Source organism: Phocoena sinus, chromosome 4 (genome assembly GCF_008692025.1).
Source record: "Phocoena sinus isolate mPhoSin1 chromosome 4, mPhoSin1.pri, whole genome shotgun sequence".
Taxonomy (NCBI): Eukaryota; Metazoa; Chordata; class Mammalia; order Artiodactyla; family Phocoenidae; genus Phocoena; species Phocoena sinus.
Window position 1 is genome coordinate 59,709,268 of NC_045766.1, and position 258,537 is coordinate 59,967,804.

Below are 258,537 nucleotides of genomic sequence, written 5' to 3' on the forward strand. Positions count from 1 at the left end.
AACAGATAGCTAGTGGGAAACAGCCTCATGGCACAGGGAGATCAGCTCGGTTCTTTGTGACCACCTAGAGGGGAGGGAGACGCAAGAGGTAGGAGATATGGGGATATATGTATAGCTGATTCACTTTGTTATAAAGCAGAAACTAACATGCCATTGTAAAGCAATTATACTCCAATAAAAATGTTAAAAAAAAAAAGAAAAAATGATATCAAAATGTGAGGGAAAGAGAAAAAAATGTCCTGGGTGGGAAATACAAGAGGAAGGGCACACAGATTAGAAAGAGCACATGATTCCAAGAGCCAAAGGAAACTATTTGCAGATAAGGCCAGAATTCAAAAACAACCATGTAACTCTCTTTACCCTACTCTTTTTCTTTATGGAAGATTTAGTAGAAACAATATGATATAATATAATATAATATATTGACACATCATAGGATGCCATATATGGATAACTTTCAAGAAAGAAATGTGCTGTTCAAAAGAGCATCCATGGATGAAACCATAGATTAATGTCAAATCTCAACAAGTCAATAAGTTTTTGTGAAACTATAGAACCTTTTTTAAAAGAGTTAACAAATCTCTGTCATCTTCCAGAATTAGAACTTGTATTTTGATTATTTATCTCAATTACTAATTAAGTTGAAAAAAATTTAATATGCAATACAAATGTTCACGGTGTGAAGCATATTTGTTGTAAGGTCAACGCAAAGGATGTTTTGATAAAATATATTTGGGAGTCATGTCACCAATAACTAGGGGGACACTTTTAAATTGGCGATCTGTAGAAGGTACCCATTGTGGTTTATTTCAGGTGGCCCACTGACCCTAATGATTATAATCAAGAAAGCAGGTGTTTGAAAAAGTACCTGTGATTTCCAGTGTTTCCAAAATGCAAATACTTTTTAATACTAAAACGTAACCCCCCAAATGGTACTCATTCTTTTACTATTCACTATGCAGACAATACTTGATGCTTGTTCACATTCCAGGGCACCCATGATTCTGAGGTGGAGATGGGGAACACCACTTTTTTGATACTGGTCTCACCCCTCCCACCTTTATGGTTATCACATCAGCACAGTGACATATTCAGCTTAAACTCTTCTGTATTTATTCCACTCACTCGTAACACTTGAGGAACTCAAAGTAATTTGACTTATACATTTGACATTTTCCCCCCCCAATTATACAAGCATCTGTTGAATAAAATAAAGGAGAATTTATTCTTGCCCCAGGTTTTGGCCTTTTTAAATAACGTTAAACAGGAACTCAGATCGATTTACTCATTCCAAAAATATATATGAAGGACATTCGTGTTTCCTGTACATATGTATTTCCAACTGGTTTTACAAGGTTATCTCAGTTGTTTCTACAGATTTTTATCAAATTTTCAAAAAGGCTTCAATGCCATCCAACCAGACTCTCATTTGGTATTTCCAGTTACTTCCTAGAAGGCTGAGCAACCCATGGAATGTCTATTAATGATTCAAAGAGCATGAGTGTTTAATTCCGTAGCTCTGCCTCTCTCTCTAATGTGTTCCATTGTGCTCATTCACTTCACTGTGAAAGGGAGCACCTAAAGCAGGAGTTCCCTGTGCTATACAGTATGTTCTCATTAGTTATCTATTTTATACACAGTATCAGTGGGATCTATGTATATGTATGGCTGATTCATTTTGCTGCACAGCAGAAACTAACACAATATTGTAAAGCAGCTATACCCCAGTAAAAATTAATATAAGGAAATAGAAAACTCTAAGATTTGAAAATAAATAAATAAATAAAGCAGGAGAAGGCAAGACTGTGGTCTGACTCCCAGGGCTAACTCCACTATTTATGCGTACAATGTTCTCTTTCCCTCTCTCTCATCAACTTTTCAAATGGTACCACAGTGAATTGAATTTGAAGCTCTCTCCATCCCTGCTGCACACAGCCTCAGCATACATCTCCACTTGGGTGGTGGGATGGAGGATGATTATTTCTACCTCTGGCCACATCATTGCTGGCTCTGTGCCTGAGAGGCAGAAGAAAATTCATCAATGTGGGAAGAGGGATTTATCTGCCTAACCCTCCCTCCACAATTTGAAAATAGAAAATCTAATAGAAAAAATTAAAAGAAATAACACTACAAGTGATAACCCACCTTTCTAGCGTTTAATTCTCAAAGCAAAGTAAGCTACATTGCACTGAACCCCCACATTATTTTCACGGCTTTAGCTTTGCAATTGTTGCAGGTAAGCAGCTCTCTTCACACCACTGAGCATTCCCCAGCCTCAGCTTTTGGGATCACGTAGTAGGTACCAGAGGACACGTGAACAGGCAGGCAGGGTTATTTCCAGTGGAAACCGTTGCTGCATCCCCATAATTTCATTGCAGTAATCTCACCACCCCAGCTCATTACAAAACTGTGTCAGCTGACAGAAGTGTCACTCACTGAAGAGAGAAGGGGGATCAGGCAGTACCCCAAGCCAAGTAAAGAGGTTGTTCAAAACTTCTTCAAAAAATACACGTGAAGGAGCATAATGGAGCACCATCTCCTTAAGAGGGGAGAAGAACCACAGTCCTGTGTCACAGATTTGGTTCAGCTGAGTGTTTGGAAGCCACTGCATTCGTGCGAATGTTTAAGACAAGGCCCAGCCAAGTGCTCACTTTTATGTTAAGTTCCACTGTGAAAAATTTTTAGTAATATTGTTTGTCCAAATCCCTTTTATGTTGGTGAAGAAAACTCACCATGACCAGGTTAGGATCTGTAGTGCTGTTCAGGTATCCTTTTAGAAAGATCTGGACCCCTCCTTCCCACATATTTAACTAAACCTGAATGTTGAGTAAAGCCCATCCCTGACCTTCCTCCTGCCCCAGGACATCCTTGAAAGAAGTGGCTACACCTCAGAAGAGGCTTCCTGACAAAGTAGTAGCCCAGGGACCAACATTTCACTTTTCTTTCTTTCTTCTCAAGTTCCTCAAGAATAGGGAGGGCCATTCTTTGGGCCGCTGGAATTTTTACACCACCACTGATTGTCGAGGGACCTCAGCCTCCTTCTCCTTCTCTCACAAAACAGAACATCAGGTCACAGGCAGCTACTGTGACTGCCACAGGATTTGTCCCACTAAATAGAGTGAGGAAGGAGTTGCCACGGCCTCACACAGTTTCTGTACAATCTATGAGAGAGCCCACAGCCCTTGGGGTCAGAGAATGGAGGCAGGAGAAGAGATAAATCGTCTTGCCCACTTTAGAGCCCCAACCAGGATGCCCAAGACTGTGCACCCTATTCCTAGCCCAGATGATCACGCCGGGGAGTTTCTTTAGTTTTGCATTAACCAAGACTTCCTACTTCTAAGAAAATATGGATGAAAAATATCAAAAGCACAACAGACTCTTACAAAACAACTGTCTTATGGCTAAGTGGAAATTAAATAAGAGAACATGTGGGGACTTCCCTGGTGGTGCAGTGGTTAAGAATCCGCCTTCCGATGCAGCGGACACGTGTTCAAGCCCTAGTCCGGGAAGATTCCACATGGCAGAGCAACTAAACCCGTGCACCACAACTACTGAGCCTGCGCTCTAGGGCCCGTGAGCCACAACTACTGAGCCCGTGAGCCACAACTACTGAAGCCCGCGTGCCTAGAGCCCGTGCTCCACAAGAGAAGCCACCACAATGAGAAGCCCGTGCACTGCAATGAGGAGTAGCCCCCGCTCGCCACAACTAGAGAAAGCCCAAGCAAAGCAACGAAGACCCAATGCAGCCAAAAATAAATTAAAAAAAAAAAAACAGAACATGTGGGTTGAATTTTCCCTAAAATACAGAGGGATTTTACAATTAAGTGGGAAATTCTCCTAGAAAACGCATTTCAAATTTGGGGGTTTCTTTTGGTCATGGTTCAAATATTTGAAATAGAGCAAAAGGCTCAAAACAAAGTTTAAAACTGGACTTGGTTCTGGCATCCTGGTATTAATAATTCTGCTACCACTCTTTACACCTTAGCTCTGAAGTGACATTGAAAAAAGTCTTGCTATAATACACTATGTAATTGACTTCATCCATTCATTTAACAAACTTTTACTGATCACCTACTATGGGCCTGGTACTGTGCTAAGCTTTTTCTTTCCAGATCTATTAGATGACATTGCCTTCTAATAGTAGTTTGGTATTGGAATTAGCTCCGAAAAGGAAGAGTCCAAAAGATGTGCATTAAATACTGAACTAGATTCCATAGGGATGGAGGTTCTGTTGTTTTGAGAAACTTTTAGCATATCTGGTAAATAAAAATCTACCAGTTCTGTAAAGAAAACAGTAGATCAGAGGTAAGAAAATAGCTAACGTGCATTTTTTTTCTTCTTAACTGTAATTACTCATGTGAGATATAAGTGAGCAGATAACTTTCTGTGGTAAACACAAAGATGCACCAATTAGAACCCCCTTCAAGAAAGTGGTTGCTACCCAGCTGCAAGCAGAGTAGAGAACTGACAGCTTCCAGATATAGGTTTCTTCGGGACCAGCCTCAGTGTTGGAGCCAAGGTCACACTTCATTCTGGGGTCCCTTGGGCAACAAATGAACAAGGCAGTGACACAAGGGCTTGGTCCAGTGGGACAAAGATCAACACAGGACTCCGATGGGCAATCTTTGCTCCAGAGCTCCCCGTTGGGTTCGCAGGGACTTTGTTAGGCTTATGGTACAGTCTGATGGGTCCCCTTGCCCACTCCAGCTTCTACCCTTTCTTTTCCCATGTGTTACTTAGGATTGGCCTACAGGGGAACCCAACCTACAGCACTTCCTGACAACAAAGATATTGACAGTTAAGGTTGAAATTCTAATGAAACTGTTTTCAAGAAAATGTCATTCCCTACATTATAAGTACAATTTTTCCATGTTGGAAAATGAAGAGTAGATACCTAGATATCGGCTACCTGTTTGGTGGGTTTCTTTCTTTTTTATTTCTCTGATGTGGAAATTTCAGGACAGGCATTCCAAAAATTAAACACTAAAATAAGCTGACAACAATGACCAGAGGACATCTTGGTAGAGCATGAGAATCAGACAAACCTCTATATTATTTTCCACATATTATGGTTTACAGGAGAAATAGGGAAAGAGAAAGGAGGGTGTGAGGAGGGATAGAGAGACAGAGAGAGAGGGAGAGAATGAGAGAGAGGACAGTGGTGGCCAGGGATACAAGTAACTTGTATTTTTCTTCTTAATTCAAGAGCCAACTATGGCACTCAGGCCAATTATTTTCCTTTTATTACCATAATTTCTTAAAAGTGAAAAAAATCTGCACCCTAATTATAAAATGTAACAAGAGAGTTAAACCTTTTGGCCTCCCTGAAACAGGTGTTCTATACGTGTAAGATTTTTTTTTTAATATTAAACATGAGGTTAGGCCTTTTAAAATTGCACTTTAATACCATCTTGAAGTCATGAAACATATACTGATCACATCTGTACAATTTTGTACTCTGAATTCTTCAAGTATAGTAGGAGTTTGTGAAAGACTATTTAGTTGGCAGCATTGTGCACAATGCTTCCTTATCCATGTGCAAATGATAAAAACAATATGACTACATCTCTTTGTTATGTACTTCTCACTTTCCCTTATGTCACTGATTCTTCTCAACCTCTGCACATTAGAATCACCTTCAGGGGGGAAGAGGAATCTTAAAAGAATATAGGTGCCTGACAAAACACCTGAATAGACATTTCTGCAGAAAAGATATTCCAGAAGTGCACGAAAATATGCTCATTAATCATTAGGGAAATGCAGATCAAAACCACCATGAAATACCATCATCATACAACTACATACCCACTAGGATCTCAACAATCAAAAATAAATACATAAATGAAAGTAAATAACAAGTGTTGGTAAGGATGTGGAGAAACTGAAACACTTGTACATTGCTGGTGGGAGTGCACAATGGCTCCACACTGTGGAAAACAGTTTGCACGTTCCTCAAAAAGTTATGCATAGAATTATCATATGATCCAGCAATTCCACTCCTAGGTATGCGTGCAAAAGCATTAAAAATGGGGACTCAAACAAACACATGCACATGCATCTTCACTGACGTACTCTTCATAACACCCAAAAGGTAGAAACAGTCCATTATCAGACGAATGGATCAACAAATGATGGTGTATCCATACAATGGAATATTATTTAGCTATAAAAAGGAATTAATTACTACTACATGACACAACGTAGATGAACCTTAAAAACATTATGCTAAGCAAAAGAAGCCAGACACAAAAGGCCACATATTGCATGATTCCACTTATACAAAATATCCAGAATAGGTACTTCCATAGTAACAGCATATATATCGCTGGTTGCCAGGGGCCATGAAGAGGTTTCTTTTGGGATGGTAAAAACGCTGTGGATCTAGATAGCGGTGGTGGTTGCACGACATTGTGAATATACTAAATACCACTGAATTGTTTGCTTTAAAATATCTCATTTTACTTTATGTGAATTTCATCTTTAAAAAATATATAAATATGTAAATATATATCTATTTAAATATGTACCTCGTCCTTTCCCTGGATCAAGTGAATCAAAATCTCCTGGCACCCAGAATTTAGTAGTTTTAAAAGTTCCCCCAGTGATTTGGTTGTGTATCAAGGGTTGAACCTGGGCCTGTAGTTGTATCTTTATTAAGATGAGTAGCTAGATATTCAAAATTTTAATAATTTACACTTTGAAAGTTACTTTTTTTGGTTATTCAAAAATTAACAGGGCATCTACTGTGCATTGTACTATCGGTACTTTGGCTAGAAAGAAAGAAAGGAGAGGAAGCTCATTTTTATTGAGAGCCCTTGTCAAGCACAAGAGCTTTATCAAACATTATCTCAATGATTCCCACAGTAGCTTTGGAAGGTAGAAGTTGGACTCTCTGTACGCATCAGGAAAAGGAGGCTCAAAGAAGTTACATGATTTGATTAGGGTCAACTATCTGTTGAGGGACGAAGCAGAGATCATGTTCAGTTTGCAAATGTGTTAACTGGCATCCTGAGGTTCCTGACCCAGAGGAGGTGATACATGATGACATGAACTGTGGATTAGAGCAGCAGCTTTGGAGCAAGACAGACCTGGATTCAAACCTCAGTTCTGTCACTCCTTCATCAGCTATATGACAGAAGCTAGGCTAACTAACACAGGTTTCCTCATCTGTGCAACGAGATACTAATTCCTACCTCCTATAATTATTGTGAGGATTCCATGAGATACTGTCTACAAAGCAGTCTGGCATAGTACACACCCCATATAAGCACTCAGTAAATGGTGCTCGTTATTAATTTTGTTTTTATTTTATTTCTTACTAATACTGCTACTAATACTATCCAGCGAAGGATGAACTCTGACCCACTAGCCATCTATTTTCATATTGGGCAGTAAAGGTCATCAGTCCTGGACTCCCAACCATCCTTTTTATCCTCCTCTGGGCAGCCTGATACTATTGTTCTCTCCTATTGTTCTATCAAAATGCTAATTTTTGAAACACTTAAAAAAATTTAAATAGCAGAATATACTGGCACAAGTTAATCATAAATTCAATAGACAGAGGAACTCAAGAAATGTATCTATTTTAGGGATAAACAGGCTAATTCTAATCTAATTTTGCTCATTCTTATAAGCATACTTTTTTGGTGATGTGAACAGATGAAGGACTCAGATTTTTTTTCCTATTAAAGTTTTTTTTGAGATGTGTTAAAGGACAGATTCCAAGAAGCAAGAGTGTAATTATAGATTGAGCATCTCCTGTATGGCCTGACAGAAGTCTACCATTACTTAAGAAGCCATTACAGCATATATTTAATGTCAGCTTGATAGAAAAAAACACTTTCATAGGTTCTCTTTGATTGACACATTTGAAATGACATCAGTTTCCAGCTTTAAAACCCACTGTTATTAGGTCTCTGTTGCTATTTATGTTAGAAATATGTGCACGTGTGTCAAAACAATATATCAACTTTGCTGATTGGCTGCATCTAGATTCTGTTGCCAAGGGTAACAGAACAATTGCTTTTAATCTTTCCTAAATTGCTTCTTGTTTTTTTTCCCCTAAACACTTAGGGTATTCAGAGATTTTTTTTCACCCCAGAGCAAAAATAAAGAAATTTTATATAAGGAGAAAACAAATACTTATTGTCTGTGTGTTAGAAGGAAAATTAAAGTCAAAAGGTATAGTTGGTATATATGTTAATTTGTATCAGCATCTATCACAGATACTGTGGTAGCCCTGATTATTAAGCCTGAGTTGATTAGGAAAAGAACATATCCACTTCCGAATGATGCAGCACCCAACCATTTGCTCTTCAGGATCACAGTCTTCTCTCTTTTGTCAGGAAGCCAACTGTACAGATTCTTTACTGTAGGACAAAACTGTATATGAAAGAAAATAATGTGTCTTCAAAACTTTGCAGTCTTTCCTGCCTTATTTACTGAGCAGAGGTCATGAGCAAATCCTTATTGATTATGATGAATTCCAACTCCAGTCTCTGGATTTTGGAAAGATTGAGAAAACAGATCTACATGCTCACATACATATACAGTATGCCTGTAAATTAACCAGACAGATTCTTTTGTATAATCTGTCTTATTCTGTTGTATTAACAGCTCTCAAACTTCATTGGGATACTTGTTAGAAAGGTCCTAGACAGCACCTTCAGAGACGTTGGTTCCTTAGGCCTGGAGTGGGCCCAGGAATTTGCAATTTAAAAGATGATTCTGAAGGAGGTAGTCCAAAGTCTACATGTTAAGAAATACTGCTTTGTACTTTCCAATGTACATTTCCAAATGTACTTTCTTTTTTTTTTTTTTTTTGCGGTACGTGGGCCTCTCACTGTTGTGGCCTCTCCCGTTGCGGAGCACAGGCTCCGGATGCGCAGGCTCAGCGGCCATGGCTCACGGGCCCAGCCACTCCGCGGAATGTGGGATCTTCCCGGACCGGGGCACGAACCTGTGTCCCCTGCATCGGCAGGCGGACTCCCAACCACTGCGCCACCAGGGAAGCCCTGCAAATGTACTTTCTAAACACTGTGTTCTTCCCCTAAAACAGTTGAGGGAAGGCTCCTCTTATGGACAGTCCCATGCTTGGGTGAAATAGGCAAGTGGCCACCTAATAAGATTCTCCTGGAAGGTACCACATCCCCTATCCCTTACTTGACCCCTTCCTTGCAAAATTAAGTAATTAATCATTCAACTAATTAATAAAAATTAAATAACCCAAAATATACCCTGCCTGATGTCCTCTCCCACCAGTTTTATTAAAATTTAAGACTTATAGAGAATGTAAGTATTCTTGGGAGGTGTAACACCTCAAGCTATGATTCATCACCTCCTGAATGTATTGGAGGTTTTTGTGTGATGAGGAAGGAAGAGAAAAAAAAGTAAGAAAACTGGATATCTGATGTTATGGGATGAATCGTGTACCCCCCACCTCCCAAATTCATATGGTGAAGTCCTGGTCCCAGTACCTCAGAATGTCACCCTATTTGGAAATAGGGTCATTGCAGATGCAATTAGTTAAGGTGGTGTCATTAGGGTGGACCCTAATCTAATCTAACTGGTGTTCTTATAAAAAGGAGAAATTTGGACAGAGACAGACACATACAGAGTGAGGACAAAGTGAAGACACAGGGAGAACACCATCTACAAGCCAAGGAGAGAGGCTTGGAACAGATCACTCCCTCATGACCCTCAGAAGGAAACAACCCTTCCAACACCTTGATTTTGGACTTCTAGCCTCCAGAATTGTGACATGATAAATTTCTGTTGTTTAAGCCACAGAAGTTTGTGGCTTTAAGTTTGTGGCAAGTTGTTACAGCAGCCCTAGGAAACTAATATACCTGAGATAAAGAGTCAGCAGGGGAAGAATATGGCCAAAGATTAGTGTCTCCAAAACAAACTCTTCCTATTTATGCTTTTGCCTCTGTTTGTAGCTGTCTTGCTTAATAGAGTAAAACAAAATCAATAGTCCTAGTTAAATATGATCTTATAATCATAGAAATGAGGAGGGGCCTTATTATCTAGATGTAATTCAAAAATCATAATTTGTATAAGTCATACACGTCCTAGAAGCTGATAGCTGTCCAGCAATACCACCCAAAGCATCGATCTGAGATACTGGTAGCCAGAGTTTCACATAAAAGACAAAATAAGATAAGTTGTTTAAAATTTGGCGAAGGGATATACTTTGGAAAAGAGAAACGATTGCATACACTAGCTGTGGGAACCAGCTTCTCATGGCAAACATTTCATTTCGGCAAGCAGTGAAAGAAATCATTTGGAACTAGCTTTCCAGGGTAGCTCCACAGGAATCAAATTTCTCTGAAATTGTTGTTTGCGTTGCCAAGTCTGTCTTTAATGTTGTCTCACCACTGCTTCTACTTTCTACCCAAAGATGTCTGTTATGGTACAACACTCGGCCAAGAGTGATATGATCTCAATCACCAAGCTCAGACTGCAATCTATCTGCATAAACCTGTAGACAGAGAGTTTCAGGAAAAGTTTACTAAGAGGGAAGAAAAAAAAACCCAAAAAACAAGAAAGCAAGGGATTGAGTTGTAGACTTAAAAACAAAAGGTGTAAGGTATGCTATCACAAATTTCACCAGTAAAATAATCAGTGTGAAAAGCCAGAGGGAAAGCTCTTTATCTACGATAAAACCAGGCAAAAGAACTACTGTGGTAGACTTTAAGCAATTTGGTAAAAAGAAGAAAACAATATAATCAGATCAACATGCAAAGAGCAACAATTAAAATGTAATAACACCATGTTCTTCATTTATAATGTGAAGAGCTGAGTGGAATACAGGACCAGTTATATATTCAATAGTGTGGCTAAAAAAAATGGCAAACTTGGAAGGAAGAGAGAATTTAAGTCTTATAAGAAGAAGGAAGTGATGAGAGGTGAGAAATACACCAAAACATCTGTCTAATTTCATAACCTTAAAGCAGTTTGCAGCCTTTTTATTATACCTCCAGATGTAACTTGGTGTTTGGGGTTCAGGAAAGCAAGTTAGTCTCAATGTTCACTATATTTATACCATTGACTCCATAGGCCAGAGAGTCCATTTCAGCAGGAGAGAATGAAGCCCAGTATTTAGTTTTTATATCCACTACCACTGAAATGCAAACAAGTAAGAAGAATTCACCTAACCCTTTCCCACTATAGAATTAATCCTAATCAACTGAAGAGAAGTCTTTTCCAGCCTTTTAGCAATTACATTAAAACAAAAACAAAAGAACACCCGGAGACTCTTCCTGTTACGATCAATTTGATTTTGTTGCTCATTACAGCTTATTGTAGAACAAAATATAAATTACTTTTTGTTGAAACAAGAAGCCAGCTCTGTTTTTCCAATTTTTTGACTTTATTCCCTTTCTCTGTCAATCTCACTCTCTCTTCTTCTCTCCCTCTCTCTTATCTGTTCCCCCAATTCACTTTCACATTTTACATTTACCAAAGTTCCCAGCATCATGGAGGACATTTTATTCAATTTCTAGACAGCACAACGTAGGATTAAAACAGATAACCAAGTAAATCACCCAGAAATAGACCCCCACAACTGTCATTTGATTTTTGACAAAGGCACCAAAGCAACACAATAGAGAAAGGAGATTCTTTTCATAAACGGTGCTGGAAAAACTGGATATTCACATTAAAAAATTAACTTAAACCACTACCTCATACCATAACAAAAATTAATTCATGACAGATCATAACTCAAAATGTAGAAGTTAAAATCACAAAGCTTTTAGAAGAAAATATAGCAGAATATCTTCATGATGTGGGGATTAGCAAAGGCCTCTCAGTCGCGTAAAAGAAATCAATAATCATAAAAGGAAAAAAAAGGTAAGTTAAGCTTCATCAAAATTTAAAACTTCTCATCAAAAGATACTATTAAGTGGGCTTCCCTGGTGGCGCAGTGCTTGAGAGTCCGCCTGCCGATGCAGGGGACACGGGTTTGTGCCCCGGTCCGGGAAGATCCCACATGCCGCGGAGCGGCTGGGCCGGTGAGCCATGGCCGCTGAGCCTGCGCGTCCACAGCCTGTGCTCCGCAACAGGAGAGGCCACAACAGTGAGAGGCCCGCATACCGCAAAAAAAAAAAGATACTATTAAGAAAATGAAAAGACAAGCTACAGACTGGAAGAAAATAGTCACAGAACATATATCGGGCAGAGGATATATAAAGAAGTCCTACAATTCAATAATAAAATGACAACCCCATTTTAAAAAGTAGACAAAAGACTTGAACAGACATTTCAAAAGAGGGATATACGAAAGGCCAATAAGCACACAAATAGGTGTTCATCATCATTAGTCATGAGGGAAATGCAAATTCAAATCAAAATGCAATACCATTACACACCCACCAGGCTGATAAAAGACCAACAACAATAAATGTTAGTGAAGTTGTGGAGCAGCGCTGTTTCTTACACATTCTTGGCGAAAGTGTAAAATGGCACAACTTGTTTGGAAAAAGAACCCAGCAATTCCACTTTTAGGCATTTACTCAAAAGAAACTAAACCATATGCCCACAAATCACCTGTGTAAGAATATTCACAGCAGCATTATTCAAAACAACCAGGTAAAGCCTGTAGCACAATGCCCTACAGTAGTCAGCTCTCAAGAATTATCACTATGTTTTCAAGTTCTGCTCCTCCGATTTCTTTCCTCCAGTTCTCGAGTTTTATTTATTCAGATCCATGTTTTATTATGACTACCTAAAGCTAGTCTAGAAGGAGAGGGTTTCGAGTTACTCATACGCCCAGGGAGGACTGGGTTGAGTAATCAGAAATCTCAAATATTTAGAAAGAAACAGCTAGTCAGGGCCAATTCAACTGTGTGCTTAGGTTGGATTGTCCGTGTAAATGGAAATAATCTTCTTTCAAAAACGAACAGTGCAAAAACAGTATTTCTACTTAATTATCCTAATTAATTTAATATATGAAAATAGAAATTATCTGTACGGCATATATGTATGAGAGTTTGTCTAAAGTCTGAAGTAAGTACATATCAACAAATAGTATTCTCTGGGCTGGAATATAGACACTTTTATGTTCTTTTTAAATTTCTTACATTTTCCTAAGATTCTATAATATATATGAATAATAAAAAAGTTATAAGAAATGAAAAGAGGGCTTCCCTGGTGGCGCAGTGGTTGAGAGTCCGCCTGCCGATGCAGGGGACGCGGGTTCGTGCCCTGGTCCGGGAAGATCCCACGTGCCGCAGAGCGGCTGGGCCCGTGAGCCATGGCCGCTGGGCCTGAGCGTCCGGAGCCTGTGCTCCGCAACGGGAAAGGCCACAACGGTGAGAGGCCCGCATACCGCAAAAAAAAAAAAAAGAAAGAAAGAAAAGAAAAGAATTTTTTGTATATAGTCTATGTTCCTTAGAACAAAAAAATGATGGGAATCTCAGCCTCATAAGCTCCAGAGGATGTACCTCAATAACACAGAGCCAGCAAAGGTAAGGACTTGAGAGAGCAGGAGGAAACCCTACAAAAAAACATCTATCTACCTGGCATTAGGGCATTTCCTGAAATTGATGATACACACACACACACACACACACACACACACACACACACACACATGTATATAAATTATTATAGGAATTGGCTCATGCAATTATAGAGGCTGAGAAGTTCCATGATCTGCCATTTACAAGCTGGAGAACCAGAAAAGCCAGTAGCATAATTCAGTCTGAGTACAAAGGCCTGAGCACCAGGAGCATCAAAGATCAAGGGCCAGAGAGAGGATAGATGCTCCAGCTCAAGCAGAGAGGAAATTCTCCCACTCTCTGCCTTTTTGCTCTATTCAGGCACTCAATGGATTGGAAGATGCCCACCTGCATTGGTGGGGACGATCCTCTTTACTAAGTCTCCCAATTCAAATGCTAATCTCTTTGGTAAACATCCTCCCAGACACACCCAGATATAATGTTTGGTCAGCTATCTGGGCATCCCTTACTTAGTCCAGCCAAATTGACCCATAAAATTAACCAACACAGACCTGTATCCATTTGACAAATAAGCAGTCCTTCGTGTGGTGCCCAGAATAATGGAAAGTAGAAAAATTCTGATGTGAAACAGACTAACAGAGCCAAAAATAAACCAAAAAAAAAAAAAAGTGGGGGAAGGGGGTAACCCAGGCTTCTTATGATCACCTGCCCTAGGCATAGGGGTCTGTGCTCATCTTCACTACCTATTGGAAATCTGCTTCTATGGTGGCAAAGGCTCAGGCATTTTCTAGTCTGGGGTTCTTCAACTCTGCACTAAGGATTGACATTACTTCCACAGGATGAAGCAGAGCCTCTGCTGGAGGTAGATAAGGACAGTGTCCCGAGTCCAGCGCCCTGCCGCCCCAAGCCCTAGACCACAGTCACTTTCTCCTCACTAAATGCTCACAGTGGCTGCTCATGCCTAACTCATAGTGGCTGCTCAATAAATGCTGTTTGAACGCGTGAATGAATGAATATTTGTGAGGTCCATTACAATAATTCCTTCTCTGTCTTATTCCTCTCCCTTCTTTTGACAAAAATCTAACACGACCTCCAAAACCTTCTAAGTTTCAGCTCAAGGAAAGATGAGTTCTTTCCAAGCTTTCCTTCTGAGTCCCTGAGAGGAAAATGGTATGGGCAAATAAAAAGTGAGCAGACACTTTGGTGCTGGTCAAATCTGGTTTCAAATTCTAGTTCCTCTTTTTGGAATTTCTCTGAGCTTTGTGCTTCCTCACTGACAAAATGGGAATAAACACTTACAAGAGACAACTTTAAGAACTAGATGAGATATGTTTAAATTCTTAGAACTGTGCCCGAAATATAGTAAGTGCTCAGTAAATATAATTCTCATCCCTTAAGCTCTGGTATTTAATCCTTTCACTACCTGTCCAATATTTAAGATTCCCCCATTTTTACATCTTAGAAAACGCAAGAAAAAAAGAGATTAAGTATATTACTCAAACAGACACATTTCATTACAGAGTCTTTGGGAAGTAAAATGATGAGGCTAATAAAATATATTAGCCTGTTGAAGATCATTTCATATTTTAGAAACAAACAGACTTACTCAATCAGGGAGGAATAGGCTTGCACCAAAAAACACAACCAACATTACAAGGACAGTAAAACAAACAAAAGAACAACCAAACAGGTTAGTTTAAAATGAATCTAGACACTGACCTCACACCTTTCACAAAAATTAACTCAAAATGAATCATAGACCTAAATATAAAATACAAAAGAATAAAATTTCTAGAAGATAGCATAAGAGAAAATCTAGGTGACTTTGGGTATGGCAATGAATTTTCTGGTACAATACAAAAAGCACAATTGATGAAAGAAAGAGAAAAATTGGTAAGTTGGACTTCATTAAAATTAAAAACTTCTACTCTGCAAAAGACACTGTTAAAAGAATGAAAAGACAAGGCACAGGCTGGGAGAAAATATTTACAAAACACATAGCTTGTGTTTTGATAAAGGACTTGTATCCGAAATATACAAAGAACTCTTAAAACTCATCAATAAGAAAATAAACAATCCAATAAAACATGGGCAAAAGATCTGAACAAACACCTTACCAAGGATGATACATGGAAGGCAAGTAAGCACGGGAAAAGATGCTCCACATCATACGCCATTAGGGAATTGCAAATTAAAACACAACAAAATACTTCCACATACCTATCAGAATGGAGAAAATCCAAAACAGTGACATCATTGAATACTGGCAAGGATGTAGAGCAACAGGTACAGCCACTTCGGAAGACAGTTTGGCATTTCTTACAAAGCTAAACCTAGTCTTAACATATGATCCAGCAATCACACGACTAGATATTCACCCAAATGAGTAGAAAACTTACATTCACACCAAAAGCTGCACATGGATGTTTATAGCAGTTTTATTCATAATTGCCAAAACCTGGAAGCAACATACATCTCCTTTCGTAGGTGACTGAATAAACAACCCATGGTATTTCCATATATTAGAATATTATTCAACAATATAAAGAAATGAACTGTCAAGCAATGAAAAGACATGGGGGAATCTTAAACGCACATTGCCAAGTACAGGAAGCCAGTGTGAGAAGGCTACATACTGCATGATCCCAACCATAGGACATTCTGGAAAAAGCAAAACTATAGGAACAGTTTGAAAAAAATCAATGGTTTCCAGGGTTTAGGGGAAAGGGGAAGGGATGAGTAGGTGGAGCACAGGGGATTTTTAGGACAGTGAAACTATTCTCTATGATACTGTACTGGTGGATACGTGACGTTATGTTTCTGACAAAACCCATAAAACTGCACAGCACAAAGACTGCATCCCGATGTAAACTATGGACTTCAGTTAATAATAAGGTATCAATATTGGTTCATAAGTTATAACAAATGTACCACAGCAACACATTACTAACGGGAAACTGCGGGAGACAGAGAGGGAGTATATGGGAACTCTCAGTACTTTCTGCTTAATTTTTCTGTAAACTTAAAACTGCCCCCAAAATAAAGTCTAAAAATGTTTATTTTAAAGAAAGAGATAAAGATAAACCAACTAGAGGCTATAAGGTCTAATTCTTTATCTGTTTTTGCATCATTTTGATTGTTTTGTATATTTCCTCTGTCCTAAACCCTCTGTTTCTCTCTACACAACCCCCAACCTACACACATGAGGCCCACATCTCTCTGCACCTCTCCACTGGTTTTTTTAATTTATTTAACACTCATTTATTGAGTAATAACTTTGTGCCAAGCACTACGATAATTGTTGGCGATATGGAAAGAGGGATAAGATCAGACTTGAGGATCTCACAGTCTAGTGACAGAGACGTGTTAATTACAGTGGAACGGGATATTAAGTGCCCTAAGTAAAGGTAAGAAAGATCTCTTGGAACCACAATAACTCAGTACTTGGAACTCTACAAGGCATTATTAAACTATGTTAAAGTCCCATTGTCTGTTTTCAGTACTGCCCTATCTTGCTTTTGCCAGTGTCTCACATTTAACATGTCTTTTAAACGTCTCCCTCCCGTTCTTACTCTTCAGCCTTTTGCTTCTTCCTCAAGATTGCTAACTCTTGCTGATTTTCCAGTTCAGTCAAACTACCAGGCCAGTGAATGTATGTTCATCCAACATAATCACAGTGATTTTTCACCAGCAAAAAAAAAGGAGAAGTGAACTTTACTCAAGGTTCAGTGTCATTAAGCAGGGAGATTACCAACATGCAATCTCAAGACTGTATTCCAAAAGGAGGGTGGTGCCGTCAGAAGTGAAATGTTGATGTGGAGTTTAGACAAAGGAGCCAGCCATTCCCCTCCCACTGCACAGCCCTGCATCAGGGACCAAGCTCCGAGGTGGAACGAGGATGGGGAGGACAGCTTTGAACAGTGAGCATCTGGTCTCAAGTTCCACATGCTGTGTCTTCCCTCTGGCAGCAGACAAGAGGGAGAAGCAGGTGCTGACAGCTTCGTGTTTTCCATATTGCTAAGGGCAGGCCATATTAAACACTCTTGTCTTGACCTTGGAGACAACCTATCATCAAGTACCTCCCACTAAACTCCTGCCTACCTCTCTACGTTCATCTTCTGCCATCATCCAGATTCCCACTTTATATTCCAGTGATACCACGTGTGGGGACTACTCTCCTCACATCCACACTGTGGTGTCCTGACTTTCTGCCTCCAATCATGTTCTTCCTCCCTCCTAGAAATCACCTGCTGGGCTTCTACTCAGCCCTCAGCTCGCCAGGTTTCTATCTCCGGAGATCTTTCCTCAAGCAGTCTCCACCCCCACATAGCCTTCCTCTATATTCTCTTTGTATTAAATTAACCTGTTTCCAATTCTGATCTTCCACTAGTCCGAGCAACTTAAAGTCCGGGACTATAGCAACAGTATGTCTGTACTACTGTCTCCTTCCTTTATTGTGTAATACATGCAATACAGCATACAGTTAAAAGTGAAAAATTTTGAGCTACCCTGCCTAGGTTTGAAACCTGACTGCCATTTACTCTGAATTTGGGGCTATACTTAAAGTAACTGTAACCTCACTTTTCTCAGATGTGAAATGGGAATAATACTTACCTTACAGTTTTACTGAGAGATTTAAGTGGCTAGATAGATGATAGATAGATAGATGGATATTTTGAATGACACTTGACACGTAGCAAGTGCTGGTTAAGTGTTAACTATCATCATCATCAGATTTGTAGTCTTGACAAGAGGTGCTTGGTTCCCTACAATGCCAAGGATTACCGTAATACTTGTTTGGATTTATCTGACTTCCAGGTTATTCAGATTCAATGGTTAATACTGATGCTTTGTGTTCTGGTCTACTGACACAAACTCTAGTCCAGAGTCGGTTGTCTCAAAGCATTTGTTATTTAAAAAGAACTAGCTATTTATAAGGGGTTGGGGGAGGGGAACCACCAAGAAATAAAGACAAAAAAGGGGGAAAAAAAAAGAAAATTGTGGTATTATTGGTAATGACCTTGGAAACATAAGAAATGTTTCTTAAAAGAATTTGTGAGGCTGTTAATTTTAGGAGATTATGTTCAAAATGCTGAATTTCTTTAGAATGACACATTTGTTGAGAAGAAAAGTACGAAGAAAAAAACTCAGCAAAAAAAAAAAAAAAGCTAGCCAGGGAACTGCAAGAAACTCAAGCCAATATGTAGCTTGCATCTGCTGGCAATACCCTCATCAAAGAAGGAAATAAGATACAAAACTGAAATTGCTATTCAAAGAAACTTGATAAACAAAATAATCCATTCAATTTAACAGATGGCTGTACAATAGTGTGTGCCATGACTAAAATATCTGACCCACCCACCTACCCGCTGGTAGTGTACCAAAAACATCAATTTAAACTGGCAACCTGAAATGTACCAAATAAAACTGGCTATAACTACAACGTCAGCAAAATTATATTCATGCTGAAAAGACTGGACATATTCCAAGTGCATCGTCTAAAAAGTGTACTTCCAAATGCTCTTTCTCTCTGCTTGGCCCAGGTATATACTTTGTCCTTACAACATTTTTACCCCTAGTTCAGTTCACTGGTTCTCTAATTCTAACAACATAATCAAAGCTATGCTCAATCTAGTTCATCTCAAGAGATCTTCATGTTACCTCTACTGTGTTCCAAACCTGTGGTAGTTGCTAGAAATATACAGTAAATGATACATTGCCCCAGATCTTGATGTTTACACTCCAGGGCTGTTTATCTGTTTAGCAATAAACCGAAGCAACACGTTGGATATATTTGAGTCTCTGTAAATCTGGAATCACTAAATGAATGATTCATGTTGAATTGTCTAGCACTTTCTGGACTACCATACTTTTAAGGTCGCCATTATTTACTGGTCTAAAAGATTTGTTATAAGGCAAAAGAAACTTTATCACTTTGCAACCCAAATCTGATCAATAAGAGAGTTACTTCTTATCTTTAATACTTCCATATATACAACTGGATGTTTGAACAATGGCTTTTTATACTCATAGTGCCTTTCATGGGTACTGTGAATACTCCAGCGTGAAGCAATGTCATACTTCAGGAAAAACAAAACTTGAAGCACAAATGAAAAGGGTCAAAAAATTAATCACTACATTTCCCTGTTGCCTAATTTCTCGATTAACTTCTGATGGGCCTTGAGGCAATGAATAAAAATGCTCAAACATAAAGGATTTTCAAAGGAGGTGAACTTTTTTTGCACAGTATTTCTGACAGCTTGTTCCTAAGCAAAGCAACTGTTGTCCCTGGGGACTCATTCAACATTCATTCGAATAGTGGAAAAAGAGACCCAGTTTGGAAGATGTTTTTCTGGAGTACAGAGGGGGACTTTGATCCTAGCTCAGATAACAGCTGCCCTCCATGAGAGGGTTTTCTGGTTGCTCTATCCCTCAGGCCAGGTGAGTCTCAGGGGAGGTGTCTAGTTGACCTCAAAGCGCAGCCAAGCAACTGATACCTGAGGGAGGGTCTTTGAGTGGGCAAGGGAGCCTGGCATCGAGTGTTATCATTCTGTCAGTCTCTCTCTTGGCTAGACACAGAGCACACAGGAAAGGGACTCCTAAAGGGAATCAAGTCTCACCTTGATTTTCCCCCCATTGTAAAATTAAAGGAAGGCAGGAAGCCAAAATACCATGATAGATTTTAGTCTCTACCATTGCATTTTCTCACTATTCTGGAATTGTAATAAAGTGTTTCCTTTCAAGTTCCTGACCCTTGGCTTTTAAATACAAAAGGAAAGGCGAATATGTATGATTAATATCTTAGAAGAAAATAAAATGTGTCATATAGTTAATAAAGTAGGCGTGGAAGAATACAAGACTACATCACTTTGTAGAAGCCATTTTTCCTTTAGAACGAGGGGAATTTGCAAAAGACTTGGAGCAACCCCTTTAAAATGTAAGAGACTAACCTAAATATTGACACTGTGAGGTAAAATTATATCTTTGTCATTATTTGTTGTATTTCTAATATGGAACATCAAGGGAATCACTGAAGTTAACAAAGACATAAAAAATCATTTTAACGATAAAAATTTGATTGAGAAGATACATATCAAATAGACCTCCAGCCACCACAAAATTATCCTGCCATTCATAATTAGATATGCTTTTATCCTTCACTCATGCATTCATTTAATAAATATTTATTGAGCTTTTATTATGTGCAAGGCATTGTTTTAGACACTTTAGGGCCTAAAGATCTCAATGACAGTTCCTATACATAACAGAATGGATTAAAACTGTACATGGTAGGAAATGATAAATGTCAAAGATATGACATAAACTAGAGGACTTAACAGACCTCCCAATGACCACAAGACCCATGAGCAGTTTTGGTTCCAACTACTAATTCAATTAAAAGCTAATTTCAGGATGGTAGGATACTTAGCCACTATGCTCCTCTGTCACAAAGGGGAAAATGGGCTGCTATTGGCCCACAGAGAGACAATAGCACCCCTCACACCAGTAAGAACGGTCATCATCAAAAAGTCTACAAACAACAAATGCTGGAGAGGGTGTGGAGAAAAGGGAACCCTCCTACACTACTGATGAGAATGTAAATTGGTATAGCCAAGATGGAGAACAGTATGGAGGTTCCTTAAAAAACTAAAAGTAAGGCTACCATATGACCCAGCAATCCCACTCCTGGGCATAAATCTGGAGAAAACCATAATTTGCCCCCCAATGTTCATTGTAGCACTATTTACAATAGCCAAGACATGGAGCAACCTGAATGTCCATCAACAGAGGAATAGATAAAGAAGATGTGGTACACATATGCAATGGAATATTACTCAGCCATAAAAAATAATGTCATTTGTAGCAACTTGGGTGGACCTAGAGATTATCATACTAAGTTAAGTTAGTCAGACACAGAAAGACAAATATCATATGATATCACTTATATGTGGAATCTAAAAAACCAAATGATACAAATGAACTTATTTATAAAACAGAAACAGACTCACAGACTTTGAAAACAAACTTATGGTTACCAAAGGTGGGGGAGGGATAAATTAGGAGTTTGGGATTAACATATACACTAATATAACATTAACATAACACTGCTATATATAAAATGGATAATCAACAAGGACCTACTGTACAGCATGGGGAACTCCACTCAATATTCCGTAATCACTTGATATTCCGTGATAACCTATATGGGAAAAGAATCTGAAAAAGAATGGATATATGTATATGTATAACTGAATCACTTTGCTGTACACCTGAAACTAACACAGCATTGAAAATCAACTATACTCCAATATAAAATAAAAATTAAATGTAAAAAAAGCTAATTTAATGATGGTAGAATATCTAGCCAATCTCTTTCTCTGTCACAAAGAGGAAAATGGTCTGTTATCTACCCACAGAGAGATGATAGCACCTCTCCACAGATCCATGAAGGTGAGTGAAGGCAATTTGCCTGCATCTCTGTCTCCTCTCTTCTTCCAATCCTTATCCTCTGGTGTGAAGCACGACACTGGCTGCAGTAAGACAGCTCAGACAAGAAGAGAAAGAAAATCGCTTCTCCAGTTTTCTTTCAGCCACCTTGCATTCTTGGCTAGACCTCCCTGGCTCATCTGGAAATATATGTTCAAAGACCCATCACCTAAAGGGAAGTCTGGTGTTACATCTTGAGCTGACGATCCTCAGTGACAGCAAGAGCCAGAGGATTGATGAGGGGAAGAGTGGAGATATTTGTCTTTCCCCACAAGGAAGCCACCTTCCTTTGAGTCCTCCAAAGCTAAAAAGGTTGTTATTAATGAGAACTATAGACAAGCATTCAGGAGCAGTGTGTGTAAAACACACACATGTGTCAAAGGCACAAATTCCACATGACGGTTTTGTGTCATAGATCAATAAGCCAGTGAAACATGCTGCCATGTGTGCTAGACACCTGCTCAATGATTCTGTTTTTCTTTAGAGGAGATTTTTAATACTTAAAATAACAAGACTAGTGGAAGAAACCCAAGTTTTCACCCTAGCATTATGTATCAATTATACCCAGATGTGTCCATTCCTTCTCCTTTTTCCTTACTCTTTTTATTGCCCATGGAAAGATTCAATTAGGAAATCTGCTTCCTGCCTTGACTTGTTGAAGTCATCCCTGTGACTTCACTTGGACTCAATCTTTTTTTCTTTTTTTTACAGTATGCAGGCCTCTCACCGTTGTGGCCTCTCCCACTGCGGAGCACGGGCTCCGGACGCACAGGCTCAGCGGCCATGGCTCACGGGCCCAGCCGCTCCGCGGCATGTGGGATCTTCCCGGACCGGGGCACGAACCCGTGTTCCCTGCATCAGCAGGCGGACTCTCAACCACTGCGCCACCAGGGAAGCCCCGACTCTTAATCTTTTTAATTTTTATCCTTTTATGAGGGTTTTACTTTTTATTCCCTTTCTGATATTACCCTTCTGGAGACTTTCACTGTGAATATCTTTTAAAATCATCCCTACATCATAGTGCGTTTTTCACGTATGTCCACCTACCCATTTCTGTATATCTATATATGCATGCATATCTATATAAATATGGATATACATATAGATATATGTCTATCATGCTGCGGCTGCAGTATCAGCATTACCGCATATTCTGCATGGACTCTTCTTTTAAACAGCCAACCAGAACATCTTGCCTTTTCATTATTTTCCTGTGGCAGCCTCAAGAAGTTCAGAACCACATCTGGGTAGCAAAAAATACCTCAAGTGCCATCTTCTGCCCTAAAGACTTGGGAGTTGAACTATTTGAACAAGAAATCCCCTGGAATTCTTCTGTATGATATCTCCACTCATTCTTCCCTTGCCTATTTCACTGTATGATTAGCTTCTAATACTGACTAGATGAATCTTGCTATTGGTTAGCTATATATTTTAACACTGATCTTTCATAATGTAATACACATCTGTTTATCCAACTGGTATACTAGCTGCATACTGCATTAGGCACCCAATTAGACCACAAGTGTCTCAAATTCTGTATCTCCCAAACTGAATGTATTGTAAAGTTTGCTCTCCTCTAGTGGATGGACATAGAGTCTGTCATACAGAGTGAAGTAAGTCAGAAAGAGAAAAACAAATACCGTATGCTAACACATATATATGGAATCTAAAAAAAAAAAGTGGTTCTGATGAACCTAGGGGCAGGACAGGAATAAAGAGGTAGATGTAGAGAATGGACTTGAGGACACGGGGAGGGGAAGGGTAAGCTGGAACGAAGTGAGAGAGTGGCATAGACATATATACACTACCAAATGTAAAATAGCTAGTGGGAAGCAGCCACATAGCACAGGGAGATCAGCTTGGTGCTTTGTGGCCACCCAGAGGGGTGGGATAGAGAGGGTGGGAGGGAGACGCAAGAGGGAGGGGGTGTGGGGATGGATATATGTATATGTATAGCTGACTCACTTTGTTATACAGCAGAAACTAACACACCATTGTAAATCAAGTATACTCCAATAAAGATGTTAAAAAAAAAAAAAAAGTTTGTTCTCCTCTATTTTCCATCACAGTCAAAGGTACCACAGGCCCCCAGTCACTCCAGCCATGAACCTGGGAGTTGTCCTTAACTCTTTACATCTCTGAGGTTCCCTCACAAGTTCCATCCCCATTTACCCTCCGAAATCTAATCAGTCCTTAAGTCCTGTTGATTCCTACCTCCTAAATACCTCTCAAATCCACCCATCCTTCTATTCTCACTTCCTGAGTTCAAGATGCATGATTCCTTTCTTGGACTATTGCCGTAGCTCCATTATCTGTCATTCTGCTTCTATTTTTGCTTCATTCCATTCACACACTACATCAGAAGCATCTTTGGAAAGTGAAAATCTGATCATATTAGTTGCTTGATTAAAGCCTTTCATGACTCCCACTGCTTCAGAATAAAATGAAAACGTCTAGGCACAGCATTGGTCCTTCATGATAGATCCACCTTTATGGTCTCATCTGTCTACTACTCCATTCCCAACACACACACCCTACCTTCCAGCCATAGCCATTATTTGTTGTTACTTTTGCTATATGAACTACGGTTTAAGCTACCACTTCAACCTCTAAATTTACCACATCAGTCTGTACATACAATTTATAGACTGATGGACTTAAGAACAGTAAATTATTATTTAAGGCACATCTCACGTCCTCTAGAAGCCTATTTCTACATCTGTGCTCCTCCTTCCTCGGGCCCCACAATGGAGAATGAACCATTCTTGCCTTTGTGCCCTCAATTATGTTATGCACATACTTGTATCTAGCTCATACTACACTTTGTTTGTTTATCTCTCTGCCCTCCCTCCCTCCTCCCAATCCTGCCATCACCAGGCTGACCTTTTTAAAGATACAAAACATCTTTTATTCCTTTGGTATTTTCATCACATCACACATTGCCTGCCTCATAGTAGGAATTCCACAATGACTATGAACATTTTTCAAAAAATATGAATACTATAAATTCAGATACAATAAAAAAAAACTGTATCAAGCATAACTTAAACTTTCTTCTTGACTTGTGATTTTGTTAGCCTTATTCTAATTATCTGAATTATAAAAGTGTTTAAAATTTGGTTAAATGAGAATTTGCTATGTCTCTTTCCTAGCTGATATAATAACCATACCTTTATATAATAAACAACTTAGTGCCTCTGTGGAATAGTAAATTTGCAAGCCAATACATTCTGAGCATTCAGAAATAAACTATGTAGCACAAACTGACAACCACTGGGCAATGAATAACAAAATGTCTCAAAATTCTTCTAAAACATATTCATAAGAAAACCCATCCCTTAGAACTTTGTGTTCCAAACCCGTAATAGATTATAAGCAGAAAATTAAAATGAAAGAGAGGAACTGCTACAGGCAAACCTATAAGCTACAGCAAGAAAAGACAGCTGTTAGCCAGGGAGAAGACATAAAATTTAAAAAAGTAAACCTAAAATCTCAAAAGGGAAAATTATCCAGGGCCAGTAACAGTAGGAAAAACAGTAATCTGTATCTTAACTAGCCTGTGAATATTGCTGAATTATTCTATACAGGTAGTAAATAGCATATAGAGTACAGTTATTGTTTACATTGATAACCATACTTTTTCAATCAAACTTAGGTTCAGTATATTCTGAATAAAAATTAAAGGAATGGTGTAAAGCACTTTAGAATTTTGTCAAAATTATTAATTTTTAAAAACTATTTAAATCTTATTTACTTAAGATATTCAGAATAACCCATTCTTAAATGTCTATTCAATTTGAATAATAAATAGAGGTATCATTTATTCAATACCTAAATGCTATACGTGCTGCACTTTAACAAAAGCCTATAGGATAAGTATTATTATCCCTGTTTTACAGATGAAGAAACCAAGGCCCAGAAAGTTTGGGTAAATCACCTAAGGTCACTCAGCTAGCAAGCAGCTAAGAAGAGATTTGATATAAGATACTTTCATTCTTGTTGTCAATTGAAATTAGAATGACTGAGAGTTCATAAGATTATTTATTAATAAATTGATCTGTAGAAGTTCAACTTGAGTGCCTGCCTTCAGTTCACAAATTTGTGCCAGAATTGAGTTTCCTTCCACCGTGAAAAAACGCTTAAAATAACTGCTTCACCAAGATAACCTCAGCAAAAGCAGAAATCATCCAGGATGAAATGTTTCTTATGTAATGCCACGCGTATCTGCTAATAGAGAACTAAGCATTTACTGAAGTAAGCTGTAAAAAGCACATGAATTTATTGCTATTTCTCACAGGCAGCCAAAAGTTGAGCAGCTTTTTAGTTAGGATATAATAAAGTCATAATCATCTACAAACAACGATTCTCGTAAATGAAGACATACAAAACACACCAGCAAGAAACATAAAAGCCAGAACGACTGCTAGCATTGATATCTTAACAAAAACAAAAATTTGAGGTAATTTTTAATCTAAAAAATAGATTAATATGAACCTTTTAAACCGTTAGTGTAATCATTAAAACACTAGGAATGTACCTAAGAGTTATTTATTTAAGGGCTTTGTTCTTGAAAGTCATTACATTATCCAATAAAGACTAAAGAGGTTATATTCTCTAAATTATTTAGGTGTAAGAGTTAGCCTTCAGCCAGGTGTTCTGTTTATGCAGATGGCAAAATAAATTATTCAGAAATAGAAACAGGTAAAACAGATGGAAAAGCAGAGTAAACCAAGAAAGCCGTGAGCAGCTGCTTAACAGGCCCCCAGTAAAACACCCAGTTCTACATCATGGTCCAAGTTACCCAGTGAGGAAGAGTTCTAGTTAAATACACTGTTGTCCACTTCTCAAAAACACTTCTGGGACCTTGAATTCACTCAGTGATACTGTATTTAAAATATGTCAACTGAAATTCTTTATGGAAATAAATGTTGTAACTTAAACCATGAAATATTCCTGAGAGCAGTTTTCCCACCAGATCGGAGAGTGAATTGCATTTCCAAATCACTTGACTCTTTTAAGAAAGTAATAATTCTTATACTTATGCAACAAGAACTGTATTAGGTTTCCTCCTAGCACCTTACAGAAATTGATGGAGTTGCCCATTAAGACCCTCCCCCTTTTTAAAATATCTTTATTGGAGTATAATTGCTTTACAATGGTGTGTTAGTTTCTGCTTTATAGCAAAGTGAATCTGCTATACATATACATATATCCCCGTATCTCTTCCCTCTTTTTTTTTTTGCGGTATGCAGGCATCTCACTGTTGTGGCCTCTCCCCTCTCCCGTTGCGGAGCACAGGCTCCGGACGCGCAGGCCCAGCGGCCATGGCTCACGGGCCCAGACGCTCCGCGGCATGTGGGATCTTCCCAGACTGGGGCACGAACCCGTGTCCCCTGCATCGGCAGTCGGACCCTCAACCACTGCGCCACCAGGGAAGGCCCCTCTCTTCCCTCTTGCGTCTCCCTCCCTCCCACCCTCCTTATCCCACCCCTCTAGGTGGTCACAAAGCACTGAGCTGATCTCCCTGTGCTATGCGGCTGCTTCTCACTAGCTATTTTATATTTGGTAGTGTATATATGTCCATGCCACTCTCTCACTCTGTCCCAGCTTACCCTTCCCCCTCCCAGTATCCTCAAGTCCATTCTCTAGTAGGTAAGACCCCCTTTTGACAGCAAATTTCTGCCTCTTACTTCACTGATTCACTGCCTATGGTAAAGTTGCCAGAAAGACCTACTTTTTGGTAAATTCTGCAACTAGAAGAGTTTTATAGCCGCATACCATCATCATAGCACGGTGATATGCTGAAGAAATTCTGGAAAGTAACCTGTTTACAGAAATGGACCATTAAGGGAAAAAATGTTCAGAGCTCTATATATACCTGTCTTCATTCAGCTCATTTAATAAGGCAAACGGAGACTACCCACTTAAGGGAGGAGGTCAGTTCAAGCACAGGCATGTTAACTTCTCTCACATCAGTGTTTTCGCTGACCAAATGAGAATGTCAGACTATCGGCAAGATCCCTTGAGCTCTTGTACCCTGCAAGTCTATATGAATTTGGGGGAGGGAAAAAAACAGCAGTGAAAGCAAATGAAATCCACAAGCAAAAGCACTTTGAAAAACATCTTGTCTGCATCTTGTGTTTTCACTTTTAATCTACTTTGTAGAATTTAGAACTACTATTTCATAGAACAATTTTTAGTTAAAAAGGACCAACCATATATGCTTAGCACAAATAGAGATTAAAAGAGGACAACTATGGTATAAGCTAAAGATTCAATCTTCTAAATGGTTTCTATGATTTGGGTGTTTGGTATATAGTGTGAAAGCTAACCATTCAAATATCTGAATTGTTCACTTTCCACTGAAACCATTTGGTATTTTGTATATACTGCCTAAAAAACTTGTTTTGAACCAGTTTCGAAAAAGCATGTCTAAATAGCCCACTGAAATACTTCAAAGGTTGGATACTGAAGACACTGTCTTTATTGACATTGCCATTTTGTCTAAATATTACCATTAACCCAGGCTCTTGTCCTGGCATTATCCAAATTGAATTCGCTTGATTTCATTCACTCAAAGAATAGTTTACTTTTCCCACATGGCCACATTGTGAAAGGGAACTCATGGTCTAGTAGGGAAGACAAATATGTAAGCAAATAATTACAATTCAGTGGAAGGGGCTATGATTACTATGCTGGCTTCTCAATATTGGCCTTGGCCCCATTTCACCTATTTTGCCCTTTATTTAATATTCTTTCTTTAAGTGAAGTTGCTATCATAACCTAAGATGTTTATGTAAAAAGTACATTTTATAACATCTCTATAAATGGAAAATCGGCAAACTTTGTCAATAACAGATAGCAACTCATAAAAAATAAATACATAAACACTAAAGTAGATATATTTGTTAGTGAACTACCTAAAAACCCCCTTGTATACCATAGGTGGAATACATAGTATAGAAGTAGTAGTTTTATTGGTCATGCTAAGAATCCTGGGCTTTCTCTTAAAGGATTCTTTTTTACATTTAACAAGTGTGTACTGAGCACCTGTTACGTGCCAGGAACTATTCTCTGATGGTGATCACAATCTATGTAGAGACTTTAAATAGTACAATGACAGAAACTGTTTTGTACTCTAGAAAGTTTAATTTAGTTTGGAAGACTAACTGAAAGGGCACTGAGACTATGAGAGTAGGGGTTAAGACCCAAATGATGACTATAATAATTGACATAGAGATGATGAGAGTCACGTCAATGCATGTGCAGGAGGACAAGCCCACAGGACTTGGGGATTACTGGGTTGTGGGGAGTACGGGAGAGGAATGTGTCAAGGATGATAGCCAGGTTTCTGTCCTGGGTAACTGAGTACAGTTAGGTATCACGTTCCTGGATTCATCTGGTACCTGGCATGTTTAGTGGATCATTAAAGGCCCTTATCGCCACCTTAGAGATTTACTGATGAGACATTATGGTATCAGTTTCATTATGTACTTTTATAAGGGTAAGTTTACAAAAATAACTGTATAGATATTGACATGTTGAGGCAGGGAGATAAATTGAGCCAAGTGACTTAAGACATGAAATAGACCCCAAACTGCATTTTGCCTTTCTGAAAAGTTGAATTCACTCACAGACTTTGTACAAGGGCAGTCTAAGACGGCCTCAGAAAATAAAAATCCAAGGCTCTGAAAAAATAATGTGGTCCTTGAGTCGCTCATTCCCCTTTAAAAACAAGCAAACAAACAGATGAGAACTGTTGTAAATGATGAGGAACAGATGGCAAAATTGTTGATAGCCCGATAATGTCCCTGGAAACATGTCCCCATCCTTCAGGTGTGGCCTCCACTTCTTCTGCCTCAGTCAATAATGAATGTTTCTGATGAAGCAAGCAAAGGTATAAAGATACCTAATTATTACTCAGAACAGAGATGTCAGTCAGCACAGCAAGAACAGCCACATTGACCTTCTGTCAACAGGAAGAGGATCCTGTTACAGTTGCTCTTTGCTGCATGATCCAACAGGTTATTACAGCCATTCTTTAGAGTAAAAGCAAACAAGTCAAATACATAGTCGCTTTCAGTAAACTGACATATATTGTGGGACACCCTATGCATACTCTTAAGGTAATTACTTTCATCATTACAAAACTATCATTTAATCTTCTAGTTAGGGCATATTGAAAGTTGGAAATTTATGGATATGATTGATAAAGTTGCTTTGGGGAGTCTGAAACCCAAAAACACTTAGATGTATAACTATTTAGGATCTTGGAATTTTTTAAACACTTTTTCTGTAGAGATGAAATCCAGAAAGAATAAATGACAGGCATAACTAGAAAGTGGCAAGAGTTGGATGGAAAACCCAGACGTGCTGATTTCTAATCCATCCCATACTCACAAGAAGCAGTTTTCCTGAATATCTCCCAGGCATGCATCCAACTTTTAGCAATTAAATTCAAACATACATCTACTCTTTAGGAAAACCAGCACCTACATCCCAGCCCCAGGCAGCCATCTTTCACAGGTGGCTTCAATAGCATTGTTGAGAAAACAGCTCAAAGTGCCAGACATTGATGCAAGATCCAAAGCATCATTTTTACATAGGAAGCACAATGCATTCGGGTTTTTTTAAATGTATCTATTAATTTCTATAGTGAGTTCTTAGAATTTCACTGTAACAAAATAGACACTTCACCATTAATAAAAGAACGATTTTCAAGCAAATCTTTGATCCAGGAAAATCATTCTCGTTCTATGAAAGAGCTACTGTGCATACGTTTACAAAAATGAGGCTAACATTTAAACTTCTTCAGAGAATCTCACTTGAGAAAGGGTGGCTCATAATGGCTCATCAAAGAAATGTTGCCTCTCAGAATTGCTTTTTAAAGAAAGCTAAACACAGATCCCACCAACTTTTCAATGCTGACATAATTCAGAAACTTTTCTTTTGCAGAAGACTCAGAAGCTCTAGCTTTACAGTGCCTGAGGCTAAGGAGCAGGGGTTGGGAAATGAAATGTATTTAGATATTTCTATGAGCAAGAAGAGAAACACCCCGAACTACTCAACAGATTTTTTTTTAATACTTGAAAATATGTATGGTATATATAGCATTACCATCTCAAATTTAATATCACAGTCCTGTGACACTCCCTGACTACGTCAGACAACAGAAAAAGCTATGCTGGTTGTGTCTGTTTGTTCTGCTTAATGGAAGTATGAGAGCCCACTATGTGCTACCCAGTACTGAGAGAATGAGTGGAGGATGGAAGGAAATGATACAGAAATAAATACAACAGGGTCACCCATTCCCAAAGACTCTAAAATGTAATAGAAAAGACATAAAAGCAAATAATAGAAAGAGATGCTGAACATGAAAGTATTTGCATTCTGTTCTGGAAGTGTGTTAGTGAATCCTGTCTCAGTCTGAAGTAAAGAAGGAAGTAATTTTGAAATCCTCTTTATGTGCAATAACTCATCTGTTCAATCATTTTATCATTCATTCAGCAAATGTTTACTGAGGATCCACTGCAAGAACAAAGCAAAATCCATGGCCCCACAAAGCTTCATTCTAGGGAGAGAAGACAGACAATAAGCAAAAACAAATAAAGATATGTTTTGGTAACAGTACTATGAAAAATGTTAATAGGTTATGTAGAACAGAGTTTGCAACGGGGCAGAGGTTATAAGAAGAATTAAGTGTGCTACTACATAAAGGGTGTAAGAGCAGACCTTACTGATGAGATCTGAGCTGAAAGGAGAAAGTATTGAGGGAGCGAGCCATGTGAGTATCTAGGGAAAGCGTGTTCAACACCACAAGCACAAAGGCCCAGAGACACACCAGGGAGGCCTATGCGGCTGCAGCAGACTGAGCAAAGAGCAGAGCGTGTAGAGGATGAGGTCAAAGAAGTAACTGAAAAAATAGATGCAGGTTTTGGATATCATCTCCAGCAAGAGTCACTAACTAATATTAAGCCATATATATTTATATGTACCTCCATTATGTCTAATAGGAAAACAGCAGGTGATAAAATCACAGAGGATAATTTCTTATAATTAATATCATTGCAAGACTAAAATATATGGAAGGTTGAAAAACACCTTCTATATGCATCTCCATTCACTCCGATGCAGCAGGATTGCCCTGGGGAGAAGGGAATGAAGGAAAAAACTAAATAATAACAAAAAAAACAACCCTTGTATATGTCCATTCACAACTATTACATTACTAGCTCCTTCCTTGAAGAGCTGAAATTTTCCCTGCAGTTAAAAGATGTTCCTGTCTTCTTTATCAATCTTTGTAATCAGATAAGTAAGGAAGATTACAAGTGTCACGTCCCAACCCTGGGGCAGTATCAGACTGAGTAGAAAGTTGCTTTCTTTGCTGTAGCTTGCCATATGCATTTTCACATCATGAGGTTCTTTACTGCTTGAAAAATTAACGCTGGTGAATCCCCTTAATTGGCCCTGACTGGCTGAACTCGGGAAAGGTGCCAATTATACAGTCTTCCTGATTTCCAGGGTTTATAGGGTACACATGGTCTGAGAGATAGTGACATTATTTTCTGATTTACTTTAAACATTTATACTACCAAGCAATAAAACTTCTCAAGAGTATTTTAATTAACAGATCTTTGATTCATTAGGCTGTTATGGTTCAGAATAAAAAACAAATTGAAGGACACATTAAGCAGGAATGGGAAATGTAGAAGAAATGCTGTTACTGTCTGGGAAAAAGAAAACACAAATTCTGGTTATCTCACTGCAAAATTGGGCGTGATGGTGATGATGCTGAACAATTATTTACAAGGATTCCTCCAGATCCAAGATTCCAAAAGATGTGCTAGCCACTGGTGAACTTTTTGCTCAAATGTCCAGGTCTGTCATTCATCTACAGCTTTCTCATTAAGCAATGTTGAACTGTTTTGCTGAGTTCCTGTTCTAGCATTTCTGAAGAATATTCCAGTTATGTGGTAGTGCCATTTATCAGGGAAAAGATATCATAGTAAGTTGCCGTTATCTACCTAGAGACTTTTCTTTCATTCAAATTATTTCCTAAAATGGGTGTGTGCTTCTCCCTATCTTTGGGGAGGGGGACATATAAGAGTAAGGCTAAGATTTTAATTTTTTATTCCTCCAAATGTAAATAAAGACATATTTGTATCTCTGTAACCATTCTCTAAACCATTTTCATTATTTCGACAATTTAATTTCAACATGTGTTCGGCTGCAACTGCTCCTAGTTCTCAGTGCCCTACTCTCTGACATTACCCACAACTTAGCCTTACTGGAGTAAATGTGTACGGCCACAGGTAGGTTTAAGTTTGCTAATACTCCCTGAAACCACAGCTGTCTCCAGAAACCTTCCACTCCCTTGGCTTCACAGTGTACCAGTCCAGTGAAGTCAACCCTGCAATCCCAGTGAAATGGCAGATTTTTTTGCTATTTTTTAAATTGACTTTGAAGAATAGTTTGTATGTTCTAAGTGGATAGTTGTGCTTTTTTTTTTTCCTATTCTTAATAGTTTCTCACTTTATTGCTTTGTGCTCAGGGAATACGGTCTGATTTCAGCTTTCTGCAATTAGCTGAGATCTTCTTTACAGAATAATAATACATGGTTAATTTTCTGTGCTATATGTGTTAGACAAGACAGTATATTCACTGTTTTTTGGATGTAAAGTTAAATATTAAACATGTTAATAATGTTATTTACAACTCTAGCTCCTTTCTTGTTTTCGTCTAATTGTTCTGTTATTTTCCAGGGAGTTGTCTCCCACTGTGATTGCAGCTCGATCATTTTCCTTTGTACTTTTAACTACTTTTGATTTATATACTTCAAAGCTATGTTGTTAGATACATAATGTTCATGACTGTTGTATATTGTTGATTTTTCCTTTCCTCAATGTGAAATACACTTCTTTATCCCTTTTGATGCTTTTTTTCTTGGACTCTATTTTGTCTTATGTTAATTTAATAATACTTAAACTTTATTTTAGTTAGCATTAACCTGGTATGTATTTCTTGCCCTTGATTTTAAATTTACCTAAGTAATTTGTTTTGGATATCTCTTATAAATAAAATATAGTTGGGGTTTTTTTAACCCAAGCTGAGAGTCTTTTAGCAGTAGAAATACATTTATTGTGATTACTTATAAACTAGAATTTCTTCTTGCCATCATAACTTATATTTTCTGTTTGTCACTGATTGTATTTTTCATCATATTCTCCTTTTGTTCTGTTGATTAAGGGTAGAATAGAATTATTGTACTAATTTGGGAATAGAAAGAATCGTTCTATTGATTTTCTATATGGCTTGAAGGTTATGCATTCAATTTTTCCAGTTGTTACCCTTAGATTTCCAACACATATATTGAAGGTATATTTTCTACCAGTGGGAAGATTCAATTAGAAATGAGATCCCTTAACATACTTTCCTAATGCTATTCATCTCATCTATTGAGTTTTTGACTGTAATATCAATTTTAAAAAAGTATTTTATTTTTTTAATTGGTGATACACACACATAGGGAAAAAAAAAAATCAGAAAGTACAAAAAGGGTTACCATCAATTATAAATCTCTCTTACATCCCTGTCCGCTAGCCTTCCAGTTCGCTTCCCCAGAGACAACAGCTGGTCCTAATTTCTTGTGTATCCTCCCAGAGACAGTTTGTGTGTATGCAGCCTTGGAGTCAGGCTTTTTTTTAAACACAATAGTATCATACTCCATACGCCATTCTGCTTTTGTGTTATGTTTATTTAGTTTGCTTTTGTTTTACTTAGCAATATATTTTTTATATCTTTTAATATAAATACATATGGAGCCATTTCATTTTTCCACTAATTTTTCTTGATTTTCTTTTTAAAAAAATTAAAGAGATAATATATTCATTGAGGCAGCGACATATTAATATTACTCCTTTTTTAAAACTAAGATATACAGTGTAAACTCTCTAGCTCTTATTCCCCTTTTGCTCAGTTTCCAGCACCAAACCAGTAACCCCTATTTCTATTTTCTTGCAATGTTCCAGAGTTTTTCTGTATAAGTACAATACAAATGCATATATTTTCCTCCTCCTTATTCACAAAAGATTGCATAACATATACTTGCCTTTTCACTTAATTTATCTGAAGAGAACTTTCAGTATCTTACCCAAAGAGTTTCTACATTAATTTTTACAATGGAATGGTACTTCATCATTTGCATGTACCATACTTAATCAGTCTATTAATGGACATTTGGCTTAATTCTAACTCTTGGCAATCACAAGAAATGTTTCAATAAATAGCCTCTTTCATATATTATTTCATTCACTTTGCAAATCTTATCTGTGCAAGTACATCACTTATATGCAAGAATATTTGTAGGATAAATTCCCAAATGTAGAATCATACTCTCTTTTAAATACATGGTTTTTCCTTGTATGGATTGCTATAATTCATTTAACCAATTTCCTACTGGTAGATATTTTGATTTTTTCCAATATTGTGCTAATCAAAAAAAATCTGCAATTGATCTCTTTACATACACACGAGTAAAATTTCATTTTATACATGCATATCTGTAAGCCAACTTCCTGGAGTCAAGGGCATTTTATAACTTGACATGTATTGCCTAACTGTCCTAATTTTTCTTCATACACACTGGACTGATATTACTCTCACCAGCAATGTAGGGGGATTTATCTTCTCACACTTTCACCAAATCAGTGTGTTAGCAAAGCATTCAAACTTTACTATTTTACAGGCAAAAATGTTATCTAATTGTACTTTTAGTTTCCATTTTTCTTACCATGAGTGGGGTGGAGTATATTGTCAAATATTTAAGAACCATTTATATCCTCTTATTCTTGCCCATTTTCCTATTGTATTGTTGGGTTTTTATTGATTTATATTAACTCTTCATATATTGAGGATTTTATAGTCTTTTGTGACAAATATTTAATCTCCAAAATCTCTAGCTGTTTATTTTTTATGGATGCAATAATCTCTTGGAATTCTCTGATATTAATTTTACTTATTCTAAATTCTTCTGTTCATTCTATCACTCCAAGAATGGGGGCTGATCTTTTTGAAAATCCCTGTACACCTGCTTGCTGTGTTTACTCTAACCCAGCCTCAGTGATTATGGGGGAAAGATAGGGCCTACTGGTATCCTGTTTTCTGGGTGTGGAGACTCCCCAGCCTTCCTGGGGAAAGAGGAGCAACTGCTTGGGGCAATACCCTGCCCCTTCTGGCTCCAGAGCCCTCTCCCTTTAGCCTGTGGCCAGGCTCAGCTCCTGCCCACAATCTGTACAGGTGGGAGAGAGAAGGGGGAGGGACTGCTGTGCAGCAGCAGCAGGGGCTGCCAATTACACACCCTGAGGTGTGCCTGGGGACCTTCCCTTCTCCTTAACAACTGACTCTGAGCTTGGCTTTCCCCTACCTGGGATAAGTACTGTTTTGTTCATGTTTTGGGCCATATTTTCTGCCAAATATCTCCTTCCTATGATCTGATCTTATGTAATTGGTTTGGTTTTTTGTTTGTGGGTTTATTTGTTTTAATAGTTAGGAATTCCTCAAGATTTCTGGTTTGCTATTAGCACTCTTTTTACAGCACAGTTACTGACTTTTCACTCTCAAATATTGTTTCTGTCATTTTTCGGTATTTTTGGCCACAAGAAAGGTGTACGCTTAGGATACTATCTTGATCTAATCTTCCCAAATTACTTTGAAAACCCAAAAGGTAGGAACAGTACCTACCTTTTCACTTGCACAGCTTTGCTCACTGTGGGCCTCTTGAAGTCAGGCATGAAAAACTATGTAACTTGGTAGTTCTCTAGCATGTTGTCTGGCTCATAAGACAATTCAATGAGTGTTTACTGTATGAGGAAAGGAAGGAAAGAAGGAAGGAAGAAAAGAAGGGGAAAAAGGAATTGTAAGAATTATCTCTATTAAGGCCAGTTCAACATGTTTTTATACTACATGCCAGGCACTGCTAGGCGTGAGCATTACAGAAATGAATAAAACATTCTCCTTGCCCCCCTAAAGTGCGTATGTGTGGGCAAGAGCGATAGAAAAGGATAGAAGTATGCTTCCTAAAGTCCAAAAGTTAATATCCTAACAGAAAACCTAATACATTGTAGCCTAATACCGGCTTTAGAGGGGAGCAGAGAATTACTTGTTAATGGACTATTTCAAGGTGACTAAAACGAGAGGTGGGGGAGAAGAGAGAGGTCTAAACCAATGTTTTACTATCCACCCAGAAAAGTTTTTGCAGATGTATCTCCACCCCTTCCATATACTCACGGTCATAAAAACAAGCAATAACTGCATATTTTAAAAAGATGGTGTAAACGTAAGTTTCTTGGAAATACAAATGAGAGATAAAATTATTGCTTGCAAAACTCATTTCAAACATTAAAATAAATTATCTTTTGAACTTTGTTAAAAGTAAATTTTGCTTCCAGAATACATTAGGCTTGATGCATTGCAGTTGCTAGGAATGTGGCTCAATATTAGCAGGAGAGAGGTTTGTGTCTCTCAGGAGTGCTCAACTCTGATAATCTCAATAGCTCACTTCTGCCCTCCAGCATGAATACTCCAGGGCAAACAGCTCTCATGGGCTTAGCCTGATACAAAGAGCAGGGCCAGGATCCCCACAACCAGGATCCTAGGGAGAAAGCAGAGAGGCCAAGGGGAGAGAGACTGCTGTGCTTCCATCTGAGGTTGACCCTACGATCTGAAGGTGACATAATACACAAAACCCTAAAAGAATGTTTTCCAACATCCTCTGAATCTTGCCTTTTCATACGCCAGGGCATGTAAGATTGGGTTCTTTAGATAAATAAGCACACCTACATGCCCATACAGATATGGTAGAGCCCAGTGGTGAGGTAGCATTACTGTTATCCAGCACGTGGGCCATCTTTTTGTAGGATGGTATGAGATGAGAACGTAGAGGCACCATCTGTAGGTAGTGGTCAAGAGGGCCAGCCCTAGAGACAAATGCCTTGGAGAGTATAATCAAGTTGCTTGACCTCTTTTTGCCTCAGCTTCTTAGCCTACGACATGGAGGTATCGATGGCAATTTAGCTCTTATATTTAGTTGTAGTAAGGATTAAACAAAATCATATACTAAAACTCTCAGCATAGTTCTTGACATACAACATGTACTCAAAATTATTACCTTTTTATTATAATTAATCTCTCACACCACCTAGTTGCAATACGTTAAATCAGCCATTCTTAAAGTATGGTCTGGGGGATACCAGAAGGTTCTGAAACCCTCTTAGAGGGTTCACAAGGTGAAAATGATTTTTACACAAATATTATTTTCATAATGGTAATAAATACATGATTTGCCTTTTTACTCTCATTCTTTCACGCGTGTACAGTGGAGTTTTCCAGAGGTTGTGCGGCATGTGATACCACGATAGATTAAATGCAAAAGTAGATGTGAATATCCAGCTATCTTCTGTGAAAACAGACATTAAAGATTTTTGCAAAAATGTAGAACAATGCAGCTCTTCTCACTGTATGTTTTGGTTTCGGAAAAAATACACTAATTTTTCATAAAAATACGTTAGCATTCAATGAGTTTATTATTGTTATTTTAAATAAATTAATACATAGATATTTTATAAATTTCTTAGTTTAAATTTCTAATTTAGTAAATATAAATATATAAAATCCACATAAATAAAAGTTCTTTAGATGTCTCAATAATTTTTAAGAGTGTAAAAAGGGGTCCTGGGACCAAAACATTTCAAAATTTCTGTCTTAAATCACATGCATAATCAGTAGGATAATTTCTTTTTTATCTATTTATAATAATTTTTAATATAGATATTTTTATTTACAAAGGGGTAGGGAAAATTTAGAGTATAAAAAAAACCTAAAGAGGGACTTCCCTGGTGGTCCAGTGGTTAAGACTCCATGTTCCCAATGCAGGGGACCTGGGTTTGATCCCTGGTCAAGGAACTAGATCCCACATGCCACAACCAAGAGCCCACATGCCACAACTAAGAGCCCACATGCTGCAACTAAAAACATCCTGTGTGTCACAACTATGACCCGGTGCAGCCAAATTAATTAATTAATTTAAAAAAATAACTAAAGAGAAGGATTAAATGTACTATGTAGCCATTATTAATATTTTGGCGTATATCCCTCTGGTGTTCAGTCCATTCATATATCATACATATAGAATTAAACTGGTATGATATGATACATAATGTTTCGAAACTTTTTTTCCTTAAAATATATCATAACACCTATACATATCATTAACTATGCTACAGTAGCCTTTATAAGGACTACATTATCATTTATTTCATTAAGCTCTTATTTTTAGACATTTATGTTGCTTACATTTCTTCATGTTATAAACACGATTATAGTGAACGCCCTTTTTATAATACTTGATTACTTCTTTTTTTTTTTTTTTTTTTTTTTTTTTTTTTTGGTGGTACGCGGGCCTCTCACTGCTGTGGCCTCTCCCGTTGCGGAGCACAGGCTCCGGACGCGCAGGCTCAGCGGCCATGGCTCACGGGCCCAGCTGCTCCGCGGCATGTGGGATCTTCCCGGACCGGGGCACGAACCCGCGTCCCCTGCATCGGCAGGCAGACTCTCAACCACTGCGCCACCAGGGAAGCCCCTTGATTACTTCTTAGAATAAATTCCTGGAAGGACATTGTTGCATCAAGGGTATGCATATTTTAAGGCAATGTACTCCCAAACTGCTCTTCAGAAATATCATGCCAGCATATGTTAGCAGCTTACATTTGACTCTCTTGTTATTAGGCATTATTTCATATCTTTGCTAATCTGATAGCTTGAAAGCGGTATTTTATTGTTATAATTTACATTTACTTGACTACTAGTATGTTTGACTATTTTCTCATATGTATTTTGGCTTTTTATATTGGCTTATATATTCAGTTCCACAAGATAAGGTAAGATAGCATAGGATAGGTGGGGTAGAGTAGAATAGGAAGAGTCGGGTAGGATAGGATAGACTAGGATAGAGCCATCTGAGACCCTCACAAAAAATAGTATCCACAGAGTGCTCGATGAGTGTGGGCTGAAGCAACAGACCCATCAGGCAGCGGGCTTGTCTAAAGTCGGGCTGGGATGCATCATAATTCCAGGATGCATGCCCTCTTCTTCCTTCTCTCCTAGACCCCTTCCATCCACTATCTGGGGCTTAAGTAAGTGAGGTGAGACCCTTGGGGAAGATGCTGGAAAGCACTGAGCAGAGCAACAGTCCCCAGCTAGGGACTCAGGCCAGTGAAGGACTCCAACAGGAAGAGAAACCCATGCTTATTGCATAGCTCAGTCCATGCAATGGGGGCAAAAGAATCCTGTGGGGCCAGCCTCACGTCTCATACCAAGTCAGCAAGACTAAGCTCCTAAATCCTCCCTGTCCTCTATAAGAAGGGCTAAGGAAGTAAGTTAGACCAAGGCTGTAGCTGAGAGGAGCTGAAGAAGGGATAGGCCAACTGAATACCAGCTGCTTCTAATGGCTCTTAGGGCCACTAACCTCATTCTGCCCCTGAAACTCCAGGCAGAATCCTGCACACAATGGGGCCTGCAAATATTAGCTGAACGAAAAAAATAAGTAAATAAATAAATAGATGAAATTTGCAAAACCCATGAAACCAAGTAACAAATGATCAGTATTCTTAAGAATTTTTGTTAACTCTTCAAAATAAAGATTTTTTAAACTAAAAATAATAGGAAAAATAAAATCTTTACCTCCATTTATGTCAATGATCATTGCATCTATTTAACGTTTCCTACCAGGAGTCCTAACAAATATTTAAGCTGTTCTGATCTACCTTGCCAGTTGGTACTTAGGGGGAATTAAGCAGTGGATTAAAAGAATGGTTACTTCGGAAGCTTTGAAGTCTACTGTTTTAGGTTGCATGATCACAGGAATGTCTCATCCACTTCCCTTTCTCCTTTCGTTTCTAATCTTTTGTTAAAGAAAAGTAGCTATAAACACACCAACCTATGCTGCTATGATTTTCTTAGTTAACACTGTAGTTAAGGTTACATACAGACTTTTATTGTAATCCCTCATCTTCACTAGTTCCCAAGGTTTTGAACACATCCCTTCAGCCTAAAGCTCTCCAAGCTTTGTTCCTTATTCAGATAAACTTTAAACTCAGTCTGTTCAGCTGCTTCTGAGGAGAGAGAAAACAAGAGGTGTAATGTTTTGCCCATGAGTGTTATAAAGGCTAACTTACAAAAGTTGACATATTCATCATGGCTACTTGTTACTTGGGAAAGACATCATCATCCAGGAAATTGTCAAGAAATCAAAAGACCAGGAGAGAATAATCAGGTGATGTCTAAAAGCCAATTTGGCTCTTTTAACTGAACCTATGCAGATATCTTCACAACTTCAATATGTCTGAAAAACAGCCTATTAATAGGTGGGTCTCTCATCTACTAGAATTTTCTACCCAAAGGATGAATTGTTAAATTCATTAAATTGTTAAATTGTTAAATATGAGCTTTTTATGCACTTGAGGGTTTAACTTTTGTGGACAGATAATACTATTTTGTAGTTTACTTTGGTTTAAAAATTAATATTCAATTCCCTATGTCTACAAAAACAAAACTTCCTTGAGCTTTTATGTTTACTACACAAAACTTATAAGCCTAACACATTTCAGCAAACATTTAAAAAATCCTTAGATTAGTATTTGGTCCCATTTACAGACTTAATTAAATACCTTATAATATCCTTAACTGTAAATCTGATATATCAAATTTCACTTTTAAGTATAATTTTTGACTCAATAACCCTTCCAAAGTACTTAAGTCATGTAAATGTCATAAATTAAATTTTTAACTTAAAAATCTTATCTAAACCAATTATTCGATTCTATATTTAAAATTTGAATCATAAGCCTGGCATTTATTCTAATAAACCAAATTCTCTTAAACAAATTACAAATGCTTAAAATACCAAACATGCAAAAGTTTGATCACAAGCAGCTCACACTCATATGGAAAGAATAGCAGTACACACTTACGGTCTTGTCATAGGGTTACATGTTAACCTTCCTCTTCTCTGTTACAATATAGTCCAGAATAACTCTGATCATCTTGATATTCCACACAACACACTAGTTCACTTTCTTAATGAGGTCATACTAATTGGACTGGTGAGCTGGTAGTGTCAAGTACTCTGGATGTCCTAATTAGAAACATGCATACCACAGGGTAGGAGATAAATCCTTTTATAAAGATTCAGGGGACTGACGCATCAATAAATTTTTTATGATAAGTAAAAAATGTTTTTCCAAAGTTTCATTAGGAAAATTTTCAAACATATAGAAAACCTGAAATAATTTTACAGCAAACTTCTGACTATCCAACATCTAGATTCTATTATAAAATTAACATCCTACTATACTTGCTTTATCATATTTAATAAAGTATTTAGGAGTTCAATAATCCAGGGCATGTCAGGATATTTCAAAAAAAAAAGGACAATTGTTGCATCTTGCATCCCCTACCACGAAAGAAAAAACCAGTGTTTAGTGACCCATCTTGAATTTTGGTGGCAGCATATACTGCTCATAGGACTACCACTCTGATTTAGTTGTTGGACAATTTGAAAGGCTGACATTTCTGATGGAGCCCAAAGTAGAAAGAAGGCTCAGCAGCAGATCCAGTCTGTGCTGCAAGCTGCTCTACCCTCCAGACTATATAGCCCAACAGATTCAATGGCACATGGGGTATCCATGATGAATACATGGATCCACAGTGAATACAGGCGTGGGATCCCTGGAAAATGACAATTCAAAAGCTACAGTAGAGAGACTTCAGATTTTGGAGCAAGACTCCTGTCTTCTATGGCAGAAACTACATGCTCTTTGCAAAGCAGTCCCTGGCTGCCACTAAGCCCTAGTAGAAACTAAATGCCTGACCAAATGGCTGTGTGAATGTTGCAACCCATCTTGAATTGGTATTTTCAGATCTACCAAATTATAAGGTCAGACATGTGCGGCAGCCATCCATCTTACTACAGAAATGGTACAAAATCAGGACCAAGCAAAGTCAGAGGATACAAAAAGCTACACGAACAGGACTTCTGACTCTCACACCACTTACTTCTGCTGTACCAATGCCTAACCCTCAATTCACACCTAACATCTTGCTGAAGGGATGGGAAGTATTCCTAAAGCCAGCTGACGCAGGAGGAAAAAGCTTGGGCCTAAGTTCACATCTGGGTCTTCACAATACATTAGTACAAACTTAAAATAGTAGCTTGAGAAGAACATGTATGGACTCCTGATTATTGGCAACTAGCCTGGCTGGTTGGTCAGGGCCTTGAAGGAATAAGTTTGAAAGATCAAAGAGAAATCAAGAGTTGGAAGAAGAATATAATGGACCCACTGGAGCAGGTACAAAGTAGGCACAGATATTCTACTGCCCACCAGAGAGCATCCAAGTCAGGGGAGACACTCAACAACAAGGATGATTCATCCTGTGGGTGTCATCCAGATTCGCTCCTCTGCCACACCTATGACTGCACAGTGGGGCCAAGAATGGAGTCACCATGGTGGCAGGACTAGAGGCTATGCATCAGCTCAATGGTATGGACTTCCAGTCACCAAGGCAGATCTAGCTGCTGCTACTGAACACCCAACCTGCCAAAGTGTTAACAACCTGATACAAAGCCCATGATAAAGAAGAAAAGCTTGAGATCAGCCAAACATTTGGTGGCAGAATGATTACATCAGACCCCTTCCACCCTGGAGCAGGCAGTGATTCAACATCACTGTAGTTGATACTTACTCACGAATGGCTTTGATTTCCCTATCCGCCATGTCTCTGCCAGCACCACCATTCATGGGCATATAGAAGGCTCAATGTACTGTCATGGGATTCCTGCATAATATCACTTAAAACCAAGGGACGTATTTTACAGGAAAGGGTATGCAAAAATCAATGCGTGACCAAGGGATCTATTACTTCTACCACATAGTCCATCACCTGGAAGCAGCCAGCCTACTAGAACAATGGAATTATTTACTAAAGGCTCAACTAAAGTGATAACTCAAGACAAAGACCTCAGTGGATTTGGGACACTGCCCAACAAAACGAAGTGGACAAACAGCTGTGACGTGCCCCCCAATAACTAGAATAAACAGGTCTAGACACCAAGGGATAAAAGTAGGATGTGTCCCTCTCACCATCATTAACAGTGGTTTACTTACAGGATGTGTGTTTCCTGTCCGCATGTCTTTAGGCTTTACAGGATTAGAGGCCCTGGTACCTAGGGGAGTACTGCTTCCACTAAGGGAAACAGTAAGAATTCCATTAAACTGGAAGCTATGAAACTTTGGGTTCCTCGTGCCAGTGACCCAGCAGACAAAGAAAGGAGTTACTGTACTGGTAGGGGAAGGAGGGTAATTGAATATGATTATCTTGAGCAGTACGGTTTCTTGCTACACAATGGGGGCAAAGAGAATATGTCTGGAATACAAGGGAGTCACTGGGTGTCTGTGGGTACTTCCATGCAAGGTGATATTGGTAAATAGCCAGTTGTAGTAATCACAGCCCAACGAGGACAAGGAAATAAAGGGCTCATATCCCTCAAGAATGGAGATACTGGCACACCACCCAGAAAGCAATCTGGAGGAACTGAAGTGCTGGGCAATGGTGAGGGAAATCCAGAATAGGCATTGAAGTAGTTAGATGATGAATACCAATTATGACCTCAGGCCCAGTTGCAGCAGAAGGGATTGTAACTTGTTACACTAACCCAATGTATTAAGTTCCTTTGGGGGAGTGATTGCAGCTGTGAGCATCTTGAAGATTCAGTGACAAATTGTTCTTAATATGTGGGGTAAGCAAGGGGTAGACTGTATTCTTGTGCCCTGCCTCACTTTCTCTTGGTCTTACTTCTGATTCCATTTGCAACTGTAGCAAAAGGGTGAAGAGCTCCAATACTGACCACATGTTGCCTCAGGCATGTCTGTGGCTTGCTATGGTGTTTGTCTGATTCTAAAGGAGTGGGATACCCACAGGCATTTACTGGACATGGATGCTTGCACAGGCCTAATACAGAGGAGTTAACAAGGTAACCCTCAACCAATAGGAAACGGGAGCCAAGGGACAAGTGCTTCCACTTTCTAATCCTGGCATCACTTCCCAAATAAACTACCTGAATGCAAGTTCTTTTCTCAAGTTCTGCTCTCCAGGGTCACCCAGGCTAAGAAAGAAACCAATGAGCGTCAACAGTAGCTCTTGCAAATACGATGTAAAATGCTGCAGAACAACAATGAAAGCTTTCATTCTGCAAACACATCAGCTTTAAGAACAACAGAAAACATCAGTTTTGACTCATTCCAGCCAATCCTTCCTTTTATTGAGTCAAACATTAGGGCAAATGTACTCCTTTACAAATTCTTCCCCAGCAGAACTTAATAATAAAGAGAAATTACTATAGAAAAGAAAGTATATTTGTTTTCTATTGCTCCTGAAAATTACCACAAACTTAGTGGCTTAAAACAATAAAAATGTAGTATCTTACAGTTCTGTAGGTTAAAAGTTCAATGCAGTTCTCAATGGGCTAAAATCAAGGTGTGAGCTGGGCTAAATTCCCTTCTGTAGGCTCTAGGGAATAATCAGTTTCCTTGCCTTTTCCAGCTTCTAAAGACTTCCCACATTCTGTGACTCACAGTCCTCTTCCTCCATCTTCAAAGCCAGCAATGGCGTGTTGAGTCTTTTTTACATCACATTACTCTGACCTCCTCTTCCGTCTCCCTTTTTTACTTTTAAAGACCCTTGTGATTATACTGGGTCCACCCGGATAATGCCGGATAATCTCCTTAACATAAAATCATAAGATTAACAAACTTAATTCTACCTACAACCTTAATTCCCCTTTTCTGTATAATGTAACATACTCATAGGTTCCAGGGATTAGGATTTAGACATCATTGGGGGATGGGTGGAGAGCAGTATTCTGCCTACCACAATATTAGAGTAGAGACTTCCCTTGTGGCACAGTGTTTAAGAATCCACCTGCCAAAACAGGGAACAAGGGTTTGAGCCCTGGTCCGGGAAGATCCCACATGCCATGGAGCAACAAAGCCTGTGTGCCACAACTACTGAGCCTGCGCTCTAGAGCCCATGAGCCACAACTATTGAGCCTGCATGCCACAACTACTGAAGCCCATGTGCCTAGAGCCCGTGCTCTGCAACAAAGAGAAGCCACCACAATGAGAAGCCTGAGCACTGCAATGAAGAGTAGCCCCCGCTCGCTGCAACTAGAGAAAGCCCGCACACGACAACGAAGACCCAACGCAGACAATAAATAAATAAATAAATTTATTAAAAAAATATATTAGAGTAAAGGAGAGTTTATAAATTTTCTTTAATGTCTACCCTCATATTTACTTTAGACCCAAATTCTCATTCAATTTAATTCAATGCCAATTTCTTGGTTGTAATTATATTGATTTATACCAGGCTGGTGAGTCCATTTTTATTTTATAGGTGAACAGAATGAGATATGAAAAGTAAAAAAAGACTAAAAAAAAGTAAGAGGGAGAGAGGGAAGGAAGGAAGGGAGGGAGGGAGGGAGGGAGGGAGGGAGGAAGGACGGAAGGGAGGAAGAGGGAGACAACTTCAATTTTCTATTCACATATGGAAAGTATGCTTAGCTACTGGACCCTGAGGTTATTGGGTTAGTACGATGGTTAATTTTATGTGTCAACTTGACTGGGCTAAGAGATGGTTAGACAGCTGGTAAAATATTATTTCTGGGTGTGTCTGTGAGTGTGTTTCTGGAAGAGATTAGCATTCGATTCACTAGACTGACTAAATGTGGGAGATATCATCCAATCCGTTGGGGAGCCAGATGGAACAAAAAAAAAAGACCAAGGACAGGCAAATTCTCTCCTTCTTCCTGAGCTGGGACACAGGAGCCCCTGGTTCTCAGGCCTTTGGACTCCAACTGGAATTATACTCTCAGCTTTCCTGGGTCTCCAATTTGCAGATGGCAGACTGTGGGACTTCTTGGCCTCCATAATAGTACAAGCGAATTCTTATAAGAAATCTCATCTTAAATACATCTCTATATACCCTAATGATTCTGTTTCTCTGAAGGAACCTGACTAATATCATTGGAGAAGCTTGTCTGAGCAGGAAGCATCCATCTGCTGGAAGTTGATAATCTTATTCAAACTCAAAGTTCTGAGGAAAGATTCTGGTCATCGCAGCTAGTAAAAAAATCTAGTCAAGTACAAATTTTCCCTAGCATTCTTTGTTAAAAATTATAATTTAAATTATTTGCATATTGTAAGTTTTTCTAGCGAAAATCTTCTTGAAACAAATCATATTCTTCTTGATTCTTATAATATAGACAATACAGAAGAGTCAGTGGCAGACCAGACATGTTTTGGAAAAACAAATGGGCATTAACTGATGAAATTTATCATACAGCCATCTTCACTAATTACCATTCATTGCTCTCATGTGAATTGTTCATATTTTACAACCTCCAAATCTGATCTGTAAGATTAAGTGTGATGAAATGTTTCAATTGATAACATGTTATATTTTATTTTACTATTGATCTCAATCCATGTGATTAAGGTTAATTCTGCAAGACATATTTCTTTTGAACCAGTAAATCCAACAAAGGTGATAAAGAAATGGCAAGGAGGCAACATCCTGAACGTGCATTTGGTACTTCAAAACAAATGGATTGTTAAAAAGTTATTTGAGATTAGTTGAGCATGAGTAGGTATTTATTGCTTTCTTCTTGGCCAGGAAATTGTTAGAGAAGTAAGACTAATGGTAGAAATTTTTCCTCTTGTAAAGCATAATCATTTTTTTTAGAAGATTGGCTTTAAAATATCCTAATTCTTTTAGATATTGTGTCTTTCTGGTAATGCCAAATATCAGTTTTCTTTGGGAAGCCAGTGTGTGAACTGTGATGTATTTAGTACAGGGAATTAAAGAGAAAACTGGAACCAGAAAAATGTTTCAGGAAGAAAAGGTAGCACTGTGTCTGTTTAACTATGCCATTCCCCATAATAATAAGATATATTATTATTATATTATATTATTATATTATATTATAATAATAAGATACTTTGAATCCCTTTTGAGACTAAATTTCCACTCCTGAAAGGATCTATTCCTAAAGAAACCTTCCCTTTTCCCGACTCTCAAATTATTTCCTTTTTTGACTGTCCTGGTCTCTATTGGCAAAAATATCTATTGATATGCAAACAATATTAAAGGAAAGAGTTATGAGTCAGATTTACAATTAATCATAGTTGTAAATGGAAATTGAGGGAGACTTACTGTAAGAAAAGTATTTAAATTGAGTAGTTTGGGTTCTTCTATGATTTGGGGGTGGGGAAGGCCACCATTGGAATTATATGCATGGATTGTATTAGTGGTTTGGGAGCCTATATTTACTATCCCATTCTTAAAGAACATTCCATCCTCAAGGACATTATTAAGTACAGTAAGTCCCCTACAAACGAACGAGTTCCTTTCTGAGAGAGCATTCGTTAAGTCCAACTTGTTCGTAAGTCCAACAAAGTTAGCCTAGGTACCCAACTAACATAATTGGCTATATAGTACTGTACTGTACTAGGTTTATAATACTTTTCACACAAATAATATATAAAAAACAAACAAAAAAATAAAGAAAACATTTTTAATCTTATAGTACGGTACCTTGAAAAGTACATTAGTACAGCACAACAGCTGGCATACAGGGCTGGCATCCAGTGAACAGGCAAGAAAAGTTACTGACTGGAGGAGGGAGAGGAGGTGGGGGATGGTAGAGCTGAAGGATCGTCAGCAATAGGAGACGGAGGGCAAGCTGCAAGTTCACTCACGCCGGATGTTGATGGAACGCACGTTTGCATCTTTGAAAGTTCACAACTTGAAGGGGACTTCAAGTATGTAGGGGACTTAACTGTAAACTTAAAAATCAAGTAGATCTACTCCTTATTTACTCAAGGGTTAACTTCTTGAAAAATGGAAGGTAATTAAATTACAATTAATTTTCTCAGAAGAAATGAAGGTAAAACAGGAAATGTACTCCAATATGTTAAAAATAATACAAGTTGTTCTTTTTCTAATGTTTCCTTGATGTAAGCAGTAACTAAAAGGTTTTGGAGAAAAGAAAGTGAACACATGAAAAAACTAACCATAAATTACATTTTAAAAGTCACTGACAATGTCTAGTCAATCTGCAGACATTAGTCTCTTTAGCTATTTTATTTTTCATCATATTCATTAATGAAATTCTGGCATATAAAAGCTTTGACATAGATTTTGTTCACCAAATTCTAGTGAGTAACCCTTGAAGGAAAAATATCTAGGGCACAACAATTAGAACGCTGTAATGAGGAAATTTATTTTACCCAGAAGGATGACAACCTAAGCAAATTTCCTCCATCTGTATAGTGCTCTGTCCACAGAACACTTTGATAGCCACAATATCATTTGACTTTCACACACTCCCTATGAACTTGGTATTGCTGGATAGGCACTTCCACCCATATTTACAGAAAAAGAAAGCAAACTCAAGATGTCTTAGTTACTCAGCAAGTAAGTGCTCATTTGAGTGTGAAACTTTTATCCACTCACTAGGTAACTGCTCGGAGAATTCATTACCTAAAGATATAATAGGAATTGAAAACACAGGTACACCTTAAAAAGGCTTAGATAAAATTGATATATAACAAACTTCTAATGGGTCATAATGTGTTGTTTTACATGCAACTATTTAGTTCCTTTTTTAAGATAAAAATAACTTCCTTTATAAAATACTTTTCATATTGCATGGCTTGTCTGAGACATACGTATTCACCATATTATATCCAGAATAAGTTTTAGCAGGAGAGTTCTTTAAATATAAGTGACATACACACATTCTTCTGACGATGAATAAGGAAATTATACTACTGTATATTCTTGTTTTACTTTCTTGAGTTAATCATAGCTTATTACTAATGCGAACATGAAGCATATCTTAATACCAATACTGACGCCTATCATAACATCTGCATTGTATACAGGGGTTTGTCTGTATGTAAAGATTTAATGTAATCATCTTCACGTATTCCCAGTTCTATTAGAATTATCAGATTAGGAGGCTGGCTGATTTCCATTTCCAAACATTTCCATGTTAAAAATATTTGTACATTATGATTGGTGCCCTTTTGTGGTTTTGAGAGTTTTCAATTTAGACTAATAACACCAAATCCCAGCTAGTCAAAACACTAAAAAACGAGCACTGCTCTCTGGGACTAATATTAATAATTCCATCTAATGAGTGTCTGTCATGTACCAGGTGCATACACTAGCCAATTTATTTCATTTAACCCTTATCTCCCCCCAAAATCTCAATAAATAGGTATCATCACCCCATTTTACAGATGAGAAATATGAGACTTAGAGAGCACATGTAACTTGTCCAAGAATATACAGCTAATAAATGGTGGAGCTGGTATTTGACTAGGGTCAGGTAACTCAAAATTCTTGGACTACTAGTTTAAATGATGAAAAGATATTATCATTTCAACAATTATCACAGAAGCTTTAACAAGGAAGAGCTTTGTTTACCATGATATTAAAATGCCATTATTACCAGGAACCCAGTCACACTGAATTTCTCTGCAAGTGTCTCTTACACACATTGAAATTACCCTCTCTTCTTAGAAGATAGCCTGTTCTGTCAATATTTTCTTAAATGGCAAAACACAATAAACTTTCAAACAATGTATTCAAAACTATAGAACAAGAGGCAAGAAATATTTTGGCATACAGATATTATACAATATTGGCAGATGACATTCCACTGCATCTGGTAGTGAATCACATAGATATTAAATGGGATTATCAGTTGAAAAGAGACACAACTCTTCTTTCAAATCATGGTAGACCAATCAAATGGCTGCATGAAATTCCACAGCTATGTACTCTAAGCAAGGTAAAACATGACTAATGCACAGAACCATTAAATTTTGAAATTAAAATAATCTCAGGACACATTTGTAGAAGACATGGACATAATATTTAGCTTAACAGAAGGAACAGCCAGAAGTCTTCCCATCCAAAGACTCTTTTTTTGGATTTAGAAAAAAGGAAATTACGGATGGGCTCTTGAGTCACAGTGAATTGTGGGCCTGATATTGTGGCTGGCAGGTGCCCCCAAGACAGGAACATGTAGGTGCAACAGCTGCACCTTGAGACAGTCACATTGCACCTGCACCTTCCTCCTGGTAGGTACAAGTGGCTTCTCTCCTGCCCAGCTCCAAAGGCAAGCTGTTAACTGGCCTTGCCTTGAGTTCTCCCCAGTTGGGAGGGCACTGAAGCCCCCCCACAGACTGAACTCTTGACTGGTATTATTTGGAGATCCTGGAGTCAATGCCAAACCCCAGACTACCTGAAAAGGATGAGGGGAAATATTGATGGGAAAGATAACCTAGGTTCAAATCCTATTTCTGCCCTTTACTTTGGCATCTTTAGAGAAATTACCCAACCCCTGGGAGTATCTGTTTGCTAATTTGCAAAACTGACATTGAATAACAAAAATATAAACAGCATTATGATGATTGGTTGATATAATGCCAAAAAGCTGGTACAGGGCCTTGACAAAGTGGGTTCTCCCTTCCTTCCTTCCTTCCTTTTTGCCTTCCTTCCTACATATCTACAAATTTATCCAGGGCTCCTCCTATCTCCTGGGCGATAGGACTGGAAAACTTTAGAGAAAGCACTTGTCTGTCATTTAAGGCTTGCACTCTTCAACCTCCTCATTTGGCTCCATGTCCATTTTTGAAGTTTCCCTTACGAAGGGTTCTGAATGGGGAAGTGAGAACCAGTAACCCTCCTGCTCAGTCTTTTTGCAGAGCCCTGGGGTCATTGCGAGCAGGCCTGGGGAGGTTTTTTTCACTAATGTCGAACTAAATGATGCATTAAATTGGGTGAGGGCTGCCTTCAGGTGAAGATGAAAAGGACCCTGGCTGCCCTAGGAGAGAACATTTCTTCCAGGATGTTTTCAACTGCACTTTTCCATTCCACTTTAAATAGCGCAGGTGACAAGGACTTTATGTGCATAACCCCCTGAACCAGCCCAGCAGCCCCGTGTCACTTTCTGCCACAGAGAAAGAGAGAAGGGAAGGTTGTGTGAAAAGAGATGCTTTAGCTTTCCTTTCAATTTTTTTTTCTTCCTCATTCCCCCTTTGGAAGGAAAGAAAATACAAGCACAAAGAAGGTACCACTTATTTTACCAAAACTTCAAAAGACACCAAATTCAGGTCTCCAGGTAAGTTTCTGGAGCATTCCACTAACCTTTGATTATACTGCCAATTAGGATAAGTTTTGCTAAAGTGAGTTAGGTATTTCTCTGTGTCTGCCATGGGCGTAGAATAGAGACAATCAGTCATTTACTGTACATGTCAGTGGAGGGTCGAAGGAAAACTTTTAGAAGATGTGGGTCCCAGGCTCTCCAAAAGGTCAAAGGGCAGATAATTTCACAATAAAGGGCAGTGAGATTTGGACCTCAAGGTTATGGGAGAAACCCTGCTATCTGATCAGAGCACAAATTGCTCTAAGGTTTGGCTGTCAATCACAGCAGAATAAGTAGACCATTATATTTTATTGTCCACTGCTTGCATAGACTAAATGAGAGCAGTTTGTATATTTTTGATCGCTTTCTTTGTACTTTGTGCTGTTAAAAAATGAATATGGCATATATCTAGTTTGGCCATCAGAGCTTCGAATATAAGAAAAATTGACAGAATACTTTTTGAAATATTTTTTTTAATTTCCCTGGCTATATAAGAGATAAAGCAGTTTTTTGAACCATACAAATATGGATAGTGCCTACCTCTAAGCTTACATATTTCTACAAGTAAATGGTAAAGCAGGGTTTAAATATAGGTCCTGTCCAAACTCCTACCTCATATAGCTGCTGTGAAAATTAAATGTAACAAACTCTAAAAACTAAGAGCGATGCCTGGCATGTAATAAGCACTCAATAAAGGACTCTCCCCCAACACACACACACACACACACACACACACACACACACACACTTTTACATTTATCCACAGTGCCCTACTCACTCCATACTCCACAGCCAGCTGAGACACAGGAGCCCAACAACTGGTTAACCATTGCAAAGCAGAAATGACAAGAGTGGACAAAGCTGAGGCTACAGAGAAAGGAAGAAGTAGTTTTTAAGATATGCTACTGGAGGAACAACAAGGCTCTGTGATAGCCTAAATTTAGAATTTTAAAAAGCGCATAGAGAAAGACACCAGGTAAGGGAAGTAGCAGTACTGGCTCAGCGGCACGTAGGGAAATTACAGGATGCAGCATGCGACTGAGCTCTGCTATACTCTAGACCTGGATAGGAGCCTATCTCTGAGTTCCCTTTCCTGCAAATGGAGGTCGCAGGTGAAAAAATGGTAAGTCAAAACCCTGAGTGGGTATCTGACAGGAATAGAAACAAGGTCTCCTCTTTGTTTGCCCTGGGATGTAGCCATATTTCCTTATGACCATGAGCCCTGTCTGGCTTGCAGACTATATAATTTTCCTATTTTTTCCTCAGAAATGACTCACTATATTATTTTACCCTATGCAAATTGCTTTCCATAAACCCAGAGGCGAAAAAAGTGCTTGGAGCCATCATTATAAACATGACACATCTGTTTTTAATAACTGAAGAAGTATAATAAAACCTTTACTTTGGGGGAATATCCAGAATTTTATCCTGAAAAAAACTGTATCCATCTGGTTCCAAGAGAGCTGGTTTTTGCATTAAGTGATATTTGTTGGTTGGGTGATTGGAGAGTGGGAGTGAGGAAAAGGGGAAGTTGTTAGATCCAGCACTTATCGTTAAGTGGAGTTAGTTTCTAAAAATGCAGCATCCAGAAACTGGTGAGTAATCCTTCTTCGTCGTGCAATATTATGTCACCAGATCTGCTGATCCAATGCACAATAAAATTAATCCTCCATTCTGCAAATGCTGGTGATATGGCAATCACAGATGTGCTGAAACAGAAGTGTTCGTGCCAGGCAGAGTTCATGAGCCACAGAATGGGCCAGTTTTTGAGTTTCTGGTCCACACTCGGCTCCAAGCCTACAGTATCTGAAGAGTGAAGGAGCAGGCTGAGGATTCTTTCACTAGACCGCCTTCCAATCCTTTCTATTTCCTCTCTTTTCCCAGAGTTGCTATTGCACGTTATTTTAAATTTCCCGCCAATCTGGCAACATAGTAATGATGAAGACAGGGTGGAACAGCAGGGTAGGTATAGAGTAGAAGCAGGTGAGGGAAAGGAACTGACATTTTGGGGCATATACACATTAGGCCCTCTAGATTTAAACCTCACAGTGACTCCTGGAGTCGGTGTTACACAACTATCCTTCAACAAATCTTTATTTGGGACCCAAATCTGTGCAATTCCCAAGCTCTTTCCATTAAACCATGCTGATCCAATCATCCCATGGACTATGCTTAAATTCTTCTCGCTGATCCCTACTGAATTCCATAAAGGGGGAACGAGGTGAAGGGAATTTAGGGTCAACATAATTTAATAACTTGGTTCTACCATCGGCAAACTAAAGCAAGAGTTACCCTTAACTCACGAGTCAGTCCATTATAGCTGTTCATTATTCCATGATATCAGTGGTGGTCTTTTTACAGAATCTGGCCACATGCCCATGGTATCAACACCCAGCCCCTCAAATCTCCAGAAAAGAGATTCTGACTGGTCAAACTTGGGTCACATGCCCACTTTATGGCTAGAGAAAGGTGGGATTCCTTGACAGATTGTCTGCCAAGACCCTATGTTGTGGAAAATCGGGTTGCTGTTACCAAAAAGCCAAAATAAAAGATATCCACTGGAATATACTACAGAAACCTGCAATTACTTTGCTCATTATTTAAAAATTTTAAATCTGTCCCTCCCCAACTAGAATGTAAATCCTACGTGTGGAAGGGAGTAGTCTGTTTTATTCTTTTCTGTAAATCAAACAGGCCCAGGCCCAGTAGAGGCTCAATAAATGCCTGTTACATGAATGGACCAGGCAAGATCCATATGTTGCCTGAAGTCTCGTTACGAGACCTAAGTGAATAGGGCTAGGTGCTTACTTAAAGCCCAGTGATTCAGACAGCCCCCATGAAAACTTATGCTTCTATCAGTTGAATCTCAAAATTGAACATGAATCCTAGCAGGTCCAACAACAGCAAAGAGAAAACAGCCAGGTGTGACTTTAGCCCCTTCACAGAAACAACACTCATCGATTCTTTGTGCTTGGACAGCCAATCACCAGAGTCAGGTGAGCTAAGCCATTCCCATCAAACCTCCCTTTAATTTTAATTAAACATCTTTTATTTTTAAATAGCTCAAAAATCTTAACTACCAAATACAATGCTGTATCTCCATTGCATGTATTTATGACTGATTTAGCTTGTATCTCAATGCCACCGAAGAAAATCTATTTTAATTAGGAGGTTGACACATTTTTCAAATGGAAATCGGGGATTTCTTCCACCTTATTTTTACTAAGCCCCTACCCCTTGAAAATGTCATTTTTGTGTGTTTCTTCTCGTTGCCCTTCTCTGAAGCTTATTTCCCACTGTATCTCTAACACTGAGTGCAGTCAGTACCCGACACACAGTTGGCACTAAATAAATAGCTGTTGCACTTAATGAATAAATACATCATTATCCTTTAAATCAATTTCAATTATATGTAACTAATTATTGAATACCAACTCTATGCCAGGCAGGACACTGTTGGGAACCCAGAGGAAAGGTGATCTTAATGTTGTTAACCCAGATAGTTATTTTTTGCCCTCAAAGACTCACTCTCAGTAAGATTTACAGTGAGAAAACAACGGTAAGGAAGAACAGGTTGTCTAATGAAATAATTCAACGTGTTTAGCATCCCCCCACCCAGTGCCACTGGTATGTGGCCTCTTTGGGGCAGGACCACATGAAAATTTTCATGAGCATTTTGCCCTCCTGGCTCCCTTGCTCCATGAGAATAATTAAAACTTATACTTTATGAATGTGCTGCTGTAAAGATGAATATAAACCAAGTTGGATTCATCATTACATATTCATCATCGTATTCAGTTTTTTCGTCTTGTTTTAAACAGAATTCAGGTGGAAACATTTATGTGAGCCACTAAAAGTACCATGGACCTACGGATGCTATGCCTAGTAAGCGGGCCCTGCTCTGGGGGCCACCTGTAGGGGACCCCACCAGAGCAAGACCTCCTCCCTTCTTTCCTGATGGGATGCAGTTTCAAAGCAAGGAGCTGATCCAGACTTTCTAGTTGGAATCCGAACTCAGGAGGCCTCTCTTTTTCTTGTCTGACTTAAGAAGAATAAGCTGAGACCTAAGGGTGGAAAGCCCTACGTACATAACCTTCCACCAGGTCTTAATCATGCTGACTCTTACCCTTCCGGTTGCTAAGCTGTGGGAAAATTATACCCACGACCTCTATAGAGCCCTCCTCTTGTTATGTAAAGACCCCCATTAAGCTAGAAATAGAATTTAGCACTGCAAACATTGTTTAAAAAGTGTTAAGACATCCAGTCCAGTGCTCCTTTCATTATTCTCTGCCGAAACCTAATATTAGTAACAGCATGTACCGAGGACCTGGACCATGAATTAATAATGAAGCACTTGTACTGGAAAATATGTGAGCACCTAGTTACTTTATTTGGCAGGCACCCGTGGGGATGGGAGTTTGCTCTGTCTTACACAGTACTTTCAGAGATAGTTTTCCAGGATAAAAGTAGTTATCAGTTATTTTTGAGGGATTACCTGCAGGGAAGAAGATAACCAAGTATTCATCTACCACCCACACTCTTCCTGGCTTTGCCTGCCGTAGATACAAGGCTCCTCAACACTGTTCTAACCTGAACCATTTCTTCCATGAAACTTTCACTCTCCTCAAGCACTTAGTCCTGTTAATGTTTTAACACAAGTAATTTCAATTATTTCCTCATCTGGTTTATTCCACCTCAATATTATCAATAAAAGTGCCATAAGGACAAAGAATTTTACGGGGAGGCAAGGTGGGATGGTGGTGAAGGACAGAGGTCTCAGATTAAATCACAGGTAGGCTGGAATCTTACCTCTATGTACCACCACAAAACAGCTGCACGATTTGAGCAAATCATTGAACTTTTCTGATCCTCAGCTTCTCCTCTGTAAAGGGGTAGGAGGGATGGTAATAATAATTACCTTTCTGGATTAATGTAAGGATTAGGATGAATGTGGTGGAGCACCTAGTACAATGTGTATATAGCGGGCATTTCATAAATACTAGCTGTTATCATCATTATCATCATTATTTTCCCCATCGCCTTCTTTGTATCCCTACAATCTAGCATAATAGTTGGTGCATACTGTTTGTTGTATAAATCATGAAATATACTTTATATGTAATCCTTTGATCCAAGAAGAATGGCTTGAGAGAGCAATTTGTTTTGTTTGGCTTGGTTTTTGACAAAGCCAACTTTCACCTGAGTTTCCTCCTTCTTTAGCACATCCCTGCCTCCTGGAGATATCTCTGAATACCTGATAACAATGTATCAAAGACAGTTTCCAGTGGATTTTCCATTTCTGATTTTACTTCAAGAAGGTTCAGAACAAATCCTCAGCCAGAAGTGATCAAAGCACCTATTGTAGCAATCAAGAGAAAGGTAAACCTGAACCTAAAAACACATTTGTGTATAGATGTGTCAAGCTTTTGGCTCTGTATGTGTTACTACAACTTTAAGGATTATTTGGTTTATTTCTTGCAAGGCAACTCACTCACCTGTCCCCTAAGACCAGGTTTTCTGTTGCTTCCTGCACATGTAAAAAAATGCCTTTCTACATCTGCAGAAAACAAGTAATTGTTGTCATCACTATACTTGCCCTGTGAAACCTTAGCAAGGTGATAGAGTTACACATTCCGTTCCTTTAAGAGGAGCACAGCATTTCAGCTCCATCGTCAGGAGTTGCATCCAGTGGACCTGATAAACTTGGCTTTTGAGTTTTGTGGATTTAGACATTGAATTATTTTTAAAGACAAAATAAAACCCAAAACACTTTTCAAAAACAAACCAAAAGAAGATAAAAGGAAAAGGAAGGCATTAGAAGTCTCTCTGCTGATGAAAACCAATTCATAGGGAAACGTCCCATGGCTGTTTTTCTTTTAAGCTATTACATAACCAAGTGTAGTATGTTGTACAGGAAATAATTTTGCCCACACACCTGCACAGAAAACCCCACATCAACAAGTTTGCTTCGGCCATCAATCTGTGGGACCAAGAGCTAAGCCTGAAAGCAAAGGTGAAATAAAATACGAAAATTGCACAGCAGCCACAGAGGAGTCAGCTACCCAGAGGCCCCTGCTGAAACCCCATCTTTAGGGTAGAGTTTCAGATGCATTTTGATGTTTTGGTCACCTGACCCAAACTCTGGAGCCCAATTGGGCTCTGAGTTTACAGGCTAAGTAATGATGTAACCAGAGTGTGTGGGAACCAGAAGGATGAGACAGATACAATTTTTCCCAGTCGTTTATTAGACTTGGCTACTAATTCTGCTTGTTCTTCGATTTGACTGCTGGTTATCAGGAAACTGGAACTACTTAAAGGACATAATGAGTTTATCTATACCTGGGGTAGAATTTAGTCACATTCGTGTAAGATTAAACCACAATTACAGAGAATAGTAATTTGCGAAATTCAATTATTTATGTTTGAATTTGGTAGCAGGTCTATTTTAATGTATCTAAATTTTGTTTTTCCTGTACTTCTTTTTTATCTAAACATCATTTACGTCACTTACAATATCATTCTTATGTTGCCTGAAAAATAAAATCCATCAAAACAAATGTGTTGGTTTATCCATGATTTTTCTATTCCTTTTCTTAATCTTACAGAGTTTTTGTCTAAAAAGAATAAATGTTTATACTTCTATAATTTGTCATTACGGTAACTTTTGGCCTTTAAAATGCTGTCACTATATCAGAGTCAACCAAGAGAAGAAATTATCCCTGTTTGACAAGAATAAGCAGAACCAGTTTGGCAAACTTAAGGCAAACCAAACATAGCAGGGCAAGGATGCCTAAGGATAAAAAGCATTTGTTGTTCTACTCATATGACTTCACGTCAAGGAAAACTAGAGCATATTCAGGTTTCATGGCAAAAAGGGAGATCTGATGCTCATAGCAAAACTTAAAGGGAATTTTTTTTCCACTAAATTTCCTATACCTGTCGCCCTATGCCTCCTCCACCAAAGAAATCATTTAAGTAATTTCTAACACTCACACTATATTATCTCTGTGATGTGTTCGCATGAATTTGTAAAAAGTTTTCCAGCTCATATTTCTGAATCTTTTGAGGACAGTCTTGCAGTTGTACCTCACAAGATCTTATCAACAGTTTCACAACAGACAGAAAATATCATAGGTCTCAGAACTGATGGTATAATAAACTCCCTGCATGATTTTATAAATTAATTGATGTTGTATTTTGGTGGCATTTATACTCATAGAAAGTATTTCACATTTTCAAAATACTTAGTCTAGTTAGCAAAAATGTCTTCAGGAAAGAAATCCTTAAAAACATTTCTTTATCATTCTCGTTGTGTATATCATGCCCAACACATACGCAATAGATATGGTGTCTGACATCTACTTAAACCTGTTGAGAACTATATCAAACATTAATGGGGATTGGTGTTAGAACCAGTGTAAACATAGCAAACAATCTGCTGAAAGTACATACTCATATTTCCATATGTTATACAGTAAGCAGAGTCATTTAAGAAGCGAGATACTCAGGGAGATGGTGTTCAGGTAGCCAGTGTGTGACTGGTGAGAAGTAAACACATCCTGGATATATTTACTTCATAACTCCAGCATATACATACCTACCCAACTCTGGCCCTTAAGCTTCTCCTCAAGAGACAGGTCAAGTTCAAGATATGCAATTTTATTATGAAAAGCTTCTAAAACACGGATAAAAATGATTTAGTACTTCCAGGTGCACTGTAATTCTTGGCAGAAGAAGTTAATTCCAGGTGTGTAATCTCCTAAAGAAATCTGTTGTCAAAGGTGGATAAAACCATCACATTAGAAAAATACAAGTTCACCCATGAACAAAGTATAAGGTATGGCTAGGAAAACTCTCTGCTCCATGCAGAAATTACAGCATAAAAGTGAAACTCCCTTTTACTTATGTAAACATTGCTTGGTTTTGGGCATCATTTCAAAAGAGGTAGAACTGAACATGCACAAGCATATAGAAATATGGCATACTCTTGGTGGGAGGTTTGGGGTGGGGCCCTAGTGCCAAGCCAGACTCTGATACACAGACAAAGGAAGAAAGAAGATGCATTTTATAGCTTACAGATTTTTCTCCATTTTTTTTAAAGCAACCAAACCAACCAAATAACTCAATCAACAACAATAAAACAGAGATGTGCCAAACAGTGGAAAATGTTATAACAGCTTGAATAACCAGAGGGCCCTGGCAGGGGTGGGAATGTGGGTAGAGGGGGTGGGGAGAGATCCCGTATTATGGAATATTTAAACATTGTAATTCAATGCACATTTATTAATTGGTTTCTTTTTAAGAGGCACTTATTTATGACAGGTTTATGAACAATATAGCATGTACAGAGCACTGAAGTTCTCCCATGACTTTTTATTTCCATACGTTCAGATGAAATGAACTTCACATTTAATAGTAGTACTAGCTGCTCTTGAAGTGTTTGCCAGTGCTGCATCCTTTGGGAGTTGTTACCACCAGATTGATATCCTGTAGGTCACTTAATTTAAAAAACCACATTATAGAGGCATTATATGATTAGATGTACTGCTTTTACAAACCAGTTGCGGTCTGTACAATGCATCTGGCTCAAAAAGGCTGGTGAGGCTAATTTATGAAGACCTCCAACCTGGAGTCTCTGAGAGGCCAATGACTGTACAGACAAATGGATCAGCAGAGAAAAACGTGTCCTCCATCTACCATCAGAGACCGCCTTGAAAACAGGATCTAAAAGGAACAACTTGCTTAGTCAGAAACAGGCCTGAACCGCTGGTCAGAACTGGCTGCTTCAGAGACCGAAGAAGGTGCTATCACTGCTGCTGCAGCCACCAAGAAGCCTGTGTGCAAGCACAGGTCACTACCCAAACCTCCCCTCCAGAGAGCCTGTGCAGCCCGCCACTGCCAGGGTATTGTGATCCAAGGACAACTTCCCGGGGAGAACACACGGTGCACCTCGGGCTCTTGCAACATCACGCCTGCCTCTGCTGCCACAGGCTCATCCCACATTCCGTACCCCTCCTTCCCCCCGCCCCCCGCTGGCCTGAGTGACCCAGAGCCCTCTAATCAGCTGCTACTTTAACTCCATCCTGTCTGAGCGAAGAACAGACGCCCTCAGGTAACCTACACACCAAGGCGGGGCCAAATCCAAAGCTGAGCCCCAGGAGCTGTGCAAACAAAGAAGAGAAAGGGAAATCTCTCCCAGCAGCCTCAGGAGCAGTGGATTAAATCTGCACAATCAACTTGATGTACCCGGCATCTGTGGAATACCTGAATAGACAATGAATCTTCCCAAAATTGAGGTGGGGGACTTTGGGAGCAACTGTAGACTTTGGGTTTGCTTTCTGCATCTAATTTGTTTCTGGTTTTATGTTTATCTTAGTTTAGTATTTAAAGCTTATTATCATTGGTAGATTTGTTTATTGATTTGGTTGCTCTCTTCCTTTTTTTTCTAATATATATTTTTTCCTTTTTCTCTTTTTGTGAGTGTGTATGTGTATGCTTCTTTGTGTGATTTTGTCTGTATACCTTTGCTTTTACCATTTGTCCTAGGGTTCTGTCTGTCCATTTTTTGTCTTTTTTGTTTTTTTTATTAGTATAGTTTTTAGTGCTTGTTAACATTGGTGGAATTGTTTTTTGGTTTGGTTGCTCTCTTCTTTCTTTTTTTTATTACTTTTTAATAATTAAAAAAATTTTTTTTAATTTTTTATTTTTTAATTTAAAAAATTTTTTATTTTAATAAATATATTTTTTAATTTTATTGTTTTCTTTCTTTTTTTCTCCCTTTTCTTCTGACCCGTGTGGATGACAAGCCCTTGGTGCTCCAACCAGCTGTCAGGCCTGTGTTCTGAAGTGGGAGAGCCGAGTTCAGGACATTGGTCCACCAGAGACCTCCTGGATCCATGTAATATCAAACAGCGAAAGCACTCCCTGATCTCCATCTCAACGCTAAGACCCAACTGCACTCAACAACCAGCAAGCTACAGTGCTGGACACCCTATGCGAAACAACTAGCATGACAGGAACACAAACCCACCCATTAGCAGAGAGGCTGCCTAAAATCATAATAAGGTCACAGACACCCCAAAACACACCACAGGATATGGTCCTGCCCACCAAAAGACAAGATCCAGGCTCATCCACCAGAACACAGGCACTAGTCCCCTCCACCAGGAAGCCTATACAACCCACTGAACCAACCTTAGTCACTGGGGGCAGACACCAAAAACAATGGGAACTACGAACTTGCAGCCTGTGAAAAGGAAACCCCAAACACAATAAGTTAAGCAAAATGAGAAGACAGAGAAACACACAGCAGATGAAGGAGCAAGGTAAAAAACCACCAGACCAAAAAAAATGAAGAGGAAATAGGCAGTGTACCTGAAAAAGAATTCACAGTAATTAGAGTAAAGGTGATCCAAAATCTTGGAAATAGAATGAAGAAAATACAAGAAATGTTTAACAAGGACCTAGAAGAACTAGAGAGCAAACAAACAATGATAAACAACACAATAAATGAAATTTTAAATTCTCTAGAAGGAATCAATGGCAGAATAACTGAGGCAAAAGAACAGATAAGTGACCTGGAAGATAAAATAGTGGAAATAACTACCACAGAGAAGAACAGGGAAAAAGAATGAAAAGAATTGAGGACAGCCTTAGAGACTTCTGGGACAACATTAAATGCACCAACATTCGAATTATAGGGGTCCCAGAAGAAGAGGAGAAAAAGAAAGGGGCTGAGAAAATATTTGAAGAGATTATAGTTGAAAACTTCCCTAATATGGTAAAGAAAATAGTCACTCAAGTCCAGGAAGCGCAGAGTCCCATACAGGATAAATCCAAGGAGAAACACAAGACACATATTAATCAAACTATCAAAAATTACATACAAAGAAAAAATATTAAAAGCAGCAAGAGAAAAATAACATACAAGGGAATCCCCATAAGGTTAACAGCTGATCTTTCAGCAGAAACTCTGCAAGCCGGAAGGGAGTGGCAGGACATATTTTAAGAGATGAAAGGGAAAAACCTACAACCAAGATTACTCTACCCAGCAAGGATCTCATTCAGATTTGATGGAGAAATTAAAACCTTTACAGACAAGGAAAAGCTGAAAGAGTTCAGCACCACCAAACCAGCTTTACAACAAATGCTAAAGGAACTTCTCTAGGCAAGAAACACAAGAGAAGGAAAAGACCTACAATAACCAACCCAAAACAATTAAGAAAATGGAAATAGGAACACACATATCGATAATTACCTTAAATGTAAATGGATTAAATGCTCCCACCAGAAGACAAAGACTGGCTGAATGGATACAAAAACAAGACCCATATACATGCTGTCTACAAGAGACCCACTTCAGACCTAGGGACACATACAGACTGAAAGTGAGGGAATGGAAAAAGATAATCCATGCAAATGAAAATCAAAAGAAAGCTGGAGTAGCAATTCTCATTTCAGACAAAATAGACTTTAAAATAAAGACTATAACAAGAGACAAAGAAGGACATTACATAATGATCAAGGGATCATCCAAAGAGAAGATATAACAATTGTAAATATTTATGCACCCAACATAGGAGCACCTCAATACATAAGGCAAATGCTAACAGCCATAAAAGGGGAAATCAACAGAAACACAATCATAGTAGGGGATTTTAACACCCCACTTTCACCAATGGACAGATCATTGAAAGTGAAAATAAATAAGAAACACAAGCTTTAAATGATACATTAAACAAGATAGACTTAATTGATATTTATAGGACATCCCATCTAAAAACAACAGAGTACACTTTCTTCTCAACTGCTCATGGAACATTCTTCAGGATACATCATATCTTGGGTCACAAATTAAGCCTTGGTAAATTTAAGAAAATTGAAATCATATCAAGTATCTTTTCTTACCACAATGCTATGAGACTAAATATCAATTACAGGAAAAATATGTAAAAATACAAACACATGGAGGCTAAACAATAAACTACTTAATAACCAAGAGCTCACTGAAGAAATCAAAGAGGAAATCAAAAAACACCTAGAGGGCTTCCCTGGTGGCGCAGTGGTTGAGAATCTGCCTGCTAATGCAGGGGACACGGGTTCGAGCCCTGGTTTGGGAAGATCCCACATGCCGCGGAGCAACTAGGCCCGTGAGCCACAACTACTGAGCCTGCGCGTCTGGAGCCTGTGCTCCGCAACAAGAGAGGCCGAGATAGTGAGAGGCCCGCGCACCGCCGTGAAGAGTGGCCCCCGCTTGCCACAACTAGAGAAAGCCCTCGCACGGAAATGAAGACCCAACACAGCCAAAAATAAATAAATAAATAAGTTAATTACTTTAAAAAAAAAAAAAAAAAAAACACCTAGAAACAAATGACAATGAAAACACAACAAACCAAAACCTATGGGATGCAGCAAAAGCAGTTCTAAGAGGAAAGTTTATAGCAATACAATCCTACCTCAAGAAACAAGAAACATCTCCAATAAACAAGCTAACCTTACACCTAAAGTAATTAGAGAAAGAAGAACAAAAAATCCCCAAAGTTAGCATAAAGAAAGAAATCATAAGGATCAGAACCAAAATAAATGAAAAAGAAATGAAGAAAACAATAGCAAAGATCAATAAAACTAAAAGCTGGTTCTTTGAGAAGATAAACAAAATTGATGAACCTAGCCAGACTCATCAAGAAAAAAGGGAGAAGACTCAAATCAATAGAATTAGAAAGGGAAAAGTAACAATGGACATGGCAGAAATACAAAGGATCATGAGAGATTACTACAAGCAACTATATGCCAATAAAATGGACAATCTGGAAAAAATGGACAAATTCTTAGAAAAGCACAACCTTCTGAGACTGAACCAGGAAGAAATAGAAAATATAAACAGACCAATCACAAGCACTGAAATAGAGACTGTGATTAAAAATCGTCCAACAAACAAAAGCCCAGGACCAGATGGCTTCACAGGCGAATTCTATCAAACATTTAGACAAGAGCTAATACCTATCCTCAAACTCTTCCAAAATATAGCAGAGGGAGTAACACTTGCAAACTCATTCTATGAGGCCACATCACCCTGATACCAAAACCAGACAAAGATGTCAGAAAGAAAGAAAACTACAGGCCAATATCACTGATGAACATAGATGCAAAAATTCTCAGCAAAATACTAGCAAACAGAATCCAACAGCACATTAAAAGGATCATACACCATGATCAAGTGGGGTTTATCCCAGGAATGCAAGGATTATTCAATATACGCAAATCAATCAATGTGATACACCATATTAACAAACTGAAGGAGAAAAACCATATGATCATCTCAATAGATGCAGAAAAAGCTTTTGACAAAGTTTAACACCCATTTATGATAAAAACCCTCCAAAAGGTAGGCATAGAGGGAACTTACCTCAACATAGTAAAGGCCATATATGACAAACCCACAGCCAACATCGCTCTCAATGGTGAAAAACTGAAACCACTTCCACTAAGATCAGGATCAGGACAAGGTTGCCCACTCTCACTGCTATTATTCAACATACTTTTGGAAGTTTTAGTCACAGCATTCAGAGAAGAAAAAGAACTAAAAGGAATCCAACTCAGAAGAGAAGAAGTAAAGCTGTCACTGTCTGCAGATGACATGATACTATACACAGAGAACCCTAAAGATGCTACCAGAAAACTACTAGAGCTAATCAATGAATTTGGTAAAGTAGCAGGATACAAAGTTAATGCACAGAAATCTCTTGCATTCCTATACACCAATGATGAACAATCTGAAAGAGAAATTAAGGAAACACTCACTTTTACCATTGCAACAAAAAGAATAAAATACCTAGGAATAAACCTACCTAAGGAGACAAAAGACTAGTATGCAGAAAACTGTAAGACACTGATAAAAGAAATTAAAGATGATACAAATAGATGGAGAGACATACCATGTTTTTGGATTGGAAGAATCAACATTGTGAAAATGACTATACTACCCAAAGCAATCTACAGATTCAATGCAATCCCTATCAAACTACCACTGGCATTTTTCACAGAACTAGAACAAAATTTTTCATAATTTGTATGGAAACACAAAAGACCCCGAATAGCCAAAGCAATCTTGAGAAAGAAAAATGGAGCTGGAGAAATCAGTCTCCTGGACTTCAGGCTATACTACAAAGCTACAGTAATCAAGACAGTATGACACTGGCACAAAAACAGAAATATAGATCAACGGAACAGGATAGAAAGCCCAGAGGTAAACCCACGCACATGTGGTCACCTTATTTTTGATAATGAAGGCAAGAATATACAATGGAGAAAAGACAGCTTCTTCAATAACTGGTGCTGGGAAAACTGGACAGCTACATGTAAAAGAATGAAATTAGCACACTACCTAATACCATACACAAAAATAAACTCAAAATGGATTAAAGACCTAAATGTAAGGCCAGACACTATAAAACTCTTAGAGGAAAACATAAACAGAACACTCTATGACATAAATCACAGCAAGATCCTTTTTGACCCACCTCCTAGAGAAATGGAAATAAAAACAAAAATAAACAAATGGGACCTAACGAAACTTCAAAGCTTTTGCACAGCAAAGGAAACCATAAACAAGAGCAAAGGACAACCCTCAGAATGGGAGAAAATATTTGCAAATGAAGCAACTGACAAAGGATTAATCTCCAAAATATACAAGTAGCTCATGCAGCTCAATATCAAAAAAGCAAACAACCCAATCCAAAAATGGGCAGAAGACCTAAATAGACATTTCTCCAAAGAAGATATACAGATTGCCAACAAACACACGAAAGAATGGTCAACATCACTAATCATTAGAGAAATGCAAATCAAAACTATAATGAGGTATCACCTCACACCAGTCAGAATGGCCATCATAAAAAAATCCGCAAACAATAAATGCTGGAGAGGGTGTAGAGAAAAGGGAACCCTCCTGCACTGTTGGTGGGAATGTAAACTGATACAGCCACTATGGAGAACAGTATGGAGGTTCCTTAAAAAACTAAAAATAGAACTACCATACGACCCAGAAATCCCACTACTGGGCATATACCCTGAGAAAACCCTAATTCAAAGAGTCATGTACCACAATGTTCACTGCAGTTCTATTTACAACAGCCAGGACATGGAAGCAACCTAAGTGTCCTTTGACAGATAAATGGATAAAGAAGATGTGGCACATATATATAATGGAATATTACTAAGTCATAAAAAGAAACAAAATTGAGTTATTGGTAGTGAGGTGGACAGACCTAGAGTCTGTCATACAGAGTGAAATAAGTCAGAAAGAGAAAAACAAATACCGTATGCTAACACATATATATGGAATCTAAAAAAAAAAAAAAGAAAAGGTTGTGAAGAACCTACGGGCAGGACAGAAATAAAGACGCAGATGTAGAGAATGGACTTGAGGATACAGGGACAGGGGAGGTTAAACAGGGATGAAGTGAGAGAGTTGCATGGACTTATATATACTACCCAATGTAAAACATAGGTAGTGGGAAGCAGCCACATAGCACAAGGAGATTCAGCTTGCTGCTTTTTGACCACCTAGAGGAGTGGGATAGGGTGGGTGGGAGGCAGACACAAGAGGGAGGAGATATGGGGATATATGTATATGTAAAGCCGATTCACTTTTTTATAAAGCAGAAACTAAAACATCATGGTAAAGCAATTATACTCCAATAAAGATGTTAAAAAAGAAAAAATTATCCCCCATCTGGCCTGCCTGCCACCAAATGCTCACAGTAAATAGAGAATCATGCTATTTCCACATTATGTTACCAACACCAAGTTCTATCAACTATAAAGTATTTTACTTATGAATTTTTAAATGTTCTTTATTCTCCCTTTAAACATTTTCAAATCTGGGCGTTGGACAGACCACCCAAAACATCAGGAAGTGTGCCATTTGAGCGAGCAAGAGGAATCTGTCATTGGCTTTAAGGACACCCTGGAATAGGATGCCCAGTGTTTCCTGTAGCAGTTTCAAATGGCATCAGGTGCAGAGGCTCCAGGCAACACAGAAACATCAATCATCATTTGTGGTCCACTACAGATTTTCTGTTAAGGAAATAATACATTTAGGCTTCCTCAGGCCAGGCCCAAAGAGGCCTCAGGCTACCATCAAGAAGGAAAGAAACCCTAAAAGGCATCCAGGTGGGTCACTGTGAGCTGGAGAACCTATGTATGAGGTACATTGTGGGTATACTGGTTACTTTCCCTCATTAGCACAAATCTTCAGTATTTACTCTTCTTTTGAACTGCCCTGTACCTTTACGAATACTAGAGACTGAAAAGCAGTCACTTTGTTCAGCCTTTCAAACTGTGGATGGGTGTGTTCTCAGAAAATTTTTCATCAAATATAAATTGAAGGCTTCCCTGGTGGCGCAGTGGTTGAGAGTCCGCCTGCCGATGCAGAGGACACGGGTTCATGCCCCGGTCCGGGAGGATCCCACATGCCGCGGAGCGGCTGGGCCCGTGAGCTATGGCCGCTGAGCCTGCGCGTCCGGATCCTGTGCTCCGCAACGGGAGAGGCCACAACAGTGAGAAGCCTGCGTACCGCAAAAAAAAATAATAATAATAAATTGAACTGATCAACAGTGAAGTTCACGTCACTATGTAGAGGAAAAGGTATTTATTAGGAGAATGGGATGTAGGAGATGAACTGGACAACACAAATGGTGTGTCTATGGATTTGCCAAAGCAGAAAATTCCTGAGAGCCGCCCTGTAAGTACAACTGAGTTCTTACTTTTTGGAGGAAGATGAGGTCTTAGAGAAAAGAGGCATTGCCAGTGGTTGCTTTGAAGCCAGCCCTGCTTATAGGTTTAAGCAGTGAGGATCACAAGTCTTTGAGCCCAACTGCAACCATCCAGATTTGCCCATTACTTTATTTTTTAACCTGACTCAACAAGAAAAATGTGGTCATGAGAATGGGGAGGGGTGAAAAGATGAATCATACTCTTTGTATTCTGTTCTGCCATTTGCCGCATTTCTAAAATACCAATATTCCCAGTCTCAAGAGGATGCATGAATCTTTTGCTCTATTCATCTTTCGACAAAAAAACTGATCATTTCCAATGGCTGAATAATTGCTGAAAAGGACTTCTAGTTTCTTGCACTTGTATCTTTATAAACTAACAACAGATGGAGTTCACTGACCCAGAAACTTGGGTACTATTCCAAACCGTGCCACCCTGAGTGGCACAGAACATCTCTGTGTCTGTTTCCTTATCTGTAGAATCATGATATTATCTCACCTGCCAAATCCACAAGGTTGTTCAGAAGAATTAAGTGAGTTCATGACTATGAAAATGCCTTCAAAACTATGAAGCAAAAAATTAATTTAAAAAAATTTTTTTAATTAAAAAAAAATATGAAGCACCATAACAAATTCAAGGAAGAGTGGCAATTGTGAAGGTGATAATGATGACAAGAGAGAATGCAGGTGGAAATTGTGTACATTTATGAAATTATGGCTTAATATTTGTCTTGTGGGTATTTTAATATTTGGGGGCATCCAAGATGCAGATGCCAATAAGTTTATAAGCACAATGGTGATACTTGAATGAAACATTCTAAATATACAATGTATACTTGTCAAAAGAAAATTAATGATATGCATATTTCTATACTTACTAGCACTACCAAAGGTAACAAAGATGCTAATGCAAAGTGCTTAACATTTTGCAGCTTCTGGAAGTTATCTTTCCTTGCTTTGCCTACATGATCACACCTCCTCTTGAATAATGCTTGGGAAGACCTGGTGAGGATAATTTTTAGACAGTTGGTCTGACTGAAATACTGTCCTGTCCTATTCAAGTCCTGGGGTTTCTGTCAGAGGGTGAAATAAGCATGCATCTCAGTATTATCACCCAAGAGATTCTACTTTTGACCCTCTGGTTCTGCCTCAGATGGCTACTAAGTGATGGAAGGATGAAAAAGAGGAAGACTGTATAAGAGTGAAAGCTAAAAATATGCCCTAACAGAAACTATAGTTTTCCTAGGATGAGGATAAAGATTTAACCTTGCAATATCAATTGCTAACCTATTAAACACGCAACTGCACTATAAAAACTTTGTCTTTCTGGATATCTGCACAAATCTCTGTCCACAGTACCCTCCCATCATTATCTAAGGTAAAGGAAAAGGACATAGATTTTGCTGCAAACTTCCATACTTTTAAGTTGACTAGCTGGAAATCTGCTATTTAAATAATAGGAAGCTATGTCCAGTTTAAGTAGCTGAAGTTGCCAGCAGAGCTTTAATGGATAAGACATTCAAGGACCAAAAGCACTGCCATTTGCCACATTTCTGAAATATTACGATTCCTAGTCTGGAGAGGATGCACGAATCTTTTCCATGTCCCAAATCTTGTTGTGCTGCTCTGAGATGAATGACAATGAATAACAATTATTTATACTCCACCTTCCTACTCAAGACACTCGAAATAAGGCTGGAGCAAGAAGAGCAATGTTATTCACTGAGAAATGAGAATTATAGCATTCTGGATGGAGAGGTATTTATTATCCCTATTTTCAGATAATTAAACAGAGGACAAGAGTACTCGGCTTACTCTGCAAATGGAGGGCGGGAGAATGCCTGTACCCTAGTTTTCTTGTCCACCTTCAACATCCTGTCCTAGGATTTCAAGTGTTCTTGCTTTCCTCCTTTTGCCCATTATATTCCTTGTCTACAGGGGGCATTTTCAGCTCTGCCAGTAGTGCCTGTGAATCTGTGCTCTGGATGTCAGGACCCTGTCGAAGAGGTTTGCTAATTATCTTAACTCCCCCTGCTGGAGGGTTTAACTACAACCAAAGTCAAAACTCTCCTGTCATTTGAACACAGTTAACTGTTAAAAAATATTTGTCAAGTTAATCCACATAATAAAAGAAGAAGCATGAACTTTACATGAGAATGTAACTCCCTATATTATAAATAAATTGGAGGTTTGATATTATTTTTAACACTAACCTTTGTGATTAGATTTGTAGAATATAAAATAGTTACATTGGTCTAATTTTTCCTTTATTCTCCTTTTGTTCCCACACTCCTCATTTTGTGGTTTGCAATATTTCCCTTTATCTCTAAGCTCTAGACTTCTACTTAATAAGTACCAATAAAGATTGGATGTTATCCTTAAACAGTGGTAGCATTCCCACCTGCTAATTGCTTTATTTGTACTTACTGTTTCCGCCCTCTCATCAACAGGGGCTTTAGCATAAAGGGCAATGAAGTAGAACGTGATGAAGTCAACAGGAGCCAGCCGAGTGAATGCTTCTATAATTACACAATAGCCTGGAGTAGCTCTTCTCAAATCAAATTATGAGCCTGGATTACCTAAAACTCTCAGGACACAGCCAAGGTTTTCATTTGTCTGCAGCCCTCTTTCCTCTTGCCTTTATTCTTCATAGACATTATCAAAGCTCCAATTCCAATGCAATACTCCAAAAGCAATGAGACATTGTGGAGAATGCCAGTTTTTTTAATGGTTTGCCTGACCCCATGTGTTTTATAACTGATTTTAAAATTTTTTAAAGAAAGAAATTTTTTTTTCATGTTTACAACCACCCCTGTCATTTGCATATCAAAGTTTATTCCAAGCTGAGCTTATTCATGATCCTTTGGCAAATATTTGCTCTTTGTCACTGTCCCAATCACCCATAAGGCAACCAGAACAAGAGTCACTGAGCCTTGGCAATGTTTGGATTCTTGTTTGAACACCTGACCATCCCCTCGGAGATGTACACTGCACTGGAAATAATATAGAATAAGAGGACCAGACTTGAGGTTGGGCCATCTAGAAGAGGAACTCAAATCTGCTGTTGACTAGCTGGGGGGCCTTGAACCAGTCTATTAACTTCTCATTTTCTCCATCTGAAACCCAAGGAAACTGAACTAGATAATCGCTAAGGTTCGTTCTAGTTCTGTGGTTTCAGATATTCATAGTACTACATGGATGATATACACAAGAGACTTAGTACATATTTGATTACAGTAGCCAAGCAAAGCAAGATAATCTATTTCTCAAATGGTTTAAATGTTTATTAAACCGAGATTTGGTGCATCCAAGATCAGGCCAAAAAGTGAACAAAACGTGGTAAGCGTTGGCTGGTTGACGGCTCCTGGAGCCATCAAGGCTTAGCTTCAAGGCTTAGCTAAGATTCAAGGCTTTGCTCTGCCCGGCTCTATGTGGTGTTGGGTCAGTCCACCAAAACTTCTAAGAGCAGTGGGGTAGATGATCTCTAAGTCTTTTCCAACACTGAAATTATGGCTCAAACAGAAAAAAATCAAATTGCCACATTCCTATATGTAATATTCAGTGTATTTTACTATATATTCTTGAAGAAAATGGATATTGGTCTGAATAATTATGAAACATTTTCTGTTCCATATTACTCTGTATTGAAGAATTTACAGCTGGTTTACAAATATGTCTTTATAGTGGACATCCTGATGGGTAGACAGGTAAGATTATAACCATCACAAAGGTAAGGGAATTTTTAGATATGGTCATCATAGCAATGTGTTCAAGACTGAAACACCCAACCAGTAAGATATCAATAGAGCCACTCAATGCATGAAATGGCAATGGCCCCAATATGGACAAGGTCCTTGTTCTGGACCACTACTGTCTTCCGTGAGGTTAACTGAGATGGGAGGTAAAAGAACACCATTTGGGAATGCATTAGATTCACAGATTATGAAATAATTTAAAGCTTTCAAGTACACAAATTATATACGAGGTAACAGGAATTTGATTTATGTACTCCAAGTCAAAGCTGAAGCCCTCATTCCAGAATTTTTCTGAAACACGTAAAGAACTTTTAAACCTACTTTGCAAACTTTGTAAACCCAGTTTACAAAAATATTAAGGTTAGCCCATTTGGGGTTTGCTCTTAACCATTGTTTCTCTCTTCTACCTGTTGTTGAAGCAGGTAAGGAAATAAATTTTACCAGGAGTTAATTGCATAGTATTTGCTATTCTCCAATTATAATAGCCTCTCCTTTCTCACTCATCTACTTGCCATGAACAACACTACATATGACTTGTTGGCTTCATAAAGGTAGAAATTTACGTGTGTGTGTATATACACATGTAATATTTATACATATTTATACACATGTAATATTTATTTCACATACATACACACACATACAGCACACAAAAGGAAGTATTGCTTGGCTCAGGCTGTTCTTTTTTTTTTAATTTTTATTGGAGTGTAGTTGATTTACAATGTTGTGTGAGTTTCTGCTGTACAATGAAGTGAATCAGCTATATGTATACATATAGCCCCTCTTTTTTGGATTTCCTTCCCACTTAGGTCACCACAGAGGATTGAGTAGAGTTTCCTGTGCTATACAGTAGGTTCTCATTAGTTATCTATTTTATACATAGTAGTGTATATATGTCAATCCCAATCTCCCAATGCATCCCACCCCTCCTCTCCCCCTTGGTATCCATACCTTTGTTCTTTACGTCTGTGTCTCTATTTCTGCTTTGCAAATAAATTCATCTGTATCATTTCTCTAGATTCCACATATAAGCAATATTATACGATATTTGTTTTTCTCTTTCTGACTTACTTCACACTCTGTATGATAGTATCTAGGTCCATCTACATCTCTGCAAATGGCACAATTTTGTTCCTTTTTATGGCTGAGTAATAGTCCATTGTCTATATGTAGCACATCTTCTTTATCCATTCCTCTGTAGATGGACATTCAGGTTGCTTCCATGACCTGGCTATTGTAAATAGTGCTGTAATGAACATTGGGGTGCATGTATCTTTTTGAATTACGGATTTCTCTGGGTATAGGCCCAGAAGTGGGATTGCTGGGTCATATGGTTAGTTCTATTTTTAGTTTTTTGAGGAACCTCCATACTGTTCTCCATAGTGGCTGTATCAGTTTACATTCCCACCAACTCAGGCTGTCTTTTTTAAAAAAACAATGTATTGCTTTTTGTGCCTTCACTTCTAATTAGCAATTTACTCTCACAACTCTCTCCTAAGTAATCCTATAAAATTTTCCTGTATGGAATAATGATTAGACACTCAGTATCTGAAGCCAGGCTATGGCTGAAATCTTGGTTCTATTTTTCCTTATCTGATAATCTTAGAAAATTGCTTAACCTCACTGTGCCTCAGTTTCGTCATCCATAAAGTGGAGATAATAATGGCATCTACTTTGTAGGATTGTTTTGAGGATTAAATGAGTTTATATATGAAACAAATTTAGAATAGTACCTACCACATAAGAAGTATTAGACAATTGATATTATTACTATTAGTTTAGTTTATACTATAGAAACATATCTACAATTAAACTACTCTCCTCATTAAAAATCGTCCAAGTATATAAGGTCTTCAAAATATAAAATCTCATATTCTATCTTCCCCTTTACCCCCACCATTCTCCATGAAAGTAGAAGTTTTATTACTGTTATTTTCCATGAATACTTATGTCAAGGAAAATCCTCAACTTAATTATTGACAGATACTGTCCAATAGAAGTTTCTTTGATGATGGAAACATTGTATATCTGCCCTGTCTAATACAGTAGTTACTAGCCCCATACAGCTAATGAGCATTTGAAGTGTGGCTAGTTTGACTAAGGAACTGAATATTTAATTATATTTAATTTGAAATTGAGTTAAAAGAGCCATATGGCTAATAGGGTTACCATGTTGGACAGTACCATTATGAACCATTTTGGAATCACACCTAGACTTGAATGCATGGTCCTGACACTTCCTACCTCTATGACATTTAATCTCCTGGAGATTCAGTTTCTCAATATATAAAATAGAAGAGTAATATCTATCACCTAAAATAAATGTAATAATATTTGTAAAGGGCCTGGTGTAATACAGTTTATAAATATTAGTTTTCCTGATTATCTGCCCTCCTTTAGATTGGTATGATTTGGAACAACCCTTAACAGGACCAGGCACAAAGCAGAGAGAACCTTTTAGCTCTTTTCAGACTTCAAAACACCATCCGCTCAATGTTCTCACTTGCTCCACTGTAACTGTTAATCTTGAGTAAAAATATGATGTTCTGTTTTGACAGAGACCCCTGAAAGTGCCTGAGCATCTCTCAAAAGGTATGAAACTAAAAGAATCCTCAGGACCCTCTCACACTCATAGAATCCCAGCAGGCTGTGGTCATGGAGAGCCCATTTATACATAATCCCCTGGATGGTGGCGACAATCCAGGTTGCCTCTTGTTGCCTCTGTCCAAAAGTAATCACTGTGGGCCAAAGTGCCAATAATCTTGTGATCTGGCATCAATATTTTCATCATCAAAAAGAAAAAACACAACTCATCTCAAATAGTTGAGGGCTCGCAGGAGAACTTCCTTATATCGAAAACTCCTTACAATTACATTTCTATAAGGTGGTAGAAGAAATTTTCATGTACCACAGAAATAAAAGCACAGTCTCTTTCAGCACCTTCAAGGACATGGTCATCAGGGTCTGGAATACACAACCTCAGGGCCTCAGCCCTTTTCTAAGGTTGTCCTCTCTGGTAAGAAAAACTTTTCCTATCAAACATTTTATTTGATGCTTTAAAGATTTTAGCCAAGCTGGCTCCTTACAAGGCCCTGAGCAATAAGACTTTCTAGACATCCATTGCTTCATGAGACTAATGTATCCTGATTGTAATCCAAAAATAGGAAAGACTACATATCTACTCAACCATTATAACTTGTACGCCAGATAAGTTGTGGTGAGGAGGAATTCACTGATGAGAAATATTGATTTCATCCAACTCTGGGCTACTATATATCTAAAGGGAAGAGAACCAAAACAAGCAAACAAACAAAAAGTCTAAATTATGTGACACAGTGTGGTGCTATGGCAAAAGCAATGGCTTGGTGTCATAAGGACCCAACTCCTCATCACTCAGTGACTGTGGGATGGGGATCCAGATACTTGATTTGTCAAGCCTTGGTGACCGTAACATGGGGATAATACGACTTTATTTTGAAGATTATAAGGATTAGTTAGACAATTTTTAGAGGGCTTAGCACAATAACTACCATAGGATGGACAGTCAAAAAAGATGTCTTCTTCCCTCCTTCGATATTTGAAAATGCTATTATAATCATTCCATGGAGTGTCCGCAGTTAGCCCAGTCTATCCGAAAGTATTTACTTAAATTTTTACCCAGATTTCAAAAATGAAATAATCATATATTAAGCCAGGATACCAATTTCAGCAAACTTTGATGAAGATTTAGGATTTAGTACTCCTAGGTCTCAAATAAATAAAGGTCAGGTAATAAGGATTTGCTCTTTCCCTGATGCATGAATTAGATGAACAAGACATCCATAATATAGGCCTTGGGCATCACTTGCCTGCCTTACCACAATTTCTTCCTCACTGAACAGCTTTTTATCATTGTCACAAAGAGTTCTCCACTATGTTTTTTGTTTGTTTGTTTGTTTGTTTTTGCGGTACGCGGGCCTCTCACTGTTGTGGCCTCTCCCGTTGCAGAGCACAGGCTCCGGACGCACAGGCTCAGCGGCCATGGCTCACGGGCCCGGCCGCTCCGCGGCCTGTGGGATCTTCCCAGACCGGGACACGAACCCGTGTCCCCTGCATCGTCAGGTGGACTCTCAACCATTGCGCCACCAGGGAAGCCCTCCACTATGGATTTTGACTACATTAACCCTTTTCTCCTCTAAGACTTATTGCAAATAAGAAACAAGACCCTTGTGAATGGCTTCTAAAACCTCTTCTGGGTCACAATTACATCCAAGAAGACCTCACTTCCCGTGTTTCCATCTGCACCCCTTGACTGGCTCATCTCAGACCAGCTTGACCATCATCTTATTCCTCTACTACACAAACGCACCTCTAAGCAGGCCTCAATGTTTTAGACAGAATTAAACATTGAATTTAAAGAACTGAAAAAAAACTATTTTTCAGGCCCATTTCAACTTTGCGATGTTTGATTTTAAAATTAATAAATTCAACTTTCTAAATCATCACATCCTCCCCCTCCCATCATAGTCATTCTATTACTTTCAGCAAGTGCTAAAAAGAGAATGCACACCCTCCATCCCCCATACACTTGCCTGCACAAAGTCTTAAACAGAATAGAAAGTAAACCTCTTCAGTTTCTCGTTACTTAAAACTGTGATTTGTAAGAAGTCTTCCTGATCCTTAGCTACTTCACTTGTAGAGCACCCAAGCCCAGTGAAGAACATGTAATTAGCACACCAGAAACACCTGTTAATTGATTGACAATGTTAATATTATTCATTCTTTTCATTTCACATACTTGTTCAGTGTTTTACCTGTTGTCTATTTATCCTCCGTTCCTACCTCCATTGTTGTTTTCTCTAAAACTACAAGCTGCAAAGTGTAGGAGCCTCGTTTCTTTGACTCATTGTGGATAATGGGCTGTAGAGAGACTCTTAAACAGGCTTTTCAATTGATTGATTAATAGAACGACTGATGGATGGATGGAGGAAAGGGTGAATGCATTACAGCATTCTCCATTTGCTATTACAACAGGCTAAATTTACCAAAGGGGTCCGTTCTTCCCCTGCTGCCTGAACAAAGCACCAGAGGTAGGTGAGTGAGAGGGGTCAAGGAACAGATATCCCTACTGCACACAACAGACAAGGGCGTCTTACAGAGGATAGGACTGCTTCTTCTGCTAATTGCTGCAAAACATCTTTTGAGGAAAGGTGGTTATTTTCTATTATTTCTTGGTTATTTTCTTAGGATAACTTGTATTTTTTTAAGTTATAAAAGGAAAGAAATCCAACTAACAAGCACTACGCTTCTTTTTTTAACCCTACACTTTTTAACTTTGAGTCTCACTAAATGCAACTGATTCTCCTGCCATCGATAACTTATTTATTCGTTTTCTAGGCCAGAATACATTCAGTCTACAAATGGACTTTGTTTCATAAACCTAAAAATGGACAAAACAGATACACAAAATATTTAAATCTTTATAATGCCAGATTTAATTTAGAATGCATGTTAATTTTAAGTCCAAATTAATGATCTTGGGGCTCAAAAGTGTAATTTTTGGGGGGGGGCAAGATTGTTTTAGCCAGATAGAGGATCAGGTAGGACTAGACACATGGAAGCAAGCAATAGATCTCAGGGTTTTCATGAATTCTGGCTAGAATAGAGCTGTCTCTGCTTATGTTTATTTCTACCAGTACCACAGGTGACATGCAAGAGGGAACAGTTCCCTCAAGAGCTATGCCCTGTGATTACTTCCAGGACACTAACTAAAAATCCATCATTCTCTCTGCCACTAAAGAAAACACATCAGAATCTAATACGTGAATAAACTAGAATATAGTCAAATTACCTTTTAACTGTTCATTCATTCATTCAAAAATATGTATTGAGTACCCATTACATGCCAGGTATGGTTCTGGGCACTACAGATATATAGGTGAGAAGATATACAAGTTCTCTACTCTCATGAAGCTTACGTTCACACAGTTTTGTCCCTTCTTTGCTAATAATTAATTGGATATAGTGCACCACTGGCACACTCATTCTGTTCTAAGGACTGTGGAGAGAACAAACAGAAGGAGAATCTGAGCTAATGGAGGGATATAACTCAATCCTCAACAAATCTTCAATGTCCTCTATGTAGGAGGGACTGGCCAGGATGGTACCTGTGGCCTTCCCTTTAGCACTGGGATCATCACAGTAATATGGCTCTATAATAACTCTAGAAATCTGCATTAACCATGAATGGTTAATGGAGACCTGTGGCTCTCAGTAGAAGCTGTCATAATATACCATTGCAGAAGAATATTCTATTTCACAATAGATTTATGTTAGATTGTTAATTTAAAAAGTAGTTTATAAAACACATGCAGTACAACACAATTTTGTTAAAACAGAAAGAGTAACTATGCAAGAAAAAGATGGCTAGAATACATAGCAACATGTTGGCCATTGATAGCTCTGGTTTGGATTGTGTGTGCTGTACATGTGTGAATGCGTGCAAATGTATGTGTGCTGGTGCTTTTCAATGTCTTCTAAATTTTCTACCGTGAAAGAGTTTACTAAATTCTCTACATAGGGAGACAATTTTTACCCCTCCTTCCAAAAAACTACATCAGATATTACTGCAACAGAAGGTGGGCTCTAATGACAGAGAAGCCGGCCTCCTGTCTAGGCAGCCTCCGTTCGTAGCTTATGAGGTAATGTTGTTTGGCCTCGTCCACACTTGGAATAAAGCTCTTAAGTTTTTCTTGTCAAATTTAATTTGGGCCTACTGGCCAGCAGCAACCTAGTGACCATGATTTTTTAAACCCTGCTTTTAGGTATTTTATCACCTATGAATAGTCAGTAATTTTCACAATAGCACTTATTCTACTGAAATAAATTTTACATTCTTCACAATGTCATCAAAAGAAACTCATTACAATGGTATCAAACATAAGACATTTGAACAAATAAAAACTTTGTTAAAGGTGGGGGGGGATTTCTAAATTAACCAAGGTGCTATCCTCACTTTAGGTAGATAGATAGATACATAGACAGACAGACAGACAGACAGATAGATAGATAGATAGATAGATAGATAGATAGATAGATAGATAGGTGATAGATAGATATAAAAAGCCTGCTATATATATATGTGGCCTGATAAAACAAAAGCAATGGCATGGCATACCTTTTTCCATTTTAGTCTGTTTCTTCCAAACTGAATCATTCCCTCCACCCTCTCCTTGGAGAAAGTACAAGGCCATTCACCAGTGAAGAGAAAATAAATGTGTAAACTCAGAGAATCGGCTTGTCACAAATTGGCAAATACAGTTAATGGTTAATTATCTGCAAAGACTTCAGTCTTGTCACTTTTCAATTTTCTGGTCAGAATTTAAAAAAAGGAACCAACTCTAATTAGTAAAATAATTTTTCAGGTCTTTATAGAGCTGATTTTCTAGAAAGCTCTTGGAAAAGCTTGCTTTTGTGTTGTTTTCTTTTAAAGTAATATAATCCCCTTACTCCTACATGAGAGCTAACAGCACTGGCGTGTTCAACCCATCTCCTAACCAGGAAAATAGTTTTTAAAAGATAACTAATTTTTTAAGCACAGATCTAGGTGCTCCGAGTTTCTGCTGCCACTCATCTGTAAACCTGAATGGTAAAAAGAGAACGTAAACCTCCCAGATAGAAAGTTGTATTTGAGAGTTAGTGTGAGATTTGCTTCCCCCATGTGAATGATCTCGGGATAATAACAGAGCCAGAGAAAATGATATGTATAGCTAACAAAGAGTCAAAATTATAGAAATATATGTGGATAGCCCAAATTAACTACTGGTTCCATTTAGAAAAGAATCGCCTCCCGAGACAAGAGAGGTTGAGTTCATCTCCCTGCCCCTCACTTCCTTACCCTTGAGCTTTTGGGGCCAGAAACGCTAACCTTAATTAATGGAAGATCCACTAGACCCCAGCCAAGGGTTTGGGTCCCAGGCCTGGGTCTCCTCCTGCGCCCCTCCCGGGAGTAACGAGCAAGCGGCCTTCATTACTGGCAGCTGAGGGGAAGGGTCACTGGGAATGGATTTGCAGGGCCCTCATTGAGCGATCACTCCATGCTGAGAGGAGCTGGCCATGCTCTCGGACACCTGGTCATTAACATTGCTAATTAGCAGCCATTAATCAGGGCGCTTGCTTTTTTTTGTTGTTGTTGCATGTCACCGGCTCAGAGGAACCAAGTGAATAAGAAGATTGTTTCATTACCTCCACAAGAGGTGGAATGAAAGCAGTTCCCATCAGCTCAAGATGAGATGGATTAAGGGAAAGGTTAGACAACAGTTTGGGGGGGGTGGGGGAGGTGGGGGGGGGACGGGGGGGGGCAGGGGGGGCGAGACCTGAGCTGTCTGCTGAGGGAAAACCAGTCACCTATAATTAATGAAATCTTCTGCAACGTAATTCTAATCACTGTGTGAGCGTTCCTCCAACAACCAAATTTTTGAACTTTAAGAGCTTTATTTTGTTCTGTTGGTGCAGGGAATTATCTTTAAGTCATTTTAATTCTGTTTGGAACTCAGTAAGTTCGATATTTCTGCCTTCTCATTTTAAAGTCATTTTTTCCTTCTAAAAGATTACGACATAATTTAAAACTTTAAGTAGTTATAACTAAAGCACTTTTAGAATATCTTCATTATTTTACCCAAATGGATACACTCCAACCAAGAGTCAAAGGGTAATCAAAAAATAATAATTCTACAGTTTTTAGAATGGAAATAATAAAAAATAAGTAGTTTATTCTTACTCCTAAGTGCCCTAAAAGGCAAGAAGGAATGAAAAGACTCTATATTGATTTGTATATAATGACACTGAGAAGAATTAGCATGTCATTGAAAAGGGCTAAAGATTGTATGCGCCTGTGCGTAAATTGTTTTCTGTTGTTAATTCAAATGCAATATGATGAACCTGTTAATGGAGCATTTTCTCTTCTGGAATGTGGGGCATCATGTGTGTATAGCACATTATCTTAATTTCTGGAAAATGGAAACCTTGGTAACAGGTTGTGTGTCCCAGTGTTGTAGTTGTCACAATAATTTTTTATCTAGGAAAAAAATACTGTGAGAATACATATTTAATTAGCAGTTAGTTAGCTACTATGAATTCATTATTTATTAAAGTGTGCTCATCCAAGAGCTGCAAAGCAGATTTCCTTGACTTATGGGGGAAGTTCTCTTTATTAAACAGTGAGTACTTCATCCAGCTTTTTGCTATGTTTCTGCTCGGAGTCTCTCTGTGGTGGGTTACAGAATGTGGTTTTCAGTGGCACTAAGTGACTAGGAAGCAGAGATTGCCTAAGTATTTATTAGCACTGTGGCCTCATTTGGACATGTCTAATAAATATACATTTGCGCATATAATATGTACCCCTGCACTTTCAAAGCAAAATTATTCGTTTAATGTTTCCTACATTTCCAAACAATAAAAGGCGAAATCTGTTTTTTTGTACTAATTTGCTCTGTTTACGAAGAACTATGAAGTTGTTGGGGGAAGGAAGCAAGTATGTAAAGCTAATCTGAAGAGCATTTCAATTGGGTTGGAAATCCATAATATGATTTCTAGGACTTCATGGGAAAGTTGAACGCTCAAGGGGAAATTACACAAAGAACAGCTGAGAAAAAGTTGCATTCTGGCACAGAATCATGCAAATGGGGCACATTCTTCAGTTTTCTCATGACGGATTGCCTCTGAAACCTCTGAGCCAAGCTGCAGCAATGCTAATGAGGGAGATGCATCAATGAACAGTGTCATCCCAGGGGCTTCCAAAGGGGACAGGGGGGATGGAGAGGGGGCCCAAGAGGGAGCTGGAGGAGGAAGAAGGAAGAAAGAAAGAAAAAAGAAAAAGGGGGTGGGCGGAGGGGGGTTAGAAAAAGAAAAAGAAGGGAGAGAAGTTGAACTTTGAAGTATCTGTGCTAAACCATTAAAAAACAAAATTTCGCAGGTAGAGATGGAAGGTACAAAATGAACAGCACTACAATTTTATCCCTTTAAGATTTGAGAGAGTTTAAGAAATAAACTAGGATGGGAGACAGAAAACTTTTTAAACTATCTGCCTGTTGGACTAAAACCAAAATTAAAGTTGGGAGCTAAAATGCTGTACTAGAGAATAGCTTGTGGTTTCTTTATTAAGGACTCTAGACTATAATGGGAAAGACTGGGGACCATCTATGCCAGAAAAAAAAAAAAGTAGCACTTTTAAGACTTAACTTCTTTGTGGTTGCAGATTTCTCATTTGAATATTGAAGAAAAACTGTAAATGCATACATTTGTAGCTCATTTACCACAAATGAAAGACAGTTTGCTTGTCATTCCAATTGTTTGGAAAGATTATTTTCTTTAAATGCATATACACAAAGATAATTTTTTAAGAATATTTCTCTTGAGATTAATAAATGATTGCTTTCGTTTCAGAGATCTATGAGCAGATTTCTCTTTCTTCAGTGGCTAAATCCATACATACCACTTGCTTCCATCTCCACCTAGTGAATGCAAAATTATTACTAATTTACTTCGCGTTTTCCTTCCATTCTGGGCTTCCAATGCACTGCATTTCTCATGGAAATCAAATCAATAGCTATTTATTGAGCACTTATTATATTTAAGGCACTTTAAGTTACTTTTATAAAGAAACCTATAAATATATATATAATACTGTTAAGTTTCAGCCCTTTTAAAGTGGTGTTAAGTTTCCAAACATGATGAATAACTCCCTTTATAATAATCCCACAATGAACACAGCCAATTTGGTATTGATGTCAATTGTGTGCTACACTTCCAAAATGTCCCACTAAAACTTACCCAGTGCTGGTTTAATCAAAGTATGGTTAAAATGTATTATATTTTTCCTTTCATTAGTTTATTTTATTAGCGTATGGTTTTAAAAATGTAAACAGCCGACAGTGCCCCTGTTTGCAAGCACCGTCATGTCAGTTCCTTTAGTTAAGTACATAAACAACTCAAATAGAAAAGAAATGGCTGCAGTTAAGTTTAAACTCTCTAATCAATAAGTATATAAGGAGCTCTGCATCAATACAGATTGATGCTAAGATCAGGTTCCCTTTATTCTTTTGCTCGATTTCAACCAATAGGAACTGCAAGATTCAAAATTAAAGCTGAAAAAAAAAATCCCTAACTCACTCTATTGTGTATTACAGTTCATATGGTATAGTTTCCAAGACCACCCACAGTTCTGAGACTGCTTAATGGAAGATTGCATCAGCTGCTGCACCTAATGACAACTAGATGAGTTAAGAATGAAGTGTTAGTATTCACAGTACTTGTGGGCATAAGACAGATTATTCACATCATTTCAAAGATAACCTTTGTAGCAAAATGCATTCATTCAAGTAACACATTCTAACTAATCAGATACATTTTCTATTGAAATTAGCTTAAAAAATCAAATTTCTCAGAGAAAAAATTTAAATCTATTCCATTATACGATCTGTTAACATGTATTTAGACAATTTTAAATTATATATTAATGGAAAAAGCGTGTTTCTGGCATCTCACAGTGTCATTTAACAGAATAATTATGAACAATGCTATTAATTGGTAGTTCACTATTGTCCGTCATACACCTAAGAGAAGCCAGAGTGTCTCAAAATATTTCCCTCTGAAAAATCTCTAAAGGCAGAGAGATCACATTTGAACCAAGACATCGGGGAGTAAAGAGTGAGACAGACCCTCTTCTTGCTCCCTGCCTTCTTTTCTAAAAAGGGGCATTTCTTTGAAGTTTCCTGTTTTATTTATTAAATCCCTATGATTTTTACTCCACAATATAGCCATGTTCATTTTAATATAAAAAGGATTTAAATTATGAACTATTTAGTTTGCTTGCTTGCTTTTAAGTCTTAGAGCAAAACTGATACTCCAGGAAGACGTACCATATTAATCCCCTGAAATACTGTTATCCAGGGTGAGATGGTACAGCAATCAATGAGCCTTCGTTGGGGCTAAAGACTCTGATCCTAAGCCCTACTGTATACTCACTGTGTGGCTTTGGGCATGTAAGTCCCTTAGTTGCTTCGGTCCTCTGATTCCTCGTGGAAAATGAGGAGGGTAGACTAGGTGTTGGTCTTTAAACTCTTTTCACTTTGGGGATGCTATAATAATTCTGGTAATGCATTTTGTTTTTTCGATGGAGAATAATGACTACTTAAAGATTAGTGTAGATTAACTCTGTGAGTCTTTTCCAATACAAGAATTTTAAGAAAGTATGGCCTCCGTATGTAAAATATAAAAAGAAAAACCTACTTACTCTTTTGGCAAATTTACTCCAAAACTTTAAACACCAAAACCGGGAAAAAATGACCTGTTTGTTTTTCACTTTGTTTTTGTTTGTTCAATAAAACCCTGTTTAATTGAGAATGAGTAATCATAACCCTTTATTAATTAAAGCTTTTATTCTGGGAGTGTAATTCCAAAAGATAGATGCCAAAAGAAACCAAAAAACCTTGTAACAAATTTTCCTTTCATTAAAAAATGTCTACACACAGTTTTGTACAAAGTTATTCACTAGACTCAGTGTGCAACATACTCTACATCCTTAACTATGGCGTTTTGGTTTTGAGCTCAGGCTCTGGAATCAACCCTGGGATGAAATCCTACCTCCACCATTTAGTTATGGCATTACTTATCCTCTCTAAGCCTTGTTGCTCTCATCTGTAAGATGAAGATGATAATAACATGTCATGTTTGAGGGGCAGGGATTAAATGAGATAATATATATCAAGTGCTCAGCCCAGTGTTTGGCCCCAAGTAAGTACCCTATTCATGTGATCATTTATTAATACTATTACCAGATGATTAGAATCAATGTTCCCCTTTACATTAAAGGCCCACTTCAAGGTAAGACAAGTACATGAAGCACACTGGAAATAAGAAAGTAATCCTAGTGGGAAGTAGCCACATGGCACAGGGAGATCAGCTTTGTGCTTTGTGACCACCTAGAGGGGTGGGATAGGGAGGGTGGGAGGGAGATGCAAGAGAGAGGAGATATGGGGATATATGTATAGCTGATTCACTTTGTTATACAGCAGAAACTAACACACCACTGTAAAGCAATTATACTCCAATAAAGATGTTAAATAAAAAAATATTAAAAAAAAATAAAATAACATCTAGGGAACGACAGAGCTACTGAAATAGATAAATAAATAAATAAAAATAAAAACCATAGCTTTCCAAAAAAAAAAAAAAGAAAGTAATTTTAACTTAGCCAAATAGTGTCCAGATTATCTTCCAAAAATATCTCCTTCAATCAAAACCAAAATGATTTCCATGAGTGCTACCCCTCTCCTCTGCATGATCCCACTCCCAAGCCACTACTGTGGCGCTCAGCCAGTATTGAACAGTCCTCTCTGCTGGCCCAGTCACTACCTGCACATTCAGAATCAGTCGCTAGAGGTCATTGCAAGGTTACCTCCCACCCTAGGTGACAAATGCAATCCACTCACCTGTACCCTCAGGCTCCGCCTGGCCTGGTTCAACCTCACCTTTGTACCATTACTTATGTGCCCACTCCACCCAGCACAGTCTCTTTCTTCCCACGTTTCACTTTGTGCTTTTCACTCCTTCAGTAGCTCCCTATTTCATTCAGCATCAAGCCTAAATTCCACATGGCCCTCCAGACCCTTCTTCACTTCTTCAGCCTCAATTTCCATCTCTGCCCTCCATTCACCATCCAACCTCCAGCTATGCTGAACTACTGAAAGTTCTCAAAACTGCCCACATTAATCTTCACCTCCAGGTCTTCAGGGGTTCTCTTTCTTCTTGTATAGTCTTTCTCTTTCTCCCAGAACCTCTCCCTTCAGACTCCCCATAGCTAATTACTATTTAGTATTAAGTTCTCAGCTTATATGGGAGCCTTTCCTGACTGGGGAAGATTTGGTTAGGGGCTGCTCATGTTTCCATGACATTCCAATCCTTACCCTTATCAGAATTTTTATCAAATATCATTGCAATAGGCTATGTCCTTGTTTGTCCTACTCCAAATAAAAAAATTCCTTGACAGCGCAGGCTGGTTTACCACTCTCAGGCCCGAGCACAGAGCCTTTCACATATTAAGTCCTCAGTCATTTTTAGTAAATCGCATCAACATTAGAAACTGCTACTAACCAGCCAACCACAGAAGGGATATGGCCCTGATGAAACACGTCAACACTCACCTTCTCACCATACTGTCCTGGAGAATAAATAAAAACATGGACATTGCAGAGAGATCCTTGAAGGCCTACGAAACTTAGATTGAAGAAATATTCGCTAGATGATTTATGCATCTTCAAGGCTGTCCTTTCCATCCTAAAGGCTGGAGAATGGGGTCGGGGGGTGGGGTGGGCGGGAGAGTTGTGGGGAGATAAAGGGCACAGAACCATTCAGAATAACTGGGAAGATTTACATCCTGAAATCATAATTGGTTGTATGGAAGAGTTTGGGACATAAACCTCTCAAAAATATTTTGTTTATAATTAAGAAAAATTGTGAGGTTTTCCAACCCCTGTACCTCTGTAGAGTGTGGGTGGGTGTGTGGAGGTGAGATGGGCGGTCCTCTTCATTGTCTTATGACTCACACTAATTATTTAAGAAGTGCTTTTCTTTATAGCCTCAACTCTGATTTTAGCCGGGGTTTTTACCCAGCTAAAGGAAAATCTCAGATACCTCAGCTCTCATCACAAACACTTTTTTCTGGAACATCCATCTCACTTCACTTTTGACCTTATGCCCATTCCACTTTGTCCAGACTTTTGATCCTATCTTGGCTTCCATTTCTGGCTCCCATTACGGATCCTGGAACTTGGTTTTTCTTAAGTTTTCCCCCTTGATGTTCTTTTAGAACTTTGATTCCTTATGCTCGATGTTTCATTAATTCCACTAGTAGACACAAATTCCCCTTAAAGAGTAGGGTTTCTTGTCACTCTTTTACTAGAAATATATATTTCATATACATCAAGAGCCAACTTAAATAATAGTCCTCCTAGAACCAAATATCCATAATGGATTTTGGACCACCTGAGCCCTCAGCCCCCAATGGGCTGGTATTTCCCAAAGTGTAGGGCATGTGCCGTGCGTGGGTACGCTGCCGGAGACGAGCAGATGCGGGTGGTACGCTGGCATGGCCTTGAATACCAGTAGTGCACACAGTGAGCGGGAAAGTTATTCTCCTGTTGGTTCTCTTTCGATCCTTCTGATTACAGTAAGAATAAAAAGGCCCACTGCTAATCCTGAACACCTTTCCTATACTATGCAACACCTCTAACACAAATGAACTTAACAGTTTCCACTTTTTTACTTTAACAGTTATGTGTGCATGGCTTATCACATTAATTTACTATTTATAGTAGTGGTATATTATAGTTTTCTTTGCTAGTAAACTACATTTAAAAGGTAAGTCCATATAAAGAAAATATTATTTAAATAATAGTACAGGTAGCGTGTAACCATAAAAAAAAATGACAGTGGTCATGAATTGCTGAATTTGGTAAACAATAAAAAATACGCCAAAGTTGTAGATCAAAATTAAATTTAGGCATTAGTAATAGTTTGTATATCTCTGAACCTCAAAGTACCAGGTTTTCTTTAAATTGGCAATAAAAACACTTTCATTAATTCTCTAAGCATTTCTTAAGGGAATTAAAAAAAATAAAATCTCTTCATACTTTCATCCCTGGCCCTCTCTTCCTCAAAACCATGAAATGATTGTTCCATAGACTACAGCACTCATGGGTCAACCAAAAAAAAAAAAACCTTTAGTCCCATAATTACCAAAGGAATAAGCAGAACCTTGAGAAAACAAGCTGGTGTTCAAGAAAATAATTTTCATTGCCAGCATCTAACCACTGGCCTCTTTCTTAAGAAGAGGATGAGGCCCACAGGATAATAAAAGGCCTATAGAACCACATAAAAGTTCCACATGTGCTACTCCCTAAGTGGCCTCTAAGGGGGTAAGGCCTGGAAGGGGGTAGGGGAACAGGGCTAAGCAAGACAAAAAAAAAAAAAAAAATCTTGCTTCTAGAGAAGCAGCTCATCTTACACAAAAACCTAATTAACATGACAGGTTCCTGTTTGCAGAAGAGCTTGTTATCAGTGAAAAACAACAACAACAACAAATAATAATCGTAATAATAATAATAAGATGAGCCCTAGCAGTCGGGGTTTCTGCAATTACAGTGTGAATTGCATGAGAGGATTATATGAAGTGCTCTTGGCTTAGAAGGGGGAAGTAAAACGCTTCAGCTTGCGAGGCGCAAGCAGCTGCTTGGGGGCCGTGCACCTGCCGTTTCCAAGGCTGTTTTCACCTCGAGAGGAAAACAGGCCCCTTCTCTTTTCCTTTCACAGCCCCCAATCCAAAAACCACCTCTAAGAAGTGGGGAGAAAAAAATGGAGAGGAGAGAAAGGCGGAAGAAAATAAAACTGAAAAAGTTCACCCATAACGGCAAGAGCGGCTCCCCCACTTAGAAAATCGCGGAGCTGGAAAGCATAGGGAAAGGTAGGGGGTGGGAGGGAGGAGGGTGACAAGTGGGAGGGAATGACTTCATTTTAATGCAGCAACAGACAGCGCGCGATCTGATATTGGCAAAGTTTCAAGGAAAATGGGGGGCGAGGGGGCGGGAGAAGAAGAAAGGACTCTTTTACTGTTTCAGGCGGCTAAGTCTTCCCGAGGAGCATAAGCTCAGCTCGACATTCTGGGAATAGCAATGAGGCACACACAACAATCAAAACACACTATAAATCTGTTTGATGATTCAAACACATCATGCATCTGCACCCACCAAATAGAACTTCAATTAAATAACCTTGCAGATTTGAACAGGAGAAGAAGGGAGAGCGTGAGGATTTTTAATTAGTAACTCCCAACACAAGCAGTTCTGTAAAAATTAGGTGTTTGCAGTACACTTTATTCTAAACTGAGTTGTAAGCGTGTTTGCTGCTAGAGAGCACCGGACAGCTCCTCCCTAACATTAGCTCGAAGCTGTGTTTTCCTTCCTTAGCAAGACTAGAGGAAGTTGCTTCAAGGAGGCCTTTACCAAAGGAGTGAAAAGAGCCTACATGAGGCTTTTTCATACGCATTCACACAGATACATGCATCTCCACAGACCTTTTCCAGTATTTCAGGAAAACTCCATATGGTTTATTAAAACAAAACAAAACACACACACACACAAAAGAGAAAAGGAATAAAAGCCCGTGTCTCACATCAGGTCGTTATACAAACTACAACTTCTGTTCCCCAGAATTTTTACTTACAGGATTTCTCTTTCTATGGTAGGGATAAATTATTCCACTACACAATTATTACTTGGTTTATGAGCACATGACCTATCATATATGTTTGTATCCACACTATAGAATAACACACAGTTAGCTGTGAATGATGTGCTTGAGTGCCCCAGAAAAGGCCTTTTTTTGTTGTTAGAGAGACCCAGATTCATTTATTTCAGACTGACTTCCAAATAAGCTTGGCCTGGTCTCTGCTTGCTTTAAAAAAATAAAAAGGAAATAATTCATACTGAAAAGTGGGAAAGCATTTGTGAGGTTCTCTCTTTGGAACCTTAGAAACACTTCTTTCATTTACTGAAAATGTATTCTACCTGTCAGCCTAAGCAGAAATTCAGAGGAATGGCAACAAGTTTTTGAAAATTCCTAGACTATACTCCCCACCCTCCATGAAAGGATCCAAATGTATCAGTTATCTGACAAAATATAAATAAAATCTATTTGAAATACAAGCATTTTTCTCAACCTGAATCTCTGAGGTTAATACAAAAACTCGTAAAACAAGAAAGCCAAATGTACAAATTAGTAAAACATGAAAATTAATTAAATCATTCTTTAGGGTCTGAAAATATAAATGAATCACAGAAAGGGAGACTAGAGTTCAAGAGTAGGAGCATGAAACTAAAAATGTCTCACCACATTTATATTTTCAAAGAGTAATTTAAGCAACTGGGGGGCTTGAACCATAGTGGCAGTTATACTGCTTAGAAAGCATCCAACTTTGGGGCAAAAACAGAGTTCTAAAGGAATGCAAGGCAGGGACACTGGGTATACCACCCATCAGTCCCAGTGAAAACAATGCCCCTTTTAAAAGCCTGCAAGCCTTAGGTAAAATACAAAATAAAGGATGGACAATTGTTTTCATCATGGAAGTGGGAATTACCTGCATGTAATCTGTAGAATCAGCAAAGTACGGGGACTCTACATACTACCCCTCTGTCAGTTTCCCCTCAGTAAATGGGGAAAGCTTTGCCTCCCACTCAGAATGAGGCGAGATTCGGGGTAAATTCTTCCCTAGTGGAAATGAGGAAGGGACTGGGAGGCAAGGGACCTGGAAGGCAAGAGTCTCAACCCCAAATCAGTGTGGCCTTGAGGACATAACTTGCTCTCTCGGGCCTCAGCATTTTCATCTATGAAAGGAGAAAGCTGAATCATTAGATAGTCTCGAAGATGTCATCTGATTCCAAACTCCTGTGATTCCATGGGTAGAACCAGACAAGACTGATAATACATCTTGCACTAAGTGGTAGACAAGGAGATTTCGATTCCTCTCCCACTGCCAAGATTAAAATTCCTAAAGCGGTGAATCCCAATAACTCACAGCTTCAATGGAAGCTCTTCAGTCAGGCTGAGTAACCTCAACAGAGTCTAAAAGAATAAAAGGAGGGCTTCCCTGCTGGCGCAGTGGTTAAGAATCTGCCTGCCAACACAGGGGACACGGGTTCGAGCCCTTGTCCGGGAAGATCCCACATGCTGCGGAGCAACTAAGCCCGTGTGCCACAATTGCTGAGCCTGTGCTCTGGAGCCCGTGAGCCACAACTACTGAGCCCAAGTGCCACAACTACTGAAGCCTGTGCACCTAGAGCCTATGCTCCACAACAAGAGAAGCCACCAGAGTGAGAAGCCCGTGCACCACAACAAAGAGTAGCCCCTGCTCGCCACAACTGGAGAAAGCCCACACACAGCAACAAAGATCCAATACAGCCAAAAATAAATAAATAAATTTATAAAAAAGAATAAAAGGAAATTGTCTGTTATGGAGTCCCTGGAAGTTCTGACCACTCACCCATGTTTAAAGCCACCGTATTTTTCAAGGCGCATCATGTGAGGCTAGGGTCAGAATCACAGTGGAAAATGGGTGAGAGCCAAGTTTTTGGACTGCTCATTACCCCTCCCCCCAAACTCAAATTCACATCCCACAGTGAGACACCGCTATTAACGGGAGTGTTTCCTATCAGGTGCTAGGAGACAAAACAGTGAAACACTACAGCGCTACCTTACCTCCCACCTAGCCAGACTTCATCCATCCCTCAAGCTTCCGTTTTCCTTCAAGAAGATTTTGCAGACCATTTCACGTTAATCTTTCTCCTTTACAAATTGGTACCATACATAGTATAGAATTCATCTGACATTAATTATGCCTCGTGACATCTCATATTTTTATTTTAACTTTTAAAGCAGCACTTCCTCAAATCTGATATTACTTGAGGGCTCCTCAGTACGATTCTGTGGTCAGAATCTGGTACATGCTAGATAAAACAAAGTTGAGCAAATTTTACAGCAAAATGTCTCAGGGCAATTAATTAATTAATTGATGTGCATCGTGACACTCCAAGTGGTACAGACAGCATGTGGTCTTCCCAAGCTTACTTTAAAATAAAATGCCTTTATTGGAACCCTCCTACACTGTTGGCACTGTTGGTGGGAATGCAAACTGGTGCAGCCACTATGGGAAACAGTATGGAGGTTTCTTAAACAGGACTTCCATATGATCCAGCAACTTCACTCCTGGGCATATATCCAGAAAAGATGACAACTCTAATTCAAAAAGGTACGTGCACCCCAATGTTCATGGCAGCACTATTTACAATAGCCAAGACATGGAAGCTAAGTGACCATCAACGGATGAATGGATAAAGAAGATGTGGTATATAAATATATATACACAATAGAATACTAGCCATAAAAAAGAACGAAATATTGCCATTTGCAGCAACATGGATGGACCTAGATTTATCATACTAAGTGAAGTAAGTCAGACAGAGAAAGATAAGTATTATGTGATATTACTTATATGTGGAATCTAAAAAAATAATACAAATGAACTTATTTACAAAACAGAACCAGACTTCTAGACAAAGAAAAAAACTTATGGTTACCAAAGGGAAAGTGGGGGTGGGGGATAAATTAGGAGTATGGGATTAACAGATACACACTACTACAGATACTGAAACAGATAATCAACAAGGATTTACTATATAGCACAGGGAACTATATTCAATATCTTGTAATAACCTATAATGGAAAAGAATGTGAAAAAGAATTTATATATATAACTGAATCACTTTGCTGTACACCTGAAACTAACACAATATTGTAAATCAACTATACTTCAATTTTTTAAAAAGTCTTTATCAGAAATATTGCCCAATCTCTATAATAAGATTTCATTTAAGAATTAAGATTCAAAAGTTCAGTTATCCATTAATGCCACAAATATTTACTGAGTACCCACCTGGTAGGAGAAAAACGGTTACAAATTTCGAAAGCTTTCTCCATGGGGTGACATCAGAAGTGAGGATGGGAGGGTGTTATCGAATTACTGTCATACATATAACAATTCACAATTTATCAAGTTTTTTCTCATATACGTTTTATACCACTGCCACATATTACATATCTCAAATTTATTTCTGCTTTAATTTGCCCTTCTGAGAAAGTACATTTCCTTTAGAGTTTTCCCATACATTTTTCCTATCTGTGAAATACTTCTATCCCAAGCTCAGATGATAGTGAAAGGCAAATGAAGTTTGGGCCTCCTATATGTGTCTTTTTTTTTTTTCATATATTCCTTAGGGCAAAACTGATTAAGCAGTATCTATGAACTTCTCAAGATAAGAACAGGTAATCTTTTTCAAATTCGTGTGATTTAAACATTGAAAGCCCTGTGATCAGTACAAATCACATGAAGGAACTTTTTGTTTGTGGCTGGTAAAGGTTTGAAGTGGGATTCCTTGGTGGAATAACAACAGAGAGACCTTGGACCCTGGAAGGAAGCCAGCTTGACAAAGACAAGGTAGTTTTGCCTGATGAAAACCCTTAAAGATGCTGCCACTGAAGCTCGCCTCATTGGCTAGTGGGTATTGCTAATCTTGCAACCTACGTGATAAGATGATTTACAGCATATTCTGAACATAGACCATCCAAATGCATTTGATAAAAACCTGTGGTTTATTGGGATTCTGTAATATTTATGCCATTATCAGTTCCCACCCATATATAAACATGATGGGTCACCTCCATGGGACACACCTCTGATTGCTCGTTTAAAATAGAAATAAAATAGCCTGCATTCTTCCTTTCTAGGATAATTTATGAGAAAGAATATAAGGTAGGTCCTTCCCGTCCCTACCAGGTACAGGAAAGTAGGATCCTTCCTCCTCTCCCGTTCCTTCCTACCTAGCTATACAGAGAAATTTTCTTTGGATTTTAAAAATCAAGCATAGGAAACCTGGTGGCGGGAGGTGGTGGGAGGATGGGACGCGGGGAAGGGAGGGGCAGTGTGGGGGAAACATAGCTGCTGTGCATGTGGCAGGCCCCCCAGTCATTCTGTAGTGAAGAGAGCGCTAAACCAGTAGTCAAACAACCTGGCCCAGCTTGACCTCTTACTAACTGTGTGACACTTTCCTTATCTTCAAATGGAATAATAATGTCCTTCCAGTGTCATCCCCAGGGTGCTTAAGAGATTCAAATGAATTGAAACAGGTGAAAGCCTAAAGCACCAAGAGCAGTATCCACAGCCTCTCCTCACTATGTATGCTATTTGGTCAAGAGCTTGGGCCCAGAGTCAGAGCCACCTGAGTTAGAATCCTGCATCTGCCTGATAGCAGCTGTATGACCCTGGGCAAGTTCCACTCTCTGAGCCTCATGTTCTTCATCTATAAAGTGGGGAGTACTAACCCTCAAAGCATTGTGAGGATTTAATGAGATCATAAATGTCGCACCCTGACGGTGTCTGGAATAGAGGTCTCTGAATGAGCACAGGCTCATATCATTAGTGAAGAGCTACTGCCATGTGGATCACCTTACTGCTACAGTGTGGGAGAATGAGACTCATCAAGTGTGCTTGGCACCCCCATCAGATATAAAATTCGTATGTCACTTCCTCCTTAGAGCCTTTCCTCACTACCCCACCCCTGTCCAAGTTCATTAGCCGCTCTCCCATAGCACCTGTTTCAAATATTCTATTATACCTTCTAAGCACCATTTTGTAATGTATTTACTTACACGTGTCCTCTATTAGATTGTAAGAAACTTGATGGCAGGACTCCGCCCTATTCAACTCAGAATCCCCTATGCCTAAGACAGCGCCTACATCATACACAGTAGGCACTTAATAAATGCTTATGGAATTGGAAATATGAATATATAATGTTCTGCTGCAAGTCAGCCCCCAAATAAGTGATGGAGACACAAACACAGAGATGACATGATACAGGGTAAGAAAGAGCAACATACTGGGGGTGTAGGACAGCCTTGACTCTTGCATTCTCTTCCATTCACTCTGTTGTATTAACTTATGCAGATCTGGTGCCTCTGCTACTCAGTTCAAGCAAATATTCATAACTCAGTTGTTTTACTGGCCTTGTAAGGCCAATGAAAATGAAGTGAAACAGTCTGGGAAGTAAATTTTTAAAATTCAGTTAATTCCACCTTTCTCCAGATTCTGCATCCTTAATACAATGTCACAAAATCCTGTACTCCAAACCGACAAGAACAAACATAAACTGTCTCAGAATCAGGAGATTAAAGCAGGGACTAGGACTAGATGAAGTTGATGGCTTCCCATCAACAAATAGTATGATTTCCAGATAGAACTGCAAGACCCTCAAAAATGTTTACCCATAAGTCTTTCCCTCCTTCCAAACTAGCTTGAAATTCTTGCCATTATAAGTTTATGCATATGTGTGTGGTGGGTGTAAGTGTGGGCTGGACACGGCATCTTCAGAAAACCCTTGCAAAAATACCTGTTATCTTTTCACTTGTCTTTTCTCATTAGCATATTAGCATCATGCATGGGAATATTCCTTGTAAATCATAAAAAATTATCATTATTAACACAATAATTTATCAGGTCAACTTTCTGGACCCACTGAAGACAACCTGGCCTCAGGGAAAGAGAAATTGGAAAGGATTTTAGTCACAGGCATCAGATTGCTGTGGGACTGGAACCAGGGGAAGCCTGGAGAAGGTAGACCAGGGAGAAGTGACTTAATTAGAGCCTGGCGCTGGGCAGCTGGGGAGGAAGAGTAATAATGGAAATCAATGTCAGCATTCAATCCTGTTGTCCCAGAGTCTACTCATTGTTCCTTTTGTTGTTGTTGTTTTTAAGTAAGGCTTAGTGAGTACTGAGAATGTGCTAGCACTAGGACAGGTATTGGTATACAGTGGTGTGAATGCAGATAAAGTACCTCCCCTTACGATGCACACAATCCTAGTGTGAGAGACAAACATTACACAAGCAGGCATACTGACTAATACTTCATTTTAAAACATGCTAAGAGCTAAAAGGGAATGGATTATGAGAGAATGATGTAGTCTACCTTTTGGATTGAATGCAAAAGTAAATTTACCCTGAAACTAATGAAGTTTAAGCTTGAAATCCTCTTATTTACATGGGCTCCATCCAAGGCTTTAGAGATGGTGGGAAGGGAAGCCTACAGTGTGTTCATATAGCTATATGTTTTTGTAAATTTTGCAAATGTGAGATATTTTAACTGCAATCAATTAAGACCTCTGTCTCTTTCCATTCTGATTTCCTCTGTCATATTTCCCCTTACATTGTATGAAGATGGGCATTTGGGGAATCTAGTTAGGGGAAAAATTGAGATGGGGGTACATCTCAATTGGGTTTGATGGGACATGTTAAAAAAGTGTAGTTAAGTTACTGCAAGCATCTCAATATAAGAAAGGTTTCCAGGAACAGTCCTCCTAGCCTTTTCACTAATTCATACAGCAGGATGACACAAGCATGCAGGCCTAGAGGGTGTTCCCTGATATGACTGTGTCCTCCACTGCCTGGCACCAGAAGTAGATAGGTAGTGAGGGAGAAACCAGATATGAAATGCAGGGAGCAAGATAGAGCTTTTGCCCTGTGTGAAAATATTACTACTAAACATTTGCATACCATTACTAATAAAAATGTTATGAAGCTGAAATAAACTTTTCTAAACTGTCAATAATAAAAAGCAAAACTTGATTACTATGGAGGAAAACTAAACTTTCTATTCTCACTATGGAAAATATTACAGTATCATTGTCATATAGAAGGACAATCAAAAGATAGGTAGCCATGTCAATTATATCTCAGTAAAAAAAAAAAAATGTAGCCAAAGAATGTAGGGAAAAAACAATTAAAGCATTATTTATGGTACTACTTCCATAGTAGTACCATAAATAATGGTACTTTTTTTTTTTTTTTTTTGCGGTAGCAGGCCTCTCACTGTTGTGGCCTCTCCTGTTGTGGAGCACAGGCTCCGGACGCGCAGGCTCAGCGGCCATGGCTCACAGGCCTAGCCGCTCCACAGCATGTGGGATATTCCCGGACCAGGGCACGAACCCGTGTCCCCTGCATCGGCAGGTGGACTCTCAACCACTGCGCCACCAGGGAAGCCCCTACTTACATTTTTTAATTCATCATTTTTTGTGATGTCTTTTCTTATCTAAATAAACATTCACTTTTGAGTATAAATTTCTATTCATGACTTTTTTTCCTTAAGGAAAATTCCCAAATTATATAAGCTTCAGGCCCCACAAAATCTGCCCCTGGTCACAGCTTCTCGGTGGAGATGACATTTCAGCTGACACCCAAGGAAAGTGAAGAAAACATACACGAGGAAGGAAAATCCAGGGCCATGGAAAGAGCATGTGGAAAGGCCTGGGGATAGGATGAGCTTACAGAGTTCACACGTAAGACCACAAATCCTATTTATTTCCAACAATACTTGTTTTATTATAAAAATAATGCATGTTCATTGTAGTAAATTAGAAAAGCTCAGAGGAGCACAAAGAAGAAGAAAAAGAACCACCAGACGCATACCAGTTTTTTACTGGAAAAACAAGATCGCTCCAGTTATACCACAAGGCTGTGAATCACAAAGGATGGCTCTAGAATGATCTGAAACCTGACAGATTTTTAGAGCATGGTGCAACTATAAAGAATCTGGTCATTCTCATCATCATCATGACCATCAACATCATTATCAATGCCCAGTCAGGAAAACACATTAAAAATACCCTCTTTTAAATTTTTTGCCAAGGTCATCTGGCTACAGAAATATACATAGCACCTTTGTGGCAGTAAAGACATAGGTGAAGGGGGGGTCCCTTGGGATTCCTAATTAAGTGAATACTTATTGTTCTGCTGCCCAGCACCCTCCCTTATTCTAGAAACAGCCCCTCTTCTTTTAGGGAATTGACCCTACTACTGCTTCAATCATATGACTCTGATAGAAAGTGACGATCACTGCTTCTCCTCCCAACTCCCAACCTCAATTAATGAGCTTGGGAATGAGCACAGATTTGGGCCAATCTGAATTCGAACCCATGATCTTCTAGCTGGAGCTCAGAGAGGACTGGCCCCCTCTGTGACGGTACAGATGGGAGATGTGGGCCTGAGAGCAGCAGAAGACCATGTTTCAAGCCAAACAGAAGTTGGTCTGAGAAAATAAGGCTGAGGATCTGGGAGAGGAGCAGAGAAGAAAAATGAAAAATGTCCTGGTGACCATACCCAGAGAGTTTCTGTTTCTAGGCATCTCTGAGACCAAGCTGCCCTTACCTGCTGATTGGCTAGGTGAAATAGTAAATCTCCCTCTCGCTCAAGTTAGTTCAAGTTGTGTACCTGCCATTTGGAACCAAATTATCCCCAATATGCTAAATGTGAATGCCTCCTGTGGATCTTTATCATGTATAAGTCACTAGGCTGGATGCAGGGTTACTAATAAAGTAGAAAGGGGCAAGAACTAACATATACTGAGTGCCCAGTGCATTTCAGGAACTATATACAAATTACTTAATTTCATCCTTACAGCAACCCTAGGAAGTATTTGCTTTTATGAAATTGAGTTTTAGTGTGGTTGGCAACTTGTTCACATACTCACAAGAAGTAACAGAGGCAAAATTTGAACTTAGACCTGACTGCATATCCCAGTTTTATTCCTCTTCTACATGTTGCCCGTTATGGGACCTTATAGCACAATTTAGAAGAGAAATAATTCATACAAATAAGATAATGAGATATGAGCAGATACAAACAAGGAGTGGCAAAAGAGAGAAGGATTGAGTATGGACTGACCCACGGTCCAAAGGACCACCCAGTTCTAGGTACCAAACTGGAATCTTGAAGCCCTATTACTGCTTTTAAATCCTGTCCTTGCCATGAACCTAAAAATGTCATTGTTACTAGATAAGTGCTCCTCACTTAAATATGTTCAGATCTATAAGCTGGAGGTAGAAAATAAAATCTTCAAAGACTTGGCAATTTTATTGGAGTAATGTTTAACTAAGTCTATAATAAAATGTGGAAGGATCAGCAAAATACAGCCATCCAAAGACACGGCAGGGAAATGGGTCTGAACCACAGCAGAAATTACTTAAGTCCTTTATATGGGGAAACTGTTAGCTGATAGTAAGGGCTGTTAAACAATGAAATGGGTTACCAGGGCAAGCTCAGGAATCTCCTCATCTACAGGCCTTTAAAATAGTAAAATTTTCTTGGTCTGAATGGCTTTACGTGTGGTCTTCCTTGAAGCAGGGTGGGATTAGGGAGCTACAGAGGGAGGGATGACCCTCTAATTCCCTTCCCAAGGTCTGAGATTCTCCCTACCTGACTGTCGTCACCTGGAGGAAGGGGCTCAGCCATTCGATAACCTGCCCCCTCTCTCCTAGTTCTTGCCTACCTTAGTAATGCACTCATTCACAACTGCTGTAGAAATGATTGAATATTTAGACATAATGGAGGAAGTTTAATAGGGTCCAGTGGGAAACCCAGGTGTTTAGATCAGCTTAAAAATAATAACCACCTCCCCTGCCGGGGGCTTTCTATTCACAATCAGCTCTGCTTTTATTCTTAACCATAAAGGCTACCTCAGACAGGAAATTATTCACGTGATTGGTCTTTACAAGTGCTGTTGGGTTTAAACTGAGGGCTGTAGAGGTCATTAGTGGGCAGCCATGTGATTAACCTTTGCTAGCCCGTTGCTTTTCACACTTTGTTAACAGCTTCCATTATTGCCCCTCTGAGTCTTGAGGAAGCTGTTTATTGACAGTATTAAAAATACATAGCTACAAATTCTTAAGAGCCTTGTGTTAAAGGAAAAAAAAAAAAATAGCCCTCCCAACATCTCAGCCAGCTGACTGGGGAAATGGGAAACCTCTAATTTGCCATCAAGGTTTATCAAGAACTGCATCAGCTCAATGGTATTCCCTGATATTGCTCCTTTCTTTCATATTTATACATGTGATGGTGACACCAGAGAATTTTAAAATTTGAGGAGGAAGCTGTAAAACCTCTGGATGTATTTGAGGTTTGGACTCTGTTATTTCTGAGGAAATTAGGTTATATGTGTTTGGGGAGGAGAAAAGGAAAGGGGTTGATAACAAAAAATGTCTCTCCTAAGGCAAAGTCAAGCCCTCACCCATGTAAAATAACCAAGAGTTTCAGAAAGGATTTTTGTGTGTGATTCAGTTCTCATGCTGATGGGAATAAATGATGGCTGTTTCAGTTCTCACCCCTTTCCTCACCCCCACCCTGGGCTGTAAAATAAATGTCTTGGGAGGCATTTCCTAGAATTGTTTATGCAAGAAAGACCATATTGATGTCTCTCAACCAGTGATATGCCTAAACCCTACTTAAAGGATGGCATTCTTCAAATGATCCTCAGTCTATGACCCCTCCCACTGCCCCCATGACCTTCCTGCAAGAATTGAATGGCCTTTCTATGACCCCTCACCTCAGCATAAGAATTCTTCCCAAGCACTTTCCTTTTATTTTCTGAATTCCAATGAAGAATTTAACTCCCTGATTCAGAAGTATCTAAGGGTTTCCTTCTCCTAGGTCAGAATTCACATTCAAGGGGGGAAAAGGCCCAGAAGATGGTTCTTCAAGAGATTTATCCCCTGGTTATATATATGCATATATAGTACATTTTATATATATATATATACACACACAATGCATAATACATATGACATATACGTGTGTGTATATGTGTGTGTATATACATAAAATAAATTAGTAGGAAAGGAAATCATTAGAATTCCATATAAAATTTCTGTGCTCAAGAGATTACGAGAAAGGGACAATGTACAAAAAGAGAGATGATTCTCCTTCAATTGCCTTGAATTTTTGTTTGTTTATTTCTATTTTGATGCTATTGTTCAAACTTATTCAGATGCTGTTTAAAATGTGCAGCTATAGACCCAAACTCTTTTTCTGAGAATAATCACAGGGCAAGTATTATTTCTCTCAAAGAAAAATATGAATTAATTAACATTCCAATTAAAAGAAAACAAGCATAGTAAGTGGGACTACTGCCTTCTCCCAGAACTGTTACATGCTATAATGATCTCTGATGTCTGTGTGAATTGTTCTAAAGCTAGACTTTAGTTCCTGCATATACACTGGTCAAAAAACAAACAAAAAGCGTTCGATTTCCTTTTTTAAATACCTTTATAACTTTTGAAACTAAAAGACCACACATTCCTATATTTCATGATGGAAGGGTAGAGAGGAAATTGTTGCTAGGATAAGACTTTATGTCAAATTGTATCTGGAAGCTCATTTTAAAAGTGGAATTATAACCCGCCCCCCCCCCCCCACCAAAAGCAGGGATTTGAGATGAAAATAACTTTAATTATAGGTTTGTTGGGGGGTGTGACATTAAAATATCAGTCAGTGGAAAACTTCACATTGTTAACGTGTCACTCAAAAGATCTGAAATTTGTGTTATACCATTACTATTTATTTGTACATTCTTGTTCTCTTATCTACCTCTTGCTAGATAAGAGCCCAAATCACTGTAACAGTGGTCCAACATTTTCAAATTTCTTTTAAAATCATAGTTAAATATAAATCACTGTAGGCTCTTAATGTAAAACCTTGGTTCCACTTATTACAGATTTTCAAAATTGGGCTGAATCACATGATTTTTTAATATAGAAAAATAACAAAATTCAATTTGACCTACAATCTATTTTTTTTTCCACAAAATTCAAAATAATATTGTGGCACTAAAGAAAACACATATAGTAGCCTCTAACATCAAGCTAGTATTTCTTAACCTAGACTTATTGTAGACAATAATTGGTTTTCTCTGCTCTCTTTCCCAAGCTGCATGAGAAAGGAAACCATGGAAACTGGGCCACCATAAAGCAATGTTTTCTAACCTCGGCCAAGCTCTCACTGATCCTCAGGAATGGTTTTACACATCCCTTGTTGACTAATGATTATAGGAAACCACAATGGCTGTTTGAAACATCCATCCTCAAGGGCCCGCCCCTTGACTCCCTTCAGCTTAATCTCACTCATGGGGGATGACCTTCAGTCCTACTTCACTGAGGAAGGTCAGGCAGCATGAGCCCCTTGCACTGGTCCTTGACCAAACTAGACCCAGGCCTTGACCTGCCTGGCTGGCCTAGCTGGGCCCAGCCTGTGCAGTTCTCTTAAGTTCTCTCCACCCCTGCCCTCCACCCTCACAAGGCAACGCCAACTTGACAGTTCATCTTTAAGGCCTAGGTGTTGCTGCCTGGTCCCAGCTAATCTTGATCTGGAGTCTATTACAACTCTTAACAGCATCTTCTATCTCTTCTGCCAATGGCCCCATCCCTATGTCTGAGAACACGGCCAGCTCTCCCTTATTCTTATAAATTTCCTTTGAGAGCTCTCCTTCTACCACCATTTCCACTTCTCCAAGGCTTTATCCTTGGCCTTCGTCCTTAGTTCTCTCTTTTACAATCTCCACTGTCTTCTTTGGTAATCTCATCAAATCCAGAACTTCTACTCTGATCTTTAAGCAATGAATTCCTCAATCCCTATACTTACTTTTTTTTGGCTGTGTTGGGTCTTCGTTGTTGCATGCAGGCTTTCTCTAGCTGCGGCGAGCGGGGGGGTCACTCTTCGTTGCAGCGCGCGGGCTTCTCATTGCTGTGGCTTCTCTTGTTGTGGAGCATGGGCTCTAGGCTCGCGGGCCTCAGTAGTCATGGCACGTGAGCTCAGTAGTCATGTCTCGCAGGCTCAGTAGTTTTGGCGCACAGGCTTAGTTGTTCCGTGGCATGTGGGATCTTCCTGGACCAGGGCTCGAACCCATGTCCCCTGCATTGGCAGAAGGATTCTTAACCACTGCGCCACCAGGGGAGTCCCCTATACTCACATTTTTAACTTTCAGAGCCATTGATTAATTCCTCAAACTAAAATTCTCCTTCTCCATCAAATTAGCCCTTCTTTTCAACTTCCTAATTTCAATAGATATGTCATTAACGTCACAGAGCCATGGGTGTGTCTTCTCTCTCCATGGCAAATGAACTGTCATGACACATACAATGAAACTATAAGTATTACATCCTTTCCATGGCCAAAAATTTTCTATGTAATCTCTGTAACATTGTACCCCTATATTCTCCCCTGGCTCACCATGATTTAGCCATTCTGGCCTTCTTTCTGCTTCTCAAACCCACCAAGTTTGTTCTCTCCTTGGAGTTTTATGCATTATCTTGTCTACTCCTGGAAATTTCTACCCCCCCAGATCATTCCAGGCTGGCTCTGTCATCAGGCCAAAATGTCACTTCATCAAAGAGATGGTCCCAGAAACGCTGTCATATCACACTGTTTATATTTTTCCCACAACAACTTTCATGACTGTTCAATCAGCTAGGATTAAAAAATGATGAGTAGCTAAACTACAGTAGTGACAATAGACGAAAGAAAAGACAGGCTTGAGAAGTGATTAAGAAGCAAAACCAAGAGAATTTGATGACATTTATAGAAGTAGCAAGGGTGAGAGTATAATGGATTATTCCCAAATTTCTGACATGGGGGACCAAGTATATGATGGAGTTATTAAGCAGAATCAAAAATACACGACAAAGAACTGATTTTGGAAGAGAGACAGTCGGTTCGATTTAGGATGTACTTAAGTTGCGGTGTCTGCATGCAGACTGAAAGATTTACATGAGGCGATTGGAAATATGGGTCCAGAGCTCATGGGAAGGCATTTAAAACTATATGAATAGAAGTCATGGGGTATGAAGAGTAACAGCAGAAGAGGAATCCAGAGACCACTGGAGAGCACCAATGCGAAAGGGAAGAGACTCATGAAATAGAAGGACAGCAAGGTAAGAAGGGAGTTGCGGAAGCCAAGCAGGAGTTTCAAGAATGAGGGGGAAATCAACAGTGTAAAACCGTAGGTATGTTGCCTAACATAAGAAGTTTAACATGCCAGTGGATTTGCACGTATGTCATTAGTGAATTTAGCAAGGGCAGTTTCAGAGGCAAGGTGGAAGCAAATGTCAGGCCACATTAGGTTGTAGAGTATAGCAGCCAACGCAAGGCGAAAAAAAGAGACTTCAGGTAAGTCTCAAGCTGTTGAAGGGGAAAAGAGAAAACACAATAGTTAATGGGGAATACAGCTGGACTCTTTCTTTTTAATGATTAGAAAGACTTAGTTGTGGTGCTATATTGAGAAGAAAAAAATGGCAACTTGAGAGAGAAAGAGATTTTCAAGGTCTCCCTGACTGACACTGGCTAGTCATTTCTAGTCTTATCTCTCACTACTCTCCACCTCACCTATAATGCCCCCAAACTGGAGCTTCGACACTGGAGGAAGACACTGGAAGTGGAGGAGGTAGACAAGAGACCTAGGATCCCTGCCACATCATGATGCTCCCAGCCAGCTCCAAATAACCTAAATTGCAACTGATGGATGATTCAGCATTTCTCCAGGTGTGGTGCCATATGTCTACCCCACCCAGACTGCATACTGCTTGGCATTCAGAGGGTGTTTAAGGAATAGTGCATGTACCTTGGAAGAGAAAACACTCCATGTGTCTTAAACTTAAAATGATGAAGTTTCGTCCTTCCCCAAAGCTCTGTGTTCTAAACACACACAGTGTATCTCTGCATCAAAATGCATTGAAGATTCTTAGTACACTGTAAATAAATTTCAAACTTTCGGCTACAAAATTATTTAATGCCCATTAATATCATTCCTAATTAGAGAAGAAAAAGGAAAGGAAAACTAGTCTTTACAAATAATTCAGTATTCATCTTGCTCTCATGACACCCATGCTTCTCAGAAAAGCATCACAATCTTTTTTATAATCCTCTTTCATCTTGAGACTTCTTGATCTGAGCCTGTTTAATTGGCTTTGAAATAATAGCTACTGACATGACACCGGAAGCATGTCACCTGGCTGTGTGACTTTGAGCAAGTCATTTTACTTCTCAGAATGTAAATATCTTACCCCATCTACTTTCAGCTCAGTTACTTCATGAGATCAACTCTCACATTATGCCCTTATCGCTCACTCTATTACAGGTGAGATATACTGCAAACCTATTGGAAAAATCTTTTAGGATATATAGGAAGATTCCCATTTCAGTTTCTAAGCCATAGCAGAGAGTTGGAACTTAGAGCTTTCAGGGAGCTTACAAGGTCTTTCATAAGGGAAAGATCAAATAATGTTACTTTAAACTGCTATTGTAATTCATTCTTCCATAAAGATTACCTCTGTTGTACTAGCAAGTTCAGCAAGACCTTGGGTTATCAGCCAAATAAATGCCACTTCAGTAAGTTATTGCGCCTGGGGCCAGCTTTAACTTGCATCATCAACTTTTTTCCTGTCTAAAATTCTACTGTAAGTTTTACATTCATAAACCCTGTTCCCCCTGGCTTTATTCCTTGCCCTCTTATGACTTTCCCCCTCTTCCTCATTGGTAAAGAGAGCCCCATTGTGTGTAGTGACACCAGAGGGCTTCACCCAGTGATGTAAAAGAGTCACATGCAAATAGTATTTTAGGTAAAACAACCGCAAAAGCCCACTGAACATTTCCTTACTTTGTGAAAATTGTTGCCTGCATCTTCGCACCACAGTTCTGGGAATTCAATTCAAAAGATGTATTCAAAAGTATATGACTTTGGCTCCCATGTATGATCATGAGACAACAGAGGAACACTAAACTTTGTGACAATTTTTCAAATTTGTGGTTCTATGAAAAGTTTCACCAATTTTCCATCACTTGAACTGAATTCAAAATGGATTCAGAAAATGTGGTACTTGTCTAAATGAAAATAAATGTTGTTTCAACAGTCTTTTTTTCTCCTTTAAATTGATAGTTAAGTGTACAACAAAAGGAGAAGACAACAAACAACATATACATACTCGTCTGAAAAAGCCAAAAGAAAATGCCACCCACATACACAGAATACCACACACAGAGGGTGACTATTGAGTACTGATGACATTTTTTCTACCCCATACAAATTACTCTTGCTAAAGTGCATCCAGCTTGTTTTTTTGCCAGTGTTTCCCTCCATTATGTTGTCAGGTGTAGATTAAAGACACATTCTAGGAGCATTCTTCATAAGACCATTTCTCTCAGTGCTACTTAAACATGGCCTCTCATGTACATCCTCTGCGTCACTGGCCTTTGATAATCAGTAAAGTATCTTTGCCTGAAGAAAAATGAGTAGAATAAGCCTCTTCTAGGAAAAATCAATGAGCGTAAGTAGGTAATGGACATTGAGGGTACAAAGCTCAGAAACCTAATACAAATTCTCCTCAAGGACATAACATTCTCCTGTAACATGAGAATGACTGGCATGACCCTTGCATCTTAAGTGATTCTAGAGCAACTTTCACTAAGTTGTTTGAACTGATGCCTTTAAAGCATTATCCCAATCCCTCATGTTAATAAAGAGAAACCTGATTAATCCCACATGGCAGATTATACTGATTTGAGGAGGGGATTCTTGTACTTACATTGAGTAGGAGTGTGCCCCATGTTTGAGAATTGGTAACTCAGCAGAGAAGTAAAATATGAAGTTCTCCTACGAACTATGAGGTTCTGAGTTCTCCACGTTGCCTCCTTTGCTTAACTCACTCTCTCCTTCTAATTCCATGCTAAGCATTTATTCATTAATTTAACAAATATTTGTTGGATACCTCACATTTGCCAGATACCGTTCTATGCAATGGAAATACAGAAATGAACAAAACAGACAAATTCCTGCTTATATTCTGCATCTCTCTCTCAGGCTTATGTATCAAGCTAAAGTAGAGCTGTCTTCTTCCTCCCAAATCTTGCTGATCTGCACTTTCACTTAGGAAGGGGGTCAGTTGTCTGAGAAGGAAAACCCTCTCATTTATTAGAGTAATCAAAAGTCATCAACAATCATATACTCATTCACTCAACAATTACTGATAAGCATCCCCTAGATGCCAGGATGTAGGCTTCAAACTGGGAACAGCAAGATGAAAACCACACAGTCCTTGGCTTGACAGGGATTATACATTTTTGCAATGTCTTTTATGTGAACAAATTAACAATTAATAGTTTTAAATTGAATTTGAATTTTTGAAGTCTGCTGATAGCTGAGAATTACTTGCTTTTCTTTTTTCCCGGGCCCAGTACTTCTCCTGATGCACTTAAGTATAGACTCTAGGGATAATGATCATATTCAAAAATATGCTACTGCCCAACTTGAAACGGGTAAGCTAGACTTGGACGTGCATCTGAGTGTTCTCACTCCATTTTCAATAATCACAACTCCTGCTATGTTTCAATTAGCTACAGTAACTGAAATTAATATTCCATTACACTTCTTTTGATCATGCTTTAATTTAACCAACAATAATGACCAGGGCATAAAACAGCCCAAGTCCTTTGTTTAGGGTTTGGTGAACAGAACCACATGCCTGACCTCAACCCTTTGGGCAATGGTCATTCAGAAAGTATTTACATGGCTCCTCAATTCTGTTATTTTCCTGTTGCTTTTTTTGGTCTGTGTGGCTTTGTTTACTCACTACCTGTGGCGGGTGAGGCTAGAGTCAGGGGTTTTGCTTTACTTCTGGAATTCTGGCATTTGAGAATGTTGCCCCATTTGTCATCCATTATGCCTCTTTTCTGTTAAGTACTTATTCTGGTCAAAGTGTACACAAAAATTAATAAATTTTTCTTTTCTTTTTTCTGGTTGTATGTATGTATATGCATGTGAATCGGCAGATAAATAGACAGCTGCTTTAAAGTGCTGATATCTAGACATCCCACCCGAAGTGGTAGGTTGACAATCATCTGTAATCCAAATGCCCCGTGGGAGGCATGCAAGTCCCTGGTGGTGGCTCTCTGTCATTTCTCACCAGGTGAACATACTGTGGCTTTGAGCCAGACGCTCCTGAGAGCAAATCCTGGCTTCACCTCTTAGCACTGTGTGACTGGTTACTTCTTAACATCTCTGAGCCTGTCTGCTCATCTACACAATGAAAGTAATACATGTTACTGACCTTGCTGGCTGCGTTATGAAAATTAGAGATAATATACGTGTTGAAAAGAGCATAGAATCTCTACAAAAGGCATTTAATAACTGGCAGGCATCACTAGCATTATCACCATTATTTCTTCCAAATTCTCCTCCATTCTTTCCCTCGTTCCCATCCGCTGACCTCTCATTTCCCTCTTTTCTTTTCTTCTTGCTTTCTCTCATTCTCCTTCTCTCTACTCTCTCCTGCCAGTGCCTCGGCTCTGTGAGTGGTGCCCAAACAGCCTCAAGCAACACTCAGAGACAAAGGTGTTGCAGATTCTTGCTCCCCATGACCAGCCAGAGAAGAAATACCAGAGAGAGTGCCATCTAGGAAATACTACCTCGTGTAGAAAGATATCCAGTGCATCTAATCAATGCAGTGTAGCTGAAGTTACCCTATTGTCTGAAAATGCTGAGTTTCTTTTATGCATGTAACATCAAGCCCCACAAATTTAACATTCCTTCATTCATTTATTTATTCCTCTAGAAAGCATATTAAAGATATGGCATGTGCTAGATCTTCTGCTAAAATTGAAGCTATGAAAGGTTTTTTTCTTATCTTTGTATCAACTCACTCTATAGATACTTGTTGAATAAATAGCAAGTGAATGATGAACAACCCAAAGTTTGCAGTTAAGAAGACACAGAAAAGAAAAAAATAAAATTTGTATTCATGAATGTGGGACATGTACACATACTGTAGCTTCTTTTTCAATTAAAATGAGTCAGCAACCTCTGTGTGTCAGGTTCTGAACTGGATGCTAAGATACAAAGATGAAAAGATAAGACATGGTCCCTGCTTATCATTCATTCATTCACTTGGTTAACATTTTCAAATACCTACTTTGTGCCAGGAATGGACTAGGGGCTGCAGACACAGCCCTGATCAAGGTAAACATGGAAACTGATCTCATGAAACTTATTTCCTAGTATGGAAAATATAAAAGAAAACAAACATAACCCCCCCCCAAAAGGAGAAAATAATTACAAATTATGAGGAGAGCCATCAATGAGACAACAATGGACTGAGATGGACAGGACATCTACTTCAGATACTTTAGTGGGAGACAGAAAAGTAATGATAGTTACAATTCACTACTTGCTTATCTGCACATCAACCTATAGGTTTGTTATTCTCTCCTTCATTCACAAAAAGTTTTGAAGAAGCAATAAAATATTCTAAGAACAGTAAAGGAGCACACAGTACAATGTGAACGCAGCCGAATGAGCAACCCAAACTCTATGGGATCCCAATATTAACACAGAAACACAGGAGGGCAAGTAATACACTTAGCAGAAAGGCCAAAAAAAAAAAAAAATGCACGAAGAGGCAAGTAATGGGGTGGAGTTGGTGGGGAGCCACCTAATTCCAGCTCAGGCCAGTAGGAGTTGTAGCAGCTCTTACTGGGTAATGTAGTCAAAGTGTCACTGTGGCACCCAGACTTTGCATCTGCATGTGTGGTTTCTCAGTACTATCTTAATGGCCCTGGAAACTTCCAGGGCCTGGTCCCTGAGTCTGCTGCTTGTCCTGCTGCTGAAAGAGCCCTGACTTGGCATCAAAGGACGCAAGATCATCATCCATTTCGGCTACTCATGAGCTGTGCGACCAGGAGCAGCTCACTTCCTAGCTCCAGTCTCAGCTTCCTCTCCTATACAATGGGTGTATTTGTCAGAGCACAGCTATAGACAGCAAAATTCACTCTAACTTGTTAAAACAAAAAGGAGTTTATTACTAAGTATGAGTAGCTTTCTAAATCACTGTAAGGGCTAGATGATCAGGCTCCAGGCTGAGTTTCCTGCTACAGCTTCCAGCTGCTAGAACCACTTAACCTCTGGCATCTTCCTTGCTAGCAATATAGATGCCTCATGCCTAATCTCTCCCCCTATACTTAACCCTGTGACAAATCCAAGTCTCACGAGAGTACAAGTGATACAACTAAAATTGCATCCAAAATCATAGCTGCAAGGGCATGTAGGAAATGTCATTCTTAATTGTACAGCCTCTGTACACCAGGAAGACACACCAGAAGGGGTCGGAACAGGTAGAGCAAGCCAGTCCCCACAATTTGCCATGAAGGACAACAGCGCATCCCTCACAGGGTTTTTACAAGGAGTGGTGGTTGTGAAGATGTTTCCACTTAATAAACACTAGCTTTCCCTGTCCAGCATTCCTTGTGCCCTAACACTGGGTCCCAAAGATACTGAGTCCAGCCCTACAACCCCAGACACCTTCCAATGCCCTGTGGCTGGAACTTGCTTCCAGCAAACCACCCCTCCTGTCTGATGGATGTTGCTGGCTTACAGCATGGCTCTACCCAGAAACAGAAAGGTCTCTGCCCCCCAGCAAATCAAAGCCCACAAGGTAGAGTGGTGACTCTGGATTTGAGCCTTGAGAGAGTTCTCTCAAATCCAGAAGGGGGAAACTAATTTTGCCTGGAAGGGTTAGCATTAACCACTGTTAACCATTTGGAGGACTTCCCTGGTGGTGCAGTGGTTAAGAATCCACCTGCCAATTCAGGGGACACGGGTTTGAGCCCTGGTCTGGGAAGATGCCACATGCCGTGGAGCAACTAAGCCCGTGCACCGCAACTACTGAGCCTGCGCTCTAGAGCCCATGAGCCCTCATGCCACAACTACTGAAGCCCGCGTGCCTAGAGCCTGTGCTCCACAACAACAGAAGCCACAGCAATGAGAAGCCCGTGCACCAGAATGAAGAGTAGCCCCCACTCGCCACAACTAAAGCCCTCGCACAGCAACGAAGACCCAACACAGCCAAAAATAAAAATATTTAAAAAACTATTTGGAACCATTTTCTTCCAAGGAAATCTTAACCAAAAGAAAGCTGGTATAGCAAAATTATCACACAAAATTGACTTTAAGGTAAAAAGCATTATTAAAAATAAAAATGGCCACTACATAATAATAAAAGCTTCAACTCACAGGAACATATAACAATTTTAAACTCTTAGGTATGTTACACCTTCACAATATGTGAATACAAAATTGAGCTATCTGTTAAGAAAAATTTATATGTTCACACACTTTAACACACTTCTCTCAGTAATTGATAGATCAAGTGAATAAAGAACAGCAAGGATATAGATCTAAACACAAATAACAAGCCTGATGCAAAGGACATATGGAAATCTGCATCCAACTACTTGTTGAACATACAAGGGCTATTTACAAAAATTAACCATGCATTAGGCTGTAGAGCAAGTCTAATAAGTTTCAAAGGCTCTCTATAGGCCACATCTTGTGGCAGCAATGCAATAAACACAACTTTTCAAAAAGAACAAAATAAAAATCTATTTCATTAGAAATTTTTAAATACATTTTAAATAATTCAAGACAAAAAAGAAATCATAATGGAACTTAGATTATTATATAATGTTTCAAAAGAATGACATGAAAAATTAGCATATCAAAAATTGAGGGATGCAGCTAAAGCATTTCTTGAAAAAAAATAGGTTTAAATGCCTACAGTAGAAAAATAAAGGCTCAAAATTAATGAGTAAAACATATAACATGAAATTAGAAATTATTTAGAATTTAAAAAAGCCGAAGTGGGGGGGTCACTGAAAAAACTAATAAAATTGAAAGTTTTCTAGTAATGTTAATAAAGAAAAAAGAGAGAAAGAATAAGTAAACAATATTAATGAAGAGGCCATAGCTACAGATGCTATATTAATTTAAAAGATATTAAATTGAGACTATGAATAATTCTATGCTAATACATTTTAAAACATAGATGAAATAGATACATTCTACAAATATGCAATTTCGCAGAAGTGAATGGAGAATTTTTTAAAATTTAAATCAGAGAAAATCTGAATAGGTGTATAAAAGTAGGGCTTCCCTGGTGGCGCAGTGGTTGGGAGTCCACCTGCCGACGCAGGGGACGCGGGTTCGTGCCCCGGTCTGGGAGGATCCCACATGCCGCGGAGCGGCTGGGCCCGTGAGCCATGGCCGCTGAGCCTGCGCGTCCGGAGCCTGTGCTCTGCAACGGGAGAGGCCACAACAGTGAGAGGCCCGCATACTGCAAAAAAAAAAAAAAAAAAAAAAAAAAAAAAAGTATAAAAGTATGTTTTGCCCTAAAATTGCAAGGTTGGTTTGACACTAGAAAATATTCATAACAGATAATGGTTTACATATCTACATTGATAAGTAAAAGAAGAGAAATAATCTCCATAGATGTAGAAAATTCATCTGAATAGATGTAGGAAAAACATTTGAAATAAATGCAAATCCACTTATGATCTGCAAATCCCTTAGCAAACCAGGCATAAAAGGACTCGTTTTAACCTAATAGAGGGTAACTACAAGTGCCTACTGCAAATGTCATACTTAATGTTGAAATGTTGGAAATATGAAAGATAATAACGTATTTCCTCTGAAATATGTTCACACCTCTATTATAGCTCTTATTATGAATTGCAATGATCTATTGACATTTTTGTCCTCCCCTCTCCCAGCTCCCCCGACCCTGCACCCAGTGCTCCGTACAGTTCCTAGCACACAGCAGGCACACCATTCATGTTTGTTGAATGAATGGATGAATGAATAAAGCAGAGCTCCTTAGTGCTAAAATGCAGGTTGCATAGAGGTCACCAGGTAAGTTCTGATTCCCTAGCTGTATCCATTTAGCACTCAAGGACTCTTTGAATGGAATCTGAGTACTGCAAATGTGTTGCCCTATGATATTTAAGACATTCCAGATGGCTCTTGAACCTTCCCAACTCTACTGTGTAAACATCATATCCCCAACTTGTTTTCATTTACTTACCCCTTCTGAGAATCAATTCTTCCCCTTGTAAATGGAAGTAACAATACTAGTATGTTTGCCTCGCAGGGTTGTTGTGAGAACCAAATGAATGTTCATGAAACAGGTAACAGTGCTGGTCGTCTAGCAAGTATACAATAAATGTTGCCTATGGTTGTAACTATTAATAACATTAGGGCTATTTCAGATTTCCATGGTATCTAGTATAGCGCTTTGTACATAAAAGCAACTTCTCAAAAAATGTTTGCTAAATAAATGAATGACCAGTCTGTGATGCTGAAATATACTGGTGGCCTTTATGCAATTTGCATTCACTCCATTCATTCATTCATTCAAATTGAATTGCAGGCCCGCTGCATGTCAGGTGCTATACTGAGCACTGGGAATACAGAGATGATTAATCATTAAGATATTAATTAAGATAAGATTCTAGCCTTTGAGGAACTCACAGCATAAATTTATTTTAATTTGAAAAATCTGCATTGGCAGCTCTGTTTTTATGCCTGCCTCTCATAAGCAAGGTACATTGACCCTAGTCAAGATGGAGTCAGCATGGAGAAAAATCAAGCTATATCAAACTCAATTGGCCCTAGTGGTTGGTCTTAAAAGGCAACCCAGAGAATCAAGGCTATTGTATTCAAAACAGAGTCATGAGCTGAAGCATGACTCAGAAAATTATTGGCAACTGAAGGTCCCAACTCAAGGGTGGGCCACAGCCATGAGGGATGGTATATAGGGTACCAAATGGAAGTCACCAGCAGAAGACATGTCCCATGCATCAAGGTCCCAACCAACACATCAACACGTGGGAGAATGAATTTGGGAGAAGAAACAATATGAGGAAGGTAATAAAGAGCAACGTCCTTCCTTAGGAAGAGAGATATCAGGAACTAGAAAGGTAATCTCTTCCTTAGGAAGAGAGATATCAGGAACTAGAAAGGTAATCTAAGCCTCAAACTCCAGAAAAAAAGTTTCACATACCACTAAGTTATCAGACAGACTGAGGAAATTGGTATAATAATGTCATACGGTTTTATATTGGTTAAAAATTTTTTAAATACCCTATAGGATACAATAGATTTTTGTCATGTTTTCCAGCTGCTCAGCACCTTCTGAGAGCCCTGCAACTTGGAAAACATTTTGCCTTATGAGTTTCAACACCTCAAGGTAGAAACTAGAAAACAAGTCTCCCCAGCAACTTAGCTGCTAAGATGTATGCCTGAGACCTAGGATCCACCTATCAAACTCAACCATGAAAGACTTGTTTTCAAAAGAATACAATGTAAAAAAGAAGGCCTGTGAAATTCACCTTCTACAGAACATGTGGCAAATGTGTCCAAGTCTTGGAGGGCAGAAAAGGTGAAGGTCCTGGTGTCTATTCCCTATGGAGTTGAGGCATAGGCTATCAGGAGTGGTACTTTTGCCAGTGAAGGGCCTTGTAGCATAACTGCGCATTGTTTCCAGTTGTGTAGCATTCGAGCCAGAGTCTCTAGTCCTCCAGGAGGTTGGGGAGATTTTCTCCTTAAACCAGCTTCACTGGATTCTTATAACCAACAATCCTGACAGATATAATTCGTTAGACCAATATCTAAGAGAGACTGACCCCTGAGAGGGAGAGAAAGTGCTGTCATCTGGGACTGATATGGATACCCAGGACCACCCGGGGTCACTAAATGCCGGAAGCCACTGATGGCAAAGGAGTAAGTGCAAGCTCCATCAGCTGCACCTGGATCACTGAACGCTGTTTCTGTAGAACATGGCTTAACTCAGGGGTTGGCAGGCCGTATACTGCTTTCTCTCTCAAGAACTCTCAGGAATGGGAGCCGGCCTGCCGTCTACTGGGTGGAAGGGAGAACCAGGAAGGGAGAAGAAGATGAGAAGCTGGTGAAATGCAGTCAAGTGTAGCTGTCTCCACCCAACTTCAGAGCCATCTCCATTTCTCTCCAGCTGAACTCATTGCCAATATTCTAAGAGTTCTCCCGGCAACCAGGTATTTCCAAGAAATGACAACACAAAGAAGGGAAAAGGGAAGGAGAATTTTTCTCATTTATGACCAGAGAACTGCCCTTACTGCTTTTAGAGAATGAGTTTTTTGCTTTCTTCTTATTCCTGTGGCTGCTATGAACTCTCCAGATACATTTGCTCTAAGAAACATCACTTCATTTCTCCCCCTTGATATCAAAGGCTCATACTGCTCATACTCCAGTGGTAGGATGGCTAAAGACTCCTCTTCTTAGAGTAATCCCTGAGCTAAGCACTGGGGTATAAAGATGAAGAAGGCCCAGCTTCTGCCCTCAGGGTGCTGGGTTGAGTGGGAGACACACAGATATACCACAATAGAATATCCAAGCATAATAGATGCATAGACAAAATGTTACCAAGTCATGCTCGCCTTCAACACAGGTGAGAGGAGGGAAGCCTTTTGAAAGCTTTACAGAAACGAGTGCCATTTTGGCCTTTCTGCATGAATAGAATTTTGATGAAAAAAATGAAGACATCCCAGGAAGAGGAAGCCACATAAACATGGGCATGGAAGTATGGAATTGCAAGTCGTGTTCAGGAAACATTGAATACTTGCTGGCATAGAGCATAATGTGTGTGTGATAGAGGAATGGGGTGCTGGGAGGACAGACTGTTCTCTGGGCTTCTTTCTCAGTTAGAAAGAGCCAGATATTATGCTTGTTGATTGAATGATTACGGCACAAAGTCACAAAAAGTTGAAACAGAGTAAGAACAAAACAAAAATCCGAAACTTCACCTCAATATTTCATCCACTGAACTCTTCAAAAGTCTCTGACAGAGCTCCTAATATTGCTTGGTAAATATGATTTTTTTCAATGGGGGTGAGGTTCTTTGATAAGATGTAAGAAAAGTACTTTAATTCAGTTAAAAATCAGCATAATGATGGTGAACAACTCACTGGAGACTGAAGTGCTACTAAATTATAAACGAGAAAGATGTTGTAAAAGGGAAAGAGTCAAACTTGGAACGCTGACTTTATGCTCTGGACCCTGAAATGGCTAAATTTTCAGGATACTCCAATTTCCTCTTGACTGGTTCACACACTTCTAGTTCCTTCTCTATCTCACCCTAAGCCCTCTTTGCCTCCCAGAAAGTGGGAAATGCCCCTCTTAAACAGATCAAATGAAACAGGGAGAGAAACTATATATTTTAGTCTGAATCCCTCATCAGCTCAGAAAGAAGGCAGCATTGACCTAACTTAGCACCATATACCTTACCTTTCAGCTGGTACCTTTGTGTACCCTCGGCTGATGCCAGCAACTCAGCCCCACGTCTCCCACTCAGCTCTCCCAGGCTTCTTAGAACTCGGATTCCCAAGACAAAGCACAATTGAGGCCCAGTTAGTGCTCAAGTTTACTGAGAATTAAGCCATAGGCAGATACCATCAAAACACATTTCACTTGTGACCTTTCACAGCCAGCGAATTGGAAGGATTTTCCTTTGCCGGGATTGAATTTAAAACGACTTCCCAGGAGCAAAAGGTCAGCCTGGGGAATCATGATATCCAGTTAAACACAGCTAAATAGAACATTTTAGCATGACAATAAATGGAGTTATATTTAGCTGATTTGGGAAACTATCTGGCCAAGGGAAAAGGAGGAGTACAGAGATTCTTCATCTACCACCCCTCCTCCTACTGATGGAAAAAGTAATGGAGTAGTGCAGACAAGCACAAAGGTGAAGAATTTTACTAAATCTGTCCAGTGAGACCGTTTTTGCTTTCCCAACATTTACCATGTTCTGAGTAGGACGTTTTGGTTGAATTGCATAAAGGCTATATTGTCCTCTTGACACACACATGAAATTCCTATTAGCATGACTGGAGCAAGATGGGCTCCAAAGGGAGAACATACCCTCAAATAACTTTCTAGGCAGCTTTGATTTCTAGATATGTATGAGGTGAAAGCACATTAGCCAAACTAGCTTTGATAACAAATGCATTCTTTTTTAACAAGGAAAGACTGAAGGGAAAAAATAGTTGGCACTCATCTGCCCTTAACTTGAAATGCCCCATGCTATTTTGAAATAGCCTTATATTTTGCTGTTGTTAACTAACAGATGGTTTTGTTAGCTGATGACTGTTTCTCTAAATAACTCCTGACAATAAAAGGCTGTGACATATGAGAGCAAAATGGGGACCATAAGTGGTAGCCTTTTACCTCTAGAATCTTACCTTGTCGTCCATCCTGAAATTTGATGTGTGTAATTGCAGCCACTGGGAAGGTGTGGAGTGCTATAGCATCACAGATCTGCCAATAGTTAGAAGAGATTATAGGTGTATGTTGTTTTCTTAGAAGGGAAGAAAATATATTTAATTGAAACCAATTTAGAAATCAGGATCCCTGTTAGTTTAGAGTGAGAACGTTTTCAATGAAATACTGTTTCATTCTGGCTATGAGAGATCCACAACTTTCCTCTCCCAGGCTCAGTGTGCTATTTGATAGGGAATCCAATGTTTGTTCTTGTCCCCCAAGACCCTATCTACTACACAATGAAATGGTACTCTAGGTGAATATAATCCATAGTGATTTAGCAAAAACCATCAGCCACAGCCTTGTGGAATTCATCTAACATTGTTTCACTTAGGGTGACCGATCTCTCTGCTTATAAGGTCTTTTTCATATGAAACTGCCTTCTTTCATTGTACCTTTTTAAAAATATCACCTGGTCTTTTTACTTATCTTTTATTCTGCCTTTGGGCAGTCCAAAACGGGCATGGCCCAACCTGCTTGGGCATAATATTGGCCACTTTCCAATCTCTAGCTGAGGAAAAGGTATGGCCAAAGGGCATTACTAAATTCACAGAACTGATACTCAGGCCTCAAGCCCTTGGTTCCTAAAGGTCTATTTGGTCCAGACACTTTGAATCTACCCTCAACCTGGGAAGACCTTTATACCATATAAATAAGAATAAAGCCTTTGTACAATTCAACAAACAGGTCCTACATAGAACATGGTAAATGTTAGGAAAGTTACCATCTTACCTCTCCAACTTCATCTTGCTCTTTTCTCCTAATTTATTGCTGACCTCTTATTGTTCTCTTAATACCTTTACCTAGCCGCTACAGTGTGGCACACTGATCTGTTATGCCCAGAATCCAAAGACAGCTCCATTTCCTGCTTATTGATTTAATCTCTCACCCTTGGTTCAAAAGGTTCCATGATGATTGTAGCCTACGACTAAAATGAATCAACTCAATCTTTATTCTTTCCCCATAGATGATCTCTCATCCAAGTCTGTGACCACACATTATCACTCTAGGACCATAACTCTATTGCCCTCTAGGACCATAACTCATTCCAAAAAGTCCATGTCTTCCAGAGGCCTGGATAAGCATAGATTACCTGAGACACCTCCTTTTAGATACAGCTAGAATATTGTTGCAGTAATCCCATCATTGACATGACAAGATAATGGTGAACTAAAGTATGGCAGTAACAGTAGGAAGGAAGAAAAATAGTCATATTCAAAATATATTTTTGACAAGACTTGATAACTGATGAACAAAAGGGAATAAAAAGAGGAAAAGATTGAGGGTGACTTTCAGATTTCTGACTTGGAAAAGGTGTTGAATGCTGGATGTGATCAAAGAACAGGGGTAAAGAGTTTGAGATCTGAAAATCATTGAAACAAGGGCGACATAAGCACATGCCTTGTGCTTATCCCATTATTATTATTATTTGGTTGCACTGGGTCATAGTTGCAGCACGCAGGATTTTTGTTGCCACGTGCAGGATCTTCGCTGCAGCATGCGGGATCTTTTTAGTTGCAGCATGGGGGATCTTTAGTTGTGGCATGCGAACTCTCAGTTGCAGCATTTGGGATCTAGTTCCCTGACCAGGGATGGAACCCCTGCATTGGGAGCACGGAGTCTTAGCCACTGGACCACCAGGGAAGTCCCTATCCCATTATTTATGAAGGCTCTTATGTGAAATATGCATATCTTTAATTTGAATAAATTGTCAAAATATAGAATAGGGGGCTTTCCTGGTGGCGCAGTGGTTGAGAGTCCGCCTGCCGATGCAGGGGACACGGATCCGTGCCCTGGTGCGGGAAGATCCCACATGCCGCAGAGCGGCTGGGCCCGTGGCCGCTGAGCCTGCACGTCCGCAGCCTGTGCTCCGCAACGGGAGAGGCCACAACAGTGAGAGGCCCGCGTACCGCAAAAAAAAAAAAAAAAAAAAAAAAAAAAAGTAGAATAGGTAAATTATATAAAATCACAGAACTTCGAATCCCAGTTCCCTTCTCTGTAAATGGTGATGACAGTATTTACCCAGGATGCTGGTAAAAATAGAACACACTTTTTACAAACCACCTGATACAGTGCATAGCACAATATACTCAGTAAATGGTAGCTGCTATTGTACCTATGATTTGGAATGGCTTACTACACATGATCTGAAGATTAAGTTGGTAACTCGCAAACTGAAAACTGAACCAACAATGAAGTGTTGAAGAATGCAGACAACACCCAACCTGGACTGCGATCCCATGGAATCAACAGCTATTATGTATTGCTTACCTAGCACTTCAGCCCAGCAAATTTCAAGGTCAGTCATTACCATTTCCTAAACACAGGAAATGAGAAAAGCCCTTCACAGATGGGGAAAACACAGCACACTTGCTGGTAGGAATCACACAGTTCAGCTCAAACAAGTTCAAATATTTGATGTCCGATAGTCATTGTCTATGAACAAATCTCTATACCAAGACATCAAAGAAAACAACCCAAAGGTACCTCTGACCTTCTTCCTTATGAAGACAGAGGCTGAGTAACTGGGTTGTATATACAGGATATGCAACCTCAGATAATCTTGGGGGCAGGGTGGTAAAGTTATGTAGGCCTTTCCCTCACAGAATGTCTTATGCGCTCGCTTTCTGAAAATGACAAATTGTGAGTAATCTTTTTCACATAAAAATAACTCTGAAAATGATTGTACATATAAACAAATAGAAGAACAAAATGTGCCTCAAAAACAAAAGAGCCTGTTTTGTGAATAAAAAGGACCCACATTTTTCCCACACCCTTTGTTACTGACTGAAATCTTCTCTAAGTAAACTGATCATGTCATCATGCAAATAATTGTCAGAAATCACCTACCATGGTTAGAGTGGAAGCTACTGGCAACCCACAAAGAAAAGTGCATCAGTTACGATTATCTGGTTGCAGGTGATAGAAACAGACTCTGGTTAACTTAAGCAAAGTAACAATAATAATTAACAAAAATAAAATAAATTATAGACCCTAATGAAAAAGTGAACAATCAGGCGTTGGGAGCAATAGGATCAAAGATGCTCCAAGAAATTAGGAAAGAGGCATTAACAGAGTATCTCTTCAAGGGATGGCCATTGGAAGGACCCATTTCAATGCTTTATGTCAATGTCCCCTCAATGAAGACTCAAACTCCTGGGAGGATAGGGTTAATCTTATCTCAGACATGTGTCCAAACAGTGCACGTGACTCTCCCACTAGCATGGAAGGAGGGAAGTGAAGTCCCCAGAAGGAAAATTGGAATGTTAGGAACAAAGAAAGGGGAAAGGCTGCTGGGTGGATCAAACCACAGGTTCCACCATAGCCTGTCTCAGAAAATATTGGTTCTGAACAGAAACAAGCCTTGGCTTAGGAAACCCATACATGCAATTAGATTCACACGGCCAGTGCAGCATAAAAACTTACATTATTCAAACTTTTTAATTTAGAAAGAAATCTGATGTAAGAGCTCATACTCTTAAAAATATATTTCCCAGCTTTGCCGCTGAAAGCATTTCACCTACAGCAATAGCAGCACCTGTGTACACAACTTGCCGTTAGGAGAACTCATAAAGCGCAGATTACGATTTCAAATCACACTCAAAGGAACCAGGACTCCTTAGAAAATACCCGGCTTCATGTCTTAGGACAGAAAAAATTAGGATGGTGATGGTACCTCCTATGGTTATAGCAGAACAAGACTTTTTCTAGGATGACAGGATGTGCTGAAACGACAATAGATCAGCTGAAAGAGCAGCTACTCACCAAGCCATGAAGATTCAAACATCCAAACCAAAATATAATAACAGTTACGGTTAATTAGAACAGTTGAGTCTGCGGAAGGCAAGATTCATTACGGCACAGAAACAGAAACTTAATTTAGAAGGCGTCCCGGGAGACGTAAGGGGCGGTGCGCAGGCGCTTCATCTGCTATTGGTGGCGCGCGCACCATCACGTCTCCGTCAGGAGAGCGATCCGCTGAGCACGTGACCTCGGCTGAGGCAGCGCAGCTGTGTGGGCCGCTCCCCGGGCAAGCGTCTTCTTGGCCTTTGGTCCTTTGCTCTGTCGTTACGAGGAATAAACCTCTCTCGAAACTGACTAGCCCACTCCCGGAAAGGGAACAGATATTTAAGATCCTTTCATCTTCCTTCCACTGGAAACGGAGCACAGAGTCGGCGGCATCCGCGGGTGGCGGTTTTGTCAGGTGTCTATCACCTTGAAAAATGGCTGATAGAGAGGACAATTGCTCTGGTGGACATGGACTGTTTTTTGTTTTTTTTTTTTCAAGTGGAGCAGCAGCAAAATCCTCATTTGAGGACTAAAACTTGTGCGGTTGTACAGTACAAATCATGGAAGTCTGGTGGAGTAATTGCAGTACGTTATGAAGCTTGTGTGCTTGGGGTCACTAGAAATATGTGGGCAGATGATGCTAAGAAGTTACGTCCAGATCGTCTGCTGTCACGAGTTCGTGCGTCCTGTGGGAAAAGCGACCTCACCGAATACCAGGAAGCCAGTGTGGAAGTGATGGAGGTAAGGTCTCATTTTGCTGCGACTGAACGTGCCAGCCTTGACAAGGCTTACGGAGACCTGACCAGTGCTGTACGAGAGAGACTACAAAAGCTCCAGGGTCAGCCTGTCTCAGCCGACTTGTTGCCGAGCACCTACACTGAAGGGTTGCCCCAAGGCCTTACAGCAGCAGAAGGGACTGTTCAGAAAGGTACTTCCATAACATCGTATTGTTTCTGCTTCCTGCCTTTGCAACCTGCTTTATTTGGTCACTCTGATCCTTCTTGGATTGATTGAAAGGAAACTTAAACTACAACCTGAATGAATAACAAGGACTCACGTGGAAGGATGTACAGATTCTCTCATCTTTCCAGGTAAGTGGATGTTGAGCTGTGAAAGAGGTCATCCATTAACTTTATGCTGTACTTTGTTGAACAAATTCTCTTAGCCCATCAGTTTTTCACCTTGTGGTTGTGCACTTTGAATATCGTTTTAGAAATCCATTTCTATCAGAATTTCCTAAAGACATTTCTCTACATGTTTCTTCTATTTGCCTTACAGCTAATTTTTAGGTATTTCAACCATATGGAGTTTAGCTTTTTATTTGATTTAAGGTAGGGAGCCACCTTAATTATTATTCTTATCTCGAGTTGGTTTTCCCAACATTTATTAAACAGTCCATTCTTTCTTAACTTCTTATATGTAAGTGGGTCTGTTTCTGTAGTATCCCATTAATCTGTCTACTTCTGCTCCAGAAATTATTTTTATTACTGTTCACAGTATTTCATAATATTTGATAAGGACTCCCCTCTGCTTTTGTTTTTCAAAATTGTCTTGGCTATTTATGCACATTTATTGTTCAGTATGTGTTTTAGAATATATTAGTTGAATTCCTTAAAAATCTTGTTGGAATTACATTGAATTTACATATTTAGAGAGGATGTTTACCTTAATGTTAAATTTTTTCATCCATAAACATATTTCAGCAATTTTTTAGGTCTTCATTTATGTCCCTTTTAGTGATTTTTAAGTTAAAATTTTTGATTTATAGTTCTGCTTCTTTTGAGATCTGGAATTCAGTATGGTTTCCTTTTTCTTTCTCATCTAAACTTTTAATTGATATAATATACATAAAGTGTACAGACTGTAAGTGTACACTTTGACTAATTTTCACAAAGTAAGCCCACTTATATAAGCAGCACCCAGATCAAAAAACACCAGAACTCTAGAAGCCACCCTTACCTACCCTCCCAGTCATCATCCTTCCCTACATTATCCCCTCTCTCTTACATTACCACTATCTTGATTTCTATTTAGCTTATTTCTGAACTTTATAAATTTGAAATCATGCAGTATATACTTGAGTATGGCTTCCTTCACTCAACATTGTCTTCGTGAGATTCATCCATTCTGTTGTATATAGTTGAGTTTGTTTACTCTCATTGCTCTGTAGTATTCCATTATATGAATATACCACAATTTACCCTTATGATGGATATTTGGGTTGTTTCCAGTTTTGGACTACTAGGAATAGTGCTGCTATAAATATTCTTGTAAATATCTTTTGGTGAACAAATGTATGCATTTCTGTTGGGTATATGACTAAAAGTGCTCATTTGTGGGGTTTGCCTATATTCAGCTTTAGTTTGCCTGTAGTCACTTTTACCAGATACTACTAAAAATTTTCCAAAATGGTAGTACTGATTTATAATTCCTAGCAGCATATGAAAGTTCTAGTTGTTCCACATCTTTGTCAACACTTACTTTTTTCTCTTCTGTATTTTAGCCATTTTGATAGGTGTATAGTTATATCATATTATGGTTTTAGTTTGCATATTCCTGGTATTAATGAAATTGAGTACCTTTTTGTCAGTTTGATGACCATTCTTCTTTCATGAAATGCCTGTTTAAGTATTTGCCCTTTTTTTTTTTGGTTGTCTCATTCAACTATAGGACTTTATATATTCTGGATACGAGTCATTATCAAATATACATATTACAATATCTTCTGATTTGTGGCTTGTTTTTCAGTCTGTTAATAGTGGCTTTTGATGTATAGAAGGTTCTTAATTTTAATTTGGTCCAGTTTATCTTTTTTTTTCTTTTATGGATAATATTTTTTAATGTCCTGTTTAAGAAATCTTTACCTACCTCAAGTTCATGAAAAAACTCTCCTATATTATTTTAGAAGCTTTATTGTCTTGCCTTTTACAGTTACATTTGCAATCCATTGTGTGTGTGACTGTGAGGTAGGGATCAAGATTCCTTTTTTTATTATATGGGTATCCAATTATAATATCTTTATTATTAAAGCTTTACTTTTTTCCATAAAGGTCTTCTGCATTCATTATGTTAGTTCCTAGATGCTTTAATTTTTTTGTTGCTATAGTGAGTTTGCTTATTTTTTCTCTTATATTTTCCACTTGGTTAGTGATATGTAGGGGAATGATAAATGATTTTTTTTGTAAGTTCATCTTTATTTACTTTATCTACCTGACAAAAACTTGAGATATAATCTGCATGAAAGTCCTTTAATAAATAAAATGTAGTTGATGGTTAAAAATATTTTCTTAGACTAGAATAAAATTAGGACAATTAAAAACTTGCTTTTGTGATGATATTAGATTATGATAGTTCTAGATACCAGATATAAGAGAATCTGGGTCTTATTTGCTTTTAATCAAATATTATGAAAGTGGAATTCAGCTGGATATCCCAGAGCAAAGAATTCTGCATTTAGATGCTTTTCAACAGGGTGTCTACACCTTCTTGTAAAAAATTTTCTAGTACTTTTGATAATGGTTAGGTTCAAAACAATGTATCTTTTCTCCTCTTCAGTTGTAATGTGTACTTTTAGAACTATTATTTTGTAACATTATTCTTATTTAGAAGAGCTCTTTCAGTAAAAAAGCTTTGAATGTTGGACATTAACCAAAAGGATACAAATCTGTAGCAAGTTAACTCTGTGGGGGAACTTGTAAGGGAAATCTGTTATTACTTGTAGAAGCAATACAGATTCATCCAGAAAAAAACTCCAAGAGAGTATAGCTTATTTCTAGTAACAGTGGTAGATTTTCCATGGGCTCCATGTTTTAAAGTAAGAATAAATAATAAAAAAATGGTGTACAAAAGTAATTGTAATGTGAAGATGGTATTTTTATTTATGTTAATAAGTAGTGAAATATTGATATGAGTAAATATTTTTTCTTACTTCTGTAAGTATATGTATATTTTTAATGTACACCTATGTACTTGTTTCTATCTATGTGTGCAGAAATGAGTGAACACAGGAAACTTGAATAAGTCAAATAGATCCAGAAAAGTTAATTACAGTACCAACAACAAGGACTGAAAAACACCAGTGGCCACAGATAATAACCAACTAGAAATACACAACAAAAATTTTTTAAAAGGGACGGACAGTGTGTTACATAATGAATAATTAGACCGAAATCCCAAAGAAAAGAATTAACTGAACAAGCTTGATCCCTTGATGTCTAGTAGAGAAAACCTCTAGGTGACCTTACTAATTAAAATTAAATACTGATTTGATATATAATTTGGTTCCAGTAATACTAAAACTAGATTAATATATAAAAATGGCAAGATAATACCCAATTTAGGGAAAAAGGAGACAATCCAAATTTGGCAATAAAAAAGATACAAATGGTATTGAGTATTTTTTTTTACATGCACAATTCCCTGCAATATGAAAGACACCAACCTCTCCAAAACCAAGTCAAACCTGTGGTCAACCACATATTTCGACAGCCCAAATTTTTCTTTCTTTTCCACTGTGCTGTGCTGATAATGTATCAGCCTTCCTTAATCCTGTCCAAGTTGAGATGTGCTTTGCCTTCACTGAGATTAAGGTACAGTCTCCAAATCTACTACCATCTACAGGTTTTCTTTCATTAGAAACATATTATTAATTATCCTGATGGAAGGAGAGTGGGAAGAAAGAAAAAAAAATTTAAGAAAGGAGATAGAGAAAGAGGGAAGGAAGGGAGGGAGGAAGGAAGAAAGGAAGGAAGGAAGGGGAAAGGGGAGAAGGAAGCGGAGGGAGGGAGGGAAGCAGAGGAAGGACATAAAGTAACCTTCTGAGACACCAAGTTGCTAAGCATTAGGAGATACTCATGAGCTATACAACCTTATGGGATAAAGGATAAGTGAGAAACAATAATCATTTAATTGGTTTCCTTATAAATATAGATTCTATTCAAAACAAAAATCTTGTTTGCCTTGTTCATTCCTATATCACTATTATCTAGAACAAAAGTGCTTGGCACATAGTAAATGCTCAAAAATATTTGTAAAATAAATTGAATAGATGAATGAATTCATGAGTGTGGGTACTCAGGTCCAATTTTGCCATGATGGTTGCTCAACATGTTAGTTAGTGTTAAGCTGTGTCAGGTACTCCTGGAAGCAGATACAGAGATGGACCTAGAAGAGCAAGAAACATATTGGGGGAAATAAATTGGTGTCAATAGTAGGAAGAAAAAGATTTTGTATCCCAATGCTGTTTTGTCACTTGTGAATGGAGAGAGGAAAGGAAGGAGGATTGGGTAGGAAGAGCCTCAGACTGCAATGTAGCTCAAGAAAGTCCCAGTCAGGCCAATGGGGAAACCAAAAGCAAAGATTAGAGAAGTCCCATATGGGGCCAAAATGACCTGGCTCTACAGTACTTGGTGCACAGAACCCCTCCTGGGCTGTTACTGGCTGTGAGCAGCCCTGGAAGAGCATGAACTTGGAGTTGAAGACTGTGGAGGATCCCAAATTTGCAATATCTGGAGGCTCTCTGCTAATTACACTCTTAAACAGATTCTTTCTTGATAGGGGATTGAATGGCATACCTCCATGGCCATAGAAACCAAAAGGCTCCCTGTTTCTAATGTTGAGTAGGTCAGATTCAATATCAACACTAAATCTTCTCTCCTCATTCCTACCATGAACTCTGTGAACTTTTTCTCCTTGAATACAGAAGATTATTCCTTTCTTCCCATTCAATGTCTGCACGGATTTGAAAACTTTCACTTATGCAAATGTCTCTTTTGCCAAGAGAGTTGACAGATGTCAACTTTTTAAATTACACATAGAAAGGGCAACTCTATTGCCAACCATCAAAGACTACAAAGTCATTCCATCATTTTACAAATATCCCTCACTTAAGTGGTAAACGTTCAGTAAATGTCTATATCTAGCTTTTAAACCAATGCTGGCATCCCTTTGCATCCATACCTAATTCTAGGACACTTCTTCCCTATATTAGTTCAAAATAAGGGATGAGACACATATACAAATAAGTATGGTATATATTTTGTAGGTATATAATTTTTAAATATGCAAAATATATGTCACATAACACTATAATGTGGATAGTGAAAAGTGCTAATGAAGTACAAACATATGCAGTAGAAGTTCAAAGAAAGGAAAGATTACTTCAAACTGGGAGGACTGGAGGAGAGTTTCATGGAGAAGATGTCATTTACTCTGGGTCTTTAAAGATGAGTAAAATTTGTACATGTAGAGATGAGGTAAATGACATTGGCAGAGAGAATCACATGCACAAGAGCATGGAACCAAGAAAGTACAACCTTGTAAAAAACAAAAACTCAGAACATAATAGTTTTCATGGCAGTAGGATCAATTAACTGACAAGTTTCAGGCAGCTCTTAGTTCCTAAGTTTGAAATCTAAGATACTGTCAGCCTGCTAATCACTAGTAGATGTACTGTTATTATTGTCTGTTCATAAGTTTGACATCAGAAAAATACACTTGAGCATAAAACTGACCATTGTCTATTGGCCATCAGGACCATCCTGCCTTGAGGACACATTTTATTAGCATGTACAACGTATGCTAAAAGACTGAACTGAAGACACCCATAAAGTGTAGCTATTGCATGACAGAGTGTTTAAAAATAAGTTTAAGGTGTCATTAGTTCAAGTGGTGGTTCTGACACCAAATAGCTGCTCTTTGACTGATCTAAGAATGAACACATTCTCTCTATACAGTGTTCCATTAGCGATTTTAATTGCATGCTAAGCTTTATAATTTGTTGCTGTCATTTAGGTTCATGTACTGTACTAATATTTATTCTGCATATTATATAACACCTTATTAAGTTTATTGCCCGCTTTCTATAAATTTTTTTTATCAGACTTCATGTGAGAAGCTAACTTACATACCTATTAAAAGTAGTCCTTGAGTTACAGGTTCTCTTAGTATTCTGAACAGAGTTTTTAAATTAAGTCTGTGGAAGGAAAAAGGAGATGGTTTGCTTCCCAAATAGGAAAAAAAACCCTGTATATATATCCTATTACACAATATCTATGCCCTGAGGACCATGAATAATATAAATGGTGATTACTTGGTTTGTCTTTTTCATGCCCTCCATGGAGTTTTCTCTGACAAATGGGACCTGAATACGTACCTTCCTTTAATTCACATTCAATAAGTGAATGGCCATTCACTTTGCTTAGCACAATGTCTCAGACATTAAAGCTTAATGAAAATTTTTAATGAAATAAATAAATATATAATAATTAAGGTCTACTTCCTAAACATCTCCTCCATTACATCACATAGTATATGCTCAATAAATCACAATGATGGTAGAGACACAAATTCAAAATATAATTGGGGAACAACAGCAAACTCCTCATGACCATCTCAGCACATATCCTTGTCTCTCCTTTCATTCTTTCTCTACCTTTCTAAACTTAACTCTGTGGACTGCTCAAGCTCAAGATGGTGGAGTAGAAGGACATGGGTTCACCCCTCCTTACAGAAACATCAAAATCACAACTAACTGCTGAACAACCATCCACAGAAAAATGTTGGAACCTACCAAAAAAGATACCATACAGCCAAAGCCAAAGAAGAAGCCACAACGAGACAGTAGGAGGGGTTCAATCATGATAAGATCAAATCTCATACCCACTGGGTGGGTGACCCACAGACTGGAGAGCAATTGTACCATGGAGGCCTTCCCACAAGGGTGAAAGTCCTGAGCCCGATACCACGCTTCCCAGCCTGGGGATCCAGCAACAGGAGGAGGAGCCCCTAGAGAATCTGGCTTTGTTAGCCAGCAGAGTTTGAGCGCAGGAAATCCATGACTGGGGCAAATAGAGCCTCCACTCTTGGTGGGTGCACATAAGGTCCCATGCACACCAGAACCCAGGGGGAAGAAAAGGTGACCTGATAAGAGACTGGGCCAGACCTACCTGTTGGTATTGGAGGGTCTCCTGTGGAGGTAGGGGGGTGGCTGCTGCTCACTGAAGGGACAAAGACACTGGCAGTGGCAATTCTGGGGAGTACTCATTGGCATGAGCCCTCTTGGAGGCCGCCATTAGCTTCACCCAACAGCCTATAGGCTCCAGTCTTGGGACACCTCAGGCCAAACAACCAACAGGGCAAGAACACAGCCCCACCCATCAGCAGATGGGCTGCTTAAAGTTTTCCTGAGCGCAGTCTTGCCCACCAGAGGGACAAGACCCGGAGTTCAGCCCATCAGGAAGCCTGCACAAGCCTCTTACACAGCCTCATCCACCAGAGAGCAGACAGTAAAAGCAAGAAGAACTACAGTCCTGCAGCCTGCAGAATGGAAACCACAATCACAGAAAGTTAGACAAAATGAGACAACAGAGGAATATGTCCCAGAGGAAGAAACAAGATAAAACCCCAGAAGAACAACTAAGTGAAATGGACATAGGCAAACTGCTGGAAAAAGAATTCACAATAATGATAGTGAAGATGATCCAAGACCTCAGAAAAAGAATGGAGGTGAGGATTGAGAAGATGCAAGAAATGTTTAACAAAGTCATGGAAAAAAAACAAACAGAAATGAACAATATAATAACTGAAATGAAAAATACACTAGAAGGAATCGATAGCAGAATAACTGAAGCAGAAGAACAGGTAAGTGACCTGGAAGACAGAATGATGGAAATCACTGCCACAGAACAGAATAAAGGAAAAAGAATGAAAATAAATGAAGACAGTCTAAGAGACCTCTGGGACAACATTAAACGTACCAACATCACATTATAGGGGTCCCAGAAGGGGAAGAGAGAAAGCACCTGAGAAAATATTTGAAGATAAAATAGCTGAAAAATTCTCTAACATGGGAAAGGAAAGAGTCACCCAAGTCCAGGAAATGCAAAGAGTCCAAGACAGGATAAACTCAAAGAGGATCACAAGACACATAGTAGTCAAATCAACAAAGACTAAAGACAAAGAAAAACTTCTAAAAGCAGCAAGGGAAAAGCAACAAATAACATAAAAGGGAATTCCCATAAGGTTATCAGCTGATTTCTCATCAGAAAGTCTGCAGGCCAGAAGGGAATAGCATGATATATTTAAAGTGATGAAAAGGAATAACCTACAACCAAGAATATTCTACCCAGCAAGGTTCTCATTCAGCTTCGATGGAGAAATTAAAAGCTTTACAGACAAGCAAAAACTAAGAGAATTCACCACCAGACCAGCTTTGCAACAAATGCTAAAGGAACTTCTCTAAGCAGAAAAAAGAAAAAGAAAGAAAGCCACAGCTAGAAACAGGAAAATTACTAATGGAAAAGCACACCAGTAAAGGCAAACATACAATAAAGGTAGGAAATCATCCACACACAAATAATATATCAAAACCAGCAATTGTGAGGAGAGCACAAATGCAGGCTGTTGGAAATGCATATGAAATTAAAAGACCAGCAACTTAAAACAATCTTGTTTATATACAGACTGCTATATCAAAACCTCATGGTAACCACAAACTGAAAATCTACAATTGATACACACACAAAAAGAAAAAAGAATCCAAACATAACACTAAAGTTAGTCATCAAATCACAAGAAAAGAGAACAAAAGAGGAAGGGAACAAAAACAAACCCCAAACAATTAACAAAATGACAAGAACATACATATCAATAATTACCTTAAACGTAAATGAATTAAATGCTCCAACCAAAAGACTTATACTGGCTGAATGGATATGAAAACAAGACCTGTATATATACTGTCTACAAGGGAGCCACTTCAGATCTAGGGACATACAGACTGAAAGTGAAGGGATGGAAAGAGGTATTCCATGAAAATGGAAATCAAAAGAAAGCTGAAGTAGCAATACTCATATCAGACAAAATGGACATTAAAATAAAGACTGTTACAAGAGACAAAGAAGGATACTATGTAATGTTCAAGTGAATAGTCCAAGAAGAAGATATAATAATTGTAAATATATATGCACCCAACATAGGAGCACCTCAATATATAAGGCAAATACCAACAGCCATAAAGGGAGAAATTGATAGTAGCACAATAATAGTGGGGGACTTTAGCACCCAACTTTCACCAGTAGACAGGTCATCCAGACAGAAAATTCATAAGGAAACACAGGCCTTAAATGACACATTAGACCAGATGGACTTAACTGCTATTTATAGAACATTCCATACAATAGCAGCACGATACACATTCTTCTCAAGTGCACATGGAACATTCTCCAGGATTGAGCACATGCTGAGCCATGAATCGATCCTTAGTAAATTTAAGAAAACTGAAATCATATCAAGCATATTTTCTGACCACAACACTATAAGTTTAGAAATCAACTATGAGAAAAAAAACTAAAAAACACAAACACATGGAGCCTAAAAACTATGCAACCAGTGGATCACTGAGGAAATCAAAGAGGAAATAAAATAATACCTAGAGACAAATGAAAATGAAAGCCTCATGATCCAAAACCTATGGGATGCAGCAAAAGCAGTTCTAAGTGGGAAGGTCATAGCAATACAATCTTAACTCAGGAAACAAGAAAAATCACAAACAACCTAACCTTACACCTAAAGCAACTAGACAAAGTAGAACAAACAAAACCTATAGTTAGCAGAAGGAAGGAAATCATAAAGATCAGAGCAGAAATAAATGGCATAGAGACCAAGAAAACAATAGAAAAGATCAATGAAACTAAAAGCTGGTTCTTTGAAAAGATAAACAAAATTGATAAGCTGTTAGCAAGACTCATCAAGAAAAAAAGGGAGAGGGTTCAAACCAATAAAATTAGAAATGAAAAGGAGAAGTTACAACAGATACCACAGAAATACAAAGCATCCTAAGAGACTACTACAAGCAACTATATGCCAATAAAATGAACAACCTGGAAGAAATGGACAAATTCTTAGAAAAGTACAATATCCCAAGACTGAACCAGGAAGAAAAAGAAAATATGAACAGACCAATCACAAGTACTGAAATTGAACCTGTGATTTAAAAACTCCCAACAAACAAAAGTGCAAGACCAGATGGCTTCACAGGTAACTTCTATCAAACATTTAGAGAAGAGTTAACACCTGTCCTCCTCAAAAAATTTCAGAAGGACTACTCCCAGACTCATTCTATGAGGCCATCATCACCCTGATACCAAAACCAGACAAAGATACCACACAGACACACAAAAATTATAGGCCAGTATCACCAACAATCATAGACGCAAAAACCTTAGTAAAATACTAGCAAACCTAATCCAACAATACATTAAATGGATCATACACCATGATCAAGTGGGATTTATCCCAGGGAGGAAAGGATTTTTCAATATCCACAAATCAATCATTGTGATATACCACATCAGCAAATTGAAGTATAAAAACCATATGATCATCTCAATAGATGCAGAAAAAGCTTTTGACAAAATTCAACACCCATTTATGGTAAAAAAAAAAAAAAAAAAAAAAACTCTCCAGAAAGTGGGTGTAGAGGGAACACACCTCAATGTAATAAAGGCCATATATGACAAACCTACAGCTAACATCATACTCAATGGTGAAAAGCTGAAAGCATTTCCTTTAAGATCAGGAACAATATACAAGGATGTCTACTCTCACCACTTTTATTCAACATAGTTTTGGAAGGCCTAGCCACAGCAATCAGAGAAGAAAAGGAAATAAAAAGAATCCAAATTGGAAAAGTAGAAGTAAAACTGTCACTGTTTGCAAATGACATGATACTATACGTAGAGAATCCTAACGATGCTACTGGGAAACGACTAGAGATCATCAATAAATTTGGTAAAGTTGCAGGATACAAAATTAATACACAGAAATCTGTTGCATTTCTATACTATGAGCTCCAGAGTCAGATATACCTGGGTTTGAACCCCAGCTCTTCTGTCTTATATGTTATTCAACCTCTCTGTGCCTCTGATTCTTGAGCTATGAAATAAGGTAATAATACATATTTTATAAGGTCATTGTTAGGGTTAAATGGAAAAATGTATATAAAGCATCTTGTACAAAGTACTCAATAAATGGTTGTTTTATTCCTAAATTATTTCATTTCTTTTTCTTATTTTCACTCAATATCCTTTAAAATTGCCCTAGAATAATCTGTTCCATACACGTACAGCAACAACATTCCTAGAAAACTCTTGTCATGTCACTTCATCATCGGTATGTATAGCAACCTTCAAATCAGTCAGAGAAGAGAGGGCCAATTAAAACAAGCATAGGTTTTCTTACAACACAACTTAGGGAAGTGACATGTCTGATATACAGTGCATGTTTCAGATGGTGAGTTTTACATGTTAAAATAAAAGAACACAGAGTCTGGGTTGTGAATAAATTACTGCTACTTTAAAATGCCTTTTTAAAGTCTTGTGTTTCTTATCACTTCTGATGAGTAAAAATAGTAGACAAGTGGAGAGGGGACAGGGAAGAAATTAAAGTGATGGTGTTAATTTATGAGCTTGTTTCATTTGTTGTTGAAAAACAAAATCAACATAGAAGGGGTGGGGCTTCCCTGGTGGCACAGTGGTTTAGAATCTGCCTGCCAATGCAGGGGACACGGGTTCGAGCCCTGGTCCGGGAAGATCCCACATGCCGCGGAACAACTAAGCCCATGTGCCACAACTACTGAGCCTGCACTCTAGAGCCCAGGAGCAACAACTGCTGAGCCCTCATGCCACACCTACTGAAGCCCGCACACCTAGAGCCCATGCTCTGCAACAAGAGAAGCCACCACAATGAGAAGCCCACGTGCCACAACTAGAGAAAGCCTGCGCACAGCAACGAAGACCCAATGCAGCCAAAAATAAATATATTTATTTTAAAAAAAAACATAGAAGGGGGCTTCCCTGGTGGCGCAGTGGTAGAGACTCCACCTGCCGATGCAGGGGACACGGGTTCATGCCCCGGTCCGGGAAGATCCCAAATGCTGCGGAGTGGCTGGGCCCGTGTGCCATGGCCGCTGAGCCTGCACGTCCGGAGCCTGTGCTCCGCAACGGGAGAGGCCACAACAGTGAGAGGCCCGCGTACCGAAAAAAAAAAAAACATAGAAGGAGTAAGGAAGTACAAGAGGGAATGCGAGATGCATTTGCCATTGCAGTATATCAAGATATCAGTATCTGTAGCTCATTTTTTAAAGTCACTGAAAATACACAGTTTTAGAAAATAAATGCAGAACTTCCCATCAAGAAGCTTATACCAAATAAATTAATATTTTGATTAACACAAATATAAAGATATATTCAGAGGAGAAGCATAGGTTAATTTCCCACCCCAGATGCCCAACACAGGTCAGAGGTGAGAGTGGGGCCCAAAGAGAAGAAAATTTCAAACCTGAATGTATTGTCAGTAATAAACCAGAAGTCTTTTGAACATGTCATATAATCCAACATAATTTCTCCAAGATATATACTCACTCCATGTCCTTTTAGATCTATATAAAGCAGCAGAGAGAAACAAATTCTTGGTTTATTCAAATCAGTGTAAGTTGGTTGATTTTCCTACCTGTCTCCTTGAAGTAAAGAAAAAGCAATTAGATGATTTCTGAAAAATTAAACCATAGTTACTAAAATCTTAAAAATGAGTCCTGCTTTATATGTTTGTTTTTGTTGTGGTTGTTTTATGATACTGTTGTTTAAAAGGAAATCTACTTTTTAAAAGATGTCCAGGATGATCTGAGAATGAGTGAGATAGATCCAATTAAGACCTCATTACAATGGAACATAATGTCTTCAAAGAAAAACTCCCAGGCACACCTAGCCAAACATTAGGGATTCTTTTTCCCAGAGGGTGGAACTGTCTGTGAAGGTAAAGAAAAAAGATCTATATTCTCAAGGTCAATGAACCAGAGGTGCAAATATAGCTAACGATGTGTTTTTACAACAAGTCCCTGTTTTTCCTTTCATCCTTACTGAGACCATGGTCATTTTGACATTTCCATATTTGATGCTAACCTAACAGCTAATGTGTGTTTTTAAATGGAATAGCTAAAGAATTTTAGAATAGAAGTTTTACCACAATGCAGCTTTTATACTTTCAACTATTGTTTGATCTTTTTGCAAGGAAAACTTCTTATGAACTCTAAAGTATTCTTTCATCTATTCCACTTTAGGTGACCTGTTCATTTTATTTTTACCTTCATCATGCATATCCATCACCAAAAAATATATGCATTATTTGTTTTATCCAGTCACAGCATTTCATTTTCAATTTGAGCTTACATGCTCCCTGAATGTACATAATGTCCAAAAGATAGATTTGCATGTCTTACCTCATTTGTAATTAGGGTTATTAGCAGCAAAATATCCAGGAAAGATTTTGTGTAAGCTAGGTTCTGGGCTCCTTGGCAACAGGTAAAAAAAAAAAGGAAATCCAGGACATCTCCTTCACAACAATCTCCTTCCATCTTATAGTCTTTTGTTGAGTCTTTTCATTTTAGATTTTCTTCCCCAGAAACTAGGTAGATACGCCTGCTGGCATCCATAGAGCCTTTTGTTAATACTGTAATGACAGAAGTAGACCATTGAAAGGTGTGCTTGAAGTATGCAATTTCCAGTTTCTTTTGAGTGATTCAATATACACTCTATGCTTTCAGTTCAGACCAAACACAATCAAAAGTATACCTATAGAAATTACAGATTTTATGCTTTCCAATTCCACATTTCCCAATTTTCATACAACTGGAAATCAGGAGGTTATCAATATTACACCAATGAAAATGTGGGAAGGAGGGTATCTCCTTTCTTTTTTAATAATCCATAAGAACTCCATTACATTCATGGTGATTTTTCTTAATCCCATTTTTACCATGATACCAAACCATCATGATACCACTTCATTGTATAAGGTACACAAAGTATTGTATGAAGCAACCAGGAAACACACTCTGGCCATACTGCCAGAGTAATTTTTACTATCCAAATATAATGATATGAATACTTAGAAGTGGAGATCAGCATATTGATTCCAAAATGGGTTTTGCTGTATGTCTCCAAGAACTTCAAAACCTAACACTTAATTCTGGAAATTAATGTGCTAATCATTTTTTCAATGATTAGAAAAAAATGCCTAATAAATGGACACATAGTTAATATTTTTAACCACTGATTTTATTTTATTTTATTTTATTTTTGGTTAACCAGCTTATTCTCACATTGAAGGGGAAATCGACACTGATTACTGGGATCCAGAGGAGTCTCTAGTCAAAGATATTCCCCTTTAAAGTGATGCTTAACATTTTGTTGTTTAAGGATCATCCCCATCTACTCAGCGGTAGCAGTTCATATTAACAATCATTTATGATGGAATGTGTTTTAGACGATTTTAGAGAAGATTTTATCAAAGAAATGGGCAAAAATGCTTGAATGCACTAGGAAATTCAGAAGACCTGGGAATTTGGTGTTGATAGCGTAGCAGCTCCTAAGTTTTTCACCTCCAATGACCTATTTTATTATGTACATTGTTCACCAAGTATAACCCAGAAATTTCTATGGTAGTATAATGGCTAATCAGATCTTCTCATTGAATGTTTGATGAAGCTTTAGGAAGCTTATCAAACCCTAGTGAATTTGGGATTAAGTGCACATGGAAGGTTGGAGATTAGAGATAATTTATTACCAATTTAATGTCTTTAAGAGTTACTGAATTACTTAATTTTCCATTTATACTTGAGTCAATTCTGGTAATTTACATTTTTCTAGAAAATCATTCACTTCATTTAAAATTTCAAAGTTATTGATTTAAAGCTATTTGTATTAGTCACAAGATTTCTTTAAATCTCTGTAATTATATCTCTTTTGACCTTAGTATTGTTTTAATTTGTACCTCTACCTTTTGATTTTCTTGATCAGTTTTTCTAGATTAGTCTTTTTTTAAAGTACTCATAAAACATTTATAAAATTTGCCATCCTGTAGGTTACATCGGATAATCAAAATAGAAAAAATGGATCTCATAAAGATGAGTACTTAGAAAATAATGTGTTCTTTATATATATATATATATATATATATATATATATATATTTTAAACATCTTTATTGGAGTATAATTGCTTTACAATGTTGTGCTAGTTTCTGCTGTATAACAAAGTGTATCAGCTATATGTATACATATATTCCCATATCCCCTCCCTCTTGCGTCTCCCTCCCACCTTCCCTATCCCACCCCTCTAGGTGGTCACAAAGCACTGAGCTGATCTCCCTATGCTATGCTATGTGGCTGATCTCCACATGCTATGCTATGAGGCTGCTTCCCACTAGCTATCTATTTTACATTTGGTAGTATATATAAGTCCATGCCACTCTCTCACTTCGTCCCAGCTTACCCTTCCCCCTCCCTGTGTCCTCAAGTCCATTCCCTACGTCTGCATCTTTATTCTTACCCTGCCCCTAGGTTCATCAGAACAATTTTTTTTTTTTTAGATTCCATATATATGTATCAGCATACGGTATTTGTTTTTCTCTTTCTGACTTACTTCACTTAGACTTAGACTTACTTCACTCTTACTTCACTTAGAGTTAGACTTACTTCACTCTGTATGACAGACTCTAGGTCCATCCACCTCACTAAAAATAACTCAATTTCGTTTCTTTTTATGGCTGAGTAATATTCCATTGTATATATGTGCCACACCTTCTTTATCCATTCATCTGTTGATGGACACTTAGGTTGCTTCCATGTCCTGGCTATTGTAAATAGAGCTGCAATGAACATTGTGGTACATGACTCTTTTTGAATTATGGTTTTCTCAGGGTATATGCCCAGTAGTGGGATTGCTGGGTCATATGGTAGTTCTATTTTTAGTTCTTTAAGGAACTCCATATTGTTCTCCATAGTGGCTGTATCAATTTACATTCCCACCAACAGTGAAGAGGGTTCCCTTTTCTCCACACCCTCTCCAGCATTTATTGTTTGTAGATTTTTTAATGATGGCTGTTCTGACTGGTGTGAGGTGATACCTCACTGTAGTTTTGATTTGCATTTCTCTAGTGGTTAGTGATGTTGAGCATCCTTTCGTGTGTTTGTCGGCAATCTGTATATCTTCTTTGGAGAAATGTCTATTTAGGCCTTCTGCCCATTTTTGGTTTGGGTTTTTTTTTTTTTGATTTTGAGTTACTTGTATATTTTGGAGATTAATCCTTTGTCAATTGCTTTTCTTGAAAATATTTTCTCCCATTCTGAGGGCTGTCTTTTCATCTTGTTTATGGTTTCCTTTGCTGTGCAAAAACTATTAAGTTTCATTAGGTCCCATTTGTTTATTTTTGTTTTTATTTCCATTTCTCTAGGAGGTGGGTCAAAAAGGACCTTGCTGTGATTTATGTCAGAGTGTTCTTCTTATGTTTTCCTCTAAGAGTTTTATTATTTTTTTTAATTGGAGTATAGTTGCTATAAAATATTATATGTTACAGGTTTGCAATATAGTGATTTACAGTTTTTTAAAGGTTATACTTCATTTATAGTTTTTTTTAGTATCTTTACTGGAGTATAATTGCTTTACATTGTTGTGTTAGTTTCTGCTGTATAACAAAGTGTACACTTCATTTATAGTTATTAAAAAATATTGGCTATATTCCCCGTGTTGTACAATATATTCTTTTCTTTCAATTTTATAGATGATGCATTTATTCTTTTTTAAACCAATTTTTTTTATTGATGTATAGTTAATTTGCAATGTTGTGTTAGTTTCAGGTGTACAACAAAGTAATTCAGACATACATATATAAGTCCTTGTTGTTTATCTATTTTATATCTAGTAGTGTATATATGTTAATCCCAAACTCCTAATTTATCTCTCCCCAACCTTTGCCCTTTAGTAACAATAAGTATATTCTCTATGTCTGTGAGTCTATTTCTGTGTTGTAAATAAGTTCATTTGTATCAGGACTTCCCTGGCAGTCCAGTGGGTAAGACTCTATGCTTCCACTGCAGGGGGTGCGTTCAATCCCTGGTTGGGAAACTAAGATCCCACATGCCCTACAGTGAGGCCAAAAAAGTTCATTTGTTTCATTTTTTAGATTCCACATGTAAGTGATATCATATGATATTTGTCTTTCTCTGTCTGATTTACTTCACTTAATATGATAATCTCTAGGTCCATCCATGTTGCTACAAATGGCATTATTTCATTTTTTTATGGCTAAGTAACATTCCATTATGTATGTATACCACATCTTTATCCATTCATCTGTGGATGGACACTTAGGTTGCTTCTATGTCTTGGCTATTGTAAATAGTGCTGCTATGAACATTGGAGTGAATACATCTTTTTGAGTTAGAGTTTTCTGCAAATGTATGCCCAGGAGTGGAATTGCAGGATCATATGGTAACTCTATTTTTAATTTTTTTAAGGAACCTCCATACTGTTTTCCATAGTGGCTGTAACCAATTTACATTCCCATGAACAGTGTAGGAGGGTTCCTTTTTCTCCACATCCTCTCCAGCATTTGTTATTTGTAGACTTTTTATAATGATGGCCATTCTGACTGGTGTGAGGTGATACCTCACTGTAGTTTTGATTTGCATTTCTCTAATATTAGTGGTGTTGACCATCTTTTCATGTGTCTGTTGGCTGTCTGTATGTCTTCTTTGGAGAAATGTCTGTTTAGGTCTTCTGCCCATTTTTTTATTGGGTTGTTGTTTTTTTTTGATATTAAGCTGTATGAGCTGTTTGTGTATTCTGGAAATTAATCCCTTGTCTATCGCATCATTTGCAAATATTTTCTCCCAGTCCATAGGTTGTCTTTTTGTTCTCTTGATAGTTTCCTTTGCTGTGCAAAAGCTTTTAAGTTTAATTTGGTCCCATTTGTTTATTTTTGTTTTTATCTCCATTACTCTAGGAGACATATCCAAAAAAATTTTGCCACGATTTATGTCAAAGAGTGTTCTGCCTGTGTTTTCCTCTAGGAGTTTTATAGTATCTGGTCTTACGTTTCAGTCTTTAATCCATTTTGAGTTTATTTTTGTATATGGTGTTAGAGAACATTCTAATTTCATTCTTTCACATGTAGCTATCCAGTTTTCCCAGCACCAATTATTGAAGAGACTGTCTTTTCTCCATTGTCTTTTGCTCTTATTATTTACACATTTTCATGTTTTAAGTTTTTGAGTGTATTTATAATAGCTTTTTAAACATCCTTGTCAGCTAATATCCTCATCCCTGTCGTTCCTGGATCTATTCTATTAACTGATTCTTTTTCTGGTTATGGGCCACATTTCCTTTTTCTTTGCATGTGTAGTCATGTTTGATGACTAGACAAATTTTTTTATTTGTCATGTTGAGTGTCTGGATTTTTTTCTCTTCCTTTAAAGAGTATTGAGTCTTGTTTTGTCAGGCAGTTATGTAACTTGCAGACAAGCCTGGTCCTTTTAAGGCTTGTTTTTAGGCTTTCTAGGGTGGGTCTAGAGTAGCCATTGTTGTAAAGCCACTTAGCCTTAGTATTAAGGTGCAACCCTTTGACATCACTATTAAATTCCCTGGCTGTTCAAGGAAATCTCTCTACTCTGCCTGCCTCCACTCAAATGTTTCCTAGCCCCTATTATAGCTTCCTTATAGTGATATTTCCCTAGTAATTTTTCTTTGTCCATCTTCATAGATTCTCATGCTACGAATATGTAGCTTGTCATTCAACCAGACTCAAAGGGACTCATACACAGATCTCTGGAGCTCTTTCTTTGCACACTTCTTGCCTCTCTCTACTCTGCTCTGTGAATTCCAGCTGCTTCAAACTCCTGAAACTTTGATCTCTGTCTCCTCAATTCAGTGAGACTGCTGTGCGCTTTTTAAGTTCCCCATTTCTGTGCCATAGAATGTAAATAAAGTGCCCCTAGGAAGAAAGCCAGTGTGATCATCAAGCAAACTTCATGTGTTTCCCTCCACTCAGGGATCGTATTCCTATGTTGCCTATTGTCTAATATCTGAGAACAATAATTTTATATACTTTGTCCAGTTTTCTAGCTGTATACAGTGAGAGGGTAAATCCAGCTACAGTTACTCAACTATGGATTAAGTGTGGGGTCATGACTTCTGCCGCAAAGCACAGGAAGCTCAGCTGGGCACTCTCTGATGACCTAGATGGGTGGGATGCGGGTGGGGGGTGGGAGGGAGGTCCAAGAGGGAGGGGATACAGGTATACATATAGCTGATTCACTTCATTGTACAGCAGAAACTAACACAACATTGTAAAGCAATTATACTCCAATTAAAAAAAAAGAGAGAGTGGGGTCATGACTATGTTTTTTAGTTCCAAGATTTCTAATAAACCTCTTTTCCTATCCACCTGTTCCATTCATTTCAAAATTTCTTGCTTTTGTAAAAATATGTTATTTTTTCACTTATCTCTTTAACTATCCTAAACATATTTATTTTAAAATCTTTGTCACACTAATTTCATCTGTATTGAATTCATGTTTCAATTATTTTCCTGCCTTGCATTGATTTATTTGTGTTTGGAATATAGTTTGTAGGTTCATTTGAGTAGGAAGATTTTAAGTGAATTTTGCATTCAGGAAAGAATGGTGAAGTGATTATCATATGTGCTCTGGGCTTAGACTTCCTGGGTTCAAATTTAAGGTCTGCCATTCATTGGCCAAGTGATCCTGGCAATTTATTTAGCCTCTCTGTGGCTTGGTTTCCTCATTTATACAATGGGATAATAAAAATAACAATAACAACAATAAGAAAAATAAAAATACTGATTACCTCATAGAGTTCTTGAGATGATGCATGAGTCATATATTCTATGTATATAAATCATTCTATGTGCCTTCTATATAACAAAAGTTTAACAAACAGCTCTTGATATTTTTATGGTTCTTTCACTCTCTCTCTCTTTTCTCTGTCTCTCTCTCTGCCCTTGTAAATACCCATCCTCATCTAGCAGTTTTGAGGTTGCCTCCACCTGCCTCCCAGGCTTCTAGTCCAGAATTGTTGTATAATTACATTTTAGAGCTCTTCTCTAATAGTGATTAACAAGCGATAAATAGATTTCCTTTGTGCTAACCTCCTCTCACTAAACCACTCCCCACCTTCCTGGAACCTGACACCCACTAAAGCCAGAGTCCCTGGTAGTGATCAAGAAGGGGACTTCCCAATCTAGTCCCTGAGTTAAAACTGTTAGTCTTACTCTGACTATTTCATGGAATCATTTCCCCACAGGACTCCTAATACCAGTGCTTATTTCTAGGTCTGGAGTGTCCAGGCTTGTGAAATCAGCCCTCCACTGGTCTACAGTGATATTTATCTTGAGTTTTCATCAGTACCTCTCTCTAAGGTTTTCTATTTTCACGTTCTATCTGCCATTGCTCCGTATTTGGAGTGAAGTGAGTAGAAACTCATTGAGCCATCCTGACTGGAAATCTTAGCCCCCTTCTCTTTACTTTTTCCTCTCTTTTACTTTTTAAAAATTACCCTTTCCTTCTCTTTTTCCTACTCCTTCATGTATTTTCTAAATAAAGGCTAAAAATGCATAATAAACATAATTTAAAAATTAAAGAAAATAGAGACTTCTGTTTTAAATTCACAGAACTTTTTTGTTTTTGCTCTTCATCTATCATCTTTTGTAATGCTCATACTAATAATGCAGAAAACATAGCCAATATTTTGTATACATACTGAGGTGGTGACCCTTGAAGGAAAACTAAATGAGAAACTCCAAGGCCAAAGTTCTGACCTTGGGGGGGATGCAGGAAGGGAGAGGCTCCTTGTGACTACCACCACAATCCCCACCCAGCTATCTCAGAATTAAAAATAACTCTCACTCTTCACAAAAGATAATGATGAGTCATTGTACTCATTCAAATTCTTTAGAAGTCAGGAGAGTGTTCTGTAGTATTCCAGGGCAGTTGTTCCCTTTGCCTGTCCTGTTTGTTCTCCTTTATTTTCCCCACTTTTAGTAGTGACCATCTCTCTTTGTATTATCTGTCTTTCTATTATATTTTAAATCTCTTTAAAGTATTTGGAAATTAAAACAGGAAAAGGTGAAAGGTCCATACCAGCTATCCCTTGTTGCATAACAGGATATCCCAAGTTTAGAGACTGAAAACAAATATCTGTTATCTCAGTTTCAATGGGTCAGGAATCTGGGAGTGGCTTATAACTGGGTAGTTCTGCTCTCAGGGTCTCTCATGAGGCTACAACCAAGGTGCAGCTGGGGCTACCAAAATCTCAGGACCTGACTGTGGGAGGATCAGCTTCCAAGCTCACTCACATGGGTATTGGCAGGCCTCAGAACTGCTTCCAAACTCACTCGTGTGAGTCCCTACACAGCGTTGCCTTATGACATGGCAGCTGCCTTTCCCCAGAGCAAATGATCTGAAAGAGAGCCTGCAAGATAGAAACCAAAATCTTTACATAACCTAATCTCAGAAGTGACATCCCATCACCTCTGCCATATTCTATTCACTAGGAGGGAGTCAATAAATCCAGACCACACTCAAGAGGAGGGGATTGCATAAGGGCATGAATACTAGAAGTCAGGGATCATTAAGGATCCTCTTAGGAGATGCCTAAGGATTTTATAGACCAGAGATTCCCAATTTTTCACTACCAAGAAACACTTCAACATTCCATGTGGTTTCTGTTTCGAATTTTTCTTCCTGGGAGATTTTATTTATTAAGTAATAGATTATTTCTTCACTTTTATTCATATAAAACTATAATATGCAATACAGTAAAGAGCATAGTTAATCAGCAATATTTTAAATTAATGAAGTTATGTAATTAATTAGATGGCCAATGCACTAATTCATTTTTAGGACCTCATCTAATATAAATATGCCATTTCATTTAGACTTTATGAAATACTGAAAATGATCCCCATGAGAAACTGGGGAGAATTCCTTTATGAAGTTTTAGAGGTTCAAATAAACCAGATTAAGTAAAATTGATCTAGTCAAACCCCACTATTTTGTAGATTAGAAAACCAGGTTCTAGAAAGGCCAGTGTTAGAGTTGGAACTATATTCTCTATCTCCTGGCCATGTGTCCACTACAGCACAGTGATGTTGTTGGTCTTATTCTTTACTCCCAAAGACCAGCAAGGGGCACTTAATAAAGCATAATGATGATCGTAATAATGATAATATTTATATGGTATGGTAGTCATTTTACAATATATACAAGTCAGATCACTGTTTTGTACATCTTAAAGTTATATAGTGCTGTATGTCAATTATACCTCAATAAGCCTGGGGAGATGAAAGATTGATAAGGTAAAGCTAGTGTTATTAAGCATTCTCATTTTAAAGGGATTAACTTGTTTTAGCCAAGGCAGCCATAGTTAATGGAGCATTTTATGACACTCAATACAGATCAAATCCTGGTCTTAGAATTTCTTTATTCTAATTGTTTAAAAAATTGACTTTGATGATGTTTAAGGGTAGTTTACTATGTGAAATAATTTGCCTATCAACCAGAAAATAAGTTGAAAGCATCACTGTAAACTTGTGACTCACCCACATAGTTCCAATGTGAGTGAAAATTAGTAAACATGGATGAGCATGGCCTAACCAGTTAATCTAGTTAAAGGTTCGTTGGTCTCATTCACCAACACTAGGACTGTGAGGTTTGCACACTGACAAGTTTTCCAAACCCCAGCTCTTGATGTTAAGCACTGGATCATTATGGCTCAATGCAGAATAGCATGACCATATTTCAAAACGCACAAGTTACAAGGTACTAAGTTTTACCTTCTCATCTCCTAAAGTAAAATAGTATAAAGAAACTGAACTTTACTTTGTAGTATCTACCCAGTGGAGCTCTTTGAGATAAAGTAATTAAGAAGTTAATCAGGTACTTCCCTGGCAGTCCAGTGGTTAAGACTCCGCACATCAACTGCAAGGGGCACGGGTTTGATCCCTGGACAGGGAACTATCAGTAAGAGCCCATGTGCCACGCTGTGTGGCCAAAAGAACTTTTTTTTAAGTAAAATAAAATGAAAGTGTGAATTTAAAAAAAAGTTAATCATAATTGAATTTTGGTCACAGACATTGCTGCCTAACACCAGAGAAAATACAGTTGCTCTCCTTTTCTAATATGCAGGCTGCTTCCTCTGCACCCCTCTGTCCCCCACCTCCACAGTAAAGGCCTACTGTGTTATGACTAGCTGGATAAACTTAATTTGGGTGAATTATTAGGAGGCCCACTGCACCCAAAGGCATGTCTTTCAGTCATATTTTGTCAGTATTAAAGTTGATGTTTTGAGGTCCCATTTGTCTATGTCCTATGTCTTTTTCTCTACTGATTCCAAACCCAGATGGGCTGATAAACAGTTGTTATTTACTGGTTCTCCCCAAACCCCAAAGTCAAGTTTTTATAAGTGGAAAGGTGTCTTATTTCAAATATACTAGAAATATTTAAAACTATGTTTTCTAAAAAAAAAAAAAAGCAATTTAAGTTAATTGTAGAGAGTATTAGAGAAGTGTGCACCAAAAAAATAAATAAATAAAAATCGATTTTAGCATTTATAAAAGGTTGTGAAAACTAGAACATAAGTAGTTTATGATTTCTCTGGTCTGAAGGAATAAGACCTGCTGATAACAGAGTCACTGAATGCTTTCAGTGGAGGGGTGTGTGTGTGTGTGTGTGTGTGTGTGTGTGTGTGTGTGTGAAGCCTGCTATTGATGAACAGATTCTAAGCAATTTCTCAACTGTGACTAGCCTCGTTCACTAGCCTGTGACTAACAGAAAATCCTTTAAAAACTTTCAACCCTTACCTGTTTAACACTATGAGAGGCTTCTATAATATTCCTATCTATTATTTTTGCAAGGAATCACCTCTATAAGATCAGAATAGAAGAAAATGATCACAGAAAAGGCAAAGATGAAATATGGTATTAGGAAGAAGCAAGGAGGAAAATGAAACATTTGTAGAGATGCTATTTGCTATTTTGAAAAAGTCTGTAAAGACAAAGCTAATTGGAGCTGCCTAAAAGGTGAAGCACCTTTCCCTATTTGGGAAGGCCAATAGAAATTGGACTCAGAATATCTGGATTCAAAGACAGGCTCTACATTGAGCATTTGTATAATCTCAGCTGAAGAACTTCACTTCGCTGGACTCCTGTTTCTTTCTAAAATGACATGGTGTCAGTGATTTGTCTGTGGAGACCTAGGAGTTTTTTGGAGGCAGTTTTTTGGAGTTCTGTAGGGAGAAGTAATGAGGTTGAAAAGATGCCTTCACCCTCCTCAACTTCAACCAAAAGAGCTCTACTTTTACCTTCTCATGCATTGTGCTTCTGAATATAATGTGTTGCCAAAAGTATTTTGAAACCATTGGTCTAGAAAAGGTTAAAAAAAAATCAGCATGAAACTGTATATCTGGGTTGGTAAGGATCCATCATGTGCGAGGATAGAAATCTACCTAGATGATCCTGAAAGGTCAGTTTCAGGCCCTTCCCCTACCTAAAGATATTGGAGATGCAGGGTGGAGACATCTTGCTGAGCTCCAGCTCAGACTCAGGAATGGCTCTAATAATCAGACAGTACAGGAGAGGCAGCTATCTAGGATGCAAGAAATGAAGGCAGCCCTGGGAAATTTAACTTTTCTTTTTAAGTGTTCTTAATTTTATAATAATGCATAAATAAATTCTTTTAAAAGAGTCTACTAATATAGAAATATAGAGACCAAGTGTAAAATTTCTTCTTTATCTGCGCATCCCACAATATCACGCTTCTCACCACAGGTGATCACTGTTTTCAGTTTGGTCTGTGCTCTCACAAACCCTTTTTCTTATGCAGATGTGTGTGCACATACACTGTTTTTTAAAAAAACAAATGGTATGTGTTGTGCAATTTGCTTTATTTACTTATTAATATGTCTGGGAGTTCTTGTGTATCAGTTCATGTACATCCATCCTTTCTAAAATAATTTTATTATATTTCATGATATAGCCATATTTATTTAATAATCCCCAAATTAGGGGCTTTAAAGTTGTTTGCAGTTTTTTATTAATAGAAACAATAAGCATCAGTGTACATACATCTTTATGTACAAATGTGTTTTTCTGTAGGATAGATTACTAGAAGTGGAATTGTTATGTTAAAGACTATGAATATTTTCTAAGCTGCACCTATTTACAACAACACCAGTGTGTTTCTCTATATATTTGCCAACAGTGAATATTAATTTTCTTAATTTTTACCAAATTGATGATAAAAATTTTGATACATCAACTTGTATTTTCCTGATTACTAGTGAGATTGATCATCATTTCATCTATTTGTTGCCTGTTTGTGTTTACATTAGTTAGAAGAAGCACTAATTATGGGAATCTAAAGACTAGATTTCAGTCCTAGGTTTGTAACTAGCTTTGCAGGCTTTGATGAACTAAATCCACCTTTCTGAACCTCATTTTCTCAATCTGACAAATGGAAATAATAGCCCCACTCCTGCCTTTCTCCACAAAGTTAATGTGAGGGTTTGGTGAAATAATAGATGAAAAAGCAAGTGGAAAACTCCAAAATGCTAGACAAATAGATGGGATTTCTTTTAGTTTTAAAAATCTGTGTAATATTATTGAATAATTCTGTAATTAGGACTTTTTCTAAACAAAAGAAAGCAAGCTATTATGTGCAGTTGCTCATTTACCTACTAACTTCAGGGTCTCTCCAGACAAGTTGTGAGGAGGGTAGAAGGCTCAGTTACTGGTTCTGCTCCAGCACTGTTCCCCATTGCACCCTGGCCAAGTGACCACAGAAGAAAGCCTACTCCTTGCAAGTTTTCTAATCCAAGCTTGTTATTTCAAGGAGTTGGGGTGGGGGGTGGGGTGGACCCTCTCCCACATCTTCTCTGGTTCATCCATCAGCAACAACAATGCCATCTGGTTACCGGGGACCAGTGAGGCATAAAATGCCTAGAAAAGCAGCTGTCTTCCCCTTTACCTGTGTCAGAATTACTAATTAAGTGAGAAACTTGCCTTTAGCTATAAATGAAATTTCGTGCTGCTGAAACTAGCGCAGCCTTTACACATTATTAACTACTCCTTTTTGTAACTACAACCCTTCCTTTAAAAGAAACATATACTTCATGAAAACAGGATAAAAATTCCCATCTGGTCTCCTGTATTTTTCAGGGTGACGTATGCAGTAATTTGTATAAACCTGTAATTTTTATCCTACCTCTTGCTTTTTACCTTGAGGTGAAACCAATTTGCCTGTTTATGCTTAGTTTCTTTTCCCCAGTGTGGGTTCCTAATATTGCACATGACAGAATTTTCATTTGCAATTTTTCCACTACCAATTCAAATTGCCAATATATCACATAAACCTGGATGTGAGAGCACTGTGGCTGAGTTGTGTTACCCTTCCCAAACTTTGTAAAACTTCATGTAAATATAAGTAGGCCAATTCATACTCCCAAAATGTCAGCACTTCATCTGTATAATCTATTGGATAAACCACGAATTGGAAAATCTGAATTGGATTAAATTTTAGAAGTTTTCTACAATCAGTAAGTCTACTGAAAGATCTACATGTTTTTGGTAACTAATATTGGAAGAAGCCAATCTAGGACCAAAATCAAAAGGATGCCCCCAAATTATGTTATTTTTCATAACTGACTTGAGGACCTGGCCTATTTGGTAATAGGATTAATTTCAACCAGACTGTACCATTTGCAATGTGACCCAAATGCCTAGGGTCACTGAGGCACACTTTCCCCTCAGTGCTTTGTGTTAGGTCATTATTGAGTTCCTATGCAATTTCCCTAGAAAGAGCGGGGTTGTAACCTTTTTAAACATACTGCATCTACTGGATGTTACCAATTCGCTGCAGCCATCATTTGTTGAGTTCCCATTATGATGAAAGCCCTGGGCTAGGGATGTGAAGGGGATAAATATGAGTACTTATATTTAAGCATATAAACATATACTGCCTCAAGAAATTTTTCATCTAGCAAGAGAATTGTCATATATAAAAATAACTACAGTGTAAGAGAAAATGTAGAATTTTCGCTAAAATGGGTACAGAGTAAACTATCTGATAGTCTGCTGGGTCATGTGGAACCATTGGTTTGTGCTGTGTGTGCCAGTTAACATATGGGCAGTCTCTACATCTTTGCTCACATCTCTTTGTTACTTGTATGGTTCAGCCTCTAATTTTACCTCAGTGTTGTTGAGAGTAGGGAGTGTTTAATGCTGTTTTAGAGGAAATACCAAAAGGAAGATCCTAGCAGGAAGCAAATTGTTGAATCGAAAAGATTTACAGTCTTCCTTAAACTTCAGCGTGCATGTGAATCACCTGGGCAACTTCTTAAAATGCATATTCTAACTCAGTAGTTCTTAGGTAGAGCCTGAGATTCTACATATATAACAAGTCCCCAGGTGCTGATGCAGACCATACTTTGCTTTGTGCAACAAGGATTTACCACATTGTTCCCATGGCCACAGAAGGGCTAATTGTGACAAGAGAGAAAACTGTCAAAGAGAGTTCAGCCTAAAGAGAGATGGACAAATCATAGCCAACATTTCACAGAGCATAATGGAGGGAAGCAAAGACTTACACAAATCAACTGGAAAGGACTCAGTACTTAACAGCTCCATTTTGTGCAAGGACATGGGCAAATGTACAGAAAAATTCTGTCATTAGCAATAATGGACAGAAAGCTGAGTTGGCACCCTGGACGACAACCAGACTATGGGACACAAGGAAGAGAATCTAAACGGGATCACAACAATTTCCCCACAAGTTACTAGTCTTGCTAGTTCCTCAGTGATCAAGAGCTGAAGCCTGATATGAAAACATACTCTATAGCCTCCATCACATATTGTACTATGTGAAACAAACTTTGTAGAATTCTCATTGGAGAGTGAGGATTCTGTCACATTCAACAAATCCTTTTTCTGTCTGCCTGAAATACTGAGCTAAAAAGCTTCCTCTGTTATCAAAAGAGATATGCATTCAGAAGGCCCTGAGTATTAAAAATCAAATCGTTGACTTGATATATTTGAGTCTCCACATATAGCTACTACAGAAAAAAATAATTGAAACAAAATGTGTTTGCATCCAATATTTTGGTTCTAAAGTACATGACAAAGCAAAAGGGTCTTGTTGTAAGATTCTTATACGTCTAAAGAAAAAGACCCACAGCATGGACCTTCAGATGGGTATTATAACCACGTTCCAGAGTAGCATATTTTCTTAATGATAACAGACATTATGCCTGGCTGCTAACTCTGAGTAGAAGTCAAAGCCAGACAAAGCAGATTTCCTGTCCTTCTGAAGGGGAATTTTTATCATTATTTTCAGGAAAGAGGCTAAGTAATCTTCTGTTGAATTCTGAACTTATTACCCAATAGACTTAAGGTTTCTTATACTACCCAAAGGTCCTCAAAATATTTTATCTAATAAAGGGATAGTTATATCAATCTCAGATTGCTTTATTTAAAACAACTACTTTAAAAGTTCAATTTAAATAGTTTCAATAAGAACTGGCTCATCATCAAATTCTGTTGAATCATTCTGACCTCCTATTCACAATGGGCATTATGGTTTACTCTTTAATGTACATTAATTTGGTTCAAACAGGATCCAGACTGCACATCTCAGCATTCTACTTGAATAAAGAAGAAAGCATTCAATTCGCCTCCATTACAAATTCAGCCTTCCACAAGTCAGTTCTGCCAGTCAGTGATGGCTGCATTGCAAAAACTGCTTTGCGAATGTTTGGCTGGGTTTTGTTGCTAGGTGATGACCAGGAAAACTTTGCAATTCCTGCTGAGAGGTTTAAAAAAATGTGCCTGTAACCAGTTTCATATCAAAGAGGAGGGGGAAAAAATAGGGTAGCCTGCACCTTAATACTTTAAGGTTTACTCCTTGCCCTATACTCCCCCTTAGCTGTCACACAGAGAAATTGTGACCATTAAGAAATTTATATACACAACACTGAAAAAAAAAAAGGAAAAGAGAAAACAATATTCAATGTATCATCAACCAAACTAGAGTAGAGTTAATAAAACAGAACTTGTCAAATGTCTTCCTTTTAGTCCGAACTAGAACTTAAAAAACTTAGGGATGGGAGAGGGTAGGACAGAGGAAGAGGGAGAATGAAAAGACACCAACTCATTCTCCCAGCATTCTTTTCTGTTCCACATATTAGCAAAGACCTTTTGCTTAAAGAAATTGGCTTGAAGCTAGAGTCAGCTTGTACCTGAGCTGTGTTTCAGAAACCCTTGGCCTGGACCTGACTTTGCAGCCAAGCAGCAGGGATTCCTGGGAAAGCCCAGAGGCCTGTCTGAGTCCTGGTCCTATGTCAGTGATTGATGAGGACAAGTGTGAGAGGTGACACACTGTGAAATCAGACTGAGGCACAAAGAGTTAATCCTTGGGCTTTTTCCAGACTGGGTCCTTTGAGGGAAAAATAATATTTATTCCTTCCTTTGTTAATTTTGCAGCTAAAAAAGCACTCTTGATATCTTATTTGCTAGACTAAATGCCAGCCTGCAACCTCAGAAAACTTCAAGAGATAAATACCACACTAGTGGCAGTAATTATTTGTCCTTGTTGCGTTATCATCATCAAATTATTTTAAACTGCTGATTTAACAAGTACTATATTATAACCAATAGAGAAAAGAGAGTGGTCGTTTCTGCGTATAAATTTCTTTTCACAAATTAAAGGACCTACCTATAAATCACAGGGGAGAAAAGTCTGAGAAATTACAACCCTACCACCTTGGGCGTCTCTATTCTCAGTAAGGTAGAAACAGCTTGGTAGTAAGAGTCCCCTTCTCTCCTTCACTAACTCATTCACTTGTGCTCATTCCCCACCGGGTCCTCTCCTGGGAGGACGGGCCAAGCCATGTGTGTCTTTGACTTGGCGACGCAGGCGAGTTTCTTGTACTTTCGCACCCTCCATAGCAGATGCACAAACTTTAACAGTGTCTTTCTAACACTTCATTAATTATTGAGCTGTGCCAAGAGTAATTATTGGGCTATGCCAGGAGTCCTTTTCTCCCACATCAGTAAACAGTAATTTAGAGAAGGGGGGTTATAACCTTAGGGTGAGCAACGTTTTCCCCCCACAGCTGTGTGGTGAGCTCAACAATAGTGCATATGCTTCAACAAACGAGGAGGTCCACAGCCCAGTCTCTGCGGCATGCAGGAAATGCTATGATCAGAGGAAAGAAACCCACCACACTTATTGTGTGACACAAAATTTGGAACATCTCATTCACTAACAGATACAAGATCATCTGTTCTGACTTCGTGCTTTTGCCCTAATTCAATAATAATAATAATAATAAATCCAATAACAGCAAGGGAGTTGACTTTCAGGATTTTCTTATATGTTGTAATGGGAACATTAATGTTGATACAATGCTTTCTCAATTATTAACATTTCTTTTCTCTTGCCATTTTTCAGTAAGATTTTAATTCCCTCCTTTTCCTTAATTAATAGATGTTGTTTTATGGTCACTTGACAACCCTAATCCTAGGACTCAACAAAATAGAAAGGTCTTTTTCCTACATTTTGAAAGTCAAATAAGACATAGAAAAAGTTGGAGCCAGTGTTCCTCTGGCTCTTTGGAGCAGTTTTGCTGTTTACATTTCAGAATAATGGGACCTTGGGGTTAGAACGTTACTTAGTATAACACTCTTCCCATTCCATACAATGTTTAAATTCTCTCCAAATAATCCCCCCCTCCCAAAGTAGTTAACCAGTCTCTGCTTCAATGGGAGAGAACTTATTTCTGTCATAAACAACTCCTTCTTTAAGATGGCCAGCATTTGAGTGTTCCATCTAATGTATAACAAAAATTTGTCTACTTTTATACAACAGAAACTAACACACCATTGTAAAGCAATTATACTCCAATAAAGATGTTAAAAAATAAAATAAAATTTAAATTAAAAAAAATTTTGTCTACTTTTAGCCACTGTTCATCATTCCCACAGTGGAGATGCAGAACAACTTTGTAAATATTCCAAATCAGATACTTTTCAAACTTTAAGGTGAAGAAGAAACTCCTAATGCTAAAAATGCAGATTCCAGGCCTCCATGTCCCTAGAGATCTAATTTCAGGAGGTCTTCAGATGGTCCACAATTACACTGCTCTAAGACTTTTCTTTCCACGACTAGATGTCTTCAGACGCTTTCAATTAATTCTTATGAGGAGCAACAAACTCTCACATGTCCAAATCCAATGATCAGTTCTCTATTATCATCTTACTCATGTTACTCCTGTTGGTCCCTCTGTCCTTCTTGCAATCCTTTATTCACCTGACCTCTGTGACAGCCCAGAGTCCTGCTTTTCCTCCTGCATTATTGTCTGCTAACATAGCACAATGGCTTCCTTGAGTTCCTACCACAACATAAGAAGCGAACTCCCAACTCAAGGTTTTGTACCTTCTTTTCCCTCTGCATGGAATTTTCTTCTTCAGTATATGATGCCCTCCCTTAGTTATTCCAGGTCTCTGATCAAATGACAGTTCTTCAGAGATACTTCCCTGACCAAATTATCTGAAATAGCCTCCGCCCTATTCTCTATCCCTTTATACTGCTTTGTTTTCTTCCAGGATTTATCACAGTCTGACAATACGGTATACATTTATTCATTTGTTTTGTTTTTGTTTTCCTCTCTGATAAGAATGTAAACTACAAGAGGGCTGTTTTATAAACTTTGATTTCCTCAGTGCTTAACACAATATCTGGTGCATAGTAAGCACTCAAAAAAAATACTTTTCAGGAAATCCATGCACTGTTGGTGGAACAGTAAAATGGTGCAACCACTATAGAAAACAGTATGGAGGTTCCTCAAAATTTAAAAATAGAACTGCCATATGATCCAACAAATCACTTCTGGGTATTTACCCAAAGAAAACAAAAACACTAATTCAAAAAGATATATGCGCCCCAATGTTCAAAATAGGTGAAGGGGATTAAGAGGTACAAACCTCCAGTTATAAAAAAAATATGTAATTACAGCATAAGGAATATGGACAATAAGATTCTAATAACTTCGTATGGGAACAGATAGTTACTAGACTTATCGTTTCATCATTATCATTTCATTATGTATGCAAATGTCAGATCACTATGTAGTACACCTGAAACTAACATAATATTGTACATCAACTATATTTCAATGAAGAAAAAAAGAACTTGTCAAAAGAATGAAAGAAAAATGATACTGAGTCCTTTCACAAGTCTGGCTAACTCTATGCCCCTTCAGAGGTGTGCTGCCTAGAGCTATTAGACTCCCTAATAAAACAGAATAATCTGTCTCCTTGTTTGGAATACTAGATTTATACAAATGTGGCATTCATTTTCATTCACTTTTAGGGCCGCTACGTCACACTATTAAATCACATTGAGCTTATGCAGCTGCTAAGCCACATTGCCCTGTGCAGCTGGATATTTGGAACCAAGCTCAGGATCTCATGTGCATCTCTGTTAAATGTTCTCTGATTAAATTTGCTCTAGCCCATTAAAATTCTTTTGGACACTAATTCTGTCATTAAGCATGTGCCCACGTCATTCTCTCTTCTGCATTCATTTTATATGCCTACTGATTCATTTTCTTGTTCTAATCATTAATTTAAAAAAAAAATTGGCGGTGAAGAGGAGTCAACAGACCAAGGTTTGTATCTCGGCACTGCCACTTAGTAGCTATGTGGCCAACCTTGGTCAGGCTAATTAAGTTTTCCGTCCTTCCGTTTCCTCATCTATGAAATGGAGATACTAATACCTATCTAATAAGGTTATTGTGAGAATCAAATAAGATTATAAAGTATTGAGTACAGTTCATGGCATGTGTAATCCAGTGTTAATTCCAACACTCAGCACCATGCCTGGTACATAGTAGACACTAAACAAACCTTTGTCAGTTATTGACAAGGAAAAGGGCCCAGTCTATGTGGTAGGACTATAGAACTGTACATCAGTTATCAATGCTGCATTAATTAGTCCTCTTTGGGGTTCAGTTATTTCCCTGACCAGTTATGAATACATACTCTGATACTGACATCCTATTTGCCATTCTCCATTTTGTTTAAAAAAAAAAAAGTTCAAGAGAGACAGCCAAATGCAATCCTGAAATAAATGCTGTGTTAAGAGCTATCTCCTAAGCTACCAAGCTAGTATCCCTGTCAAAAAAGAAAATTTAACTTACTTGACATGACTTAGTGAACCCATTGCTTTCTTTTCTATATATTCACAAATCATACTTCCATCTCGGTTTGATGCCTGGATTACCAGTTTGTCACTATAATACCAGTAAGAGAATGCTTCTTCCATTCTCCACAGGTGCCTAAGGACTAAGCTCATTTACAGTTTTTCTCAGTGCCCTGGGATAGGTAGCCCAAAACAGAAAACCAGTACTCATTTGTTGCAACTAAGAATGAGCACTTAAAATTTCCTCACATAACTGAAGTTTCATGGGTCTCTTACCAATACTATTCCTCATGGATAAGTTTATTCTTATCCATTTCCAAGAAAAGGATATGGCTACATTATTGACACTTTGAGTATACAAATCAGAGAAGCAGAGTTTGTACAGTCTAAGTTTCTCTTTCTTTCAAAAATCGGAAGGTTGAAGACCTCCATTCTGAACAAATATTCAGGACATTTCCTTGTTCCATTAATTGGGACCTAAAGCTTAATGCCAGGCTACAGTGTTGGACAACCTCTACCCAGAAGGCAGGGCAAGTTCCCATCAGCTTTGGCGATAAACCTTCTAAAGCCAGATTTTCCAGGATTGGTCACTTAGTTGGCATTCTATAAATGTTAGTTTTCATTATTAAGATTAGTCTCCAAAATATGTAGTATTGCTCTCTTCAAACTCTCACAACACTTTACCCATACGTCATTTGGGAGCTTAGTCTGATATTTGTTCCATATTATGAGAGCCTCAGGTAGAGAAACTGCAGCTTATTCATCTTCACTAAAAAAATTAATCCATTAATTAATGATTCCACAAAAGATAATGGTGATTTTATTAATATCTTTATTGTTTACAGTAACTAAATGCTTCTAAATTGTCTTCAAGTAGTTTCTTTTCTTGATAGCTTTAAACAGCTAATCTTGGCAAATCCTTTCTTTATGTAGAATACAAAAATAAATTTTATTCCAGGACTTTCTGAATTATAGTAACTGTTGAAGATTGGTGGACTGCCACTGGCTATATTTCACTTATTTATTTGGCTCTTTTCACGTGTACCCATTCAGACTCAGGGCTCACCACCAGAGAATGCAAATTCTTTAGTACTTTGAAATTAATTAAATGAAGCAGAGGATAAAAAAATATTTTCCATCACCATATGGTAGCTTTATTATTATTAATGGGATTTAAACTTTGATAGAGAATAGTATGAACCTTTCACCGTACTTCTCCAGAGCAGTTTGAAGTGAGATTATAAGAAATGCTCCTACTCTTAGCCATCAATAGCCATGTAACTGCTCAGAACACGAGGGAAGCCTATATATTTCTAGGCAAGATGAACATAACCTTTTGAATGGGTTTCCTATGAATGTTTATTGGTTTGAAACTTGGTTAATTTGATTCCATAGCCACACCTTCCTATCACGTCACACTAGCACCCTCAAATACAGCTGGGCCTCTGCCCGCCAGGAGCTTCATTCATCTAAAATAGTATCAAGAAAATCTATTAAAATGTGCCTTGTTCTTAGTGATAATTATTTAATGTAGGGAGAAAAAATAATTTAATCAATTAAACCCAAACTTCATGAAACATTTATATGATTGTGTGTTGTCATTTGAGATCTTGCAAGATAGTTATTACATTTACAGTAGTGGAAAGAACTATGTCTTTCCTGCTTCTCTTACAATTATAATTATGATTTAAGTGAATACTTGCATGCATCAACATGAACAAAAAACTTTATAAAATCTTATTGGGACAGGAATAAAGATGCAGACATAGAGAATGGACTTGAGGACACGGGGAGGGGGAAGGATAAGCTGGGATGAAGTGAGAGAGTGGCATGGACATATATACACTACCAAATGTAAAATAGATAGCTAGTGGGAAGCAGCCGCATAGCACAGGGAGATCAGCTCGGTGCTTTGTGACCACCTAGAGGGGTGGGATAGGGAGGATGGGAGGGAGACGCAAGAGGGAGGAGATATGGGGATATATGTATATGTATAGCTGATTCACTTTGTTATAAAGTAGAAACTAACACACCATTGTAAAGCAACTATACTCCAATGAAGATGTTTAAAAAACAACAACAACAACAAAATCTTATTGGAAACATCTGAGGAAAGGTGACCAAATGAATCAGTATCACAAAATGTTCCTCCCCCAATACCAAGTGGCTTGAATGAGGAAAAAAAAATGTTGAAAAGAAAGTTTAGAAAAAATAACCAACAGCTACCAAACCCAAAAAAGGATCTCATCCTAATAACCTAAACTCAGAAAAATGGTAAACAGGAAAAGAAATAAAAGATTCTGGTGTATCAGAGCCCAACTTCTAAACTTGCACCCACAATTTCTAACCTTTTAAAAAGCAGAACCGAGGGAACAAAGTGTGTCACCAAAATCTTGAGAATTTTAAAAAGTACTCTTGGAGCAAAGGAGACTCAAGTGAGTAAAGCACCCTAGGATATTCCATGGAAAAACCTCTAAAAGTAAAAGCTGCTTTTTAATGCCCCAGGACCTCTATTAAGCATGCTTAGTAGCCTGAGTTTGCCATATCCCAGGGTTCTATGCTAAGTTGGGGGAATAAGCTGAAGACTGTAGGTTTATGATATACCCTTGGCAAAATGGAGAGGATCCTGGTACCGAAGATTCAGTGGGTTCTCAAAGGAGAGAGGAGATCTCTGAGCCCACAGGAAGTGGCTATGCTGGTCACCGTGGGAACCCAGCTCACTCTACCCATACTCCTTCAGACTTTAAGAAAGTACATGAAAAGCAACACTTTGTCCCCACACTGATAAAAGGGAGAAGGATCAAGAAATGGAGGAGAGGGCTTTCCTGGTGGCGCAGTGGTTGAGAGTCTGCCTGCCGATACAGGGGACACGTGTTCGTGCCCCGGTCCAGGAAGATCCCACATGCCGCAGAGCGGCTGGGCCCGTGAGCCATGGCCACTGAGCCTGTGCATCCGGAGCCTGTGCTCTGCAGCGGGAGAGACCACAACAGTGAGAGGCCCCTGTACCGCAAAAAAAAAAAAAAAAAAAAAAAAAAAAAAAAAAAAATGGAGGAGAATGGAGTCAAGGAAAAGTCAGAGTAAATGTACGATCTAGACTGAGTTTCCCACATTAAGCTTGAGTAACTTAAATATGGCAACTTTGCAGTTACACTGTAGAAGAAAAAATTTTCAAATGTATCGAATATCCTAGGAGGCAAAAGCCTAATGAACTCAGAAAATATCATCCAAGAGCAGAAAATGCCTGAATTCTTTATCTATAAAGGAACTTAAAAGAATATGTATTCAAATATGGAATGGTACAACAACATAACTAATTGCAAAGAAGATACCATATCAACAAACAAATTGAGAAGCAAAATAACAACATTGAAGGTCTAATACATAAATTAGAAGCAGCAAATATATGGAAAAAATAGCAAAGAAGAAAGGCTTCAGATGATTACACATAAAGGAATTATATGTTTATATATATTATACATTATATGTGTAATTTTTTAAATATAAAAGGAAAAAGACAAGCTAGTAAAGCAATTACAAAGAAACTGTTAGATGTGAAAGAGATAAAATCTTTACAACAAAATGATAATTGGTATCAGAGAAACCAACTAATAGAACAGAAAAAAAAATTCAGAGGTATATAGGATGTATAGCCCTCCATATCTGTGGGTTCTGCATCTGTGAATTCAACCAGCCGCAGATTGAAAATATTCCCCCCAAAACTCCAGAAAGTTCCAAAGAGCAAAACTTGAATTTACTGACACTGACAACTATTTACATAGCATTTACATTGTATGAGGTATTATAAGTAATCTAGAGATGCTTTAAAGTATATGGGAGTATAACAGATTCACTTTGCTGTACACCTGAAATAACACAACATTGTATACACCAACAAAAATTTAAAAAGTAAAAATAAAATATCTAAAAAATAAAAAGTAAAGTATATGGGAGGACGTGCATAGGTTATATGCAAATACTACACCATTTTAGATAAGGGACTTGAGGATCCATGGATTTGAGTATCCACAGAGGGTCCTGGAACCAATCCCTTGTGGATACTGAGGGACAATGTACTAACATGAAGAAACAACTAAATCTGAAGATCAAAAGGGCATATCATATACCAGGAAAAAGTGACACAAAATCATCTGTATAACAACCAATCATGATTAAGTTATTGAACTTTAAAGATAAAGAAAGAATTCTTGTCTAGGCAGAAAAATTAAGTAACTTACAAGAAGAAAAAATATCAGCCTGGACTCTGAAATCTATGCAACATTATTCAATAACTGAATTCAACTTTTCTTCCCTTAAGAGTTGAGGGGAAAAAATATCTATGACCAAGAATATTGTATCCAATGCTGTTACCATTCAAATAGAAAGGCAACTGTCTAGATATATTTACACCTGGAAGAGCTTAGGAAATAAAATACTCATAAAGCCATATGAAACCCTAATAAAGAAACCATCATTAAATAAGATATGGTAAGAGGAGTCATGGTTAAATTTTAATGAATTTTAACATATAACAAAGTCTATATCTCTGGGGAAATTTGGCTACAGAATAAAATGAAAATATTATAACCATGACCTAGGAGAAATTAATGTCTGGTCCCTGTTTTTAGTAATAACAGAACAGTTTGTATCAGACTAACCCTCCCACATATAACAATTACAAAATCTAGACAAAATATTTTTTAATTAGTTTAATGCATTGGAGAATGACTAAAGGCAGTCATACTGGAAAGGAGTTGACTCAATAAAAGGGAACTTTGCTGGGCAACATTTGCATTTGTACAGCTTTTCACTTATAGTCACTTTCTGTTTTACACAGCACATCACAACTTTCTAATCAGGAAGCTTCATTCTTCCTGACTTAAGAAGTTAGAGAATGGAGTTCGGGGCTGCCAAAGCAGCTAAAAAGTGAGGAAGTAAGGGGACAAATCTCTGAAACTGGAGAATCAGAGAAATGTATGTAAAACAAAATCTGCATGTAAATTCTACCCAAGTCTTTGGCTAACCCTGAACTGAACATAAATGAAGGCAACTACAAGGACAAAATTAAAATGTCTCACCAGGATCCTGAGAGGTGACAGCTGGAAGGCTAAAAGAACTGAGCAGAGACTGTAGCTGGAGCATACCACAGAGGAGACAGATTGTGGAATTTGAGTTAACAGCCTGCTAGAACAAAAATCAGCACATTTCAGAGATAGGCAGTAGAATTCAGAATCTTTACAGTGTATTAGCCATGGTATCCAGCATAAAGTCGAAAAGAAAGAAACAGAAAAATGTGACCCATAGTCAATTAAAAAGTAGTCAACAGAAATTAACATCTGGGTTGATCTAGGTCCTGGAATTAGCAAGCAAGAACTTAAAGCAGCTATTAAGAATACGTTCAAGAACTTTAAAAAAAATGACTCATCAAAATAAATGAACATATGGAGAAGAATCTCAAAGATATGAAACTATAAAAAGGAACCAAGTGGAAATCCTAAAATGGTAAAGTATAATATTTTACATTAAATTCACCACATAAAATATTGAAGGAAAAAGAAGCAAGTCTCTAAAATCTTGAAGACAGATTAATAGAAATTATCCAATCAGAAAAGAAGGGGAAAAAAGAGGAAAATGTGAGCAGGTATTCAGTTACCTGTGGAGTAGATAGAATGGAGGGGGAACAAAAGGAAGAAGAAAATAGCAACAAAAATTTCCCAAATTTACTGGAAAACATAAACTTACAGACAAAAAAATTCAATAAACCTCAAGCAAGATAAATAAAAAGAAAATCACAGCTAGATACACTGTAGTCATACAATGGCAAACTAAAAATAAAAGTAAAGTCTTGAAAACAGGAGAAAACAACATATTACATGATAGAGAAACAATGATAGCAATGATGGCTGAGTTCTCATCAGAAACAATGGAGGCCAAGAGAAAACTGTGGAGGGCTGTGGTAGATAAAAGATGGTCAAAATTTCTTTGGTACTCCTGCAATCGAGAGATTCCCTTCCTTTGGATCTGAGTGAGCTATGTGATAGCATAACCGAAAGAATGTGGTAGAAGTAATATTGTATCTGTTTATGGGCCTTAAGAGAGTGGCAGCTTCTTTTCATCTCTTGAAACACTTAGTCCTGAAGTCCTGAGATGACAGATAAAAGTCCAAATACCCTGCTCAAAAGATCACATGGGATAGGCTCTGAGACTACATGAAGAGGGAGAAATGTATAGCTAAGCCCTAGTGTCCATACATTTTACCAAGGTGACATGCATTTGAATGAAATCATCCTGGACCATGCTGACCAGCCACAGCTGAGTACCACCAAGTAACTACCACCAATGACACGTGGAACAAAAGAATCACTCAGCCAACACCTGCCCAAATTTCTGAACAAAAAAAATCATTAGATATAATATAACAAATTGGTGCTGTTTTAAAACACTAGGTTTTGGGGGTGTTTGTGAGGCAGCAATAGTTAACCAGAACAATGTTGTCAAAATGATGAAAGAAAAATAAAAAACTTTCAATCCAGATTTCTATATCCAGCAAAATTATCCATTAAGTATGAAAATGAATTTAACACATTTTCAAATAAATGAAAAGTTGAAAATTTTGTTGCCAGTTGATCTACACTACAAGAAATATTAAAGAAAGCTCTTCTAGCTAAAGGGAAATAGCACCAGATGGAAACATAAATGATCATATAAAACCCCCTATTTGTTTTCTCTTAATTTTTTAAAACAACATATGACTGTTTAAAGCAAAAGTTTCAACATTCTGTTCTAGGGTGTATATATATATATATATATATATATATATATATATATATATATATATATATATATATTTGACAACCAGAACAGAAAAACAAATGGACTGAATAGAAAACAAAGCACAAAATGGTAGACAAAAATACAGCCATATCAATACTCACACTGAAATTGACTAAATATGTAATTGAAAAGCATAATTGATAGACTGTACAACAAAGTAAGACTCAGTTGTATGCTGCACATAATAAATGCCTTAGGTAAAGTCACAGATGGGTTAAAAGTAAAATGATGAAAAAATACATATACTATAAAAACAGGAAGCAACAGAAAGTTTGAGTGGCTATATTAATATCAGAAAAAAATAACTGTAAGAAATGTAAGGATTACTGTTGGAGATAGAGATAAATTTCATAATGCTAAAAGAGTCAATTCATCAGGAAGACATAACAATCATATGTGTGTATGCACCTAAGTAACAGACAATCGAAATATATAAAGCAAAAACTGACCAGTTGGAGATTTTAACATCCCTTTCTTAGTTATTGATAGAAAAACTGCTAAAAAAAATGAGTAAGAATATAAAAGAGCTGAATAACACTATTGGCCCCTTTAACATAACGCCATTTACGGAACACTCAAAAATTTCAGAATATGTATTCTTTTCAAGTATACATGGAATATTTACTAAAATAATACCTATATGCTGAGCCATAAACTCAGTCTCAATAAATTTTAAAAGATTGGAATCTTACAGGGTATATTCTCTAACCATAAAGGAATTAATTAGAAATTAATAGTAATAAGATATCAAGAAAAGCCACCAAATATTTGGAAAATAACAACACAATTCTAAATAATCCATGGGTTAAAGAAAACACAGAGAAAATATAAATTATTTTTAATAGAATGATAATTACATTATAGGAAATTTATGGGACATGGCTAATTCAGTGCTTAGATGGAAATTTATAGTGTCAAATACATATCTTAAATAAGAGAAAAAGTTTACAATCAACGTTCATGTTACAATTTTAAGGTTTAAAGAAGTAAATTTTAGATACGGGCAAAGAAGAAAAAAATAAAGAGCAGAGATCAATGAAATGTGAAACAAACACTAGACAAATTTGACAAAAGCAAAAGCTAATTCTTTGAAAAGATCAACCAAATTTATAAATCCCTAAACAGAAAATGAAAGGAAGGAAGGAAGGAGGGGAGGGAGAGAGGAAGGAAGGAAGGAGGAAAGAAGGAAGGAAGGAAGGGAGGAAGGAAATTAAAATTATTAATATCAGTTAAAAAGGAGAAGTTACAACTGCAAATAACACAGACATTAAAAGGTAATTTTGTGCCAGTTAATTTTACAACATAGATGAAATGAAACCATTTCTTGTAAAATACACAACTTAAAATGAGACAAATGATATAGAAAATCTGAATAACCTTGTACCTGTTACAGAAATTGAATTCATGATCAAAAAACATCCTACAAAGGAAACCCCAGGTCTAGATGATTACACCAAACATTTAAGGAAGGTATGACACCAATCTTATACAAATCCTTTTAAAATATTGAAAAAGAAGAGTTTTCATCTCATTTTGTGAGACCACCCAAAACCTGATACCAAACCATGACAAAAATATTACAAGAAGCAAAAATTACAGACTAATACAATCAAATGAATATACATATAAAATTGGTGACACCACTGAGTGTATAGCCAGAGAAAACCATAATTCAAAAAGACACATGCAACCAAATGTTCACTGCAGCACTGTTTACAATAGCCAGGTCACGGAAGCAACCTAAATGCCCATCAACAGACAAATGGATAAAGAAGATGTGGTAAATATATACAATGGAATATTAATCATAAAAAGAACAAAATTGAGTCATTTATAGAGACATGGATGGACCTAGAGACTGTCATACAGAGTGAAGTAAGTCAGAAAGAGAAAGACAAATATCATATATTAACGCATATATGTGGAATCTAGAAAAATGGTACAGATGAACCTGTTTACAAGGCAAAAATTGAGACACAGATGTAGAGAACAAATGTATGGACACCATGGGGGGAAAGCGGGAGTGGGGGGATGGGATGAACTGGGAGATTGGGATTGACATATATACACTAATATGTATAAAATAGATAACTAATAAGAATCTGCTGTATAAAAAATAAAATAAAATTCAAAAATAAAAATGGTGAGGGTTGTTTGGCCTGAGGCAACCCAACACTGGAGTCTACCTGGACTCTTTGGTGGGGCTAATGGCCGACTCTGGGAGGGCTCACACCAAGGAGTACTTCCCAGAACTTCTGCTGCCAGTGTCCTTGTCCCCTGGTGAGCCACAGCTGCCCCCGCCTCTGCAGGAGACCCTCCAACACTAGCAGAGATAAAGCTGTGAATGAATCATCTTTGGAGAGGATTTACAGATGCCATTGTCTATTGGTGCTGGTGAATACAGCAAGAACAGTTCCAGAATCTCCCTCAGTTCCTGACTTAAAAGGGCTTAGGATCACAGAAGCCATGTGGATGAAAGGCTGCAGCCAGGAGTCAGTGCTGTGCCTCTGACGTGGGAGAGCCAACTTCAGGACACTGGTCCACAAGAGATCTCCCAGCTCCACATAATATCAAACGGTGAAAATCTCCCAGAGATCTCCATCTCAACACCAAGACCCACCTTCACTCAATGACCAGAAAGCTACAGTGCTGGACACCCTATGCTAAACAACTAGAAAGACAGGAACACAACCCCACCCATTAGCAGAGAGGCTGCCCAAAATCATAATAAGTCCACAGACACACCAAAACACACCACCAGACGTGGACCTGGCCACCAGAAAGACAAGATCTAGCCTCATCCACCAGAACACAGGCACTAGTCCCCTCCACCAGGAAGCCTACACAACCAACTGAACCAACTTTAGCCACTGGGACAGACACCAAAAACAAAGGGAACTACGAAACTTCAGCCTGCAAAAAGGAGACCCCAAACACAATAAGATAAGCAAAATGAGAAGACAGAAAAACACACAGCAGATGAAGGAGCAAGATAAAAACCAACCAGACCTAACAAATGAAGAGGAAATAGGCAGTCTCCCTGAAAAATAATTCAGAATAATGATAGTAAAGATGATCCAAAATCTTGGAAATAGAATAGAGAAAATGCAAGAAACATTTAACAAGGACTTAGAAGAACTAAAGAGGAAGCAAGCAATGATGAACAACACAGTAAATGAAGTTAAAAATACTCGAGAAGGGATCAATAGCAGAATAACTGAGGCAGAAGAACGGATAAGTGACCTGGAAGATAAAATAGTGGAAATAACTACCGCAGAGCAGAATAAAGAAAAAAGAATGAAAAGAACTGAGGACAGTCTCAGAGACCTCTGGGACAACATTAAATGCACCAACATCAAATTATAGGGGTCCCAGAAGAAGAGAAAAAGAAAGGGACTGAGAAAATATTTGAAGAGATTATAGTTGAAAACTTCTCTAATATGGGAAAGGAAATAGTTAATCAAGTCCAGGAAGCACAGAGAGTCCCATACAGGATAAATCAAAGGAGAAACATGCCAAGACACATATTAATCAAACTGTCAAAAATTAAATACAGGGGATTCCCTGGTGGCGCAGTGGTTGAGAGTCCGCCTGCCAATGTGGGGTATGTGGGTTCCGGGAAAATCCCATATGCCGCGGAGCGGCTGAGCCCGTGAGCCATGGCTGCTGAGCCTGCACGTCCAGAGCCTGTGCTCCGCAATGGGAGAAGCCACAGCAGTGAGAGGCCCGCGTACCGATAAAAAAAGAAAAAATTTAAAAAATTAAATGCAAAGAAAACATATTAAAAGCAGCAAGGGGAAAACAACAAATAACACACAAGGGAATCCCCATAAGGTTAACAGCTGATATTTCATCAGAGACTCTGCAAGCCAGAAGGGAGTGGCAGGACATAATTAAAGTGATGAAGGAGAAAAACCTACAATCAAGATTACTCTACGCAGCAATTTTCTCATTCAGATTTGATGGAGAAATTAAAAACTTTACAGACAAGCAAAAACTAAGACAATTCAGCACCACCAAACCAGCTTCACAACAAATGCTAAAGGAACTTCTCTAGGCAAGAAACACAAGAGAAGGAAAAGACCTACAATAACAAACCCAAAATAATTAAGAAAATGGGAATAGGAACATACATACCGATAATTACCTTAAATGTAAATGGATTAAATGCTCCCACCAAAAGACACAGACTGGCTGAATGGATACAAAAACAAGACCCATATATATGCTGTCTACAAGAGACCCACTTCAGACCTAGGGACACATACAGACTGAAAGTGAGGGAATGGAAAAAGATATTCCATGCAAATGGAAATCTAAAGAAAGCTGGAGTAGCAATTTTCATATCAGACAAAATAGACCTTAAAATAAAGACTATTACAAGAGACAAAGAAGGACACTACATAATGATCAAGGGATTGATCCAAGAAGAAGATATAACAATTGTAAATATTTATGCACCCAACATAGGAGCACTTCAATACATAAGGCAAATACTAACAGGCATAAAACGGGAAATCGACAGTAACACATTCATAGTAGGGGACTTTAACACCCCACTTTCACCAATGGACAGACCATCCAAAATGAAAAGAAATAAGGAAACACAAGCTTTAAATGATACATTAAACAAGATGGACTTAATTGATATTTATAGGACATTCCATCCAAAAACAACAGAATACACATTTTTCTCAAGTGCTCATGGAACATTCTCCAGGATATCTTGGGTCACAAATCAAGCCTCAGTAAATTTAAGAAAATTGAAATTGTATCAAGTATCTTTTCTGACCATAATGCTATGAGACTAGATATTAATTACAGGAAAAGGTCTGTAAAAAATACAAATACATGGAGGCTAAACAATACACTATTTAATAACGAAGTTATCACTGAAGAAATCAAAGAGGAAATCAAAAAATACCTAGAAACAAATGACAATGGAGTCACAATGACCGAAAACCTATGCAATGCAGCAAAAGCAGTTCTAAGAGGGAAGTTTATAACAATACAATCCTACCTTAAGAAACAGGAAACATCTCAAATAAACAACCTAACCTTGCACTTAAAGCAATTAGAGAAAGAAGAACAAAAAAACCCCAAAGTTAGCAGAAGGAAAGAAATCATAAAAATCAGATCAGAAATAAATGAAAAAGAAATGAAGGAAACGATAGCAAAGATCGATAAAACTAAAAGCTGGTTCTTTGAGAAGATAAACAAAATAGATAAACCATTAGCCAGACTCATCAAGAAAAAAAGGGAGAAGACTCAAATCAATAGAATTAGAAATGAAAAAGGAGAAGTAACAACTGACACTGCAGAAATACAAAAGATCATGAGAGATTACTACAAGCAAACTCTATGCCAATAAAATGGACAATCTGGGGCTTCCCTGGTGGCGCAGTGGTTGAGAGTCCGCCTGCCGATGCAGGGGACGCGGGTTCGTGCCCCGGTCTGGGAGGATCCCACGTGCCGCGGAGCGGCTGGGCCCGTGGGCCATGGCCGCTGAGCCTGCGCGTCCGGAGCCTGTCCTCCGCAACGGGAGAGGCCGCAGCAGTGAGAGGCCCGCGTAACGCATAAAAAAAAAAAAAAAAAAAAAAAAAAAAAAAAAAAAAAAAAAAAAAAAATGGACAATCTGGAAGAAATGGACAAATTCTTAGAAAAGCACGACCTTCTGAGACTGAACCAGGAAGAAATGGAAAATATAAAGAGACCAATCACAAGCACTGAAATAGAGACTGTGATTAAAAATCTTCCAACAAACAAAAGCCCAAGACCAGATGGCTTCACAGGCAAATTCTATCAAACATTTAGAGAAGAGCTAACACCTTCTCAAACTCCTCCAAAATATAGCAGAGGGAGGAACACTCCCAAACTCATTCTACAAGGCCACCATCACCCTGATACCAAAACCAGACAAAGTTGTCACAAAGAAAGAAAACTATAGGCCAATATCACTGATGAACATAGATGCAAAAATCCTCAACAAAATACTAGCAAAAGGAATCCAACAGCACATTAAAAGGATCGTACACCGTGATCAAGTGGGGTTTATTCCAGGAATGCAAGGATTCTTCAATATACGCAAATCAATCAACGTGATACACCATATTAACAAATTGAAGGAGAAAAACCATATGATCATCTCAATAGATGCAGAGAAAGCTTTTTGACAAAATTCAACACCCATTTATGATAAAAACCCTGCAGAAAGTAGGCATAGAGGGAACTTTCTTCAACATAATAAAGGCCATATATGACAAACCCACAGCCAACATCGTCCTCAATGGTGAAAAACTGAAACCATTTCCACTAAGATCAGGAACAAGACAAGGTTGCCCACTCTCACTACTCTTATTCAACATAGATTTGGAAGATTTAGCCACAGCAATCAGAGAAGAAAAGGAAATAAAAGGAATCCAAATCAGAAAAGAAGAAGTAAAGCTGTCACTGTTTGCAGATGACATGATACTATACATAGAGAAACCTAAAGATGCTACCAGAAAACTACTAGAGCTAATCAATGAATTTGGTAAAGTAGCAGGATACAAAATTAATGCACAGAAATCTCTGGCATTCCTATACACTAATGATGAAAAATCTGAAAGTGAAATTAAGAAAACATTCTCATTTACCATTGCAACAAAAAAATTTATTCCTAAAATATCTAGGAATAAACCTACCTAAGGAGGCAAAAGACCTGTATGCAAAAAATTATAAGACATTGATAAAAGAAATTAAAGATGATACACATTCATGGAGAGATATACCATGTTCTTGGATTGGAAGAATCAACATTGTGAAAATGACTCTACTATCCAAAGCAATCTACAGATTGAGTGCAATCCCTATCAAACTACCAATGACATTTTTCACAGAACTAGAATAAAACATTTCACAATTTGTATGGAAACACAGAAGACCCCGAATAGCCAAAACAATCTTGAGAACAAAAAACGGAGCTGGAGGAATCAGGCTCCCTGACTTCAGACTATACTACAAAGCTACAGTAATCAAGACAGTATGATACTGGCACAAAAACAGAAAGATAGATCAATGGAACAGGATAGAAAGCCCAGAGATAAACCCACGCACATGTGGTCACCTTATCTTTGATAAAGGATGCAGGAATGTACAGTGGAGAAAGGATAGCCTCTTCAATAAGTGGTGCTGGGAAAACTGGACAGGTATATGTAAAAGTATGAGATTAGAACACTCCCTAACACCATACACAAAAATAAGCTCAAAATGGATTAAAGACCTAAATATAAGGCCAGAAACTATCAAGCTCTTAGAGGAAAACATAAAACAAGATCCTATTTGACGCACCTCCTAGATAAATGGAAATAAAAACAAAAATAAACAAGTGGGACCTAATGAAACTTCAAAGCTTTTGCACAGCAAAGGAAACCATAAACAAGACCAAAAGACAACCCTCAGAATGGGAGAAAATATTTGCAAATGAAGCAGCTGACAAAGGATTAATCTCCAAAATTTACAAGCAGCTCATGGAGCTCAATAACAAAAAGACAAACAACCCAATCCAAAAATGGGCAGAAGACCTACATAGACATTTCTCCAAAGAAGATGTACGGATTGCCAACAAACACATGAAAGAATGCTCAACATCATTAATCATTAGAGAAATGCAAATCAAAACTCCAATGAGATATCATCTCACACCGGTCAGAATGGCCATCATCAAAAAATCTAGAAACAATAAATGCTGGAGAGTGTGTGGAGAAAAGGGAACACTCTTGCACTGCTGGTGGGAATGTGAATTGGTACAGCCACTGTGGAGAACAGTATGCAGGTTCCTTAAAAAACTACAAATAGAACTACCATATGACCCAGCAATCCCACTACTGGGCATGTACCCTGAGAAAACCATAATTCAAAAAGAGTCATGTACCAAAATGTTCATTGTAGCGTTATTTGCAATAGCCAGGAGATGGAAGCAACCTAAGTGTCCATCGACAGATGAATGGATAAAGATGTGGCACATATATACAATGGAATATTGCTCAGCCATAAAAAGAAATGAAATTGAGTTATTTGTAGTGAGGTGGAGGAACTAGAGTCTGTCATACAGAGTGAAGTAAGTAAGAAAGAGAAAACAAATACCATATGCTAACACATATATATGGAATTTAAGAAAAAAAAATGTCATGAAGAACCTAGGGGTAAGACGGGAATAGAGACACAGACCTACTAGAGAATGGACTTGAGGATATGGGGAGGGGGAAGGGTAAGCTGTGACAAAGTGAGAGAGTGGCAAGGATGATATATACACTACCAAACATAAAATAGATAGCTAGTGGGAAGCAGCTGCATAGCACAGGGAGATCAGCTCGGTGCTTTGTGACCACCTAGAGGGGTGGGATAGGGAGGGTGGGAGGGAGGGAGACGCAGAGGGAAGAGACATGGGAACATGTGTATATGTATAACTGATTCACTTTTTTATAAAGCAGAAACTGACACACCATTGTAAAGCAATTATACTCCAAGAAAGATGTTAAAAAAAAAATGGTGAAAAAATATTGGCCAAACAAACCCAGCAACATATAAAAAAGAAAATGCAGCATGACCAAATGAGGTTTATCTAGGAATGGAAGGTTGGTTCAACATATGAAAATCAATCAATGTAATAGACCATAATATCAGAGTAAATGAGAAAACTCATATAATAATTTCAATGAATACAGAAAACACCTGGTAAAGTTCAATACCCATCATCAATTTTATACAACATTGTAGTGGAGTTTCTAGCTAGTGCAAGAAAGCAAGAAGAAATAAATAAGCGGTACATGGATTGGAAAGGAAAAAGTAAAACTGCCTCTATTCACATATGATATGATTTCGTATGTAGAAAACGCTAAAGAATCTACAAAGCAACTACTAAAAGTTAAAGCGAATTTAACAGTCATGAATACATGTAACAACATGCACAAATCTCAGACATTATTCACATTATGTGAAAGAGGCCAGACACAAAAATATACATGATATATGATCCCATTTATATAAAATTCTGTAACAGGCAAGACTATACTAAGGTGAAAAAAATGGAAAAGATATTGCTTTGAGGGAAGGGATTAATTGGTAATGGACATAAGGAAAGTTTCTGGGATAATGGAAAGATTTTGTATATTGATAGAGGTGTGGAGTACATAAGTGTATGCATTTGTCAAAACTCATTAGATTGTATACTTAGGATTTGTGCACTGTATTTAAATTTCACCAAAAAAAAAAGTAAAAGAACTATAAACAAATACTAAACTCTGGTTAGTAAATTTTCTTTTTTAAGTAGTATGGCTTAGCAATTCTAAAATTAATTTGTGTGAGTTTAGACAAGTGGGTAAAAATATTTTAGGCTTCAGCAAATGAGTAAATATATTGCTCAAAATATGACAGCCAGATTTCTCCTTGTAGGAGGTACAAATATGAAAGGAGGAAGACGAGGATGTACCCTGAGGTACTGGGTTGAAACTGAGAGTGTCAGTATGACCTTATGAAGATGATAGAGGATAGAGAGACAGACAGACAGAGATAAGAGAGAGAGAGAGAGAGAGACTGAGACAGGGAGTGAGATAGAGAGAAAGAAGGAGAAAGAGATATCTCCTAGCTGTAGAGCTGGAGGGAGTGCAGAGGCCTAGGACAGGGGAATTAAAAGATGAGCATGAACATCTCCTTATGCCAGAAATTAAGGTGTACGAATGTGGGTGCAAGCTGCACAGCACAGTGACTGCATGGGCTCTGGGGTCTGAGCTCTGGCTCTTTTGGCCTTAGTTTCCTCATCTGTAAGATGGAAATAATAATAGTACCCACTTCATAAAGTTGCTATGAGGATATGGTAGATGATGTTTGTAAAGAGTTTAGCACAGTTTCTGACACAAGTACTGAAAAAAAAGATTAACGTTGGGGCTTCCCTGGTGGCGCAGTGGTTGAGAGTCCGCTCTGCCGATGCAGGGGACACGGGTTCATGCCCTGGTCCGGGAAGATCCCACATGCCGTAGAGCGGCTGGGCCCGTGAGCCATGGCTGCTGAGCCTGCGCGTCTGGAGCCTGTGCTCCGCAACGGGAGAGGCCACAACAGTGAGAGGCCCGCGTACAGAAAAAAAAAAAAAAAAAATCTAGTAAAGTAAAATTAAATATATTTCTAATAGCTGACATAGTATGATTTCATTCTTATAAAATTATTTCTATATCTATCTATTTATCTATCGCCCTGCCTCTCAGTTCATCTGTCAATCTCTATACATGCATATAGGGTTGACTAAAGATAGTGTTCACCAAATGTTCTGCTAGGTTATTTATAAGTAATTTTTTCTTTCTTTGTACTTTTTGTACTACTTGAAATTTTTGTAATAAGCTTGTGTTCTTTTATAAAAAAGAAAGCACATGCTATAACATATATAATGGCATTTACATTTTGATTCTCAAAACATAATGTATTAATTTTGATTTGATAAAATATTAACATGCTAAAGTCATTTCCAGCTCTATAAACAAACTAAAAAAACAACACAAAGTATCTGCTCCACATTTCAAGAGTAATGAGTTCAATCATGTTAAGGTTATAATTTTGATAGTCTGCTAATTTTTTTCCTCTCAATGCAACTAGAAATTAATTCTTTGTCAGTCTTAACAATTAGTGTTCTTATCTTTTTTATGAAATAAAGATGACATTAGATCAAAATTTTTTCATTTTTCTTCTTTTAAAAAATTTACAGTAATAGCCTAGTCGTGACAAGCATATGATAATATCATCTGCACAGAAAAATAAAATTCCGTGATTTCACAGCCATTCCTACCAACTACCTTATTGGGTATATGGCTAAATTAAAAATCCTCTCTCACATTTATCCTGAAGATTCCTTTATTTGAATTTTCTCCCATAGTCCCAGCTTCTCTCAGAACATCTACTTTATTCCTGTACCTTATTCCTTGTTCTCCAGAAATGCTTTAAATTCTCAAGATTTTCCTCTAAGACATGAAGTCTTAGGGTTGAGAAAATGTAGTACAGAGGAGTAATGTGGTAGAAGATACTTTTGTTCATCAAGACTCACTGCCAGGGGCTTCTCTGGTGGCGCAGTGGTTGAGAGTCCGCCTGCCGATGCAGGGGACACGGGTTCGTGCCCCGGTCCGGGAAGATCCCACATGCCGCGGAGCGGCTGGGCCCGTGAGCCATGGCCGCTGAGCCTGCGCGTCCGGAGCCTCTGCTCCGCAACGGGAGGCCCGCGTACTGCAAAAAACAAAAAAACAAAAAGACTCACTGCCGGGAGGACCTTTAAGATGGCGGAGGTAAGACGTGGAGATCACCTTCCTCCCCACAAATACATCAAAAATACATCTACATGTGGAACAACTCCTACAGAGCACCTACTGAACGTGGGCAGAAGACCTCAGACATACCAAAAGGCAAGAAACTCCCCACGCACCTGGGTAGGGCAAAAGAAAAACGAAAAAACAGAGACAAAAGAATAGGGTCAGACCTGCACGTCTGGGAGGGATCTGTGAAAGAGGAAAAGTTTCCACACACTAGGAAGCCCCTTCACTGGCAGAGATGGTGGGTGGACGGGGGCAAAGCTTCACAGCCACAGAAGAGAGCACAGCAACAGGGGTGCAGAGGGCAAAGTGGAGAGATTCCTACACAGAGGATTGGTGCCAGCTAGCACTCACCAGACTGAGAGGCTTGTCTGCTCATCCGCCGGGGCGGTGGAGGCTGGGAACTGAGATTCGGGCTTTGGAGGTCAGACCCCAGGGAGAGGACTGGGGTTGGCTGCGTGAACACAGCCTGAGGGGGCTAGTGAGCCTCAGATACCTGGGAGGGAGTGTGGGCAAAACTCTGGACCTGCCAAAGAGGCACGAGACCATTGTTTCGGGGTGCGTGAGGAGAGGGGATTCAGAGCACCACCTAAACGAGCTTCAGAGATGGGTGCAAGCCATGGCTATCAGCACAGACACCAGAGACAGGCATGAAACGCTAACGCTGCTGCTGCAGCCATCAAGAATCCTGTGTGCAAGCACAGGTCACTATCCAAACCTCCCCTCCCGGGAGCATGTGGAACCCACCACTGCCAGGGTCCCGTGATCCAGGGACAAGATCCCAAGGAGAACACATGGCATGCCTCAGGCTGTTGCAACGTCACTCCGGCCTCGGCCACCGCAGGCTCGTGCCACATTCCAATTATAACTACTATACACCTCCCTCCCCCTGGCCTGAGAGAGCCAGAGCCCCCTAATCAGCTTCACCTTTAACCCCTCCTGTCTGGGTGAAGAACAGACATCAGAGGGCAACCTACATGCAGAGGCAGGACCAAATCCAAAGCTGAACCACAGGAGCTGTGTGAACAAAGAAGAGAAAGGGAAATTTCTCCGTGCAGCCTCAGGAGAAGCAGAATTAAATCTCCACAATCAACTTGATGTACACTGTATTTGTGGAATACCTGAATAGACAATGAAACATCCCAAAATTGAGGCGGTAGACTTTGGGAGCAACTGTAGACTTGGGGTTTGCTGTATGCGACTGACTAGTTTCTGACTTATATATTTATCTTAGTTTAGCTTTTAGCACTTGTTATCATTGGTGGATTTCTTTATTGGTTTTGTTGCTCTCTTCTCTTATTTTTTATTACTTTTTAAATTTTTTTATCTTAAAATATTTTTTATTTTTTATTTTAATAACTTTATTTTCTTTAATTTATTTATTTTCTTTCTTTCTTTTTTTCTCCTCCCTTATCTACTGAGCCATGTGGCTGGAAGGATCTTGGTGCTCAGGCTGGGTGTCAGGCCTGAGCCTCGGAGGTGGGAGAGCCGAGTTCAGGACATCGGACCACCAGAGACCTCCCGGCCCCATTTAATATCAATTGGCAAGAGCTCTCCCGGACATCTCCGACTCAACGCTAAGACCCAGCTCCACTCAAAAACCAGAAATCTCCACTGCTGGATGCCCCATGCCAAACAACTAGAAAGACAGGAACACAACCCCACCCATTAGCAGAGAGCCTGCCTAAAATCATAATAAGTTCACAGACACCCCAAAACACACCACTGGACTCGGTCCTGCCCACCAGAAAGACAAGATCCAGCCTCATCCACCAGAACACAGGCACCAGTCCACACCAAGAAGCCTACACACCCACTGAACCAACCTTAGCCACTGGGGGCAGACACCAAAAACAATGGGAACTACAAACGTGCAGCCTGCGAAAAGGAGACCCCAAACACAATAAGTTAAGCAAAATGAGAAGACGGAGAAACACACAGCAGATGAAGGAGCAAGGTAAAAACCCATCAGACCAAACAAATGAAGAGGAAATAGGCAGTGTACCTGAAAAAGAATTCAGAGTAATGATAGTAAAGATGATCCAAAATCATGGAAATACAATGGAGAAAATACAAAAAAACATTTAACAGGGACCTAGAAGAACTAAAGAGCAAACAAACAATGATGAACAACACAATAAATGAAATTAAAAATATTCTAGGGACTTCCCTGGTGGCACAGTGATTGAGAGTCCGCCTGCTGATGCAGGGGACGCGGGTTTGTGCCCCGGTCTGGGAAGATCCCACATGCCGCGGAGCGGCTGGGCCCGTGAGCCATGGCCGCTGAGCCTGCGCATCCAGAGCCTGTGCTCTGCAACGGGAGAGGCCACAACAGTGAGAGGCCCGCGTACCACAAAAATAATAGTAATAATAATAATCTTGTATCTTCATCACTTTAATCCTTTCATGGCAATTTATGTTCATGTTTTGATTCACCTCCGAGATCCTGTTATTAGGGAAGAGGGTACATGCCTAATTTGTTGCTGTATTCTTGACAGAGCCTACTACAGATCTTTGTGTGCTATAAGCATTGTATAAATTCTTATTGAATGAAATCTGAATCTTCACATAATACATCCCTCTTTGACAATATTGATTATGAAGCTGATTCAAAACGATAGGTTTTGCCTAATTGGAGACATCTGGAACCTTCATAATAACCCCAAATATAACAACTGCCACAGGCACTGCTGGGCAATAAAATCCAGCAAGAAAAATCATCCAGGTTGCTTCATGACACATAACTCAGTCCATCAGTAGGATTGCATCTTTCTCTTCTTTAGTTCCTGACTTAATTTCATCCCTAGATATCAGATTATTGGTTCCCTTATTAAGTAACTTCTAGTGTCCTCTCAGTGATACCTGTTACGAGCCCACTGATCTACCCACTATGACACGACCATCTGGATCTTCTTGCCCAAAGCCTGATGATAGAAAAAAATGCTTGTGTTCCTATTCACCATGTACCCATATTTTATTTATGCCATATTCCACGTCTGGTTTGCACTTCTTTATAAGAAGTGCCTGTGTCTTAGTTTTTAAAGGACTGTTTTAAGTGTCCCTTTAAAATCTCCTCTGCAAAAATAGTGCTTAATGATATAGGACATAGGATCTTCAAATTTAAATATCTTTGATCAGAATTGAGATAATAATTTTCTTTACTGATATATATTTTTGTTATTAAAATAAATGATGATATGAACATCCGATTTCAGAAATATGTCAAGTAATAGTAAATGTCTATTTTCACTTCCCTTCCACCCAATAGATAACCCACAGATAACCACTGATAACAGTTTAGTATATATTCTCCCAAACATTGTTCTACACATTTAAAAATATAAATGAATATATATGGCTATTCCTGCAACCTCCTCCACATAACTTGTACCTATATAGTTATTTTACATAAAGGTAGTAACATCATAGATTATTTTTTTTTATTTTTTATTTATTTATTTTTTTTGGCTGTGCTGTGTGGCATGTGGGATCTTAGTTCCCTGACCAGGGATCAAACCTGCACCCCCTGCATTGGAAGTGCAGATTCTTAACCACTGGACTGCCAGGGAAGTCCCAACATCATAGATTATTTTATTTTTTTTTTTTTGCGGTACATGGGCCTCTCAGTGTTGGGGCCTCTCCCGTTGAGGAACACAGGCTCCGGTCGCGCAGGCTCAGCCGCCATGGCTCACGGGCCCAGCCATTCCGCGGCATGTGGGATCTTCCCGGACCGAGGCACGAACCCGTGTCCCCTGCATCGGCAGGCGGACTCTCAACCACTGCGCCACCAGGGAAGCCCTTATAGATTATTAATTCAATCATTCAGCAAGTTATATTGACCCCCCACTGCTAACTATCTTCTATGTACTGTTACAAGCAATGAAATACAACAATGAACAGAAGAATGCTCCCGGCCTCAAGGAACTTACATTCTAGTGGACATTCTGTTCAGTGTACATAATACACATATTATGCATAACAGTTTTCTACTAAAATGGAATCATACTATATGGATTATCTTACATCTTGCTTTTTTTTTTTTTTTAAACATCTTTATTGGGGTATAATTGCTTTACAATGGTGTGTTAGTTTCTGCTTTATAACAAAGTGAATCAGCTATACATATACATATGTTCCCATATGTCTTCCCTCTTGCGTCTCCCTCCCTCCCACTCTCCCCATCCCACCCTTCCAGGCTGTCACAAAGCACCGAGCTAATATCCCTGTGCCTTGCGGCTGCTTCCCCCCAGCTATCTACCTTACTACGTTTGTTAGTGTGTATATGTCCATGACTCTCTCTCGCCCTGTCAAAACTCACCCCTCCCCCTCCCCATACCCTCAAGTCCGTTCTCCAGTAGGTCTGCGTCTTTATTCCTATCTTACCCCTAGGTTCTTCATGACATTTTTTTCCCTTAAATTCCATATATATGTGTTAGCATACGGTATTTGTCTTTTTCTTTCTGGCTTACTTCACTCTGTATGACAGACTCTAGGTCTATCCATCTCATTACAAATAGCTCAATTTCATTTCTTTTTAAGGCTGAGTAATATTCCATTGTGTATATGTGCCACATCTTCTTTATCCATTCATCCGATGATGGGCGCTTAGGTTGTTTCCATGTCCTGGCTATTGTAAATAGAGCTGCAATGAACATTTTGGTACATGACTCTTTTTGAATTTTGGTTTTCTCAGGGTATATGCCAAGTAGTGGGATTGCTGGGTCATATGGTAATTCTATTTGTAGTTTTTTAAGGAACCTCCATACTGTTCTCCACAGTGGCTGAACCAATTCACATTCCCACCAGCAGTGCAAGAGTGTCCCCTTTTCTCCACACCCTCTCCAGCATTTATTGTTTCTAGATTTTTTGATGATGGCCATTCTGACTGGTGTGAGATGATATCTCATTGTAGTTTTGATTTGCATTTCTCTAATGATTAATGATGTTGAGCATTCTTTCATGTGTTTGTTGGCATTCTGTATATCTTCTTTGGAGAAATGTCTATTTAGGTCTTCTGCCCATTTTTGGATGGGGTTGTTTGTTTTTTTGTTATTGAGCTGCATGAGCTGCTTGTAAATTTTGGAGATTAATCCTTTGTCAGTTGCTTCATTTGCAAATGTTTTCTCCCATTCTGAGGGTTGTCTTTTGGTCTTGGTTATTACATCTTGCTTTTTTTCTAACTTGAAAATTTCTTGAAGCTCTTTCCATATCAGAACATATAGTACATATACATCTAAATCACCATAACCAAATAATAGACTGGGAAAAAATATTTCATCATATAAAACAGACTAAGATTTTATATCTAGAATATATTTTTTAAACTCCTACAACTTAATATAAAAAAGATATATAAAAAACTGGCAAATGTATAAAGATTAAGTCATTAAAAGAACTAAATATCTAACAACACTTCAAAAATATGCTTGATATCACTAGAAGTAAGGAAATTTTTAAATTTAAGTCATATCCAAGTTCCATTTGAAACTTCCACTTCCAGCAAAGATGGAGTAACAAGGACCAGATTTACCCTCTGCCCAAAACAACTAAAAACTAGACAAAATAAATGTATTTAGAACAAAAACTTTTGGACATTAGAATGAGATAGTGCAAGAAAGTGATATCTGAAAGAAGAGAAATAAAAAAAGTAAGACCAAGAATGGTCCCAACGTACTGCCTTGAAAAAGATTCCAGGTCACAATTCAGGGAGAACCCAAGTGTTGCCTGGCAATCTTCCTGAGTTGAAAAGACTGAGGAAATGGAGTTGAAAGTCTAGGAAGCCATGTTGGCTAGGGTTTTCAGGGCAGAGAACTAGAGAGGAGAAATCTGCATGAAGAAAACTCTGGAGATCTGCAGAGACCTCCCCTTGAGCCTTCAGATCAGCACATGCTTGTGAAAAACCTGAGACCAGCAAAATAAACTCCCAAAATGATAAAAAAGAATAAGCCTGGGCTTCCCTGGTGGCACAGTGGTTGAGAGTCTGCCTGCCGATGCAGGGGATACGGGTTCGTGCCCCGGTCTGGGAAGATCCCACATGCCGTGGAGTGGCTGGGCCTGTGAGCCATGGCCGCTGAGCCTGCGCGTCTGGAGCCTGTGCTCCGCAACGGGAGAGGCCACAACACTGAGAGGCCTGCGTACCGCAAAAAAGATAAATAAATAAAAATAAGCCTAAGAACTCACAAGGGCACTGTTTCTATTCCTGCTCATCAGATTGGATAAAAAAGTAAAACCTAACTATATCCTGCCTGAAGTCAACTCATTTTAAATAGAAAGACGGAAATAGATTAAAGTAAAATAATGGAAAATTATATACCATGCATATAATTTCTTTCTAATTGAAAGAAATCTACTGTCATCACTATACCAGTATAAAGGGGTCAATATGCTAGGAGGACATAACAATCCCAAATGTTTATGAACCTAACAGAGCTTCAAAATACATAAAGCAAAAACTGGTAGAACTAAAAATAAAAATAAACACATAATTTATAATTACTGTATTTAAATATTTTATTTTCGTATGTATAAATAAATCCACAATATATTATCAACATTTTTTAAAAAATAAAAACTTGCCTCTGGAATTGATAAAAGAAGTAGACAGAAAATCTAGAAAGATTTAAAACACTATCAACCAACTTGACCTAATTAACATTTGCAGAATACTCCAACCAGGGACAGCAGACTACATTGTTTTTTCAAGTGCATGGAGAACATTTACCAAGATGGGCCATATTCTGAGCCATAAAGCAGGTCTCAATAAATTTTAAAAGGTTCAAATCATACAAGTATGTTCTTTAAAATGGAGTTAAATTAGAAGTCAACAACATAAGTAGAAAATCCAAAATTTGAGAACTAAATAATACACTTCTGAGTAATCCGTGGATCAGAATATAAATCGAAGGGGAAATCAGAATGTACTTTAAACTGAAAGAAAATAAAAGCATGCCTTATCAAAAAATTTGTGAGATGCTACTAAAGCAGTACTTAGAGGAAATTTTATAGCACTAAAACAGTTATATTAGAAAAGTAGAAAGGTCTCAAAACAGTGATTTCAGTTTCCATGTTATAAGATGAGAAAAAGAGCAAATTAAACCCAAAATGGACAAAAGAGAAGAAATAATTTTAAAACCATAAATAAATTGAAAACAGAAAGAAACCCAGTGAAACAAAAAGGTGATTATTTTGAAATATCAATGAAGTTGTTAACACTATAGTCAGACTGATCAAGAAATAGAAAAAAGACACAAATTTCCAATAACAAGAATGTGAGGGGTTTCCCTGGTGGCGCAGTGGTTGAGAGTACACCTGCCGATGCAGGGGACACGGGTTTGTGCCCCAGTCTGGGAAGATCCCACATGCCGCGGAGGGGCTAGGCCCGTGAGCCATGGCCGCTGAGCCTGCGCATCCGGAGCCTGTGCTCCGCAATGGGAGAGGCCACAACGGTGAGAGGCCCGCATACCGCAAAAAAAAAAAAAAAGAGTGTGAGATATAACTACAGATCTTACAGATGATAAAATGATAGAAGGGAAATGTTATCAACATCTTACATCAATAAATTCTACAACTTTGATGAAATGGAAAAATTTCTTGAAAAACACAAACTGTCAGAGTCTACTCAAGGAGAAATAGACGTCAGTAGGCTTATATTTACTAAAGAAATTAAATTTGTAGTTTAAGACCTTCTTACAAAGAAAACCGCAGGCATAGAAGGCTACACTGGTGAATTCTACTGAACATTTAAATAAGAAGTAATATCAATTCTACACAAACTTTTTCAGAAAATTTAAAAGGGGGTAATACTTCCCAACTCATTCTATGAGGCCAGCATTGCCTTGTTATCAAAACCTGACAAAGACATTCAAGAAAAGGACAGACCAATATCCCTCAGTAATATAAATGCAATACTTTTTTTTTTTCCATAGTTTGTTTTATTTATTTATTTTTGGCTGCATCGGGTCTTCATTGCTGCGTGCAGGCTTTCTCTAGTTGCAGTGAGCAGGGGCTACTCTTCATTGCGGTGCACGGGCTTCTCACTGTGGTGGCTTCTCTCGTTGTGGAGCACGGGCTCTAGGCACACAGGCTTCAGTAGTTGTGGCACGTGGGCTCAGTAGTTGTGGCTCACCAGCTCTAGAGCGCAGGCTCAATAGTTGTGGTGCACAGGCTTAGCTGTTCCGCAGCACATGGGATCTTCCTGGACCAGACTTAGAACCTGTGTCCCCTGAACTGGCAGGCGGATTCTTAACCACTGCACCACCAGGGAAGCCCTAAATGCAATAATTCTTTATAAAATTTTAACGGCTTGAACCCAATGATAAATAAAAGGGATAACATAATCATGGCCAAATGTGGTTTATGCCAGCAATATACGATTACTTTACCATTTGATGTCAATCAATGTAGTTCGTATTAACAAACTAAAAAGACCATATGGTCATCTCAATAATGAAAAAAACAAAAAAAGATGACAAGATCAAAAATCCATTTCTAATAAAAACTCTCAACAAATTTAAAATAGGAGCAAATTTCTCAAATTGTTAAAGGGCATCTATGAAAAACCTACAGCTAACATCATATTTAACAGTGAGAGACTGAATGCTTTCCCCCTAAGGTCAGGAAAAAATAAGGGTGCTCACTGTTACTACCTCCAGTAAACATTGTACTAGAGGTTCTAACCAGCACAATAAGGCAAGAAGAAGAAATAAAAAAGCATGCAGATTGGAAAGAAGTAAAAAAAGTTTTTATTCATACAAGATCACATGATCATCTATATAGAAAATTCCATGGAAAGTAGGAAAGGTTTAGCATGTTTGAAAGATACAAGGCCAATATATAAAAATTAATTTTATTTCTACATACTTTTAAGGAAAATCAAAAACTAAAATTAGATAAACTATGCCGTATTAGTTTTCTATTGCTGTTGTAACAAATTATGACAAACTTTTTGATTGTTTCTTTAAAAGTTCAACATAAACCTACCATACAACCTGGCCCTTTCATGCTTGGGTACCCAAGAGAAATAAAAGCATGTAGGCACACAATTCTAATAACCAAGACATTTGAGAACAGCCTAAATATCCATGAACAGGCAAATGGAAAATAAATTGTGGTATATCCTATAGTATGGACATATATACTCAGCAATAAAAAGGCATGAATTGTTGATACAAACAACAACATGGATGAATCTTACAATAATTATACAGAGTAAGAGAAAGCAGACTAAAAAGAAAACAATTAAATTCCATTTAAATAAAAGACTAGAAAATAGAATAATGATAGAAAGCAGATCAGTGGTTGCTTGGGGACAGTGTGGGGAGGGGATGGAAGAGGTAGTGAAGAATTACAAAGGGGCAAAGGAAACTTTTAGAGGCAATAGTAACGTTCATTAGCTTGATTGTGGTGATAGTTTCTCGTACACAACCCATACATAAACACACGAAGTCACATGTCAAGCATATTGTAGGTCAATTATACTTAAGTCAGCAAAATTGTAAGAATAAATAAATAAATCCAAAGGAAACTATGTTCACTCACCAAGTAAGCAAAAACCAGAAGTCCTGTAGTGGAGATAGTATAAGGTTATGAACATTCTCATGCAGTGTTGGTTGGAGCTTAAGTCTCACAATATCTATCAATTAAAATGTACAATCTCTTTAAAACAGCAATTTCACTTATTTTTTAATAAATTTATTTCTTTACTTTTGGCTGCGTTGGGTCTTCGTTGCTGCGCGCAGGCTTTCTATAGTTGCCGTGAACGGGGGCTACTCTTCCTTGCAGTGCGCAGGCTTCTCATTGAGGTGGCTTCTCTTGTTGTGGAGCATGGGCTCTAGGCACATGGGCTTCAGTAGTTGTGGCACGTGGGCTCAGTAGTTGTGGCTTGCCAGCTCTAGAGTGCAGGCTCAGTAGTTGTGGCACAGGGGCTTAGCTGCTCCACGGCATGTGGGATCTTCCCGGACCAGGGATTGAACCCATATCCCCTGCATTGGCAGGCGGATTCTTAACCACTGCGCCACTGGGGAAGTCCCAACAATTAAATTTACAGAAATATTTCCACATGGATACAAATATAAACATTGTTTATAATCACATAATCTTAAATGTCCATCAATAACAGCATGATTAAATAAAGTATGAATTATCCATATTATGGAGTATATTTCTTTTATAAACAAGTTTTATGATATAAACATCTATTTTAATTTTTGTTCTTAAAAGCATTAAGAACTGTTCTTAAAAGCATTAAGAACTAATAACTGAATTAGTTTTGTCCCCACATTGGATTTGTTTAACAGGTGATATATATATGTGGGATCAAACTTTATTTATTTGACAGGTGTAAGTCACTCAGAAGAGCTCATTTTGATTTATTGGGTACATAATAATATGCCTTTCAAAAGAAAAACATGCTCATATATATTTTCTTGACAGATTGAAATGCTGCAGAACTAGCACTTTGTTCTTTCAGAGAGACGAGAGACTATATATTATACATATATGTATATAATGTGTTCCTGGCCTAATCATCCAAGTAAATCCAAAGGAGTTATTCTAGGTTCTTGAATAAATATTACTCATTTTATAACTTTTCATTAAAGTAAAATATAAATATCACCTACATTTTTTATATATCATCTATAAACCAGTAATTGGAGTATAAATATATGCAAATTATTTACACTCATGTACTCACACCTACTATCAAAAAGCCCAACAATAGCTAGGACATAAGAGTGGAATTTCCTTTTTAATTCTGAGGCTTCTATTACACTTATTTTCCCATATCAGTTCTAGACTGTGTCTCAAGCTGCGAATCTTGTAAATTTTGCTTTCCTTGGCTTGCTTTACAACCAGATTTTGCAGTTTAATGGGCCTTAATATATTTAGCTATGTGATTGGTCTTCACCAGCAAGGGTCAAGGGAACCAACATACTTCCTGATTCACTAATGCCTGAGGGAGTGGCAGCAAACATCCATGGCACATGACTGCATTGGAAACTACTTGAGATGAAAAGTCAACTTGCCTTCTTCAGGCTCTGTTGGGGCTTAGCTTCCAAATGCTTCTTCCTGGGGAATATGAAGCAAGACCTAGTGGTTTAGGCCAGCATCAAGGTGAGAGCAAGATGATGACAAAACCAAAGTCATATGTGAGAAGCAGTGATTAGAGCAAACATTCAGATTCTCAGCAGTTTGGAACACAGATGAAAACCAAGAGATTCAAATGAGAAACTGGAGGGCAAAGCTGTTGTAACTCAGCTTTGTAAACTCAGGAATGAGACATCATAGTCCTCTTAGCCACACAGAGCAAGACAGGGCAGAGTGAAATGAGCTGGAGAAAAGCATCTCCAAAGGTGATGGCAGATGAGGAACTGGAAACTAGGCAGAGTTCCTGACCAAGCAAGGCAGGATCCCAGCCTGAAGGCAAAGGCAGAGACATAAGTGTTAACAGGTTAGGACCCTTCCCCAGTCTAGACAAGGATGCCAGACTTCATTCAACAAGTATTTATCGAGCATCTGTTACATGCCAGGCATTGTTCCAGGCACAGAGGAAGGACCATCCGGAGAGAATCTTAACCCTGTATCCTGGGCCGATGTAAGAGGGCTGAGGAGAGTCTGTGATTGAGGAGAGAGACATATGAGGCCCAGGATTTGCCCTTAGAGAAGCAGTTTACAGGTCTCTTTGGCAGCCAAGGAGAGTTAGTGTAAACAGGAATTCATGAGTTGTAACAAGACCTTCAGATAATTCAGTTTAGCAGCAGAACTTTGATAAAACACTGCAAGAGCAAGTTGGGGAGGACTACTTACTTTCATTCTGCCTTTATAGGCATCTGCTTAGGAATTGGGCTATGTTTGAGCCCATATTCCCACATTAGCAGGGGGTTTGGGGAATGGGGTACCAGCAATAGCTAATCAGATTGTCAAAACTCAGGGAAAACAGTAACAGGAAAAATGAGATAGAGGATGAAAAAAGGGAGCCGGAAGGTCCAGGCCCTGTCCAAGAGAACCCAGGGAGGTTGCAGCATATAAAGAGGGTAGAACAGGTGAGCAAGCATCCAGGCAAACCTCCAGGTGGCAGGTACTGCTCAGGAATGAAGGACAGTCTTATATTGATAACCACCCCATTGCCTTAACGTAGAGTACTGGGAATAGCCAAAGAAGGAAAAGGAAATCTGCAATTAGAGTTGGGAGGGAAGGGACCACAATCACAGGTGTAAAACACATAGCACAGTGCCAGACACACAGTAGGCTTCAGTTCATGATGGGCACATTCATTAGCTATCATTGTTTTAACCTGAGCAATGTCCCAATACAAACCAGGTAATCACAGATCTTCACTCTGACTGGTCTTCACATTCAAAGCCTATAGGAGAATGGCCTGCCCAGGGTTTTGACCCCCAAATTGCTTTCTTTACAGAAAATAAAGGGTCTTTGCTGAAGAATACAACTATAATATGTCCATACTCTCTTCAAAAGATGGGATTCTCTTCTCAGTATACCTTCAACTCTGACTCCAGCACCAAATGTTGCTAGGGAAGAAGATTAAACCGAAAAGCACTGGTGAGCCTCTGGGATTATCTACGGATTTCATTCATGCAGGTTCTATTTCCTTCCATTAATATTGGTAACTGAGAAATGCCTGCTCAATATGTCATGTTTATGTTATAGGAGCCTTCTAATGGGCCAAGGAAAGAAACCAGAACTTGTTGTGGTGGAATTTAATACAATCTTTAGTTCCACTAGCATGAACTCCAGCTGCACACATGTATTTTGAAAGAATTCTTAACCAGGGTGAGCCCCTAAGCTTTTCTTTGCCTAACCTCAAAAGACCTCCCCTCTCTTCACATGGACCCACCTTCTCCACTTAATACAGACAACATAAATATTTAATTTCAAACAGCAGATTTCTAAGTTCCTCCAAGGACTAGCAAAACCTAATTAATGTTGAGAATCTTTGTGGCAGAACTACCAGCCTGACACCCTGCCCGGATTTATATTTCATCATGTGCCCAAAGCCTGAACTTGCTGCAGAACTGGTGTCTCTCCTCTCTTTGTGACTGTCACAACGCCAAGGTGCCATTCAGGTCAATGCATTAACCTATGGGTCAAGCAGAGCTGAGCAAGCCAATGGCAAAACCCTGGGTGAGCTACGCATTAGGAGGCAGGTGCTGATGGTGTCAAAGACCACGCATCTGAGTGCCTATATTTGACCAGTAAAATCTATGTGGCTGCTTCACTCCCCAGGAAGGAGAATTGCCATGGACATGGAAACAGCCGACAGGCATGTTCTATGGATAGCTGTGCTGCACCAACCTAGAAAATTCACATTATCATTATAAGGTAGCAATTTCAGAAAGTTTTAAAGTCAGCATTTGTTTTTGTTTTTTTCCCTAAACCCTGCTGTTGGTGCACAGGGACACAGGAAATCCTAAAACAGCCACTGTTTTCTTTATCTTGGCATTAGCAGGCAACATGAAGAAAACTTTGTTGGAAAATTTCCACTTTGAATGGCAAGGGATTTAGTGTTTATTCCAATTTCTCTCTCCCTCCCTCCCTTTCTGAGAGGGGAGTTCACTCTTAAGTTGAAAAGCAAACAGCCACAAAAGCATTTCCAGATACAGAGCCACGGGGTATATCCCGGCCTTTGGAGAGAGTCTCCCAGGTTTCTAACCACAGCCGGTTTTATGTTCCGTGCATCAATCCACACTCGTGATTGTTACCGTACACCTGTATGTCATTCAGAGGTTCACCCAGCTCAAGCAAATAATATTTTAAAACTGCACTGATCGAGAAAAAAAAAGTTCAGGGAAAGGGATTTCCTAGCTCTCAAATAAAAATGTGCAGTGGAGCGCTTACTAAGTAAACAGAAAACATGGGCAGCTGAGAAATCAATTTAGCTGAACAAACAATGTTCCATGTAATGAACTACTAATTATCCTTTTATGCCATGTCAGTCTGAGTGATTACAGAGCTGTGCAGTTTAATTTGACGTTTGAGCATTGCCTTGCTCCATTAGCTTCATATAAAGCTACAACTCATTCAAAAAGGGGGGGGTGTCTGTATTTATCTGGAACTAAGTAAGCACCTGTATTAATAATAAGAGGAGCATCTCAGAATCTTTTTAAAAATATGTTTTTCATATGAGAATAAATAAAGCATTGTGAACCTAAGGAGTGTGGAGATCAAATCAGGTACCTTTTGGTCAGTAGATGAAACACCTTGAAGCAGTGGCATGCCCTGGGCTCATCACAGTAACGCTGGCTCTTGAAAATGCCACCGCCGCCAGATGACGCTTACCTTGCTCCCCATCCCCAGGATTCAATCAGCTGCAGGACTATGGAGCCCAATCAACAAGAGGATGAAGAGTGGGGGTGAAATAAGGAAGAAGCCCTTTTTCAAACTAGATTCATTAAATTGTAAGAATCATTTCTTAAAACTGAACCTGTGTTGTAGTGAGAATACAATCAAGGGGATTAGAATCCTTGACTTCCCCTGCCTTTCTCATTGTATCACACAGTGAGTGAAATGGTTAAGGGAGTAAATGGTGATCTGGGAATTCTTCTTTCATTCCATCCAATTCAACAAGTTTGCGTTGAGTTCCAGCCATTCACCTGAGCTAAGTGTTGTGGTAGATAGAGAAAAATACAACCCATGTCCTTAAAGGATGGGGCAATCTTGGACTTCCCTGGTGGTGCAGTGGTTAAGAATCCGCCTGCCAATGCAGGGGACATGGGTTCGAGCCCTGGTCCGGAAGATTCCACATGCCGCGGAGCAGCTAAGCCCATGCACCACAAGTACTGAGCCTGCTCTCTAGAGCCCATGAGCCACAACGACTAAGCCCACATGCTGCAACTACTGAATCCTGTGTGCCTAGGACCCGTGCTCTGCAACAAGAGAAGCCACTACCGTGAGAAGCCCACGCACCTCAACAAAGAGTAGCCCCCGCTCGCCGCAACTGGAGAAAAATCTCATGTGCAGCAACGAAGACCCAATGCAGCCAAAAAAATTTTTTTAAGTAAATAAATAAAATGATTTTTTAAAAAATGGATTGGGCAATCTTTAATACTCGAGCCATCTATTTCTTCAACTTGCTGAGCAAGGAAAACCAGCCATCCTAAGCTGTGGTTCTCACCTTTGGCTGCACATTGGAATCACCTGGAGATCCCAAACAAACAACAACAACAAAATCTGACACCTGGATCCCAAACCCAGAGATTCTAATTTGATGGTCTGTGGGGCAATGGGAGAATCATGATTTTTAAAGCATCTCAGGTGAATCTAATTGGAAGCCACTGTTGCAGTCCACTGCTGTGTTGTCTAAAGTTTTATCTTCAAATTATGCCATTTACTCAATCCACAAATATTTATTGAGTACTTGGGAGGCATTTATGTGGTATGGGAAAGATATACAATGGTGATACAAGGATCCCCAAGAGAGGCAAGAATCACCCACCTTTTCAGAAAACATTATAGCTAGAATGGTACAGTACCTCAGAAAGAATGATCTCAATTACTGCCCACAACAACCCTGAAGTGAGATATCCCTATTTCCATTTAACAGATGGGAATGAGGCCTAGCAAGATAAAGTGGCTCACTTAAGGACGGACATTTAGTCAGTAACAAACTGGGACTTATAAGAAACATAGAATTTTAGAGCCAGATGAGATCTCAGTGGTGACCTAATTCAAACCCTTCATTTTTCTGGTGAGTGCTCTGAGTTTTAGAGAAATTTAGTGACTTAACTAACCAGTGGTCAAATGGCTTTTAAAGCCCTAAGACTAAAACCCAGTTTCCCAATTTCCAGTTCAGTGTTTTTACCTGAGCAATAGATTGCATCTCCAAATGGTCAGCTCTGGTCACTAGACAACTAAATGAGGACCAGGGTTCCAAACCTCATTTGTTTTAGTCTCACATCAGACTGATGATTAAGGAAACAAATCCACTGCTTGGCACCTAGTTGTCAAGCTAGTTAAGAAAAGTAAGTAAATAGAATAATACTGTCAATTAAATCTGCGATAAAGAGCCTTTTCCAGGTTCCCAAGTCCCAAATCCTTGACCAACTGCATGCCTGTGGCCTACTCCTTCTCCCTGGCTATATCTAGGATACTTAGGCAATTATGTTCTTTATTTCTAGTTAAGTCTGCTCTTATCCATCCTGGATGTGCATTAGAATCACATGGTGTGAAATAAACCCACGCAGGTATGGTCACCTTATCTTTGATTGAGGAGGCAAGAATATACAATGGAGAAAAGACAGCCCCTTCAATAAGTGGTGCTGGGAAAACTGGACAGCTACATGTAAAAGAATGAAATTAGAACACTCCCTAACACCATACACAAAAATAAACTCAAACTCGATTAAAGACCTAAATGTAAGGCCAGACACTATAAAACTCTTAGAGGAAAACATAGGCAGAACACTCCATGACATAAATCACAGCAAGATCCTTTCTGACCCACCTGCTAGAAAAATGGAAATAAGACAAAATAAACAAATGGGACCTAATGAAACTTCAAAGCTTTTGCACAGCAAAGGAAACCAGAAATAAGATGAAAAGACAACCCTCAGAATGGGAGAAAATATTTGCAAATGAAACAACTGACAGAGGATTAATCTCCAAAATATACAAGCAGCTCATGCAGCACAAAATCAAAAAAACAAGCCAATCCAAAAATGGGGAGAAGACCTAAATAGACATTTCTCCAAAGAAGATATACAGACTGCCAACAAACACATGAAAGGCTGCTCAACATCACTAACCATTAGAGAAATGCAAATCAAAACCACAATGAGGTATCACCTCACACCAGTCAGAATGGCCATCATCAAAAAGTCTACGAAAAGTAAATGCTGGAGAGGGTGTGGAGAAAAGGGAACCCTCTTGCACTGTTGGTGGGAATGTAAATTGATACAGCCACTATGGAGAACAGTATGGAGGTTCCTTAAAAAACTAAAAATAGAACTACCATACGACCCAGCAATCCCACTACTGGGCATATACCCTGAGAAAACCATAATTCAAAAAGAGTCATGTTCATTGCAGCTCTATTTACAATAGCCAGGACATGGAAGCAACCTAAGTGTCCATCAACAGATGAATGGATAAAGAAGATGTGGCACATATATACAATGGAATATTACTCAGCCATAAAAAGAAACGAAATTGAGTTATTTGTAGTGAGGTGGGTGGACCTAGAGTCTGTCATACAGACTGAAGTAAGTCAGAAAGAGAAAAACAAATACTGTATGCTAACACAGATATACGGAATCTATGAAAAAAAAATGGTTCTGAAGAACCTAGGGGCAGGACAGAAATAAAGACACAGACATAGAGAATTGACTTGAGGACACGGGGAGGGGAAGGGGAAGCTGGGAAGAAGTGAGAGAGTGGCATGGACATATATACACTACCAAATGTAAAATAGATAGCTAGTGGGAAGCAGTCACATAGCACAGGGAGATCAGCTCGGTGCTTTGTGTCCCCCTAGAGGGGTGGATAGGGAGGGTGGGAGGGAGACACAAGAGGGAGGAGATATGGGGATATATGTATATGTATAGCTGATTTGCTTTGTTATAAAGCAGAAACTAACACACCATTGTAAAGCAATTATACTCCAATAAAGATTTTTTAAAAATTAATTAATTAAACAATAAATGAAAAGAAAGGAAAGAAAGGAAGGAAGAAAGAAAATCACCTGGTGTGCTGTTGAAAAATATCCAGGCCTGGAACCCTCCTACACTGTTGGTGGTAATGTAAACTGGTGCAGCCACTATGGGGAGCAGTATGGAGCTTCCTTTAAAAAACTAAACATAGAGCTGCTATATGATCCAGCAATCCCACTCTTGGGCATATATCCAGAGAAAACCATAATTAAAAAAGATACATGCACCCCAATATTCATTGCAGCACTGTTTACAGTATCCAGGACATGAAAGCAACCTAAATGTCCATCAACAGAGGAATGGATAAAGAAGATGTGGTACATATATACAATGGAATATTACTCAGCGATAAAAAAGGATGAAATAATGCCATTTTCAGCAACATGGATGGACCTAGAGATTGTCCGTGACAAAGACAAATATTATATGATATTGCTTACATGTGGAATCTAAAAAAAGGCTAAAAATGGACTTATCTACAAAGCAAAAATAGAGTTACAGATGTAGAAAATAAACTTATGGTTACCAGGGGATAAGGGGGGTTGAGGGATAAATTGGAAGACTGGGATTGATACATACACACTACTATATATAAAATAGATAACTAATAAGGATCTACTGTATAGCACAGAGAACTCTACTCAGTACCCTGTAATGGCCTATGTGGGAAAAGAATCTAAAAAACAGTGGATATATGTATATGTATAACAAATTCACTTTGCTGTACACCTGAAACTAACACAACATCGTAAATCAACTATACCCCAATAAAAATTTTAAAAAAAAAAAGAAATACCCAGGTCTGGACCACATCTCCAGAAATTCTGATTTAATTTGTCTGGTGTGAGTTCTGAGTATTTTTAGAAGCTCCCCAAGTGATTGTGATGTGTACCGGTTAGACCATTGACTCCAGGAGTTGCCCTCAAATATACTGGACCACCCATGGTCCTCAGGTGCTCTTCATCCCCAGAGCAGAAGACCAGAGTGGGAGGAGGCCTAGTGTCCTCCTCTATGCCTTTTCTCCCCTAGAATCGACCATGGTTCTTCTCTGGCCTTCCAAGACAGAAAGCAGTTTCTCCCAAGTAAGAAAGGATCAGGCCTCATTTTAAAGCACAGCATTTTTTTTTACATTCTACAAAATACCTAGCCAATAATCCTCAAACTGTCAAGGTTGTGAAAAACAAGGAAAGACTGAGAAACTGTCACAGACCAGAGGAGACTAAGCAAAGATGGCAAATAAATGGAATATAATATCCTAGATTGGATCCTGGAATAGAAAAAGACATTAATGGAAAAACTGGTGAAATGAAGTCTAGAGTTAAGTTAACAGTCATTTACCAATTTGGTCTTCTATTTTTGACAAATGTACCATGATACTGTAAGATCGCAATATGAGGGAAAACTGAAACTGGTTGAGGGGTACAAGGGAACTCTCCGTGCTATCTTTGCAGCTTCTCTGTAAATCTAAAACCATTTCAAAATAAAAAGTTTATTAAAATATAAACAGTAATTTTTTAAGGTGCACTGAATGAGAGTTTAAAGGATTGCTTAACTTATTTAGTTTTTTATTTTTTTAAACATCTTTATTGGAGTATAATTGCTTTACAATGGTGTGTTACTTTCTGCTTTATAACAAAGTGAATCAGCTATACATATACATATATCCCCACATCTCCTCCCTCTTGTGTCTCCCTCCGACGCTTCCTATCCCACCCATCTACTCTAGGTGGTCACAAAGCACCGAGCTGATCTCCCTGTGCTATGCGGCTGCTTCCCACTAGCTATCTATTTTACATTTGGTAGCGTATATATGTCAGTGCTACTCTCTCACTTCGTCCCAGCTTACCCTTCCCCCTCCCCGTGTCCTCAAGTCCATTCTCTACGTCTGTGTCTTTATTCCTGTCCTGCCCCTAGGTTCATCAGAACCTTTTTTTTTTTAGATTCCATATATATGTGTTAGCATACGGTATTTGTTTTTCTCTTTCTGATTTATTTCACTCTGTATGACAGACTCTAGGTCCATCTACCTCATTTGACACCATTTACCCTCCCTTCTCAAAACTTTGCTAGTGTGGCAAATTGTCCGTTTCTGAGGATTTTGTCCTTAACTATGTTGTCCTTAAACTATTCCATAGATTGGGGGCAGAGGGAGCCTTGCATTCCCCCCAGAGTTTAGAGGGTACCATTAACAATACTATTAGTGTTATAAATTAATCATGTGGGGAAAGTAGAGGATTGTGGCCTTAGAACACAAGAAATCTCAACTATGTGTGTGTGTGTGTGTTTATATATCTTGCTGCCTTGTTCTGAGACATGAAGCCACATGGTTTAGCAGCAAAGTGTTTCCATTGTGTTGGCAGCACCATTTTTACTGTCATGTTCTTACCACACTCGCATGCGTATTTTACGATCTTACTGAGTGCAATGTGTTCTCTACATAGAACATATGTAGTCTCTAAGCACATTAAAAACAGCTGCTGCCTGAATCCCTGTCTTTTTTTCCAGCCTATAAGCCTAGTTCCCAGGCCTGTCTTCCAAGACTGTTCTACTTTAAAAAACAAATGAATGAACTATTAGCAAGTGGTATTTTGCTACCAGATCTCCAAGATGATCTACATAAGAGCTCACTGAAGCTGAAAGGAGTTTAGCGTCTACATGGTGGAATGGAGTGCTAACTCCTTCACTTCTATTCAATCCAAAAGCAAACTAGCTCATGATGAGTGCAGGAGTTTTGTTGCTTAAAGTACAAACCCACTTGGTTCTGATCTGAGGCCCAGTAAAATCATACCATCTTTATCCCACAGGCAAAGAATATTCTAGGAGTCTTCTAGCCAGTGCCTCTGGGAGGTGAAACAAAAATAGGAAGTTAGGAAGAAAAGATGCTGAAATGGGGTTTTAAAAAGAGGACCTTTTATCCAGTTGGGCCTATTCTTCTCTCCCCAGACCAGTATAGGGTACCTCAGCTTTGACCACCCTGCTGGGATAATGTTTTAAATCAGTCTCCTCCATTGGGTCTTCTTCTGGCTTTCCATGTGACTAGAATAGGATTTCCGTTATACTGCGTTCCAATTTGGAACCTACAGACGGGGTGGTTCTGTATTTGGTCCATGCTCAAACTTGTCCTTCCACTCAGCTTCCCACATCCTGTGTTGCTTCTGTTGCTATCTATTTCTCCACTTGATTATAAACCTCCATGGGGGAGAAAACCATGTCTTATTCATTTTGTGTCCCTTGCTATGCCTACCACAATGCCTGTCAAATAGCAAGTGTTCAACAAATGTTGGTAAAATATGTTTTATAGTTCTTTAGTGGCAAGACTTCCTGTGGAGCTTGTTTATGGCTGCAGTCCCTGTGGTCACACCAATGAGGGGATCGGGGCAGTGCTTAGTCAGAACTCAGCTGGAGGACCTTCTATTTGTCCTGCCCACCCTGGAAAAAGTAAGGGTTGATTCACTGGAGGCTGAGGCAGTGCTAGAAACGCTCCAGAATGATGTACCAAAGACACAAAATTTCCCTCATCTTTAAGCCAGAGGAAAGTTATGGTTGTAAATTTACTCCATGGTGCAGAATTCATTAGATGAAAAGTAATGATATAAGTTCGTCTCATAAAAGGAGACATGTAATACAAGGGCGTGTCCTGGAGGCTGAGAGGAGACAAGCTCTTTAGACATGACAATATATAGATGAGTTGCAAGTAAGAGGCAGGGGTGGCATAGTTTATAACCAAATGGCCTTACTGACAGTAAACACAACAACAAAACCAGGAGGAAACAGTCTTTAATGTGAAGTTGGAGCGACATTTTCCAACCTGAGTCCAAAATGGATGGAGATGAAAGAAAGGCCTCTCTAGTCTATTCCACCTATCCCCTACCCCAGCATTAGTTTTAGTTCTACACTCTAGGTCTTTCCCAAAAAGCTATGCCCTCGTGGTCCTTTCCCATGGAGCCACCCACTCACTCAATTTTTATTCTTTCATTTTGCTTTTGAAACATTATATTTCCTCCCACTAGGGTTATACGTTGGGCTAAGCATCCAGGTAGCTTGGCAATCATCAGCAATTTGCATTTATGTTCCTGGACTTGGAAGATGGAGAAGTAGAAAGAGTAGGGGACCCGTGGCAATTAACTGTCCTCAGGAGAGGATATTTATGAATGAATCATACCCATTCATACTGTTGTGATTAACTTCTTGCTAGCATATAACCTTTATGTTATTAAGCTAGAATGGTATCAGAGTCCTTCTTTACCTTAAATCCTGCTACTCTCTTGTTTACAAAAACTCCCCTTGTATTTCCTATTTGTATATCTATCTTGCTTATTAAACTGATTATAAAGTCCTTGGGGGAAAGACCCATGTCCCCATTGTTCACTTGGTATGTGCTCAAAGGGCACAAAAGTGGTGGGGAGAGAAGGAAAAATACCCAAGACAGTCTGTGCTTTTATTCCAAGTCCATAACTTTGTAGATTTTTTCATAAATCCTACATAAGATACCTATAAAATCATCTTGGCAGCCAAAATCCAACAAAGTACAAGTCATTTTACTCATTATTTTCATCTCAAGTGTAAATTCTTCTTACAGGCATGCATGCATATTCTTCAGCCAAACCGGACGATTACCTTCTCTTCTAATTTGTCTTTTCTGGCCTGTCTTAATCACATTTTTGCTGAGATTATGCTGCATAACAAACACCCCAAAATATCAGGGATTCCTAACAACTGACATTTATTTTACACTCACAAGTCTGCATATCTGCCAAAGGTTGTGTGATCTCAGCTGGGCTCATCTGGGCCGGGTTGGATTCAGGCCAGGTCACTTTCAGGTCTGCTTGCGTGTGCCTTCATACTGGGTCCCAGGCTGAAGGAGTAACTGTTACCTGAAACATGCTCTTCTTAAGACAAAAGGAAGAAGCTCCAAGAGGGCTGGCAGAAACTTATCATGCCTCTTTTAAGGCCTATACTCACAAGTATCATGATGTCACTTCCATTGGCCTAAGAAAGTCACAAGGCCAAGACCAAAGACACTGAGGGTAAGGGAGGATGCTCCACCCCAAGCAGTTTGGGGAATGAAATGAATAACTGCTGTTCAGTGATCTAATTTCCCACAAGCCTCTGCAGCTTTATTTTTACTACCCCATTTGGCTGAAATACCTTTACTATCCACAAACCTACCTATTTAAATCTGACCCATCATCCTTAAAGTCCCAGTTCAAATGTCACCTCCATCAAACTCTCCCTGGTGTCACTGGGCAGATATAATCATTCCTTTTTCCAAAGACTGAAATCTGTATGGCTCAAATAGTATTTATTACACATAGAATTGCATTGCAGTCATTGTGTGCAATATCCCCTATAAAATCCTGAGAACCTCTAAAAACAGGGACTATGAACAATGCATTTTTTATTACCAACATCATTCATTGCCTTTAGCATGGTAGATGCTCAGTATGTGTTGCATAAAGAAATGAGTACATACATATGTGTGTGTATATGTGACTGTGTGCGTGTGTGTCTGCATTAAAGAGAAAATATAACAATAATTAAGCATTTCAAGCTCTGGCATCAGACAGACCTCAGTTCAAACCCTGTCTTCCCCTCTCCTTGGTGAGTGCCCTCTAGGAAGGTACTTAACCCCTCTGTGCCTCAGTTACCTCAACTATAAAATGGAAATTGTAATAATTCATGTAAAAGGTTGAGTATAAGACAAGCACTCAGTAAGTGCTGCTATTTTATTATTACTGTATATGCTATGGTGAAACATTATTTCTCTTGTTATATGCAATGTGATGAAAATATTTTTAAAACAAGTACATAATGACAAGAACTAAAAGGGAACATATGTTAGGGTAATTGAATTATAAGTAAAACATCCTCTTTTTTAAGTTTACTTCATGGATAATATGGTTTTGTTTATGCAATTTTAAAAAAATAAACATTTATTTTCCTTGGTGTTCAGACAACTCCAGGGTGGTGACACCCATATGGACCTACCACTCCATATAAATGACTTTTTGAAGAGATGCTGTGTGCCAGACCCATTATAAATATTTTTTTTTCTAATTCTCACAACAACCCTGCAAGGTCAGTAATATTATGCCTATTTTATAGATGAGAAAATTGAGATCATGAGAGACCAAATTATTTGCCCAGAACTCTGCTGTTAATAAGTGGGAAATACAGGAAATGGAAATAAGACCTGTCTCTGAAGTTCAGACTTCCTTCTCCACCCCACATTTCTGTTAAATCACTATTTCACAGGTAATTTATAGTGTGCAAAACAAACCAGAGGCACAGACAGGTGTCAGTTTCTAATACCATTCTCCAGTAAAAGAAACCAGGGCTCCTTGGAGAAATGGCTGAGTCTAGGACTGTAGCTGGTAATATACAAGATGAGCCTGGAGCATTTGTAGTGCCAGCAAGTAATGAAGCACTCCAAAAACTTACAAAAAGAAAATACGTACACACACAATGATGTGCGTATGTCTAAGAGCCAACTGAAAGAGCTTCCAGAGGCCAAAGCTAGAGCAATTGGAGCAACAAAATAAAGTAGTATTGGGTTATAAACCAAAGTATAAAATAAATAATCCATGTGTCCATAGCTGACATAAATAAATGATTTAATAAAGAAATAAATGGGGGAGAACAGACAAATTTTCCATGCAGAAGACTGCCAAATAATTTATGTGGATACTCCACCCTCAAAAAGTAGAGCATAACTCCCCAATCCTTCAGTGCAGACTGCACATGGTAACTTCCTTCCAAAGTATACAGTATGGAAAAAGGAGAAATGAGTAACCTTACAGTGGAGAAACAAACACCACCTCAGCCAGGTGATCAAGGTCAGCATCAACAGTGATGTCATGATGATAGTAAGTACCCTTGATACGATGTGATGAGAATGATACTTTACCTCTGTAGTCCTCCTCCCCAAAACCCATAGCCCTAACTAATCATAAGAAAAACTTCAGACAAATTCCACTAGTGGAGCGTCCTACAGAATGCCCGAACAGTACTCTTCAAAACTGTCAAAGTCATCAAAAACAAGGGAAGTCTGAAAAACTGTCACGACCAAAGAGCTAAGGAGACATGACAAATAAACGTGATGTAGTATCCTGGATGCGATTCTAGAGCAGAAAGAACATTAGATAAAAACTAAGGAAATGTGAGTAAAAAGATGAATTTCAGCCAATAGTAATGTATCAATATTGGTTCAGTAATGGTCACAAATGTACCATACTAATGTAACATGTTCATAATATGAGAAATTGGGTGTGGAGTATGTGGGAACTCTCTGTACTATCTTCACAACTTTTCTGTAAATCTAAAACTATTCTAAAATTGAAAGCTTATTAAAAAAAAAACAAAAACACAGGGCCTGGATGTGAAGACAGATCCAACTCTGGAATTGTCCCCGGAAGAATCTGGAACACAGGCTAAATCTGGAACACAAGTGGTACTGAAGAAAGTACAGCCTGACAGAATGCTTGCACACCATCACATTGAAATCTGACTCACCCAACCAAGTGGATAGTCTGCCTGGTGATCCTAGATGAGAGACCAAATTGCCAGATCATGATTCCACGGTTATCTGATGGCATCTACCGAAGTCCCCACTATTACATACTCTCATTGCTCACATTGTGAATACTTATTTGAGCATTTATCTTTTCAATGACTGTCTTCCCCCGTACACAGGGAGTCCAAGAAGGAAAGGGCTTCTTTCACCACATATTCCCAGAACTTAGCAGTGTGGCACCTACTAAGTGCTCAGTAATTATTTACTGAATGCGTGAATGTCAGTGCAATCTAGAGGAACAGTGATCAACACTGATAAGTGTGGTCTGTGGTAAATGACAAGCCTTGGCTTTCTGAAGATTGAGAAGCCACTGGGACAAATGTAGCTTCTCTTTCAGTCTTCCCAGTCTCTTGGTTCACGCTCCAGCTTCCCAAATACCATTATTTCTAAGCCTTTCAAACAAGAGCAGAGTGAGAAATTTTACCTGCTATAGTCAAAACTAGTCCTATAAAACAGTAAAGTTTTCAAAATCCAAGGGAAGTATAAGGTCCACATATTTTCTTTTGTGTGATCCATCTATTAGCCTAAGAATTGAGCCTATTCCCGGCATCACAAGGAAAATATAGAACCCTAAAAACCACAAGAAACATGTAGCCAAAAGCACTGTGGGGAAAAACTGTAAGCATAAAACAGATTTCATTAGGGGTGCATGATATTAAGTCTCTCTGGTACATCAATCTTCATTATTGTTATTTTATTCTATCAGTGCATTCCAGGTCACAGCAAGTTAGTAATTTTGCCATATCTTTCACTGCCTGGCTTTATGTAAGTGCTGCTAAGAATAAAATTAAGCAGTGGGAGAAAAACATCAGTTTGGTGTCTAAATTTAGAAAACTTGATGAATAAATCTATTAAATTCATTGTGGGGAAGAGAGAAAAGCAAATCATTCCTTATTGGAAAAATAAAATAAATAGAAAATAAAAGGTGATTGTCTTTATAATTCAGAAAACCAGATTTAAATGTAAAGCTCCCCAACCCTCTTTTGTTTACAAATGAGTATATTGGTTGATTGTGTATTTTCATTCATATAACCCTCAGCTTGAATTTTTAAAAAGACATAATCTGAGGCAAGATACCATGAAGAAAATAGTTACATGAGCCCTGGATTCAGTATTTATTGGGGGAAGAGTAAGACCTTTATGAGATCCTACTGAAGGGATGTAAATCTTCTTCCAAAGGCCATGGAAAGCAGGTCCCTGACACTCAGCACTGCAGACATCTGGCAGGCTTTTATCCTCACACTCCACTCTCCCGCTCAACATCTGGCAGCCCCTTCATCCCTGCACCCCACCCCTGTCCCCAACTGCCTCCCAACATCTGCCACACACTTTCTTAACCTCAGAAGCAAATCCAGTCAAAAGCTCAAAAACACAATGTTCCAAGGGTGGTGACCTGGAGTCACATACTAGGTGGGGTGGAGTAGGGTTTGTTTTTATTTTTATTTTTGACTTTAAATGAATACACAATTCACTTGAAAGTAAGCTTTCATGTCTGTCTGGTTCTCACTCAGAAACTTGTTTAAAACTGAAATCCAGGAGACTTCCCTGGTGGTGCAGTGGTTAAGAATCCGCCTGCCAATGCAGGGGACACGGATTCGAGCCCTGGTTTAGAAGATGCCACATGCCACGGAGCAACTAAGCCCGTGCACCACAACTACTGAGCCTGTGCTCTAGAGCCCGCGAGCCACAACTACTGAAGCCCGCTCACCTAGAGCCCGTGCTCCACAACAAGAGAAGCCCCCGCACTGCAACAAAGAGTAGCCCCTGCTCCCCGCAACTAAAGTCCACGCACAGCAACGAAGACCCAACGCAGCCAAAAATAAATAAATAATTTTTTTAAAAAAATTGAAATCTGTAGTTAACATTAACCTCTTAAGAAGTTTTATATCACCCTGGGAATTAGATGATACAGTCAAAAGTTAGAAAAAAAAAGAATTTTATTCTGATGACATGCATCTTTTAAGCAAAGAGAATTAATTCTGATTGGAAAAAAAATGGACAAAATACCTATGTGTTGCCTATGTGTACAAATCACTTAAAGTGTCTTAAACCTAATCCAAAAATGTTTTGAAAACTATTTAAGGGAGTGACTGCTATTTGTTTGGGGTTTTCTTCTTCATTTTCATGTATTTATTAATTTTTATATAATTTTTTAAAGTTACTTTTCACTTACAGTCATTACAAAATATTGGCTATATTCCCCATGTTGTATGGTACATCCTTGAGCCTATCTTCTAAGGGAGTGAGCGCTATCTGAATTCCACCTTGGTTTAGAAATTCCTTCTTAGTGCCTCCAGCACCTTATTGGCACTAATTGGTTTAAGAGCCATCTCACAGGTCGTTTCCCCTGGTTCAGAACAGGAGGAGAGCTTCCTGGTTAGGCTCTCCCTGAAACACTTCTCCACACCTGGAGTAAGTCACCTGACCCAGGTTTTCTACTATCAAACATATTCTGGGCTACAGCACTCTGGCAGTTTGTCGTTAACCATTTCATGGTATTTGTCTTAGGGCTACACCTGAATGAATTAACTCCCCCAACAATTTCCTCTTCCCACCCCTACACACACACAGTTCTCCACTTGCTCCCCTCTTTAGACCAACCCCTATTCTTTTCCTCCAAATAAAGAGATGCTTGCTCCTTCTTTTTTAAGAGAAATATGGAAAAAACCATATAACCCTGAAAGTGCTGGGCACAGGTGAATTCCTGAGGTGGTCTTGGCTTCTGATGAGATAGATATTCCAAACTTGAAGCCACTCTGGGCTTTGGATGGCTGCCAAGCTGCTGCATGTATCACAGAGACTCTGCAGACCAGAGCCCTATCAAAGCATTTCGTCATTTGAGTACACACTTAAATTAGCATTTACTCCTGGGACATTATTTAGATTCTGTTGCAGAGTTTCTTGTTTAAAAGTTTAAATATGTTTAGTGACTGTTCATCAGTTGAAATTCTTGCACATGTTTTGTGTTTTATTCTCTTTTATTGTTTTATTTTAGTCCCTAAGAATGCTATCAAACAAACTAACACAACCTTCATTGTAAAGCAATTATACTCCAGTAAAGATGTTAAAAAAAAAAGCATTATATCAACATTTTTTTCTCTTTTGATTATTACCTGTACTAGGGAAATCTTTGTGCTTATTAAAATCACAAGGATAGTAAACCAAGTTAGGTTGGAAGTAGACTAGAATCATAAATGGTCTTTGCATGTTAATATTATCATAAGCAGGATAAAGATGATATGAATAAGGTCTACAGAGAGTGCACAACAAGCTGAACTAATACGTAGTGTCCTGGAAAAAGCATTTGAGAGGGAGATAGAAGCCTTGCCCTCTGGTCCAAGTTCTCCATTATCTAGCTTTGTGATGTTACACATGCCTCCTCACCTCTCTGGATCTTGGTTTTTCTCATCAAGAATAAGTAGATTTGTCTATATACATTTTTCTTAACGTTGTATTTTTTTTTTAAGATTTTTTTTTTGATGTGGACCATTTTTAAAGTGTTTATTGAATTTGTTACAATATTGCTTCTGTTTTATGTTTTGGTTTTTTGGCCCCAAGGGATATGGGATCTTAGTTCCCTGACCAGGGATCGAACCTGCATCCCCTGCATTGGAAGACAAAGTCTTAACCACTGGATCACCAGAGAAGTACCTTAACTTTGTATTATTAAAAAGAAAAACTCGGGACTGGTGGTCCAGTGGCTAAGACTGCACGCTCCCAAAGCAGAAGGCCCAGGTTTGATCCCTGGTCAGGGAAGTAGATCCCACATGCTGCAACTAAGAGTTCGCATGCACAACTAAATATCCTGCATGCCACAACAAAAGATCCCACATGCCACAATGAAGATCCTGCACACACCAACGAAGATCCCTCATTCCACAACTAAGACCCAACACATCCAAATAAATAAATAAATATTTTTAAAAAGAAAAGAAAAACTCATTGACAAAAGTAGAGAAAATAGTACAGTTAACCCAGCTTCAAAAATTATCAGTATACCTTGCTTCATCTATACTGCCTTGATTTCTCCCACATCATTTCCTGCTGACTTTTTTTTAAAGCAAACCCTAGACATCATGACATTCAAGCTGTAAATGAGTATTTCTAAGAGATAAAGACTGTTGCCTTAGCCACATTGCATTATCATCATTACATCAAAACAAACCAAGAACAAAAACACTTGGCAATAATTCCCTCAATCACTTTCAACTCTAACATTTTAAGCCCCCAAACCTCCCACAAGCTAGATTTTAGTCTGTTATAGCCACCTTTTCCTAAAACTAAAGCTTTTTACTCCATTCTATAAATGAGGAAGAGTTTTAGTATTTTTACCTGATAGCTTCACTGATCTCCAATTCTGTGCTTCAAACCAAAGGGAAACATGAAAAACGTAGAATTGAGTAAAGAGCCAATCAAAGGTTCAGATGTTCAAAAGAAGGCAGATTCCTCATGACACATTAAAGAAATAGAATTTTTCTGACTAAAAAGGAGACACACCAATGGAGTAAATTAGATGCAAGAATCATTCATTCATGCATGCATTTTTTCATTCATTCATTCAACAAACACTAATTGAACATTTGCTTTATGCCAGGGACAACGGTAAATGATGGGAATGAAAATATGAATATAACACAAAGCATCGCCCACAGAAGTGTGGCAATAAGCTAGCCTCCATTTTCAATTAGGGAAAAATTAATAGCTGTGGGATTTAATATGTAGTTGGGAGGCTAGCAAAATATTGAAGTTCGTTTTCAAAGGACTCTGGGAATCTCTTTCTAGAAGCAGGAGAATATCATTTTTATTTAGGATGGCTTAAATATAGAGAGAGGATAAAAAATACTTTAAGTTGTCTTTAAATTCTTAAGATTTTAAAACCCTGATTTGATACTTGGGCAAGAAAGTTATAATGTACAGGTAGATACTATAATGATCACTATTACCTGTCTGTTGGGTGCTGGGAGTTTTCCTATACCTAAGGGCAAAACCACCCTGATAATTGAGCTTCCCTTCTCTCTGAAATAGAAAATGTAAAATATAAAATAAAAAAAAAAAAAAAAAGAAAATGTAAAATATAACCTAAACTCACCTCTCCAAACAGAAGTCATAGTATGTGAAACACAAATGGAAGATATAGTTGTTGGTTAAAACTCATTTCAATCTTCCTTCCCTGCACTGTTCCTGCTACTGGGATATCAGGCTGTATTATCTGATGGCTACAAGATCTTTAAGTTGCTAAGTCACCACAGTAGTTTTGATATCAGAAGCTTGAAAGCCCAGTGACTGAGAAACACCACATGAGGTAACTCAGACACCTGCAAAAGGACAGCCCTGGACCAAACAGTGATATGAGAAATGTTTGCCCTCACTGACCCCTTCTTACTCTTCGCCTGTACCCATGACCTTCACATTGATTGGCTGTTGAGACCTTTGCTTAGATGAAGCTCTTGCTCCTGACTTTTCATTCTCCTTCTGTCTCCTACTCACCCCACCCAAAGAAATGTCCCTATGTATGCCCTATTCACCCAGAGCCATCTTTTATCATAAGACCAATTTTTTTAAGGTAATGTGGATATAAAAATAACTAAATTAGTTTGCTCTCCCAGAGGTATATTTTCATTTTCATGAGGACCCTCTAAAAGCATCAGTTGGTCATTAATGGAGAACAGGTGTGTGTATAGTGCTGTATTTGCTAAAAGCTTTCAGATCCATTGTCCAATTTAACCTAATTGCCACACCAGCACGGTAAGATATGTATCATTTTACAGAAAAAGAAACTGAAGTCCAAATAGACTAAGTAGCTTCTCCATGATCAGCTGACACTAAGAAGCAGAGTTATTTCTGATTTCAAATCTCATCTCAGTATCTGGAAGCCTGAGTGCTCATAATCTCCACAGGAGGGCTTAAGCAGGGCCATCCCCTGCTTAACTGGGAAGGAAGCAGCACTCACCCTGAAGTCATGACCCTTTAGTGCCCAGTTCTCTAGCTTTTTGATTCCAAATGCTCTGTTGTATTATTTTTGTTGTACTGTTGTTGTCATCCTTGTCATCTCTATTCGTTTATTTTGTTTTGTTTCCACAATCTCAGTATTTATCACTAAGGAAATGCCTTAACCCTAAGAGACCCTTCATTGTGAATATTTTAGAAAGCTGTGGCCCCCAAGTAGCAGACTAGCCTCCAAATGGCACCACACAGAAACTCAAGCCACCTCTTCAGACTCTGGTTCTCATACAAGAGGGCAAAGTCAGCCACAGAAGAGGAAATGTCTCTGTCTCTGGTACATAAATGGCCAACTTCATCACCCTTGGTTGCTTTGGTCAGAGATTCAGAAAGATTAAAGTAGATAAATCACATAGATGCCGAATTGAAATGAGTACTGCCGGATTAGCTAATAAGCAAAAAGAGAGGTAGTCAGATCTGACAAAGCAGACAACACTGAGACCATCTAGGGTCAGCTGAACTTTCACTGCACAAAGGGCTTATGTTTAAGAGAACCCAGCCAGATTCATGTACATGCAAACCTGTGTGATAACACACCATTTTCTAAGGTGGTGGTGGGGGGGTGGGGCTCTCCAGACTGGAAGTCTAGGTATCTGTGGTCTAATCCCAGATCTCACTAACTCTGAGATCCTGGATAAGTCATTTAACCTCTCTGAGGCCTCAGTTCTTTCATCTGTAAAATAGGGGCATTGAGGAGAGAAGTTTTGGGCTGAATGAAAAGTTCTATTTCTAACACTGCCTAAGATACACTATATTATATTCTCTTCTGGAAGGACATAAATTTTCACAAAAAAGCAGAATGATATAAGCACTGGAGTTAGCCTGGGTTCTAATCCCAGTTCTGCCACTTACTAGCTATGTGTCTTTGAGCAATTCACTTAACTTTCCTAAGACTCATTTTTCTTATATAAATGGAAATTATAATTATTGGGAGACCAAATGAAATAATGCATGTAAGCTGATGAGCAGAGTGCCTGGTATACAATAAGTGCACAATAAATGTCAGTGTTAGTTCATACCACATTTTAAAATGTGACAGGCATTGGCAAAGACTGGGAGAGCCAAATCCAGAGTCCCATCTGGTTGGTCTGTGAACATAGAGGAGCATGAGTGCAAAGACTGGAAAAGGCACTGCTGGGTTGTGAAGGCTTTTGTCCCCACTAAGTTTAGGCACTAGTTAGTAAACAACAAGAGTGCTTTAAGCACAGGGAGATCAGCTCGGTGCTTTGTGACCACCTAGAGGGGTGGGATAGGGAGGGTGGGAGGGAGATGCAAGAGGGAAGGAATAAAAAAGAAAAAAAAAAAAGGAGAGTGCTTTAGGAAGATCAATCTCGCAACAAAAAGAAAAACTTATTTCCTTTCTTCTAAAAGCTAAGACAGGATCATTGAGGGCCTATGGTGCTCCAGTATAACATGGAATGTCAAGTCTTCCTCTTGGAAACAGCACTGTTATATTTTCACCAGTAAATAGCTCACAAATACCTGGCTAGAATTTGGTAAAGATCTGTAGGCCTTTTGGATGAGAGCAACAGCATACATGCACCATGATCTATTCCTCATTTTTCCCGAAAAAAAAGCACTACAACCCCTGTCCCTCAAAACAATTATTTATTCTCAATGTCCCTAAAAAGTGCTATAGCCATCCCTGATAGCATATTAACTGTTCAAATGAAAGCATTATACTAAAGCCTGCAGCATTTATGTCAAGGTAACATTGAAGGTGCAAGTCACATGTCATAAAATTAAATAAATTCACAAAGCCTATCCCCTCTCCAGTCTTGGCTTTCAATTCTGGTTGCATCATAAATGAAACGGGCTTGGTGGCCTCCACCTATCTCCTGGGAACATTTGTTTGATTTACAAAAAAAAAAGGACATGATTTGACACACTCGGCATAATTAGTATTCACTACTTAGGAGAATGCCCCAACAGTTAGAATTCAAATGTACTGAAGCAGGCCCTGCATTTCTCTCTGTCCCCCTCCTCTCTCCCTCTTCCCTCCTCTCTTTTTTCGGCTCTCTCATTTCTTCCTCAGAGGACCATGCAAACTGGAGAGGTGAATAAGCAAACCCCAGATGTCATGGGGGCTCTACACAGAATCAGGAAACAAAATGCATGTTTCAGCCACAGCGGTTCTGCGTAGCTAGCAGAGGCTGCTGTTATCTGCTCTGCTGCCCAAACCTCTTCATGCAACTGCTGATTACACAGTGTTGGTTCCACATAAAGAATTTTCAGGAAGAAGAGCTATTTCAGAGAGGGATGCTGAGCATTTGACAGTGCTTTGCTAACAATCATTAAAGTTATTACTGCTAGTTAAATAAAGTGGGCATAAATACGTAGAAAACATTGTGGTAACTACTGTTCACAACATATAAAAATCCTCTTACCAAGCACAAAAGAGTTTGCCTGTTCATTTTAAATCTGCTTAATTTCTGTTTTAGGGGGCCTTGTGACGGTCTTCCAAAAGTTAACTGCCAAAACTGTGACTCTATTTAGTTGTTTATTACACACCGACTCAAGGTGATGCATGCTGGTAGACACACAGAAAAGCAAAGAAACTTGGAGCTCCTTAGCAAAGGAGGCCAGGAAAGCTTTCGGAAAATTCTAAACTGGGAAGTATTTGTTAGAGAATTTCAATGACTTTTGAAGACAAGAATAATCTAAGCCCTAAACAAGCAGCATAAACAATTTAATTTTAAAGTTGTAATGGACAATGAAGAGGTAATGATAAATAGGAAAGACCGAGCCCAAACTGCAAGGAAATGGATGAAATCTTTGGTTCCTTGCCCCTTTAGTTTTATATGGTTGACATGCTTCCCCTGGCTCGTAGCCTGGAAATGCAAGGGAAGAAAATCATTTTGAATTTTGTTTCTACCCAAAAGTTTACGTGTGCCATTTTGGAATCATCACAAGTTTCACCTGGGTGGTATCCAGACAAATGACAGCTTCCGCTGAGTATGTGGCAATATAGCAATGCAGAAATGGGATCAAAACTAACCTGGAAGACAAGGAATGCCTCTGCAAACTCCACATCCAAGTGAACACAGGACGTTTGGTCTCTTCTCTGCAGTGATTAATTTTTATAAGATTTGAAGGCCCAGCTTAAGCTTAGCCTAGAAACTGTTTCAACTGCTTATTAATGGTCTGTGCCCTCAGTAACTATCCTTGAAGAGAGGGAAACATAGACCTTTAAGAGCATCTACTCAACTCTACATTCAAAGCCACAACATTTTTATTTTATCTGTTGGTTTGGTGAAGGCTTGGGAGGGCGAGCAGTTCCTCCCTTCGTTCATTTCTTGGAATGGAAATGGAAACTAATTGCATGCTGCTCTTAAAATCAGTTTAAAAAATACTTTGAAACTTATCCCGTAAAGAAGCATAACCATAGGTGACAGTTATACCTCAAAGATTGGTCACTGGCAGTTCATTTATATTTTCTTTCCCAGTACACTCCCTCCACGCACCCATCCCCATCACCACCACCACCATTACCCCAAACAAAATACTCTACTTTTGAATTAAGGTTTGTGGAAAGGCCTGAACAGAGTAGTATAGATGAGTAAACAGTGTCACCTAGTGGACGGGAGAAGAAGAAAACCAGTGAATCGGCACAAATATAAGCTTGGACCAGCTGTCAGCTTTGGGCCACATTTCCCCCTTATTTTGACGCTCTGTTATCACCTATGAGCAAACAAGAAAGTTCCCTTAAGGAGACACCAAAAAACAACCACAAACATATAAACCAAAACCCCCATGGCTTTCCGTCTCTCGTTCTCTAGTTCCCTAATGAAGGTATCATCCAAATAAAAATAACAGCTAACATTTAATGAGCATTTTCCATGAGTCAATATTTGCAGAGTGCTTTACCTGGGTCCTCTCACATCATCATCCAAACAGTCCAATTATTTGTTAGGGAGTTTGGGTGGCTTATTCCCAATGTCACAGAGCCTGGCTGTGATAAACCGTGCAGTAATGCCCACTAGTTAGCACCCCACACGCACAGCCCAAGGGCAAGCAAAGAGATCTTGGAGGAACAAATGTATGCAGTAACACAATAATTAGATACATAATAAGCATTTACTGTGCCCCAGACTATGTAGGGGATACAAAAAAGAACTGATACGGATCCTGACGTCCAAGAATTTATAGTCTAAAAGAAAACTTAAATTTATAGAGTACTTTCAAGTTTACATCATACTAACCTATCTTCACAACCCTAAAAGGTAATTATGGCCCTGACTTTAGAAATAAAGTTTTATGATTCATCCAAGTTCACACAGATAAGAAGTGGCAGCTCTTCAGATTTAAAAGCAAGTTCATCACTCCATCTCATGCTGCCTCTTTCCCAAATGCAGCTGCTACAGATCCCTGTTTTATGACAAGGGGTGGAGGATGAAAACAGCAGAGAGATGACTCAGGGACTAGTCATCACGGGATCAAGGGTAGAACGTCCTTCTTTCTCCCTCTACCACTTTTAAACCACCCCTGCCCTGAAAGCAATGACAAAAAAATCAAATTTCTCAATAGATTAAATTAAAACAAACCATTTACATTCTGTATACCTCAAAAAATGAAGCTATAAGAGAACTTCCATAATCTAAAAAAGGGCATACACACAAAACAACATATAGCTAACGTCATACTTAATGGTGAGAGACAGGACACCTTTCCCCTAAGATGGTAACACTACAAAGATATCCTCTCTCATCACTCCTTTTCAAAGTCCTAGCTAGTGCAATAATACCAGAAAAATAAATAAAAGATGTACTGATTAAAAAGGGAGAAATACAACTGTCTTTATTTGCAGATGACATCATTGTTAATATAAAGAACTCTGAGGAAGCTACCAAAAAACTCCTGGAACTAGTAAGTGATTATAGCAAGGGTGCAGGAAATTAGATCAATATACAAAAGTCATTGTTTTCCTATACACTAGCCATGAACAACTTGGATATGAAATTATGAAACAATACCATTTACAATATTACCAAGAAGAAGAACATCAACAACTTGGTCATAAATCTTAACAAAATATATACAGGAACTGCATGTGAAAAATTACCTTCAAAGGGGAGAGAAAAACCTCCTAGTACATAAAAATAGGTTAACAGAATCAGGAATAGAGTATATTCTTTATCTTTGTAAAGACTGGGGAATTCTGCCTGAGGTGAGATTCTAGATTTCAAATTCCTAGGATTAGTAGCCCATCAGAGGCTCTCTGGTCCCCTTCTCCCCTCTGTGCTCTTCTTATAGAATAAGGGAAATAAAATCAGTTGTGGCGTACTCAGAGTGCCCTAACTCACATGAAAATAACAAAGAGGGAAAAAAAAAGTCAGGTTTTTCATAAAAAGCCTTAATTCTGTCAGATGGAAGAAAGAAGCAAGTACAGCATTTCTCCCGGCTCCAAGGACATGATATTGCCTTTCTTAACTTTCTTCCAGCAGTTAAGATTCCAGATCTAAAATCCTTTAAGGATCTTTTTAAATCATAGAGGTCATTTTAGCTTATTGAATGGAGCTGAGAGATACAGCTGAAGTTTCCTACTTACTTTCCATACTATCAGTACCACAAAGAAAATTCATCTGCATATATCATGCAAAATAAGAACAGGGTGGACCTTGACTTGTATGCTTTGTGTACTCTATGTGACTGTGCCAGACACTTCCCAAAGTGCTTTACACATAGTAGCTCATTTAATCCGCACAACAACCCTGTGAAGGAGGTGCTGTTATTATCCCCATCTTACATAGCTAAATATAAACTCAGAATTTTTTTTTTTAACATTGCAGAGTTTCTTTTAAAAGTTTCCCTTTGGATTCTTGAGATAGCCAACAACCAACAATATGTCAACTAAAATATCTTATAATGATTTGATTCCTTCACAATATTTCAGGAAGCTATTATTTGTAAAAAGCAAGGTATATTGGTGCTGTGGGGCCCCTTGTGTGGTGGTAGAAAGGCAGGAAGGGTGATTCGGTTGAGACACATCTCTGTAAACTCAGTGATGTGCTGGTCAGTGTTTAACAACCAGCTCTCTATTTAAATAAAAAGGGCAATGGAAGAGAAAAGAAAAAACAAAGAAAGGCCTGATTCGTAGCGTTTGCTCATTGCTGTGCGTAAGTACTCTCACCATTGCCAATTATAATGCTCACAAAGTTCCTAAAAATTTAACCAGCCAATAGGAGCTGACTCTAGCACACCACTGCAAAGCTTCTTGAAGACAGTGTTCATGACTGTTTTGCTCAGCCTAGCACCTAACACAGTGCCTAACAGTCAGTAGACACTCAATAAATATTTGTGGAATGAATGAATTAGTGAACTAATGAGATGCAATCAAGTAAATTAGGTAGAAGTATACTATCTTCCACTGGTTATAATATAACCAGGACCTTGCTGCTTCAGTGACATCCCAGTCTCTATTTATCATGATGGTCATGATTTGTGCTACAATTCTGTGGAGGGAAGGAGAGTATTATCTCAACACTGTGCTTTGTTAATCATAATGGAAGTGCTCAGAGAGATAAGACTTCTGACTCTGTGTTTCCAAAAGCAGTAAGAAAGAGACATTAGACTTGTTTTTGTGCAACTTAATCAAACATTACTAAATTTATAATTTTGAAATGTTATTATTTAAAACTCCTGTAAGAAAAAATAGCAATGTTATGTCAATCTGAAACTCTGGCTTCTAACATTTTGAAACAATAATTGAGACAATTATTCCGATTAGGAAATTTTCTCAGAAACTCAATTGTTTCATTAGAACAAAACAGACAGGGAACTAGCTCTTCAGTACCATAGGGCAGTTTCTTCTTCCTCCTGGAAATGATTTTCTTGTACCACACATTGGACGGAATGTCAGAAGGGAACTAGATATTCATTTATTCATAAGCAAGTGAACTGATTTCAATTTGTCTAATAGCAATTGTGTGCACAACCTTTAAGAGATGGAAGCAGACATCGTATAAGACCATTAAACTTTTAAATGCAAATGAGGAAGAGTAGTAAGACCTTGACATAGCCTAAATTGAGTATCAGACCAATCTAAAGTATCTAAGCAGAGAGGCTGCTGCCTTCCAGCATAGGGTTACAAGATAAAATACAGGATACCCAGTTAAATTTGAATTTCAGATAAACAATGAATCATTACTAAGTATAAGCATGTCCCCAGTAAAACTCCCAATATTGCATGGGACATAGTTGTACTAAAAAATGATTTGTTGTTTACCTGAAATTTAACTTTAATGGGGTATTTGTATTTTTATTTGTAAAATCTAGCAGACTTATCCCAGGGATATGTTTGCTTGATATGACCTAAAAGGGAGCCTGAAATTTTAAATAGATTCAGTATTTAAATGTAAAAGAAGTAAAGAAAAATTTGAGGTAATTATTTTATAACCTTGAGTATTAAAGCCTTTCTCAGTTACAAAATTCAGAAGTCATGGAAGAAAAGTTTGATACGATCCACTTTATAAAAATCAAAAAATTTTTTTCTGGGGAAAGAAAGTAACCCATGTAAAAAAACAAATGACAGCTAGGCAAAAATATTTGCTGCTTGAAACATAGAAAAAGGGTTAATCTCTCACATATATAAAGAATACCTACAAATCCATAAGAGTAAATGAAAGATTGTTTATCTGATTAAAAAGTCCACAAAGGGGCTTCCCTGGTGGCGCAGTGGTTGGGAGTCCGCCTGCCGATGCAGGGGACACGGGTTTGTGCCCCGGTCCGGGAGGATCCCACATGCTGCAGAGCGGCTGGGCCTGTGAGCCATGGCCACTGAGCCTGCGCGTCTGGAGCCTGTGCTCCGCAACGGGAGAGGCCAAAACAGTGAGAGGCCTGCATACTCCAAAAAAAAAAGTCCACAAAGATAAACAGAGTATTCACAGAAAAGAAAATAGATATCACTCTTGAATAAGTAAAAAAAAAAAAAAAAGATGCCCAACTTCACTCACAGTAATAAAAATTAAAATTAAAATGAGATGAAGTTGAGGTTTTTTCCATCTTTGTAACAGACTGGCAGAGTTCCAGAAGCTTGATAATAAACTATATTGGCAAGACTGCAGAAAAATAATACTTTTATATTGTTGCTGGTGAGAGTATGAATTTGGTAGAATTCTTATGGAGGGCTATCAGACAGTAAGCTTCAAATACATATCACATTGACCCAGCAGTTCTACTTCTAGGAATTTATGCTACATATATACAAATGCAAAATGAATTAAGTTCAAGGATGTTACCTGCAGCATGGTTGTAATGGAAAAAATTTGTCAACAACCTAAATGTTCATCAACAGGGGACTGATTAAGTAAATTATGGTACATCCTCACAATGGAATACTATGAAAATGTAGAAAAAGAATTAAAAATGATTAATGTATTGATATGGAAAAATCTCTAGGTTATACTGATGAAAAGTAAAGGGTTTATAGGATATTAAAATTTGGGGGGATGGAGAATGAGACAGAAAAGGAATATATATTTGCACTGGTTTCTATTTGCATTTAAAAATGTATCTGATAGGATAATAAATCAATAATAGTGGTTACCTATCAGAGGGATACCTATCAGAGGGATGGTTGGATGAAAGGTGGGGAAGGAAAAAAGTCTTTTAATAAATATCTTCTATATATTTTATATTTAAAACGTGAAAAAAAAAATGTGAATGTATCACCAATTCAAATAATAATAAAATGAACATAATAATAAAATGAACATAATAATAAAATGAACATCAATCCTGATGTTATTCAAAAATAATAAGACTTAATTTTTGGATTAAGGTTACAATAATTATTGAAATTCCTTAATCCTTCTCCTTATCCCACTGTGATGAACTAATGTTCCCAGTATTGTTTTTAGTCTCAGAAGAGAGGCATGGTGATAGCACAGTCCCATGACTTGACTCAACTATCCTCAGTCCAGAACTATTACACAGTCCTTAATACTCCTCATCAAACTTTAGCCTAGGTTATCAGCAACAACAAAAATAAATAATTGCCAAGCACTGGCTGTCAGTAGCATATCATGCTAGCTTCTTTGCTTCAGAAAACCTATTAGCCCTTGCACTGGCAGGCTTAAAAGGAAGGCGTTGGGTATAAATTTTTTTAATTATTTATTTATGTATGTATTTAGGCCATGCTGTACAGCATGTGGGATCTTAGTTCCCTGACCAGGGATTGAACCCACACCCCCTGCAGTGGAAGCTTGGAGTCTTAACCACTGGACCACCAGGGAAGTCCCAGGTATAAATTTTAAAAGGTGAAAGTTGCCGTAAATGGTAGAGACAAGAACACTGGACTCCAGAAGAAAATGTAATCACCATTTTATGTCGGAGGAAAGCTCCAACTTGAGCCTTGAAAGATGAGAACTCAGAACAAGAAAAGGAGTCCAGAGGCATTTCAAATGAGGGAACATGATGAGCAAGGGCACAGACATGGAAAAAGTTGTATCATATTTAGATCAATGAGCAAACTGGGAGTTTTCCACACAAAATGTGGATTGTAGGAGAAAAAAATGGAAAAGTAGGTTAAAACGTGTAGCAGAGATTGCTGGTTGTCTGTGCCAAAATGTGTTCTCTTCCTCCCTTTTTTTAAGCAGAATACTTATTTTTAGCTAGGTACATTAACACATGGAATAAAAGGCCACATTTTCTCAGCCTCCCTTGCAGCTAGTTGTTGCCAGGTGATCAGGTTCTGGATGCATTCTATGGGATTCTGAGTAGTCTCCTTAAAATGGAGGAGGAATGCCCCCAAAACATAAACACACAAACAGGAACCAAAAGTCCATGAGGAAGAGTTTTGTTACAGACACGTAGAACAAGACAAGGAAAGATGAAGAACAGATTGTTTTCCTTTACCCCATCCAAAATACCTTGTGAAAAACAAGGCTTCAATCAGAAGACAAAAGAGTTGTTTTCTTGAGGATTTTGTGAAAAGTTGGAACACAGATAGTGCTTTTTTTCATAACCAGGTAACAAAGGGCAATACACTGAGAAAGAGGAGTTTTCTCCTAATTACTATGTGAGGCTGTGTGGTTCCAGTGGAATGGAAGCTAAGTGGGGTACTGTTTTGGCATTTCACAGGTTTTCAACCTGGGAATATACTAGAAAATAATCAACATTCTCATGAAGATTGGCAAAAAATGAGGAGTCTCTCTTACTTGGTTTCACAGATTTGGCTTTGATGGCTGTGGGCATCAAAAGGGAGATCTAGAGCAGAACTGGATAGAACTGATCATGAGCTCATGGAAGCCCCCATGAAGTCACTGAGAAGCAACTGAGTAATACCAGAAGTAACTGAGGATGACTTTGAACAGAGGGTCTAAAGACTTGTGTTATGTGGGAACATTAAAATTAGCCATTGAAATGTGAGATATTGCGATTAACGTCAACTTATTTTCTCAAAGGTTACTGGGGTACAGTGACAGCCTCACTATATATGTGTCAGTGTTCCTAAGATGAGGACCCCCACTAAAGCAGCAAAGAAAAAACATAGCTAGAAAAATGATAAGGTGAGGCCCATTGATGGTGCTGAGATACCCTTTCTGGGCATGAGAAGGTGATTGATTAGTAATGGTGAATAGGAAGGGTAAATGACTAGTAGTGGTAGCCCAACCAGGAGGCAGCTGTGCTGTGGGGAAAGAGCACTGGGCTTCACTGGAAATCCAGAGCCCTGGCAAAGGGCAAGGTCTCAGAAGCCTCACAGGCCTTTCTGACATCTCAGAGAAGATGGGAATGGACCTCCACCTTGAGAAGCAGCAGTCATTTCTCTATACAAATTGGTTTACCTCTTTCCATAGTCTCTAGAAGAGGAATAATTTGAGATTTCCAGAGCCATGCCCAAACACCAGCAGGTATGAGTCATTTTCCCCATAACCCCCAGTGCAGGAAGGAGCAAAGAGTTCACCTGCTTATTCTAGTTTGTCATAGCATCTGATGAAATCATGAGGGCCCCTGACTGCCCAGACCATCAGCTCAGGAAGGCACTACTACTTGGTTTCTGAGGACTTAGGACTCCTTAATTTTTATTTGTTTGGTGTTTTATTTGCCAGATGTGATGATCATCTTAAATCCAAGTTTTTGCTTATTAGAAATGAAAGCCATGGGACTTCCCTGGTGGTGCGGTGGTTAAGAATCTGCCTGCCAATGCAGGGGACACGGGTTCAAGCCCTGGTCTGGGAAGATCGCACGTGCCTTGGAGCAACTAAGCCCGTGCACCACAACTACTGAGCCTGTGCTCTAGAGCCCGCGAGCCACAACAACTGAGCCCATGTGCCACAACTACTGAAGCCCACACACCTAGAGCCCATGTTCCGCAACAAGAGAAGCCACCACAATGAGAAGCTCGTGCACCGCAACGAAGAGCAGCCCCCACTGGCGGCGACTAGAGAACGCCCACGCGCAGCAACGAACACCCAATGCAGCCAAAAATTAATTAATTAATTATTTTTTTAAAAAAAGAAATGAAAACCACCATTAAGAAGGACCGTGGCATTCTAAATTCAATTTTTAATGCTTCCCTTTTTGAAGTCTGGTGTTATAAAGTTATCTATCACAAAAGGGAAGGGAGAATGGGAAGAGGAAAAGAAATGGAGGAGGGAGAACGAGAAAAGAGTTAGCAGAAAGACCATGTGTAATTGTACTTGGAAACCATAGAGAAATTTATCCCCAAGCACTACAGACTGGGTTATAAACTACTCTGCAAGTTCTGACATTATACAAGTATGACTACGTTGCCAAAGCAATATTTTTACATTCAAAATATTCTTATATTTCACATGGACTTTGTCAAACTAAAACTAGTTATATTTCAAAAGAACTTTCTAACACTGTTCAATTTATTTAAAACAGTCAATTGACCACTTCAGACTTCTTTTAAAGGAATTCAGTATGCAAAAAAACCCAGAATATTTGATTTTCACTATTAACCTTGGCTTTAAACGCTAAGGTGGGAGAATGGGAGGAAGCAGGATTTCTCTAGTTGACTATATGTAAAGTGCTGGTGAACCAGACCAGATTAAACATGAAATCTCCTTTAATCATTCTAACCTAACATTTTCACGTTCAAAGCAGAACGTTTGGCTAACCAAAGAAATCCACATATTGTTTGTGCTTTTGTAGCATCTAGGCATATTTAACCAATCATTTATTAGTGATTCACGGAAAATCTTTTAGGTCATATCTAGGTATCTAAACAACTGGAGTTGTTTTTAATAATTCATGTTGATAAACCTACTATAACCTGGTAATTGGCTTTGCCTGGTGGTAGCAATGCTGCATTTATTCTCTGGTTTGCCCTATTTTTTAAAATTTTTATTGGGGTATAATTGATTTACAATGTTGTGTTAAATTCAGGTGTACAGCAAGTGAATCTGTTATACAAATACACATATCCACTCTTTTTAGATTCTTTTTTCATATAGGCCATTACAGAGTATTGAGTGGAGTTCCCTGTGCTATACAGTAGGTCCTTATCAGTTATCTATTTTATATATAGTAGTCAATCTTAATCTTCCAATTTATCCCTTCCCCCCTTATCCCCCTGGTAACCATAAGATTGTTTTCTACATCTGTGACTCTGTTTCTGTTTTGTAAATAAGTTCATTTGTGCTTTTTAGATTCCACATATAAGCAATATCATATGATATTTGTCTTTCTCTGTCTGATTTACTTCACTCAGTTTGACAATCTCTAGGTCCATCCATGTTGCTGCAGATGGCATTATTTTGTTCTCTTTTATGGCTGAAAAATTTAGTTTTTTGGAGGCAACTTGGCAGTATCTATCAAAAAAAAGTGTAAACACTTTGATCCAGTAATTTCAATTCCAGAAATCTAACTTACAGATACATAAGTGTGCAAGGGTGTAATTGCAAAGACGCTTAGTTACACATTATTTGTGATTGTAAAAAAACAAAAGCCATTGTAAGGCCATTAACAAAGAAACTGGTAAATAAATTATAATGTATCCATACAGTAGAATATTATTTGAGTCAAAGGAATTAGGGAAATTCAGGATATATTTTTATGTTTAATATGCAAGGGGCTGAATAATTTGCTTAGTATGATCAAACTGTTTTAAAAAAGCCTATATATAAGTGTATGTATATGCATATATATGTGTACATGTATATGCATAATATATTATCATATATAAATGTATACTATTGCATATATATGCACATATATATTATCATGAATGTATACATACTTACATGTATGTATTTTCTATTTGTCTATATTTATATATATAGAGAGAGAAAGGTCTAGAAAATATACACCAAATAGTTAAGAATGGATATCTATGGAGAGAAGAAATGGAATAGGATGATTATATAGTTAGCTGATCATCTATAGCACTAATATGTTCTCTTTCCTTCTGCCATTTTGGCCCATGTATTTCATGGGAAGATGAAATGAAATAGTGGTTAACTTGGTTCTCTATTTCTTAGCATTTGTGCCTATGCTTCTTTTCTCCCCTGTGACCTGTGTGTGTGTGTGTGTGTGTGTGTGTGTGTGTGTGTGTAAATTGAAATTATTGAGAAACTATTGGTGAATCTGAGGTGGTAGATAGTGTTAGAATTCATGTATCCATTTTTTTCTTGTTTCCTGTGATTTTATCATCATAGATAATGTGTACAGCCAGGAGTAAAGATATTTTTAAATGTGAGTGATGTATAATTTCTGAGGGTATTATGTTAGAATGCAGATGACTCCTTTCTCAGGTTCAAAGAAAGCCTTGAGCAAAATGTTAAGAAAGATGTGGGTTGTTTGGTGCTTCTGCTTTCAGTGCCCCTGCTCTCTTGTTGTCTTGAATGGCAGAGATTTTCAAGCAGACCCAGGTATGAATGTCAGTTCCATCAGTCACTCCATCAGTGGCTTGGGACACTCTAGTCTTCCAAAGCCTTAGTTTTCTACTAAATGACACAAGAGTATCCATCTAATAGGGATTTTGTAAGGAATACGTGAGGTACTGCGTATGAGAATGCCTAGTTTACATTGCAGATGCATTAACTCTCAGCTTTAAAGCTTATTTCATTTACTGTCCTAAGTGCCAACTTCAGCCTTAGAAACCAAAGAGTAACCCAAACACAGTGTATCACTTGCATGGGTTCAGAGAGCAAGATTCTGAGGAGCTAGCAGTCACCAAAGAGGTCTCTGGGCTTAGTATATGTGCCTATGGATATGCAAAAATAAGATTATGAAAGCCGCAAGTGGGAAAATCCTGAGGCCACACAGGTTGCTTAATCTTTGTGCTAAATAACTTCAATCCCCAGGGAGTGGCAGGGAGGAAAAACAACTACTCACTCTTGCTAGCAACCCAACTGTCGGGGTGTGTGTGAGTTCATGTGAATGCCAGCTTTACTGGGAAAATGGATTGGGGTTGACCTGGAGAGACACTGAAAAATGGCTGCCTTCCTGGAGCTCTTACTGCAGACCTCTGCAGTCTTTTTTCCTTTTGTTAATTAAAAAGCTAAACTCCTGCCTCAATCCCATGATTTCCACAGTGGGCCCTACAAAAAACTGCAAAAAAAAAAAAAAAAAAAAAACCCTGAGGACTCCTTAAGCTAAGGTTTTTTATATGTATATAAATTTATTTATTTTTGGCTGCGTTGGGCCTTTGATGCTGCCCACGGGCTTTTCTCTAGTTGTGGCGAGCCGGGGCTACTGTTCATTGCTGTGCGCGGGCTCCTCATCGCGGTGACTTCTCTTGTTGCACGGGCTCTAGGCACGCGGACTTCAGTAGTTGTGGCACACAGGCTTAGTTGCTCTGAGGCATGTGGGATCTTCCCGGTCCAGGGCTCACACCCGTGTCCCCTGCATTGGCAGGCAGATCCTTAACCACTGCGCCACCAGGGAAGCCCTTTATGCTAAGACTTTTAGAATTGCTTGCTCTCCAAAACCAATGTGGGATAGAACGGGTGTGAGGGAGATGGGTTGCGAATGGATAGAAATACAGGTATAACTCCCTTGTATAAAATTATTGCATAATGGAACTTTCTGCAAGACCAGAGAATATATGACATAAAAGCAATATTCCAAATCAAAGCACTTCATTTGTCAAAGTCACTGAAATAGTTGTTTAAAACACACACGCGCTCACATGCGCACGCACACACACATACTGTTTTCTAAAGTGTGATGTTTTCTGCCTCAGCCTTTTCTTCTCACTTGGCAGCCCTGTTGTGTACACGATCTCTACAGGAATGCAGAAAAACCACCTGAGGGAGAAAATTACTAATCACTAAAAATTACTAATCACGCTCTCACACTAAACAAATCCCACCGGGAGGTTTTTAGTTACACGTCGGGATATGAGTTCTTTTTTTTTCCTCTCAGGTTAATGATACAAAGGCATACAAAATAAAAAAAAGGAAGCGTGTCACATCTTAATATGCATTAGCAGGGATATTTTTACATGATAACATCTAAGTCTCAGTCCAAAATAAAGGCAAAGTAGACTGAAAGTCTCTAATGCCCACCGCTGGGTCTCTCAGAAAGAAAAGAGGTTGGAGAGAGAATCATACTTCCCACAGCATTGAATACTGTGCCTATCATCGCCCGGCGGTGGCCCCTATCATTTACTGTAACATCCAGTGACCTTATTTTCACATGATATTCAATTCACAAGCTCATCAGGTGCCTGTCATATATTATTTCATTAAATAGACCAGTGTGTTATTTATGGCAGTCCCCACCAATTTATATCATATTTTCATACTGTTTATCTTATACTTGTTTATCTTTTACTGTTTCTTTAGTCCATTGTAAATAGCCTAGGCCCATGTACCTACTTAGCTGATCAGAAGTTGAGCGTATCCAATTCAATGGTCATATTACAAATGAGAGAAATTAGTAGAAGCAGTAGAATTCAGGGTTTCTTTCATTTGAGTGCCCCTTGGGTTCGTTTTTCTTCTTTATTATTATTTTTTTGGCTGATTATGAAACATAACACCATTCATCATAAAAAAAAAATTTTTAAGCAAGTCAGAAGTGTATAAAATACAAAGTCCTTCTACAATACCCCCCTTTTCCAAAGACCATTATACACAAATAAATTCTTCATGTATATAATATAAATCTATGTATAAATATAAATATATCCCTCCAATTGGAATAATATTAAACATATAGTTCCATGATTTACTTTTCACTGAACAATATATTCTAGATTCCTTTCTATATCAGTAAATACAGAGTTACATCCTCCTTTTGAACAGCCACTGAGTATTTATTCCATTTGGGGGTCATTTTGTAATTCATTTAAATAATTTCCTATTAGTGGGCATGTAGCTTATCCCCCATTTTTCAGTCTTTTTAATAAAGCTGAGATGAACAATCTTATAAATATATCTTTGAATACTTTTCTAATTTTCTCCTGAGAATAATTTCTAGAAAAGGGGTCACTTCATCCAAATGCATGACATTTTTAATTTTGAAATATGTTGACAATATAGCTTATGGGAAAAGTTGATTCAACATACCCACATTCGCACAAACACCACATATTCTACAACAAAAAAACATTCTAACTGACAAAGCATTTGAGTCCCAAAACTCCAAAATCTAAACCCCTTGTTTTGCGTGCCGCACCAGCACCTAAAATGCCAGTAGTAACCGTGTGCTATGTTCATTCAGTTCTTCTTTAGTGTGTGGTGAAAATACTGCATTAATAAATAAATAAAACATTACATTCTGGGTTGAGAGAAAAAAAGTGATTCAACCCCAAAGAAAAATTAGCTCCATCTGGGGGCAGTCCACCTCTGACCCTTGTCTCTAACAGTGCATGGGGTTAACTGGATGGAGTCTCTCGATCTTTCATTTTCTGTGACAGTGTCAAGGAAGAGGAGCCACCTGAGAAAGAAAATGTAGAAAGGGCACACCTCAGACAGGAGGGGGAAGAGGGGGTGGTAGGTGTGTGTGCACATGCACACATGTTAAAATTCTACTTCCCTGTGACATTTGGCTTTCTAATTCCATTTTGGCACCCAGAGTAATTAAGCAACATCTGCTAAGTACCCTGTCAAAGGTGTTCCTTCCGTCGTCCCAGCCCCTACCTCCACCTATCCGGGCTTTGGTTTTCTCCCCTCTTTATTTGGAGGCTTTTTGAGGCCTCCCAGTCACCACCTGTGTGGCAAAACCAGCCTTCCCTCAAGATCAGTCGCTCTGCAACAGTGCACAGGTGTGTCGAGGAGCAATCTCGGCATTCTTGCTTTTCACTTAGGCAGAAAGAAAACAAAAAGGCAGAAGATTAAGTTATACCCCGGTACAAACAGGTGAGAGAGAGAACACAGGCGAAGCCATGTAAGCTAGAACCATATTTAGATAAATGTTGCTGGAGGGTTCCTGGTGATGTAATTGGGATCAAAATACCTTAAAAGTAAACAACTACAGAGACACAGAAACCTGACTTTTGTGGAACAGCACCAATTCATTTTAGTTGTTATGGAAGCGGCAAGTCTATGGTAAATACGATTATATTATTGGAGGGGAAGAGACTAGAATTGACATGTATTGAGTACACCTACTATGTGCCATGTAGTATTTATGCCAAGACTTTAGGTATTTTTCTTGGAAAGTTGCACTTTGTCTCTAAGGCACAGAGTTCATGAATCTATAAAAATAAGCCTCTCTGGGGAGTTCCCTGATGGTCTAGTTGTTAGGATTCTGCGCTTTCACTGCCGTGGCCTGGGTTCAGTCCCTGGTCAGGGAACTGAGATCCCACAAGCCACAGGGCACAGCCAAGATTTAAAAAAAAAAAAAAGCTCTCTCATTTCTTCTCCTGTCCCTCACCACTTTGCTGGCAGTTCTTGATACCTCAGATCTGCTATCTTTCAGTGTGGAAACACTTCTCTAATCCTGGCTCTCTCTCACACACGAACACACGCGGTGATAATAAATATGAAAATGCTCCATTCTTAGGAGAGCACTCACAAACCCAAGGATCACTGAGCCCTGTCAATATAATGTGTAAATCCAAGGAGATAATAACTACAATATTATGTCGCATTGAAGAAAGGCAAATTAAAACCCTTAAAGAGGAAAGAATTTTTTCAGTAGAGGATGGCAGGCTTCTTCCTCCTCTCTCCTTCTCTCTCTCTCTCTTTCCTTCTAAAGGTCTGATTCCCATGTTGCAATAACATTTCCACAACCTTGGGCAATTGAAACACTTGTCCTTAGCTACAGCGTATTACTCATTCTGTGGGTTAAGTTTTCTCAGGCATTGGCATGCCAAGACATCAAAAATCACAGAGAAAAGGCCAGAGCATTTAATTTTTCCTATGTCTACTGGAAGAAAAAATATCTTAAGTAAACAACCTCAGCCAACTTGAATAATTAATAGCAATGTTTTTTTGTTTTTTTTTTTTTAATAGCAATGTTTTAAAGAGGCTTCCCATTCAAGGGAAACTCATAGTTGGTTTTGCTACTGGGTTTTTATCCCTGAATATGGAGATGCTGATAGCAAAACTGACATAAAACCACTTCTGGCAGAAATGTTCTCTTGCTACCTGAATGTTTGCTGCCTGCACACGTTAGGCGGCCTTAGCTCAGAGGTGGAAAATTGAGGAGCATAAACTCACAGGTTTCCACGATGCTGCTGCCAAGTAATGAAAAATGGCCTGAACATGGTCCTCCGCAGCTCTTAGAGCTGCTGCTGAACCATGACAGGCCATAGAACTGAGCAGAATTGGTGGCGGAGGGAGGGGTGGAAGAAGGGCATAGCACCATGGTTAGGAGCACAAGCACCGAGACTACCTGGGTTCATATCCCAGCTTAGCTCCTTACAAACACTGTGGCCTTGGGCAAGTTATTTAACCCCTTTAAGTTACTATCTCTTCTTCTGTAAAATGAGCACAGGAATAGGACCTTCTTCTTGAGTTTGCTGCTGTAATTGAATAGGACAATGCCTGTGATGCTGTTAGCTGCACAGTGCCAGGGTCAGTGCTTGATGAAAAGCAGCAGTTGGCATTGCCAGCCAGTGTGCACCTCTGCCACCTACCAGCCCTCCCATTGCCAGACCCAACTGATTTAGAGAAAGAAGTTGGTTTCGCATGCAGCCCAGCCCCACCGGCCTCTATTCACCCCATCTTTGCTTTACCCCAGCCCTGCCCTTCCCCGCCCTGCATCCCCAGGCAGCCTAGGTAAGTCTCGGTAGAAGGCTCCAGACAAGCCAGTCCTGAACACCAGACCAACTGGATAGTGAGACCAAGGGCCAAAACCAAAGCCTTGACCCACAAACCCAGGACGAAAACTGCTGCTCTTGCCAGCAAAAGGCAGGGGCTTGCAAACTAGGAGAAAGGGAAGTGGAAGCAAATAAGTGTGCCCCAACAAGATCTTGCCAGGCAGCTAAGTAAGAAGTTTATCAGGGTTCTGTTCACAACAACAAGCCCAACAAACAAAAACAAACAAACTTCCACATAAGGGTAGAATGGAGCAAAGGCAAGGCAAGGTGCCCAGGTCACCTGCTCTAGGGTTTCTGAGACACAGAGAGAGTGGCTGGAAAAGTAAAAAACAGCAAAAGGAGATGAGCAGAGAGAAGGGACTTGAGAATGTCACATTTTCACCAGTTCTGCCCCCATTCAGCTCACACAGAATTCTGCATTCAGTTGGGGATGGGGGGAGCCTGCAAGAGAAGAGACAGACGAACACTGGGATGTGTCCAGGAGATGGCAAACAGGCTAAAGGGGAGTCCCACACTGTGTAGGAAGAGGGACAGAGAAAAGATTTCAAAGTGTCCTAGAAAGGAGGCATCTCAGATGTGATATCAGCCTTCTCTGAATTGTTGACGTTTTCCCAGCTAGACCACTTTGTCTCTGTGCCTCCAAAGAGCAGAGTTAGGCTTGGTGTGTAGAGCTTACAGGCAGGCAAATTTCAGCAAAATATAAGGAAGGTATAACCAGCTGACCTCCAAAATTGTAGTGGGAGCGTTGAACTATTCTGGCTGTTGTCAAGGAGATGGTGGAAATCTTACTGGCAGGATTCCTGACTGGATGGGAGGCGGGGAAGGGGGGGGATGAAAGGACCTCTGACCCTGAGGTCCCTTTCCATTCTGCATGGTAAAACAGGGAGAGTCAGTGAGCACAGCCACAGCCATTTTTCTTCAGAATTAATACCAATTTATGTTTCCTCCTCTCCTCCCACCACTTGATTTTTTTTCTAAATAAGTAAATGGGACATAACTGATTTCTAACCCTCAGATTCAGTAACATTTAGAGGCTGATTATTAACTCACTGAAAACACTGGATTACTTCTCTCTTTCTCTCTCTCTCTCTCTCTCTTTCTCTCATGTGTCAGAAACAGGGAAAACAAAAAATAATTTTTAGAACACATTTTTAAAACATCAAGATTCAACTACATATTTTTTCTATTTTCCATATAAGAAACAAAACTAAAAGGCACATACACTGGAAAATGTTGTTTGAAACACATGGGACAAAAGGATAGTGTCTTAATGTATGAAGAGTTCATAGAAATCAATATGGAGACGATCAGAACGATAGAAAAGAATGCAAAGGGGATGCATAGAAAATATTCAAAATTATATATATTTATATTGAGATATATATTAAGCTATATGTGTAGATATATATATACATATATATCCAACAAATATATGGGAAAATGTTCGGACTCACAAGTAAAGACATGCCAGTTAAAACAATAATGAGATAGTATGTTGTGCCTATAATGCTAGTTTCTACTATTTTTTAAATCAAATATCCAAACCGATCTGGATCCCCATTTTTTTTTTTTTGAGGAACAGACACAATGAAATTTATATACAAGGGTATTTGCTTCAGGGGGAGAGGATTTCTGACCTCCTTCCCAACCTCTCTTTAGACAGGAGTGATTGGCAGTGGAGAAGTGCAATCATAGGATGATTACTCATTTGAGATGGGTTCATTGGACAGACCCTCTTCTGGTCTTCAGTTGTAGTAAAGACCAGAAGCTGATTTTTGCAGAGAGATTTCTTGCAAGGAAGCATCACATATTTTATTTCCTGAAATGTAAAATTTATCTTTCTGAGAAAGGTGCAGATAGATATTGGTGAGACATACTTTAAAATAGTAGATAAGAGTCACAACTTCCTACTTCCAGATCTTTGCAAGAGAGAGGTAAATATCATAAAATGTATGGTAAGTGACAGGGCCCTTTAGGCCTGTAATAGGAAATCTAGCCAAGGGTCTCTGAAAACACAATTTCCAATAGCTAATTTCTCTTGTATATTGCTTGTAATATAAATAAAAAATTTTTAAAACACTATAATTCTATTTTGATGTCTGTGAAAAGCTTATGTGAAAAGTTTTGTTTAGGAAAAACTCTAAGCACTAACTAAAAATATCTTAGAATTTAATATTATATGCTTTCCTTGCCCCCATCACTGAAAAAAAGTCAGGAGTAACTAAGTGGAAGACAGAGAGAAAACATTGTAATGAGGAAGGCATGGAAAGGCGGGTGAACAATCTTCTCTGAAGAGGGTATAACTGGAATAGGGGGACTGAGATAAAGGTCAAGAAGGCAGATATGGTAGGTTTAAAAAAAAAAGTAAGAAACAAAGATGTAAAAAAGGGCTAAAACAATCTTGAGAAAGAAGAACAAAGCTGGAGGTATCATGTTCCCTGATTTCAAACTATACTACAAAGCTATAGTAATTAAAACAATATGGTACTTGCACAAAAACAGACACACACAGATCAGTGGAACAGAACTGAGAGCCCAGAAATAAACCCACAGATTTATGGGCAATTAATTTATGACAAAAAAGCAAAGAACATACAATGGAGAAAAGATACTCTTCAATAAATGGTGTTGAGAAAATTGGATAGCCACATGCAAAAAAATGAAACTAGACCACTATCTTACACCATACACAAAAATTAACTCAAAATGGGTTAAAGACTTGAATGTAAGACTTGAAACCATAAAATTCCTAGAAGAAAACATTGGCAGTAACCTCACTGACATAGGTCTTAGCAATGCTTTTGCAGCTCTGACTCCAAAGGCAAGGGAAACAAAAGCAAAAATAAATAAATGGACCTATATCAAACTAAAAATCTTCTGCACAGCAAGGGAAACCATCACCAAAATGAAAAGGCAACCCACTGAATGGGAGAAGATATTTTCAAATCGTACATCTGATAGGGGGTTAATATCCAAAATATTTAAAGAATGCCTACAACTCAACAATAAAAAAAAAAACTTAATTAAAAATGGGCAAAGGATCTGAATAGACAACTTTCCAAAGAAGACATAAAGATGAATAACAGGCACATGAAAAGATGTTCAACATAACTTGTTATTAGGGAAATGCAAATCAAAACCACAGTGAGATATCATCTTGCCGGTGTTAGAATGGCTATTATTGAAAAGACAAGAAATAATAAATGTTGGAGAGGATGTGGAGAAAACACAACCCTTATACACACTGTTCATGGGACTATAAATTGGTGCAGCCACTATGAAAAACAGTATGGAGATTCCTCAAAAAATTAAGAATAAAAGTATCATAAGATCAAACTATTCCATTTCTGGGTATTTATCCAAAGAACACAAAAACACTAATGCAAAAAGATATATGCACCCCTATGCTCGTTGCAGCATTAGTTACAATAGTCAAGATATGGAAAAACCTAAATGTCCATCAATGGATGAATGGGTAAAGAAGATGTGGTATATATACATAATGGAATACTGCTCAGCCATAAAAAAGAATGAGATCCTGCCATTTGTGATAACATGGATGGACCTTGAAAGTATTACTCTAAGTGAAATAAGTCAGATGGAGAAAGACAAATACCATGTGATTTCACTTATATGTGGAATCCTAAAAAAGCCAAACAGGGGCTTCCCTGGTGGCGCAGTGGTTGAGAGTCTGCCTGCCGATGCAGGGGACACGGGTTTGTGCCCCGGTCTGGGAAGATCCCACATGCCGTGGAGCGGCTGGGCCCGTGAGCCATGGCCGCTGAGCCTGCACGTACAGAGCCTGTGCTCCGCAACGGGAGAGGCCACAACAGTGAGAGGCCCATGTACCACAAACAAAAAAAAAAGCCAAACAAATGAAAAAACAAAATAAAATGAAAACAAACTCAGAGATCAGACTAGTGGTTACCAGAGGGCAGAGGAGTTGCATGGGTGGGAAAAATGGGCAAAGAGGGTCAACTGTACGGTGATGGGTGGTATCTAGAATTGTGGTGGTGATCACTTTGTGTATACAGATGTCGTATTATAATGCCGTACACCTGCAACTTATGTAATTAAAAAATATTAAAAAGGAAAGTAGAAGTAGGGGTGGGAAAGTTAGAAGGAAGAAGAAAATGGTGGGGGTGGGGAAGTGGAATTCAGTACAACAGCTGAAGGAGTGTCTTTCTTAGAGCTCCTCTCTGATCAGCTAGTCTTCTGGATGTTCATCTCCTTGAAGGCAGGAAAATGGTCCACTTTTTAAAAATATTCCAACAGTCATTGTTTATTGAAACTTGTCAATTGAAAATGAACTTAGAGAACATTGAAGTTGTCTTTGTTTTTGTTTTTAAATTTTAATAACTTTTTGTTATTGCAAAATACATTAATTTTAGGAAATTTAGAGAATACAGAGGAAACAAAAGGAGTAAACTAAAATCCACTTTTACCTACCTCTCACAGATAACACTGTTAAGCTTAGGGATAAAGCTTTTTGTCTTTTTTCTATTGTTTTTGTTTACAAAATGAGGGCTGAAACCAATGAGCAATATCTGAATGTTGTACAGTAGTATTTCAGATAAATTTTTAAAAGGAAAGGTAGAAGCCATTTGACATTTTCTAGATTTTCCAATGGTATGAAAGTTTCAATTCACTGTTTCTTTCAAAGGAGCGCGGGTGGGAGGAATCAATCCTGATTTTGTCAAGAGGTAGCACAAGGGGATAGGTAGCCAAAAAAAAAAAAAAACAGAAGAAAAAAGGAAATTTGTGTAATTCAGAACATGAGTAAACTACCTTGAATTAGCAAAGGATATAACATATAAATTACTTGCAGTTGATATTTTTAAAGTAGCTTGCTATTTGCATAAAACAAATGTATAATTGGTTAAGCAAATGCCATTACTTTACAGAGTTTCCAGGGTCACAGTTTTCATTTCAATAATTATTAGAGACTGTACTGCATCCTAATACTTTTTTCCAAACCAGTCTAAGGCCATCAGGACAAACATCCCCCCAAAATGACATCTAAACTGAGACCTTAGAGATATGTAGAGAGATGTGAGGAAGCTCACAGGTGGGTCTGGGGCTATGATAGCAAAGAAAAAGCATTCCAAGCATATAGAAGGAATAGCGTGTTTGAGAGGGAAGAGATCATGTCGCATTCTAAAACCTAAAAGGGTACAGCCTGGGTGGATGTGAAGTTCCAGGATGATACGGCAGGACGTGAGGCTGGAAAGGTGAGTCAAATCCGGCAGCGTCACACCTAGACCCTAACCAGGCTGCCACAGCACTTGTTCCCGGGGAAGTGCTAGTCATAAAAGCCATTTCTTTGTGAGTCTTAGGGAATAATATTTATAGGGAAAGCCCCTGATCTGGAGCCTTCCACAGTGTAGCACTCTACCAGGAAGCTTACTGTTGCCCCCAGCGTGTGCCTCCTGCAAATGCTATCAAGTCGGTCAAAATCAACTAGCAAGTGGAATAGCCAGCACTTCCACAGCACTTACTATGTTCCACTCTTGTGCTAAGAACTGTGCGTGGATTGACTCATTTCATCTTCACAATAACAATATGAGATAGATGCTGTTAGTAGGCCCACTTTACTGATGAGAAAACTAAGACACAGAGAAGTTAAGTAACTTGGCCAAGGGCACAAAGCCGGCAAGCGGCAGACGCAGGCAGTTTGGCTCCAGCAGCCCTGCTTTCAAGGATAACCCCACATACCCTCTTCATGGGCATTAAGTGCCTTCCATAAGGCCTGCACTTTGCATCGGTGTGTATCCAACAAAGCATCGTGGGGCATGTGCCCAGGTGACAAGAAGCCTCAGTCAGTATTCTGCTACAGGAGACAAAACTACACAGCAAGTCCTTTAGCCAAGTAGTTCAGGAATTCAGCAATAGATGTGCCTTACTCAGTGGCAGTGAGGTAATACCCATTCCCTCTGGTATTTGTAGAATGCATCGTCATTTACGAATCACTTCGCCGCCGTGCCTCGAGGTCATGGCTGTCACCACAACCCTGTGAAGCCACAAAGACAAGATTCTCCTGAGGATCAGACTCTGCGGAGGGAAGTGACTGCCAAGGGCACTAGCAGGGGACCCTGACTCATGGCAGACACTAAGGCATCTCACAGCGCCTGGTTGGACTCTTGGCTCGCTCAGTTTTAGCTACTTGATTTGCTAATTATGTGACCTCTCTGCCTCAATTCCTCACCTCGAAAATAGGAAGAATGCTATCTGCAATATACAGTTGTTGTGAAGACTCAATGAGGTAACAGAAGACAAACGTCACTCAACAAGTTCTGTGTTTCCTTTCTCCTGTCAACTGCATGTATCTGCTCATGAAGAAGGTGTATGTCACATTCATTCTTTAAATTGAATCATTTAGATGTCGGTATATAAAGAACAAATGTGGTAGCATGAATATTCAACACCCCCCTTCTTTCTCTCCCACCATGATTTTCACAAATTCTGATTTTCTGTTTGCGGTTTTTTAAGGTAGGTTGCTTAAAGTATAGCCTCCGGGAAGTGTGCAGGTAGGAGGGTCGAGGGCACAAAATCCCCACCGTATTTCTGAAGACAACAAAGTATATAACTGTGGCTTGCTCAAATCTTCTGTCCAGAAACAGCCAGAGAAGGAGGGGACTTGCTCCAGGATCCCTCCTCAGGGCAGCACCAGACCCTTGGCTTCAGGAAGTGAAGCCCAGACCAACATGCAGGCCATCGGATCACACTCTGTTCTTCCCCAGGCGCCAGGGACTCCGTTGTCCCCAGAAGCATAAACGTCTGCACACAGGGTAAGGTGCTCCCCTAGAGCATCTAAGCCCCCGAGGACAAACATTGCCATCCAGCCACCGGCCCTGGGGCTTCATTCCGGCAGCTGCAGCTGCAGAAGTGTGTTCTGTGTTCCCCTGCTGAAGCAACTGGCAGAAAATGCTGGAAATTGGGGAAATTCACCATCACCTCAAAAAACATATAAGAAAAAATATATATCATGCTTTTTGTGAAACAATTTCAGAAGCTGAAATGTCTGAGGAAGAAAATGAATCTCTGAATAGAAGCCTGTAGTGGGGAGAGAATGGAAGGAAAAGGCCAAATTTTGAAAATAAGCGCATTTCTTTCCTTTCTTTTAAACACTGCCTGTTCAAGTAAGAATAAGCAGTCTCCAAGAGCATCCTCCCCTCGGCTCTTCCTAGGGCCTCTAAATCCTGGGGAGAAGAGATGGTGTAGTTTGCTTTGCATCTTTCTGCTGTTTTTCTGCGGCATTTGATTGCGCTGGTGGTGTTTACCTCACCAAAGGCGGCCTAGTTCAGGCCAGAGGGGAGGAAAGCCAGTGAAAAGAACTCCATGGGCTAGAAGGTGAGCAGGCTGGATGCCAAACAGTGGAAGGCTTTTCAGAGGCAATCAGTAAGAAGCAGTGGTAGCTTTGGCTACAGAGGATGCAGTGTTCATTGAGGGATGGTTAGACTAGGCACAAGGGACAGCCAACCTTTGGCTAAGGACAAGGACTTCATTATCTTAGGGGGTGGGCCCACAAATAGATGGCCTCCCTTGCCCCTGCCTCAACTGGAGCTCAGTTCACCCTGCTCTGAAGGAGCCAGAGGAGAACATCACTTAGGAAAAGACCCAGAAGATTTGTAATGGGCTATCACATTTCATCCTCCACCACCCCACATCCCACAGCCTCTTTAAAGCTCTGTTCTCGATATCCCACTCTTCCCAGGAAGCTTTTTCACATCCTCCAGGTCAGAGGATCCTTCTGGGTCTCTCTTATCAAGCTGTTTCAATTCATTGGTAGCAATTCACGATGCTGTATTTTAAGTATCTTTTGACTTGTCTCTCTCCTCTCCCTGGCTCTAACTTCCTTAAAAGCAAGAACTGGCTTGTTCACTGTTGTATCCCTGCACCACACTGTGGACGCTCGATAATTATTGGTTGAAGGTTGAAATCTGAAAAAAGAAAGGGAGATGTTAGACACATACTTACCAGGTAGGTGCCCTCAATAGGTAGTTCCTACCCATAACCTGCACCCATTCTTTGCTTACCCTGGAATGCTTTGGTTCATTCAGATGGAAGGAAAATGTTAATCTATGAGTTTGATTATGAGCTCATTATGGGTTTTGGTGTCAGAACAGATCTGATTTTGACTCCTGGTTCTATCAACACATACTATCTGTACAGACTTGGACAATTTTTTGTAACTTCTCTTAACTAATTTTCTCATTGGCAAAATGGCAATAAGAAGGTAAAACTCATAGAAACAATATAAAGAGCAAATGAGATCATCACGTGGCAGGTGATATATGAAGTGTTAGCCCATGCATTGCCCTGCCAGTTGGTTTTTCACTTCTGCGCTCTTCCACCCAAATCTTGAAATGAGATCCTGGCCTTGACTGTACCCCAGCCTCTGATGCAGCCTCCCATTTATCACTGCCTAGTGCACACAAAGTAAGTGAATTGTTCATTTTATTTTTCCTAAGGCCTAGCTCCTAGAAAACAATAGATTTGGGAAGACTACAGGCTGGGTGTGCCCCCCTTTCTAGTTCCTCCACTTCTGCCTCCAAACCCTTCAGAAACAAGAGCATCTACAGGCTGGGAGAAGTGATAAGAACAAGTTATATGCTGATTTAGAGGTCAAGATCCTGCACCCTTAGGCCAAGTCCCAGTAAGAAGAGGCACTGCTGGAGGAGGGAGGTGTAGGTTCGAGGATCCCTGAAGAGAGGGGACTCGAATCTCACTTGCTCTGAGAGGGTCTGCTGACAAACCCATAAGAGGTCTCAAGACTGAATTAAGACACACTGAAGGAAACATACAGCATGTACAATCTCTCAGGGGAGCTAATGAGAATACATTTATTTATTAAGAGATTGGCAGCGTGGAGAAGAACATGCCCAAAGACCAAACCAAGCAACTCTTAGCTCATGGGAGATGGAGCAAGATCTCAACAGATCAGGATCAAGAAAAATATACCTTCCTCTCCTTCACATCTACAGCAGCGTATTCACAAATCTCTGCAGTTGTGAGAATTAATATCAGAAAGAAAGAGCAGAAGGGAGGTCCAGACTTGCATGGGTTTAAGTACGAAATGACTAATGTAATCGCCAAAGGGACTGAGTTGACAGCTATAACTGGACTGAATTTTTTATGTCAAAAAAAAGTTTAAGTTCACTTATAGAAAAATAAAGTTATATTCTTGCTTTTTGTGAGCCTTGAAACTCATACAACAAATACAAAGCACCTAAAATGGGGCCTAGCATATAAAAGGTTTTGAAGAAGTTAGATTCCCTAGCCTAGATTACCTTAAATTTTTACACTAATACCTCTCTCTCTTTCAAATCTGTACTATTTGTAGCTTGGCTAAAGGAACCAGTTAGGTTTACTTTGGGAATGCAAACAGGTAGATCAACAATAGTTACAATACCCAACAATTATAAAAGGAGAGCACTGTCCTTCCAGGAAATGATGTTGTAATTAGTGAAACAAGGTAATATCTGTCATTACCCTCATGGCAGTGAAGGCAGAAAGGCAATATAAGACCTGTGGGCAGAATGGCCATCATCAAAAAATCTAGAAACAATAAATGCTGGAGAGGGTGTGGAGAAAAGGGGACACTCTTGCACTGCTGGTGGGAATGTGAATTGGTTCAGCCACTGTGGAGAACAGTATGGAGGTTCCTTAAAAAACTACAAATAGAATTACCATATGACCCAGCAATCCCACTACTTGGCATATACCCTGAGAAAACCAAAATTCAAAAAGAGTCATGTACCAAAATGTTCATTGCAGCTCTATTTACAATAGCCAGGACATGGAAACAACCTAAGCGCCCATCATCGGATGAATGGATAAAGAAGATGTGGCACATATACACAATGGAATATTACTCAGCCTTAAAAAGAAATGAAATTGAGCTATTTGTAATGAGATGGATAGACCTAGAGTCTGTCATACAGAGTGAAGTAAGCCAGAAAGAAAAAGACAAATACCGTATGCTAACACATATATATGGAATTTAAGGGAAAAAAATGTCATGAAGAACCTAGGGGTAAGATAGGAATAAAGACGCAGACCTACTGGAGAACGGACTTGAGGGTATGGGGAGGGGGAGGGGTGAGTTTTGACAGGGCGAGAGAGAGTCATGGACATATACACACTAACAAACGTAGTAAGGTAGATAGCTGGGGGGAAGCAGCCGCAAGGCACAGGGATATTAGCTCGGTGCTTTGTGACAGCCTGGAAGGGTGGGATGGGGAGAGTGGGAGGGAGGGAGACGCAAGAGGGAAGACATATGGGAACATATGTATATGTATAGCTGATTCACTTTGTTATAAAGCAGAAACTAACACACCATTGTAAAGCAATTATACCCCAATAAAGATGTTTAAAAAAAAAAAAAAAAAAAAAAAGCAATACGATTTTGAAGAGCAAAAAAAAAAAAAAAAAGACCTGTGGGCAGTAGCTCCTAGGTATCCTCAGGTGTCAACCACTCTCATTACTTCCACAACTCTCACCCTAGTCCCAGCCGCCATCTCTCACCTGCATGCTGCCTACAGTCTATTCCCTACAGAGTGACACTTTTTAATAGATCTTTATTGGAGTATAATTGCTTCACAGTACTGTGTTAGTTTCTGTTGTACACCAAAGTGAATCAGCCATATGCATACACATGTCCCCATATCCGCCCCCCTTGAGCCTCCCTCCCATCCTCCCTATCCCACCCCTCTAGGTGGTCACAAAGCACTGAGCTGATCTCCCTGTACTATGTGCTTCCCACTAGCTATCTATTTTACATTCAGTAGTGTATATATGTCGATGCTACTCTCACTTTGCCCCAGCTTCCCCCTCCCACCGCATGTCCTCAAGTCCATTCTCTATGTCTACATCTTTATTCCTGCCCTGGCACTAGGTTCATCAGTACCTTTTTTTTTTTAGATTCCATATTTTAAAGCGTAAATAAAATTGTATTACTCCTCTGCTTAAAACACTCCAAAGAAGCTTAATTCCCACCAGTCCCCTTTCCCTGAGGGTGAGCTAGAATCCAAAAAACAAAGTAGGAAAAGGGGAAAAGAGTAACTTCATGGTGGAGAAACATGGCAAACCTACCTTCACCAAAAAATGGAGGTTAACATCACCAGTGAGGTCGTATGTATATCAGGTACCCCTTGATATGATGTGATGAGAAGGGCACTTCACTTCTGTCGTATACTTTCTAAAAACCTATAAACCCAGTCTAATCACAAGAAAAACAACAGACTAACCCAGGTTGAAGGACATTCTACAGGATACCTGACCAGTACTCCAGAGAAGACAGTCAAGGTCATGAAAAACAAGGAAAGAGTAAGAAACTGTCACAGACCAGGGGAGACTGGGGAGACATGAGAGCTAAATGCAATGTGTTACTATAGACTGGATCCTGGAACAGAAAGAGGACAGTAAGAGAAAAACTAATGAATCCAAATAAAATCTGGAGTTTAGTTAATAGTACTATACCAATGTCAGTTTCCTAGTCTTGACCTGTTACCCACTGCAATTTAAGATGTTAAACATAGGGGAAACTGGATAAGGGATATACAGCAACTCTCCGTAATATCTTTGCAACTTTTCTGTAAATCTAAAATTATTCCAAAATAAGAGTTTGTTTTTAAAACTCATGCAGAAATTTAATTTTCTTTATATTTCTGTAATCAACTTTGTTGTTTGAAACCCCATTTCTATAAATGATGGGAAACTTCTTAGTTTTATCATTTTGAGGTAACCAAGATACTTCCAGAATAAAATTTACTCACTTCTGGTATTAAAAAAAAAAAAGACTCCGCATAATTTCCACAATCCCAATTTCAAAGAAGTGCTCGCCATGGCCTAGAATGTCCTATATAATCTGATGATCTGACTGCTCGGATTCCTCCAGCATACTTGCCTCCTCCTCAGGCATTCCCATCACCTTTTGCTCTTCTTGGAAGCTTCAAGCACATTCTCACCTCAGGGCCTATGTATTTGCGGTTCCCAGAGTCCTTCGTGGTCCCATTCCTTCATTTTCCTCAGACCTCTACTCAAATATCACTTTTTCAGAGAGGCTTTTCATGATCTAACTAAAATAATACTGTTACCCTCGGCCCCATCATTCCCTAGCCCCATACATTAACATTGTATTATTAGACTCATTTGGGGTGGCTTTTTTTTGGTTACTTTTCTCTGTGAGGAGAGGGATTTTGTCTGTTTGATCCCTGCTACCACCCCAGTACCTCACAATTCCTGCAACATAGTAAGAGGTTAATCTATTGAATTAATGAAAATAAAATCTGTGCAGTTTTGCTTCAGTCCATGTCTCTTCAGGTGGCACTGGTCCATTTCAACAGGAAAACTGAGATTGCTTTCTGGGCCCAAAAGATACTGATGATGGACATGTTTGATGTAAATGAAATGAAGCCTCGCACCTCCAACTAATTGTAAGAAACTCTTATAATTAGCTCATTGTTAAATTAATCAGCAAACTTTTGCTGCCTCAGGAGTAAAGTTTTCCCTAAATGATTTTGGCAGTGCTGATAAGACCATGGGCAATGAGCAATATTTAATCGCCAGCAGGTGTTAAAGAAAATGACTCATTTGGTTAATATCCTGGTTAAATGTATTAACGAGAATAAGCCAGATTTCAGGCTGCAATTATTTTTATAGCCAAATACAGTCTGCCGTATTTCAAACTATGACATTAGGGAATTTTCTGGGTAATGGAAGTGTTCTTAATTACAGTAGTGGTCACAAAGGTGAATACATTTATCAAAACTGATTGAATATTACACTTAAGACCTGTGCAGTTAACTGTATGTAACTTTTACCTCAGTTTTTTTGAAGCATGGCCCTAAATGGTTTATAATCTCCTTGTAAATGACCCATGTTAAGAAAAGCCAGTTTGGAGGAGAAATGTATATGTTTATAGATAATTCTATCAGTTATGGAGGGGATATATATCTATCATAAGAACAACCCTTGAACTTTATTTTTTGTTTGGAAGTTTCTAACTAAAAGGCACTAGACTAATATTTCCCATTATCATCATCATCATCATTGGGTTTTGTTTTAGTTTCAATAAAATCATCTTGAATCTATGTTTGTTGCCCTCACAAAGTAAAATGCAAAACAATAGGTAGCAAAAACTATCCCCTCAAATCTCAGTATTATCTTAGCAGCACAGTCTTAACTGGCAGCAAGATTTACTTGAATACTTCCAGTTGCAGGGAGAATTTGCATAGAGGAGAGGTAAATACTTTAATCGGAATTAAGCCAGGTGAAACCCCTATCCCTTAAAGATGGTAATTACCTGCAGGTAATTACCACAATCATTAACACACAGGGGACCACAAGGTAATGAGCATGGACTGCAGGCACTCAGCAGACTCTGGGAGGGATATTGTGAATCTAGAATTCCAACAGTAAATTAGCTTTTAAAATTATTCCAAGGCAATAACTTTATAATTTATATTTCTGTATCTAAGTTGCCAGATTATAACTTGTAAGGAACTGACACCAAGTTTTCCCAAGAGGGGTCCTTACGTAAAAGTAGCGTAAATATTTGCAACACTTCTACCTTCAATTTCACAGAGATGAATATTCTACCAATTGCAATATAAAATGTTTTTTCATTAAATTTTTATTAAAGAAGGCCTCTCCAGCTAGAGATTAGGTGTGTAAGGGTGAGATCCCTTCCCTCATAAGTGTTTGCTTTGACCATTAACTTTCCCACCTAACTTATTTACTGCACAGCATTTATCACCACCTGAAATTACAGTATTTATGTTTGCTGGTTGACTTGTTTATGTGCAGTCCCCACTGCCACGTGAGCTCTGTGAGGGCGGAACTTGGATCCTCCGGTCTTGTGTGTTCCAGCACCTGGCATAGCAGTGGCTGGGCACAGAGTAGGCACTGAAACCACCCAATTCATCCACCCTAATTTGGGGAAAGGTGGCCATGGGTACGGTTTGTCATTCATTTGGTTGGTTGGTTTGGTTTTTTCAGCACAATCTTTATTTTATTTTATTTATTTATTTATTTTGGCAGTACACGGGCCTCTCACTGTTGTGGCCTCTCCCGTTGCGGAGCGCAGGCTCGGGACGCGCATGCTCAGCGGCCACGGCTCACGGGCCTAGCCGCTCCGCGGCATGTGGGATCTTCCCGGACCGGGGCACGAACCCACGTCCCCTGCATCAGCAGGCAGACACTCAACCACTGCGCCACCAGGGAAGCCCCTTTATTTTATTTTTAAACATCTTTATTGGAGTATAATTGCTTTACAATGGTGTGTTACTTTCTACTTTATAACAAAGTGAATCAGTTACACATATACATATGTCGCCGTATCTCCTCCCTCTTGCGTCTCCCTCCCACCCTCCCTATCCCACCCCTCTAGGTGAACACAAAGCACCGAGCTGATCTCCCTGTGCTATGCGGCTGCTTCCCGCTAGCTATCTGTTTCACGTTTGATAGTGTATATATGTCCATGCCACTCTCTCACTTCGTCCCAGCTTACCCTTCCCCCTCCCTGTGTCCTCAAGTCCATTCTCTAGTAGGTCTGTGTCTTTATTCCCGTCTTGCCCCTAGGTTCTTCATGACCATTTTTCTTTTAGATTCCATATATATGTGTTATCAGCAAAATCTTTATAAGGAATTAAGAGAGCACATTTTTCCACATTGTACTCAGTCCAGCAAAGCCCAGGCTGTGAGGCTATTGCTCTTAATCCTCAGTGGAGGCCAAGGGACCTTGGTCCCCAAGCAGCAGTGTCTGGGGCCACTCCAAAGAGACTCACGGGGTGGTGCAATGGCCAGACGAGTGGAGGATCAGAGCAGGCAGTGTGGTGGCAAGATAGGGTGGGGACTGGGGTGGGGAGGTGAGGGGAGTCGTTGTCAGGGTCACAAGCAGTGAGAAGAGTGCCGAGGGGAGCAGGGTGCCCAGATCAGCTGAGGCCTGGGTAATATGATTTGCAGCGGTTCTGGAGGAAGTAGACTGGACAGAGCAAACAGAAGCATGGCTTGTAGGCAAATGACATCAGCAGGGCAGAGGGATCATGAGGGAGGACCTGGAGTAGAGCAGTGACAATGACACAGAGATAGTATGAGACACGGTGAACTGATTCACAGGCAAGACCAGAAGACATGCAGGTTGCACAGGAGAAATTACAGAAAAGAAGAAAAAATTACCTCTAATCCATCTGTGTTGCACAACATCATTACCAGGTGGTCCAGTGGCTAAGACTCCACTCTCCCAGTGCAGGGGGCACTGGACCACCAGGGAAGTCCTGATAGATAGTATTTCTTATGTCCTTTTAGGAGGTGGGTCTCTTTGAGGGTGGGCATCTGCTGTACCATTAGAAAAAGGCAGTGAGGTGTGATAGAGAGTTCTGGGCTTTAGAGTCAGAAACATCTGGATTCAAAGAAGCGAAAATCACACTGATACAATATCAAGTGCACTATTCATTCAGTTTCCCTTCTGCCATTAACCCATGGCTCAAAGGGATAATCAGATTTGATTGGTAGTAAGTTAAAGTTCTTCCCAGGTGGGAGATGGGTTTCTGTGATGGCTTCCTTCGGTTACCTTCATCCAAGGACTGGATATAGAAGCTGACCATGGGATTATTTTAGGTCCACCATTTCCTACACAACACTCCTCATATCTTGTTCAAGGTTCCTGGAACAAGTCCCCAGGGCACAGGTGGAAATCTGGTCCTGCTGGGTCAAATATTGTTCTATTTGAAGGCAATGAAAAATGAGGACAACTTCCGGTGGTCACTATCTACCTGAAAGATCCCCAGAAGTTGGTCTGCAGCTTCTTGGTGTGTAAACAGTAGGGGAGTCAGGCATTGTTTGTTCTTGGACAGTGTTCTGAAAGTCCCAGTGCTAGAGAACATGCTTCAGGTCTTGGCTTTGGCAGGCCAGAAGGCGTCCTGTGGGGTTCCATAAAATATATCAGATATGAGTCAACCGCCAGGGCCCTGATGACACTGCCCGAAGAGTGCAGAGGTGCCCAGAGGTGGCAGAGATAAATGCCATAATTGCCCCGAATTCAGATGTTCTGATAGAAGTTCAGTTCTTCCCCGTGTGTGACTTTCCCTGTGGTGAGGTATGTCTATATAGGTATATCAAGGCAGGCCCTCTTAGAATTCCCGGAGGCTGTTTTACTCAATTGTCGGTGTAGATTATCCAAGATGGACAGAGTTCAAGAGTCTGGACCGGTGAGAGTCACACATTAGGACTCTGGGTGATGTGTGAAGGCAGACTGATCATAATGACAATGATGGTAACAATAGCTAATACTTTTTAGTCTCTCCACATGCCAGGCACTGTTCTAACCTACTAGAACCTACTGTTATTATTGCCATTTTGTAGAAACTGAGGCTCAGAGGTAAAAGTGACTTGCATAAAGTGAACAGTGGAGGTGGAACTAGAATCCAGCCTGGGGAACCTGAATCCAGAACCTGCCCTCCTAATGAGGCTGGATGCAGATGGGAGCAGGGTTGGGCGGCACAGGGTGATGAGCGTAATCTTCACGAGAACATCCTCTACCTCACAGCATTCAGTCAGTGTGAGAGAGTTTGGTCAGAGATTAGAATAAGGGAAAGGAGGGAAGGGAGTCATACCAGTTCATCAAAAATCACGACCCTTAGCTCTTCCTAAAACTAAGTCCTAAGGCTTGGTCATTCTATTCTGAAGCTACCTGGTACCACTGGCCATTTACCCACCTCTAGGCAAAACCATGATAATCTTGAGGCCAACTTACACCAAGCACAGCCCCAAATTTGTGCCTTAATGATGCTAGAACATTTGAGAAGTCCTATAATGGAGGCTTCCTAATCTGGATGAAAAGTTCTATTTAACTCTCTGCTTCTTCCACCAAATACAAGGCAAACCACATTACTCCTCATGGACCTGGAGTTCCACGTGTCCTGATATAACTGCCCCTGCAGGCAAGAGCACAGCAATGTCCTTGAGTTGCAGGTGCATTGCTCCCATTGCAGCTGCTACACAGTTGGGGCAGAAGGAATGCCAACAGAACCAAGTGTCCTAGGCCATGTACTAGAACATGAGCTTTCCTGGCTGCAGTAAGAGGAGGCCATGGGGCTCACTGCCAGCCTTGCATGTCACTCTGTAGCCTCTGGAGGGTTCAGAGGCCTAGAGTTGAGGCGCCTGGTCCTGAGAACCCAGGCACTGGGGCCCAGGTATGCTTTCTGAAGCCACCCAACAAGGGTTCCATGCTCCCTGAAAATCTGCTGTGGCTCTAAAGGACCGGGTAGGCCCTTGGGGGCAGAGATCCCAGAGCAGAGGCCAGAAGGAACCACCTGGAAACACCAAGGTCTGTGGGAATGAGTGTCTGACATTACTTCCCTGTGGCTTCAGGGTATTAGGATCAGTACTCCAGGGGAAGAAGGATCTGGGAGCCAAAGCAGATACAAAGAGCTTGGTCCAGGTGAATATGTAGAGAACAGGACAGACTCCATAGGGTGAAGTTAACAACAAATAACAGGAGTACCAAGGAAAGGTTCCAAAGAAGGAGCCCAGGTGGAGCCCAAGAGCTGATACAGAGAACCCAAGTTGTTGACAGAGTGACTGTGGCTGAGCCCATAGGCAGGGAAGCCCAGGTAAGGGCACTGAGTCTATTTGGACAAGTATTCATAAACTCCAGTTCATCCTCACACTATTTCTGACAAAACTAAATTGTCTTTCCCCTGTAAAATGTAGTTAGATCATTTATGTTTGCCCATTCAGTGCCAGATTGACTTGAGAGTTTCCTTTTTCATTTTTAATTGGGAGTTGTATTTGGGGTATGAATACATACATGTTATATATATTTTTATATATATATATATATATGATTTGTGCAAACATGCTACATGTTTTATGTATATTAAATAGTCAACTGTATCTATAGGTATTGAACACGCAATATCTAGGAGACATACATAACACATCTGAAGTATAAGTATTTAGTTAATGGAGACATAAGACGAGAGACACGAAGAGAAAGAGACTGAAAGTAACAGATACACACAGAGAGAAAGAGTTAGCGATCGAGAAAATGAGGGACTTAGAGATCCAGAGTTCTACAGGCAGGAAGAAACCAAAGCCTTGTTTGTTTTTTGAGAGGGGTGGTGCACTTTGGATTCGGAATGCCATGTCACAGAAACAATGTCCACATGTCTGGATTATGTTTGGGTTATCTGCACCCTCCGATCTTAGTGCAACAGGATTTGCCAGTGGACCATGTCCGCTGGAACAAAGACGTGAAAAGGATGCACATTCCTTCACACACACCACCACACAGTGACCTCCAGGGTCCAAGGGCCACTTCTGTCTATGACATGTCCATCTCCTGTCATTAGGCCTCCATGCCTTCAACCATGAAGAGTTTACTAACAGGGAGGAGGAAAAGAAGCTTGGCACCTTTAGCAATTTAGGAAAAGCCTCTTTACAGGTATGTTTTCTTTAGTATTGCTGTTTTCCATCTTTATTACCCAAGGCTACACTTGACCACAGGTGAGGCGGGGGCTACCATGCTTCTGGTCATTATGCTTCAGGATGTCATTGTTTGTTGATGTGTATGGAGTACTGGTCACTCTCTTCCTTTGCTAGATACAATGCATTTGAGTAAAGGGTCCTAACCGCCAGCTGATATCTCCACTGAGTGTCAGAGTGCGAGGGTGTGCATGCTACTCTTTACTGTGGGTCACTTGAAATGATAAATGCTAGAGGATGTTAGAAAAGATTTTCCTGAAATTCTAGCTTTCATTTGTAGAAGTAAATGTCATCTAATGCTTAGCAAAAGCATTCAACTGAAATGAATAAGAATCTTGGGTTTCAGACAGAAATGACCAATGGAGATAATTTGTGTCAGTGGATAAATGTTGCTAGAACTCCTCCATTTTGCTTTTTTTAAGAAGTCTAAGGCTTGGCAAATAGTGCCTATAGGCCAATGCAAAGACAAGTAGCAGAAAAAGGGTCAATGCACTGAAAGGAAACTGAATTTTCATTTTAACAATTTTAGGGAAACCAATTCATGAGGAAATTAGCTTAAAAAACAAATGAGTTGATTTCCACAAGCTGTCCAAAATCATAATAACCCATTACTTTTTAATTCATAAGGTATGCAAAAGTAATCTGATGAAAAGTGTCTATCCTTCATTCCTACAGACATTTCTCTCTGCCCTGACTTTCTCCTCCCATTTATCTTTTCTAACTCGCCAAAGTATGTTCACATAGAGAGAGGATTTGTGACCTTAAACTGTCTTCTAAGAAATTCCACAGGGATACACAGCAGCATTGAATGCCTTTACCTATTAAAGATGCTTCTGTAACACAGGATCAATCTATTCTTTCATTCATTCCTAAAATATTGATTGACTGTATTAACAGCTATATGCCAGGCATTGCCTGTGATGAAAATGCAATGGGGAGTAATATAAACAAGTCTCCTACTTTCATGAAACATAGTCTAGTAGAGAAGACACTAATCATAAACTCACAATATATAAATGTAGAGTTACAACTGTGGTAAGCGCTATGAGTGAGAATCACAGGAACCTCTGAGAGCTTATGGTCAGTGAATTTGACCTAGAAATATCAGAGAATACTTCCTTAAGGAAATGACAATTGCAATCTGCATAAAGAGAACAGACGGAAGAGTCAAGTTATAGGTTAAGGGATTGGGGAAAAGGGAACTGTGCATGCAAAAAGACCCTATAGCAATAGGGAATATGATGCATTTCAGAAATTAAACGTAAAACAGAAACTGCATTAGTCACTAGGGAAATGCAAATCAAAACCACAATGAGATGCCAATTCATAACTATTAATATAGCTGTAATCAAAAAGATGGACAATAACAAGTTGGCAAAGATGTGGAAAACTTGGAACCTTCATCCGTTGCTGGTAGGAATGAAAACTGGTTCAGCCACTTTGGAAAACAGTTTGGCAGACCTTCAAAAGTTAAACATAGAATCACCATAATGACCAAGCAATTCTACCCCTAGGTATATTCCCAAAAGAATATGTTCACACAAAAACTTGTGCATGTATGTTCATAGAAGCATTATTCATAAGAGCCAAAAAGTGGAAACAGCCTAAATGTCCACCAGCTGATGAATGAATGAACAAAATATACATACAATGTGGCGATAAAAAGGAATGAGATACTGATAAATGTTATAACATGGATGAACCCTGAAAACAGTATGCAAAGTAAGAGAAAGACAGACACAAAAGGCCACGGTCCATTACATGATTTCACTTATATGAGATGTCCAGAATAGGCAAACCCATAGAGGCAGAATATAGATTAGCGGTTGCCAGGGCCTGGGGTAGAAGGAAACAGAGAGTGAATGCTAATAGATTTCTTTTAGAGGGGATGAAAATAGTTGAATTAGATTGTGGTGATGGTTGCACAACCTTGAAAATATACTAAAATGATTGAACTGTACACCTCAAAAGAGTGAATTTTATAGTATGATATACCATAAAAAGTGAGTACCAAAAAGAGTGAATGATATCTCAGTTTTTTAAAACAAGAAAAATCAGGACAAGAGAGTTATGAGTAGAGTAGTGCAAAATGAGGCTGAAACAAGAGATAGAGGTCGAATCTCACAGGGCCTTCGTGACTTAAGGATTTCGTCTTTTTCTAAGAGCAATGGAGTCTTCTAAGGGGGAAGATGTTATTAGATTTGTGATAAGAACCATCACTTGGGCTGTAGTGTGGACAATGGCTTAAAGAAGGCAAGAGTGGATGCTACAAAACCAGATAAGCCTTTGTAGGATCCCAGGTGTGAAAAGTTGGTAACATGACCAAATCAGGGGAAATGGAGACGGAGAGAAGTGGATGGATTTAAGGTTCTTAGGAAGTAACATCTAGGGAATTCCCTGGAGGTCCAGTGGTTAGGACTTGGCACATTCACTGCCATGGCCCAGGTTCAATCCCTAGTGGGGGAAATAAGATCTGGCAAGCTGTGCAGCATGGCAAAAAAAAAAAAAAAAAAGGAAGTATCCTATCCTATTTGATGTATATCTGAGGGTGGTGTCAAGGATATTATACATATCTGAGTATACTGGAGAGTGGTGTCAAGGATGATTCCAAGTTTCTGATTGCATAACAATAAATTATAATACCATTTCCTGAGAAAAGGAAGACTGTGAGAACACTGGGCAAAGACAGAAAGACAACGATCTTGATTTAACATTGAGTTGGAAGTTCTTTCAGACATCCAAGTAGAGATGTCAAGTAAGCTGATGAATACACAGGTCTGAGTTTTAGAGAAGAGGTCTAGACTGGAGATATTTTTGTGAGGTTTGTGAGACATCTTCATGAGGCAGTCATTAAAGCCATAGGCATGGGTGAAAGAAGAGGAGAACAGGGAACAAAAAGAGGAGAAGGCTAGGACTACTCCTTAAGGAAATCGAATGTCTAATGACCAAGCAGAAGACAATGACCCAGCAAAAGAGGCAGAAGGACCCAGATAGGTAAGAGGAAAACCAAGAGTGTGATGTCATAGAAGTAAAGGAAGACATTGTCTCAAGAAAGAAGATGTGGTAGTGTCCTCCGTATGTCAATCTTGTTCCATGAAAAACACATCCTATGAAAAATGGAGTCTACAGTTAAATTCAGTGGAAAATACTGGATTAAGTAAAGTTAAATAATTTTCTCTACTGCAGGACTTCTCAGATTTTTTTTTTTAGACTGTTAATGTATATTGTGAATCTCCTATGGTACACAACATATCCCAAACTTATTTGGCTCTAGAACTCTTTCTTGGGGTGGAACACCTATTAATATGGTTTGAGACACTGTTTGGGGAACCCTGTAGGAGGAAATGTGAAGGGGAAGCTCAGTTGTCAGCCCACCCTCCTTGAAGTAAGCATCATCTTCCTCTTTAATAGATTTTTAATAAAAGATTTAAATATAAATAGATTATTAAAAATAGATTTTTAATAGATTTAAAATAAAAGTCATTTCATTTCTCCAGAGAAGACATACAGATAGCCAATATGCCCATGAAAAGATGCTCAATATCACTAATTATTAGAGAAATGCAAATTAAAACTACAATGAGGTATCACCTCACACTGGTCAGAATGGCCATCATCAAAAAGTCAATAAATAACAAATGCTGGAGAGGGTGTGGAGAAAAGGGAACCCTCCAACACTGATGGTGGGAATGTAAATCTGTGCAGCCAATTACATATGGAGGTTTCTTAAAAAACTAAAAATAGAGTTACCATATGATCCAGCAATCCCGCTCCTGGGCATATATTCAGAAAAGGCAGAAGCTCTAATTTGAAAAGATACATGCACCCCAATGTTCACAGCAGCACTATTTCCAATAGCCAAAACATGGAAGCAACCTAAGTGTCCATCAACAGGTGAATGGTTAAAGAAGATGTGGTACACATACAATGGAATATTATTCAGCCATAAAAAAGAATGAAATAATGCCACTTGCAGCAACATGGATGGTCCTAGAGATTATCATACTAAGTGAAGTAGTCAGACAGAGAAAGACAGTGAGAAAGACAGGAAGACAGAAAGAAGGTGGGGGAGGTAAATTGGGAGTATGGGATTAACAGATGCACACTACCATATATAAAATAGATAAATGACAAGGACCTACTGTATAGCACAGGGAACTATATTCAATATCTTGTAACAAACTATAATGGAAAAGAATTTTAAAAGAATATAGATATATATATATATATATGTATGTATGTATAACCAAATCACTTTGCTACACACTTGAAACTAACACAATATTGTAAATCGACTATACTAAAAAAAAAAATAAAACAAAGGTCATTTGTCATTTTGCTTCATCTTTGTCCTCCATAACACCGTCACACAAACCTATTCAGACACAACAGTCTTGACAGAATGATTTGCGGTAACTAAAAATAATAAACCATAGGGATTTCACAATATATGTAAATCAAACCATCACACTGTATGCCTGAAACTTTTACAGTGATTTATGTCAATTATTTCTTGATAAAACTGAGGGAAAAACCATAGGAGGGTGGAATGGGCAGAGGGTTGATTGATGGACATAAAACTTCATGTGGCCTTTCTCATGTTCAAGGGTAGACCATCCAAGAAAATAATTTATGATGGAAGGAGCGTCCTCATAGTCACCTGCATCCTAGCTCCTAAGTTTGCTCCCCTGTACTTACAACCATGCCTCTCTAATGGGGCATCTCTGTTGTGCAATCCTCCTCCCACTCTCAGCAAATCCTACCGCTGACCTTCTAGAAGGGATCTCACCTCAAGTATCTTTCCTCTTTCCCCCAGAAATATCTTTCCCAGAACCTGAAGTATTCAGTCTAAAAGAGAACATTCCCAGGGCTCCAGGAAACAGACTCGGTAGCATTTGACACATCAGGCCCTAAAAAATAGTGTAGGGTTGCAGTGGGGATGCAGATATACCTTTAAGGCTCAAAGATCACAAAACAATCTAGAGTGGGTCTAAGCAACACATTTGGTATCACATGTCCACTATACAGTCTGTTCAGTAGATAGCTGTTGTAACACACACACACACACACACACACACTTCCCAAGAACCAACATTAATTCTCAGAGGCAGTATAACTAGTAAGGAGAAAAAAATATTTACCTATCTTCTTCCACATTTTGCAATATCCACCATCTCACAATAGAATTGGTAGTCCACATTTTTATGAAAAATCCTTAGTTAGTTTATTCCATTCTTTGCATCCCAGCCTGTTTCATATTGTGCCCATTCAGGTCTGCCAAGAACAATAAACAGTTCCATTGTTGAGCCACACATCTTTTGATAATTACAAAAAGACTCAGCTATAAGGGGACCCATCAAATTTGTCTTGCAATGAGAGAGAAAGTTTCTTTAATTCTGCTAGGAAAACATAGCTTGGTTCTTCACATTCTTAGAAAAAGAACTCTTAAATGCATCAAACACAGCTAAATTCACACTATAATTTTTATGCATCGTTGAGTTTCCTCGTAAGAGAGCTCTAAAACTCTAAAACTTCCTAGAAACTAGCAATGGGTTTCACGTACCATTTTCAAGATTTTTAAATGTCTAAAAAAGTCACATACTTGGTCACCATAAGGGAGTCTGTGATATCTACAAGTTTCTTTGGTTTGGGTGGGAATTATAGAAATTCAGTGTTGAATATCTGTTGTTTCATATTCATCATAATGGTTAACTGGTAGCTAAAATTGTCTTTGCGTATTAAAATGGAAAAACCCAGGGGACTTCCCTGGCGGTCCAGTAGTTAAGACTGTGCTTCCACTGCAGGGGGCGCAGGTTCAATCCCTGGTTGGGGAACTAAGATCCCACATGCCATGTGGCGCGGCCAAAAGATAGGGAAAAAAATGGAAAAACCCATAATTATTTACAAAATACAATTTTGTGCGGAAAAATCCTTCGAAATTTGCAGATGATGGGGCAGGTGGATGATAGGACTTTTGTTATTAACAATGTTGGAAACCACTACTTCCATAGTTTCATTAGAGTACTATGTCCCCTGAAACAATACGTTAAATAAACAGCTGCTTTCTGGCGTAGTAGTCTTATGAGCAGGTGGTCTTCTGCTGACAAATTTTTGTTTTGTTTCTCTGTGTTTGTGTTTACAATTGAAAACATTTCTTCCCTTGTATCTACAAGGTTATAATTATTAGGTGTTCCAGTTAAAGCCATGTAAGAGCTCATCTATTGTTACATGACTTTGAAAACATGCAATCTCTTTTGATGACTATGATATTATTAATCAGTTAATTATCATCAATGGAAAAATATGTGTCCAAGTAGTTTAAAGTCTGAAAACAAAGTAATTTAAAGTCTTAAAATGTGTATGTTATTTGCAGATAAGATGCATTTTTATGTGCCATTGCTCAGCTCCAAGCAAAGGCAAAAATAAGCACAGGACCCCACAGGAACTGTGTCACCTTGTTGACTTCTGATGTTTTTGTGACATTCCCTCCCAGCTCAGCATGAGGTATTTGTCTGTCAGCAATGGTCAGCTAAATGATTAGCTGACACAGCTCTTCACTCTATGGGTCACTGACAGAACAGACGGGTTCAAATATACAAGATGTTGGCTCTAGCTCTTCCTGAATGCCTTTCCTACTTCATTAAGCTTTAAGCATAGCTGTTTGTGTAGGGAAACAGCACATATTGGCTCTCAAAAATATAAACCCACTGCTTAAAAGCAATAGATAAATTTGTGTAGAGTGATTTTATAAGGCTAAGAAGAGAAGAGATTTCAGCTATGTTTTATTCTGAACTATATTTTATCCATACAGCTATATAATTATGACACAGCAGTAAGACCCAAATGTGGGCACAATATCTGTTCTCTTTCTCTAAATCACACCCATGAATGCAGGAAATATCAACCACAATTCATCAAAACAAATTCTGACCAATAAAATACATTTGGCGTTTTCTCAACACATCTTATTAGACAAGTGTTTAATTTAGTGCCATGTCATATCTCTCTAGGAATGATTGAGGAAGACCAGCAAGTAGAAAAAGGACAAAAGAAGCATGACTTGGAATAAGATTGTACAATTCAAAGGCTAACGTTAAAATAAAATCCTTATTAAATATAATTGGCAATCTTCCTTCCATAGACAGGCTATTAAATACAAAACTATCCCTGAGTTCTGGGTGACTAGAAACTCCATCTCCATTGTTTTCATTTCATCTCGAGTGCCTGGAATTCAGTAGGTTCTCATAAATATTTGTTGACAAGTAAGTTTAAAACCTTAGAAAATCTCCAGAGAAAAACACCTCATTTCACAGAGGGGGATATTGAAACCCAGAGGAGCAAAATGATTTTCCAAAGTCACAAGTATCTGGCAGTCTCACCGTGGTGCTTCAACAGCATCTTGCTTGTGTTTCCTGGAGGAAGGCCTGATCCTTCACTCTCAAAGGAGTGAAGGATTTATTTAGGATACTATTTCTTGTATAAGTTATAGAGTTAAAAGTGGCCACCCCTTATCTATGTGCTTTAATTTTAAACCACATTCCTGTGGCATCAGAATAGTTTCTCGGAGAGACTCCTTTGCACTCAGATTGCCCGAATTTATGCTTCTCTTGAAGTGATAATACTTGCTGATGAGAGCTGAGGGATGGGCTCAAGGTGATCCTGCCAACCCAACATAAAGGAAAATGTTGTGAAGATGGAAGAATTTTTAAAGCCATTTTGGTGAAATAGAAAGTATAATTGAAAGCCAAGGGTATGTTTAGACAGAAAAGATCCTATCCCAATGCCTAGTTTCCATGGTGTTAAAATGTAAGCTAAAATTCTTATTCTATAAAGGAAGGTGTTTCCTTTCTCATTTTGAATATGCTTGAGTGGCTATGGTAGAAGGTTTTGTCATCAGACAAACTGAAGAATATTACCCTTTGCACAGGGTTTTGTAGTGGAGGGATACCATTTTATAAACCCAAAATTGAATGTTAGAGAGGAAAACAAATATATAAATTCTATAGACTGTAGAAAGGGATTTAACAACCAGCTATTGTGTTAGAGCCAAGATAGATATGTCCACAACCTGAGGGGCTGGACCTCAGCCTTTCAGCACAATGCGAGTCAGACCCAAAATTGAAATGTTCATCCTCTCATCACTATGAAGCACCCAGCTGCATGTGGTCCAAGATGAGCACTGTTCAGACCAGATAGAACATATATCCTGAACTTCAGGTCCTTATAATCAATGACAACTCTAACACAACTAAACCAAGTGGCACAGGAACAATCAGATACATATAAACCAAAGAAATTAACACGTCTCCTTTAATTCCACTTACTACACAGTGTAAGTGGTAGAAGAGGGGAGAAAAGTCATGGGGTTTATTTATGCAGACAGCTTGGAGCCTGAAAGAGCTTGTGACCTGTTGCAAGTCTATTCAGGATGATACCATGACAGTATTGGGCATTCCAGCAAACCCTGACTGCAGGGTGATTTGATGAGCATGTGAGGCGAAGGTAGTGTAAACAGGAAATAACAGCCTAAGAGACTTCTCAAGGGTAAGATTGAGATGATTTGACAGGTTCCTGGATACATTTGCTTGGGAGGCCTGAGGGTCTGAGGCTACAGGTAAGCCGAGGGAGATGGGAGAACGCAGAGCAGGCCATACACGGAAGGGGTTGAAGCCTCCAATGTGAAGAGGTTGGTCTGACCCTACATAGAACATCTACTGGACTCCTGGTTTATCTGCAGATGCATTTGAGAATTCAGGAGTATTTTGATAAGCAGTTTGTTAAGCTTGGTCCCCCTTTCAAGCACAATAACCTCCTGTTTCATTTTCATTTATACCTATTGGGGGTGGGGAGGAAAATAAGAAACTTGATCATGTAGCTAGACCTCGTGGGACCCTAAGAAAATCAAACTGCCAGGTTCAGGGAATTACAAGGTCTGAACTGGAAGGTCACTCCAGATCCAAGGAAGCTCTAGCAGTGAGGTTATTGTCATCCACAGGAGTCCCTGGTTCCTTTAATCTGGTGTTTATTTACAGAGTTTGATAAAATATATCTCCAAAGAAATGTTTACTTTCCCCAATAATATTTGCAAAAATACCCTCCACAAGCACTAACCATCCCAGAAATGGCCAAGTGCTTGCTTCCGTGGCTCTACAAATGCTTGTTCTGGCTCCGTGATCTCCTCAGTGTGTGATCTGCCATGCTACTGCAGTGGAGGGTATCACGTGTCTCCCTCCCCATCTCCTACCTCCCATCACACTGTGGCTACAGAGGCCATGGCACTTCCTGCACATGGCCCACCATCCTACCAATAACAACCTTAATGGCCCTGTTAAGGCTCATTAAGGTAAATGCGAAATCTGAGTTATTTTTCCTTAAGAGTGATAATATGCAATTGCACATATGAAACCTAGATTTTGGTGAAAAAATTTCAGTGGCTGAATTATCTTATTTTCCTTCAGTTTACTGCTGGTGAAAAAGAAAATGTTTCCATTAAAAGCTATCTGGATAGCTAAAAGGTACTCTAAACGAAGGAAAATGAGTTTAAAAACTAGTAAATGGAATAAAAGTAGATTTTTAAAATAAATTCAAAGCTAAAGCAAGTGTGTGATATTGCAGACCCTAGATGTCAAATGTTTTTTTCCAGCTCCAAATTAATTTTTTTCAAAGAGAAGGACCAAATCTTACAAGGAAAAGGCTCTACTGTACACCTTCATTGTAACATAGCACTCTGTGTACTGGTGTATACTTAGTGAGTGCTAACAGAGTTTTTTTATCCCTATCTTAGAAAACACGGGTAGCAGAGCAGAAACAAAAGCCTTTGACTCCAGAGATTGGTTCAAGATGGTGGAGTAGAACATGCGCTCACTCCCTCTTGCAAAAGCACCGGAATCACAACTAACTGCTGACAGATCATCAGCAGGAAGACACAAACTCATCAAAAGAATACCCCACATCCAAAGACAAAGGAGAAGCCACAATGAGACAGTAGGAGGGGCGCAATCACAATAAAATCTAATCCCATAACTGCTAGGTGGGTAACTCACAAACTGGAGAACACTTACACCACAGAAATCCACCCACTGGAGTGAGGGTTCTGAGCCCCACGTCAGGCTGCCCAACCTGGGGATCTGACAACAGGAGGAGGAATTCCTAGAGAATCAGACTTTGAAAGCTAGCAGGATTTGATTGCAGGACTTCGACAGGACTGGGGGAAACAGAGACTCCACTCTTGGAGGGCACACACAAAGTAGTGTGCACATTGGGACCCAGGGGAAGGAGCAGTGACCCCATAGGAGACTGAACCAGACCTACCTGCTAGTGTTGGAGGGTCTCCTGCAGAGGTGGGGGGGTGGCTGCGGCTCACTGTGAGGACAAGGACACTGGCAGCAGAAGTTCTGGGAAGGACTCCTTGGCATGAGCCCTCCCAGAGTCTGCCATTAGCCCCACCAAAGAGCCTGGTAGGCTCCAGTGTTGGGTCACCTCAGGCCAAACAACCAACAGAGAGGGAACTCAGCCCCACCCATCAGCAGACAAGCGGATGAAAGTTTTACTGAGCCCGCCCAGCAGAGCAAAACCCAGCTCTACCCACCACCAGCCCCTTCCGTCAGGAAACTTGCACAAGCCTCTTAGATAGCCTCATCCACCAGAGGGCAGACAGCAGAAGCACAAAGAACTACAATCCTGCAGCCTGTGGAACAAAAACTCCATTCACAGAAAGACAGACAAGATGAAAAGGCAGAAGGCTATGTACCAGATGAAAGAACAAGATACAACCCCAGAAAAACAACTAAGTGAAGTGGAGATAGGAAACCTTCTAGAAAAAGAATTCATAATAATGATAGTGAAGAAGATCCAGGAACTCAGAAAAAGAATGGAGGCAAAGATCGAGAAGATGCAAGAAATATTTTTAAAAGACCTAGAAGAATTAAAGAACAAACACCTAGAAGAATTAAAGAACAAACAAAGAGAGATGAAAAATACACTAGAAGGAATCAACAGCAGAATAACTGAGGCAGAATAAAGGATAAGTGACCTGGAAAACAGAATGGTGGAACTCACTGCCGCCAAACAGAATAAAGGAAAAAGTTGAAAAGAAATGAAGACAGCCTTAGAGACCTCTGGGAAAACATTAAACGCAACAACATTCGCATTATAGGGGTCCCAGAAGGAGAAGAGAGAGACCCGAGAAAATATTTGAATAGATTATAGTCGAAAACTACCGTAACATGGGAAAGGAAATAACCACCCAGGTCCAGGAAGCGCAGAGAGTCCCAGGCAGGATAAACCCAAGGAGAAACATGCCAAGACACATAGTAATCAAACTGACAAAAATTAAAGACAAAGAAAAATTATTGAAAGCAACAAGGGAAAAACAACAAATAACATACAAGGGAACTCCCAAAAGGTTAACAGCTGATTTCTCAGCAGAAACTCTACAAGCCAGTAGGGAGTGGCATGACCTATCTAAAGTGATGAAAGGGAAGAACCTACAGCCAAGATTACTCTACCTGGCAAGGATCTCATTCAGATTCAATGGAGAAATCAAAAGCTTTACAGACAAGCAAAACCTAAGAGAATTCAGCACCACCAAACCAACTCTACAGCAAATGCTAAAGGAACTTCTCTAAGTGGGAAACACAAGAGAAGAAAAGGACCCACATAAACAATTAAGAAACAATTAAGAAACACACCCAAAACAATTAAGAAAAAGGTCATAGGAACATACATATCGATAATTACCTTAAACATGAATGGATTCAATGCTCCAACCAAAAGACATACACTGGCTGAATGGATACAAAAACAAGACCCATATATATGCTGTCTACAAGAGACACACTTCAGACCTAGGCACACATTCAGACTGAAAGTGAGGGGATGGAAAAAGATATTCCATGCAAATGGAAATCAAAAGAAAGCTGGAGTAGCAATACTCATATCAGATAAAATAGACTTTAAAATAGAGAATGTTACAGGAGACAAGGAAGGACACTATATAATGATCATGTGATCAATCCAAGAAGAAGATATAACAATTACAAACATATATGCACCCAACATAGGAGCACCTCAATACATAAGGCAACTGCTAACAGCTGTAAAAGAGGAAATCGACAGTAACACAATAATAGTGGGGGACTTTAACACCTCACTTACACCAATGGAAAGATCATGCAAACATAACATTAATAACGCAACACAAGCTTTAAATGACACAATAGACCAGATAGATTTAATTGATATTTATAGAACACTCCATCCAAAAACAGCAAATTACACTTTCTTCTCAAATGCGCATGGAACATTCTCCAGGATAGATCACATCTTAGGTCACAAATCAAGCCTCAGTAAACTTAAGAAAATTGAAATCATATCAAGCATCTTTTCTGACCAAAATGCTATGAGATTAGAAATCAATTACAGGGGAAAAAAATGTAGAAAACAAAAACACATGGAGGCTAAACAATACACTACTAATTAATCAAGAGATCACTGAAGAAATCAAAAAATACCTAGAGACAAATGACAATGAAAACACGACAATCCAAAATCTATGGGATGCAGCTAAAGCAGTTCTAAGGGGGAAGTTTATAGCAATAAAGCCTACGTCAAGAAACAAGAAAAATCTCAAATAAAAAATCTAACCTTACACCTAAAGGAACTAGAGAAAGAAGAACAAACAAAACCCAAAGTTAACAGAAGGAAAGAAATAATAAAGATCAGAGCAGAAATAAATGAAATAGAAACAAAGAAAATAATAGCAAAGATCAATAAAACTAAAAGCTGGTTCTTTGAGAAGATAAACAAAATTGATAAGCCATTAGCCAGACTCATCAAGAAAAAGAGGGAGAGGACTCAAATCAATAAAATTAGAAATGAAAAAGGAGAAGTTACAACAGACATCACAGAAATAAAAAGCATCCTAAGAGACTACTACAAGCAACTCTATGCCAATAAAATGGACAACCTGGAAGAAATGGACAAATTCTTAGAAAGGTATAACCTTCCAAGACTGAACCAGGAAGAAACAGAAAATATGACCACAATAATCACAAGTAATGAAATTGAAACTGTGATTAAAAGTCTTCCAACAAACAAAAGTCCAGAACCAGATGGCTTAACAGGTGAATTCTATCAAACATTTAGAGAAGAGCTAACACCCATCCTTTTCAAACTCTTCCAAAAAATTGCGGAGGAAGGAACACTCCCAAACTCATTGTATGAGGCCACTATCACTCTGATACCAAAACCAGAAAAAGATACTACAAAAAAAGAAAATTACACACCAATATCTCTGATGAATATAGATGCAAAAATCCTCAACAAAATACTAGCAAACAGAATCCAACAACACATTAAAAGGTTCATACACCATGATCAAGTGGGATTTATCCCAAGGATGCAAGGATTCTTCAATATATGCAAATCATTCAATGTGATACACTATATTAACAAATAGAAGAAGAAAAACCATATCATCATTCAATAGATGCAGAAAAAGCTTTTGACAAAATTCAACACCCATTTATCATAAAAACTCTCCAGAAAGTGGGCATAGAGGGAACCTACCTCAACATAATAAAGGCCATAACGACAAACCCACAGCAGACATCATTCCCAATGGTGAAAACCTGGAAGCATTTCCTCTAAGATCAGGAACAAGACAAGGATGTCCACTCTCACCACTATTATTCAACATAGTTTTGGAAGTCCTAGCCACAGCAATCTGAGAAGAAAAAAATAAAAGGAATCCAAATCAGAAAAGAAGAAGTAAAACTGTCACTGCCTGCAGATGACATGATACTATACATAGAGAATCCTAAAGATGCCACCAGAAAACTACTTCAGCTAATCAATGAATTTAGTAAATTTGCAGGATACAAAATTAATGCACAGATATCTCTTGCATTCCTATACACTAATGATGAAAAATCTGAAAGAGAAATTAAAGAAACGCTCCCATTTACCACTGCAACAAAAAGAATAAAATACCTAGGAATAAACCTACCTAGGGAGACAAAAGACCTGTATGCAGAAAACTATAAGACACTGATGAAAGAAATTAAAGATGTTACCAACAGATGGAGAAATATACCATGTTCTTGGATTGGAAGAATCAATATTGTGAAAATGACTATGCTACCCAAAGCAATCTACAGATTCAATGCAATCCCTATCAAATTACCAACGGCATTTTTTACAGAACTAGAAAAAAAAATCTTAAAATTTGTATGGAGACACAAAAGATCCCAAATAGCCAAAGCAGTCTTGAGGAAAAAAATGGAGCTGGATGAATCAGACTCCCTGACTTCAGAGTATACCAGAAAGCTACAGTAATCAAGACAATATGGTACTGGCACAAAAACAGAGATATAGATCAATGGAACAGGATAGAGATAAACCCACGCACCTATGGTCAACTCATCTATGACAAAGGAGGCAAGGATGTACAATGGAGAAAAGACAGTCTCTTCAATAAGTGGTGCTGGGAAAACTGGACAGCTACATGTAAAAGAATGAAATTAGAACACTCCCTAACACCATACACAAAATTAAACTCAAAATGGATTAGAGACCTAAATGTAAGACTGGACACTATAAAACTCTTAGAGGAAAATATAGGAAGAACACTCTCTGACATAAATCACAGCAAGATCTTTTTCAATCCACCTCCTAGAGTAATGGAAATAAAAACAAAAATAAATAAATGGGACCTAATGAAAGTTAAAAGCTTTTGCAAAGCAAAGGAAACTACAAACAAGACGAAAAGACAACCCTCAGAATGGGAGAAAATATTTGCAAATGAATCAACAGACAAAGGATTTAATCTCCGAAATATATAAACAGCTCATGCAGCTCAATATCAAAAAAACAAACAACTCAATCAAAAAATGGGCAAGACCTAAATAGACATTTCTCCAAAGAAGACATATAGATGGCCAAGAAGCACATGAAAAACTGCTCAATGTCACTAATTATTAGAGAAATGCAAATCAAAACTATGGGGTATCACCTCACCCCAGTTAGAATGGGCATCATGACAAAATCTACAAACAACAAATTCTGGAGTGGATGTGGAGAAAAGGGAACCCTCTTACATGGTTGGTGGGAATGTAAATTGATACAGCCACTATGGAGAACAGTATGGAGGTTCCTTAAAAAACTAAAAATAGAATTACCATATTTCACTGCAATCCCACTACTGGGCATATACCCAGAGCAAACCATAATTCAAGAAGACTCATGCACCCCAATGTTCTTTGCAGCACTATTTACAATAGCCAGGTCATAGAAGCAACCTAAATGCCCATCAACAGACGAATGGATAAAGAAGTTGTGGTACATATATGCAATGGAATATTACTCAGCCATAAAAAGGAACAAAATTGGGTCATTTGTAGAGACATGGATGGATCTAGAGACTGTCATACAAAATGAAGTAAGTCAGAAAGAGAAAACCAAATATGGTATATTAATACATATATGTGGAACCTAGAAATGTGGTACAGATGAACTGGTTTGCAGGGCAGAAATAGAGACACAGATGTAGAGAACAAGCATATGGACACCAAAGGGGGAAAGTGATGGGTGGTAGAGGTGGTGGTGTGATTAATTGGGAGATTGGGATTGACATATATACGCTAATATGTATAAAATGGATGACTAATAAGAACCTGCTATATAAAAAAATAAAAATAAAATTCCAAAAGAAATGAACTTGACTCCATATTAAACATTATTTTTTATTGAAGCATAGTTGGCTTACAATATTATATTAGTTTCAGGTGTACAACATAGTGATTCAATATATTTTTTTTTCTCCCGGGGACTGGAAGGCCTCCCCCCACCCCCCCAACGCCCTCCCCCTCCCTTGCACACACTCCGACATGCAGGCGCCGGGGTGGCAGGGGGGCGGTGGCACTGAAGGGAGCCGGGTGAAGCAAGCGAGAGAGCGAGCACCTCCCCGAGCCGCTACCACCAGCCCTCCAACATGGCGCCCGGCACGTCATCGCGCACACGCTCCCCGCCGCCGTCCTCGCGCCCACAGCGCGCCCAGACCCGCAACCCGAGAGCGCGTGCACGGTGAGGCGTGAGGCCCCCGGCAGTCCCCCGCAGACCCGGCAGGGGCGGTAA

General features: G+C 38.8%; 1 pseudogene; it reads left to right on the forward strand.

Moving 5' to 3' along the window:
- The first annotated feature begins 115,557 nt into the window (after positions 1-115,557).
- LOC116752618 lies at positions 115,558-242,270 on the forward strand (annotated as a pseudogene).
- The last annotated feature ends 16,267 nt before the right edge of the window (positions 242,271-258,537 follow it).